Raw genomic sequence first — 288,358 nt, 5'->3', positions numbered from 1 at the left:
AAAAAATATTTTAGCCACGTATTTAGAGGCACTGTGGAAGGTCCAGAGAGACACTTGCAGCTCCAGAGTTGCAGGTTGGAGACCCCTGATGTGGTGTTTGTAAACCAAAACAAACGTTTTTAAAGGAAAGAGACATTTTGCGCGTAATTTTAATCGTTGCCCAGCACTAACATATACATATATATTATATATATATATATATATATATATATATATATATATATATATATATATATGTATATATATATATATATATATATATATATATTCATATGAAATGAAAAAAACTTTTTTAAAAAATTTAATCATATTTATTTTATTTATTTATTTAGCCAATCTTTATCCAGGAAAGTCCCATGGAGATCACAGACCTCTATTTGAAGAGAGTTCTAGCTCAGAAAAGCAGAACCACAACCCACAAACAACAGACAATCGCAGTAATAAAATACTTGTTTCAATCATGTATAATTCAAAATAAGAGCAGGTAATTTTTCCCTGTTAAATAAAAAAAACATATTTTCTTACTGTTTACGCATGCAGCACATGCTGTCACCATCAACAGGAGAAGAAACCACACCATCTGAGCCCAAGTCCAACAAACACGTTCAGCAAATCTAGTGACTTTATGTTTGCTGTTAAAAAATTGTAGTTTAAACTTGAAATAAAGACATTAAAAATAATTACCTTTATGTGTTTCTCTCAGAGAAAGGTCCAGCAAGTACAAGCAGCCTGCAGAGTGTGAGATGCTGAGTGATGTCCAGGCAGGGATTTATAATCACATCGTTCCACTTTCTGATGCTTATCTGTTTCATGGCAGGGTGTTTGAGCATCGTGACAACCCTGTAAGTTTTTCATTAAAAGGCAAAATTTACAGGTTTTTCTAGTGAAGTATGTGTTTGTAAAAAATATTTTACAATCAATTTAATGAAAATAAAGCTAAATTTTTGTTTACTTATTTCATTCATTAGAAAAACAAGCTTTTCTCTCTAAAAAGCTTCATTGTTGTAGTGATGTAAAGCAGAGTTTACATGCATGGACTCAAAATTCAAAGTATGACACTGTTTTTATTTATTTATTTTTTCTTCTGTCTGTCGTCCTTTCTATGTGTGTTTTTTTTTCTTTCAGATCTAGATGAGAAGGTGTTTATCTTTCCAAAAGAAAGTGCTTCATACCGTGCAAAGCTGTTTTCATCCATTTATACTTTCAGTGCAATACTGTCTGTCTCAGATAGTCACGAGTACAAAATGCACTTTCTACAAGCCTGTAAATGTCTGTGAAAGTAACATTTCCTCTACAATTTAATAACTGTTTTACTATAAATGTAAAATAATTGTGTTTTTTTTTTAACAATTCTTACAGGGTAAAAACTGACCTCTGCAGAGATCACAGCCTTTTTTCTTTGGCTACAAGCCACGCTACCGATGCTTTCTCCATATTCTGGGATAACGACAACGATTTATTTCTAATAGAAATCAGTGGTGTAAAAGTTAAATTAAGAGGGCTGAAGTATGACCCGAATAAGTGGCACTCAATTTGTGTCACATGGAGCTCTGCAACTAAACTAGTGCAGTTGTGGATTGATGGACATTATACGGTTCTGAAACGCGTTGGTGGAGGATACATCAATCACCCATGTATCATCGTAGGACAGGTACAGTTCTGGTTTTAACATATTATTCTAGAAAAATCTGCAGTTTCATAAGTTTCTGTAAATATAAAGATTCATGAGAAATTTTAAAATATCATCTTTATGATTCTTTACAGGATCAGGATAATTACTGTGGTGGTTTTGACCAACATCAGTCATTTGTTGGTGAGATATGTGACTTACACGTGTGGAACTACGTCCTTGGTGTCTGCGACATCCTTTACTACATGAGTTATCAAAATTTTTGCCCTGGAAATGCAGTGAACTGGAGGCATCTGACGTACCACACCACTGGAGGAGTACTGGTAGATTATAAACAGATCTGCCTCCAAAACTGTAAGGGAGATAAGATAACATTTATCCAAGACTGATGACTGTCATTGCAAAAATCTGGATATTCCCAAATGTGGTTGTCATGCTTCCTGGTGAACTTTTTCCAAACCATGTAGACTTCAATAACAGCATATATGTGTGTAAGATAGTTTGGTAAAGCTGTGACTACTCAGCTTCAATTTCTAATAAAAATAAATAAATAAAAAGCTAATTGTAACCTTTACCACTACAGAGTAAAAGACAAAGAAAGAAAGAAAAACCAATGTAACTTATGGGGAAATTGCTACACATATTAAGATCTAATTAAATCATCACACAACGAGAACGAGTCTTCAATCTATGTTAATAAAAAGCGCTTTCTATGATGGATGTTCAATAAAGTAGACTTTTTTTTAACCATAACTTCATCTTTTAAATGTCCACAAAACTTTTTTCTAAAAATTGTGAAGCAATACTATTAACATTTTTTTCTGAAATTCATAATTCAAACCAGTTTTAGTTTGGTTATTTTTCCTTTCATTTTAGATTTAAAAAATTCTGTTTTATTATTGCATTACTCTGATGCATGAATTATTAAAAATAATCAAATAAAATTAGGGACATCATCCCTCAGTTGTAGGTTTCAGACATAGCAGCCAGTCATACTGCCATCAGTCATGATTCACAATGTTCATTTTGTGAAAGCATTTGGCTGAAGAGAAACTAGTTTGAGAACATACCAGAACATACTAATATGCCAGAACATGCAAACAAAAAGTTTATTTGACCTACAAAATAACAGAATATTTTATTTGGGATTTTAGGATAATTGCATAAAAAATAAAATGTTGCAGAAATTACTGCTCTCAAAAGAAACCAACACAATATTATTTATGGTTTTATTAATAACATTTAGAGAGGTTTGTAGTATGAACACAAAGAGCAATTAGACTGAAACACACACACACACAAACACACACACACACACACACACATATGGTGTGCAATCCTCACTGTCCTTATGTTTAGGTTAGATTATGATTCCCCTGTCTATGCTTTGGTTCGATTTGATTATACTTTGCATAAAGTTACCACACATGGATTTTTCATCGACATAAAGAGTAATATAAGAATGATAACCTAGTATTCATATAAAATGAAATAGAAAGTAGAAAAGTTCCATAAATACATTCTCCCAACACCAGCTTCAAGGCTAGCTACTCCCTGAATGTGTCAGTTTCTGGCAAAGTGCCTCAGGGTGGATTTGTGTCAGTTTTTTTTTCATATATATTCTTCCCCTCCATCATACATCCTTTTTGGGGGGTCATTACAGAATTTTTGGTGCAGTTTTTTAAACTGTTTTCATAACATTCAGTTTTATTCAGAAGGTTTAACCTCACTGTTTGGTTCTAGCTAGTTTTCACACTTAAATGGCCTTTTTTTCTGTGTGTATTTATGTAGGTATTTTTGCACTTATGAATGAATGTTTGTAGTTCGTTAGACACATGGTCGTCTTACTTAACTTTGTTTCTGTGTACTCCCAGATCATCTATCTGTATCTAAAAATGACACACCCATAAGAGGTTAGGCTCGTCTAAGAATAAAAACATTTGAGTTACTGTTTCTACAGGTGCATTTATTCCTTTCTCCAAGTTACTTAATTTTGCAGTGTTGCAATCACTTTAACAGAAATGTTCCAAAGGACCGTCAATAATCCTGCACCAAGTATACATCAGGAGCAGTTGATAGTTTGTTAGCTGTGTAAGTAAGCAAGTCATTTCTTTATTTAAATAGCACCTTTCAAGCACAGCTACAATTCAAAGGGCTTCACATAAAAGAAAAAACAAGGCAAGGCAAGGCAGTTTATTTGTATAGCACATTTCACGTACAGGACAATTCAAAGTGCTTTACATAAAACAAAGATATTACAGATATTTAGAATAGTAAAAGGCATCAACTCATAATCAACACATAATCACAATAAAATAATAAATTACATTAAAATGATTAAAAGCAAGATAAGTTAAAAAAAGGTACCGTGCAGATTTCATGCATAGGCGCATGAGAAAAGAAAAGTTTTTAACCTGGATTTAAAAATGTCTACATTTGGGGAAAGTTTAATCTCCACTGGCAGTTTGTTCCATTTGTTTGCAGCATAACAGCTAAATGCTGCTTCTCCATGTTTAGTCTGGACTCTGGTCTGGACTAGTTGACCAGAGTCTTTGGATCTAAGAGCTCTGCTAGGTTTATATTCTCTGAACATATCACAGATGTATTCTGGGCCTAAACCATTCTGGGATTTGTAAATGATCAGAAGGGTTTTAAAATCTATTCTGTGACTGACTGGAAGCCAGTGTAAAGATTTTAAAACTGGTGTGATGTGTTCAGATCTCTTAGTCCTGGTTAAAACTCTAGCAGCAGCGTTCTGGATGAGCTGCAGATGTTTAATGCTCTTTTTAGGAAGTCCTGTTAAAAGACCATTACAGTAATCCAGTCTACTGGAGATGAATGCATGGATGAGTTTCTCTTGGTCTTTCTGGGAGACTAAACTTTTAATTCTGTTGATGTTTCTGAGCTGGTAAAAAGCTGTCTTAGTGACAGCTTTGATATGGCTGCTGAAAGTCAGATCTGAGTCTATCAACACTCCCAGGTTACGAACTTGGTTGGTAATTTTAAGAGCCCGAGTCTCCAGGTGTTTGCCAATGCTGACCCTCTTCTCTTTGCTACCAAACAGAATAATCTCAGTTTTGTCTTCATTTAATTGTAGGAAATTCTCCCTCATCCAGGTGTTTATTTGCTCCAGACACTGACACATTAAGTCTATTGGACTGCAGTCATCTGGTGACAGAGACACATAAAGTTGTGTATCATCTGCATAACTTTGATAACTAATGCTATAGTTTTGTAATATTTTACCCAAAGGGAGCATATACAAGTTGAACAGAAGAGGTCCAAGGACTGACCCCTGGGGGACTCCACAAGTCATGGCCACTCGCTCGGATTCATAGCTGCCGATCGTAACAAAATAACTCCGGCCTTCTAAATAGGACCTGAACCAGTTAAGAACCGCTCCAGAAAGTCCAACCCAGTTTTCCAGCCTGTGCAACAGGATTCTGTGATCTACAGTATCAAACGCAGCACTGAGATCCAACAGAACCAGGACTGATACTTGACCAGAATCGGTATTCAACCTAATGTCATTTAACACTTTGACCAGAGCTGTTTCAGTGCTGTGATGAGGTCGGAAGCCGGACTGAAATTTATCAAGATTTCCACTTTCATTTAAAAAGTCATGAAGCTGGTGAAATACAACTTTTTCAATAATCTTGGAAATAAAAGAGAGGTTAGAGACAGGTCTATAGTTGTTCATTATAGAGGCGTCTAGAGTCCTTTTCTTTAGGAGTGGTTTAATAGCAGCTATCTTTAGTGACTGGGGAAAAATGCCTGATGCCAGTGAGCTGTTAACTATCAGTAGGAGATCACTTTCTACTGAGGTAAAAACTGTTTTTAAAAAGTCGGATGGTATCATGTCCAGAGTGCATGTTGTTGATTTCAAATGCCAAACTGTTTCTTGTAGGACTTTTAAATTCACCATTTTAAATTGTGACATGACATCAGAATTATTTCCGGGTTTTAGACACAGACTAATTTTCTTGTTTGACTGTGTGGAATTAATATTTTGCCTAATTGTTTTAATTTTTTGGCTAAAAAAGTTTGCAAATTGGTTGCATTTCTCAGTGGAAAGGAGCTCTGGGCTTATCTGTTTAGGAGGATTTTTAAGTTTTTCAATCATAGCAAACAGAGTGCGAGAATTGTTGACATTCCTGTTAATCATTTCAGATAAATGCAGCTCTCTGGCCTTGCACAGCTCATTGTTATAGTTACGTAGGCTTTGTTTGTACAGCTCATAGTAAATTTGAAGTTTATTTTTCCGCCATTTCCGCTCAGTTTTTCTGCATTCTCTTTTTAGGCTGGTAACCACAGTGGTGTTTCTCCATGGTGTTTTCTGTTTGCTCAAGTTGCTTTTGATTCTTATCGGTGCAACAGCATCCATTACATTCAAGATTTTCAGATTGAAATTATCCAGGAGTCTATCAACTGACTCTGCACTGGTTGTTGGTAACATCGCTATGGCCTCCACAAACTTAGCACTTGTTCTTTCATTAATGTACCTCTTCCTAACGGAGAAGCAGGTTGGTTGGACATTCTGAGTGATCAGTAAATCAAACAAAATACAAAAATGGTCAGACAAGGCCAAGTCAGTGACCGCAACAGAAGAAATATCAACACCCTTTGAAATAACCAGGTCCAGAATGTGACCTCGAATGTGGGTCGGTTGTTTAACATGTTGCCACAAACCAAACATGTCCAATATGGAACAAAATTCCTTGACATTACCATCCGTCATGTTATCTATGTGAATGTTAAAATCCCCAGTTAAGATGAAATGGTTAAAATCAGTAGAGATAACCGACAATAATTCAGAAAATTCATCAATAAAATTTACACAGTGTCCTGGACGTCTGTAGATGATTAAAAATAGGATTTTAGGAATGCCCCTTAAAATAAAACTAAGATATTCAAAAGAAGTAAAATCACCAAATGACATTTCTTTACACTGGAATGAATCTTTAAATAAGGCAGCTTCTCCTCCCCCTTTCCTCCCGTTTCAAAAGTCATTCAAACAATGAACAGCTAATAAATACAATAAAATGAATTAGGAAACAAAGTAAAACAATACAATTAAATAAAATACTTTAAAAGAGTACAAATAGAAAGGTTGAAATAATAAAACTAAATGATCACAACACACTGCAAAGCCATATGATAGACTTAGGACTGGCTAAGCCAAACTATAGACTTTGTTAAAAAGGAAACATTTAAGCTTTATCTTAAAAGTATAGGCAGAGTCCGCTTCCCAAACACCGGAGCTGGCTCCAGGGAGGAGCCTGATAGCTGAGGGCTCTGCCCCCCCATCTACTTTAAGAAACACAGGGAACCAAAAGTTGGCCTGCAGGCTGTGAACAGTGTTGTTGTTGGAAAATGTGGAACAAGGAGATCTTTTAATGTGGAGCAAGATTATTAATAGCTTTATATGTAAGGACTAAGTCCTGGATTTCGGGAGCTACGGAGAGCGTAACTGTAGTTAAGTTGTCACTGAACCTCATCACCAGTTAATTTAACAGTAAGACTGGTGTTTTGTTGAGCTGATGTTGTTTATGTGCGATGTGATATGATGCATAAAATTGAGGGACAGCCCACGCAACAGGCAGCTGGGGACTCCAGGCAGGAGACAACACAGAGACAGCACATCTGAGGTCTTTGATGGTACCCGTGCAGGGGCCTTCAGGGAGCGCTGTGCAGCAAAGCATGGTTTGGATGTTGTTAGTCAAAAGATGTATTAGGATGTATCCATATAATTAAGATACCACTGAGTTGATGTTTTAATTGAAGTTAACATACACCTTGTGTTGATTGTACCGCATCATTATTCTTTGAGAGATAGGTGGAGGTGTCTTTAAATTTTACATCTACAGATGGCATATCTTTTAATTCACTCCACACTTCTTTTTATGAGTTTCCCTGGACTGTTTAAAGAAAGGACCGATACAAGATCCCCCTTACATTTGCCTAAAAACAGGCCCAGCAGGAAAATGACACCTGTCCAGTCCAGAGTCCAGAGACCAAACTCACTGAGGAGCTCATGCTTCTACACGCTGGGTTGGGAAGAAGGACAGTGAATATTCAAGAGGATGCTCACTATAAAGAGGTATGTTATCTGATATCAAGCTACTAAAGCTGCATTTAGGTGTAGTTAAAAAAAATCTTTGATTAAAACTTTGCTGGTATTACTGGCATCCACAGGTCACACACGTTCTCTGTGAGGTGTTTCCAAAGGTGAATCAGCTGGAGGGGGCATGCATGCCCTGCAATGATATGGGTAAAATGTTGTCTTTGTTTTTCAAATGTCTCAATTTAACTCGATTTTGTTGTTACTGGTGCAGTTATGTTTGAGAATTGTCCTTCAAACAAACAGCTGAAGATTGTTTTTAATGAAAATGGAAACAGGAGGGTTAGGTCAAAGGAAACCATCCTACCACCCAAGGCTATACTAGAAGAAGCATTATGAAGATCTTGGGAAAGTCTTGATTGTATATTATGCCCATCCAGCACACACTGGATATCACTCCCCTGCCCATGATGGCGCCAGAGTTCAAGGCCATACCAAAAACACAGTGTCTGTCATGCCTGAACTATGTGCCACTGCAGCTCCTCGGGCTCCACGTCAAGGACCGTAACATGGCAGTGATGAGGTACGGCTGCCTGAACTAAATATACAACATGTTGATTTCCTCTCCTTTAGGGAAATTTATTGTTTAGGATCACTGCCGACATCTCTGACATTCTATTGATGGATCTGCTTTGGGTCATAGGGGCAGCATCCTTAGCAGAGAATTTCACACTTCCTTTTCTCCTCTAGTTCCTCCTGCAGGATACCAGCATGTTTTACTGGCCAATTTAACTCCTGGCAAAGAAGCAATGATTTCTTGATATATTAAATCCCAATTCTGTGCCATCAAGTCATTTTTAAACTTATTAATGAATTCCTCTGACCTCAAGCGTCTATGTTGTATTTGACTGTCCACTTCATTATTTCTGTAGTTGCTATCAAACACTGTAAATACTGGCAAGTGGTCACTGATCAGCAAACCTCTAGCTGTTTCATTGTCAGTGTCATTGGTAAATATTTTATCTAGTAAAGTGGAACAGTGAGATGTAAGTCTGCTGGGCCGGGGGAGTTTTGGAAAGAGACTCAAATTGCACATTGTATGGATAAATTGATCTCTAGTTTTATGTTTGTTATGATTTAACATGTCAATACTGAAGTCTCCACAAATAAATACAACCTTGTTTCCCATTTTTGAAAATGTTTCCTCCATCCAGTCCTTAAATACGTCAATACTTAAACCTGGGGTTCTATAAATACAGCTAGTAGTGACATTTCTACTGTTTTCCTTCCATATTTCAGGTGTTATACATTCAAACAGGTTATCCACCACAGTTGTCATCAAATCTAAAAGTTAAAGACCCACCTGTTCTCTGCTGTTCAATAGTTTTTATTTAAAAGTCCAGATCTGCATCTGGTTCTTTTAAGCTGGCATCTTTAAACTTGATCATGTTTTAATACGTCTTTCCCCACACTGAAACTTTATTTCTTGCATTTTATCCATTTTATTTTAGCCCTTTCTTTCTGTTTTTGTTAATTAATTTTTCTTTTAATTTTTGTTTTTTTCAATGCACCTGTATTGCCTTCTGCACCCTGCTGTAATGTTTTATGTAAAGCACTTTGAATTGTCTTGTACATGAAATGTGCTCTACAAATAAATTAGCCTTGCCTTGTCACAGTTCATTTCAATGAGATTGGACTGAAGAAATGCAGCTACCTGTTGCTCTGTGGCTCACGTGCCTTCTCACAGGTACGCAGCCATGTCTTTGTGTGGTGCCCTGTGGGAGTCTGGAGGTGCTCCCTAAAGTGTCCACGTGGAGAAGAATGTGTTGGGGGAGAACAGGACGTGTTCCTGTACAAGTCAGAGCAGGTTGTGGAGATAAACAGCAGATGTCTGGAAAAGTAAAAGTTTACCTCTGATTTTAGAGATCTTGTTTACATTGTCACATTTAAGATTGAAAATAAATACATATGGAAGCACATATTACAGTATTTGGCTTTAAACAAGGCGACACAATGCTCAAGAAAGTTTAAATAAAAAGCAGTTTTTACTGTTTTGGTTCCTTATGAGGGTGTGGGCTCAGCCCCTAATGTTCCCAGGTCCAGGAAACACCCCTGATCTACACTCCTAACTTCACCGATGGTCACGTGCTGTGGGTAGTGACTGAACGAACGAGATCTGTCTATCTGTCTTATAACGGTGGTGTTGTCTGAAAATTTGATGGCGTTGGTGGTGCAGATGGAGGAACAGTCATATGTAAAGAGAAGGAGAAGACTGAGGACATGCGCCTGGTGTCTCAATGTCCTGGATGACGGTGGAAGAGGTCTACCATCCTGATGTTCTGGGTTGTGTTGAGAGAAGGTCAAGTGTCGAGGTGCACAGTGAGCTACCCAGACTAAGGTTACTTAACTTCTGAACCAGTTTATGGGTTAGAACTGTGTGGTAGATGATCCACTTTGATAGGTTTCAGTGGGAGTATGGTTTTCCAAAACAAACCACACCAGTGTACAACTTAGCAATGCCTGATAACCGATTAACTGATTAACAATCATCGTGTTGATGAGTTAACAGTTCAGTTTCTTCAGCTGAGGTCAACGGGCCAACTTTTTTTTTCTTTTTTTTTTTTAACAAGAAAGAAACTCTATTTTGATGTCGCATTCGGCTCATTGTTTGACAAAATCATTCAACACAGTGTAGTAGATACATTTAGTATTCAGCTGGTTCACTTATGCAAATTTGGTTTGGTGAATGGAAAACTGAACAGGTGATCATCTCAGTGAATAATGACAGAATCCCATGTGGTGAATAGCTGAACAATCTTTATTCTACAAGGTGAAAATGAAAGACAAAAAGACCATATTATTTATGCTAGTCAGGGGTGAAAGTAGTTTGAAATTCTTGCCGGTACTATTTCAAAAACCTTTATCTCTCTCTCACTTCATGCATTTTAAAATAACAAATTAAAAACTGAAACAAATAAAAACATTTCAATATTTTAATGTAGGCAACACAGGCTAATGGAGTAGGGAAAAATTAAAAACACTTGACAATATGTTAAACTATTTATTTTAATTGGAGCATTAATAAACATGCAGAGAACATGTGTCTAGAAACAGCTCATGAAATCACGAGCAAAAACATTTTTATTTAAATATCTGTGGATAACTGGTAGATATTTAAATTTTGTTGAATTTTTTTTGCAAACCACAAGAATGTGTGGGATTTCATTGGTGTAATATATTGTTCAAGCAGTCTCTTGACATCTGTTGACCAATAAGAAAATGTCCCAGTGCACTCAATCAAACGCACCGATCTCCATAGCAATCGCTGTTTGAGAAGTAGGCATGCATGTGCAGTGAAATCTCCGTTTTGTTCTGTGTAGTTAAAATTAAAATAAAAAAATAAAAACATAAAACACAACTGATTACTCTCCTACTGAATTTAATCAGAGCATTCAGCAACGAACGTAAAGACTTAATATGCGGTACATGTTTCGATGGCTGGGCGCTGTGGAGGCCAGTTTTTAAAACTGCATGTTGCTTATGGATCTATTGTTTGACCTGGTTCTGAATAAGACCTTTATAGCAGGCAGCCACTCTCCCATCTTCCTGGTACTGCATACCGCCAGTGAATGTTTTAGTGGTACACAGTATCAGACCATATCAGCTTACTTTCACCCTTGATGCTAGTCATATTCATACATATGATGTTACACCAAAAATCATTTTTACAAACACTTTTTTCAGTGTAAAATATGTTATTTAAGCAAGTTTGCACATGTACTGTACAGGATCAGTTCCATCAATGAACCATCTAATATATCTCAAATTTCTGATGGTGAAAACGAACTAAAACTATTTCAAAGTGTTGCTCAGTCCCATCACAGACTACTGCCTGCTGCACAAGGATAGATGTATTCAATCTCAGCCCGATCACCTAAAAGGAAGAAGAAAAACAGAAATTATAAGACAAAAACAACATGTGAAAGCTTAAACAGTTGAATGTATTTTGTAGTTTTTATAGATAGTGTCAATAATAAAAGTCATCACAATGTAGAATGTCCAGAGTAAAAGTTGTTGGCATTGCATAAATGATCTCATATTCAGGTTTTGATTAAAAATATGTGATAGTTTTTTAAATTTCTCTTTTAAAATGTTGAATCCTTAATTGAAATTTGTTATTCTCCATAAGCATCCAAGCTTAAAAAATGATATAGATAGATATAGATACGCCATTATTACAGTACACTCCAATATGGGGTAATCATCTTTTTATACATCTTTAGATTGATAGGGGGTTTAAAATATGGGAAAATAAAGGAATAATAAAATAGAGCACATTTTTATTTATTTTGCAGGGCAATATCTTCCACTACCAGACCTAACTCACCACGTGGTGATCAGTTCATAGCCCTAACCCAAAAGGCCAAGACTTAAGGTCAATTTTTGCTCCTTCATGTATGTGAATAGGTATGTCCATTTAAAACGTTCTTATACATCTCGTCATATTTCCATGCATCCTTTACGTTGCCATATTTGTTAAGTCAATTCATCCACTAGTGGGCAGTGCTGAGTTCAGAGTTCACTTCCGTGTTCTGACACCAGTTTCAGACAGTGGCTAGTGGTGGTAATGCACCACTGTATGTTGCAATCACCCAACATGCCCATCATACTCACAAAGCCTTTCTTCAAAAGCTCCCACCATCTCTACATCTCTACATATACTGCTCAACACTGCCCTCACAGTCTCTGATGGCATTGCTCCATTTGCTGCATCAAGTGAAGGATCTGCAAGGCCTCCAAAAATGGGCCAAATTTATGAACATAAACAACGCAGGAGACGGACAAAAGTGTCCATCCATCTGTGTGTCCGTCTTCTGCATCGAGCATAAATAAATCTGATACAGCCAGAAATTGGTCACAAACCTTGGGTCAAAGATGACACCTGGCAGCACCAGGTGCACTGTTGACTACCTGAAGTTGTACCATGGTGTCCATAATGTACAATCCTAGATAGCATACAACACTCCACCAAGTCACTACCCAGAACCTCCAAGAAGCCCAGAGTCCGAACAGTAAAAAGTGAGATTTAAATTTGATAGTAAAATTGCAGCAGTGCATTACTTAAATGCGCTGTGTGAAAAGGGTTTTTTTCATATTTTATTCTTTTTTTCTCAGAGGAAAGCTTCAAAAACTTGGTCACATTCCTTCAGCTGTTGTGGTGCAAGCGACTCATGTCTTTCAGTATCTTTGGAAAATTATACACACACACACACATATATATATATATATATATATATATATATATATATATATATAACATTTTTTTTATTTTTCTGTACCACTTATAACAACTTAGGGTCACAGGGGGCTGAAGCCTATCCCAGCAACTAGCCGGCGAGAGGCAGACTACACCAGTTTATTCCAGGACCAACATAAACAACAAATAAACATTCACTCCTAGGGAAAGTTTAGGGTGAGTAATTAACCTTACATGTATATCTTTGGATGGTGGGAAGAAGCTGGAAAACCCAGAGAGAACCCATGCATACACAGGTTGAACCAGGGACTTTTTTGCTGTTAGGCTGTGGTGCTCACCACCTCACCGCTCAATAATTATTTTGCGTGTTTAAAAAGCTCTACAAAGGCCCAAAGTGTGTCTGTGTGTCCTGTTCTCTCTGTAAAGGAATTTAAGCTTTTACTTGGCTGGTAATAGTCATAGATCTTGACCACGGCTGGCTTCAGGTTCTTCACTGGGAGCTCCTGTACCAGTTCTAAACTGTGGTTGATGGCTGTTCCAGTCCTTAACTGTTGGTAGAAGAACAGACGACACCGTCAGCTACAAATATAGAGATCATCATTAACAGTTTCCCTACTGTGAAATTCTCTCACCTCCTGTAAGTACACCAGAACATGATCCTCCTTCTGTTCCACACGATCCACCAATTGAGCACTTTTGAGCTGCAAGAACAACATTCAGTTGGCTTTCAATCAATATTACTATGACAACAAGTGTTACAATTGACATAACTTACTTGCGTCAGAGAGTCTGGGTCTGGAACAAATCCAGACAGACTTTTGATGTCCAGGATCACCATGTTTGTACTGCTCTCCTTTCCACTGTATCTGTTAGTGCAAACATAGGATCACTGTCCAGAATTACAGTTTTATCACAGGAACAGGAATCTTTCTGATTACATACAGAGATTGAAGCTTCAGAGTGAGTTTGGGTCTTTGAGACTTGCTGGTACAGTTGGACTCTGGTTCCCCCTTCACACTCAGAGTGGTGACATCAGAGGGAGTTGGGATGTTGTAATGTTGAGAAATCTGGAAAACACATTTAAAGCTTTTAGTTCACAAAAATTAATCATAATTAATTACAGAGCCTAACCCAGCATTTAACAGGGTAAACCCTGGACAGATCACCAGTCCATCGCAGGGCCAACACAGAGAGTAACCAATAAACCTAACATGCATGTCTTTGGATTATGGGATGAAGTTCTGTTATGTATTACACATTGATACATGTATCATAAGTGATAAAAATAAAGAAAAAAATATTGAGATTTCTGAAATTAACTTCAGTATTAGGTAGATTGGATGAATGCATGTGCACAAAAAAGAACAATAAGCTCCTCAATGTTCACTGACCTGTACTGAAGCACATGCAGCGCCCTTCACCTCCAGGCTGAACTTTCCTGTTACGTCTTGCAGCATCTCCTCCTGGTAGAGAAGTTTGTTGACTGGATTCACATCAAATGTCCGCTGACCGCTGGGAGACAAAACAGTCACCGTGCTCGAACCCTCTGGACTGAACACCACAGTGGAGTAAAGAGCCAGAGCCTGAAGAGCCACCACCGTGTCCTAAAACACACAGTTATAAAGTCACTGACATGGAGTCATATGCTGTGTTCTCAGCCCCACAGAGGACAGATCCAACAGATTTGAAGCCTTGCAGTACCTGAGTGGAGGAGAAGCCTCCGTAATGATTCTGCTGTCCAGTCAGCCACCTAACGATACTTGATGTGTAGCCCAGGTCCTCAGGGGAGAACGGGCCACTGAGTTTGGCCATCAGTACATAAGAACTGATTTCCACTGACAGAGAGTCAGATTTTTCTGTTGCTGTCTGAGACCAGTGGATGAAACCTCCTGAAAACCATTCAAATAGAACCAAATGTAATTTACTCATAGCATTGGAGCCTGAATGATTTCTTCCAGGATATTCACCAACCTTCTTTTATAGCCACTGTGTCAAGGTGCCGCAGAAGGTGAGCACGGGTCTCCGTGTCTCCTGCCAGTGTGAAGACGTATGCCAGCAGAGCTGAAGTGTAGGTGTTACTGAGGTCACTGATAGATTCTTTGAGGCACATCAGGCTCTTATTCACCACAGCATCCTTAGCAGATAAAATAATTATTCAGTCACTGTGTCCACCAAGTTCACAGCCGTAAGGGGCAGGGGAAATAAAACGCTGTAAATTCACAGTGCACTCAGCATGGAGGAGGATGGGGGCAGGCGATGAATAAAAAGGAAAATTAAATTTTCATTTCACGTTATTCTTGTATTTTAATTGACCCGTTTGTTTTGATCAACACAAAATGAAAAATACCACGCTATTATATGAATTTGACTCACATCTGTGGATATATTCATTTCCAAGAAGGCAGAAGTGATGTAAGCACTCAGTGTTATTTCATCAGACACACCACCCTGCAGAGACAGAACACATTCATTGTTTTATACAGGGAACAGAGACCACAAATATAGTGCTATTCTCTTTTTCACAAATGAAAGAAAACGGCAAAAGAAGAATCTTCCAGGTGAATTTATGCTGCTGAATCCAGTTGAATTGATGAGAGGAAATCGTGACATATAAATTTCACGCATCTCATGACAGTCTGGCATATTTTTTACCACTTTATACACTGTCTGGCCAAAGAAAACTCAAAAACTCACCACTCAAAAAGAAGTCACACACTCTAATATTTTGTTGGACTTGGGCTTTAATTCCAGAAGCATTCACTGTGGCATCATCTCAATAAGTTCCTTCATTGTTACAAGTCTTATTTTTATCCAGTGTTGCATTAATTTTCTCCAAGATCTTGTATCATTGATGGGACAGTCCAACCACTGGCGGTCAAAGCCTTTTCCAGCATATCCCAAAGAGTCTCAGTGGGGTTCAGCTCTGGACTCTGTGGTGGCCAGTACATGTGTGAAAATGATGTCTCACGCTCCCTGTAGTACTCTTTTACAATCTGACCCCCAGCAATCCTGGCTTTGTCATCTTGGAATTTGGCCGTGCCATCAGGGAAGATGGAATAACCTGCTCAATCAGTATATTCAGGTAGTCAGCTGAACCTAGATCTGAACCTGACCAACTGCAGCAACCCCAGATGATAAACTGCCCCCACAGGCTTGTACAGTTGACACTAGGCATGATGGCTGCATCACTTTATCTGCCTCCTTTCTTACCCTGATGCTCCCATCACTCTGGAACAGGGTGAAATCTGAACTCATCAGAAAACGTTACCTTCTTCCATCGTTACAGAGTATAATCTTTATGCTAGCTAGCAAATGGAAGCCTTTTTTTCCAAGTTAGCCTGACTGATTTTTTTTTTTTTTTTTTGGCTACACAGCTGTTCACTCCCAATCCCTCGAATTCCCGTCACATTGTGTGTGGAAATGTTCTTATTTTTAGCTCAAGTTCTTCTGGCATTTTCTTTGTTTAAAATTTCACCAAACGTGTCGTTGATTGTCGATTCAGAACGTTTTGCCTACCACATTGGTTTCTGGATGATGGTTCCCCACTAATCTTCCAGTTTTTAATAAGACATTGGACGGTTAAAGTTAAAAAGTTAAAAATCATAACAGTCCAGCACAGTACAGATTGTGACAAGTGTAGCAAATCTATAACACATCCAGAGCAGTGGTCTCTGAAGTCCTTATTAAATCTGCCATTTCAGGTAGTTGCAGTCTGAGTTCCCAGATATTGCAGCACAGCCGAACTTTGCTGTAAAGAAGTCCTTCCAACCGTTGATACAGAGTCTTAATCTTTCCAGAGAAATATAGTCTGATATCAGAGACTTCCACCAGTATATTAAAGGAGGTTCTTCTCCTACAATGACAGCCTTTTGGCCTGACATAAGCAAATAATGTACAGTGTTCTTATGTGATTTTACTGACTCAGGGATATGTCCCAGTGAACACAGTTTTGGATTAGGCTGTAGTTGCTGCTTAAATATCACGTTACCTCAGTACATGCAGTTTGCCAAAAATGTTGGATCTTTTCGCATTCCCAGTGGCAGTCAAATCTTGTCCCTATAACAGTCTTACATTTTGGGCAGTTTGGAGAGGCCCCTGCTTTGTATTTACTATACATATATGGAGATAGACAAACATTTTGTAAGATATTATATTGCATTTAGCTAAATATGTTACATATGGATATTTTCAAAGGTAAAAGTAAATTTTTTTCAATAAAATGATTGCTCTGTGGACCTAAGAGGCTGCATTTCTAGAGTAACAGGTGCACAGGCTAAGAGGGCAAAGGATCCAATATCACCGTATTACTAAATGGGCTAGGTGTTCAGCTATAAATGTATAGTCAATTTGAGAAAATGACAGGTGAGGTTAATTTCTTCTTATTAGGGATTGTTATTGCCTCACAAGCATATTAGCTGTTAATCATGGTTTACATGTGTCTCTCATGAGGTTTAATTATCCAGCCCCACTCTGTCTTGGTTTGAAGAAACAACAAAATGGTTTATTCCTTAAGTGTCACAAAAATATGCCAGTTCAAGACTGTCTGGATAACAAATTAAACACCAAGACACGGTAAAAAAAACCGTGTGCTTCCACAGCTAATATAGTACAAAAAAAACTTAGTTCATTGTTCTACCACTTCACACCCTGGATGCGTTCTTAAAGCCACAGCACCAAAAAGACCGGGGAAAAATAAGTTACATAAGTTAAATTACATATTTAACTACCTCAAATTAAACTTAATGTCCAATGTAAACATTTTTGATTTACTGTTAACATAACAACCTTAACTAAAAGACATCCTCTTAGTAGTGAAAATACCACCAATGGGGAAATAATATAAAAATGAGTTTGCCTCATACAGGGTTAATGAATCTCCAACCATCTAACAAGTTAAATATCTCAAGAAAAGTTTATAATGCTCTGCCAGATTTTGACTGATATTTATGAGGGTGATCTCTGTCTAAGGAAGGGGAAAGATGACAGTTCAAATCTATGAAGGTAAAAATGTGCCAAAATGAACAAATTTGTAGATTTGATGTGAAAACTTGTAGAATAAAATGTGAGAAGTTGCACATCAAAAATCTGAACTTGTATGTCAAAATTTTCTTCTGTAAAGAAAACTCACACACACGTGAACTGAATTTGAAGTTACAGAGAAAAATTAGTCCATCTGACAAATTATCTTCCATAGTTTACTTGTAATTAAATTTTTTTTTCAAGTGTTCATTTTGCTTTACAACCTCAACTTAGCGATTACAACTTCCTGAATCTGCTGCTGCAAGTCACAAATGTGCTCTCGCGAGTCACAGCGTGATAAAACTGTGGCCTGACTTTTGACTCATTCCTTGCGAGATATTTGTGCCAAAACTAACTTGTGTCTGAAGATGTGAGAGCAGAGGAGGGGGGTGGGGGGGGTTCGGGGCTTAACCAATCAGAGTGAATGGTCATGAGACCAACGCCTCCAGAGTTTCTCTTGTGGGACCTCTTGGCAGCTATCGCTGTGGCACACCAACCTGGGGTAAGTTACTTCATTAACCATCGTTTTGACTACCCCATTGTGTGTTTTAGGAGCAAATGAACATATGCTCTAACAAAATGTATAAAGAATGCCAAAATGCCAGCATGTCAACAGTTGTGTAACTACTAATAGTAAGCAGCAAATCACATAAACTGATAGATACACATGTTCAAGTGCATCAAACTTAAGATGAACAAAAACTATCCTGGTGTTATATAATACCTTTGTCCACTATGCAGTCTTCTTTATTCATTTGTATATGCAGATATTTTTGAGGGAGATCATACCCGTTACCTGGTTACAGGTGAGTTGATACAGTCACTAGGTAGTAGGGAGTGTCTTCATGTAGTCGTTGATTTCCTTCATCGTGGAAAGGGAGATTGGTTTTCCATTTGGAGGGAGAATCTTAATTATAGCTGGGTACACAAAGGCGAATTTAATCCCCGCCCAGTGTATTCATGAAGCCTCATCATGACCGCACGCGGGCCCTGTTTGCCAGTGGATCCCACCGGAAATCCCACACGGTGAGCTTGTTCAATTTTCAACATGAACATGTCCATGTTCCAGACCTCAAGAATCCACTTCTCAAAAAACATGTGTGGATTCTCGCCTCCGGTGCCTTCTTTCAGTCTAATAATTCTGACGTTTTGTTGTTGACTCTGGTTCTCATAATAAAGTTTTCTCATTGCTTTTTTCAGCGCTGACTCCACCAAGTCAAGCCGTGGTGCATTAGCCACTGCTTTATTCTTCAAGTTGGACACTCATTGTTCCACCGTCGCCAGTCTGTCCACTAGCTTGTCTAACTTTTTGGACATCTCTGCGACTGGTTTCAAGATACAACAGCAGTTAAGTACAGCACGGCAGCATTGGATCCCTGTTGAAGGGAAAGTCTCGGCTAAAGCTATCAGTCTGGTAAAGGATCTGGTTATTATGCAAAAGCATTAAGGTTAACTTGTTTTATGAATTGCAATACTTGTTATAACCTGTCAATCTTATTTCCACTTTTTAAATCTAAAACTAGATTAAACCTTTCTGAGTTTTTGTCGACTAAAAATCAACACTGCAACAAAAGTGCATTACGTGACCCCCATATGTGTTTTTTTTTTACTAAATCAAAAGCTTCTCATTGTATCAGTTGGCATTAAATAACTTGCCAGTTGAAAGACAATAACCCATTCAGAAATAAGGAAGCTCATATGTATTTGCTTAGTTTAATCCAGGTGGCCACTTTTTGTTTTGGCCAGACAGTGTAGTCCGTGAAGCCAGGATCTCTTTCTGTGTAAATGAACATTTTTTTATTGTTGGAATTGAAAAGTAGCTATTCGCATACCTTCATTCTGTTGTTGAAGAGTTTCCCAGACTGTTCAAAGCATCCACTTCGATTTTGTTTTTGTTCCAACCAGCTCTTTGACTGTTCAATCTTTGTTGGGTCAATGTAGACAAACGACTGAGCTTTGTAAAAAGATCTCAGTACAAAGGCAGTCAGCCTGAGAAAAAGCAAAGTTAACATTTATTCATCCTAGTTTCTGTCAAAATAATAGTTTGAAACATTAATTATTGAAATAAATTTGGCTAATTTACGCTTTACACATTTCTTGGTAATCACAAAATCACATTTCTTGTGCATGTTCTTGTAGAGAAGAGACTACAACCTCAGCACAGTGTGTCACTCATCAATGTAAACTAGGGCTGGGTATCACCAGTAATTTCCTGAATCGATTTGATTTTATTTGATTCACAACAGCCTGATTTGGTATATTTGGATTAAATCTGATTTGATTTGATTAGATATATTTATTATTTTTCAGATATTTATGTATACACCAGTTTGTTTTTAATATTAAAGGTATTCTCAGATAAATACTTTTATGAAACACTGAGCTTTTTTACATGACCATCAAAATTAAATATCCAGGAAAACTCTGATTACTGTAATAATCTGTAATAATCTATTCAAAATATTGTTCCCTCCATTTACCAGTCTATTGTCCATTATCAGATTTACTATATGACTATGTACATGTGTGCGTAGGGACATCACTTCCTGTTATTTTCAAAACATTCTGGCTGTGTCCGAATGTGCACCTTACTCCCTACATAGTGCCCTACATAGGGGCCATTTTGTAGGGGTGGTCATAACATAGGGTCATTGTTGTCACCAGAAAAAAGAACATTTAAAAAAATAAAATGGTCGATCTCTAAGTTTTATGAATCAGTATTGGATTAATTAGATTTAAATCAATTCATTAGATTAATAGCTCAATAGATTAATCAAATTTTAAAACCCAGCTCAAATATATATAAAGGCTTTGTTTAAGAGGTCTAAATGTTTCACAACATGTACAGACTGATCACCAGTATTCTCACCAGGTGTTTCCTGGTCCGTATCCAAACGTGCTGTATCCCCCTTGATCATCTTTGTAGTTAAGCTGTCTCTGGTAACCTGCAGAACAACAGAAACTTTAGAGGATGACGTACTAAAAGCATGATGTCAATCAGTAGGAAATAAATGTGGAAATGTTTTGTGCAGATATTGAGTTTTAACCTTTAAATTGCAACCCAAGAAAAAAATGTGTCAAAAATGACTTTTTTATTTTTTTTATTCTGAATTCTTAATTTGCCCATTAATAAAATGTAAATATTAGGGCTGTCAAATGATTAAACATTTTAATCAGATTAATCACAGGTAGGAAATTAATTAATCACCATTTGCAAATGTGCCTGAAATTTGAATATTTATTGTTGATTGACCTTCACCTGGATAAATGTCAGTGTCCAAGGGTCAGTAAATGCAGCATGTAATACATTTCTATATGTTGTTCTGCATAATCTCTACCATGTTCTAGACCATACTGCTATTCTATTCTATTCTATTCTATTCTATTCTATTCTATTCTATTCTATTCTATTTTACAGTCATTTAGCAGACGCTTTTCTCCAAAGTGACTTACATGTGAGAGTAAGAACAACACAAGCAAGAAATCAAACAGGACATCATCATTACGTGGTTGTCAGACTGCTGTAATCCTGTTAGACCCAGGTGCTGTGGTGCTAGAGGTAGTCCTTTTTTATTTTATTTTATTTTTTCCCTCTATAATAGTCTTTTGTTTAATTACAAAATCACAATTTCATCACACAATATCATCTTAAGCAGGTTATTCAGTGCTGAGTTGAGCCAAAAAGCTGGACAAATATTTCTAACTGATTCCAACAAGTAGAAGTGTTAAGCTAAGTAAGGAAATGTTCTTTAAACAGATGAGTCTTTAGCTTGTTCTTAAAAGTGGATAAGGACTCTTTGGATTGGACAGAGTTTTGTAGATCGTTCCAACACCAGGTAACAACAGAGGAAAAGTGATAATCCAGAATTCATATATCACCATCACGCCAACCATCTCCATGGGGATAATTTCTGTCATAAAACCAGCAGATGTGACGACTGAAGTTAAACAGCGAATAATGATGAAAACTGATGATCTGGATAAACACATTTTTCTTTTTATCATTGAAGTGTGTTTGTGCAGTAGTGATAAATGTCCTACAGCAGCATCATCCAAAGTAAACAGCTGTTGAGAAAATAGATCATTGATCATAGATCAATAGATGGCTATTTGTTTTACACATTTTTGTTAACCTTTTTTCCCATTAGATGATCACTTTAGTTGTAATAATCAGTTCAATATTTCATAAAATCTATGCCTATAGAAAGGTCCCATTTGTGCCCCCCTTTTCTTGATCAGTGCTCCTGCCTGGCCCCCCATCTGAACTTTTCTAGACCCGCCCCTGCATAGCTGGAATATAAACGCTGTGACCAGCCAACTACTGTGTTAGACAAGGTCCTGCCAACAACAACACTTTGGGGTAAATGTGTGCTGTTATGAACCATGAACTGTATTAAAAATAATAACACATTTAATTACATAAATTAGTTACCACCATTAATGCATTATCTTTGACAGCTTTAGTAAAAATACAATTAATAAAAATTATTTTTGTGTATCAACTGTTTACTACAATGTGATATGTCAAAATTATTGTAGTGCATTGTTGTATCATTCTATCCAGGGGGCAGAAGAGTATCAGATTGTATACAACAGGGTTTTGAGCCAAGCTTTTGAAAGAAATTGATTTAAAAAGTGTCAGAAACAGTTTGTATCAAATATGATGCATAAAGCATTAAAGGATTAAAGAATCATGCTGGGTTTTTCTGATGAAGAAGTTTTCTTTTGTGACAAACTTGACTCTAACTCTAGCCAAGCGTTTATTCAGTACAAACTCATGCAGGAGGTTGAGTGTAATCAGATTTGGTGAAAGCTCCAATTTTATGTATATTTTTTATTGAGAAATGTTAGTAGTATACTTATCAAATTATCTTTAACTAATGTAATTAGTTGAATATGTAAATGTCTACTTGAAATAATGAGCTATGTGAAGTAATGAAAATGGTGTCTATCTCCCGATCCAAAGGAAATTTGATTCATTGCACTTTTCAAATCATGACAAAACTATTTTATGAACGCTGACATGGGATTCTTTCTAATTATAAAACTAAGCTGATTTACCACTGGTCAGGAAGTTGAATGCCTTCTCCTTGATGGCTGGGGTCAGCTGCTGTGTGTTTTGTAGGTAATGGAGGATGTAGATGTTAGGGGCCAGAAGAGCCATGTTCTGCTCCCCACATCCATACGGCATCTGTAGCAGTCCATCCAGGTTCTTCAGAGCCCGGCCGAGAATGTCGCCTGCACAAGAACACAGATTCACCAAAGCTGAACATGGATCCAACTTGTTGCTTCAAATTGATTCTGACAGACATATATCCAATAAATTTACCAGGATATAGTCAGTATACACAAGTCAACAAGTTCAAGGGCCATGGTTTAAATATATGATCAAAGCATGAGACCAGAGGGAACAGAAACTTTCCAGAATTTGTTTGGCTAAGTTAACAGTTCTAAGGAGTTTGTCAGCCTACCCAGCACTGACACTGTAGCACGGGCCGATCCATCAATCACATTGTCAGGCAGCTGCATCTCACTTTCCTCTTTCAAAGTGTTTCCTGTGAACAGACAGAAACAATCACATTCAGGATATAAACTCAAGCTGAAGATAAAGTCTAAAACAAAGCATACACTGGGTCATTGCATTATGATTGATCCAGACCAGACTGGATGTTTGAAGCTATAAACTGATTTCTGTACACATGTTCAACTCTTACTATACTCTAAAATAAAGTCACTAAATGTAAAGAAATTTAATGGATTGAAATACATTTTTCTTATCATACAATTTGCTGGATGTCATCAAACTTCCTTTATTCATAAAACATAATTATGGTGTCATAGTGTGAACAAAACTGACCTTTAGGACAGAGAAGCCAGTTGTGTGTCTTCGTGATCTCAGTTCCTTCAGCCTGAAAAAGAGATGAGAGATGTTTATAATGAGATGCAGTATAAATTATCTTTGAGGAAAAAAAATCTTTTAAATGCTCGAAACTGCTTTTTTGTTTTGTGTCACCAACCTTTACTCTGAGAGATCGTGTGACCACATCAATGCGTCCTCGTTCTGGGACACTGACAATCGCATTGTCACAAGAAGCATGGGACGGTACAGCCTCAGCAGTCACAGTCACATTCACAGCCCCTAAAAAGATCAGTGAAGATCAGCTTTTCATCTCCTGTTCTTCATTATCAAAACATTTAGCCACTCTGGTGGATCTCACTGAGTTTGTAAAGGTGAAAAAGAGATATACAGAGAGTAAAGGGACAGCAGTTCATCCATCCTGTCATCCAGAGTGGATGGAAGTCTTACCCAAGGCTGTGGGAATCATGGTCCAGCTAAGGGTCTTACGCTCACTGCCACACAGACAGGATGTGTACTGATCACCAGAGAGGGGAGTGAGGGTGTAATCTGAGGAGGGGGCTGCAGTCACTTTCACCTGTTCAGGATAAACAAAATATATTTTGTAATAATTCTACAATCAAATGTATAGAAAAAAGCATCTCTTGAAGATCACAGAAGTTCTCACTGCTATGAACTGTGGTCTAGATTTTGAATCAGCACATTGTGAATTGAATTTTTCTTTTTTTCATTAATTTTTTATCTGGTATTTTATCTCAAAAGGTGGGTTATCTGCTTAAGTTTCTGTTAGTTTTAAATAACCAGCATAACAAATTTCATGTGGAATAATGACGATAACCTGAAGAGTTTTGTTAATAATAATAATGGAATCAGATTTATATAGTGCGTTTTAAGGCACCCAAAGCACTTTACATTGTGTATCCATTATTCATCCACTCCTCACCCATACCTGGTGATGGTAAGTTACTTGTGTAGCCACAGCTGACCTGGGGCAGACTGATGGAAACGTGGCTACCAATCCGCACTTACGGCCTCTCTGACCATCACCAAACATTCATCCACATTCATACACCAGTGACGCCAACACTGGCGGCAAATAGGGTGAAGAGTATTGCCCAAAGACACAACGACAGATGACTGGTGTTACATACGTGTGATACACTGGTTCCACTATGAACGGGAAATTAACCACTTTGTCTGTATATGTATATGCCCACTTGTTCGAAGTCATGTCACAATCCATGGTCGTAGATTTTTGAGATGGTTAAATATCCAATTGCCCTTTTATTTCTGTTAGCTGCCACTCATTGCCACCACCTGGGGCTCATCCTGCATGTAAATGCCTGTCCTCTGTTGCCTGTTCGGAGTGGCCAGAACTGACACACCTTCACCTCCTCCCCTCTGGTTCGCTCATCGCTGGTCCAATCCCTGCTTTTGCTCTCGCCATCCAGAAAATTAAAGACTGCTGCAAATGCTCAGTCATCTGCAACTGTTTGGCACAGACAGTTTGCCCTTGGCTTGTTGGACTTCGGGGACTTCGATCGTGTGCTTAGTCGGTGGTAATTTGTGTAAATAGACTAGTGTTATCCAACAGTGTTTGAACTGTTTGACTTTGTGTTGTAGTTTGTTTAACGACTGGTAGTCTTGTTTTCTTTTCTATTTGGTAAAACTTAAAGCCCTTTTGTCTTCTCTTTAAGTTGTTTTTGTTAGCGTTACAGCAGTGCTGTTTAGTTCATTTAGAATTGTTAAACTAGAATGTGCTGGGCTAGTTGAATTTGATCGTAAATGTATATAGAGTTTTTTTTTTAGCTACTGGAGCTGCTCCACCTTTTGTTAATGTAGATTAGTAGGCCAGTTTTTCATTCACCTGTTTGGTTAGTCTTGGTTTTGTTTTCAACTAGCTGATTTGAGTTAGACCTTAGCGGTTTTATTGTGTTTTTAGTTTGAGCAGCTTTGCTTAACCCAGCACTTGTCATTGCCACCATTTGTTTTGTTCTCCATTTCCCCTTATTATAATAAATCTCCTCTCTTCCTTTATTAACATCTGTCCGCAGTTCATTTCTTTTGTTACGCTAATTTTCATACTCCTGTCTTGGGTCGTAACAGGCATCACTGACATGCACTGTAAAACATGCCAAGCATTTTAAAGTTTTCTCAACTACTTATTCTTTAGTTGGGAAATCTGTATTCCATCCATCCATTTTTTGTACTTGCTTATTCCATTGCAGGGTCACGGGTTGCTGGAGCCTAACCCAACAGCTATGAGGTGAGAGGCAGGATACATCCTGGACAGGTCACCAGTCCATAGCAAACAATAATCCACACAGAAAGGCTAAGATTAAGACAGCCAGGAACCTTCTTGCTGTGAGGCAACAGTGTTAACCATAACACCATTGTGCAGCCCAGGAAGTCTAAAGAATTCAAGAAGAACTCTGAGTGAGTGCTTTCCCAATAACAAGCCCTGGATCACCAGTGACCTGAAAACGACGGGAAACATCAAAAAGAAGCCTTTAGGGATGGAGAAGTGGAGTTGTTGTAGACAACACAAAACAACTTAAAACAAAGACTAAGTAGTGCAAGGGCAACTACGGGAAAAAGTTATAAAGTCAGCTCCAGCAGAACAACATGAGGGATGTGTGGTCAGGAATGAAAAAGATCACCGGCTTAGAGTTAAAAGGGGAGCAGACTGATAGAGGTCTGGACAGACCTAATGAGCTGGACATGTTCTTCAAGGTTCAGTTCACCCCTTGCCTCCAGCCCAACAGACCATGCTCCATGAGCCCACATCTTACCTGTTACGCCTTAACTCTGTCACCCTGCAGCTCAGTCATGGACCTTAACACATCCTCATCTCTCTGCATTTCAGAGCATACTGTAGTATCAGTGGGGAGTATCAGGACAAGATGTTGAGTACAGAGAACTCGTCAGTCAGTTTGTAAGATGTTACAAAAACAATCACCTCATTACAAGTACCTTGGAGTTCATCTGGACATCAGACTGTATGGAAAATGCAGCATACTAAAGCTGATTGCAGAGCAAGGTGTGTTTCAAAACAATAGCTTTTATTGATGAATTAAAACTTTCAGCTCAAGAAATATTGACCGAATAAACTTGCCTCCTGTGGTTCCTTTTTTTTATGTATGAGATGTGCGCTATGTGTGCTAATGGGGGCACATTGCAGCTAACACTGTGCAGCTGGTCAGTGCTGTATATGTACTGACAATGGTCATTAATGCCCTTAAGAGAGGGATCGAAGATGGGGTACAAGTAGTGGCAGCAAAACCAGAGCGCAGCAGCAACAGCCCATCCAGCGTTACAGCATTCAACACAGCAACGCAGCCATATGTTTCAATAACTTTCCAAAAGTATTTACACGAGATGCAAAGATCTCTCCATTGTCTTTCATTGTGTCTATGCCTCCTCCTTGCAACAATAACTGCAGCCATTTGTGTGTAAAGTTGTGCCAGTTTGCACCTGCCTTGCAAACATACTAAATATAGATGCAAAAATAGCCAGTGCAATCAGTTTCATGTTTGGTAAATCAGATTGCGTGTGTTACCATGATCCATTTGCATCTGCTCCTTCCAATATTTTGCGCTTTCTGGCAGAGATGCTTATATTGCATATTCATCAAGGCAAACACGCAAAATGGAGTGAGTGCATTATTTTGTCCATTTAACAGATGTAATCCTCAGTGCGCCTGGTTAGTAAATTAGCTGCAACATGTTTTTGCGTGTGCTATTAAGCACACGTTTTTAAACCTTTAGTGAATCAGGGTCTATGAGTCCAAAATCAAGACAGATTGGATGAATACAGAGCACAAAAGTGTGAATTACCATTAATACTAAATAATAAATGAACTCTTGTTAAACACCACTGCTAACAGTGTCACTGTGATCAGGTTGAGCTGTAGTTGAGAGATGTCTCATAAAATCATCATTACCATGATGCAGCTGGTCAGGTAGTTGAAGACAGTCGCCTTCAGTTCAAAGTTCTCCCCCCGGATGATGGAGTAGGGCAGCGTGAGCTCGAGGAAGAAGGGCTGGAAGACGGTAAGCTTCGTACGAGGAGCTAATCCAAAGCCTTGAGAGGACAAACAGAAAGTCTCTGTCTCCCAGGTGGTGATGGTGTCTGGGACGGTGAGGGACACATCTTTCGTTCCAGACTCTCTGGATTGGGAGATAAACACCAATACATTCTGTCAGGTAGTAAAACAAACTTAAATAACTCATAACAGTCATAAATACTCACACTGATGTGTGTCTTGTGTAAATATTGATTTCTTTGTTACATATGTTGCATTGGCTGATTGTTTAAGATATTCTGCTATTATTTACATGTGGTTTGAATGACTAAATATTACGGTGCAGAGAAAAGTTTAGGTATTTTAGAAAATCCAACTATAAGTAGGACTGGTGTTACGGGTAAAAAAAATGACAGTTTTACTCTCCGGGTTAGCGTAGGCCTCAGCTTTATTCCTCTGAACTTGTGAAACACTCCTTTTCTACACTTGACATAAGTGTGTTTTTTTAAATTAGATTTTTCAGGCGAACAGATGCAGTGCTGGACTGGGCATCGGGTATACTTACCTGGTGGGCTGACGGTGATTTTAGGGCGGGTCTATACCTTGTTTTTTTGTTTTTAGGCCACTAATACATGGGAGAACTGTGATTGGCTTGTGTGTGGAAAAAAGACAGGTCTTGGGGGAATTTATTATTCCTTAGTGTTGGCAACTTAGCGATTTAGCGAGTTTTCAGACCCCTATAGCGACTTTTTTTTTCTTCTTTTTTTTTAAAGCAACTAACAACAAATCTAGCGACTTTTTCTGATATTATTGGAAACTTTTGGAGATTGACGTGAATGAACATAGTTTACTCTTCCTAATGAGGAGCAGGTGCTGTGCAGACCCATCTCGTACGAGGCTGGGTCTTCTCACAGCAGCAGCAGCTGTATTCAGCGCAGACAACGTTCACCTCTGTTTCATGACCAGGCTGAAAATGAAACGTACAAAGCTGCTGCTGGAGGATCCTGTGCTGGCTTACCATCAGAGTAATGTCTATTAATGAAGAGTGTGGACAAAAATATTTAAAAAGTTGAGTGCTGTGACAAGTTTCAGGCACCTAATTTTATTTCATTTTATTTTTTTTATTTATTTGCTGTTCTAAACATTTTAGGTTGTCTTTTTATTCATTTTTGCCTTTCCCACTACATCCCTCTTTATGGCCCCATCCATTACAACTATATGTATTAGGCTGATTAGGCTAATTAGCGACTTCTAGTGACTTTTAAGACTTTTAAGTTGCCGTTCTGCTTCGGCTACAAAGTGAATCAAAACAAATCATCAAATCTGATTTGTTTTGTATTAGTGCGACCAGTAAGATGTCTTTTTGTTTTTTTGTCTAACCCTATTATAAACATTGTAATTTCTGAATTTATTGTTCAAGTATTTATCACTAATACAGTGAAAATGAGAGGAAATGTGAATATTTGCTATGCAAGGCGATTTCAGTGTGCACCGCTAAATTTTCTGCTTGCAGTCCTAAAAATTTAAGTTAGGGGCCACTGTGGTTCTCATAAAAAAGTTAGTCTGCAGCCCTGAGTTAACCTGATACTACATTGTATTTCTAGAATGAGTGTATAGGAGAGAAAGATGCTGTGGTGTTCAAACACCTGGACACAGGTATCAACTCCCGCTGGAACTGGTCTTGGCTCAAATTAGAAGGCAAAGCCAGAGTGAAAGGACAAGAGTTGTCATTTCATCTGTCCGTTGTGTTAGAAACTTTATTATATATTCATATTAGTCTGTAACTCTGCTTGAGGTTTTCTCAAAGTGCACCAGATTGAAGCTTTTAAATATAAAATGTCCAAAATTTTCTACTGGGTGAGCATGCCCCCGGACCCCTCTAGAGGGGTTGTATCCTTCTCACTTTTTTCACCCCTGACCTGTTTTCATGTCTGTCTCATGCTCTTTTTAGTGTCTACTCAGATCAGTAGAGCCCACCACAGCGTCCTCACCAGCCACCTCCACAGAAAGTGTTCAAACTACTCACCAGGTAAAACAAAGAGGTGTGGTGGTGAGGTGTGGACAATGATTTGGTATGTTGCTAATACATGTTCCATTCTTTGTGAATTCAATCAGTTAAACTGGAAGGTCAGCTTCTGTTTGGTGTGCACCATGTGCCTCTTTTTAACTTTGAGCAGCTGCGCAACTATTTCTGCACAACCCTGAAAGTCAAGCTAAATTATGCTGGACCCTGCCATGACTGGTGGAGGCCAAAGGATTTTCAACAAAGTGTGTGTTAACAGCAGGATAATTTAATGATAAGAACACATAAATGGTTCGTATGTGATGAAGGCATGTGATATATGTTTTACTTCAGCTGTTAACAAATGTGTACAAGCAAGAGGGAATATGTAGCTGCAGGGTAAAAGAGCTTTACCCAACAGACATTTATTGTTACTGAAGTTCTATATAAAGCTCAATCTCCTCAAGTTTAACCACAGTGTTATTGAAGAAGCCGAGATGCTCACCCGACTTGCACCAGGTCCCATATCCAAGACTCAGGGAAGAAAGAGCGGACTGTTTTTACTGGTTCAGCATCCGTAACATAGTCCACTTGAGGAGAGCTAGGCCTACCTAGTGTCCCGTATATACTTTGTCTACTAAGCTGAATACCATACCCACCACGTAGACCTTAAAGAAAATAGTAGAAAGTTAAACAGCAGAAAATACAGATAGTGATACAGATAATTATTAGAATTTTGACAAATATTTGGTGTGACACTTAACAGAAAATGATTAAAATGTTGACGTACCTCTATGGTATTCTTTTCCCTTGAATCTGAGGCATCTGGGCAGCCGTAAGACCAAGTTTGTGGCCATTTTCAGTCCTACATTCTACACAATCCAAAAACGAACAACATTAAACATTACAGTTATTACAACAAACAGTTATGTTTTATGAGTATTCACAGGTTTATTCTATACAACATTATTATTTATATTGTATAGCTGTTGTTTAAGACAGTGTTTCTCAGTCCAGATCCTCAGGACTCACTGCCCTGCATGGATGTGTTCCTACTCTGACACGCCTGATTAAGATTAATGAACTTCCTCATCAAGATTTTTGCAAGCCTGTTATGAGCCATTCATTGAATTCAGGTGTGTTAAATATCACCATTCCCTTTAAAACAAATATCACTCGGGTTGCCTCTACAACATGCAGAGTACCTGGACTGAGAAACACTGGTCTAAGATATACCTCAAAAACTCTGTGGGCATCATTTGTGTCTTCTCCAGGATATGGGTATGGCAAAACATATCTTTTTGGTCTCACATGTAAACAGTTTATGTGATCTTGAACCTCATGCGGGACATGAGACACCTTCCTGACAGGTAGCACGTGAAATATCTGAAAGGCAAAACAAGGTTCGAAGTTAAAAAGAGACAAATATTGTTGTGTGGAGTTCTGACAATTGAACAAAATGCTTAGAAGGTCTAATGTCTTCTATCTTTCTCTCCTGAGGACACTAAGACACAAAGATGCCCCAAATTTCTATTTTTAGTGGAACGACCACTGTATAAATTTTGGAACTATACACCAGAGCTTCGGAGCTTGTTCCACTGTCCCTGAAACATCATAAATTAAGCAACCATTACAATGACAGGAGTAACATTATATTTCAAATACTTTTGAAATTTGTCTGTTATTCTTAATTATAACTTATTTTATTTTAATATTTTGTTACTCCTTTTTATGCTAGATTGAAATGCCTGATAAAATTTATCTTTTGCACCAATGTGGTGCTGTTTTGTTTTCTGTATTTGTTTGGTTTTTGATCCCATTATGTTTTCACACTTTTACACGGTATTCAGCTTTCCTCTGTATTATTATTATTGTCATCTTTGAGAGTTTGTTGTTTCATTTGCATAATAAAAAACAACTTTGAGCCACAATCAACCTTAGGAGTTTCCTGCACTTTATCAACAGTGTGGAACTTAAATTCACAAGATGTTCAATCCCATTGTCGTTTCATGTTTCCTAACAAACAAATGAATGCTGCGTACATCAAATCAAACGTCAGCATATAGGAAGATTTGCTAGTTGTGTTTGATCTTCCTAAATCTTTTGTGATTATCTGTCAGTGTGACAAACATGCAGAACACATGCAAAACTCATATTTAAAGACTCTTTCCTCCATTTCGCCTGCAAGTGTGAAGCGTTGCACACTCGCTGTTTGAGGGCTGAACGGTCTATTCGCCCTCCACTCTACGTGGTTTGCAACGGCCCACATTAGCCCTCCATGCAAACGGAGGGTTAGTGTGTAGTGGTCATTTGGTATTGAGCCCAAATGTAACTGCAGCTGATACCAGCAGTTACCTTCTCTTCATTTAGTGTCTTCCCAGGCTCCTTGATGAGAACGCTCTGATCAATGGCACTTAAACCACACAGAGAGTCTGGCTGAGCTGTCAGCTGCATTTTGGTTTGCTCTCCTGGGACAGCTGATGATCGGGAAAACTCCAGCGACACCTGGGACACACAAAACACAGCATTCATAATTTACTGATATAAGAAAAAAACTTACTTCCTACTAAGTCCTATTGGAACACAAAAACAACTGACTTAAAGACAGAAATAAATCAATAAAAGAGGAAATATAAATAAAAATGAAATAATAAAACAACATGAAAGCAGTTTGTTTCATTCTTTCTTTCATATATTGTTATTAAGGCTGTCAAAATTAACACGCTGCTGGCAGGAAATTAATTTATGTAATTAACTGTGTTAAATTTTTAAAACAAATTTAGTGTATATACAGCTTCCGCCATTTATGACGGTGAGACATGGAGGTGATCAGCTATAAAAAGTTTGGCTGGCTAGTTCTACGGATGGATTTAAAAGAGTCACACTCGCAGGGGATGAGGATCACTTGCACTTTTCTTGCATTTATTTATTTTTTTATTTATTTTATTTTATTTTTTTTTGAAGAACTTTTCGCAGAGTTTTGCACAAACGTCTCTGTTCTGGTCCTCTCAGTGTCTGTCCAGCGCAGCATGGCAGCCTCCTCCTCTCCTCCCTCTCCTCTCTGAATCATGACCGCTGTTTGTGATCAACTGATTTTTCTGTCCCTGGTATCATCTCTCTTGTTGTGATTACTTATTAGTCAAGTGAGAAGGAGGAAACTAGCAGTTCATGGTTCACACCAGCACAGATTTACCCCAAACAATTTTTTTCGGACGTACTAGGAAAAGTAGGCAACATTTATCAGTCTCATGTTAATCAGACCAGTCACAGTTTATTCTCTTGTTGGGAATAAAATATAGTTATGAGATTTGTAAATCACTGCATTATGTTTTTATTGATATTTTACAGAGCATCCCAACTTTTGTGGAATTGGGGTTGTTCATCTAGAAAATTTGAATGCAGAGATTCTGGTAACTTGTTAAATATCATAGTTTCCCTCATGGTTCCACTTGCCTTCTTCTTCCACTGACCTTATTCCTGAAGCATTTCTCAGTAGGGACGTCGGCACTGTGAGCAATCACATTCATGCTGGGAAGGATGGCATAAGCCACAATCTGGACATCCGGAGCCATGTCTGGGGATACTTCAAACTTGAACGACACTTCTCCTTTATTCACTAGAAAAGCAAACCAAGTCTGATATTTTTATATTCTTTGATATTCATTGTCCTAAACATCAATCCAGAGTTTAATAAAACTTTCCTTGATCCTTTAAATTTCAGAAAGAAGAATACCACACAAGTTGCTTTTTACCACTTTGATTATCTTGAATTTGGAACTGTTTTTGTCCTTGCGTGATGATGGCTCCTCTGGATAAGACCTGTGGAGGTTGATATAAGAAAAGTAAAACATAAAAATTAGTAAAAAGGACACTTTAACCTAAATCCTCTTTGTTTTTTCTATAATTCTAGTGAAATATATTTGGAAGTTTATGGAAATGTTCTTTTTTAAAAAAAAAAAAAAACTGGCTCCACCACATCCATGTTTTAAACACACAGTGGCGTAAACGTTAGTTTGAAACATTTGTTTTAAAACTATTTTAAATCCATCAGATGATTGTTTTTCACTGAATGTGTTGAGGAAAAAAACGGAGACAATTACTGAATGCTGTAAGTTGTTTGTTTGCCACGACCCGCCCTGGATAACGTTAAACTGGGATCAGAATGATTTGTTCGCTGTTTTCAGACCCATTATAAATAATGTGGTTTTACTGGGTTTGTTTTTAGAAAAATAGGTTACAGTTGTTTCTGTTTTAGTAATGTTGGAAATATGTGTTGGCCCTGTAAGTGCTGAATCTAAATGAATCCAACCATTGTTAAAGGTTTTATTTTTATTGCAGTTTATTATGCAGTTTACAGGTTTAATGTTAAAATTTTCTGTATTTATTTTATATTAAGGTATTTGAATGTTTTTTGTGATTACGAGGATTTTTTGTGATGCCCAAGTGTGTGATGTCTTCCCCTACAAACTATTAGAATAGAAAAGTTTTACTTTGCTGGTCAGATGTATTTTGGTTCACATTTAAAACTGTTTAAAGTATTTTATATGTTAGGGACAGATTTACTCTTTTGAATAGGTTTCCTTGTTCATCTACAGGTTTCCAAATTCAGTAAAACAAAGAAATTGTCCAGATCCATTTGATTTGAATCAGGTGTGTTGCAGTAGATAAACATTTAATACCTGCAGGACAAAGGCCTTTAAGGAGCGGAGTTGGCTGTCCCTGATCTACACAATATTATTTACTGTTATTTGCAACTTTTGTAAGTATACATTTAATTTTTCATCTATTTCTTTTTAATAGTTTTATTTCAGTGTTTTAATTGTTGTGTCCTTTCATGTAGAGCCCTGTGTGCAAATATTTTTTAATGCCGCTCTCACCCACTAAAGTTGAGACCATTACTGCTTGGTTCTGCATAATTTGTGTCCCTCCAATTCATATATAGGCTGTCTATAAGAATTTATATGCGCTTTTTCATTAGAAACATTTCACTCCTTGCCCTACATGCAAAAAATTAAAATATATTTAACATAAATCTCTCAGTTTTTTAATTACTATGTTCATGTAGACTGAGGTTAGAAACTATAAGATGTCTAATCAGCAGCAGTTAATATTAAAAAGACAAAATCTATTAAACAAATATTGCATTGGGTCCCAGTTCTAATGCAGGGCTCTGCTTTATAAAAGACTTTGGATTGATTTTGCTCATTTGATAAAGTGTTAAACAAATTAAATATAATAAGTAAATAAAATATAACTGTTTTCTGAATTATTGAGAGAAGGTGACAACAAATGTTGAACATACAGCCAACGTTACACGGCTAACCAGTGTGTGAAATATGGGTGGACATGGAACGAAGGGCAGCGAAATTAGAGGGTTTGGTGAGTAACCCTGAGTTACCTGTAAAAACATACCTACACTTCTGTCCGTTCATTTCAAGAACACAGGAACTGTTGCACTTGTGTTAATTGGTTCATCTTTGGTCTTTCTGTGTTTACTCTGCAATATGAATCAAGCTTAAAGCTTTTATTTCCTCTGTAAGACTTTATGTTTTGACAAAGGACTTTTTGTTCTTGTTATACAAATTAAATCCTGTTTTTAAAGTAAATATCTTCAATCATTTAAAATCTGTAAATAGAGTGACATTGGATATTGCTTAAATCTGTTTTAATCCCTGTATTTCACGCACTGATCCTAATCAAAGTTAACAATGATCCTGCTGGACATTGCATTTGGAGAAATATGTTGACTGGCCACCCCACACCATCTGACATTGCAGTACTCATTACAACTAAAAGTGACATGAGACCTGGACCTGCAAATAATGATTAGTTCTTCTTCTGATATTACTCTGTTCAAACAAACAGAAAAACCTCCTCACCAGGTACGTCACATAAACAGTGCCCTGTTCTTCTTTCACTAGAGTGTATCTGATGGAGATGTCCTCTTCTTTGCCACAAGGAAGTGGTTCATCCTTCTTCTTCACCTCCAGAGAGCTTACTGTTGTCGTATCAGGGGAAGGAGGAACGGACTCTGACAGCGATTGCCTGCTACCCTCATAAAAAGCAGTTCTGTATCCAGGGTATAACAGCGTTGGTGTGTTGCCCACCTGGTTTAAGGAATAAAAACAATAGAATGAGCTCATAGCGGTCGATGTAGGAGGAAGCTGTGACATGACTTTAATATGTTCGCTCAAACTCTGTAGTTATACTTTTTTTACTTACATGGAGTACAACATTCTCACTGAATTCATTTGTACTTAATGAAAATGTGGCCACTCCATTGCTGTCAGTAGTGATATTCTGCAGCCTGCGTGCAGACCGAATTTCCCCCACAAACAAGAACAACGGCATGTCAGGAATGGGCATATCATTGTAGTTAACAGCCTTAACCTGTTAAAAGCAGAATAATGTATTGCTAAGACAACAGATATCAGATGCACTGTGCAGTACAAGTCAGTGATGGCAGGAGCTCTTCTGTTGTTTACTCAGGCAGTAAATAGCACTAACACTAAACAAGATAAACAAGTATCAGCTGGGACCATGCAACAGAACAGCTGCAGAAATAGGGCAGTAGACTATTATTCAATAACGGAAAACACAAGCTTGAAATGAAAATGATAAATAAACATTTAAATAGCAAAATGGGGGGATTTTTATATCAAACTGGACTTTCCCATATTTTCTTTTATTTTTATTTACTCCACATGGCCATGTTCTTCTGTTTTGTTTTGTTTTGTTTTTTGTTTGTTTGTTTTTGGTTTTTTAACAAAAAAATGCCACTTTTACAGTGACAGTTCAACAATATAGTATAGAAATTCTTGTATAGTTACTCTCTTTCCTAAACTGTGGTACCATTAAACATTACATCCAAGTATTATAAAAAACAAGATAGAAACAAAACACAAATTAAACCAAGAATCAATTTGAAGACAAATATTTACAGATTTTAAGTGCTTATTAATCTTTTAATTTTAATTAATTGATTTCTTTTTCATATTATTAGGGTCCGAGCCATACAAAGTATGGCAAGGCCCTATTGTTCCTGAAATGTTTATTATTCTCCTAAGCATTTCGACGCCAAATTTGACCCCCTAAACACCCATGAAAAGTTGTGAAACTTGGCACACACGTCAAGCCTGGTGAAAATCGGATATTATAAGGTCTGCATACTATTCAATGCAAAATTGGCTCAACAGCGCCACCTAGAGTCACCAAAAATCACCACATGAATGGGGCCCAGGAAGTCTACTTCAACGTAGGAAGACGAAACTCGGCACACACGTGTACCACCCCGTGTTGACCAAAAAACTCAATGTCACACCTGTCGCCATGGCAACGGGGTGCCCGCCATCTTGGCATGTGCGGCCATTTTTTTGCCATTTTTCCCACTTTACACACATCGTATTTGAACGAACTAGTCTGAGGGGATTCGTGCGATTGACTCCAAACTTGGTGGGAAGCTTCCTGACAAGTTGGGGACCAAACGCTCCTCAAATCTTTCTAATAGCAGAAAGCATGTTACCGTGGCAACAGACGGAAAAACGCCATGAAACACGGTTTGCTCATATCTCCACAGAAATACATGGGATCTCCACCAAACTTGACAGTATTCATACGTGTGACACCCCAAGTCCAGCAAAGAAGTCAATCAAACACCTGTTGCCATGGCAACGGGGTGGCCGCCATCTTGGATCTCATTGCCATTTGAACGAACTAGTCTGAGGGGAATGGTCCGACCGACTCCAAACTCGGTGGGGACCTTCCTGACAAGTTGGGGACCAAACGCTCCTCAAATCTTTCTAATAGCAGAAAGCGTGTTACCGTGGCAACCGATGGAAAAACACCTCGCCATTAAACACGGTTTGCTCATATCTCTATAGAAATACATGGGATCTGCACCAAAGTTCACAGTATTCATACCTGTGACACCCCAAGTCCAGCAAAGAAGTCAATCAAACACCTGTTGCCATGGCAACGGGGTGGCCGCCATCTTGGATTTCACTGCCATTTGAGCGAACTAGTCTGAGGGGATTCGTGCGACTGACTCCAAACTTGGTGGGAAGCTTCCTGACAAGTGTGGGGCCAAACGCTCCTCAAATCTTTCTAATAGGGAAAAACCGTGTCACCGTGGGAACCGACGGAAAAACGCCTTCTCGCCATGAAACACGGTTGCTCATATCTACACAGGAATACATGGTAACTGCACCAAACTTGACAGGATTCATACACTTTGGGTCCTTAATGCATTACAACACCTGTTGTCATGGCGACATCGGGTGGCGGGGTCCAGGCAGCTCGGACCCGATGGATGCCGCTTGCGGCTTTAATTATACTTGTAGCTTATTTTTGCATTTGGCATTTATTGCCCCTTTTTTGTAGCACTTGTTTACGGTGAACTGCCAGGTTCTCTTGTCCACCACGTTTCATTGCATTGTTGATGGCATGTTACCGTGCATGGCAAATAAATGGATGTGAATCTTTAATTTCTGAGTTATAGTCATACACATATATGCCAATGTATACATACTAGTTACTTACAGCACCAGTCAAAAGTTTGGACAAATTTTTCCATTACATTTAGTGTGTAAATGTGTCCAGACTTTTGACTGGTAGAGTATACATATTATACATAAAGAGATTTTTCTTTGCTTTTCTCTTAATGCATTTGGGTATTACAAATGCCACTTTTGGACATTATGGAATATCCTGAAGATCTCTTTGTATTGTTAGCTTTTAGAGAAATAAAAAGAGATTGTGTGGAAAGTCATCTACCTCCTAATGTTTCATGTGAAGCATTTCAGTTGTCTTGTACATGAAATGTACTATACAAATTCATTTGCCTTGCCTTGCTTTTGGCACCAGTTTCCAGTTATTAAAACATATTATAAATGAGAAAAAATGTTAAATATGGAACACAGGATATGATGGCAGTAAAATGTCTTCTTCTTTCTGAAGACATAGCATAGTGCTTCTCACAATTTTGTGACTTTGCTGTTTACTAATTGACTCAATTCCAAGCTTGTTTTCTGAATCTAAAAGATGTTATACAATAAAAAAAAAAACATCTACCAATACTCCTGGTACTCCTGACAGATGATAAAACTTACTTTTCCTTTTAGATCTGATCCTCGTTCATAAAACGTGGGAGTGTCAATAAAAGACAGTTTTCCAATTCTATATGTGAGTCCGATGTTCGTCCTTTGTAGGAGTGAAATACCTGAAAATGAGAAGGATCATTGTTATAACAGTCTGCATATTAGTATTATTATTTGACAAACCAATCATTTTAATAGAAAAATATTAAACAAATAAACATGCCTGTCCCATCCTCCTCTGCTGTAGCACTGACGCCCAGCTTATCCATCAAAATCTTTTGGTCAATTCTGGTGAAGTTTGACATCCTGAATCCGAAAGTGGCACAGCCTGTATTGTTAGCCTAAAATAAGTATAATAATATGACATATAGTTATACATGAGTGTAATTATTCCTTTTTAATCTCTTTAGCACAATGACACATGCCATCCCACCTAATACCAGAATGACAGAAACACCTCACATCGCCACATCACAACAATTTAACTATCTTATTTAAACCTGTCAAACATCATCTACAGCAGTGGTTTCCAACCTAGAGTCCCTCACAAAAGGCACAAGGGGTCCTCAAGGCTTTGACTGTTCAAAGCCAGTGTGATTTCAAATTAAGGCCATGTCCACACAGAGATGAGTTGAGGTGTATTTGCTTAATTGCATTTTTTTTTAACATTTGGGTGTTTCATTCAAATAGAACCAGTGTTTTGGGAGCCTGAAAAGACTTTTTGCCATTTAATTATTGAGACATGTCTGTGAAACATCACAATGCAGATGATTCCTTCTTATTCTGAAAAAGAAAGAAAAACGTAAGTCTATATGTTAGTAACAAAAGCCTAATACCAAGCATGGTGAGTGGGGGGGTCTCCTGCTTTTTGGTAGTTGCATGAAGGGGGTCCTCAGGGAAAATAGGTTGGGAACCACTGAGCTACAGCACACATTCAAATAGCCATGAAATAAGAACAGTCAAAGGGATAAAACAAAGGCACTGAGACTTCAGCTTAAATGTATAATTATTAATGTATTAATCTTCTAAAACACTAACTAGTGAATGGGGAATGTGTTGTCAGCATTGCCTTTGTTTTCCTTTGCTCCTCTGCTCGTAAATATCGTGTTGTTTCCTGGCAGTGCAGAAATATCTCACCATGTGTGTTTTTTTTTGCGGATTCTACTTCACTCACATGCTCCTATATTTATAAGTTGATAATTTTCCAGTTTCCTTTGTGTTATCTTTCCATTATCACTCCATGCAGAATGTGCTCTATCACTGAGCCTTATGTTTCTGCTTGTTCTGTTACCTTCACTCAGTTTCAAATCCAATCTAACCTATTTTTGTGATGAGGATACTTTTTCAGCTCCTCCATGCTCCTTATTATCAGTACCTTAGCCTCTTCTGGTGATTCATTAAGTTCGATAAAAATCTTGCAGTTTCTTGTTCATGTGCTCTGGATTTTTGTCATTCTTCTCAGGTAAGGTGCTTTTTTTTACAATATCCACTTGATCTTTGTCAGATGTTCATTGTCAACATCTGTGCCTTTGAGCATCCTGCCCTGTTTGAGAAGTGTATCCTGCTGTTAACAAAGCTCAGTATAACAGCTGGCTAGTCATTGTTGTTTCTTCTGGGTAGCTGGTGGCAAGTTTCAACCTAGTTGTAATCCAGAGCAATTCCTTTTGACTGCAGAAGTGTTGCTACTTGCTGCTCGGTTGAACTTTTATCCAGCTCACAGTTGGATTCCCCAGCATCGCCCGCTGTCACCGCCCTTGCATAGAACTGTGCTTTAATTGATAGTCTGCTGATCACAATACCATTCATTCGGGTGTTCATAATAAGTCATTTTCAAGTGATTAGTTAATGATGAAGTGATCATTTACAAAACTTTACAGAGCATTAACAAATGATTAATAAAAAAAATGTAGTAATAGTTCATGTATGTTTTGTAGATTCACTCATAAATATTTTTCAAATGATTAGACAATGATATAAACTAATCATTTACAAAACATGATTATATGATTACAAATGATAATAAGAAATATCCTAACAATTTATTTGTATCTATATCTGTAAGTTTGCAGTTGTAAGCTGATCTGTTACAAAGCACAAAATGGAACTATGTGAACTGGTTCTATGTCTCACGGAAGATCACAACACTGTAAATTGTAGTTAGTAAACAAACTGTAGTTAGTATAGCATGTTCGCAATCAGAAAGGACATATTAGTTTATCAAGTGTGAGTTTTTGTAGAAAGATGAGACCATAACCATGGCAACTCTACCTTATTTGTTTTTGTGTCACATAGGCCCCTGAACTCGACTACTTCCATTTCTGGAGGGCTATTCAAGGCACCATAATAATGACGTGGGGGAGGCCGGCACACCTCAACTGTAACTGTACTTGGCACAGGCTGTCCATATGTGTACCTAATCAATTGTGAGAACAATAAAAAAAAATCAATGAATCATTCACTTAAAGAAAATTTATTTCAAACTGCCTGAAAAACCTGAGTTTTTACTTACTTTGCACATACTTCCACATCAAATTCTTCCTGCCCCATGCTTAATTCTTCTTTTACATTTAATGTTACCTCAAATTTGGGTAAAACTGGAGAAAAACCAAACAAGTTATTGTTTATACCTGGTAACAAATGGCCTGGATATTCATTCAGAAAGCAACTCTAACTTACCATACTTTTCTACCTTGAAGTCTTGATATAATTTATCTTCACCCACTGAAACAATGATCCTGTAAATTCCTGGTCGTGCCTCAGAGCTCAAATCATAGGAAAGCTGCAGTATTTTACTGTTGGATGATTCATTCAGCCACTGTCCAATTCGGTTGTTGTAATGATCCTGTCCAGTGAGACAAATCAGATATAGATGCATTAAAAAAACAAACTGGGAGATAAAAACTAGTTTCAGAGTTGTTTCAAAAACTCTCCAGCCTGTGGTGCAAAACTTTGCCACACTTACACTTTTTGACTCTTTAGTGGGACCAACATCCCAGCCAGCTAAGGAAACCAAAGTCTTTTTTACCCTGCTGAGTGACTTCAGTTCATTAATCAAATAATTTTAGCCCAGAAATTTTTACATGTCTTGGTGCTTTGACTGTATTAGACTGTAAAAAATCAAAAAGTCAAAATGGTAATATTCTGGCAGCTGGGGCACCAGAAAAACATCGTGAAATATAAGAAAAAAACTAAATCATAAAATTACATTCAAATACAGTTTATAACTTTACTTTTACATGGGATCTTTTGGTATATTTCTGCCTTTTAATCTTTAACAAAATATGTTAGCAAGTATAATAACAGATAAATTACCTAAAATACAAAAAACTGCATGAGTACAAAACATTAGTGTAAATTACTTTTATCGCGCAAAACTACTATTATTAAATAGTTATGGCATAGTTATTGCAATCACATTGTCTAGGAGACTTTCTGATGGTATGTTATCACAACCCTCCCCCAAGCTCCAATGATGTCAATTTTAGCATCGATCCATCTCTGCATAACACCCTTTACAGAATACTTCCACTTGATCTGATTCAGATTAATAGGAATCTAAAAATAAAACAGTGTAGTCAAAATGACCACTTGTATATCATATTTCCTTTGTTTATTCTAAACCACAAAACTTTATTCGCATAGTTTCGGGTGAAGTCAGGGACCAGCAATCCTTTATGATTTTATTTGATTAAATTATTGCTAATTTTATAACTCGTTGCTGTCGGGCAAAATGTTCAAAATTCGTGATTTTTGTTTTCCTTCATAAATCAGTACTATTGGTCACCCTTTATGTCTGTCTGTTGTTTTATAAATATTTAACCAAATATATATGATTAAAACACAATACAAAGTTTGATGACATTATGTCCAGTTATTACAAAACCATACAGTTTTTTTTTTCATTTTTTGAAAAATGACAGTTTTGGAGATAGAAGGTTTGCACCCGACAGCAGCGAACTGTCAAAATGACCATTTTGGTCATTCTTCAATAAAGATTTAGCTCAAAGATAGAGGCTACAGTTCCTTGGGCCTGGGGCCCTTTGCTGCAGGTCTCTGACAGAACTTTTCTGCTTAGCTACTACTGAAAAAAAGGCCATTGGAGCCCAAAAGTCCTTAAAAAACAAAAAAAAAAAAACAAACAAAAAAAAAAAAAAAAACAGGTGATTAAGAAAATGTAAAGTAGTAGGAATGGTGCATGGCCTGTGTCTGGTTGCAGGGTACGGCCCGGGGGCAGGAGGGGTGTAGGGGTTTGAAGGAGGGTTGAGTGGGATTCGGGGGATTATAGGGGGAGGTGCTGGGGTGTGAGACAGGGATGCTTGTATGTTGTGTGTGTGTCTATGCTTTGGATGATGTTTGTGTGGGTGTGGGGGTATGTTTGTGTGCGTGCAGTAGGTCAGAAAGGTTTATCTTTGGTTTGTTTTGTTCTTTTTAATAATCAATTTCTTTTGTTTGTTTTTATTTGAACAAATTGTACATATAAAATTGTTTGATGATAAAAATCTATTGTTTGCATTGTGTATTCATCGTGCCAGCAATCTAATCCATATATGCTAATCAATAAATCCACAAGTCAATAAATCAAACATTTTAAAGCATTTGTGTTATTTCAGAGCAAACTCTATTATTGTGCACAAGGGGCAAACATGGACAAAAATGTGTTTGAATTAGTTTATTTTCTTACCTCAAGTGTGATGATGTCATACTGTGAAAGAGAAATAGGGAGAGAAAAAGATTTATTACAGGGCATATTGCTTTACTTTGCTATTTTTTCTTTGCTTGAAAAAATGGCCAAAAAAATTTTTTTTTGCTTTAGCTGCAGTTCACTGCTTGTTTTTAATTTTCAAGATGTTGCAAAATAAAAAAAAAGTCACAATCAAAAACAAAAAACAAAAAAAAAAAAGCTTTGGTAAATAGACATAGACTAAAGAGGACCTGACTGTACTATTGATCCTTTAGTGGAAGCAGATTGATTATGGACATAAGGCAAAATCAGTTAAATAGTGTGGCTGAATTTTCTGGTGGCCACAAGTTATTGGATAACTGATAACAGATATCAGGGCTACAACCTTTTTCAATTTTTTCCACCCAGTGTTTTCTGCATCTTTTGCTTTCCACACTGTATTTGTGTACACAACAAAAGTTTGTTGAAACATTCCCGATATTCTGACTGCAGAATAAAAGAAGATAACTAATGATTTACAGATACTCACCAGCTGACTAACGGGTCTAAACTTGGAGTCCAGTGTGACAACTCTGAAATGCACTGAGATATTCACAGAAAGCAGATGAAAGCTGTACATTTTATCCACAGTTGTATAAATTGGAAATTACTAAATAAAACCTTTTGTCCTCAGAAAACACCCCAAACATGTAGCTGCAACCATTTTTAACTGTTTGTAAAATAGATAAACCTCTAGAAATGTTTTCGTCACCATCAGCTCCACAGATAATCAGGTCATAGTTACCTGTTTGTCCAGGGAGGTAGATCGGTTTATCTGTTTGGACAAACATTCCTGGCTTGTAGACTTTGATCATGATTTTCCTGACTTCTTTTGAGTGAAATGTGGCCCCTCTTACAAACACCTCAAGGGTCTGCACCTCTTTAGTTTTCACCAAAGGAACCTTTGACAGATAGATATTTTTTTAAATGTAAAGATCATTAATTCATGCAGTGAAAGTTTTCTTTTTCTGTGTTATAATCTTGGCTTTAAAAATAAACATTTAAAAAAGAAAAAAAAAAAATTTTAAAAATGAGCAAATTAATCGGAGACACTCTTAGGATCTGACCGGAAACAGAATGCACTCATGAAACTCTTCACTGGATGTCTTCTCAAGAAGAGTTGTGTTCATGTCTTGGGACCTCAAGGTGACAGTCATGACCAGAGTCTCGCTGGGCTGCCGGAGACTTGCACAGAACCTGGTCTCAGCTCCAGCTTCAAGAACTGCAGGAATGGCCACCATATAATGTCTACACACAGACAGGAGCACACATTTAGGAGTAACTGACATGAAGTAATAACCTCATTCATTTAAACAATCTAAAAATGTTCAATTTGACAAATTTCTTTGATTAACTTACGGTTCAGCTGATGCTAGATTAACACACATCCAACACAAAAAGACACACAGTGTCCATGACTGTGTTCCAAGGAGACCCATGACTGACTACGATGATAATCAAAGTCAGCGTCTGTTAAATATCTACTGATAAGAGAAACCCACCCCCAGTCACAGTCCAGTCACACTTATTTGACTTCCTGTTGCCTTTCTATCATCTCCAACTAGTCTGCCAAGTTTCCTCTGACCTCTGACATCAACAAGACATGTTGGTCCAGACAACTGCTGCTCACTGGATATTTTCTCTTCTTCAAACCATTCTCTCGAAACCCTAGAGATGGTTGTTTGTGAAAATCCCATTTTCTGAAGTACTCAGACCAACAACCATGCCACGTTCAGTCACTTAAATCCCCTTTCTTCATCACTCTCAGTTTGAACTTCATTTTTGACAATGTCTACATGACTAAAAGTGTTGAGTTGCTGCCATGTGATTGACTGATTAGATGTTAACAAGCAGTTAAACAAGTGGATCCCAGCCAACACGCATTATGTGGTGCCCAGATAGGTAGCAACAGGTCTGATAATTGTGTCCTCAGTTTCCATGGTGGCCGCAAACGTGTTTAGCCAGATGGGTTAATGAAGAGCCCTGGATGGGCCCCAAACCGGACACAGATGGCTGCTGCAGGCCTTATATTTGGGGTTCTGTAGGGATACCCAACTGGGGCCCAGTGAAGTTTGTCCTCAGTATCCATGGTGGCCCCAAGTCCAATTGCCTTGATGGGTTCATGATGGGTTTAGCTTTATTCTAACCTTGTTTTACCAGGACTGACAATTTCATTCAGTTTTGGGTTAACATAGGTTTAGAGCCACAAATACAAATCTTATGCATTTGCAGCTTATCAAAGCTAAACATCCTCCTATCAGCTTACATGAAGCTAACCATAAGTCTAATATTTCTACTCCTACCCCCCCACCACCACCCCCCTATCCTGACCAGCATCCTAACATACAGAACGGTGGTCTGTGTGCCATATTTTGCTTGACAGATTTGCTCTACCAAGGGAGATATGTTATATACATGGCTGCCCTTGATATTTTTATTATTTTTATTTTAATGTTATTTTCTTTAGTCTTTATATGTCAGTGCCGAACCTGACAGGGAGAAAGAGAAAGAGGGGAAAAAAAACTTTTACTGTGAATATGTTATGGATATTCAATGCAATGAAAACAACTGAAAAATTACTAAAAATCTGCATTTAATAATCATATCTGTATTTAAAAACATTACTTAATTCGTTATTATTTTTAATCATTTTTAGCATTCTGGCCATTGCTCTAGAGTGGCAGGCTGCAGACCTCTGATTTAGTGTAAACCAATATTTACTGCACTTACTTCATATTGCATATGGTAGGTCTTCTTTTGTTCTGACCTTTTGTTCATAACAATGCGATCAATCGCAATTAATCGCAACATTTTATGCAATTAATCACGATTAAAAATTTTTAATCATTGCCCAGCACTATTTTATATTGATTTAATTTAATAAGAATATCAATTGTAAACACATTGGAATTTGAAATAACTTATTTTTCTAGCAGCATTATACTTAAGGCTCATTTATGCTCAATGCAGAAATTACCACCAGAAATCGCAGGGGCAGTGCTGAGCAGAATAGCTGACATGCAATCAGGCAAAGAAACAAACCGAGAAGAAGAAGAGAATCAGGAAGGAAACAAAAAGAAAAAGAATAATGACAAAAACTGTAGAAACTGCACAAGCCTTTAAAGAAACACTATATGTGGATGTTTAGGGGGTGTTCTGTGGTTGGAAACAACTTTATAGGCATTACTGCTGCTAAACAGTGTCTGAAACTGACATCGGCTCAAAGCTGTCAACTCTGAGCTTAGCGCTGCCTGCTGTGGAGGAGTTGACTCAACAACCATGGCAACAAAAAACATGCATGAAAGTATGAGGACTACAACGTATGGCAATGTTTGAAATGGATGTTGCTATTTCATGAACATAAAGGGGGAATAAATGGACCTTTACGGTATGCAAGTTTTGCAACAGTGCTCTTTAAACAGCGTGGGATGTTTGATTTAGTCATACAAACAAATGGTGACCTCGTTACAAGGACCAAAGATGACTTTTCTTTATTGAGTAAACCACTGGATGAAGGAGAGTTTTCACCAACATGATACTCTCCATAAATATTAATCTGGGACCACAACATGGTTAAAAAAATAATAATAATTCTTCATCAAGAGGTTACTTAGTCTTAGCATCCTTGGTTTTATTAAATTAAGCTATTGCATGTAACCATGTTTTGGGACGATAATTTAGCCTTCTGAGTAATAACAGTACAGACACTGAATCATATAAAACATCTGACCATCCACAGGATAGCATTCCATTGTTTTAGTTAACATTAAAATAATATACACTGCTCCAGGCAACTTGAGACACAACAGGTCATTGTGCAAACAGATGATGCTATAACCCATAAATACATTGATCCAAGAATGATCAGCTATTACTGGCAACCTGCATCCAAACTGAATAATAACATGTATCATGTTTGCGTAACTCATCTTAATGGGAAAAGAAGCTGTGTGTGTTCCTTCTTTTCGTTTAAACATTCACAAAGATGAAGTACAAAGGTGCTTGTAACTGAAGCCAGCATCTGGTCAGAGGTGACAAAGTTTGTTTGATCTTACTGCAACTGTTTTAAAGTTTGAGCTTTTGTCTTGTTTCACATGTTATTTAGGAATAACCATGGGGATAATCACTGTAAAATATATACAGTTTAGTTTTTGGGTATATATCGGGTGGTTCAGTCTTTACCCAGAAGTCTTTTATTTGGGAGAATCAGAGAGTGATAGATTAAAGATATAGAATAAATAGATATTTATTCATAAATTTCTTAATTTTCAGTATCTGCTTCAACAGGGTCAGGGTTGCAGGGGGCTGTGGATCATCACAAATACCACTGAGTCGGAAGCGGGAACACAAAGGAGGTTTTGGCAAGAGATTGAGTTACCAGTCTTCCTAGCTAGACACCTCTCTTATGGTGCATTCAGTCCGGCATAGTTTGGTCCACTTCAAACAAGCCCTGCTCTGTATCACTCCATTATTTACTTGTGGCGAATTAGCCATTTTGGCCCTGGCCAATTAGTGAGCAGGCATTTCTTCCTCCTACTTTTTTTCTTCCTGGTTAGTAGTTGTTTTGGAAAAAAAAAATCCTCCCTAGCGAGCAGCTGTTGCAACTGTGTGACATTAATCAGTCTTATTGTGCTGACTGGATTTAGTATCATTCTCAGACTTGAGAAGGAGAGGTGAGACACTGCACAATGGCCCCACAAATACAGCTTCAGGATTGTGGTGGTTGCAAGTTGACATTATATCTGGTTTGTGATGCTATTTTGATGTGAACTACTTGAAGCAGGTGATGTGACAAAAGTAGTTGGAGGTAAAAAAAAAAAAAAAAAACAAGAGCTCAGGCACCAGTTTAATTTAAAAAAGGTGTGTGTGGGGGGGGGGGGGGGGGGGTTATTACAAGAAGTGACATCTTAAACTTATCTGCAGTATCTGTGAGGTCTCTCGGCCAACTGTAGACTTCCCCCTGGCTGTCTGTATCAGCCCTTCTTACAAAGAACATTTCTATTATCTGGAAAACACTATATATAGAGCCTCAAATTCACTGACTCTTAGCAAATGAAGAAATCTAATCATAAACCCATGCAATGCTGAGGATCAGACACTTCAGGATCAGTCAAAATCAAAATAAAATTTTATTTAAAATCACTTTTCATACATAAGTAGCACAAAGTGTTTTACATAATACAATGCACACAATGTCCGGTGATGCAATTTCAATAAGTGAAGTTTATTTATAAGCACTTTTAAAAGCAACATATGTTGACCAAAGTGCTGTACAATGTAAAAAAAACAAGTAAACAACACAAATCAGATATAGATGAAAGCCAGAAAACAACACAAAGACCTAAATATCAAAAATTCAGTCCAAGTTGAAAGTCAGGGAATAAAAGCAGGTTTTTAAATGAATTTTAAAAATATTCACTGTTGGTGAGGTCCTAATGTCGAGGGGAAGGCGATTCCACAGTCTGGGGCCAACAACACAAAAAGCTCGGTCACACCTGTGTTTTAACCGCGACCTCAGGAATTTCTGTTTATCAAATAAAAATATCAAAATTCACTTCTACATTTTTAACTGATGTGTTTTTTGATTGGTTGCAGGAGTCCAAGGATGGTCTGATTGACACACAGTTAGAAGGCCCTAAAAACAAGACTTTAGTTTTATCCTGATTACTTAAAGAGATTTTATGCTAACAGATTGCTCCAGTCTAGAAATGACAACACAACGGTCAACTTTATCAAAGGCAGCAATGAGAACTAAAAGAACTAAAATGGATGAGTCACCTGATCAAAAACAAAACAGGCCCCATGACAAAGTTGAGGGGGGCGGCCCGGAGGCCGAGCAGACAGCAGACTTGGTTCAGGGGGACTGCCCGGAGTTTTTATATTAAGTGACGTGTCTTTCACCTTTGTAAATACTTTTTTTCTCCTTAGAAAATTGGGTCAGGAATTGATAAGGGAATCAATAAAGAACCGGATCGATAGACAGAATTGATAATGGCACTGATGATAAAATCTTATCGATTTTATCAATATCAAACCCTAACTATTAAACACCATACTACAATAGAGTTTAATTCAGCAGTTTTACAGTTTTTTTTTTTGTTTGTTTGTTTTTTATTTTGTTTTGTTTGTTTGTTTTGTTTTTGTGTGTGTGTGTGTTGTTTTTTTTTTTTTTTTTTTTTTTTTTTTTTTTTTAGAGCTGGGCACGTTAACTAATTATTAACGTGTGTTATTGCATTTTATTTCTTTGTTTTAAATCATCTCCACTAATGTGAAAGTCGCAGGGGCAGTGCTGAGCAGAATAGCTGACATGCAATCAGGCAAAGAAACAAACCGAGAAGAAGAAGAGAATCAGGAAGGAAACAAAAAGAAAAAGAATAATGACAAAAACTGTAGAAATTGCACAAGCCTTTAAAGAAAGACTATATGTGGATGTTTAGGGGGTGTTGTGTGGTTGGAAACAACTTTATAGGCATTACTGCTGCTAAACGGTGTCTGAAACTGACATCGGCTCAAAGCTGTCAACTCTGAGCTTAGCGCTGCCTGCTCTGGAGGAGTTGACTCAACAACCATGGCAACAAAAAACATGCATGAAAGTATGAGGACTACAACGTATGACAAAGTTTGAAATGGATGTTGCTATTTCATGAACATAAAGGGGGAATAAATGGACCTTTACGGTAAGCAAGTTTTGCAACAGTGCTCTTTAAACAGCGTGGGATGTTTGATTTAGTCATACAAACAAATGGTGACCTCGTTACAAGGACCAAAGATGACTTTTCTTTACTGAGTAAACCACTGGATGAAGGAGAGTTTTCACCAACATGATACTCTCCATAAATATTAACCTGGGACCACAACATGGTTAAAAAAATAATAATAATTCTTCATCAAGAGGTTACTTAGTGTTAGCATCCTTGGTTTTATTAAATTAAGCTATTGCATGTAACCATGTTTTGGGACGATAATTTAGCCTTCTGAGTAATAACAGTACAGACACTGAATCATATAAAACATCTGACCATCCACAGGATAGCATTCCATTGTTTTAGTTAACATTAAAATAATATACACTGCTCCAGGCAACTTGTGACACAACAGGTCATTGTGCAAACAGATGATGCTATAACCCATAAATACATTGATCTGAGGATCAGACACTTCAGGATCAGTCAAAATCAAAATAAAATTTTATTTAAAATCCCTTTTCATACATAAGTAGCACAAAGTGTTTTACATAATACAATGCACACAATGTCCAGGGATGCAATTTCAATAAGTGAAGTTTATTTATAAGCACTTTTAAAAGCAACAGATGTTGACCAAAGTGCTGTAAAATGTAAAAAAAACAAGTAAACAGAGGCCGAGCAGACAGCAGACTTGGTTCAGGGGGACGGTCCGGAGGCTTAGTAGACATCAAGACCGGGCGTAGCTGTCGTGCAGCCTGTATTCCAAGAAGCTGCGCTGACTGAATCTCTGGAGGACTCAATATCCACACCACAACGAGCCCGAGAACCTGAGATGGAAGAGGAGCGATCTCCACAACCACAGGCGGTGGAGAAAAAGCGATGTCCTCGGCAGTGTAGACTGTAAGCGGCGGAGGAGGAGGGAGCTCGTCAGAAGCAGAGAACAAAAGCGGGTGACCAGAGACCCCCTCAGAGCTAGGGACCTCGAGCGATAGATAGATAGATAGATAGATAGATAGATAGATAGATAGATAGATAGATAAATAATAAATAATATCTTATTTTATTCATATAGTTTAATATATTTATAGATTTACAATACAGTTGCATCATTGTGTTTACATTTCCACCAATATGTAGTTTACATGTTGACAGGTGGACTGCTGGACATCAAATGACCAGCAGATGGCAGTACCACCAAATGAGTTATTAAATGGGGCCTCAAGTAATGAGACTTTTGGCGATGCAATTGTCTAGAAAGACTCAACACATTCACAGGGCTTCATTAAACATCACTAGGGAGAAGTGTCTTTCTTTCCAGACTCCTTAACAGCTGATAGGAGTCTGTAACAATGGCCTGTACCCTGCATGCTGACTTTATATTGTCAACCACAGTAACTGCAATATTCTTTGCTGTTTATTATCTATAATAAACTTGTTTCCTTACTGGGCAAATGACAATAAACACTTTGAATTTTACTTTTTACTGATAAAATTCTGATCCATACTAATAAAAATAATTGTAATCTTTTTTTTTTTTTTTTTTACTTCAATTACTGCAAAACAGTTTTAATGTCAATTTTAAAGTCATAGACGATTAAACTGCTTTTAAACAAATGTGTATTTCTTCATGCATTATAATAATTATGGATTTCATTTATATAGCGCTTTTCTAGGCACTCAGAACACTTTACAATGTATATCCATTATTCATTCAGTCCTCACTCATACTTGCTGATGGTAGGCTGCCTTGGGGTAGGCTGACGAAAAGGTGGCCTCTCCATCAGGTAGGCAGGCATCCTTGGCAAAACAGGAGTTTTGATACGTTAATGTCACTGTCCAATGTGCTGAATAGCACTGTCCAGGGTCCTGAACCTAAATGATTTTAATACCCTATATTACAAGTAATGCGGGAGACTCTAATCCCACGTATGGTAACCTTATTAAAGCAGATGTTTTGACTCCATAAATAAGAATTCTAGATGTCAAAATAATTTTTCAACATTATTTATATTTTTTATTTACTAATAGGTTTCACGTCCAGTGACATGGAGCCAGCGGACAGATGATTTTTAATCTGTTATTGGAGCGAAGCAGACACAAGACATGTTGTTTGACTGACAGCTCTCGTCAGCATTTATTATTTCTACATTCAAAATAAAGTATTTGACCACTAATAAAAAAACAGTGATACTTCACTTTTACTCACCTAAGTAATAGCATTATATTCTCTATCAAATCAGACTACAATCATTACATTAAAATTGCATCTGTGAATGTTAACCACAATTAGTAACATATTATTAGCATCACACTTGTTATGTCTAAACCATGTTAACACAGTACTTTTCATGGCTGCTTCCTTAATCTTTAGCCTTTGGTTAACTGAGTGCTGACCATGCCTGAAACACACACACACACCATATAAACAATTTTAACATGTCAAAACCTAAGCAAAGTCAGGGAGCAAGATTCTGTGAACTAGCTTAGCTTACCAGTGCACCGCTATTACACACGTATTAGCAATGCTACTGGATTTACTTAGTTGCATTTAACTTCAAAGTTGACACACCTTTGCTCTTAACGTCCCTTTACTCCCCAAGGGTTCATATTCACTATTAGTTGTGTGCTATTTAGCCCAACTGACCTGTTAGTGGAGCAAAGCAGACACAAGACATATTGTTTGACTGGCAGCTCTCATCAGAATGACGAGCCACCTGCTGATGTTACCAACAACACTCTCTCTACTGCAAACGCCCCCTGCTGGCTGGACATGATACTACACCCAATCAACCTAAATTTGAAATACAGAACCTTTTTTTTTTCTTTTTTTTTTTTTACCCTGTCCTGTCCAGCATCCTAACATACAGAACGGTGGTCTGTGTGCCATATTTTGCTTGACAGATTTGCTCTACCAAGGGAGACATGTTATATACATGGCTGCCCTTGATATTTTTATTATTTTTATTGTAATTTCATTTTCTTTAGTCTTTACATGTCAGTGCCGAACCTGACAGGTTCGCCCAGAACATATCACAAAAAAAAAACAATATAAACTACCACAGTACTACATAATACCAAAAGAAAAATGGGATGATGATGATATGAAAAATTACAATAGTCATCAAACGTACCTGCAGATAAACCAACACACAAAGATCAGCTATATCTAGTGCGAGGCGGATGGAGAGACAAGCACGTTTGTGAGCATGCACGTGTTAACATGCATGTGTGGCCATGCAACAAGGAGGAAATGTGTACCCGCAAGGGGGCAGCGATCACGCCGCACCCTGAAGCATACAGAACATTAATCCCACACTTTAGGCAATATTTCTTAGCAACCTAAAATAAATATTTAAAGACAATGTGACTACATTCTGTGTGGGTCACATGCTCCCTGATAAAATATAATGGCTCCCGCCATTATATAAACTTTTTTCCTTTATCCAAAATAAACAGTGAACAGATTTTGTACTTTAACATCTTGGTGCATCAAAGCAGGAACAGCATATGGCACCACTGTGTATGGAAGTGTTCGATATAGTGTATCATATGGTGTGTAGTGCGACAGTGAAACTGGTTGCAGTTCCCAAATTGGCAGAGTTTGTGTACCATAAGGTGCAAAGCATTGCCTGTACCCTGCATCTGGTAAGATGGGTGGCCAAGGCAGTCATAAGTCCATGTTTGTGGTGGTCTCCTTGTCCGTAAGGATCTTCTGACTGTCTCCTGCTGTGGAGAAGTCCTTCTGTTACTGTTGGTGTCACCCCTTGCTTGATCACATATATGTTCAGTAACACCATCAAAATAATGCTCATGGTGTGCAGACCGTGCATTATCCTCTCCCCTTCATTCATCTTCCTGTCCACTGAATTGTTCTTGTGCTGTCAATCAAAAGTCCTCTGTTATGTCTCTAGGCGGCAGTCTGGGTTCTTCTGTTAGCTTATGGAGTCCAACCTGCTCCGCCATTGGTGGAAGACTGACTGGATCTCTCTGATGTACTTTAGTGGATGTCTCATCTGCCCTTTGTGACCTTGGGACTCTCAGCTAGTACTGTGCTCTGGAGACATCATCAGACTCAGATGAATCACTGCTTTGGCACAAACTTACTCTTTCATCTCTCCTAACTTGTCTCCTATTCCTCTGTCCCCTCTTTCTGGATGTTTTGTTGACTGTGTTTCAGCCATTTCCACAGGCGACTAATTGACAAGGTAGAGGAGGTTTCTGTGACGGGTCCAAACTTTACTGCTGTTTGTCTCTGGAAACACTTTGTAAACAGGGCTGTCATTCACTTGCTGCTTTACAACATACACTCTCTCTTCCCAGTAGGATCTCAGCTTGCCTAGATCTCCTCTCTCACCCATATTGCGTACTAAACCCTGTCACCTGGCTGCAGGATTGCACCCTTAACATGACGGTCACTCTGCTCCTTGCCTTGTTCACTTGAATACTGACTGTTCTGCTCTGCAATCTGATATGCCTCCTTCAAGCATGCAGCCCACTTTTCAGCATAACTAAGTGGTGTCTCAGCATTGTTGTCAGCAGGCAGATAGAAGAGGAGATCAATTGGGAGGCGAGGGTGGCGCCCAAACACGATAGTGGGGTGAGAACCATAATTGTGTTTATAATTAATTATGCATTCTGTGATGTTCTGGTTTCATTTTCCACATTAATAGTAAAATGAGTGATTTTTACTGTTCACCACTAAAGTCAGCCCCATTACAGGTCTGTGTATCGAATACAGTTATTTTATGCAGTGGTGTTGAAATATCTACTTTTATACAATTAAAACTCGAATTGTAAATTCTGTGATGAGTGAATTTCCTATTAACAGAACTTCTACGACTAGCCAGCTTCTGGTAATCTTTTCTCCATTCAAACATGTTTTGAACTGAAGTCTCGTACGAAATGCTGTGTGAGCATGCGCAGTTCAATAAATCGTCTGAGTTCCCAGATGAAAGAGACATGGATCATGATTATTTTCTTTGATATATATCAGCCTAGAGAATACTGGTAAACCACTTTGGTGATTGTAGACATGTGGGGACTGCTGTGGAAATGTCAAACGCTACAGGTAATGGGCCCAGTCATACAGGCTGAATGTGGTTCAGACTTTTATTCGACTGAGAGGAGAAAAGCTACAAGCTCTAGAAAACAAGGTTCCTCGGGCACATGGAATTACGCAGCCTTGGAGAAATCATCTTGGAAGAGCCACAGATACCCAAAGGAGATGAAGAAGTTCTCACAGAAGATGTGGCAAAGAACGGAGAAGCATATGCAGAGCTGGTGCAATGTCTAGACAACAAGAGTTTGTCACTGATGAGGGATGCAAAACGTGACGGAACGAAAGCAGTGGAAATCCTTCGTGAGTATTTCGCGGGAAAGGACAAACTCCGAGTTGTAAGTTTACATTGTGAACTTTCCTCGCTTCATAAGGCCAGCAATGAAACAGTCACTGAATATATTATCCGAGCAGAGACTATATTCACGTCGTTGAGAAGAGCAGACGAGCACATTAGCGACGGGCTTCAGATGGCCATGGTGGTAAAGCGATCCTGATTCTTACAAGCCATTTGTCATGCACATCGCCCAGACCAACGACACTGTAATGTTTTGCTAGTTTAAGACAAAGCTATGCAGTTATGAGAGCACCGAAAAATAAGGGAAAAGTGACACAAATGTTGAAGGAGACAATGTGATGAAGACTAGAGGAACAACGAAGTCACGGGGAAGATAAAGAAAAACTGCCCTGGCTGATCTTGAGTTATACACTTGCGGTAAAAAGGGGCACATGGCCAGGACATGCCCTGATGGATACAAGAGGAGGAGAGAGGAATGAAAATGGGACACACCACAACTAAAAAAGGGCCGTGGTCGAGGACAAGATCGTGACCATGTAAGAAAAGCTAAGGGAGAAACAGAGGCGGAGCCTACAACTTTCTGTTTCTGTAAAATGCGTGACTGTCATACTAAAAAGGGAAACAAGAAGGGTCTTATGGTTGGCTGCAATGCCACAACACACATGATTAACGACCCTACAAAGTTCAAAACAGTTGACAAGATCTTCAAACCCGAGGACCACATGATCAAGCTTGCCAACAGATCAAAGTGAGTGGAATGGCGAAGATGAGGGGAGACACTGAAGTTTACTTGCTGGACAGCGAGGGATGATGCGTGAGAACGCGGCTCAAGCAAGTGTAACCCAGGTAGTCCAAATCCCCCTCCTGGGTTATTTTTTTTTTTTTATCACATTAGGTCAAGCTAAATTAAAAGTTTTATCTGTTGTAATCAGGTTAAAGTAATTTCTTAGTCTGACCACAAGGTGTCATAGAGAGGTATCACTCCCTATATAAAAAAGTTCACCTTAAATTCTCCACTAAGAACCTGTTCCTTTAAATAAGGTGGGCAATTAGTTATGTTATGTTTTAGCATGAGAAAATGAGATGGGAGTGGTCATCTCACCTATAAACGCTCTTTGTCCTACTCCCTGCTACATGCCCTGCCTGCTGCAGTGTGAGTGATTTGAGAGAGGACGATCGAGCTGGTTTTGGAAAAGATACAAGACAAGAAAGTCTACCCGGGAAATATAAATGGTTGGATAAATAACAACTTAGAGCTGTGACTCAAAATAGAACTGCATGAACAACTGAATTTTGGAAAACATATCAAATCAAATCAAATCAAATTTTATTTATAAAGCGCTTTTCATGCAAAGGCAACACAAAGTGCTTTACATAGTATAAATGAATGCATATTAAAATAAAAAAAAAAGAAAATCACAGAACAAAAACAATAAGCCATTTACACACCCAGTTATGTGACAGATTAAACACCTCCCACCCACCCCCCCTCACCCATCCACACACACACACACACACACACACAAACTCCTAATATCTGTCTCTGGCTCTGGCTTGGCGCTGCTGTGAGGAAACGGCATTTTTGGGGACCCATTCACACCAGGAGCCAGTCAAGTCATGTTTGCAGAGGGCAGACCAAGCAGGCTTGACTCCCAGAGTTTAGGATCCCCATAAAGAAACACTGGAGTTAAAACAACGATAAAATAGGGAAACAGTTAAGAATCTATAATAAAATATAATAAAGTAATATATAATAAAATAAAATAGATAAATGAGACAGATAAGATAAGATAAGGTGAGATAAATAACAGAAAATGAATAAAATCAAATCAGAAGGCTAAACTAAAAAGGAAGGTCTTGAGCCTCTTCTTAAAAACATCAACAGTCTCTGCAGCCCTGAGGCTCTCTGGCAGGCTGTTCCACAGCTGAGGACCAAAATGATGAAACGAGGCCTCACCGTGTGTTTTAGATCTAACTTTGGGAATAGTTAAAAGGCCGGTACCAGAGGACCTCAGGGTCCGCGAGGGCTCATAATTTGAAAACATGTCAGATAAATAAGAAGGCCCAAGACCATTACGACATTTATAAACAAGTAAGAGAACCTTAAAATCAATCCTGAAGCGCACGGGGAGCCAATGCAGAGATTTTAAAACCGGTGTAATGTGTTCCTGCCCCCTGGTCCTCGTCAGAACTCGTGCTGCCGAGTTTTGCAGTAACTGTAAACTAGAAATAGACTTTTTGGGAAGACCAGAGAGCAGGGCATTACAATAATCTAGCCTGCTGGAAATAAAAGCATGCATTAGTACCTCCGTGCTGGCAAGAGAGAGAAATGGGCGAACTCTGGCGATATTTTTAAGATGATAAAAGCCTGTCTTTGTGACATTTCTGATGTGTGAAATAAAATTCAGCTCAGAGTCGAAAAGGACATCCAGATTTCTCACACACTGAGAGGGTTTGAAGTTTTTCAGTCTGCAGGAAATGATCTCTCTCTTGTCTTCAGGACCGATGACCAAAACCTCAGTTTTGTCCTGGTTGAGCTGCAAGAAATTGACTGCCATCCATGACTTTATGTCTAAAATACAGTTTAAAAGGGTGTTAACTGGCTCTAGGTCATCAGGAGACACGGCGATGTAAAGCTGTGTATCATCAGCATAGCTGTGAAAATCAATGCCGTGTCTCCTGATGACGTCCCCAAGTGGCAACATGTAAAGATTAAAGAGTATTGGGCCTAAAATTGAGCCTTGGGGAACCCCACATTTTATGTCATAGATTCCTGAAGAGTATGTATCCATACTCACCAAGAACTTTCGATCAGCCAGATAGGAGTAAAACCAGTTAAGAACAGTACCTGAGAGGCCCACCAGACTTCTCAGTCTGTCTAATAAAATCTGGTGGTCCACTGTATCAAAAGCAGCACTAAGATCAAGTAGCACTAGGACAGTAAGTTTCTGAGAGTCCAAATTACGTCTAAGGTCACTGACAATCTTTAAAAGGGCCGTCTCGGTACTGTGGTTTGTCCTAAAACCAGACTGATACTTTTCTAAAATGTTGTGTTTGTTTAAAAACCCATGTAATTGAGTATAAACAACCTTTTCTATAATTTTACTTAAAAATGGTAGATTGGATACAGGTCTGTAGTTGTCAAGGATGTTGCAGTCTAAATTATTCTTCTTCAGAAGAGGCCGCACCACAGCTGTTTTACAGGCAGATGGGAAGACACCTGTCTGAAGAGAGCAGTTTACAATATTTAAAAGCTCAGACTCGAAGAAACCATAAAATGTTTTTAAAAGAGATGTGGGAATGGGGTCTAAAAGGCAGGTTGTTGGGTTTAGCTGGGAGAAAACTCGACCAAGCATCTCTGCATCAACCAGGACAAAACTCTCCAGTGTTTCTTTGGCTAAAAACAATGCTTCAGATCTGTTAAAACTAAAATTTTGTTGTGATACAAGACTGGATCTAATAGCATTGATTTTACTTCTGAAGTGACATGCAAAGTTCTCACATGCGTTGGCTGATGGCGGCATGGTGGACTTGTTACCCCCAGTATTTATTAAAAGGTCGATGGTTTTAAAAAGGAATTGGGGGTTGTTTTTGTTATCTGTAATTAGGTTTGAGAAGTAGTGTGTTCTTGCCTCTTTAACAGTTTTATTGTAATTTTTGAATTGTTCACGTAAGATTTCATAATGTATTGTGAGTTTGGTTTTTCTCCATTTTCTTTCAGCTCTCCTGCAGCCTTTTTTCAATTTTCTAATTTCTTCATTTCTCCATGAAGTTTTTAATTGTGTTTTTAATGTTTTTGTTTTAAGTGGAGCTACTGAGTCAATGGCAGATGCCAGTCTTTTGTTAAAATTATCTACAGTAAAATCACATGATGCAGATAAAATCTGAGCAGGAGTTCGATTTAAAATGTCAATAAAATTTGCAGCCACTTCAGAATTAATATACCGTTTCCTCACAGTTCTCACCGGGGCCTGCCGCTTGCTAAAATCCTGGTGAGTTACTGCAGCAATGCTGCTGTGCATTGGCATGCTAAAAACGTTAGCATATAAGGAAACATTAGCAGAATGTTGAACGAGAAAAAATCATTTGTAGCAGTACCTTGCACTTTAATCAAAACCAGTCAGGATAAGATGTGAGCAAGCGTAAACACGATGACCATACAGTGTTTATCAGTAGTCTGTTTATAATGTATTGTGCGATTTACTGTATGTGACATGTTCTATAGCACTTGTGCTGGCCTGCTAAACGCCACGCACGTGCTCAGTTAGCATGCATTTTGTTTCCACTGTTAAGCCTGGTGTAAGTAAATATATATCTTTGTAGTTATATCACGCTGCTGGAGTATAACATTGATTTTATTTCATTTCAATTGTGGGTTAAGAGAGAGAACATGGTTAATAATAAAATGGTTACATAAGTTCATGTTGGTAATGACTGCAGTAGTTGTGGTTTGAAGTGACATTTATTATGGACTTCGGGAAAAGTAAATTTTCTGCGCATTTGTGCAGGCTGGTTTTTTTTGTGGAGTCTTCAGCTGGTCTCCTACTCTGGTCCATTCATCATCTTCCACTCTGGTCCATTCATCATCTTCTACTCTGGTCCATTCATCATCTTCTACTCTGGTCATCTACATCTTTCCCTTGTCTGGTCAACTTACTCCCCTTCATCAAAGGACCCATCCACATCACCACCATCCATCCCTGCTGCAACAGCGTCCCTGGACATTCTTTGTGAGAGAGGGTGGTAGGACAGTCTGAGTGCACTCAGTTTAGTTTCATTAATTAATTTCCTTTTTCCGTTTTGTTGAACTTTGAACACATTTTTTTCCTTGTTGTTTCCTTTTATTTATACGTCCTATATTTCCCTGAGATCTCAGAGGGTTGATTTTGTCATGTTCAAGGTTGTAAGTGGTGAAAATTGGTAAGCAAGCCCAGGGGCAGGCCTGGGTCATATATATATATATATTATTTTGTGGCCATTGTCACTGACTGTTTGTTTGTTTGTAATACATTCTCCTTATTTTTACCCGTAATTGGTGGTTCTTGTGTTATTTGGGGTGGTTATCACAGGTTTACTTTAACAGTTGAGACAGGTAAACAGCAGCCAATCTCCTCATTGAACCTAGATTAGCAGTCACCCCCTTGCTCTAATCGATAGTTATCACTTTATAAGAGTGACAGAGGCAAGGGAGGGGTACACAAGCAAAGTACGTCCTATCGTTTCCACAAAACATATTTTCAGTGAAGGCAGCGACAGCTAATGGAGCCGAGATCCACTTCAAGGACGGTGATGACTGGTTGGTCCACAAAGACGGCACCAAGTTCAAACTGGAATTGTATGGTAGGCTGTATTACCTAAGCACAATAGATGATGAAAATGTTGATGAAGTGTATGGTTGTCATGATATTCAAGCTTGGCACAAGATACTTGGTCACTGCAGTTTTGATGATGCTTCAAAATTGGAAAAGGTAGTTGAAGGAATGTCGATAAAAGGGAAACATGACAAGGAGAACCAAAACTGTGAAACATGCACAGAGGGCAAGTTCACACAAAGTGGAAACAGGCAGGCAGACGCTGAAGCTACAACTCAGCTAGAACTAGTACACACAGACTTATGCGGCCCTATTGAACCGGCACATAAAGATGGGTACAGATATGCAATATCATTTATTGATGATTACAGTGGGATGATTTTTCCATACTTTATCAAAACAAAAAGTGACAAGACAAAAGATACAGAAAACTTAATAGAAGATGTAGCTCCATATGGAAAAATAAAGTCCATCAGGTACAGATTTTACCGGGCAGGAGTTCCAGTCTTTACTCAGGAGTAAAGGGATAAGGCACGAGACAAGTGCACCCTACTCACCTCACCAAAATGGAACTGCTGAAAGAGGTTTGAGAACCTTATTTGAAATAGCACAATGTAGGCTATTGGAGAGTAACCTCCCAAAGCAACTACGGACATATGCTGTTCAGACAGCAGCTCAAATCCGCAACAGATGCTACAGCAAGTGGCTAGAGCAAACACCTTACCATGTTTTCACAGGAAAAACACATAACCTATGCAACATGAACCCATTTGGCTCTTAATGCTTTGTATATAAGCAGGATAAGAAGAAGCTGGATTCCAGATGTGAAAAGGGAATTTTTATTGGCTATGATAAATATAGTCCAGCATATAATATATACTATCCTGAGACAGGAAAATATTGAAACACAGGTTGATAAAAACCATCACCAAAGGTAGCGCAGATAGCCAAACTCAGACAAGTTGTGACATGAGATGGCATTAAGTGTTATGATGATTTAATGAACATTTAAAGAAGCAATGGACTCTAAGAAGTAAAAAAATGTGGGCTGACGCAATGAAAGAGGAGATGAACTCTCTGGCAGAGAATGGGACCAGAAGAAGAGGGAGAAAAGAGATATCCTAAGAGACAGAGAAATACTCCAGAATGCTTAAAAGAATACCAGTGTATAGCTGAGTTTAATGATGTTAAAAGTGAAAATATAGATTATTTTTACAGGGTGGCTTATAATGTACCTAAAACATTTAAAGAAGCAATGGACTCTAGGAGGTAAAAAATGTGGGCTGACGCAATGAAAGAGGAGATGGACTCTCTGGCAGAGAATGGGACTTTTACTCTGACCCCACTGCCAACAGGTTAACAAGCAATTGGAGGTTGCTGGGTATACACAGTAAAAGAGAATCTAGATGGATCTGAGACATGCAAAGCAAGATATGTTGCAAAGGGGTATGGTCAAGTTGAAGGGATTGACTATAAAGAAACTTTTTCACCAACACCAAACTGATGCAGGTCACTGTACAGGAGGATCTTACCTTACACCAAATAGACGTAAATACTGCTTACTCCATGCTGCAATGGACTGTGAGGTATATTTGGATCAGCCGGAAGGTTTTCGGGTAAAGGAGAACACTTGGTTTGTAAACTCAACAAGTCATTGTATGGCTTAAAACAGTCAGGACGTAACTGGAACTTATTACTACATGATCATCTCACAGAGAATGGTGTTATACAAGATTATGCTGATCATTGTGTCTACATTTAGAAATATGAGCATGACAAAGTGATTCTGCTGGTATGGGTGAATGGCTTAATCATAGCAGCAAGTAACAACATCTTACTCAATGATGTGAAAGAAATGTTGAAGAGAAGGTTTAAGATGAAAGATATGGGTCCACTTAAACCCTTCCTGGGTAATGACTTCAAACAGAGTGAGGGAGAGGTCAAAATGACTCAGAAAGGACACATAGATAAGATGTTAGCAAAGTTTGGGATTTCAGAATGCAAACCAAGATCCACTCGTTTTATTGAATCACTTTTAACCTTCTCTTTTATGTGTTTGTACGGCTCCCTTTCCCTCAAGAAGAATAGATTGCAGGGGATTGCTAGACTGTGTGGGAAAATTGCAGGGATCTCCCTGGATGACCTTTAAGTGTTACGGGGCGTCCGACAGGCAAGGGTTTCTGGACCCACGGTGCAGACACTGAGCAACCAGGAGACAGAGGATGATCCGTGTTCCAAATCCAAGATCTTCAGAGGTTCGCTGCTGACTGGACTGGCAAGCAAGCTGGCAGAGTCGGACGGGTGGTTGGTTGGAGCCAGGGACGAGGAAGTGGATTGTATGGAGGAAAACAGTCCAGGAGGTTGCAGGCAGACAGGACAGGCAGGATCCACGACACCAGGAGTCTAAATACAAGAATGACGTTATAGACATGAACTTGTTGAGACAGAGAAGCAAGAAAGGCCACGATATACCAGATGGGTAACTGGATGATCTGGCGAGGAATGCAGAAAGGTCCGGTGTTTAAATACTGTGGTAGTTGATTGGTGGATGAGTTCCTGGTGTGATGATCTGCCCAGGTGGGATGATTGCTGCTGCTGAACTTCTCCAGGTAGAAAACAGACATGACACACAAGACAGAGGGAGCCAGACGCGCACATTAGGATAATCTGAGAACACATATACACAGGGGAGACAGACAGGAACCCTAACAGTACCCCCCCCCCTCAATGGTCACCTCCAGGTGACCCACCGGGTTTGTTAGGGTGGTCCCGATGAAAACGGGAAACCATATGGCGGTCCAGAATGAGCCGCCGTGAAATCCAGGAGCGTTCCTCCGGACCGTACCCCTCCCAGTCCACCAAGTACTGGAGGCCCCGGCCCCGACGCCTGACATCCAGGAGGCGACGGACCGTGAAGGCAGGATGAGCGTCAATGACCCGGGCAGGAGGAGGGGGCTCGGCCTGAGGGCACAGAGGGCTGGAGGTGACCGGTTTCAGCTAGGAGACATAAAAGGTTGGATGGAACCTCACGGAAGGAGGCAGCTTGAGGCGAACAGCAGTGGGATTAATAACCTTCTCGATGACAAAAGGACCAAGGAAACAGGGGGACAACTTGCGGGACTCACAGCGCAAGGGAATATTTCTAGAGGACAACCAGACCGACTGACCTCGGGTGTACTGGGGAGCTGGAGACCGGTGCTTGTCCGCCGACCGTCTGTTCCTCAGAGTGGCACCCTCCAGGGCCGCCTTAGTCCACTGCCTTACAGCGCTGGAGGTGATGCTGGACCGAGGGGACCGCCAACTCACGCTCCTGGCTGGGAAACAACGGAGGCTGATAGCCCAGGGAGGCCTCAAAGGGAGAGAGTCCAGTGGCTGAGCTGACCAACGAATTATGCGAAAACTCCACCCATGGCAAAAACGAACTCCACGTGGCAGAATTGGCAGCAGTGACGCACCGTAGAGCTGACTCCAGGTCCTGATTGGTCCGTTCAGTGTGCCCGTTGGTCTGTGGATGGAAACCAGAGGAAAGACTCACAGATGCCCCCAACCCATTACAGAAAGCCTTCCATACCTGAGAAGTGAATTGTGGCCCCCGGTCAGAGACAAAGTCCACAGGGATCCCATGAAGGTGCACAACATGGGACGTGACCAGTTCCGCTGTCTCTCTGGCAGATGGTAGCTTGGCGAGTGCCACAAAATGCGCGGCCTTGGAGAAGCGGTTCACAATGGTGAGGATGACGGTGTTGCCATTGGACGGGGGAAGACCAGTGACAAAGTCCAAGGCAACATGGGACCAGGGCCTCCCTGGCACCGGAAGGGGCTGCAGAAGGCCGGCCGGGGGTTTGTGGGAACTCTTTCCACGGGCACAGACGGTGCAGGCTCGCACAAAGTCCCTGACATCAGCGTCCAACGAGGACCACCAGAAATGACGCTTAATCAGGCTGAGCGTGTGGTTGATGCCCGGATGACAGGCAAACTTTGAAGCATGGACCCACTGAAGCACCTGGGAACGCACTGAGTCCGGAAAGAACATGCGGCCAGGGGGACCTCCCCCAGGGTCAGGTTGTTGTTGTTGAGCCTGGCGAACAGTGGTCTCAATCTCCCAAGAGAGAGCAGCAACGATCCTGGAGGCTGGAAGGATGCCCTCATTCCCTGATGGTCTCTCCTGGATGCAGAATTGTCAGGAGAGGGCGTCAGGCTTGACGTTCTGGGAGCCAGGACGGTAGGTGAGGGTGAAATCAAAACGGTCAAAGAAAAGTGACCATCTAGCCTGTCTGGAGTCTAACCGTTTAGCCGTCTGGATATAGGCCAAGTTTTTGTGATCTGTCCAGACCAAAAAAGGCTGAGAGGCGTCCTCCAACCAGTGCCGCCACTCCTCTAACACCATCTTGACTGCCAACAACTCTCGATTGCCAACATCGTAGTTGGCCTCCGCTGGAGAGAGTCGCCGAGAGAAGAAGGCGCAGGGGTGAAGTTGAGCATCTGGCCCTTGCCTCTGGGAGAGAACGGCCCCCACTCCTACATCAGAGGCATCAACCTCCACCACGAACTGCAGCACAGGGTCAGGTTGGACCAACACTGGCGCTGAGGTGAACAGCGTCTTCAGTCAACCAAAGGCCCCCTCGGCCTCCTCGGTCCAGAGGAAAGGGCGAGACGGGGATGTCAGTGCTGTCAATGGTGCCGCCACCTGGCTGTAATTGCGTATGAAGCGCCGATAAAAATTGGCAAACCCCAAAAAACGCTGCAGTTGTTTCCTATTCGTGGGGGTAGACCAGTCCACCACTGCCGCCACCTTCCGAGGATCGGCCTGAAACTCCCCTCCTTTCAATATGAAGCCCAGGAAGCCGACCTGAGAGGCGTGGAACTCGCACTTTTCCTTTATGACGAACATTCGGTTCTCCAACAGCCTCTGAAGCACTTGACGGACGTGGACCTGATGATCGGCCAGGGTCTTAGAGTAGATCAAGATGTCATCTAGATATACAAAGACAAACCGGTTAAGAAAGTCACGTAAGACATCATTAATCAGTGCCTGAAAAACGGCGGGGGCGTTTGTCAGCCCAGAGGGCATCACCAAATATTCGAAGTGGCCCAAATGGGTGTTACAAGCCGTTTTCCACTCGTCACCTTCACGAATCCGTACTAGGTGGTAAGCGTTACGGAGGTCCAATTTTGTGAAGATGGTGGCACCTTGAAGGGGGGTAAACGCAGAGTCCAACAGCGGCAAGGGATACTTATTTCTGACTGTGATCTTGTTGAGGCCCCGTTAGTCAATACAGGGCCTGAGTGAGGAATCCTTTTTCTTGACAAAAAAGAACCCAGCCCCTATGGGAGACTTAGAGGGGCGGATAATGTTGGCAGCACAAGAGTCCTTAATATATTTTTCCATAGCTTCCTGCTCGGGCTTGGATAGGTTATACAACCGACCGGAAGGAAGAGGAGCATCAGGAAGCAAATCATACAACAATCATATGGGCAGTGGGGTTATCTTTATTGAAAACTTCTCTTAGATCGTGGTAGACAGAAGGAATGTCAGACAAATCTAATGGCTCGGCAGCAGACTCAGGTGGTATGGAGTTCTCCTCTGTGGGAGATAATGCAGACCGTAAACAGTGTTCATGGCAATATAAGCTCCAATTTTGAACTCTTCCTGGGGCCCAATCAATAGGGGGGTTATGTTTTTCCAGCCAGGGGCAGCCCATGATGAGGGGAGTATTGGGTGTTGAGATGACTAGGAACTGTATAGTCTCCACGTGGTTACCTGAGAGCACGAGCTGGACCGGAACTGTGCGATGGGTGACCTGGGCTAGCATGCGACCGTCCACAGTAAGGGCACTGTGGGGTCTCTCCAGAGCCTCCAAAGGTATACCCGCCTGACCTTCCACCTGTTCATCAATAAAATTTCCTTCAGCTCCGGAGTCAATGAGTGCCTGGAGGGAAAACTGCTGCAGCTGGAAACAAACAGTGGCAGGGATTTGAAAACGTGACTGAGGCCTACTGGGACTAGTGATGTGGCCCGCCAGGCCCCCCAGTTTCACTGGCGGGCCTGGTCTTTTGGTCGTCGGGGACAGACAGACCGAAAGTGACCGGTTTTGCCACAGTACAGGCACTCACCCGCTCGGATCCGTCGGTTCCGCTCCTCCGGGGAGAGATGAGCTCCACCCACTTGCATTGGCTCCTCGGGGGGCTGCATGCTGGGAGATGCAGAAACCGGACCAGCTGAGAGTGGCGATGCTGTCCATGAATGACTCAGAGTAATCCAGTGCTCGCGCTGGCGTGCTTGCAGTCGGGAATCGATGCTACTGGTTAGCGTGATTAGTTCCTCCAGACCCACCGGCTCCTCCCTATAAGCCAGTTCATCCTTCAGATGATTGCGCAGACCATGGTAGAAAGCAGCCGACAGAGAATCCTCTGTCCAGTCCACTTCAGCCGCCAGGGTGCGAAACTTCAGGATATCCTCCACAATTGAGCGCTGGCCCTGGGTGATGGAAAAGAGGCGTGTGGAAGCACAGAAGGGGACAGCTGGGGCTGCAAAGACCCGGCGGAACTCCTCAAGAAAAACAGAAAAGGACAGTTTAGAAAACGACCGCCCCGCAAACCGTGCCTCTGCCCAGGTCAGAGCCTCTCCTCAAAGAAGCCCTAACATGAAATGAATTTTGGATATGTCGCTGGAAAAGGAGACTGGTTTGAGTTCAAAAAACAGTTCACACTGAAAAATGAATCCTCTACATTGAGACGGCACACCTGAGAACAGTTCGGGGGGAACAGCTTGGAGATCACGCTGTTGATCAGTTCCAGGACCAGGCGGATTCGGCTGGGCTGCTGCGCCCTGCAGAGAAGCCAGTTAAGCAGTCAGTGTGGAAACCTGCTGAGTGAGAGACTGATTAGCTGTAATCAGCTCTCGGATGTTGACGTCATGTTGACCCAGCAGGATTCCCTGCTGAACGACAGCTTGCTGAACTGGAGCTGATTTGGGGTTCAGGTCGGCGGGGTCCATTGTGGCCGGATCGTGATGTTACGGGGTGTCCGACAGGCAAGGGTTTCTGGACCCACGGTGCAGACACTGAGCAACCAGGAGACAGAGGATGATCAATTAAGAAAGGGGTTTTAATGTTGACAAGAAAATTAACAGGATGATCCGTGTTCCAAATCCAAGATCTTCAGAGGTTCTCTGCTGACTGGACTGGCAAGCAAGCTGGCAGAATCGGACGGGTGGTTGGTTGGAGCCAGGGACGAGGAAGTGGATTGTATGGAGGAAAACAGTCCAGGAGGTTGCAGGCAGACAGGACAGGCAGGATCCACGGCACCAGGAGTCTAAATACAAGAATGACGTTATAGACATGAACTTGTTGAGACAGAGAAGCAAGAAAGGCCACGATATACCAGATGGGTAACTGGATGATCTGGCGAGGAATGCAGAAAGGTCCGGTGTTTAAATACTGTGGCAGTTGATTGGTGGATTAGTTCCTGGTGTGATGATCTGCCCAGGTGGGATGATTGCTGCTGCTGAACTTCTCCAGGTAGAAAACAGACATGACGCACAAGACAGACAGAGGGAGCCAGACGCACATACTAGGATAATCTGAGAACACATATACACAGGGGAGACAGACAGGAACCCTAACATTAAGCCCTGTACCACACCAGAGTGCTAAACAAGGCTTTTTTAATCCTTGTGGATCAAAGCCACCCATCGTGAATTTTTGCTGCTTCCTACATTCTACCAAAATGGACTAACAGACACAAATACTCTTTTGTCTCTGCAGCCATTGCTCTGTTAAACAAGTAGCTCTTATTTTTATTTATTTATTTATTTTTATCATAGTCCTATAAAATATTTATTGTTATTTGTGTGTTTGTGACTGATTGTTTTTACTGCTGGATGTACAGCAAATTACCCTCACGGGATAATAAAGATTCCTTGAAATCCATGTAAACAAAACCTAAACTTTGACAGTGAGGGTGAAGTCATTGACCCAACAGGATACAGAGAGATATTAGGTAGCATGATATACATTATGACATATATACCTGGCTTAAGCTGGATTGTCAGTAAACTATCTCAACACCTAGCAGAACCAAAGCAGCAGCACTGGACTGCAGCAAAATATGTGCTGAGATACTTAAAGGGTACTATAGACCAAGGACTACATTACCAAAAATGTGAGAAAAACATACAGCTTGAAGGGTGCAGTGATGCTGATTGGGCAGCTGACAAAAATGACAGGAAGAGCACAACTGGATACTGTTTCAGTTTAAATGAGAACGGTCCAGTTATATCATGGAAGAGCAGGAAACAGCCAACAGTGGCACTATCCACATGCAAAGTAGAGTACATGGCACTAGCAACCACAACTCAGGAGAGTATGTACCTTGTACAACTTCTAAAAGGGATGGAAGGTAGTAACCAACATATACCAGTGAGGATATATGAAGACAACAAGGGGGTAATAGTTTTTTCTAAGAACCAAGTATGCAGACAGAGGAGCAAACACATAGATATTAAATACCATTATGCACATTCTGCACAAGCTGAAGGAAAAATACCTATGGAGTGCCGCTGTAGCTGATGTTCTTACCAAAACAGTAACAAAGGTTAAACTGGAGAGGTTCAAAAGGTATTTGTTTGGAGTAATGTAAACTGGCAAATGTAAAAATTTCCGCTGTCCACCACCTTTTACAACATCTTGTCCAACTCAATGTCAATTAGGTGGCACCTTTTTGATGAAGAAATAAAGCCTCGTCACTGAACGCTTTAAATAGAGCCGGTTTTGCCACTAAGCAGACTAAGCGACCGCTTAGGCCCCCTATGGAAGAAGGTTGTTTCAGTGGGTGGTTTATGGGCTTTGTTATGAATTTTCCATCTGGGGCAGAAAAAAAGGGGAAAAAAAGAAGGCTGACGAAGCAGATGCACAAGGACAAGGTCATTTCTTTTGCAGTTATACTGTAAAGTAAGGTATTAGTCTGGTGATGATGAAGATTAGACAGATAGATTAGACGTGTGGCAGCACTTTTTAAAAATACGTTATGATTTAGCAGCAGCACCGCAGCCTCACAGCAAGAAGGTCGCTGGTTCGAATCTCGGCTGGGGGGAGGTTCGAACCTTGAGGGCGGTGGTCTTTCTGTGTGGAGTTTGCATGTTCTCCCCGTGTATGCGTGGGTTCTCTCCAGGTTCTCCGGCTTCCTCCCACCGTCCAAAGACATGCATGTTAGGTTAATTGGACACTCTAAATTCTCCCTAGGAGTGGGTGTGTGTGTGCATGGTTGTTCGTCTCTATCTGTGTTGGCCCTGCGACAGACTGGTGACCTGTCCAGGGTGTACCCTGCCTCTCACCTGTTAAAATGCTGGGATAGGCTCCAGCTCACCCGCGACCCGAAATGGAATAAGCGGTCAAGATAATGGATGGATGGATGGATGGATGGATGGATTTAGCAGCAGGTGCTAACAGGTTTAGCAACTGGTTGGGTATTGTTAGCCAGCAAAGCAGTTGTAGCTTAAGCTAGCAGTAGGGTCGCTAACCGTCCTGTAAAATACAGAATTGTTACTTATTTGACAATTAAAAGTCTCCTCCTGACATTTCATTGGTTCAAAATGGACGGTCCGTATTGATCGCAATTTGTTCCGTATTTTCATAACTGTCCAACAATACACGTCTGTCACACACACAACACTAAATTTAACAATTATGGACTAAATAAAACACACGAAATACTCAGGCCAGCCAAATTGTTGTGGCTGGATCTAGACAGGACCTTCCTCCTTGCTGCCTGCGTGTGTTGCGTCGACTGCACCTGATCCTCCACCACGTCCTCAGAAGCAAAAATGCTTTCATCCTTAGCTGGACAGCGTCAGTGGAGATGTTTACAAGGCAATTGTAACATTTGTCGGTGTGTGTTTTCAGTGGCGCACGGTGGGCTGTCTGACATCAGACATCATGCATCAGGAGAGCAACACTGGAGGAAACGTAAGAGCAGAGAAGACTAGAGCCTCAGTGTCCCAGTTCTTCATCCCCCATCATCCCCTGAGACTGATCCGGTGTAGGACATCGTGTCATGATTGAGCCATGTCCGGATTTCAAGACGATGAGTTTTTAAAGTCGAGTGAATGATGATTTATTTCATATACAGTAGTATTAACTGTAATAAATATTATTTGTCCACTTAAAGAAAAAGTCAAACTATTGGATTAACAGTTAAAAAATAAATGTTGCTCAGAGAAAACATTTATTTTTTAAATATAACTTCACTTTTACACTAAGCTGAGGTGTTTGCGTGTCCTGATGATCCTAGTGGCTATGTTGTAGGGGGCTTTATGCCCCTGGTAGGGTCACCCATATAGTTCTGGGCACGTTAACGCATTAATCGCGTTAACGCAACGCTTAATTAACGCCGTTAACTTTTTTAATCGCGCGTTAATTTTTTTTTTTTTTTTTTTTTTTTTTTTTGCTGCCCGCTGGCTTTGATGATCGGGAGAGAGCGGGTTTATTAAAATGAAGAGATGTTTTCTGTCTGGAACAGGAAGAAGAAAGAAAGAACCGACGTTTCTCTTTGTCAAAATACATGCAGATGGACAGAACATCGTAATTTTTAGACGGGAAACTTTTTTATTATTATTTTTTTTTAATAAATGCGGTTTTAATTTATGCAACACAGCAAAAGTAAGACATGCTTTCTGACTTTTACAAACGTGAAGCATAAATCGGGTCTTCTTTTACCTCTGGTTCGGTGAATCTTGGTCATAGCGAGATGAAACTTCCAGCTGTGGAATCTGTGAGATGTGAGCTTTCAGTAGAGGAGTCGTTTGTTCATGTTCATGACGAGGGGTGGACACGGGGAGACATAATTTGTGTTTACATATTTTTCGGACTTTGTGTAGCTGCTCTTTAAATAATTTGTTGTCTTAACTGTGTTTGTTGGTGATAGAAATGGTTTTACTGAGCTGGTAGCTGAGATTCTAGACTTTCTGTAGATACCACACATGTTTATAGTTACATCTACAGACCTGATGCTACACCCGGAAACGAGATGTTAACCCTTAACTCCCTGTAGCGGAGGTGAAAATTAAAGTTTAGAGAAATTATAGGCCAGAAACCTGGATAATGGAACACTGAAGGTGCATGGATGGAAGTTATTGTATTGTGAATATTTCCCTCTCCTCACCATCTAGAAGCTGTGAGATTCTAATCCTGCTTTATGTCTGTTCACCTGATGCTGATATTCATCACATATTGTTCCTTCTGTGTTTAGAAGGAAGCAGCTTCACAGCTTTAAATTCATCCTGCTGACTTTTTACCTTTTAGTTAGTAAATCCTGAACATTTCATCCTTCTTTCTCATAAATATTTGATTTTATAAATATATATGAAGAAATATTTTATCTTAAAATTGCTGCTAAACCTGTTTATGTGTTTAGTGCAGGGGTCTGCAGCCTTTCCAATCCAAAGAGCCATTTTTCCCTCAGCCAGCTAAATAAAACTACTTTAGAGACGCAAATGTTATGAGACTTTTCAAAAAGGGAAGTGCCACCATAGGATGTTTGTTACTTTTGAAGAACCGCATTTTTATTTCCATTTTCAGGTTTTAAAATAAAGAAAAACATAAAACCTTTATTAAAAAAAAAGAGGATAGACAGACTTTCTGCTAAGGAATGTAGATATTTGTGGAAAATGCTGTAAAAGAAAGAAAAAAAAAAAGACCATGGTTTCCAACCTAATGACAAGAAAGATAGATTTAAAAAAATATTTTAGCCACGTATTTAGAGGCACTGTGGAAGGTCCAGAGAGACACTTGCAGCTCCAGAGTTGCAGGTTGGAGACCCCTGATGTGGTGTTTGTAAACCAAAACAAACGTTTTTAAAGGAAAGAGACATTTTGCGCGTAATTTTAATCGTTGCCCAGCACTAACATATACATATATATTATATATATATATATATATATATATATATATATATATATATATATATATATATATATATATATATATATATATATTCATATGAAATGAAAAAAACTTTTTTAAAAAATTTAATCATATTTATTTTATTTATTTATTTAGCCAATCTTTATCCAGGAAAGTCCCATGGAGATCACAGACCTCTATTTGAAGAGAGTTCTAGCTCAGAAAAGCAGAACCACAACCCACAAACAACAGACAATCGCAGTAATAAAATACTTGTTTCAATCATGTATAATTCAAAATAAGAGCAGGTAATTTTTCCCTGTTAAATAAAAAAAACATATTTTCTTACTGTTTACGCATGCAGCACATGCTGTCACCATCAACAGGAGAAGAAACCACACCATCTGAGCCCAAGTCCAACAAACACGTTCAGCAAATCTAGTGACTTTATGTTTGCTGTTAAAAAATTGTAGTTTAAACTTGAAATAAAGACATTAAAAATAATTACCTTTATGTGTTTCTCTCAGAGAAAGGTCCAGCAAGTACAAGCAGCCTGCAGAGTGTGAGATGCTGAGTGATGTCCAGGCAGGGATTTATAATCACATCGTTCCACTTTCTGATGCTTATCTGTTTCATGGCAGGGTGTTTGAGCATCGTGACAACCCTGTAAGTTTTTCATTAAAAGGCAAAATTTACAGGTTTTTCTAGTGAAGTATGTGTTTGTAAAAAATATTTTACAATCAATTTAATGAAAATAAAGCTAAATTTTTGTTTACTTATTTCATTCATTAGAAAAACAAGCTTTTCGCTCTAAAAAGCTTCATTGTTGTAGTGATGTAAAGCAGAGTTTACATGCATGGACTCAAAATTCAAAGTATGACACTGTTTTTATTTATTTATTTTTTCTTCTGTCTGTCGTCCTTTCTATGTGTGTTTTTTTTTCTTTCAGATCTAGATGAGAAGGTGTTTATCTTTCCAAAAGAAAGTGCTTCATACCGTGCAAAGCTGTTTTCATCCATTTATACTTTCAGTGCAATACTGTCTGTCTCAGATAGTCACGAGTACAAAATGCACTTTCTACAAGCCTGTAAATGTCTGTGAAAGTAACATTTCCTCTACAATTTAATAACTGTTTTACTATAAATGTAAAATAATTGTGTTTTTTTTTAACAATTCTTACAGGGTAAAAACTGACCTCTGCAGAGATCACAGCCTTTTTTCTTTGGCTACAAGCCACGCTACCGATGCTTTCCCCATATTCTGGGATAACGACAACGATTTATTTCTAATAGAAATCAGTGGTGTAAAAGTTAAATTAAGAGGGCTGAAGTATGACCCGAATAAGTGGCACTCAATTTGTGTCACATGGAGCTCTGCAACTAAGCTAGTGCAGTTGTGGATTGATGGACATTATACGGTTCTGAAACGCGTTGGTGGAGGATACATCAATCACCCATGTATCATCGTAGGACAGGTACAGTTCTGGTTTTAACATATTATTCTAGAAAAATCTGCAGTTTCATAAGTTTCTGTAAATATAAAGATTCATGAGAAATTTTAAAATATCATCTTTATGATTCTTTACAGGATCAGGATAATTACTGTGGTGGTTTTGACCAACATCAGTCATTTGTTGGTGAGATATGTGACTTACACGTGTGGAACTACGTCCTTGGTGTCTGCGACATCCTTTACTACATGAGTTATCAAAATTTTTGCCCTGGAAATGCAGTGAACTGGAGGCATCTGACGTACCACACCACTGGAGGAGTACTGGTAGATTATAAACAGATCTGCCTCCAAAACTGTAAGGGAGATAAGATAACATTTATCCAAGACTGATGACTGTCATTGCAAAAATCTGGATATTCCCAAATGTGGTTGTCATGCTTCCTGGTGAACTTTTTCCAAACCATGTAGACTTCAATAACAGCATATATGTGTGTAAGATAGTTTGGTAAAGCTGTGACTACTCAGCTTCAATTTCTAATAAAAATAAATAAATAAAAAGCTAATTGTAACCTTTACCACTACAGAGTAAAAGACAAAGAAAGAAAGAAAAACCAATGTAACTTATGGGGAAATTGCTACACATATTAAGATCTAATTAAATCATCACACAACGAGAACGAGTCTTCAATCTATGTTAATAAAAAGCGCTTTCTATGATGGATGTTCAATAAAGTAGACTTTTTTTTAACCATAACTTCATCTTTTAAATGTCCACAAAACTTTTTTCTAAAAATTGTGAAGCAATACTATTAACATTTTTTTCTGAAATTCACAATTCAAACCAGTTTTAGTTTGGTTATTTTTCCTTTCATTTTAGATTTAAAAAATTCTGTTTTATTATTGCATTACTCTGATGCATGAATTATTAAAAATAATCAAATAAAATTAGGGACATCATCCCTCAGTTGTAGGTTTCAGACATAGCAGCCAGTCATACTGCCATCAGTCATGATTCACAATGTTCATTTTGTGAAAGCATTTGGCTGAAGAGAAACTAGTTTGAGAACATACCAGAACATACTAATATGCCAGAACATGCAAACAAAAAGTTTATTTGACCTACAAAATAACAGAATATTTTATTTGGGATTTTAGGATAATTACATAAAAAATAAAATGTTGCAGAAATTACTGCTCTCAAAAGAAACCAACACAATATTATTTATGGTTTTATTAATAACATTTAGAGAGGTTTGTAGTATGAACACAAAGAGCAATTAGACTGAAACACACACACACACAAACACACACACACACACACATATGGTGTGCAATCCTCACTGTCCTTATGTTTAGGTTAGATTATGATTCCCCTGTCTATGCTTTGGTTCGATTTGATTATACTTTGCATAAAGTTACCACACATGGATTTTTCATCGACATAAAGAGTAATATAAGAATGATAACCTAGTATTCATATAAAATGAAATAGAAAGTAGAAAAGTTCCATAAATACATTCTCCCAACACCAGCTTCAAGGCTAGCTACTCCCTGAATGTGTCAGTTTCTGGCAAAGTGCCTCAGGGTGGATTTGTGTCAGTTTTTTTTTCATATATATTCTTCCTCTCCATCAAACATCCTTTTTGGGGGGTCATTACAGAATTTTTGGTGCAGTTTTTTAAACTGTTTTCATAACATTCAGTTTTATTCAGAAGGTTTAACCTCACTGTTTGGTTCTAGCTAGTTTTCACACTTAAATGGCCTTTTTTTCTGTGTGTATTTATGTAGGTATTTTTGCACTTATGAATGAATGTTTGTAGTTCGTTAGACACATGGTCGTCTTACTTAACTTTGTTTTTGTGTACTCCCAGATCATCTATCTGTATCTAAAAATGACACACCCATAAGAGGTTAGGCTCGTCTAAGAATAAAAACATTTGAGTTACTGTTTCTACAGGTGCATTTATTCCTTTCTCCAAGTTACTTAATTTTGCAGTGTTGCAATCACTTTAATTGAAATGTTCCAAAGGACGCTCAATAATCCTGCACCAAGTATACATCAGGAGCAGTTGATAGTTTGTTAGCTATGTAAGTAAGCAAGTCATTTCTTTGTTTAAATAGCACCTTTCAAGCACAGCTACAATTCAAAGGGCTTCACATAAAAGAAAAAACAAAAGTCATTCAAACAATGAACAGCTAATAAATACAATAAAATGAATTAGGAAACAAAGTAAAACAATACAATTAAATAAAATACTTTAAAAGAGTACAAATAGAAAGGTTGAAATAATAAAACTAAATGATCACAACACACTGCAAAGCCATATGATAGACTTAGGACTGGCTAAGCCAAACTATACTTTGTTAAAAAGGAAACATTTAAGCTTTATCTTAAAAGTATAGGCAGAGTCCGCTTCCCAAACACCGGAGCTGGCTCCACAGAGAGGAGCCTGATAGCTGAGGGCTCTGCCCCCCCATCTACTTTAAGAAACACAGGGAACCAAAAGTTGGCCTGCAGGCTGTGAACAGTGTTGTTGTTGGAAAATGTGGAACAAGGAGATCTTTTAATGTGGAGCAAGATTATTAATAGCTTTATATGTAAGGACTAAGTCCTGGATTTCGGGAGCTACGGAGAGCGTAACTGTAGTTCAGTTGTCACTGAACCTCATCACCAGTTAATTTAACAGTAAGACTGGTGTTTTGTTGAGCTGATGTTGTTTATGTGCGATGTGATATGATGCATAAAATTGAGGGACAGCCCACGCAACAGGCAGCTGGGGACTCCAGGCAGGAGACAACACAGAGACAGCACATCTGAGGTCTTTGATGGTACCCGTGCAGGGGCCTTCAGGGAGCGCTGTGCAGCAAAGCATGGTTTGGATGTTGTTAGTCAAAAGATGTATTAGGATGTATCCATATAATTAAGATACCACTGAGTTGATGTTTTAATTGAAGTTAACATACACCTTGTGTTGCTTGTACCGCATCATTATTCTTTGAGAGATAGGTGGAGGTGTCTTTAAATTTTACATCTACAGATGGCATATCTTTTAATTCACTCCACACTTCTTTTTATGAGTTTCCCTGGACTGTTTAAAGAAAGGACCGATACAAGATCCCCCTTACATTTGCCTAAAAACAGGCCCAGCAGGAAAATGACACCTGTCCAGTCCAGAGTCCAGAGACCAAACTCACTGAGGAGCTCATGCTTCTACACGCTGTGTTGGGAAGAAGGACAGTGAATATTCAAGAGGATGCTGAATATAAAGAGGTATGTTGTCTGATATCAAGCTACTAAAGCTGCATTTAGGTGTAGTTAAAAAAAATCTTTGATTAAAACTTTGCTGGTATTACTGGCATCCACAGGTCACACACGTTCTCTGTGAGGTGTTTCCAAAGGTGAATCAGCTGGAGGGGGCATGCATGCCCTGCAATGATATGGGTAAAATGTTGTCTTTGTTTTTCAAATGTCTCAATTTAACTCGATTTTGTTTTTACTGGTGCAGTTATGTTTGAGAATTGTCCTTCAAACAAACAGCTGAAGATTGTTTTTAATGAAAATGGAAACAGGAGGGTTAGGTCAAAGGAAACCATCCTACCACCCAAGGCTATACTAGAAGAAGCATTATGAAGATCTTGGGAAAGTCTTGATTGTATATTATGCCCATCCAGCACACACTGGATATCACTCCCCTGCCCATGATGGCGCCAGAGTTCAAGGCCATACCAAAAACACAGTGTCTGTCATGCCTGAACTATGTGCCACTGCAGCTCCTCGGGCTCCATGTCAAGGACCGTAACATGGCAGTGATGAGGTACGGCTGCCTGAACTAAATATACAACATGTTGATTTCCTCTCCTTTAGGGAAATTTATTGTTTAGGATCACTGCCAACATCTCTGACATTCTATTGATGGATCTGCTTTGGGTCATACGTAGGGGCAGCATCTGTAGCAGAGAATTTCACACTTCCTTTTCTCCTCTAGTTCCTCCTGCAGGATACCACCATGTTTTACTGGCCAATTTAACTCCTGGCAAAGAAGCAATGATTTCTTGATATATTAAATCCCAATTCTGTGCCAACAAGTCATTTTTAAACTTATTAATGGATTCCTCTGACCTCAAGCGTCTATGTTGTATTTGACTGTCCACTTCATTATTTCTGTAGTTGCTATCAAACACTGTAAATACTGGCAAGTGGTCACTGATCAGCAAACCTCTAGCTGTTTCATTGTCAGTGTCATTGGTAAATATTTTATCTATTAAAGTGGAACAGTGAGATGTAAGTCTGCTGGGTCGGGGGAGTTTTGGAAAGAGACTCAAATTGCACATTGTATGGATAAATTGATCTCTAGTTTTACAGTATGTTTGTTATGATTTAACATGTCAATACTGAAGTCTCCACAAATAAATACAACCTTGTTTCCCATTTTTGAAAATGTTTCCTCCATCCAGTCCTTAAATACGTCAATACTTAAACCTGGGGTTCTATAAATACAGCTAGTAGTGACATTTCTACTGTTTTCCTTCCATATTTCAAGTGTTATACATTCAAACAGGTTATCCACCACAGTTGTCATCAAATCTAAAAGTTAAAGACCCACCTGTTCTCTGCTGTTCAATAGTTTTTATTTAAAAGTCCAGATCTGCATCTGGTTCTTTTAAGCTGGCATCTTTAAACTTGATCATGTTTTAATACGTCTTTCCCCACACTGAAACTTTATTTCTTGCATTTTATCCATTTTATTTTAGCCCTTTCTTTCTGTTTTTGTTAATTAATTTTTCTTTTAATTTTTGTTTTTTTTAATGCACCTGTATTGCCTTCTGCACCCTGCTGTAATGTTTTATGTAAAGCACTTTGAATTGTCTTGTACATGAAATGTGCTCTACAAATAAATTAGCCTTGCCTTGTCACAGTTCATTTCAATGAGATTGGACTGAAGAAATGCAGCTACCTGTTGCTCTGTGGCTCACGTGCCTTCTCACAGGTACGCAGCCATGTCTTTGTGTGGTGCCCTGTGGGAGTCTGGAGGTGCTCCCTAAAGTGTCCACGTGGAGAAGAATGTGTTGGGGGAGAACAGGACGTGTTCCTGTACAAGTCAGAGCAGGTTGTGGAGATAAACAGCAGATGTCTGGAAAAGTAAAAGTTTACCTCTGATTTTAGAGATCTTGTTTACATTGTCACGTTTAAGATTGAAAATAAATACATATGGAAGCACATATTACAGTATTTGGCTTTAAACAAGGCGACACAATGCTCAAGAAAGTTTAAATAAAAAGCAGTTTTTACCATGTTGGTTCTTTACGAGGGTGTGGGCTCAGCCCCTAATGTTCCCAGGTCCAGGAAACACCCCTGATCTACACTCCTAACTTCACCGATGGTCACGGGCTGTGGGTAGTGACTGAACAAACGAGATCTGTCTATCTGTCTTATAACGGTGGTGTTGTCTGAAAATTTGATGGCGTTGGTGGTGTAGATGGAGGAACAGTCATATGTAAAGAGAAGGAGAAGGCTGAGGACATGCACCTGGTGTATCAATGTCCTGGATAACGGTGGAAGAGGTCTCCCATCCTGATGTTCTGGGTTGTGTTGAGAGAAGGTCAAGTGTCGAGGTGCACAGTGAGCTACCCAGACTAAGGTTACTTAACTTCTGAACCAGTTTATGGGTTAGAACTGTGTGGTAGATGATCCACTTTGATAGGTGTCAGTGGGAGTATGATTTTCCAAAACAAACCACACCAGTGTACAACTTAGCAATGCCTGATAACCGATTAACTGATTAACAATCATCGTGTTGATGAGTTAACAGTTCAGTTTCTTCAGCTGAGGTCAACGGGCCAACAAGAAAGAAACTCTATTTTGATGCCGCATTCGGCTCATTGTCTGACAAAATCATTCAACACAGTGTAGTAGATACATTTAGTATTCAGCTGGTTCACTTATGCAAATTTGGTTTGGTGAATGGAAAACTGAACAGGTGATCATCTCAGTGAATAATGACAGAATCCCATGTGGTGAATAGCTGAACAATCTTTATTCTACAAGGTGAAAATGAAAGACAAAAAGACCATATTATTTATGCTAGTCAGGGGTGAAAGTAGTTTGAAATTCTTGCCGGTACTATTTCAAAAACCTTTATCTCTCTCTCACTTCATGCATTTTAAAATAACAAATTAAAAACATTTTAATATTTTAATGTAGGCAACACAGGCTAATGGAGTAGGGAAAAATTAAAAACACTTGACAATATGTTAAACTATTTATTTTAATTGGAGCATTAATAAACATGCAGAGAACATGTGTCTAGAAACAGCTCATGAAATCACGAGCAAAAACATTTTTATTTAAAATATCTGTGGATAACTGGTAGATATTTAAATTTTGTTGAATTTTTTTTGCAAACCACAAGAATGTGTGGGATTTCATTGGTGTAATATATTGTTCAAGCAGTCTCTTGACATCTGTTGACCAATAAGAAAATGTCCCAGTGCACTCAATCAAACGCACCGATCTCCATAGCAATCGCTGTTTGAGAAGTAGGCGTGCATGTGCAGTGAAATCTCCGTTTTGTTCTGTGCAGTTAAAATTAAAATAAAAAAATAAAAACATAAAACACAACTGATTACTCTCCTACTGAATTTAATCAGAGCATTCAGCAACGAACGTAAAGACTTAATATGCGGTTCATGTTTCGATGGCTGGGCGCTGTGGAGGCCAGTTTTCAAAATTGCATGTTGCTTATGGATCTATTGTTTGACCTGGTTCTGAATAAGACCTTTATAGCAGGCAGCCACTCTCCCATCTTCCTGGTACTGCATACCGCCAGTGAATGTTTTAGTGGTACACAGTATCAGACCGTATCAGCTTACTTTCACCCTTGATGCTAGTCATATTCATACATATGATGTTACACCAAAAATCATTTTTACAAACACTTTTTTCAGTGTAAAATATGTTATTTTAGCAAGTTTGCACATGTGCTGTACAGAATCAGTTCCATCAATGAACCATCTAATATATCACAAATTTCTGATGGTGAAAACAAATTAAAACTATTTGTGCTCAGTCCCATCACAGACTACTGCCTGCTGCACAAGGATAGATGTATTCAATCTCAGCCTGATCACCTAAAAGGAAGAAGAAAAACAGAAATTATAAGACAAAAACAACATGTGAAAGCTTAAACAGTTGAATGTATTTTGTAGTTTTTATAGACAGTATCAATAATAAAAGTCATCACAATGTAGAATGTCCAGAGTAAAAGTTGTTGGCATTGCATTAAATGATCTCATATTCAGGTTTTGATTAAAAATATGTGATAGTTTTTTAAATTTCTCTTTTAAAATGTTGAATCCTTAATTGCAATTTGTTATTCTCCATAAGCATCCAAGCTTAAAAAATGTAGATACGCCATTATCACAGTACACTCCAATATGGGGTAATCATCTTTTTATACATCTTTAGATTGATAGGGGGTTTAAAATATGGGAAAATAAAGGAATAATCAAAATAGAGCACATTTTTATTTATTTGGCAGGGCAATATCTTCCACTACCAGACCTAACTCACCACGTGGTGATCAGTTCATAGCCCTAACCCAGAAGTCCAAGACTTAAGGCCCATTTTTGCTCCCTCATGTATGTGAATAGGTATGTCCATTTAAAACGTTCTTATACATCTCGTCATATTTCCATGCATCCTTTACGTTGCCATATTTGTTAAGTCAATTCATCCACTAGTGGGCAGTGCTGAGTTCAGAGTTCACTTCCGTGTTCTGACGCCAGTTTCAGACAGTGGCTAGTGGTGGTAATGCACCACTGTATGTTGCAATCACCCAACATGCCCATCATACTCACAAAGCCTTTCTCCAAAAGCTCCCACCATCTCTACATCTCTACATATACTGCTCAACATTGCCCTCACAGTTTCTGATGGCATTGCTCCATTTGCTGCATCAAGTGAAGGATCTGCAAGGCCTCCAAAAATGGACCAAATTTATGCACTTAAATAACGCAGGAGACGGACAAAAGTGTCCATCCATCTGTATATCCGTCTTCTGCATCGAGCATAAATAAATCTGATACAGCCAGAAATTGGTCACAAACCTTGGGTCAAAGATGACACCTGGCAGCACCAGGTGCACTGTTGACCACCTCAAGTTGTAACATGGTGTCCATAATGTACAATCCAAGATAGCATACAACACTCCATCAAGTCACTATCCAGAACCTCCAAGAAGCCCAAAGACTGAACAGTAAAAAGTGAGATTTAAATTTGATAGTAAAATTGCAGCAGTGCATTATTTAAATGTGCTGTGTGAAAAGGGTTTTTTTCATATTTTATTCTTTTTTTCTTGGAGGAAAGCTTCAAAAACTTGGCCACATTCCTTCAGCTGTTGTGATGCAGGCGACTCATGTCTTTCAGTATCTTTGGAAAATTATACACACACACACATATATATATATATATATATATATATATATATATATAATATTTTTTTTATTATTTTTCTGTACCACTTATTACAATTCAGGGTCACAGGGGGCTGAAGCCTATCCCAGCAACTAGCTGGCGAGAAGCAGACTACACCACTTTATTCCAGCACCAACATAAACAACCAATAAACATTCACTCCTAGGGAAAGTTTAGGGTGAGTAATTAATATTACATATATATCTTTAGATGGTGGGAAGAAGCTGGAAAACCCAGAGAGAACCCATGCATACACAGGTTGAACCAGGGACTTTTTTGCTGTTAGGCTGTGGTGCTCACCTCCTCACCGCTCGATGATTATTTTGTGTGTTTAAAAAGCTCTACAAAGGCCCAAAGTGTGTCTGTGTGTCCTGTTCTCTCTGTAAAGGAATTTAAGTGTTTACTTGGCTGGTAATAGTCATAGATCTTGACCACGGCTGGCTTCAGGTTCTTCACTGGGAGCTCCTGTACCAGTTCTAAACTGTGGTTGATGGCTGTTCCATTCCTTAACTGTTGGTAGAAGAACAGACGACACCGTCAGCTACAAATATAGAGATCATCATTAACAGTTTCCCTACTGTGAAATTCTCTCACCTCCTGTAAGTACACCAGAACATGATCCTCCTTCTGTTCCACACGATCCACCAATTGAGCACTTTTGAGCTGCAAGAACAACATTCAGTTGGCTTTCAGTCAATTTTACTATGACAACAAGTGTTACAATTGACATAACTTACTTGCGTCAGAGAGTCTGGGTCTGGAACAAATCCAGACAGACTTTTGATGTCCAGGATCACCATGTTTGTACTGCTCTCCTTTCCACTGTATCTGTTAGTGCAAACATAGGATCACTGTCCAGAATTACAGTTTTATCACAGGAACAGGAATCTTTCTGATTATATACAGAGATTGAAGCTTCAGAGTGAGTTTGGGTCTTTGAGACTTGCTGGTACAGTTGGACTCTGGTTCCCCCTTCACACTCAGAGTGGTGACATCAGAGGGAGTTGGGATGTTGTAATGTTGAGAAATCTGGAAAACACGTTTAAAGCTTTTAGTTCACAAAAATTAATCATAATTAATTATGGAGTCTAACCCAGCATTTAACAGGGTAAACCCTGGACAGATCACCAGTCCTTTGGACTATGGGAAGAAGTTCTGTTATGTATTACACATTGATACATGTATCATAAGTGATAAAAATAAAGAAAAATTATTCAGATTTCTGAAATTAACTTCAGTATTAGGTAGATTGGATGAATGCATGTGCACAAAAAAGAACAATAAGCTCCTCAATGTTCACTGACCTGTACTGAAGCACATGCAGCGCCCTTCACCTCCAGGCTGAACTTTCCTGTTACGTCTTGCAGCATCTCCTCCTGGTAGAGAAGTTTGTTGACTGGATTCACATCAAATGTCCGCTGACCGCTGGGAGACAAAACAGTCACCGTGCTCGAACCCTCTGGACTGAACACCACAGTGGAGTAAAGAGCCAGAGCCTGAAGAGCCACCACCGTGTCCTAAAACACACAGTTATAAAGTCACTGACATGGAGTCATATGCTGTGTTCTCAGCCCCACAGAGAACAGATCCAACAGATTTGAAGCCTTGCAGTACCTGAGTGGAGGAGAAGCCTCCGTAATGATTCTGCTGTCCAGTCAGCCACCTAACGATACTTGATGTGTAGCCCAGGTCCTCAGGGGAGAACGGGCCACTGAGTTTGGCCATCAGTACATAAGAACTGATTTCCACTGACAGAGAGTCAGATTTTTCTGTTGCTGTCTGAGACCAGTGGATGAAACCTCCTGAAAACCATTCAAATAGAACCAAATGTAATTTACTCATAGCATTGGAGCCTGAAGGATTTCTTCCAGGATATTCACCAACCTTCTTTTATAGCCACTGTGTCAAGGTGCCGCAGAAGGTGAGCACGGGTCTCCGTGTCTCCTGCCAGTGTGAAGACGTATGCCAGCAGAGCTGAAGTGTAGGTGTTACTGAGGTCACTGATAGATTCTTTGAGGCACATCAGGCTCTTATTCACCACAGCATCCTTAGCAGATAAAATAATTATTCAGTCACTGTGTCCACCAAGTTCACAGCCGTAAGGGGCAGGGGAAATAATACGCTGTAAATTCACAGTGCACTCAGCATGGAGGAGGATGGGGGCAGGCGATGAATAAAAAGGAAAATTAAATTGTCATTTCAAGTTATTCTTGTATTTTAATTGACCCGTTTGTTTTGATCAACACAAAATGAAAAATACCACGCTATTATATGAATTTGACTCACATCTGTGGATATATTCATTTCCAAGAAGGCAGAAGTGATGTAAGCACTCAATGTTATTTCATCAGACACACCACCCTGCAGAGACAGAACACATTCTTTTATACAGGGAACAGAGACCACAAATATAGTGCTATTCTCTTTTTCACAAATGAAAGAAAACGGCAAAAGAAGAATCTTCCAGGTGAATTTATGCTGCTGAATCCAGTTGAATTGATGAGAGGAAATCGTGACATATAAATTTCACGCATCTCATGACAGTCTGGCATATTTTCTACCACTTTATACACTGTCTGGCCAAAGAAAACTCACAAACTCACCACTCAAAAAGAAGTCACACACTCTAATATTTTGTTGGACTTGGGCTTTAATTCCAGAAGCATTCACTGTGGCATCATCTCAATAAGTTCCTTCATTGTTACAAGCCTTATTTTTATCCAGTGTTGCGTTAATTTTCTCCAAGATCTTGTATCATCGATGGGACAGTTCAACCACTGGCGGTCAAAGCCTTTTCCAGCATATCCCAAAGAGTCTCAGTGGGGTTCAGCTCTGGACTCTGTGGTGGCCAGTACATGTGTGAAAATGATGTCTCACGCTCCCTGTAGTACTCTTTTACAATCTGACCCCCAACAATCCTGGCTTTGTCATCTTGGAATTTGGCCGTGCCATCAGGGAAGATGGAATAACCTGCTCAATCATTCAGGTAGTCAGCTGAACCTAGATCTGAACCTGACCAACTGCAGCAACCCCAGATGATAAACTGCCCCCACAGGCTTGTACAGTTGACACTAGGCATGATGGCTGCATCACTTTATCTGCCTTCTTTCTTACCCTGATGCTCCCATCACTCTGGAACAGGGTGAAATCTGAACTCATCAGATAACGTTACCTTCTTCCATCGTTACAGAGTATAATCTTTATGCTAGCTAGCAAATAGAAGCCTTTTTTTTCCAAGTTAGCCTGACTGATTTTTTTTTTTTTTTTTTTTTGGCTACACAGCTGTTCACTCCCAATCCCTCGAATTCCCGTCACATTGTGTGTGGAAATGTTCTTATTTTTAGCTCAAGTTCTTCTGGCATTTTCTTTGTTTAAAATTTCACCAAACGTGTCGTTGATTGTCGATTTAGAACGTTTTGCCTACCACATTGGTTTCCGGATGATGGTTCCCCACTAATCTTCCAGTTTTTAATAAGACATTGGACGGTTAAAGTTAAAAAGTTAAAAATCATAACAGTCCAGCACAGTACAGATTGTGACAAGTGTTGCAAATCTATAACACATCCAGAGCAGTGGTCTCTGAAGTCCTTATTAAATCTGCCATTTCAGGTAGTTGCAGTCTGAGTTCCCAGATATTGCAGCACTTTGCCGAACTTTGCTGTAAAGAAGTCCTTCCAACCGTTGATACAGAGTCTTAATCTTTCCAGAGAAATAAAGTCTGATATCAGAGACTTCCACCAGTATATTAAAGGAAGTTCTTCTCCTACAATGACAGTCTTTTGGCCTGACATAAGCAAAGAATGTATAGTGTTCTTATGTGATTTTACTGACTCAGGGATATGTCCCAGTGAACACAGTTTTGGATTAGGCTGTAGTTGCTGCTTAAATATCACGTTACCTCAGTACATGCAGTTTGCCAAAAATGTTGGATCTTTTCGCATTCCCAGTGGCAGTCAAATCTTGTCCCTATAACAGTCTTATATTTTGGGCAGTTTGGAGAGGCCCCTGCTTTGTATTTACTATACATATATGGAGATAGACAAACATTTTGTAAGATATTATATTGCATTTAGCTGAATATGTTACATATGGATATTTTCAAAGGTAAAAGTAAATTTTTTTCAATAAAATGATTGCTCTGTGGACCTAAGAGGCTGCATTTCTAGAGTAACAGGTGCACAGGCTAAGAGGGCAAAGGATCCAATATCACTGTTTTACTAAATGGGCTAGGTGTTCAGATATAAATGTATAGTCAATTTGAGAAAATGACAGGTGAGGTAGGCAATAAAATGTTAATTTCTTCTTATTAGGGATTGTTACTGCCTCACAAGCATATTAGCTGTTAATCATGGTTTACATGTGTCTCTCATGAGGTTTAATTATCCAGCCCCACTCTGTCTTGGTTTGAAGAAACAACAAAATGGTTTATTCCTTAAGTGTCACAAAAATATGCCAGTTCAAGACTGTCTGGATAACAAATTAAACACCAAGACACGGTAAGAAAACCGTGTGCTTCCACAGCTAATATAGTACAAAAAAAACTTAGTTCATTGTTCTACCACTTCACACCCTGGATGCGTTCTTAAAGCCACAGCACCAAAAAGACCGGGGAAAAATAAGTTACATAAGTTAAATTACATATTTAACTACCTCAAATTAAACTTAATGTCTAATGTAAACATTTTTGATTTCCTGTTAACATAACAACCTTAACTAAAAGACATCCTCTTAGTAGTGAAAATACCACCAATGGGGAAATAATATAAAAATGAGTTTGCCTCATACAGGGTTAATGAATCTCCAACCATCTAACAAGTTAAATATCTGAAGAAAAGTTTATAATGCTCTGCCAGATTTTGACTGATATTTATGAGGGTGATCGCTGTCTAAGGAAGGGGAAAGATGACAGTTCAAATCTATGAAGGTAAAAATGTGCCAAAATGAACAAATTTGTAGATTTGATGTGAAAACTTGTAGAATAAAATGTGAGAAGTTGCACATCAAAAATCTGAACTTGTATGTCAAAATTTTCTTCTGTAAAGAAAACTCACACACACGTGAACTGAATTTGAGGTTACAGAGAAAAAATAGTCCATCTGACAAATTATCTTCCATAGTTTACTTGTAATTAAATTTTTTTTTCAAGTGTTCATTTTGCTTTACAACCTCAACTTAGCGATTACAACTTCCTGAATCTGCTGCTGCAAGTCACAAATGTGCTCTCGCGAGTCACAGCGTGATAAAACTGTGGCCTGACTTTTGGCTCATTCCTTGCGAGATATTTGTGCCAAAACTAACTTGTGTCTGAAGATGTGAGAGCAGAGGAGGGGGGTGGGGGGGTTCGGGGCTTAACCAATCAGAGTGAATGGTCATGAGACCAACGCCTCCAGAGTTTCTCTTGTGGGACCTCTTGGCAGCTATCGCTGTGGCGCACCAACCTGGGGTAAGTTACTTCATTAACCATCGTTTTGACTACCCCATTGTGTGTTTTAGGAGCAAATGAACATATGCTCTAACAAAATGTATAAAGAATGCCAAAATGCCAGCATGTCAACAGTTGTGTAACTACTAATAGTAAGCAGCAAATCACATAAACTGATAGATACACATGTTCAAGTGCAAACTTAAGATGAACAAAAACTATCCTGGTGTTATATAATACCTTTGTCCACTATGCAGTCTTCTTTATTCATTTGTATATGCAGATATTTTTGAGGGAGATCATACCCGTTACCTGGTTACAGGTGAGTTGATACAGTCACTAGGTAGTAGGGAGTGTCTTCATGTAGTCGTTGATTTCCTTCATCGTGGAAAGGTAGATTGGTTTTCCATTTGGAGGGAGAATCTTAATTATAGCTGGGTACACAAAGGCGAATTTGATCCCCGCCCAGTGTAGTCATGAAGCCTCATCATGACCGCACGCGGGCCCTGTTTGCCAGTGGATCCCACCGGAAATCCCACACGGTGAGCTTGTTCAATTTTCAACATTAACATGTCCATGTTCCAGACCTCAAGAATCCACTTCTCAAAAAACATGTGTGGATTCTCGCCTCCGGTGCCTTCTTTCAGTCTAATAATTCTGACGTTTTGTTGTTGACTCTGGTTCTCATAATAAAGTTTTCTCATTGCTTTTTTCAGCGCTGACTCCACCAAGTCAAGCCGTGGTGCATTAGCCACTGCTTTTTTCTTCAAGTTGGACACTCATTGTTCCACCGTCGCCAGTCTGTCCACTAGCTTGTCTAGCATTTTGGACATCTCTGTGACTGGTTTCAAGATACAACAGCAGTTAAGTACAGCACGGCAGCATTGGATCCCTGTTGATGGGAAAGTCTCTGCTCAAGCTATTAGTCTGGTAAAGGATCTGGTTATTATGCAAAAGCATTAAGGTTAACTTGTTTTATGAATTGCAATACTTGTTATAACCTGTCAACCTTATTTCCACTTTTTAAATCTAAAACCAGATTAAACCTTTCTGATTTTTTGTCGACTAAAACTTGACTAAAACTATCAAATTTAGAAATGACTAAAATGTAACTAAAATCATTTTTGTCCTGAAGACTAAAACTGAGATGCCTCCCAAAATCAACACTGCAACAAAAGTGCATTACGTGACCCCCATATGTGTTTTTTTTTTACTAAATCAAAAGCTTCTCATTGTATCAGTTGGCATTAAATAACTTGCCAGTTGAAAGACAATAACCCATTCAGAAATAAGGAAGCTCATATGTATTTGCTTAGTTTAATCCAGATGGCCACTTTTTGTTTTGGCCAGACAGTGTAGTCCGTGAAGCCAGGATCTCTTTCTGTGTAAATGAACATTTTTTTATTGTTGGAATTGAAAAGTAGCTATTCGCATACCTTCATTCTGTTGTTGAAGAGTTTCCCAGACTGTTCAAAGCATCCACTTCGATTTTGTTTTTGTTCCAACCAGCTCTTTGACTGTTCAATCTTTGTTGGGTCAATGTAGACAAACGACTGAGCTTTGTAAAAAGATCTCAGTACAAAGGCAGTCAGCCTGAGAAAAAGCAAAGTTAACATTTATTCATCCTAGTTTCTGTCAAAATAATAGTTTGAAACATTAATTATTGAAATAAATTTGGCTAATTTACGCTTTACACATTTCTTGGTAATCACAAAATCACATTTCTTGTGCATGTTCTTGTAGAGAAGAGACTACAACCTCAGCACAGTGTGTCACTCATCAATGTAAACTAGGGCTGGGTATCACCAGTAATTTCCTGAATCGATTTGATTTTATTTGATTCACAACAGCCTGATTTGGTATATTTGGATTAAATCTGATTTGATTTGATTAGATATATTTATTATTTTTCAGATATTTATGTATACACCAGTTTGTTTTAAATATTAAAGGTATTCTCAGATAAATACTTTTATGAAACACTGAGCTTTTTTACATGACCATCAAAATTAAATATCCAGGAAAACTCTGATTACTGTAATAATCTGTAATAATCTATTGGAAATATTGTTCCCTCCATTTACCAGTCTATTGTCCATTATCAGATTTACTATATGACTATGTACATGTGTGCGTAGTGACATCACTTCCTGTTATTTTCAAAACATTCTGGCTGTGTCCGAATGTACACCTTACTCCCTACATAGTGCCCTACATAGGGGCCATTTTGTAGGGGTGGTCATAACATAGGGTCATTGTTGTCACCAGAAAAAGGAACATTTAAAAAAATAAAATAATCGCTCTCTAAGTTTTATGAATCAGTATTGGATTAATTAGATTTAAATCAATTCATTAGATTAATAGATCAATAGATTAATCAAATTTTAAAACCCAGCTCAAATATATATAAAGGCTTTGTTTCAGAGGTCTAAATGTTTCACAACATGTACAGACTGATCACCAGTATTCTCACCAGGTGTTTCCTGGTCCGTATCCAAACGTGCTGTATCCCCCTTGATCATCTTTGTAGTTAAGCTGTCTCTGGTAACCTGCAGAACAACAGAAACTTTAGAGGATGACGTACTAAAAGCATGATGTCAATCAGTAGGAAATAAATGTGGAAATGTTTTGTGCAGATATTGAGTTTTAACCTTTAAACTGCAACCCAAGAAAAAAATGTGTCAAAAATGACTTTTTTATTTTTTTTATTCTGAATTCTTAATTTGCCCATTAATAAAATGTAAATATTAGGGCTGTCAAATGATTAAACATTTTAATCAGATTAATCACAGGTAGGAAATTAATTAATCACCATTTGCAAATGTGCCTGAAATTTGAATATTTATTGTTAATTGACCTTCACCTGGATAAATGTCAGTGTCCAAGGGTCAGTAAATGCAGCATGTAATACATTTCTATATGTTGTTCTGCATAATCTCTACCATGTTCTAGACCATACTGCTATTCTATTCTATTCTATTCTATTCTATTCTATTCTATTCTATTCTATTCTACAGTCATTTAGCATACGCTTTTCTCCAAAGTGACTTACATGTGAGAGTAAGAACAACACAAGCAAGAAATCAAACAGGACATCATCATTACGTGGTTGTCAGACTGCTGTAATCCTGTTAGACCCAGGTGCTGTGGTGCTAGAGGTAGTCCTTTTGTATGTTATTTTATTTTTTCCCTTTATAATAGTCCTTTGTTTAATTACAAAATCACAATTTCATCACACAATATCATCTTAAGCAGGTTATTCAGTGCTGAGTTGAGCCAAAAAGCTGGACAAATATTTCTAACTGATTCCAACAAGTAGAAGCGTTAAGCTAAGTAAGGAAATGTTCTTTAAACAGATGAGTCTTTAGCTTGTTTATAAAAGTGGATAAGGACTCTTTGGATTGGACAGAGTTTTGTAGATCGTTCCAACACCAGGTAACAACAGAGGAAAAGTGATAATCCAGAATTCATATATCATCATCTCGCCAACCATCTCCATGGGGATAATTTCTGTCATAAAACCAGCAGATGTGACGACTGAAGTTAAACAGCGAATAATGATGAAGTAACTCTGATAAAACTGATGATCTGGATAAACACATTTTTCTTTTTATCATTGAAGTGTGTTTGTGCAGTAGTGATAAATGTCCTACAGCATGTCCTGTCTGGCCCCCCATCTGAACTTTTCTAGACCCGCCCCTGCATAGCTGGAATATAAACGCTGTGACCAGCCAACTACTGTGTTAGACAAGGTCCCGCCAACAACAACACTTTGGGGTAAATGTGTGCTGTTATGAACCATGAACTGTATTAAAAATAATAACACATTTAATTACATAAATTAGTTACCGCCATTAATGCATTACCTTTGACAGCCTTAGTAAAAATATAATTAATAAAAATTATTTTGTGTATCAACTGTTTACTACAATGTGATATGTCAAAATTACTGTAGTGCATTGTTGTATCATTCTATCCAGGGGGCAGAAGAGTATCAGATTGTATACAACAGGGTTTTGAGCAAAGCTTTTGAAAAAAATTGATTTAAAAGTGTCAGAAACAGTTTGTATCAAATATGATGCATAAAGCATTAAAGGATTAAAGAATCATGCTGGGTTTTTCTGATGAAGAAGTTTTCTTTTGTGACAAACTCGACTCTAACTCTAGCCAAGCGTTTATTCAGTACAAACTCATGCAGGAGGTTGAGTGTAATCAGATTTAGTGAAAGCTCCAATTTTATGTATATTTTTTATTGAGAAATGTTAGTAGTATACTTATCAAATTATCTTTAACTAATGTAATTAGTTGAATATGTAAATGTCTACTTGAAATAATGAGCTATGTGAAGTAATGAAAATGGTGTCTATCTCCCGATCCAAAGAAAATTTGATTCATTGCACTTTTCAAATCATGACAAAACTATTTTATGAATGCTGACATGGGATTCTTTCTAATTATAAAACTAAGCTAATTTACCACTGGTCAGGAAGTTGAATGCCTTCTCCTTGATGGCTGGGGTCAGCTGCTGTGTGTTTTGAAGGTAATGGAGGATGTAGATGTTAGGGGCCAGAAGAGCCATGTTCTGCTCCCCACATCCATACGGCATCTGTAGCAGTCCATCCAGGTTCTTCAGAGCCCGGCCCAGAATGTCGCCTGCACAAGAACACAGATTCACCAAAGCTGAACATGGATCCAACTTTTTGCTTCAAATTGATTCTGATAGACATATATCCAATAAATTTACCAGGATATAGTCAGTATACACGAGTCAACAAGTTCAAGGGCCATGGTTTAAATATATGATCAAAGCATGAGACCAGAGGGAACAGAAACTTTCCAGAATTTGTTTGGCTAAGTTAACAGTTCTAAGGAGTTTGTCAGCCTACCCAGCACTGACACTGTAGCACGGGCCGATCCACCAATCACATTGTCAGGCAGCTGCATCTCAGTTTCCTCTTTCAAAGTGTTTCCTGTGAGCAGACAGTCACATTCAGGATATAAACTCAACCTGAAGATAAAGTCTAAAACAAAGTAGTTGCATACACTGGGTCATTGCATTATGATTGATCCAGACCAGACTGGATGTTTGAAGCTATAAACTGATTTCTGTACACATGTTCAACTCTTACTATACTCTAAAATAAAGTCACTAAATGTAAAGAAATTTAATGGATTGAAATACATTTTTCTTATCATACAATTTGCTGGATGTCATCAAACTTCCTTTATTCATAAAACATAATTATGGTGTCGTAGTGTGAACAAAACTGACCTTTAGGACAGAGAAGCCAGTTGTGTGTCTTCGTGATCTCAGTTCCTTCAGCCTGAAAAAGAGATGAGAGATGTTTATAATGAGATGCAGTATAAATTTTCTTTGAGAAAAAAAAACTTTTAAATGCTCAAAACTGCTTTTTTGTTTTGTGTCACCAACCTTTACTCTGAGAGATCGTGTGACCACATCAATGCGTCCTCGTTCTGGGACACTGACAATCTCATTGTCACAAGAAGCATGGGACGGTACAGCCTCAGCAGTCACAGTCACATTCACAGCCCCTAAAAAGATCAGTGAAGATCAGCTTTTCATCTCCTGTTCTTCATTATCAAAACATTTAGCCACTCTGGTGGATCTCACTGAGTTTGTAAAGGTGAAAAAGAGATATACAGAGAGTAAAGGGACAGCAGTTTATCCATCCTGTCATCCAGAGTGGATGGAAATCTTACCCAAGGCTGTGGGAATCATGGTCCAGCTAAGGGTCTTACGCTCACTGCCACACAGACAGGATGTGTACTGATCACCAGAGAGGGGAGTGAGGGTGTAATCTGAGGAGGGGGCTGCAGTCACTTTCACCTGTTCAGGATAAACAAAATATATTTTGTAATAATTCTACAATCAAATGTATAGAAAAAAGCATCTCTTGAAGATCACAGAAGTTCTCACTGCTATGAACTGTGGTCTAGATTTTGAATCAGCACATTGTCAATTGAATTTTTCTTTTTTTTCATTAATTTTGTATCTGGTATTTTATCTCAAAAGGTGGGTTATCTGCTTAAGTTTCTGTTAGTTTTAAATAACCAGCAGAACAAATTTCATGTGGAATATTGACGATAACCTGAAGAGTTTTGTGAATAATAATAATGGATTAGATTTATATAGTGCGTTTCAAGGCACCCAAAGCACTTTACATTGTGTATCCATTATTCATCCACTCCTCACCCATACCTGGTGATGGTAAGTTACTTGTGTAGCCACAGCTGACCTGGGGCAGACTGATGGAAACGTGACTACCAATCCGCGCCTAAGGCCTCTCTGACCATCACCAAACATTCATCCACATTCATACACCAGTGATGCCAACACTGGCGGCAAATAGGGTGAAGAGTATTGCCCAAGGACACAATGGCAGATGACTGGTGTTACATATGAGTGATACACTGGTTCCACTATAAACGGGAAATGAACCAGCTTGTCTGTATATGTATATGCCCACTTGTTCGAAGTCATGTCACAATCCATGGTCGTAGATTTTTGAGATGGTTAAGTATCCAATTGCCCTTTTATTTCTGTTAGCTGCCACTCATTGCCGCCACCTGGGGCTCATCCTGCATGTAAATGCCTGTCCTCTGTTGCCTGTTCGGAGTGGCCAGAACTGACACACCTTCACCTCCTCCCCTCTGGTTCGCTCATCGCTGGTCCAATCCCTGCTTTTGCTCTCGCCATCCAGAAAATTAAAGACTGCTGCAAATGCTCAGTCATCTGCAAGTGTTTGGCACAGACAGTTTGCCCTTGGCTTGTTGGACTTCGGGGACTTTGATCGTGTGCTTAGTCGGTGGTAATTTGTGTAAATAGACTAGTGTTATCCAACAGTGTTTGAACTGTTTGACTTTGTGTTGTAGTTTGTTTAACGACTGGTAGTCTTCTTTCTTTTCTATTTGGTAAAACGTAAAGCCCTTTTGTCTTCTCTTTAAGCTGTTTTTGTTAGCGTTACAGCAGTGCTGTTTAGTTAATTTAGAATTGTTAAACTAGAATGTGCTGGGCTAGTTGAATTTGATCGTAAATGTATATAGAGTTTTTTTTTTAGCTACTGGAGCTGCTCCACCTTTTGTTAACGTAGATTAGTAGGCCAGTTTTTCATTCACCTGTTTGGTTAGTCTTGGTTTTGTTTTCAACTGGCTGATTTGAGTTAGACCTTAGCGGTTTTATTGTGTTTTTAGTTTGAGCAGCTTTGCTAAACCCAGCACTTGTCATTGCCACCATTTGTTTTGTTCTCCATTTCCCTTTACTATAATAAATCTCCTCGCTTCCTTTAATAACATCTGTCCGCAGTTCATTTCTTTTGTTACGCCTTTTCATACTCCTGTATTGGGTCGTAACAGGCATCACTGACATGCACTGTAAAACATGCCAAGCATTTTAAAGTTTTCTCAACTACTTATTCTTTAGTTGGGAAATCTGCATTCCATCCATCCATTTTTTGTACTTGCTTATTCCAATGCAGGGTCACGGGTTGCTGGAGCCTAACCCAACAGCTATGAGGTGAGAGGCAGGATACATCCTGGACAGGTCACCAGTCCATAGCAAACAATAATCCACACATAAAGGCTAAGATTGAGACAGCCAGGAACCTTCTTGCTGTGAGGCAACAGTGTTAACCATAACACCATTGTGCAGCCCAGGAAGTCTAAAGAATTCAAGAAGAACTCTGAGTGAGTGCTTTCCCAATAACAAGCCCTGGATCACCAGTGACCTGAAAACAACGGGAATCATCAAAAAGAAGCCTTTAGGGATGGAGAAGTGGAGTTGTTGTAGACAACACAAAACAACTTAAAACAAAGATTAAGTAGTGCAAGGGAGACTACAGGAAAAAGTTATAAAGTCAGCTCCAGCAGAACAACATGAGGGATGTGTGGTCAGGAATGAAAAAGATCACCGGCTTAGAGTTAAAAGGGGAGCAGACTGATAGAGGTCTGGACAGACCTAATGAGCTGGACATGTTCTTCAAGGTTCAGTTCACCCCTTGCCTCCAGCCCAACAGACCATGCTCCATGAGCCCACATCTTACCTGTTACGCCTTAACTCTGTCACCCTGCAGCTCAGTCATGGACCTTAACACATCCTCATCTCTCTGCATTTCAGAGCATACTGTAGTATCAGTGGGGAGTATCAGGACAAGATGTTGAGTACAGAGAACTCGTCAGTCAGTTTGTAAGATGTTACAAAAACAATCACCTCATTACAAGTACCTTGGAGTTCATCTGGACATCAGACTGTATGGAAAATGCAGCATACTAAAGCTGATTGCAGAGCAAGGTGTGTTTCAAAACAATAGTTTTTATTGATGAATTAAAACTTTCTGCTCAAGAAATATTGACCGAATAAACTTGCCTCCTGTGGTTCCTTTTTTATGTATGAGATGTGCGCTATGTGTGCTAATGGGGGCACATTGCAGCTAACACTGTGCAGCTGGTCAGTGCTGTATATGTACTGACAATGGTCATTAATGCCCTTAAGAGAGGATCGAAGATGGGGTACAAGCAGTGGCAGCAAAACCAGAGCGCAGCAGCAACAGCCCATCCAGCGTTACAGCATTCAACACAGCAACGCAGCCATATGTTTCAATAACATTCCAAAAGTATTTACACGAGCTGCAAAGATCTCCTCCATTGTCTTTCATGGTGCCTATGCCTCCTCCTTGCAACAATAACTGCAGCCATTTGTGTGTAAAGTTGTGCCAGTTTGCACCTGCCTTGCAAACATACTAAATATAGATGCAAAAATAGCCAGTGCAATCAGTTTCATGTTTGGTAAATCAGATTGCGTGTGTTACCATGATCCATTTGCATCTACTCCTCTCGATATTTTGTGCTTTCTGGCAGAGATGCTTATATTGCATATTCATCAAGGCAAACACGCAAAATGGAGTGAGTGCATTATTTTGTCCATTTAACAGATGTAATCCTCAGTGCGCCTGGTTAGTAAATTAGCTGCAACATGTTTTTGCGTGTGCTATTAAGCACACGTTTTTAAACCTTTAGTGAATCAGGGTCTATGAGTCCAAAATCAAGACAGATTGGATGAATACAGAGCACAAAAGTGTGACTTACCATTAGTCCTAAATAATAAATCAAATCTTGCTAAACATCCCTGCTAATGGTGTCACTGTGATCAGGTTGGGCTGTAATTGAGAGATGTCTCATAAAATCATCATTACCATGATGCAGCTGGTCAGGTAGTTGAAGACAGTCGCCTTCAGTTCAAAGTTCTCCCCCCGGATGATGGAGTAGGGCAGCGTGAGCTCGAGGAAGAAGGGCTGGAAGACGGTAAGCTTCGTACGAGGAGCTAATCCAAAGCCTTGAGAGGACAAACAGAAAGTCTCTGTCTCCCAGGTGGTGATGGTGTCTGGGACGGTGAGGGACACATTCTTCTTTCCAGACTCTCTGGATTGGGAGATAGACATCAACACATTCTGTCAGGTGGTAAAACAAACTTAAATAACTCATATCAGTCATAAATACTCACACTGATGTGTGTCTTGTGTAAATATTGATTTCTTTGTTACATATGTTGCATTGGCTGATTGTTTAAGATATTCTGCTATTATTTACATGTGGTTTGAATGACTAAATGTTAAGGTGCAGAGAAAAGTTTAGGTATTTTAGAAAATCCAACTATAAGTAGGACTGGTGTTACGGGTAAAATAAATGACAGTTTTACTCTCCGGGTTAGCGTAGGCCTCAGCTTTATTCCTCTGAACTTGTGAAACACTCCTTTTCTACACTTGACATAAGTGTGTTTTTTTAAATTAGATTTTTCAGGCGAACAGATGCAGTGCTGGACTGGGCATCGGGTATACTTACCTGGTGGGCTGACGGTGATTTTAGGGCGGGTCTATACCTTGTTTTTTGTTGTTGTTTTTGTTTTTAGGCCACTAATGCATGGGAGAACTGTGATTGGCTTGTGTGTGGAAAAAAGACAGGTCTTGGGGGAATTTATTATTCCTTAGTGTTGCCAACTTAGCGATTTAGCGAGTTTTCAGACCCCTATACCGACTTTTTTTTTCTTCTTTTTTTTTAAAGCAACTAACAACAAATCTAGCAACTTTTTCTGGTATTATTGGAAACTTTTGGAGATTGACGTGAATGAACATAGTTTACTCTTCCTAATGAGGAGCAGGTGCTGTGCAGACCCATCTCGTACGAGGCTGGGTCTTCTCGCAGCAGCAGCAGCTGTATTCAGCGCAGACAACGTTCACCTCTGTTTCATGACCAGGCTGAAAATGAAATGTACAAAGCTGCTGCTGGAGGATCCTGTGCTGGCTTACCGTCAGAGTAATGTCTATTAATGAAGAGTGTGGACAAAAATATTTAAAAAGTTGAGTGCTGTGACAAGTTTTAGGCACCTAATTTTATTTTATTTTATTTTTTTATTTATTTGCTGTTCTAAACATTTTAGGTTGTCTTTTTATTCATTTTTGCCTTTCCCACTACATCCCTCTTTATGGCCCCATCCATTACAACTATATGTATTAGGCTGATTAGGCTAATTAGCAACTTCTAGTGACTTTTAAGACTTTTAAGTTGCCGTTCTGCTTCGGCTACAAAGTGAATCAAAACAAATCATCGAATCTGATTTGTTTTGTATTAGTGTGGCCAGTAAGATGTCTTTTTGTTTTTTTGTCTAACCCTATTATAAACATTGTAATTTCTGAATTTATTGTTCAAGTATTTATCACTAATACAGTGAAAATGAGAGGAAATGTGAATATTTGCTATGCAAGGCGATTTCAGTGTGCACCGCTAAATTTTCTGCTTGCAGTCCTAAAAATTTAAGTTAGGGGCCACTGTGGTTCTCATAAAAAAAGTTAGTCTGCAGCCCTGAGTTAACCTGATACTACATTGTATTTCTAGAATGAGTGTATAGGAGAGAAAGATGCTGTGGTGGTCAAACACATGGACACAGGTATCAAGTGCAGCTGGAACTGGTCTTGGCTCAAATTAGAAGTCAGAGTGAAAGGACAAGAGTTGTCATTTCATCTGTCCGATGCATTGGAAACTTTATTATATATTCATATTAGTCTGTAACTCTGCTTGATGTTTTCTCAAAGTGCACCAGATTGTAGCTTTTAAATATAAAATATCCAAAAATTTCTACTGGGTGAGCATTCCCCGGACCCCTCTAGAGGGGTTGTATCCTTCTCACCTTTTTCACGCCTGACCTGTTTTCATGTCTGTCTCATGCTCTTTTTAGTGTCTACTCAGATCAGTAGAGCCCACCACAGCGTCCTCACCAGCCACCTCCACAGAAAGTGTTCAAACTACTCACCAGGTAAAACAAAGAGGTGCGGTGGTGAGGTGTGGACAATGATTTGGTATGTTGCTAATACATGTTCCATTCTTTGTGAATTCAATCAGTTAAACTGGAAGGTCAGTTTCTGTTTGGTGTGCACCATGTGCCTCTTTTTAACTTTGAGCAGCTGCGCAACTATTTCTGCACAACCCTGAAAGTCAAGCTAAATTATGCTGGACCCTGCCATGACTGGTGTAGGCCAAAGGATTTTCAACAAAGTGTGTGTTAACAGCAGGATAATTTAATGATAAGAACACATAAATGGTTTGTATGATAAGGCATGTGATATATGTTTTACTTCAGCTGTTAACAAATGTGTACAAGTAAGAGGGAATATGCAGTTGCAGGGTAAAAGAGCTTTACCCAACAGACATTTATTGTTACTGAAGTTCTATATAAAGCTCAATCTCCTCAAGTTTAACCACAGTGTTATTGAAGAAGCCGAGATGCTCACCCGACTTGCACCAGGTCCCATATCCAAGACTCAGGGAAGAAAGAGCGGACTGTTTTCACTGGTTCAGCATCCGTAACATAGTCCGCTTGAGGAGAGCTAGGCATACCTAGTCCCACAGGTGTAGCTGATCCACTAAACTGAACAACATACCCAACATGTAGACCTTAAAGAAAATAGTAGAAAGTTAAACAGCAGAAAATACAGATAGTGATACAGATAATTATTAGAATTTTGACAAATATTTGGTGTGACACTTAACAGAAAATGATTAAAATGTTGACATACCTCTATGGTATTGTTTTCCCTTGAATCTGAGGCATTTGGGCAGCTGTAAGACCAAGTTTGTGGCCATTTTCAGTCCTACATTCTACACAATCCAAAAACAAACAACATTAAACATTACAGTTATAACAACAAACAGTTATGTTTTATGAGTATTCACAGGTTTATTCTATACAACATTATTATTTATATTGTATAGCTGTTGTTTAAGATAGTGTTTTTGAGTCCAGATCCTCAGGACGCACTGCCCTGCATGGATGTGTTCCTACTCTGACACGCCTGATTAAGATTAATGAACTTCCTCATCAAGATTTTTGCAAGCCTGTTATGAGCCATTCATTGAATTCAGGTGTGTTAAATATTACCATTGCCTTTAAAACAAATATCACTCGGGTTGCCTCTACAACATGCAGAGTACCTGGACTGAGAAACACTGGTCTAAGATATACCTCAAAAACTCTGTGGGCATCATTTGTGTCTTCTCCAGGATATGGGTGTGGCAAAACATATCTTTTTGGTCTCACATGTAAACAGTTTATGGGATCTTGAACCTCATGCGGGACATGAGACACCTTCCTGACAGGTAGCACGTGAAATATCTGAAAGGCAAAACAAGGTTCGAAGTTAAAAAGAGACAAATATTGTTGTGTGGAGTTCTGACAATTGAACAAAATGCTTAGAAGGTCTAATGTCTTCTATCTTTCTCTCCTGAGGACACTAAGACACAAAGATGCCCCAAATTTCTATTTTTAGTGGAACAACCACTGTATAAATTTTGGAACTACACCAGAGCTTCGGAGCTTGTTCCACTGTCCCTGAAACATCATAAATTAAGCAACCATTACAATGACAGGAGTAACATTATATTTCAAATACTTTTGAAATTTGTCTGTTATTCTAAATTATAACTTATTTTATTTTAATATTTTGTTACTCCTTTTTATGCTAGATTGAAATGCCTGATAAAATTTATCTTTTGCACCAATGTGGTGCTGTTTTGTTTTCTGTATTTGTTTGGTTTTTGATCCCATTATGTTTTCACACTTTTACACAGTATTCAGCTTTCCTCTGTATTATTATTATTGTCATCTTTGAGAGTTTGTTGTTTCATTTGCATAATAAAAAACAACTTTGAGCCACAATCAACCTTAGGAGTTTCCTGCACTTTATCAACAGTGTGGAACTTAAATTCACAAGATGTTCAATCCCATTGTCGTTTCATGTTTCCTAACAAACAAATGAATGCTGCGTACATCAAATCAAACGTCAGCATATAGGAAGATTTGCTAGTTGTGTTTGATCTTCCTAAATCTTTTGTGATTATCTGTCAGTGTGACAAACATGCAGAACACATGCAAAACTCATATTTAAAGACTCTTTCCTCCATTTTGCCTGCAAGTGTGAAGCATTGCATACTCGCTGTTTGAGGGCTGAACGGTCTATTCGCCCTCCACTCTACGTGGTTTGCAACGGCCCACATTAGCCCTCCATGCAAACGGAGGGTTAGTGTGTAGTGGTCATTTGGTATTGAGCCCAAATGTAACTGCAGCTGATACCAGCAGTTACCTTCTCTTCATTTAGTGTCTTCCCAGGCTCCTTGATGAGAACGCTCTGATCAATGGCACTTAAACCACACAGAGAGTCTGGCTGAGCTGTCAGCTGCATTTTGGTTTGCTCTCCTGGGACAGCTGATGATCGGGAAAACTCCAGCAACACCTGGGACACACAAAACACAGCATTCATAATTTACTGATATAAGAAAAAAACTTACTTCCTACTAAGTCCTATTGGAACACAAAAAACAACTGACTTAAAGACAGAAATAAATCAATAAAAGAGGAAATATAAATAAAAATGAAATAATAAAACAACATGAAAGCAGTTTGTTTTCATTCTTTCTTTCATATATTGTTATTAAGGCTGTCAAAATTAACACGCTGCTGGCAGGAAATTAATTTATGTAATTAACTGTGTTAAATTTTTAAAACAAATTTAATGTATATACAGCATCCGCCATTTATGATGGTGAGACATGGAGGTGATCAGCTATAAAAAGTTTGGCTGGCTAGTTCTACGGATGGATTTAAAAGAGTCACACTCGCAGGGGATGAGGATCACTTGCACTTTTCTTGCATTTTTTTTTTTTTTTTTTTTTTTTTTGAAGAACTTTTCGCAGAGTTTTGCACAAACGTCTCTGTTCTGGTCCTCTCAGTGTCTGTCCAGCGCAGCATGGCAGCCTCCTCCTCTCCTCCCTCTCCTCTCTGAATCATGACCGCTGTTTGTGATCAACTGATTTTTCTGTCCCTGGTATCATCTCTCTTGTTGTGATTACTTATTAGTCAAGTGAGAAGGAGGAAACTAGCAGTTCATGGTTCACACCAGCACAGATTTACCCCAAACAATTTTTTTCGGACATACTAGCAAAAGTAGGCAACATTTATCAGTCTCATGTTAATCAGACCAGTCACAGTTTATTCTCTTGTTGGGAATAAAATATAGTTATGAGATTTGTAAATCACTGCATTATGTTTTTATTGATATTTTACAGAGCATCCCAACTTTTGTGGAATTGGGGTTGTTCATCTAGAAAATTTGAATGCAGAGATTCTGGTAACTTGTTAAATATCATAGTTTCCCTGATGGTTCCACTTGCCTTCTTCTTCCACTGACCTTATTCCTGAAGCATTTCTCAGTAGGGACGTCGGCACTGTGAGCAATCACATTCATGCTGGGAAGGATGGCATAAGCCACAATCTGGACATCCGGAGCCATGTCTGGGGATACTTCAAACTTGAACGACACTTCTCCTTTATTCACTAGAAAAGCAAACCAAGTCTGATATATTTTATATTCTTTGATATTCATTGTCCTAAACATCAATCCAGAGTTTAATAAAACTTTCCTTGATCCTTTAAATTTCAGAAAGAAGAATACCACACAAGTTGCTTTTTACCACTTTGATTATCTTGAATTTGGAACTGTTTTTGTCCTTGCGTGATGATGGCTCCTCTGGATAAGACCTGTGGAGGTTGATACAAAACATAAAAATTAGTAAAAAGGACACTTTAACTTAATTCCTCTTTGTTTTTTCTATAATTCTAGTGAAATATATTTGGAAGTTTATGGAAATGTTCTTTTTTTAAAAAAAAAAAAAAACTCTGGATCCACCACATCCATGTTTTAAACACACAGTGGCGTAAACGTTAGTTTGAAACATTTGTTTTAAAACTATTTTAAATCCATCAGATGATTGTTTTTCACTGAATGTGTTGAGGAAAAAAACGGAGACAATTACTGAATGCTGTAAGTTGTTTGTTTGCCACGACCCGCCCTGGATAACGTTAAACTGGGATCAGAATGATTTGTTCGCTGTTTTCAGACCCATTATAAATAATGTGGTTTTACTGGGTCTGTTTTTAGAAAAATAGGTTACAGTTGTTTCTGTTTTAGTAATGTTGGAAATATGTGTTGGCCCTGTAAATGTTGAATCTAAATGAATCCAACTATTGTTAAAGGCTTTGTTTTTTATTGCAGTTCATTATGCAGTTTACAGGTTTAATGTTAAAATTTTCTGTATTTATTTTATATTAAGGTATTTGAACGTTTTTTGTGATTACAAGAAGTGTGTGATGTCTTCCCCTACAAACTATTAGAATAGAAAAGTTTTACTTTGTTGGTCAGATGTATTTTGGTTCACATTTAAAACTGTTTAAAGTATTTTATATGTTAGGGACAGATTTACTCTTCTGAATAGGTTTCCTTGTTCATCTACAGGTTTCCAAATTCAGTAAAACAAAGAAATTGTCCAGAGGAGATCCATTTGATTTAAATAAGGTGTGTTGCAGTAGATAAACATTTAATACGTGCAGGACACAGGCCTTTAAGGAGCGGAGTTGGCTGTCCCTGATCTACACAATATTATTTACTGTTATTTGCAACTTTTGTAAGTATACATTTTTCATCTATTTCTTTTTAATAGTTTTATTTTAGAGTTTTAATTGTTGTGTCCTTTCATGTAGAGCCCTGTGTGCAAATATTTTTTAATGCCGCTCTCACCCACTAAAATTGAGACCATTGCTGCTTGGTTCTGCATAATTTGTGTCCCTCCAATTCATATATAGGCTGTCTATAAGAATTTATATGCGCTTTTTCATTAGAAACATTTTATTCCTTGCCCTACATGCAAAAAATTAAAATATATTTAACATAAATCTCTCAGTTTTTTAATTACTATGTTCATGTAGACTGAGGTTAGAAACTATAAGATGTCTAATCAGCAGCAGTTAATATTAAAAAGACAAAATCTATTAAACAAATGTGCCAATGTCACTTTAAATTTGAATCAGAGCTTAGGGGATATGTCTACTTTTCTTTCTTTTCTTTCTTTTCATATTTCCAGCCTTAATTTTGTTCCCAACCTTAGTTGCACTTTCCATCGTGTAGCAAGTTTGGGAGTAGCTGCCCACTCCCGCTCAATACAACCCTAAACCTTCCCACTCCTGCAAGCTTTGCATTGGGTCCCAGTTCTAATGCAGGGCTCTGCTTTATAAAAGACTTTGGATTGATTTTGCTCATTTGATAAAGTGTTAAAAAAATTAAATATAATAAGTAAATAAAATATAACTGTTTTCTGAATTATTGAGAGAAGGTGACAACAAATGTTGAACATACAGCCAACGTTACACGGCTAACCAGTGTGTGAAATATGGGTGGACATGGAACGAGGGCATCGAAATTCGAGGGTTTGGTGAGTAACCCTGAGTTACCTGTAAAAACATACCTACACTTCTGTCCGTTCATTTCAAGAACACAGGAACTGTTGCACTTGTGTTAATTGGTTCATCTTTGGTCTTTCTGTGTTTACTCTGCAATATGAATCAAGCTTAAAGCTTTTATTTCCTCTGTAAGACTTTATGTTTTGACAAAGGACTTTTTGTTCTTGTTATACAAATTAAATCCTGTTTTTAAAGTAAATATCTTCCATAAAATTCTTTAAAATCTGTAAATAGAGTGACATTGGATATTGCTTAAATCTGTTTTAATCCCTGTATTTCACGCACTGATCCTAATCAAAGTTAACAATGATCCTGCTGGACATTGCATTTGGAGAAATATGTTGACTGGCCACCCCACACCATCTGACATTGCAGTACTCATTACAACTAAAAGTGACATGAGACCTGGACCTGCAAATAATGATTAGTTCTTCTTCTGATATTACTCTGTTCAAACAAACAGAAAAACCTCCTCACCAGGTACGTCACATAAACAGTGCCCTGTTCTTCTTTCACTAGAGTGTATCTGATGGAGATGTCCTCTTCTTTGCCACAAGAAAGTGGTTCATCCTTCTTCTTCACCTCCAGAGAGCTTACTGTTGTCGTATCAGGGGAAGGAGGAACGGACTCTGACAGCGATTGCCTGCTACCCTCATAAAAAGCAGTTCTGTATCCAGGGTATACCAGCGTTGGTGTGTTGCCCACCTGGTTTAAGGAAATAAAAACAATAGAATGAGCTCATAGCGGTCGATGTAGGAGGAAGCTGTGACATGACTTTAATATGTTCGCTCAAACTCTGTAGTTATACTTTTTTTACTTACATGGAGTACAACATTCTCACTGAATTCATTTGTACTTAATGAAAATGTGGCCACTCCATTGCTGTCAGTAGTGATATTCTGCAGCCTGCGTGCAGACCAAATTTCCCCCACAAACAAGAACAACGGCATGTCAGGAATGGGCATATCATTGTAGTTCACAGCCTTAACCTGTTAAAAGTAGAATAATGTATTACTAAGACAACAGATATCAGATGCACTGTGCAGTACTAGTCAGTGATGGCAGGAGCTCTTCTGTTGTTTACTCAGGCAGTAAGTAGCACTAACACTAAACAAGATCAAGTATCAGCTGGGACCATGCAACAGAACAGCTGCAGAAAGAGGGCAGTAGACTATTATTCAATAACGGAAAACACAAGCTTGAAATGAAAATGATAAATAAACACTTAAATAGCAAAATGTATAGATTTTGGGGGATTTTTATATCAAACTGGACTTTCCCATATTTTTTTTTATTTTTAATTACTCCACATGGCCATGTTCTTCTGTTTTGTTTTGTTTTGTTTTTTGTTTGTTTGTTTGTTTTTTGTTTTTTAACAAAAAAAATGCCACTTTTACAGCGACAGTTCAACAATATAGTATAGACATTTTTGTATAGTTACTCTCTTTCCTAAACTGTGGTACCATTAAACATTACATCCAAGTATTATAAAAAACAAGATAGAAACAAAACACAAATTAAGCCAAGAATCAATTTGAAGACAAATATTTACAGATTTTAAGTGCTTATTAATCTTTTAGTTTTAATTTAATTGATTTCTTTTTAATATTATTATACTTGTAGCTTATTTTTGCATTTGGCATTTATTGCCCCTTTTTTGTAGCACTTGTTTACGGTGAACTGCCAGGTTCTCTTGTCCACCACATTTCATTGCATTGTTGATGGCATGTTAACGTGCATGGCAAATAAATGGATGTGAATCTTTAATTTCTGAGTTATAGTCATACACTTATATGCCAATGTATACATACTAGTTACTTACAGCACCAGTCAAAAGTTTGGACAAATTTTCCCATTACATTCAGTGTGTAAATGTGTCCAGACTTTTGACTGGTAGAGTATACATATTATACATAAAGAGATTTTTCTTTGCTTTTCTCTTAATGCATTTGGGTATTACAGATGCCACTTTTGGACATTATGGAATATCCTGAAGATCTCTTTGTATTGTTAGCTTTTAGAGAAATAAAAAGAGATTGTGTGGAAAGTCATCTACCTCCTAATGTTTCACGTGAAGCATTTCAATTGTCTTGTACACGAAATGTACTATACAAATTCATTTGCCTTGCCTTGCCTTTGGCACCAGTTTCCAGTTATTAAAGCATATTGTAAATGAGAAAAAATGTTAAATATGGAACACAGGATATGATGGCAGTAAAATTTCTTCTTCTTTCTGAAGACATAGCCTAGTGCTTCTCACAATTTTGTGACTTTGCTGCTTAAAAGGTTAACATACTTACTGATTGACTCAATTCCAAGCTTGTTTTCTGAATCTAAAAGATGTTATACAATACAAAAAAAAACATCTACCAATACTCCTGGTACTCCTGACAGATGATAAAACTTACTTTTCCTTTTAGATCTGATCCTCGTTCATAAAACGTGGGAGTGTCAATAAAAGACAGTTTTCCAATTCTATATGTGAGTCTGATGTTCGTCCTTTGTAGGAGTGAAATACCTGAAAATGAGAAGGATCATTGTTATAACAGTCTGCATATTAGTATTATTATTTGACAAACCAATCATTTTAATAGAAAAATATTAAACAAATAAACATGCCTGTCCCATCCTCGTCTGCTGTAGCACTGACTTCCAGCTTATCCATCAAAATCTTTTGGTCAATTCTGGTGAAGTTTGACATTCTGAATCCGAAAGTGGCACAGCCTGTATTGTTAGCCTAAAATAAGTATAATAATATGACATATAGTTATACATGAGTGTAATTATTCCTTTTTAATCTCTTTAGCACAATGACACATGCCATCCCACCTAATACCAGAATGACAGAAACACCTCACATCGCCACATCACAACAATTTAATTAGCTTATTTAAACCTGTCAAACATCATCTACAGCAGTGGTTTCCAACCTAGAGCCCCTCACAAAAGGCACAAGGGGTCCTCAAGGCTTTGACTGTTCAAAGCCAGTGTGATTTCAAATTAAGGCCATGTCCACACAGAGATGAGTTGAGGTGTATTTGCTTAATTGCATTTTTTTTTAACATTTGGGTGTTTCATTTAAATAGAACCAGTGTTTTGGGAGCCTGAAAAGACTTTTTGCCATTTAATTATTGAGACATATCTGTGAAACATCACAATGCAGATGATTCCTTCTGATTTTGAAAAAGAAAGAAAAACGTAAGTCTATATGTTAGTAACAAAAGCCTAATACCAAGCATGGTGAGTGGGGGGGTCTCCTGCTTTTTGGTAGTTGCATGAAGGGGGTCCTCAGGGAAAATAGGTTGGGAACCACTGAGCTACAGCACACGTTCAAATAGCCATGAAATAAGAACAGTCAAAGGGATAAAACAAAGGCACTGAGACTTCAGCTTAAATGTATAATTCATTAATGTATTAATCTTCTAAAACACTAACTAGTGAATGGGGAATGTGTTGTCAGCATTGCCTTTGTTTTCCTTTGCTCCTCTGCTCGTAAATATTGTGTTGTTTCCTGGCAGCGCAGAAATATCTCACCATGTGTGTTTTTTTTTTGCGGATTCTATTTCACTCACATGCTCGTATATTTATAAGTTGATAATTTTCCAGTTTCCTTTGTGTTATTTTTCCATTATCACTCCATACAGAATGTGCTCTATCACTGAGCCTTATGTTTCTGCTTGTTCTGTTACCTTCACTCAGTTTCAAATCCAATCTAACCTATTTTTGTGATGAGGACACTTTTCCAGCTCCTCCATGCTCCTTATTATCAGTACCTTGGCCTCTTCTGGTGATTCATTAAGTTAGATAAAAATCTTGCAGTTTCTTGTTTATGTGCTCTGGATTTTTGTCATTCTCCTCAGGTAAGGTGCTTTTTTTTTACAATATCCACTTGATCTTTGTCAGATGTTCATTGTCAACATATGTGCCTTTGTGCATCCTGCCCTGTTTGAGAAGTGTATCCTGCTGTTAACAAAGCTCAGTATAACAGCTGGCTAGTCATTGTTGTTTCTTCTGGGTAGCGGGTGGCAAGTTTCAACCTGGTTGTAATCCAGAGCAATCCCTTTTGACTGCAGAAGTGTTGCTACTTGTTGCTCGGTTGAACTTTTATCCAGCTCACCGTTGGATTCCCCAGCATCGCCCGCTGTCACCGCCCTTGCATAGAACTGTGCTTTAATTGATAGTCTGCTGATCACAATACCATTCATTTGGGTGTTCATAATAAGTCATTTTCAAGTGATTAGTTAATGATGAAGTGATCATTTACAAAACTTTCCAGAGCATTAACAAATGATTAATAAAAATAATATAGTAATAGTTCATGTATGTTTTGTAGATTCACTCATAAATATTTTTCAAATGATTAGACAATGATATAAACTAATCATTTACAAAACATGATTATATGATTACAAATGATAATAAGAAATATCCTAACAATTTATTTGTATCTATATCTGTAAGTTTGCAGTTGTAAGCTGATCTGTTACAAAGCACAAAATGGAACTATGTGAACTGGTTCTATGTCTCACGGAAGATCACAACACTGTAAATTGTAGTTAGTAAACAAACTGTAGTTAGTATAGCATGTTCGCAATCAGAAAGGACATATTAGTTTATCAAGTGTGAGTTTTTGTAGAAAGATGAGACCATAACCATGGCAACTCTACCTTATTTGTTTTTGTGTCACATAGGCCCCTGAACTCGACTACTTCCATTTCTGGAGGGCTATTCAAGGCACCATAATAATGACGTGGGGGAGGCCGGCACACCTCAACTGTAACTGTACTTGGCACAGGCTGTCCATATGTGTACCTAATCAATTGTGAGAACAATAAAAAAAAATCAATGAATCATTCACTTAAAGAAAATTTATTTCAAACTGCCTGAAAAACCTGAGTTTTTACTTACTTTGCACATACTTCCACATCAAATTCTTCCTGCCCCATGCTTAATTCTTTTTTTACATTTAATGTTACCTCAAATTTGGGTAAAACTGGAGAAAAACCAAACAAGTTATTGTTTATACCTGGTAACAAATGGCCTGGATATTCATTCAGAAAGCAACTCTAACTTACCATACTTTTCTACCTTGAAGTCTTGATATAATTTATCTTCACCCACTGAAACAATGATCCTGTAAATTCCTGTTCGTGCCTCGGAGCTCAAATCATAGGAAAGCTGCAGTATTTTACTGTTGGATGATTCATTCAGCCACTGTCCAATTCTGTTGTTGTAATGATCCTGTCCAGTGAGACAAATCAGATATAGATGCATTAAAAAAACAAACTGGGAGATAAAAACTAGTTTCAGAGTTGTTTCAAAAACTCTCCAGCCTGTGGTGCAAAACTTTGCCACACTTACACTTTTTGACTCTTTAGTGGGACCAACATCCCAGTCAGCTAAGGAAACCAAAGTCTTTTTTACCCTGCTGAGTGACTTCAGTTCATTAATCAAATAATTTTAGCCCAGAAATTTTTACATGTCTTGGCGCTTTGACTGTATTAGACTGTAAAAAATCAAAAAGTCAAAATGGTAATATTCTGGCAGCTGGGGCACCAGAAAAACATCGTGAAATATAAGAAAAAAACTAAATCATAAAATTACATTCAAATACAGTTTATAACTTTACTTTTACATGGGATCTTTTGGTATATTTCTGCCTTTTAATCTTTAACAAAATATGTTAGCATGTATAATAACAGATAAATTACCTAAAATACAAAAAACTGCATGAGTACAAAACATTAGTGTAAATTACTTTTATCGCGCAAAACTACTAATATTAAATAGTTATGGCATAGTTATTGCAATCACATTGTCTAGGAGACTTTCTGATGGTATGTTATCACAACCCTCCCCCAAGCTCCAATGATGTCAATTTTAGCATCGATCCATCTCTGCATAACACCCTTTACAGAATACTTCCACTTGATCTGATTCAGATTAATAGGAATCTAAAAATAAAACAGTGTAGTCAAAATGACCACTTGTATATCATATTTCCTTTGTTTATTCTAAACCACAAAACTTTATTCGCATAGTTTCGGGTGAAGTCAGGGACCAGCAATCCTTTATGATTTTATTTGATTAAATTATTGCAAATTTTATAACTCGTTGCTGTCGGGCAAAATGTCCAAAATTCGTGATTTTTGTTTTCCTTCATAAATCAGTACTATTGGTCACCCTTTATGTCTGTCTGTTGTTTTATAAATATTTAACCAAATATATATGATTAAAACACAATACAAAGTTTGATGACATTATGTCCAGTTATTACAAAACCATACAGTTTTTTTTTTCATTATTTGAAAAATGACAGTTTTGGAGATAGAAGGTTTGCACCCGACAGCAGCGAACTGTCAAAATGACCATTTTGGTCATTCTTCAATAAAGATTTAGCTCAAAGATAGAGGCTACAGTTCCTTGGGCCTGGGGCCCTTTGCTGCAGGTCTCTGACCGAACTTTTCTGCTTAGCTACTACTAAAAAAAAGGCCATTGGAGCCCAAAAGTCCTTAAAAAACAAAAAAAAAACAAACAAAAAAAAAAAAAAAACTGGTGATTAAGAAAATGTAAAGTAGTAGGAATGGTGCATGGCCTGTGTCTGGTTGCAGGGTACGGCCCGGGGGCAGGAGGGGTGTAGGGGTTTGAAGGAGGGTTGAGTGGGATTCGGGGGATTAAAGGGGGAGGTGCTGGGGTGTGAGACAGGGATGCTTGTATGTTGTGTGTGTGTCTATGCTTTGGATGATGTTTGTGTGCGTGCAGTAGGTCAGAAAGGTTTATCTTTGGTTTGTTTTGTTCTTTTTAATAATCAAGTTCTTTTGTTTGTTTTTATTTGAACAAATTGTACATATAAAATTGTTTGATGATAAAAATCCATTGTTTGCATTGTGTATTCATCGTGCCAGCAATCTAATCCATATATGCTAATCAATAAATCCACAAGTCAATAAATCAAACATTTTAAAGCATTTGTGTTATTTCAGAGCAAACTCTATTATTGTGCACAAGGGGCAAACATGGACAAAAATGTGTTTGAATTAGTTTATTTTCTTACCTCAAGTGTGATGATGTCATACTGTGAAAGAGAAATAGGGGAGAAAAAGATTTATTACAGGGCATATTGCTTTACTTTGCTATTTTTTCTTTGCTTGAAAAAATGGCCAAAAAAAAGTAGTTTTTGCTTTAGCTGCAGTTCACTGCTTGTTTTTAATTTTCAAGATGTTGCAAAATAAAAAAAAAGTCACAATCAAAAACAAAAAACAAAAAAAAAAAAAGCTTTGGTAAATAGACATAGACTGAAGAGGACCTGACTGTACTATTGATCCTTTAGTGGAAGCAGATTGATTATGGACATAAGGCAAAATCAGTTAAATAGTGTGGCTGAATTTTCTGGTGGCCACAAGTTATTGGATAACTGATAACAGATATCAGGGCTACAACCTTTTTCAATTTTTTCCACCCAGTGTTTTCTGCATCTTTTGCTTTCCACACTGTATTTGTGTACACAACAAAAGTTTGTTGAAACATTCCCGATATTCTGACTGCAGAATAAAAGAAGATAACTAATGATTTACAGATACTCACCAGCTGACTAACGGGTCTAAACTTGGAGTCCAGTGTGACAACTCTGAAATGCACTGAGATATTCACAGAAAGCAGATGAAAGCTGTACATTTTATCCACAGTTGTATAAATTGGAAATTACTAAATAAAACCTTTTGTCCTCAGAAAACACCCCAAACATGTAGCTGCAACCATTTTTAACTGTTTGTAAAATAGAAAAACCTCTAGAAATGTTTTCGTCACCATCAGCTCCACAGATAATCAGGTCATAGTTACCTGTTTGTCCAGGGAGGTAGATCGGTTTATCTGTTTGGACAAACATTCCTGGCTTGTAGACTTTGATCATGATTTTCCTGACTTCTTTTGAGTGAAATGTGGCCCCTCTTACAAACACCTCAAGGGTCTGCACGTCTATGTTTTTCACCAAAGGAACCTTTGACAGATAGATATTTTTTAAATGTAAAGATCATTAATTCATGCAGTGAAAGTTTTCTTTTTCTGTGTTATAATCTTGGCTTTAAAAATAAACATTTAAAAAAGAAAAAAAAAGAAGATTTAAAAATGAGCAAATTAATCGGAGACACTCTTGGGATCTGACCGGAAACAGAATGCACTCATGAAACTCTTCACTGGATGTCTTCTCAAGAAGAGTTGTGTTCATGTCTTGGGACCTCAAGGTGACAGTCATGACCAGAGTCTCGCTGGGCTGCCGGAGACTTGCACAGAACCTGGTCTCAGCTCCAGCTTCAAGAACTGCAGGAATGGCCACCATATAATGTCTACACACAGACAGGAGCACACATTTAGGAGTAACTGACATGAAGTAATAACCTCATTCATTTAAACAATCTAAAAATGTTCAATTTGACAAATTTCTTTGATTAACTTACGGTTCAGCTGATGCTAGATTAACACACATCCAACACAAAAAGACACACAGTGTCCATGACTGTGTTCCAAGGAGACCCATGACTGACTATGATGATAATCAAAGTCAGCGTCTGTTAAATATCTACTGATAAGAGAAACCCACCCCCAGTCACAGTCCAGTCACACTTATTTGACTTCCTGTTGCCTTTCTATCATCTCCAACTAGTCTGCCAAGTTTCCTCTGACCTCTGACATCAACAAGACATGTTGGTCCAGACAACTGCTGCTCACTGGATATTTTCTCTTCTTCAAACCATTCTCTCGAAACCCTAGAGATGGTTGTTTGTGAAAATCCCATTTTCTGAAGTACTCAGACCAACAACCATGCCACGTTCAGTCACTTAAATCCCCTTTCTTCATCACTCTCAGTTTGAACCTCATTTTGACAATGTCTACATGACTAAAAGTGTTGAGTTGCTGCCATGTGATTGACTGATTAGATGTTAACAAGCAGTTAAACAAGTGGATCCCAGCCAACACGCATTATGTGGTGCCCAGATAGGTAGCAACAGGTCTGATAATTGTGTCCTCAGTTTCCATGGTGGCCGCAAACGCGTTTGCCCAGATGGGTTAATGAAGAGCCCTGGATGGGCCCCAAACCGGACACAGATGGCTGCTGCAGGCCTTATATTTGGGGTCCTGTAGGGATACCCATCTGGGGCCCAGTGAAGTTTGTCCTCAGTATCCATGGTAGCCCCAAGTCCAATTGCCTTGATAGGTTCATGATGGGTTTAGCTTTATCCTAACCTTGTTTTACCAGGACTGACAATTTCATTCAGTTTTGGGTTAACATAGGTTTAGAGCCACAAATCCAAATCTTATGCATTTGCAGCTTATCAAAGCTAAACATCCTCCTAACAGCTTACATGAAGCTAACCATAAGTCTAATATTTCTACTCCTACCCCCCCACCACCACCCCCCTATCCTGACCAGCATCCTAAAATACAGAACGGTGGTTTGTGTGCCATATTTTGCTTGACAGATTTGCTCTACCAAGGGAGACATGTTATATACATGGCTGCCCTTGATATTTTTATTTTTATTTTAATCTTATTTTCTTTAGTCTTTATATGTCAGTGCCGAACCTGACATGGAGAAAGAGAAAGAGGAAAAAAAAACTTTTACTGTGAATATGTTATGGAAATTCAATGCAATGAAAACAACTGAAAAATTACTAAAAATCTGCATTTGATAATTATATCTGTATTTAAAAACATTACTTAATTCATTAGTATTTTTAACCATTTTTAGCATTCTGGCCATTGCTCTAGAGTGGCAGGCTGCAGACCTCTGATTTAGTGTAAACCAATATTTACTGCACTTACTTCATATTGCATATGGTAGGTCTTCTTTTGTTCTGACCTTTTGTTCATAACAATGCGATCAATCGCAATTAATCGCAACATTTTATGCAATTAATCACGATTAAAAAATTTTTAATCATTGCCCAGCACTATTTTATATTGATTTAATTTCCTAAGAATATCAATTGTAAACACATTGGAATTTGAAATAATTTATTTTTCTAGCAGCATTATACTTAAGGCCCATTTATGCTCAATGCAGAAATTACCACCAGAAATCACAGGGGCAGTGCTGAGCAGAATAGCTGACATGCAATCAGGTAAAGAAACAAACCGAGAAGAAGAAGAGAATCAGGCAGGAAACCAAAAGAAAAAGAATAATGAAAAAAACTGTAGAAATTGCACAAGCCTTTAAAGAAAGACTATATGTGGATGTTTAGGGGGTGTTGTGTGGTTGGAAACAACTTTATAGGCATTACTGCTGCTAAACAGTGTCTGAAACTGACATCGGCTCGAAGCTGTCAACTCTGAGCTTAGCGCTGCCTGCTGTGGAGGAGTTGACTCAACAACCATGGCAACAAAAAACATGCATGAAAGTATGAGGACTGCAACGTATGACAACGTTTGAAATGGATGTTGTTATTTCATGAACATAAAGGGGGAATAAATGGACCTTTACGGTAAGCAAGTTTTGCAACAGTGCTCTTTAAACAGCGTGGGATGTTTGATTTAGTCATACAAACAAATGGTGACCTCGTTACAAGGACCAAAGATGACTTTTCTTTATTGAGTAAATCACTGGATGAAGGAGAGTTTTCACCAACATGATGATACTCTCCATAAATATTAATCTGGGACCACAACATGGTTAAAAAAAAAAATAAATAAAAAAAAATAAAAAATCTTCATCAAGAGGTTACTTAGTGTTAGCATCCTTGGTTTTATTAAATTAAGCTATTGCATGTAACCATGTTTTGGGACGATAATTTAGCCTTCTGAGTAATAACAGTACAGACACTGAATCATATAAAACATCTGACCATCCACAGGATAGCATTCCATTGTTTTAGTTAACATTAAAATAATATACACTGCTCCAGGCAACTTGTGACACAACAGGTCATTGTGCAAACAGATGATGCTATAACCCATAAATACATTGATCTGAGGATCAGACACTTCAGGATCAGTCAAAATCAAAATAAAAATTTTATTTAAAATCCCTTTTCATACATAAGTAGCACAAAGTGTTTTACATAATACAATGCACACAATGTCCAGGGATGCAATTTCAATAAGTGAAGTTTATTTATAAGCACTTTTAAAAGCAACAGATGTTGACCAAAGTGCTGTAAAATGTAAAAAAACAAGTAAACAGAGGCCGAGCAGACAGCAGACTTGGTTCAGGGGGACGGTCCGGAGGCTTAGCAGACATCAAGACCGGGCGTAGCTGTCGTGCAGCCTGTATTCCAAGAAGCTGCGCTGACTGAATCTCTGGAGGACTCGATATCCACACCACAATGAGCCCGAGAACCTGAGATGGAAGAGAAGCGATCTCCACAACCACAGGCGGTGGAGAAAAAGCGATGTCCTCGGCAGTGTAGACTGTAAGCGGCGGAGGAGGAGGGAGCTCGTCAGAAGCAGAGAACAAAAGCGGGTGACCAGAGACCCCCTCAGAGCTAGGGACCTCGAGCGATAGATAGATAGATAGATAGATAGATAGATAGATAGATAGATAGATAGATAGATAGATAGATAGATAGATAGATAGATAGATAGATAGATAGATAGATAAATAATAAATAATATATTATTTTATTCATATAGTTTAATATATTTATAGATTTACAATACAGTTGCATCATTGTGTTTACATTTCCACCAATATGTAGTTTGCATGTTGACAGGTGGACTGCTGGACATCAAATGACCAGCAGATGGCAGTACCACCAAATGAGTTATTAAATGGGGCCTCAAGTAATGAGACTTTTGGCGATGCAATTGTCTAGAAAGACTCAACACATTCACAGGGCTTCATTAAACATCACTAGGGAGAAGTGTCTTTCTTTCCAGACTCCCTAACAGCTGATAGGAGTCTGTAACAATGGCCTGTACCCTGCATGCTGACTTTATATTGTCAACCACAGTAAATGCAATATTCTTTGCTGTTTATTATTTATAATAAACTTGTTTCCTTACTGGGCAAATGACAATAAACACTTTGAATTTTACTTTTTACTGATAAAATTCTGATCCATACTAATAAAAATAATTGTAATCTTTTTATTTTTTTTTTTTACTTCAATTACTGCAAAACAGATTTAATGTCAATTTTAAAGTCATAGACGATTAAACTGCTTTTAAACAAATGTATCTTTCTTCATGCATTATAATAATAATGGATTTCATTTATATAGCGCTTTTCTAGGCACTCAGAACACTTTACAATGTATATCCATTATTCATTCAGTCCTCACTCATACTTGCTGATGGTAGGCTGCCTTGGGGTAGGCTGACGAAAAGGTGGCCTCTCCATCAGGTAGGCAGGCGTCCTTGGCAAAACAGGAGTTTTGATACGTTAATGTCACTGTCCAATGTGCTGAATAGCACTGTCCAGGGTCCTGAACCTAAATGATTTTAATTCCCTATTTTACAAGTAATGCGGGAGACTCTAATCCCACGTATGGTAACCTTATTAAAGCAGATGTTTTGACTCCATAAATAAGAATTCTAGATGTCAAAATAATTTTTCAACATTATTTATATTTTTTATTTACTAATAGGTTTCATGTCCAGTGACATGGAGCCAGCGGACAGATGATTTTTAATCTGTTATTGGAGCGAAGCAGACACAAGACATGTTGTTTGACTGACAGCTCTCGTCAGAATTTATTATTTCTACATTCAAAATAAAGTATTTGACCACTAATAAAAAAAACAGTGATACTTCACTTTTACTCACCTAAGTAATAGCATTATATTCTCTATCAAATCAGACTACAATCATTACATTAAAATTGCATCTGTGAATGTTAACCACAATTAGTAACATATTATTAGCATCACACTTGTTATGTCTAAACCATGTTAACACAATACTTTTCATGGCTGCTTCCTTAATCTTTAGCCTTTGGTTAACTGAGTGCTGACCATGCCTGAAACACACACACACACCATATAAACAATTTTAACATGTCAAAACCTAAGCAAAGTCAGGGAGCAAAATTCTGTGAACTAGCTTAGCTTACCAGTGCACCACTATTACACACGTATTAGCAATGCTACTGGATTTACTTAGTTGCATTTAACTTCAAAGTTGACACACCTTTGCTCTTAAAGTCCCTTTACTCCCCAAGGGTTCATATTCACTATTAGTTGTGTGCTATTTAGCCCAACTGACCTGTTAGTGGAGCAAAGCAGACACAAGACATATTGTTTGACTGGCAGCTCTCATCAGAATGACGAGCCACCTGCTGATGTTACCAACAACACTCTCTCTACTGCAAACGCCCCCTGCTGGCTGGACATGATACTACACCCAATCAACCTAAATTTGAAATACAGAACATTTTTTTTTTTTTTTTTTTTTTTTAACCCTGTCCTGTCCAGCATCCTAACATACAGAACGGTGGTCTGTGTGCCATATTTTGCTTGACAGATTTGCTCTACCAAGGGAGACATGTTATATACATGACTGCCCTTGATATTGTTATTATTTTTATTGTAATTTCATTTTCTTTAGTCTTTACATGTCAGTGCCGAACCTGACAGGGAGATAGAGGAAGAGAGAAAAAAAAGGGAGAAAAGGACAGGATTAAAATGTGGAAATAACAGTTGTTTATGCTGCCCAGAACATATCACAACAAAAAAAAAACAATATAAACTACCACAGTACTACATGATACCAAAAGAAAAATGGGATGATGATGATATGAAAAATTACAATAGTCATCAAACGTACCTGCAGATAAACGTACCAACACACAAAGATCAGCTACATCTAGTGAGAGGCGGATGGAGAGACGAGCACGTTTGTGGGCATGCACTTGTTAACATGCATGTGTGGCCATGCAACAAGGAGGAAATGTGTACCCGCAAGGGGGCCGCGATCACGCCGCACCCTGAAGCATACAGAACATTAATCCCACACTTTAGGCAATATTTCTTAGCAACCTAAAATAAATATTCAAAGACAATGTGACTACATTCTGTGTGGGTCACATGCTCCCTGACAAAATATAATGGCTCCCGCCATTATATAAACTTTTTTCCTTTATCCAAAATAAACAGTGAACACATTTTGTACTTTAACGTCTCGGTGCATCAAAGCAGGAACAGCATATGGCACCACTGTGTATGGAAGTGTTCGATATAGTGTATCATATGGTGTGTAGTGCGACAGTGGAACTGGTTGCAGTTCCCACATTGGCAGAGTTTGTGTACCATAAGGTGCAAAAGCATTGACTGTACCCTGCATCTGGTAAGATGGGTGGCCAAGGCAGTCATAAGTCCATGTTTGTGGTGGTCTCCTTGTTCGTAAGGATCTTCTGACTGTCTCCTGCTGTGGAGAAGTCCTTCTGTTACTGTTGGTGTCACCCCTTGCTTGATCTCATATATGTTCAGTAACACCATCAAAATAATGCTCATGGTGTGCAGACCGTGCATTATCCTCTCCCCTTCCTTCATCTTCCTGTCCACTGAATTGTTCTTGTGCTGTCAATCAAAAGTCCTCTGTTATGTCTCTAGGCAGCAGTCTGGGTTCTTCTGTTAGCTTATGGAGTCCAACCTGCTCCGCCATTGGTGGAAGACTGACTGGATCTCTCTGATGTACTTTAGTGGATGTCTCATCTGCCCTTTGTGACCTTGGGACTCTCAGCCAGTACTGTGCTCTGGAGACATCATCAGATTCAGATGAATCATTGCTTTGGCACAAACTTACTCATCAACTTACTTATCATCTCTTCTAACTTGTCTCCTATTCCTCTGTCACCTCTTTCTGGATGTTTTGTTGACTGTGTTTCAGCCATTTCCACAGGCGAGTAATTGACAAGGTGGAGGAGGTTTCTGTAAAGGGTCCAAACTTTTCTGCTGTTTGTCTCCGGAAACACTTTGTAAACAGGGCTGTCATTCACTTGCTGCTTTACAACATACACTCTCTCTTCCCAGAAGGATCTCAGCTTGCCTGGATCTCCTCTCTCACCCATATCGCGTACTAGAACCCTGTCACCTGGCTGCAGGATAGCACCCTCAACATGATGGTCACACTGCTCCTTGCTTCGTTCACTTGAATACTGACTGTTCTGCTCTGCAATCTGATATGCCTCCTTCAAGCATGCAGCCCACTTTTCAGCATAACCAAGTGGTGTCTCAGCATTGTTGTCAGCAGGCAGATAGAAGAGGAGATCAATTGGGAGGCGAGGGTGGCGCCCAAACACGATAGCGGGGTGAGAACCATAATTGTGTTTATAATTATTATGCATTCTGTGATGTTCTGGTTTCATTTTCCAGATTAATAGTAAAATGAGTGATTTTTACTGTTCACCACTAAAGTCAGCCCCATTACAGGTCTGTGTATCGATCTGTGAACATACTTTAGCATCAACCCTGTTAAGTATAGTTAGTGAACATGAGCAGCAAAGCCATGTAAAATAGCCTACGTGCTGATGTCATAATACCACGTGTGCCTGCAAGCACAGAAATTTTTTTGTGAGCATGCGCAGTTCAATAAATCGAGTTCCCAGATGAAAGAGACATGGATCATGTTCATTTTCTTTGATATATATCAGCCTAGAGAATACTGGTAAACCACTTTGGTGATTGTAGACATATGGGGACTGCTGTGGAAATGTCAAACGCTACAGGTAATGGGTCCAGTCATACAGGCCGAAAGTGGTTCAGACTTTTATTCGACTGAGAGGAGAAAAGCTACGAGCTCTGGAAAACAAGGTTCCTCGCGCACATGGAATTACGCAGCCTTGGAGAAATCATCTTGGAAGAGCCACAGATACCCAGAGCAGAGACTATATTCACGTCGTTGAGAAGAGCAGACGAGCATATTAGCGACAGGCTTCAGATAGCCATGTAGGTAAAGGGATCCTGATTCTTACAAGCCATTTGTCATGCACATCGCTCAGACCAACAACACTGTAGTGTTTGGCGAGTTTAAGACAAAGCTATGCAGTTATGAGAGCACTGAAAATAAGGGCAAAGTGACACGAATGTTGAAGGAGACAATGTGATGAAGACTAGAGGAACAACGAAGTCACGTGGAAGAGAAAGAAAAACTGCCCTGGCTGAGCTTGAGTGTTACACGTGCGGAAAAAAGGGGCACATGGCCAGGACATGCCGTGATGGATACAAGAGGAGGAGAGAGGAATGAAAATGGGACACACCACAACTAAAAAATGGCCGTGGTCGAGGACAAGACCGTGGCCATGTAAGAAAAGCTAAGGGAGAAACAGAGGCGGAGCCTACAACTTTCTGTTTCTGTAAAATGGATGACTGTCATACTAAAAGAGGAAACAAGAAGGGTCTTATGGTTGACTGCAACGCCCCAACACATATGATTAACGACCCAACAAAGTTCAAAACAGTTGACAAGACCTTCAAACCCGAGAACCACATGATCAAGCTTGCCGACAGATCAAAGTGAGTGGAATGGCGAAGATGAGGGGAGACACTGAAGTTTACTTGCTGGACAGCGAGGGATGACGCGTGAGAACAAGGCTCAAGCAAGCACAGTACGTCCCATCGTTCCCACAAAACATATTTTCAGTCAAGGCAGCGACAGCTAATGGAGTCGAGATCCACTTCAAGGACGGTGATGACTGGTTGGTCCACAAAGACGGCACCAAGTTGAAACTGGATGTGTATGGTAGGCTGTATTACCTAAGCACAATAGATGATGAAAATGTTGATGAAGTGTATGGTTGTCATGATATTCAAGCTTGGCACAAGATACTTGGTCACTGCAATTTTGATGATGCTTCAAAATTGGAAAAGGTGGTTGAAGGAATGTCGATAAAAGGGAAACATGACAAGGAGAACCAAAACTGTGAAACATGCACAGAGGGCAAGTTCACACAAAGTAGAAACAGGCAGACAGATGCTAAAGCTACAACTCAGCTAGAACTAGTACACACAGACTTATGCGGCCCTATTGAACCGGCAGATAAAGATGGGTACAGATATGCAATATCATTTATTGTTGATTACAGTGGGATGATTTTTCCATACTTTATCAAAACAAAAAGTGACAAGACAAAAGATACAGAAAACTTAATAGAAGATGTAGCTCCATATGGAAAAATAAAGTCCATCAGGTACAGATTTTACCGGGCAGGAGTTCCAGTCTTTACTCAGGAGTAAAGGGATAAGGCACGAGACAAGTGCACCCTACTCACCTCACCAAAATGGAACTGCTGAAAGAGGTTGGAGAACCTTATTTGAAATGGCACGATGTAGGCTATTGGAGAGTAACCTCCCAAAGCAACTACGGACATATGCTGTTCAGACAGCAGCGCAAAGCCGCAACAGATGCTACAGCAAATGGCTAGAGCAAACACCTTACCACGTTTTCACAGGAAAAACACATAACCTATGCAACATGAAACTATTTGGCTCTCAATGCTTTGTATATAAGCAGGATAAGAAGAAGCTGGATTCCAGATGTGAAAAGGGAATTTTTGTTGGCTATGATAAATATAGTCCAGCATATAATATGTACTATCCTGAGACAGGAAAATATTGAAACACAGGTTGATAAAAACCATCACCAAAGGCAGCGCAGATAGCCAAACTCAGACAAGTTGAGATGGCATTAAGTGTTATGATGATTTAATGAACATTTAAAGAAGCAATGGACTCTAAGAAGTAAAAAAATGTGGGCTGACGCAATGAAAGAGGAGATGGACTCTCTGGCAGAGAATGGGACTTTTACTCTGACCCCACTGCCAACAGGTAAACAAGCAATGGGAGGCTGCTGGGTATACACAGTAAAAGAGAATCCAGATGGATCTGAGACATGCAAAGCAAGATATGTTGCAAAGGGGTATGGTCAAGTTGAAGGGATTGACTATAAAGAAACTTTTTCACCAACACCAAACTGATGCAGGTCACCATACAGGAGGATCTTACCTTACACCAAATAGATGTAAATACTGCTTACTCCATGCTGCAATGGACTGTGAGGTATACTTGGAGCAGCCGGAAGGTTTTCGGGTAAAGGGGAACACTTGGTTTGTAAACTCAACAAGTCATTGTATGGCTTAAAACAGTCAGGAAGTAACTGGAACTTATTACTACATGATCATCTCACAGAGAATGGTGTTATACAAGATTATGCTGATCATTGTGTCTACATTTAGAAATATGAGCATGACAAAGTGATTCTGCTGGTATGGGTGAATGACTTAATCATAGCAGCAAGTAACAACATCTTACTCAAATGATGTGAAAGAAGGTTGAAGAGAAGGTTTAAGATGAAAGATATGGGTCCACTTAAACACTTCCTGGGTAATGACTTCAAACAGAGTGAGGGAGAGGTCAAAATGACTCAGAAAGGACACATAGAGAAGATATTAGCAAAGTTTGGGATTTCAGAATGCAAACCAAGATCCCCTCGTTTTATTGAATCACTTTTAACCTTCTCTTTTATGTGTTTGTACGGCTCCCTTTCCCTCAAGAAGAATAGATTGCAGAGGATTGCTAGACTGTGTGGGAAAATTGCAGGGATCTCCCTGGATGACCTTTAAGCCCTGTACCACACCAGAGTGCTAAACAAGGCTTTTTTAATCCTTGTGGATCAAAGCCACCCATCGTGAATTTTTGCTGCTTCCTACATTCTACCAAAATGGACTAACAGACACAAATACTCTTTTGTCTCCGCAGCCATTGCTCTGTTGAACAAGTAGCTCTTATTTTTATTTATTTATTTATTTTTTATCATAGTCCTATAAAATATTTATTGTTATTTGTGTGTTTGTGACTGATTGTTTTTACTGCTGGATGTACAGCAAATTACCCTCACGGGATAATAAAGATTCCTTGAACTCCATGTGAACAAAACCTAAACTTTGACAGTGAGGGTGAAGTCATTGACCCAACAGGATACAGAGAGATATTAGGTAGCATGATATACATTATGACATATATACCTGGCTTAAGCTGGATTGTCAGTAAACTATCTCAACACCTAGCAGAACCAAAGCAGCAGCACTGGACTGCAGCAAAATATGTGCTGAGATACTTAAAGGGTACTATAGACCAAGGACTACATTACCAAAAATGTGAGAAAAACATACAGCTTGAAGGGTGCAGTGATGCTGATTGGGCAGCTGACAAAAATGACAGGAAGAGCACAACTGGATACTGTTTCAGTTTAAATGAGAACAGTCCAGTTATATCATGGAAGAGCAGGAAACAGCCAACAGTGGCACTATCCACATGCAAAGTAGAGTACATGGCACTAGCAACCACAACTCAGGAGAGTATGTACCTTGTACAACTTCTAAAAGGGATGGAAGGTAGTAACCAACATATACCAGTGAGGATATATGAAGACAACAAGGGGGCAACAGTTTTTTCTAAGAACCAAGTATGCAGACAGAGGAGCAAACACATAGATATTAAATACCATTATGCACATTCTGCACAAGCTGAAGGAAAAATACCTATGGAGTGCCGCTCTAGCTGATGTTCTTACCAAAACAGTAACAAAGGTTAAACTGGAGAGGTTCAAAAGGTATTTGTTTGGAGTAATGTAAACTGGCAAATGTAAAAATTTCCGCTGTTTATTTTTATAACACTGTCAGTATAATAAAAAAATAACTGTTTTTGTTTTTTTGTCGTTTTTGCTTTCCACCATAGAGAGCTATATACATGTCTTTGAGTGCGAGTGTTAAGCATAGTTAGTGAACATGAGCAGCAAAGCTGCTGTCATATTACCACGTGTGTCTGTGTGCACAGAGATGTTGGTGTGAGCTTGTGCAGGTCAATAAACCATCTGTGTGTGTTCCTAGATGAAAGAGAGTTGGAGGTCTTTTTGTTTTTTCTGATACATATCAGCTTAGAGAAAACTGGTAAACCACTTTGGTGGCTGTAGACTCTGTCAAACGCTACAGTGAGATTAGTAAGCTTCAAAAACAACAGTGTCACCGTAACCTTAAGCTGACATGAGTAAAATAATAATAATAAACAAATTCTCACTCTTTTTTTTATTTATATGCACGATTCATGCATCTGTCTTTTAGTAAAACATCCAGATACAAAGAAACATTAAAAAAGCAAAAACAAAACCTTTCTTTAAGAACTCTGGTGGCTGATGCATACAGTGCAGTTATAGTAAGGCACATTATAAAGACAGATGCTGCAAAGAGTAATATACATTCTGAAAGCTGTGTGATTTAGTAAATCTGCTTCTGTGTAAGAATCCTGTAAATGAAGCCTCTTTAACGTTAACTTCAGAGCCCCAGAGCGTCTTTCTGCACGCTGCAGCCCAGCAGTGCATTTCCTGCTTCCACACACTCTGTCACACATGGTCCTAAAAAGCAAATATGATTTTAACCATTTTAAACAGTAAACACTTTAACAAAGAAAAGAAAAAAACATCAGATCCTTATTAATTGTTTTACCATTCTGAGCACGGAGCCATGATGCAGCCTTCATGGCCAGAAGCTCCCACTCCTCCTTTACATCCATCTTGAAACCATGAAGCCAGATCAGAGCCAGAATGGTGGCCCACACCTCCTTGTTAACCTGATTAAAGCAAAACAAAGAAACACAAAACAAGAAAAAAATAAAAGATTTTAAAAAATTTAAAAATTGGAAAATGGTTCTGATTTACTTTCTCCATCTCTCTCTGGTTCTTGTATAAAGTCAAACTTTGGTTCAGATCAGTGAGAGCTCTCTGGAGTTTTATTATGTTCAGTTTGATTTAATCTGTTCTATGTTGTATTGATTATTAACACATTTAATAGGAAATTATTTCTTGATATTATTTCCATGTGAAAATCGCTTAAATATTATCATTACAAATGTGGGTTGTTAATTTTCCAGTGACCCACCAATGCAGGCTTTAACTTCTCCACCTCGTCACTGGTCTTTCCCAGTGCAGAGGCCAGAGGAGCCTCCAGCATCCAACTACCAGACGCCTTCTGCAGGGACACCAACTGCAGAAGAGGCTCTCTGAGGGGCTGCTGGGGAGCAACAGCTTTATCTACTGCAGAAAAAAAAAATCACTGGAATTAAAGTCAATTAATTCATTAATTAAAGAGGGTACACATGGTTAGTACAGTAGTGTTTGATTTTAAAAATCAAATAAAATTTAAATAATTTATTTGCAATAATTGCCATTGGAAGTGTTTAATTAATAGTTTCATGTACTGGGCCATAAGCGTCCTATATACTGAATATACTGTATAACATTATGAAATATATACAGACGTAGACAAAATTGTTGGTACCCTTCGGTTAATGAAAGAAAAACTCACAATGGTCACAGAAATAACTTGAATCTGACAAAAGGAATAATAAATAAAAATTCTATGAAATTTAACCAATGAAAATCAGGCACTGCTTTTCAAACATGCTTCAACAGAATTATTTAAAAAACAAACTCATGAAACAGGCCTGGACAAAAATGATGGTACCCTTAACTTAATATTTTGTTGCCCCACCGTTTGAGGCAATCACTGCAATCAAACTATTCCTGTAACTGTCAGTGAGACTTCTGCAACTCTCAGCAGGTATTTTGGCCCACTCCTCATAAGCAAACTGCTCCAGTTGTCTCAGGTTTGAAGGGAGCCTTTTCCAGACGGCATGTTTCAGCTCCTTTCAAAGATGCTCAATAGGATTAAAGTCAGGGCTCATAGAAGGCCACTTTAGAGTAGTCCAATGTTTTCCTCTTAGCCATTCTTGGTTGTTTTTAGCTGTGTTTTGGGTCGATGTCCTGCTGCAAGACCCATGACCTGCGACTGAGACCAAGCTTTCTGACACTGGCCAGCACATTTCTCTCTAGAATCCTTGATAGTCTTGAGATTTCATTGTACCGGCACAGATTCAAGACACACTGTGCCAGATTCAGTAAAGCAGCCCCAGAACATAACAGAGCCTCCTCCATGTTTCACAGTAGGAACAGTGTATATATATATATATATATATATATATATATATATATATATATATATATATATATATATATATATATATATATATATATATATACACCAGATGCAAATTTGTTTAAAAAGTGTTCTGCTATTAAAGTGTTATATTCTGGCTTATATCAACTCTCATATTTAACATTTTTATCCTTTTAAAACACTTTTATGTGTTGACTTTAACTTCGCTTTTATCTACTGAAATGATAGAAAACAAATCCCATATGGTATACGGTTCCACTTACCAGATAAAGACAGCAGCATCATTGGTGCTGAACAGTAAAAGAAAAAAAATAAACACAAAACAAGAATTTAGTACAGGACATTAGAAAATAAAATGTTGGTTTCTGGGGCTGCAAGGTTAATATTATGTCTATATTCAAATATTTAAGTTTTTTATTATTGACATTTATTTTATTTAACTGCAACAGATATTAGCTAAATATTAGATAAAGTAATTTAAGTAAAATCAATTTGCATAAAATTATTAAAACTGGTAAATGTAGATGTACTCTCATGTTTTCATAAAGACACTGAAGTTTTTAATCACCTGAAGCTGAACCGAGAAATCGCTTCTTACACCCTGGGGAATTAAAAGAATATATTAAATGAGAAACATTAATTAAGACAAAAATATTAAATTATAACTTCATTCTAAAGAGAAGCTGATGGAGACACACAGCATATTCCCAGTGACAAGTTTGATCAACTATTCGAAATATCACATATTTCAATAATTCACATGAGGACATTTACACATGCAAGAAATGTAGAACACACTGAAAATGGTGGATTTTCTTACTGAAACCTGACTGAGTTGCAGAACAGACCGTCACAAGAACTGACCAAAAGAAGGCAATCAAAATAAAAATAAGAGAAGAAGAGACGACAATAGATTACGAAAGACTAAAATTTTGGTTTCATGAAGCAGATTAAAAACTGGATCTTTTTTACAAGTCAAATACAATATTAATTGTGATTTGCTAATTACTGATGACGTAGTTTGTGTTAGTATCATATCTGTGGAAACTTTTCTAAGTTTAGCAGTAATTCATAGAAGAAGCAACTTTTTCTCCACTGCTGCAGCAAATATGTGAGGAATTAAAGAGTCCCCTGGTGGTCTTTTTTTATTTTGTTTGTGTATGTTGTACTCGTTAATGTTTTCATAAAGTCATTCAACATTTTACTCACCTGCACCTAACTTCCTCTTTGGAGAACAACTCAATGTCTGTCCATAAAACCCTGAGATCAGAGAGTAAGACATCAGATGAAGATCATCAGTTGTGGTTCTTTTCTCTGCTTTACCATCAGATAAGCTTTACAAAAAGGAGCTTGGAAGATAATTTGTTCATGAACATCCTCCCAGCACACTGTCTTTGAATTGGACAAGTTTCCTCCTCACTAATTTAGTCTTTGGAGAAACAAACAGACGTACTTGGTGTTGGAATATTTCTGCGTTCCAGAGGTCCTTGAATCGACTCGCCACTGTCTTTGTTGACAGCAATGAAGGCAGTAAAAGAACTGCTCACTCCTGATTGGACACTGAGCTCCACCACCTTCTTCTTCACTCCTTCATCTTGCTGTCCTCTGTCAGATCTGTCCTCCAACTCCAGGCAGCGAATCAGAGTACGAGCAGCCAACCTGTGGATTGTTAATCTGAAGAAGGCAGAAGAGACAGAACAAAAATGGTGCATTTAAAGGTCATAAACTACATGCTCACAATGACTAATTTAATGCTCCTCACAGAACCAAAATCATCTCATTGCTTTACCCAGTGTCCTCTGCTGGTTTGAGATGGAAGTGCAGCTGGTTCTGAGAGGGATGACCTGCGAGGCTGTACTTCACCATCACACAGCCCTCTGCTGCCTCTAAACACTGAGAAATCATTACAGCCTTAAAATAATACACATATCTCTTTAACAGTAATGGATTAGATTTTTATAGCGCTTTTTCAAGCCACTTTACATTGTACCCATTATTCATTCACACCTGCTGATGTTAAGCTGTGTGTGTAGCCACAGCTGCCCTGGTGAAGACTGATGGCACCAACAGTGTTTCTCTGACCACCGAAAATTTATACACATTCAAACACTGATTCATACAGCGATGTCAACACTGGAGGCAAGTAGGATGAAGTGTCTGGCCCAAAAACACAATAGATTGACTGGGTGAACGGGATTCTAACCCCAACCTTTCAAACGAGCCGCTCTACAACCAGAGCTACTGCCACGCCACATTTACATAAAGAAACATGTGTTTGTTTTTGTTTGTTTGTTTTTGTACTCTTGGCCAGTAAAAACATTTAAACAAGAGCCATGGTGGTGCTCCTACCTGTCCAGTGAGCTGGGCATAAATCAGTGACCTCTGCCCCTGGAAAATTGCTGTGATTGGTGGAGAGAGGACAGTGGCTGACACTCCCTTTGGTAAATCCCATGTTACTGAGATGTCCTCCACAGCTGGCTGCAGTGCAAACCGCAGCGACTGCATCACCTGATGGTTAAAACACATTAGAAATGGTGAACTCATCTGTATGCATCTGTATCTGGAATGTGATGTTGCTGTTTTAATTAGACTTTATTTTTACTAACTTTTGGCTGCATCCTGTCAGTCCCTGTGATGAACTGAGCATGACCTCCTCCCTCCTTGGCCAACCCATTAATAAGAGCAGAGCTGGCTCCTTCTCCAATCCCAAAAGAGAAACACCTACAAAGTAAAACTTTGTTTAAAAACACACACAACCACAGTGTTACACTTACTGTCAGGCTGTGTTGTTGTAGTCTCACCTGTGGGAACCTGCATTCTTCTTAACCAGATCAATAACTTCTTTGGTGTTCCCCACCTCTCCATCAGTGAAGACAAACAGCTTTGGGAAGAGAAACAACATCATAACTACACATGAACTGAAAACTCTCAGGGAAATTAAATGAGAGTGTGTAACACTGCTGTTAGAGTCACACATGTTGCAAAGTATGAAGAACAAATGGAGACATGGTAAAAACAAGTTTAAACAACAGGGTTGTGCAGGGTTGTACTTGGAAGGGTGTATGAAGAACAACCAAAGAATCTTTAAGGGTCAGCAAGTGTTGATGTTGATTTAAGGCTTTTGCAATAAGTAAAAGTGGTTTCGCCTCCATATGTCCAAGAACAAAGCATGAAGTATGTGCATTATTACCTGTCTGGGCTGCTTGGGAATGCAGGGCTGCTTGTAAATGTGTTCGAGGGGCTCAAGGATCTCTGTTCCTCCCAGGTCAGCCTGCATCTCCTCAACTTTCTTCAGAGCCTTCTTCATGTTCTTCTCATTGTACTTTACACTCTTACTGCCATCAGAAACACAAACTAACTGATCTGATCTAATGATCATCATGTGACAATAATGACTGAAACACATTTTTGTGGACTGAGTCACTTACGGGAAGATGTGTTCAAATCTGGACCCAAAACTGTAGATATTGAAGTAGCAGCCCATTGGTAAACTCTTCAACAGGAGCAGCAGAGTGTCCTGAAGGGAGACACAGACCACAGTTAACACAGCTGTCTGTAACAGATAACAAATGTTCTTCTGAGACAGTTAATCATTTCTAATACCTTTGCGTTGCTAATGCGAGTTTCTTGCCGCTTGCTGTTATTGATGGAACAGTCCATACTTCCTGATCGATCCAATAAGAACACAAACTCCCCACATGAGGCGAGTGAGGACATCACAGACTGGGGGAACTCAGGGTACAGGCTCACCATCACCACTGGATCACCCATCAGAGTTCCTGAAACATGAGAGAAATAGAAAAATCAAACTAAATCTAAATTTTGAAATCAATTTTTAAATACATGCAACATCAAGTAATGATTAAAGAAAATGAATATTTGATGCGTGAACTAATTCCTAAACAAAGGCGTCAAAATGTTTTGTCTTGACGTTGTCTTAAAGATGATCTGATTTACTTGTTCAAGTGGTTTTAAAAATTATCATTTCATCTTTAACACAATTACAATCATTTGACTGAAAACTGATCTTTTGACTAACTTGCACTCACCAGGCTTTGCAGAGGCCTGTCCTGCCTCCACCACAGCAGTGGGCTGGTGGGCATCTTTGTAATAAATCAGCAGCTCAACATCTCTGTCAAACTTGTGTCCTGCAGCCAACTTAACCTGAAGTTCAAAAACACAAATACACAGTTAATCAAGTTATTTATCTTCTATGTAACAACCACACACAGCAGACACATCACCACTCTACCTACCATGGCCTGTGTCTGATCAGTGCTGAGGTGCTGAAGAGGCTCCAGGGAACAACTGGACTCTACTTTAGAGACTGGACGAGGAGAGGAGACTCGGGCAGAAAAGGACAGACTGTAGGGAACCAGAGAGGCTGGAACTGACGTCACCTGGACACTGACATCTTTGCTACCTGTAAACAACATGGGAAACAACTAGAAGTCATCTGGTTTATTGAAAGGAAAGGTGGCTTCAAACCTCATATTTACTTCCAACGCATAACGGTCTCACCTTCCACCAGTATGAAGTCCAGATGGACTTTAATAAAACTCTTTATATGAGCATGTTTGCTGAGCACTAAGATAAAACATATTAACTGGTTCTCCTACCCTGAGGTTGGTAGCGAGGATTGAGGACAGCAGGCAGACAGAACCTCAGCCCATCATCAGCCTGCACAGCCAGCTCAGTGACGTACTCCAGCCTGATGGAGGCGCTCTCTCCTGGAGGCAGACTGCCCACACTCAGAGAGAATATATCTGGACTCTGATCACTCTCCTCCAACAGGAAGGCCTGCTGACCAGAGCTCAAAGCATCATCATACTCCTCTCGAGCCTGCAGAACACATGAAACATGTCAGTAACATTAACTTCACTGTGTTTCAGCTCCTTTATAGTCGCTAAATCTTTCTGTTCAGCTCACCTGCTGTTTCTCCTTCACTTCAGCTACAATATGTGTCTGTCCAACCTTTGCACTGAAATGACACACAGCTGCATCTCCAGGCAGAGGGAAGACAAAAACAGCTTCTACTGGTTTGTCCTCCTTGTTCTCGTAGTTCAGAGTGGAAACCACTGTAGCTACATGGTCCCTCACCTGCAGCTCCACCTCGATGCTCTTTAGAGGAACTGACAGAAACAACGACCAGAAACACAGATCGTAATAGACTTCATTTTATTTAGAAATTACACTGATGAATTATTAAAGAAATGTTTCTACATTCTAAATTATGTTTAACCACACAAGAGGAATGTAATTCAACTAACAGTGAGAAGTAGGACATTGTGTGTGTGTGTGTGTGTGTGTGTGTGTGTGTGTCATCATTAAAGCACTGACAACCTCCACATGTGGATAGTTCATGAGTTACAGGGGGGGGGATGATTTCTTTGCTTTATAGCATGTCTGTACCTGGTTCTTTTCGCGCAGTTAACAGACCACAGCAGTTCACCATTATTGCTCTGAAACAAGAACTTTAAGGGTTACTGTTATCAACAGTCTTGCCCAGAACAAATAAGACCAAAGAAAATGGAAAATAAAATATAAATTAAAATCCCTTGCCTATATCTAATTAGTGCTACTTTCAGTGACCTCTCAAAATATGTAAAAGATTGTATTTATTATCATTTCTACTTTTGTACAAACAGAAGTACAACGGTCTGCTGCAGCTGTATGTCAGCATAAACAAGTTTTAGAATAGCTGCAAAAAAAATATCAAAAGCTTAGAAGGAAGCTTACCTGTAAGGACAAATTATTTACTGAGAACAGAGATGCTTCGATTTCACAGCAGGTCCCTTTGTTTCTGTATTTCCGGACTTTTGCTTGTAAAGCGCGAAGCTCTGAGTCCTGATATCACAGAATGTGGCTCTACTGGGTACGCTCGATTTTAAACAACAGAGCACCAGGTGGGTGGAGTTTTTTATTAATCTCTGTCTCTTGTTAGTGAAAATGAATTCAGACGCAACTTTTTATTCTCCGTTTCTTTATCACTCAAATACTACACACATACACATAAAAATGCCAGGTTAAAAAACAATGGGCAGAATAATTCTGTTTTACCTGCTATTATTACCATACATTTTTGCTGTGTCAGTATAATCTATTTCTACTGAATGATGGGAAGATTGACAGGCAGAAACAGACACAGTATCACAGATCACGCTTGCATTGGCAGTTGTGCTCCCAGTCTTTTAATATTAATTGTGACATTTTTATCACATTATTATGACTGCAGTGGAAAAAAAAGGTGCACAAAATATCTCCATTTCACCTTTAACATATCATCTGTCACATGCTGTGTTGGTTCTTGATAAGGCAGCTCATCCAGAACGCTGCTGCTAGAGTTTTAACCAGGACTAAGAGATCTGAACACATCACACCAGTTTTGAAATCTTTACACTGGCTTCCAGTCAGTCACAGAATAGATTTTAAAACCCTTCTGCTTGTTTACAAATCCCAGAATGGTTTAGGCCCAGAATACATCTGTGATATGTTCAGAGAATATAAACCTAGCAGAGCTCTTAGATCCAAAGACTCTGGTCAACTAGTCCAGGCCAGAGTCCAGACTAAACATGGAGAAGCAGCATTTAGCTGTTATGCTGCAAACAAATGGAACAAACTGCCAGTGGAGATTAAACTTTCCCCAAATGTAGACATTTTTAAATCCAGATTAAAAACATTTCTTTTCTCATGTGCCTATGCATGAAATCTGCACGGTAACTTTTTTTTTAACTTTTTTTAACTTATCTTGCTTTTAATCATTTTAATGTAATTTATTATTTTATTGTGATTACGTGTTGATGCCTTTTACTATTCTAAATATCTGTAATATCTTTGTTTTATGTAAAGCACTTTGAATTGTCCTGTACATGAAATGTGCTGTACAAATAAACTGCCTTGCCTTGGCAGTGTACAAAAGATGTGCATCGATTGTATCATCTGTTTATGTGCATAAAAGTAACCAGACACATATTTCATACAAGGAAAAAAACATTGTTTTACTTTAGTATGTACTGTGTGTAAACAAACAAAATGCTTTCAAGCAGCAGGTGTAGTTACAGAAAATGGCCAGCAGGTGTCACTATGTGAACTTTCCTCATTAGATGGTCTGAAACATGAAGCGTCAGTATTTAGCAGAAACTCTGTCTGGGACTTCTTATTCATCTTCCATCAGCTAGAAATGAGGCTTTCATTCAACTGTAGATTTTAAAAACTGTGTCACATGAATCCACACGACAAAGCAAAACATTAATCTGCTTATAAATTTAGCTCCTCAGATCACAGCATGCTAAAGAAACTCCGGTTTGCATGTGTAGTCAGACTGCTAACATGGTCAAAATGTAATATCTGCTTTCATTAATGTATCTGACCAAAAAGGTCCCATTTTCCCCTCCCCATTATACAAAAAGAGACATTTCCAGGATTCTATATTTTGTTTATTCACATCACTTGAACACTTTCCAACCTCAAAGACAAGGATACAGTTGCCAAATAGGTTTAAAATTCAGGTAAAGACGTACAAAAAGCAGAAGGGATTGTTTTTCATTACTGAAGAATATTATAGACAACTTTGAACATGGCATTTTGGTGAGAAATAAAAAACATAAACAAAAGCAAAACAAACAACATATTTTCTAACTAATAAATATGATAAAATTAATTTAAACATGTTTCTGAAAAATATCCTAATTAAACACACTGTAGAAAATAGACTATAGTCTACAGGTAAACAGGCTTTCTCATATAAGTATGCAACCAATGATGCAGAGAAAATGCAGAAGCAGTGGGTGAGAACTAACATTGTTCCAGATTGAGGTTTGTAGGTATTTATTTCTGAAAATCTCTTTGAAGGCTGCACAACATCCTCTGAGTCATGATGAGGTTTTGAACTTTAACTAGGTCATTGCAACACCTTTTTGCAGCTGTTTGGGGTTGTTGTCTTGTTCTGTGGCCAAACTTGAGCTAAGCTTTGTTCTGTGAGAAAAATGACTTTAGATTAGACTCTATCATACTTTGGTACAGAGTTCATGGTCATATCAATGACTGCAAGGTGTCAAGATCCTGTGGTTACAAAATGCATTCAAATCATTCCTTACTTGTCATACATGGAGCAAGGAGTGAGAACATGTTGGTACTGAGGTCTTGTCTGTCCAAAGGAAATTCTTTCAGAAATCTTTTGGTTTGTTTTGATAATATTGTGCAAACTTAAACTGTTCTGCCTTGATGTTTTTTACAGACAGGAGGCTTTCTCCTGTAACTCTTCTAATCAAGCCGTACTAGTTCAGTTTTTTTCAAAGTATACTGCCATGAACTTTGATATTTAACAAGCTGACTGAGGCCAACAGAGTCTGAGATGTAAATGTTTAGATGTTTGAAGTTTTTCAGAGAATTTTCTAAATCCTGGAGATAGGAGAGCCCACCATCATTGGTACTGAGAAGGTAATCAAAGTATTTGTTTCACTGATCCACAAACTGGAGAGGGGGAAATGTAGTGTTTCAGATGTATCAGTGCAGACTTGGCCGATTCTGAATCCTGCATTGAAGAGAGAGGAGGAGTCCACCTCTAGTGTGTTTTGGTCCATCAGAGTGCTATGAAGTGGATTATATGAGAATCCTAAATACCATCTTCAGTGTACATCGCTCCACCGCATCCATCAGTGAATGTATTGGGAAAACATGGCTGAAGTCTCCTCTTGTTAATAAATATTTTAGTAATGACTTCACGGAGAACTTCACAGGGAACATCTGCATTAGCCGTGAATTTGATGTACACAGGTATTGTTATTTAATAGAAAGGTATACTCTCTCAGTCTTCGCTAATGAAAAGTGTCCTGCTCAGCTCTCACTTTGGGAGCATAGTTTAAATGTCTCTTAATGACTGACAACCCTTCACATTTGAACCAACACATTAACCAGGATAAACACCTCTTCATTTCTACTGGAACAGGGAGGCATCCTTCAGACTTGTTTGATGCTGTAATAAACCTTCAAAGCTGTTGTAAGAAGAGACTTTTTTTGCAACAGTGCCACCTACTGGACGGCAAAACTGCTTAAACTAGTACATCAGCGTCCCACCCAAGAACCACTTTTTGTCAAAGATTACAATTTATTAAGAGTTAAAATTCAAAAAGTAAAAACAACATTGGGTTTGTGGAAGTGCAGGTCCAGAACTGGATGAATTGCTCTCCTGCAGACATACTATTGGTATGTTCAGTAGTAATTGTGTTTAAAAGTGTTGTAATTTACTTAAAGCCAATATTTTGTGCTGTATAGTGCAGTAATCTGCGTTATTCTGGTTAATGCTTGTTTGGTTAGATTACTAATATGATTTACATTAAGTGATATGGCACCAATCTCGAAAAGGCATCTGCAGTTAGTCATTCTTTATCCTTCTGATTACTGAGGGATGAAGTTCATTCTTGTTATGGGTAATCAGTGTACATATATATCTTCATCTATCTCTTTCATTTAAATTTTATTTACACATCTTCCCTCTGATGTTGATTGTATTGTGTTCTTTTAATAGAGAACTGTGATGTCCAGTATTTATGATTTATTTTTAGAAACACTCAGACTGCTGTGTGGGCCACTTGTACACGAGGCCCCTGGTCTTTACTCATTAGAAGAGACCTGAAACACAATGAAATGAATGTTACAGGCAACCTGAAATCCAACCTTTCTGTTCATCTGCAGTCTGTCCTCTTCAGTTTGAGTGTCCTCTCCTCATCTAGTTCTGGAGCCTCTTCAGTACCTCAGACACAAGCCATGAGTGGTGACGCATCTGCTGTGTGATTTGGTTTGATTTTTACATTCCTCTCATGTTTCAGGTACTCTGATGGATGTTCTAGTGGTCATGGTCACACGGTGATCATTATCAGTTGTTAGACACAGGAGTAATTCGACCTTTTGTTTTTGATGGCAGAATTTATTGTTATTAATAATTTAATATTTAATTGTAGTTTATTTTATTCTAGTAGTATTCTATTTTTATAATTCACTTAGTCTGCCCCGAGGCCAAAAGAAGTCCAAACGTAGCTCATGTTGACAATAGTAAACAAATTAACTGCTTAACTACTATAGTTTATTTGCACAGTAACTGCAGTGTACATACCTTAAGCCATTACATTGTGGATTTTGTACACAGTAGATAGAAGCAGTTCAATCATAGTAAGGTACATTGTAAAGGCACATGTTGCAAAGAGCAATATGCATTCTGAAAATGAAGCCTCTTTAATAAAAACCTCAGATCCCCAGAGCATCTTTCTGCACGCTGCAGCCCAGCAGCACATTTCCTGCTTCCACACACTCTGTCACACATGGTGCTGAAAAAAGCAAATATCATGATTACAAAAGTTCATTTTAACCAGCTTATATACATTCACATAAGTACATATTACCATTCTGAACACGGAGCCATGATGCAGCCTTCATGGCCAGAAGCTCCCACTCCTCCTTTACATCCATCTTGAAACCATGAAGCCAGATCAGAGCCAGAATGGTGGCCCACACCTCCTTGTTAACCTGATTAAACAAAGATAACCACACAAAACAGGTAAATTAACAAAGTTATCAAATACAACAAAGCACCTTAATGGAAAATGCTTCAGATTAAACTTAGTGTGATCACATCATGACAATTAAGACACTTTTGCTGAACTTTTCCAGCTCAGTGGTAATTAACACACACACACACATATATATGTATATATATATATACACACACACACTGGGGTGTTTTTGTAATCTTTGTTTCCTGTGATCATTTCCATGTGAAACCTGCTATTATTACTCCATCATAAATTGGGTGCTGTTGTTTTCACCCATCGGTGCAGGCTTTGACTTTTCCACCTCCTCACTGGTTTTTCCAAGTGCAGAGGCCAGAGCTGCATCCAGCATCCAGTAACCAGACGCCTTCTGCAGGGACACCAACTGTAGCAGAGGGTCTCTGAGGGGCTGCTGGGGAACAGCAGCTTCATCTTCTACATCATCATAACCTGTGTGGGGAGGGGGAAAAAAGAACAAATATAATATACATATGTAGGCCGAGTTAACTGGTGTCCGATTATAAAAATGGAAAAACTAAAATGATGTAATTTACAATATATAATCTACATCTGCAGGGTTTCATGGAAAAGACAGCTGAGCCTTATTACTCTCTGAACACGGAGGCCTGGACTACGAAGCTGGATTTCCTCTAATAAAGGTATCTTCAGCGTCAATCCTGGGTTTTCTGTACTACGAGGCTGGTAAAATTCTTACTGGGGTAAATCACCATGGTAACTTATGCTGAATGGCTACCCTCCTCCGGAGCAGATCATGTTCTGGATAACAGATTAATGAGGATAAAAGCACCGCCTCCTGACCAAACACTTCTATTGAAAAATGTCCACCCATTCTTAGAACATCCTGTCCACTTTGGTTTCTAGATCGTGAAAGGAGCGCTTAGGAGAGAAAGAGTTTTTAGGGACTGATGCATCCTTTTGATGAACGCTGAACGTTTTGAAGTATGTTTTTGTAATTGTTATTAACTTGTTAGCTCCACTAGGGTTGCATCTGAATTAATATGGTTAATAATAATGGTCACACATGGTAGAACTGCAGCTCAGCGGTGCTGAGCTTAAAAAGAACTGAAAATATAAAGGAAGAGCTCTGAGAAAGCGCTCTGCCCTAAACATCTGGGCCGTAATAAAGTAGAATTGAGTGCCGTCTGTTTATATTGTCCTATGAATTTATACTGTATAATCTGACATATGCTAACAGAGTCTCCAGTTTTCTGCCAGCATTCCCTCCTGGCTGTTGCTGCTGCAACAGTGTTGCTTTTGGCTTGGATGATGTGTTTGAATTCTTCATTTTATCGAAGGTTAATTGTCTGCTCCTCCACGGTAAAGTGAGGTTCTCAATGTTTGTGATTGGTCAGACGCTGCAAACACCACCCTTTTAATGTGAGCGTGCACTGATCGAGATGGAAAAGCCCTGGGTTCAATAACTGAGTTGATAACCAGCTTGAAAGTACTGCTTATCAGAATTGTCAATGTCTGGGTAAGTCAACCAAGGTAACGGTGAGATATGCCTTGTATGTTAATCCCACTTTGTAGTACAGGTCTTAGGTCATGAACCATTTGACCTGGATATGGTGGGAAAACACAACTGACCTCACTGAGACACCAAATCAGAAAAGTTTTATAAAACTGGCACATTTAAACAGCAAATTCATCAATAATTGTCAGCATGTCTTTAATAACATCTTTAAACTGTCACTTACTTTCAGTCAAGTCAGCAAAATGATAGGTTTCCAAAAGTTCTGTTGATTCATACACCACATCAGCAGAATCTAAAGAGAAGCAGAGCATTAGCTGCACATGCATAAATAATCACTATAGTACATGAAAATGTGTGGACAGATACACAAACAACCAGAAACTAGAGCACAGTCTCTCACAAATACAGTCTGATTCACAGAAAAATGTTTTCACAGGTCATTGATCACACAACACACTGCAGAAAATAGATACACCTGCCATAAAGCTTTATCTTATTTGGAGATAACACAAATAACTAGAACTAACAGGCACTTATCAAACAACCTGCCTATGTTTAGAATTTTAGGTTCTGAAAAAATTTAAACTCCCAGGCTCTATAAAATTTTAAGGTTTAAAACATGACATTATAGAAGAAAACACACACACACACACACACACACACACACAAAAGACTTAGGTAAAAAACAAAAAATTAAAAAAATGTCCACTCATTCATTCACTGTAAGTATAGAAAATGCCTCTGCATGGTTCTCTCTTATACACTATGTGAGTATTTTGACCATGTCGTCATTTTCATGCATGTTGTCCAACTCCAAGCTGTATGTGGGTGTGATCTAGGGAAATCAACATCTTAAGATGTACGTAATTATTAGGGTGCTTCTTTTCCTAAGGCAAAATGCGCCAAAAAAGAGATGTAGCTGACTCTGAAAGTCAGAAATTGTAAAAAGTCAGAAACGTGTTGAGTAAAAAAGACAAAATTGAAATGCAAAAGATTTGAAATGAATCAAACATGAAGCTGCCAGGAACCCATTATCCTCCAGCACTGTCATATTCCAGAACTGCAACCTGGTACAAGGTGTTCAGTGCTCAGACACATGGCCAAGGTAAGGAAGGCTGAAACGCCACCACCGCTCAACAGGACACATAAACTGAAACATCAAGACTGGGCCAAGAAATATCTGAAGACAGATTTTTCAAAGGTTTTATGGACTGAAGAGATGAGAATGTCTCTTGATGGAGCAGATGGATGGGCCCGTGGCTGGATCAGTTATAGTCACAGAGCTCCACTTCGACTCAGACACCAGCAAGGTGGAGGTGGGGTACTGGTACGGGCTGGTGTTATTAAAGATGAGCTAGTTGGACCTTTTTGGGGTGAAGATGGACTCAAACTGAAGTCCCAAACCTATTGCCAGGTTTTAGAAGACGCTTTTCTTCAAGCAGTGGTGCAAGAAAAAGTCTGCATTTTTCAAGAGGTTCATGATTTTTATGCAGGACAATGCTCCATCACACGCATCAAAGTACTCCACTACAAGGCCTTAAAGATGAAAGAATAAGGAAATGGCCCCCATGCTCACCTGACCTAAACCCTACTGAGAACTTGTGGGTCTTTCTTAAACGTGAGATTTACAGTGAAGGAAACAGTCCACCAGTCTGAACAGTGTCTGGGAGGCTGTGGTTGCTGCTGCACAAAAGGTTGATGATAAACAGTTTAAGAAACTGACCGACTCCGTGAATGGAAGACTTATGACCATTACTGAGAAGAAGGGTGGCTACATTGGTCACTGATTTTTTTTCTTCCTGTTCAATGTCATAAATGTTTATTTGTAAATTTTGAGTTTGTTTAAAATTCTGACATTAAAAGATGAAAATAAACAAGTGAAATGACAAGTGGAAGTTTTCATTTTTCATTTAGTTGCATAATAATTCTGCACGCTAATAGCTGCCCAATGCTTTTTTAAAATAATTTTCTCTTAAAGCGAAAGCCTCACTTCCTTTCTTAAATGTCCAGGTTTGAGGTTTATTAACTTTACTGGATTGATCGAGAGCACTGTAGTTGTTCTATAATAAAAATTATCCTCATAAATACAACTTGCCTAATAAGTGTACACACAGTCAAAGTCATCATGATAAGGTACTGGAATATTACAGGACTTCAATGCAATGGGAGCTGACCAAGAAAATGCAACCAAAATAATGGCAATGGAAGAATTTCAGTGTTAACTTCAGAACTAGTGACAATAACTCACATTAAAAAATATTCCCAGTGACAAATTTGATCAACTATTCAAAATATCACATATTTCAATAATTCACATGAGGACATTTACACATGCAAGAAATGTAGAACACACTGAAAATGGTGGATTTTCTTACTGAAATGATCAAAAACTCATGTGTGTGGTTCCATTTTGTCCAGAGTTTCACTTACCATAGAAAACTGGTGGAGCCGCAGCAAAGGCCATCATGGGAACTGATCAATAAAAGACAATCAGAACAAACACAGAGAAGAGACGACAATAGATTATGAAAGACTAAAATGTTGGTTTCATGAAGCAGTTAAAAATATGTCTTATTACAAAGTTGTTCAATAATTCAAAACATAAATAATTGTTTGTACATGTAAAAACACACTTGTAATGATATGAGGAGATTTGCACATGCTGCAAGAGTGAGAAGATTAAAAACTGGATCTTTTTTACAAGTCAAATACAATATTAATTGTGATTTGCTAATTACTGATGACGTAGATTGTGTTAGTATCATATCTGTGGAAACTTTTCTAAGTTTAGCAGTAATTCATAGAAGAAGCAACTTTTTCTCCACTGCTGCAGCAAATATGTGAGGAATTAAAGAGTCCCCTGGTGGTCTTTTTTTATTTTGTTTGTGTATGTTGTACTTGTTAATGTTTTCATAAAGTCATTCAACATTTTACTCACCTGGACCTGAATCCATCCCTGCAGAACTACACAACATCTGTGCATAAAACCCTGAGATCAGAGAGTAAGACATCAGATGAAGATCATTAGTTGTGGTTCTTTTCTCTGCTTTACCATCAGATAAGCTTTACAAAAAGGAGCTTGGAAGATAATTTGTTCATGAACATCCTCCCAGCACACTGTCTTTGAATTGGACAAGTTTCCTCCTCACTAATTTAGTCTTTGGAGAAACAAACAGACGTACCTGGTGTTGGAATATTTCTGCGTGCCAGAGGTCCTTGAATCGACTCGCCACTGTCTTTGTTGACAGCAATGAAGGCAGTAAAAGAACTGCTCACTCCTGATTGGAAGTGGTTTTGCCTCCATATGTCCAAGAACAAAGCAAAGCAACAAATTTCTTAGATTTTTTACAGGCAAGATTTCTGCTATTAGGCCTCTATCCCCTCCCTCCGGTTTAGTTCGTGCTGTCTTGTCAGTGTTCAGCTGTTTACTTGCAGTTTGAACTGGTGTCACTTTCTGAACTCTCGGACATGGTTTTTCACTTAGAACCTTCTTTTTGCCCCTTTGATAGCTGCCACCCCGCTCTAATTAAAAGTACTTTTAGCTCCATCGGCCCTGTCATTTTGTCCCTGATTAAGTCCTGTCTGTCTTCATGCTGTGCTCCTGCTGCTTTTAAGAATGCTCTTGTGCAGTCTCTTTTAAAGAAACCTAAATTGGATCCTTCAGTTCTTACTAACTGCAGGCCGATTTCTAAATGACCTTTATTCTATCAAAAGTCTTAGACAAAATAGGGCACGTACAGTTACAGGCTCACTTACATTTTAGTAAAGGTTTAGAAAAATTTCAGTCTGGTTTTAAGTCTCTCCACAGTACTGAAACAGCACCTTTAAGAGTTTTTAATGACCTTTCTTAGTTACTGAATCTGGAAGTCCTGCTGTCTCGATTCTTTTAGACCTAACTGCAGCCTTTGACACAGTTGACCATCAAACCCTTCTGACATGCTTAGAGCGGTGTGTTGGTATCAGAGGAACTGTTCTGCGCTGGTTCTGGTTTTACTTGTTGGATCGGTCTTTTTGTGTTTGCCTCAGAATGAAATGAATGAATGAAAAATACTTTATTAATCCCAAAGGGAAATTCAGCTGCAGCACCTCTCAGTTATGGGGTCCCACAAAAGTCCATTTTGGGTCCACTACTTTTTTCCCTGTATGAGTTGCCCTTGGGGTCTATTTTTCAGAAGCACAATATTGCTTACCATTGCTTTGCTGACAACGTCCAGATCTATATCTCCTTAAAACCACAGGGAGATTCTCTGGCAAATCTTCTCAGCTGCTTGTGTGATCTAAAAGCATGGATGTATTTTAACTTTCTCCAAGTAGATACTGATATCTTTTCGGAAGTTCTGAGCTTCTAAATGGTACAGTTAGTGTTCTCGGTCCGCTTACTTAGCATTGTTGTTGGTGTTGCTGGAAAAAGCTATCCACCTGTTCATTATGTCGTGCACAGATTATTACAGCTCTCTTTGTTATGGCATTGATCAGTCATCTCTGCAACCACATGCTTCCTGCCCAAAACACTGCCGCTCAGTTGATTACAGACCCCTGTGCTTGCCTCCTTGCGTTGGCTTCCTGTTAGTTTTAAGACCAGTACAAGATTTTATTAATTGTTTTTAAAGCTTTAAATGGTTTGGTTCCCTCATATTTGTCAGAGTTGCTACACCAGCATGCTCCACTCAGGACTCTGAGGTCCTCTTCACAGCTCTTACTGAAGATCTGCTAGACTTAAATCCAGGGGTGACAGAGCTTTCTCTGTTGCTGCTCCAAAGCTGTGGAACAGCCTTCCCCTTCACATCAGAGCTGCTCAGTCTGTCTCTGGGTTTAAGTCTCTACTCAAAACCTACTTCTTTGCACTGGCATTTGAACAAACCTGAGCTTGACATTCGCGTGTTTTACTTTTTATTCTAGTTTTATTGATTTTATTCCTCTATTGATTTTACCTTTTCATTCATTTTATTTTTTATTGATTTCATTTTTATTGTTTTTTTTTGTTTCATTGTGTAGTGTTTTATTTTCAACTGTGGAGTGATTGTTGTTCTATTGTTCAGCACTTTGGGCAACTGCTGTTTCATAAAATGTGCTATACAAATAAACTTGAACTTGGATTAATTTAAATCAGCAGGTTCAAAGTACAGCTGGTTTTGGTCCTTAGCAACTCTGTTTCAAGGCTGTGTTTCAATGCCATAAAAATGTAGGAATAGGTGACTTCCACAGATGAAGGAGTTTGAATATTCTACCATCCTGTTCCAGAGATTCATGTAAACTGGTGCAGCGCTGAGAGAGAGGAAGAAAGTGGGGGGGCATTAATGAACGTGCATTATTACCTGTCTGGGCTGCTTGGGAATGCAGGGCTGCTTGTAAATGTGTTCGAGGGGCTTAAGGATCTCTGTTCCTCCCAGGTCAGCCTGCATCTCCTCAACTTTCTTCAGAGCCTTCTTCATGCTCTTCTCATTGTACTTTACACTTTTACTGCCATCAGAAACACAAACTAACTGATCTGATCTAATGATCATCATGTGACATTAATGACTGAAACACATTTTTGTGGACTGAGTCACTTACGGGAAGATGTGTTCAAATCTGGACCCAAAACTGTAGATATTGAAGTAGCAGCCCATTGATAAACTCTTCAACAGGAGCAGCAGAGTGTCCTGAAGGAAGACACAGAAAATAGAGATGAAAATTTGCTGAGACAGATAAGAGTGTTTCTATGACTGAGTTTACACTTGTTGAATACCCTTGCACTGCTAATGGGAGTTTCTTCCTGCTTGCTGTTATTGATGGAACAGTCCATACTTTCCGATCGATCCAATAAGAACACAAACTCCCCACATGAGGCGAGTGAGGACATCACAGACTGGGGGAACTCAGGGTACAAGCTCACCATCACCACTGGATCACCCATCAGAGTTCCTGAAACATAAGAGGAATGGAAAAATCACCCCAAATCTACATTTTCAAATCTATTTTAATGACTGTAACAATAGTTAAAGATTAAAATTCATTTGAGCTATGGTAGATCTGCAGGAGAAAAGAACTGATTTAATTGTTAAAACATTAAAAAAAAAAAAGTCTGTTGTAAAAGCCAGGATATCACCTGCTCTGTCCGGGCCAGTAGGAGGCTCCTTGCAGCCGACAAAACTCTTTGCTCTGTTTTTGTTCCCCTACGGCTTCCACATAGCCATTCACACCCATCACTTTGCCTCTAACGAACTCACCAACTCAAACCCCTGGATTAAACTTATCGCGCCGTACTGGACTTTGGGTCGTTTGGGGATTGGGAAATTGATGTGGGATCTGTGAATGACCAATTTGCACCCAACCACAGAACTTAAACTTTATTGACTTTTTGAGCCTGACATTTACACTGTACATATGTATTATTGAATGGCCATTCAGATACATTTCTATTTCTTATAAATGTTGGTGTTTTGTTTGTCTTTCTAATATATGGTACCATCAAACCTAAATTCAGCCTCTGTGCCTCTGTTGTTTCTCCTCCCTCCAGGCTGAGTTTTATCTAGCCTTCTGAGACTAGCCCCGCTGATATACAACTTAGCCTGTATTATTATTATAAAATACTTGCTACATAAACTTGGCGAGCTAGCCAGGAGGGAGGGGCAGATACACAGAGCTGAATAAAAAGTATTACATATATTGTGAATATGGACATTTTTGAGAAACGAGGCATTAAAATTCCAAACGCTTTTTTGGTGCGAGATGCGACACAGACGGAAACGGATGAAGAAGTACTAGATTTTCTGCCTGTATTATTATTATTATTAGAACATACTTGCTACACAAACACAACACTGCATTCTGCCGTTGTTGAAGCTGTTGGCAGGGTTTGTGTTGCATATGGGTTAAGGGAGAACTGGGACTATGGCGACGTTGGTTTAGGAAAGATGTGTATGGGTAGTAAACAGGTCAACAAAATTGTGTTTTTTTCATATTTATTCGCCTTGAATCCTGGTTTTAAAGATTACAGTTTTCAGGCTCCCAAAACACTGATTTCATGTGGATAAAACATCTGAAAAATTTAAAACTTTAGCGAATTCACTTAAACTCATCTCCATGTGGACATGGCCCAATAACTAGACTAACTTGCACTCACCAGGCTTTGCAGAGGCCTGTCCTGCCTCCACCACAGCAGTGGGCTGGTGGGCATCTTTGTAATAAATCAGCAGCTCAACATCTCTGTCAAACTTGTGTCCTGCAGCCAACTTAACCTGAAGTTCAAAAAGACAAATACACACTGAATAAAGTTATTTATCTTCTATGTAACAACCACACACAGCAGACACATCACCACTCTACCTACCATGGCCTGTGTCTGATCAGTGTTGAGGTACTGAAGAGGCTCCAGGGAACAACTGGACTCTACTTTAGAGACTGGACGAGGAGAGGAGACTCGGGCAGAAAAGGACAGACTGTAGGGAACCAGAGAGGCTGGAACTGAGGTCACCTGGACACTGACATCTTCGCTACCTGTAAACATGGGAGACAACTAGAAGTCATCTGGTTTATTGAAAGGAAAGGTGGCTTCAAACCTCATATTTAATTCCAACGCATAACGGTCTCATCTCCACCAGTGTGATGTCCAGATGGGCTTTAATAAAACTCTTTATATGAGCATGTTTGCTGAGCACTAAGATAAAACATATTAACTGGTTCTCCTACCCTGAGGTTGGTAGCGAGGATTGAGGACAGCAGGCAGACAGAACCTCAGCCCATCATCAGCCTGCACAGCCAGCTCAGTGACGTACTCCAGCCTGATGGAGGCGCTCTCTCCTGGAGGCAGACTGCCCACACTCAGAGAGAATATATCTGGACTCTGATCACTCTCCTCCAACAGGAAGGCCTGCTGACCAGAGCTCAAAGCATCATCATACTCCTCTCGAGCCTGCAGAACACATGAAACATGTCAGTAACATTAACTTCACTGTGTTTCAGCTCCTTTATAGTCGCTAAATCTTTCTGTTCAGCTCACCTGCTGTTTCTCCTTCACTTCAGCTACAATATGTGTCTGTCCAACCTTTGCACTGAAATGACACACAGCTGCATCTCCAGGCAGAGGGAAGACAAAAACAGCTTCTACTGGTTTGTCCTCCTTGTTCTCGTAGTTCAGAGTGGAAACCACTGTAGCTACATGGTCCCTCACCTGCAGCTCCACCTCGATGCTCTTTAGAGGAACTGACAGAGAAACAACGACCAGAAACACAGATCGTAATAGACTTCATTTTATTTAGAAATTACACTGATGAATTATTAAAGAAATGTTTCTACATTCTAAATTATGTTTAACCACACAAGAGGACTGTAATTAAACTAACAGTGAGAAGTAGAACATTGTGTGTGTGTGTGTGTGTGTGTGTGTGTGTGTGTGTGTGTGTGTGTGTGTGTGTGTGTGTGTGTGTCATCATTAAAGCACTGACAACCTCCACATGTGGATAGTTCATGAGTTACAGGGGGGGGGATGATTTCTTTGCTTTATAGCATGTCTGTACCTGGTTCTTTTCGCGCAGTTAACAGACCACAGCAGTTCACCATTATTGCTCTGAAACAAGAACTTTAAGGGTTACTGTTATCAACAGTCTTGCCCAGAACAAATAAGACCAAAGAAAATGGATAATAAAATATAAATTAAAATCCCTTGCCTATATCTAATTAGTGCTGCTTTCAGTGACCTCTCAAAATATGTAAAAGATTGTATTTATCATCATTTCTACTTTTGTACAAACAGAAGTACAACGGTCTGCTGCAGCTGTATGTCAGCATAAACAAGTTTTAGAATAGCTGCAAAAAATTATCAAAACCTTAGAAGGAAGCTTACCTGTAAGGACAAATTATTTACTGAGAAAAGAAATGCTTCGATTTCACAGCAGGTCCCTTTGTTTCTGTATTTCCGGACTTTTGCTTGTAAAGCACGAAGCTCTGAGTCCTGATATCACAGAATGTGGCTCTACTGGGTACGCTCGATTTCCAAACAAGAGAGCACCAGGTGGGTGGAGTTTTTTATTAATCTCTGTCTCTTGTTAGTGAAAATGAATTCAGACGCAAGTTTTTATTCTTCGTTTCTTTATCACTCAAATACTACACACATACACATAAAAATGCCAGATTAAAAAAAGGGCAGAATAATTCTGTTTTACCTGCTATTATTACCATACATTTTTGCTGTGTCAGTATAATCTATTTCTACTGAATGATGGGAAGATTGACAGGCAGAAACAGACACAGTATCACAGATCACACTTGCATTGGCAATTGTGCTCCCAGTCTTTTAAAATTAATTGTGACATTTTTATCACATTATTATGACTGCAGTGGAAAAAAAAGGTGCACAAAATATCTCCATTTCACCTTTAACATATCATCTGTTACATGCTGTGTTGGTTCTTCATAAGGCAGTGTACAAAAGATGTGCATCGATTGTATCGTCTGTCTATGTGCATAAAAGTAACCAGACACATATTTCATACAAGGAAAAAAACATTGTTTTACTTTAGTATGTACTGTGTGTAAACAAACAAAATGCTTTCAAGCAGCAGGTGTAGTTACAGAAAATGGCCAGCAGGTGTCACTATGTGAACTTTCCTCATTAGATGGTCTGAAACATGAAGCGTCAGTATTTAGCAGAAATTCTGTCTGGGACTTCTTATTCATCTTCCATCAGCTAGAATGAGGCTTTTATTCAACTGTAGATTTTAACAACTGTGTCACATGAATCCACACGACAAAGCAAAACATTAATCTGCTTATAAATTTAGATCCTCAGATCACAGCATGCTAAAGAAACTCCGGTTTGCATGTGTAGTCAGACTGCTAACATGGTCAAAATTAAATATCTGCTTTCATTAATGTATCTGACCAAAAAGGTCCCATTTTCCCCTCCCCATTATACAAAAAGAGACATTTCCAGGATCCTATATTTTGTTTATTCACATCACTTGAACACTTTCCAACCTCAAAGACAAGGATACAGTTGCCAAAGAGGTTTAAAATTCAGGTAAAGACGTACAAAAAGCAGAAGGGACTGTTTTTCATTACTGAAGAATATTATAGACAACTTTGAACATGGCATTTTAGTGAGAAATAAAAAAAAACATAAACAAAAGCAAAACAAACAAATACTTTAAACTTATCTTTAGTTGTTAATTTATATTAAATTGCCAAACAAAATGGACATTTGTAGTGAATATGTGATCACTTAACACAATTATGTTGCTACTGTATCCATCCATGACTTTTCAACATGGATCTGAATATGAATATTTATTTTCCAGAGAGGAGGATTCAATAAAATATGAGTTTAGAACAAATATTACTGACATTCCTTATTCTCCTTCATGTGCAGTCAGTGCAATGGCTGCCTTTCACAAGTATAGAGAGAAGTAACCTGAATCTATTTACTTAGTGAACACTGGCTCTTTGTTACTCTATGCGACTCTAAACACGTCTTCTTAAAGTTTCAATTGTGGATAAAAACTAGAGTCATCCTCAAAGTAAAACATCCTGGTAACTAAACTCAGGTGTAGGGTTAAATGTGCAAAATAGATGTGGAGTTATATTCATTTTAATACAATTTGGTAAACAACAATGTCACCGTAACCTTAAGCTGACATTAATAAAACAATAATAAACAAATTCTCACTCATTTTTTCATTTATATGCACGATTCATGCATCTGTCTTTTAGTAAAACATCCAGATACAAAGAAACATTAAAAAGGCAAAAACAAAACCTTTCTTTAAGAACTCTGGTGGCTTAAGCATACAGTGCAGTTATAGTAAGGCACATTATAAAGGCAGATGCTGCAAAGAGTAATATACATTCTGAAAGCTGTGTGATTTAGTAAATCTGCTTCTGTGTAAGAATCCTGTAAATGAAGCCTCTTTAACGTTAACTTCAGAGCCCCAGAGCGTCTTTCTGCACGCTGCAGCCCAGCAGTGCATTTCCTGCTTCCACACACTCTGTCACACATGGTCCTAAAAAAGCAAATATGATTTTAACCATTTTAAACAGTAAACACTTTAACAAAGAAAAGAAAAAAACATCAGTTCCTTATTAATTGTTTTACCATTCTGAGCACGGAGCCATGATGCAGCCTTCATGGCCAGAAGCTCCCACTCCTCCTTTACATCCATCTTGAAACCATGAAGCCAGATCAGAGCCAGAATGGTGGCCCACACCTCCTTGTTAACCTGATTAAACAAAACAATGAAACACAGAACAAGAAAAGAATAAAAGATTTTAAAAAATTTAAAAATTGGAAAATGGTTCTGATTTACTTTCTCCATCTCTCTCTGGTTCTTGTATAAAGTCAAACTTTGGTTCAGATCAGTGAGAGCTCTCTGGAGTTTTATTATGTTCAGTTTGATTTAATCTGTTCTATGTTGTATTGATTATTAACACATTTAATAGGAAATTATTTCTTGATATTATTTCCATGTTAAAATCACTTAAATATTATCATTACAAATGTGGGTTGTTAATTTTCCAGCAACCCACCGATGCAGGCTTTAACTTCTCCACCTCGTCACTGGTCTTTCCCAGTGCAGAGGCCAGAGGAGCCTCCAGCATCCAACTACCAGACGCCTTCTGCAGGGACACCAACTGCAGAAGAGGCTCTCTGAGGGGCTGCTGGGGAGCACCAGCTTTATCTGCTGCAGAAAAAAAAAATCACTAAAGTCAATAACTAAATTAAAGATGAAACACATGAACACATTATTAGGTACAGTAAACTAGTGTTTGATGGTAAAAATCTAATAAAATCAAATGCTCTATTGGCAACAATTTTACTGGAAGTTTTTAATTCATAGTCTCCATGTACTGGGTCATAGGCATCGTATGGATTGAAAACACTGTATAACACTATAACTAAGCAAACAAATCAATAAATAAATTCTGTTCTGTCAAATATCAGAACAAGGCAAACCTTAAAGAAATGTGTTTGTACAAACAGGTAAGTGAAAGTTATAAATATGTGTATTCTGTCGTTCATATTTTGACCTACCTCTACCAGATGCTTTTCCTGCCGTTCCACAGAACATTTTCACTTAAGCATTAAAAAGAAGAAAAGCATAAAAATGAAAGATATGTTATAATTTGGTTATGTACAAAAACATCCCTGAAATTTCTTCACTTGTCGCTTTAAGCTGTAGCTTAAAAAACACTCAACACCAGAGCACCAGACCAAATGCAGGTGTTACTGTGCAAACATTTATCATTGATAAGAACATTCGTTCGGGTTGTTTAGTTTGAGAAAACTAGACAACACAAATGCTATAGAGAGGAAAACTGAAGCACAATGTAAACCTAAAAGGTGGAACAGTCACAGTTTTATCAAATATACTGTAGTTTAAAGTGTATATATATTATATATACTTTAAAAAATTTTTATATACTCAGTTACACTTTATCTACTCATTACAAGTCATTACAATTAGAAAGGCAATAGTGGTGCCTTACAATAAAAATTATATCCTGCTGTTTTGACTCTGATTCATTGCCTTTTTGATTCAAGTTCACTAGACACAGTTATTTTTGAAAGACTTTGCTAAAAAAAATTGGAATCCCAGTCTGAGGCAATATAATCCGATGCTGAGGACTAGGTTGGCCTAAAAGATAAAAAGTGCTGCTTTTTCTATAAGTCAAAGTTGTGCATAGCACACATTTTAAAAGAAGTTATTTTTCTCACACAACACTGCTCCAGAGCTGCTCAAAATACCTTGTTGTCAGTCCAGGCTTTTTTATAAGATACTTGTCAATAACAAATGCTGCACACTGCAGGACGCCATTTTTATTTTGCTTGCTTGGCTTTAAGACAAACGTGTCAGAAGATGTAATGTTAACTGCTGATGTTAACTTAAGCTTTGATCATAAACCCATGACTGTAACTAATGTCTTGTCTAAAAACAGCTGGAACAGATTTTATTTTCCTATTACCCTAAAGTGGATAAAATGAGTAAAAACAAAATAATGAAAGATACATACTTTTTACTTAAACTCTCTTAATGGATCTTGCTTCATTTTACAGGACATATGCTTTTTAATAATACATAAGCAAACAAGTAAATAAATGAAAATGTGACATGAAAATATTGTATTTAAAAATTATGAAAAAAGAAAAATGACATGTAGGTTATTGGGTTCAGTCAAACCAGTCTCAGAATGCATTGTGTGGGTTTTGAGCATAAAAACATGAAAATCTGCTCTAGTATTATATTATTTTCTAAAAAGAAAGTCATGAATCTGTTTAAGAGCGTTGCATTGACCACATGCAGGTTTGCTGAATGAATGTGCTGCTGAGTTGATTATATTCGTATTTACTGCAGGTATAGAAAGCACAGATGTTTGCTTCTGTCTCATCTGGTGCTTCACTTATGTTTCAGTGATGCAACCTTGCATTTGATCTTGTGATAAGCTGGGCATTAAGAGGCATTCAGAATAAAAACCAAACAAAAAGTCAGGTTAAAAACTAACATTACAAGTAAAACCAACTCGTGTTTGGTTTGAGTGTTTTGTAATTATTAAATATTAATTATGGGTTTTATATACACCAGATGCAAATTAGCTTAAAAAGTGTTCTGCTATTAAAGTGTTATATTTTGGCTTATATCAACTCTCATATTTAACATTTTTATCCTTTTAAAACACTTTTATATGTTGACTTTAACTTTTACTGAAATGATAGAAAACAAATCCCGTATGTTATACGGTTCCACTTACTAGGTAAAGACCGTTGTATCATTCCTTCTGAACAGTTAAAGATAAAAATAAACACAAAACAAGACATTAGTGCAGGACATTAGAAAAAAAATAAAATGTTGGTTTCTGGGGCTGCAAGGTTAATATTATGTCTAGTGATATCATTACACTGCAACAGATATTCAAGTCATTTTAGTAAAATCAAATCACTAAAAAATATATTAAAAGTGGTAAATGTAGATTTACTCTGATGTTTTCATAAAGACATTGAAGTTTATATTCACCTGTACCTGAACAGTGTTTTATCTCTGGAACCACTAGCTCAAGCAGTACGACAATCAGACAATATTTGCACATGCAAGAAATGTAGAACACACCGAAAATGGTGGATTTTCTTACTGCTATTTAATGGAGCCGAAGAGCAGGCCATAATGGGAACTGATCAATAAAAGACAATCAAAACAAACACAGAGAAGAAGAGACGACAATAGATTATGAAAGACTAAAATTTTAGTGAAGCAGTTTAAAAATATTTCTGATTGCAAAGTTGTTCAGTAATTCAAAACATAAATAATTCTTTGTACATGTAAACACACACTTGTAATGATATGAGGAGATCTGCACATGCTGCAAGAGTGAGAAGATTAAAAACCGGATCTTTTTACAAGTCAAATACAATATTAATTGTGATTTGCTAATTACTGATGACGTAGATTGTGTTAGTATCATATCTGTGGAAACTTTTCTAAGTTTAGCAGTAATTCATAGAAGAAACAACTTTTTCTCCACTGCTGCAGCAAATATGTGAGGAATTAAAGAGTCCCCTGGTGGTCTTTTTTATTTTGTTTGTGTATGTTGTACTTGTTAATGTTTTCATAAAGTCATTCAACATTTTACTCACCTAACCTCATCCTTGGAGAACTACACAATGTCTGTCCATAAAACCCTGAGATCAGAGAGTAAGACATCAGATGAAGATCATTAGTTGTGGTTCTTTTCTCTGCTTTACCATCAGATAAGCTTTACAAAAAGGAGCTTGGAAGATAATTTGTTCATGAACAACCTCCCAGCACACTGTCTTTGAATTGGACAAGTTTCCTCCTCACTAATTTAGTCTTTGGAGAAACAAACAGACGTACCTGGTGTTGGAATATTTCTGCGTGCCAGAGGTCCTTGAATCGACTCGCCACTGTCTTTGTTGACAGCAATGAAGGCAGTAAAAGAACTGCTCACTCCTGATTGGATACTGAGCTCCACCACCTTCTTCTTCACTCCTTCATCTTGCTGTCCTCTGTTAGATCTGTCCTCCAACTCCAGGCAGCGAATCAGAGTACGAGCAGCCAACCTGTGGATTGTTAATCTGAAGAAGGCAGAAGAAGAGCAACTTTAAATACTTTGGTGAACACATACTGCACATCACCGGCCATTACTCTGTTTTTAAAACCCTCAATGTCCCTCCTCCTCTACTTTCCTTGAAACTGACACAAAGGAAGGAAAATGAGACAATGAGAAATATTTGTTTCAGACGTGAGACTCGGAAACAAGGACGTCCGTTGTTCTGTTACAGCCTACATTATGTATATTATGATCTCTGTCAGATAAGCAGAATGTGTGGTGTGTATTGTGTAACTCCTTTTATATGTCATCAATGCTGAGACGACCTCTGCCAAGGACACACCTGTGCACCCTCATTTACAGCCCCCCCTGCACCCTCCTCTTTTCTCATCCCTTTCTCCTTCATATGCTTTTAAAAACAAAGATCTTCTAAGATATTCCACGTGGATCAACTTCCAAGCAGGAAGACTGAGAAGAGAGGACACAGGGACCAAAAAATTGTGCATTTAAAGGTCATAAACTACATGCTCACAATGAGTAATTTAATACCTAATGTAGAACCAAAATCATCTCATTGCTTTACCCAGTGTCCTCTGCTGGTTTGAGACAGAAGTGCAGCTGGTTCTGAGAGGGATGACCTGCGAGGCTGTACTTCACCATCACACAGCCCTCTGCTGCCTCTAAACACTGAGAAATCATTACAGGCTTAAAATAATACACATAATACACATATCTTTACATATTAGTACATGTGATTTTTTTATTTTTATGTTGTTTTTTTTTTGTTTTTTGTCAGCCTGACCAGTAAAAGCTTTTAAACAAGAGCCATGGTGGTGCTCCTACCTGTCCAGTGAGCTGGGCATAAATCAGTGACCTCTGCCCCTGGAAAATTGCTGTGATTGGTGGAGAGAGGACAGTGGCTGACACTCCCTTTGGTAAATCCCATGTTACTGAGATGTCCTCCACAGCTGGCTGCAGTGCAAACCGCAGCGACTGCATCACCTGATGGTTAAAACACATTAGAAATGGTGAACTCATCTGTATGCATCTGTATCTGGAATGTGATGTTGCTGTTTTAATTAGACTTTATTTTTACTAACTTTTGGCTGCATCCTGTCAGTCCCTGTGATGAACTGAGCATGACCTCCTCCCTCCTTGGCCAACCCATTGATAAGAGCAGAGCTGGCTCCTTCTCCAATCCCAAAAGAGAAACACCTACAAAGTAAAACTTTGTTTAAAAACACACACAACCACAGTGTTACACTTACTGTCAGGCTGTGTTGTTGTAGTCTCACCTGTGGGAACCTGCATTCTTCTTAACCAGATCAATAACTTCTTTGGTGTTCCCCACCTCTCCATCAGTGAAGACAAACAGCTTTGGGAAGAGAAACAACATCACAACCACACATGAACTGAAAACTCTCAGGGAGACTGAATGAGAGTGTGTAACACTGCTGTTAGAGTCACACGTGTTGCAAAGTATGAAGAACAAATGGAGAAATGGTAAAAACAAGTTTAAACAACAGGGTTGTGCAGGGTTGTACTTGGAAGGGTGTATGCAGAACAACCAAAGAATCTTTAAGGGTCAGCAAGTGTTGATGTTGATTCAAGGCTTTTGCGATAAGTAAAAGTGGTTTTGCCTCCATATGTCCAAGAACAAAGCAAAGCAACAAATTTCTTAGATTTTTTACAGGCAAGATTTCTGCTATTAGGCCTCTATCCCCTCCCTCCGGTTTAGTTCGTGCTGTCTTGTCAGTGTTCAGCTGTTTACTTGCAGTTTGAACTGGTGTCACTTTCTGAACTCTCGGACATGGTTTTTCACTTAGAACCTCCTTTTTGCCCCCTTGATAGCTGCCACCCCGCTCTAATTAAAAGTACTTTTAGCTCCATCGGCCCTGTAATTTTGTCCCTGATTAAGTCCTGCCTCTCTTCATGCTCTGTTCCTGCTGCTTTTAAGAATGCTCTTGTGCAGCCTCTTTTAAAGAAACCTAAATTGGATCCTTCAGTTCTTACTAACTACAGGCCGATTTCTAAATGACCTTTTTTTTATCAAAAGTCTTAGACAAAATAGTGCACGTACAGTTACAGGCTCACTTACATTTTAGTAAAGTTTTAGAAAAATTTCAGTCTGGTTTTAAGTCTCTCCACAGTACTGAAACTGCACCTTTAAGAGTTTTTAATGACCTTTCTTAGTTACTGACTCTGGAAGTCCTGCTGTCTTGATTCTTTTAGATCTAACTGCAGCCTTTGACACAGTTGACCACCAAACCCTTCTGACATGCTTAGAGCGGTGTGTTGGTATCAGAGGAACTGTTCTGCGCTGGTTCTGGTTTTACTTGTCGGATCGGTCTTTTTGTGTTTGCCTCAGTTGCAGCACCTCTCAGTTATGGGGTCCCACAAGAGTCCATTTGGGTCCACTACTTTTTCCCCTGTATGAGTTGCCCTTGGGGTCTATTTTTCAGAAGCACAATATTGCTTACCATTGCTTTGCTGACGACGTCCAGATCTATATCTCCTTAAAACCACAGGGAGATTCTCTGGCAAATCTTCTCAGCTGCTTGTGTGATCTAAAAGCATGGATGTATTTTAACTTTCTCCACGTAGATACTGACATCTTTTTGGAAGTTCTGAGCTTCTAAATGGTACAGTTAGTGTTCTCGGTTCGCTTATTTAGCATTGTTGTACCCATGCCAAAAGTCTCCTTTAACTTCTACCAGCAGGTTAATTCTGTAGTCTAAAGCGTTTTCTTCTATTTAAGGCTGCTTGGCAAAGTAAAGCCCTACCTGCCCAAGCATGACCTGGAAAAAGTTATCCACCTGCTCATTATGTCGCGCACAGATTATTACAGCTCTCTTTGTTATGGCATTGATCAGTCATCTCTGCAACCACATGCTTCTTGCTTAAAACACTGCCGCTCAGTTGATTACAGACCCCTGTGCTTGCCTCCTTGCGTTGGCTTCCTGTTAGTTTTAAGACCAGTACAAGATTTTATTAATTGTTTTTAAAGCTTTAAATGGTTTGGTTCCCTCATATTTGTCAGAGTTGCTACACCAGCATGCTCCACTCAGGACTCTGAGGTCCTCTTCACAGCTCTTACTGAAGATCTGCTAGACTTAAATCCAGGAGTGACAGAGCTTTCTCTGTTGCTGCTCCAAAGCTGTGGAACAGCCTTCCCCTTCACATCAGAGCTGCTCAGTCTGTCTCTGGGTTTAAGTCTCTACTCAAAACCTACTTCTTTGCACTGGCATTTGAACAAACCTGAGCTTGACATTCGCATGTTTTACTTTTTATTCTAGTTTTATTGATTTTATTCCTCTATTGATTTTACCTTTTCATTCATTTTATTTTTTATTGATTTCATTTTTATTGGTTTTTATTGTTTCATTGTGTAGTGTTTTATTTTCAACTGTGGAGTGATTGTTGTTCTATTGTTCAGCACTTTGGGCAACTGCTGTTTCATAAAATGTGCTATACAAATAAACTTGAACTTGTACTTGTTGGATTAATTTAAATCAGCAGGTTCAAAGTACAGCTGGTTTTGGTCCTTAGCAACTCTGTTTTAAGGCTGTGTTTCAATGCCATAAAAATGTAGGAATAGGTGACTTCCACAGATGAAGGAGTTTGAATATTCTACCATCCTGTTCCAGAGATTCATGTAAACTGGTGCAGCGCTGAGAGAGAGGAAGAAAGTGGGGGGGCATTAATGTACGTGCATTATTACCTGTCTGGGCTGCTTGGGAATGCAGGGCTGCTTGTAAATGTGTTCGAGGGGCTTAAGGATCTCTGTTCCTCCCAGGTCAGCCTGCATCTCCTCAACTTTCTTCAGAGCCTTCTTCATGCTCTTCTCATTGTACTCTACACTCTTACTGCCATCAGAAACACAAACTAACTGATCTGATCTAATGATCATCATGTGACATTAATGACTGAAACACATTTTTGTGGACTGAGTCACTTACGGGAAGATGTGTTCAAATCTGGACCCAAAACTGTAGATATTGAAGTAGCAGCCCATTGATAAACTCTTCAACAGGAGCAGCAGAGTGTCCTGAAGGAAGACACAGAAAATAGAGATGAAAATTTGCTGAGACAGATAAGAGTGTTTCTATGACTGAGTTTACACTTGTTGAATACCCTTGCACTGCTAATGCGAGTTTCTTCCTGCTTGCTGTTATTGATGGAACAGTCCATACTTCCCGATCGATCCAATAAGAACACAAACTCCCCACATGAGGCGAGTGAGGACATCACAGACTGGGGGAACTCAGGGTACAGGCTCACCATCACCACTGGATCACCCATCAGAGTTCCTGAAACATAAGAAGAATGGAAAAATCACCCCAAATCTACATTTTCAAATCTATTTTAATGACTGTAACGTTAGTTAAAGATTAAAATTCATTTGAGCTATGGTAGATCTGCAGGAGAAAAGAACTGATTTAATTGTTAAAACATTAAAAAAAAAAAAGTCTGTTGTAAAAGCCAGGATATCACCTGCTCTGTCCGGGCCGGTAGGAGGCTCCTTGCAGCCGACAAAACTCTTTGCCCTGTTTTTGTTCCCCTACGGCTTCCACATAGCCATTCACACCCATCACTTTGCCTCTAACGAACTCACCAACTCAAACCCCTGGATTAAACTTATCGCGCCGTACTGGACTTTGGGTCGTTTGGGGATTGGGAAATTGATGTGGGATCTGTGAATGACCAATTTGCACCCAACTTAAACTTTATTGAATTTTTGAGCCTGACATTTACACTGTACATATTAATTATTGAATGGCCATTCAGATACATTTCTATTTCTTATAAATGTTGGTGTTTTGTTTGTCTTTCTAATATATGGTACCATCAAACCTAAATTCAGTCTCTGTGCCTCTGTTGTTTCTCCTCCCTCCAGACTGAGTTTTATCTAGCCTTCTGAGACTAGCCCCGCTGATATACAACTCAGCCTGTATTATTATTATAACATACTTGCTACGTAAACTTGGCGAGCTAGCCGGGGGGGGGGCAGATACACAGAGCTGAATAAAAAGTATTACATATATTGTGAATATGGACATTTTTGAGAAACGAGGCATTAAAATTCCAAACGCTTTTTTGGTGCGAGATGCGACACAGACGGAAACGGATGAAGAAGTACTAGATTTTCTGCCTGTATTATTATTATTATTATAACATACTTGCTACACAAACACAACACTGCATTCTGCCGTTGTTGAAGCTGTTGGCAGGGTTTGTGTTGCATATGGGTTAAGGGAGAACTGGGACTATGGCGACGTTGGTTTAGGAAAGATGTGTATGGGTAGTAAACAGGTAAACAAAATTGTGTTTTTTTCATATTTATTCGCCTTGAATCCTGGTTTTAAAGATTACAGTTTTCAGGCTCCAAAAACACTGATTTCATGTGGATAAAACATCTAAACAATATAAAACTTTAGCAGAATCACTTAAACTCATCTCCATGTGGACATGGCCCAATAACTAGACTAACTTGCACTCACCAGGCTTTGCAGAGGCCTGTCCTGCCTCCACCACAGCAGTGGGCTGGTGGGCATCTTTGTAATAAATCAGCAGCTCAACATCTCTGTCAAACTTGTGTCCTGCAGCCAACTTAACCTGAAGTTCAAAAACACAAATACACAGTTAATCAAGTTATTTATCTTCTATGTAACAACCACACACAGCAGACACATCACCACTCTACCTACCATGGCCTGTGTCTGATCAGTGTTGAGGTACTGAAGAGGCTCCAGGGAACAACTGGACTCTACTTTAGAGACTGGACGAGGAGAGGAGACTCGGGCAGAAAAGGACAGACTGTAGGGAACCAGAGAGGCTGGTACTGAGGTCACCTGGACACTGACATCTTCGCTACCTGTAAACATGGGAGACAACTAGAAGTCTTCTGGTTTATTGAAAGGAAAGGTGGCTTCAAACCTCATATTTACTTCCAACGCATAAGATGGGCTTTAATAAAACTCTTTATATGAGCATGTTTGGTGAGCACTAAGATAAAACATATTAACTGGTTCTCCTACCCTGAGGTTGGTAGCGAGGATTGAGGACAGCAGGCAGACAGAACCTCAGCCCATCATCAGCCTGCACAGCCAGCTCAGTGACGTACTCCAGCCTGATGGAGGCGCTCTCTCCTGGAGGCAGACTGCCCACACTCAGAGAGAATATATCTGGACTCTGATCACTCTCCTCCAACAGGAAGGCCTGCTGACCAGAGCTCAAAGCATCATCATACTCCTCTCGAGCCTGCAGAACACATGAAACATGTCAGTAACATCAACTTCACTGTGTTTCAGCTCCTTTATAGTCGCTAAATCTTTCTGTTCAGCTCACCTGCTGTTTCTCCTTCACTTCAGCTACAATATGTGTCTGTCCAACCTTTGCACTGAAATGACACACAGCTGCATCTCCAGGCAGAGGGAAGACAAAAACAGCTTCTACTGGTTTGTCCTCCTTGTTCTCGTAGTTCAGAGTGGAAACCACTGTAGCTACATGGTCCCTCACCTGCAGCTCCACCTCGATGCTCTTTAGAGGAACTGACAGAGAAACAACGACCAGAAACACAGATTGTAATAGACTTCATTTTATTTAGAAATTACACTGATGAATTATTTAGGAAATGTTTCTGCATTCTGAGAGGACAGTAAGAATTAACAGCAAGAAGTAGGACACCATGTGTGCCTCATCATCATTAAAGCTCTGAAAGGCTTTTAGAGTCCATGACTTTACAAGGTTACAGAGGAGGTCAGGGAGATCTGTTTATAACAGCTCTGTACCTGGTTCCTTCTGAGCAGTTAGCAGACCACAGCAGTTCACCATCATACCTGTGAAACAAGGAAACATGATTGTTTTCTGTTAAAGAAATAACAGAAGTAACCTCTATTCAGTGGCTTGCAACAGCATTCACCTGTTGGATTTTTTTTTTTTCATGTTGTATGTATGTGTGTGTTTCAACCTGTAATTTAAATCAGTTTTGGGGGATTTAAAAAAAGAAAAAAGGGGAAAAAACCAACTCATATTGACCATGATTACACTATTCATTTTAAGCTGTCAGAGACTTCATAGCGTGTGGAGGATCCACATGCAGCCACAACAGCTTGGTCCCTCCTCCTCATGCTGGTCACCAGCTTGGTCACATTTTGAAGTAGGATGGCATCCCATTCCTCAACCAGGAGTTGTTGAACGTCAGCCAGAATGGTTGTGTTGACAGCATGGCCAGAGTAAACCAATGTGTAATGATAGTAGTCTACTCACAGTGGGAAGGCATGAGGGAAGGAGTGTTTGTGCAACGGGTATAGTGACTGTGTTAGTTATTTTATACAGTTGTAATAAAATTGTTTACTGTTTTATGTGTCTTATTATTTATAATAGATATTGCAAATGCGCGTTATCGTCTACCTCATGAGTTGTTTTCTTTTGCATTGCTGATCGTTGTTGAATGTGGCACAACAGTTTATAGCACACTGCACATTTATGTACGTAGATTATTTACTCAGTTTTTTTGTTTATCTTCTATCTAGTTTTTTTTTTTCAAATTGTTTATTTTTATTTTATAATGTTTTATGGCATTCAGGTTGGACGGCAAAGTAAGATTTACATTGTTCAGGGAAACTTGTTTCCTTACTGTGCAAATGACAAAGACACTTTGAATCTTGAAATGTATTATGAGAAAAAAAACTTTGGAAACTTTGTGATGTGTCATAGATTTTTATTTAAAAACGTATTTTCTGTTAGGCTTCAGTCTGCTCCTCCTCTGGCACACTACCTCTCCAGCTCTGGAGAGGTTGCACCTGAAAGAAACACAAGAACAAAATTGTAATTAAGCAAGTTTAAAATCATTAAATTCTCTGCTGATGGTGATCAGAAACCAGCTTGGTGTCTAAGGTCCTGCAGGTTGTGGTCTTTCCTCTGCAGCTGTAGACTGAGACGTTTCCTCTGATGCTTCTGGTTGAAGTTTATGATTAACTTTAAAGTCTGCTCTTTGCAAGGCTATTTAAAAAACATCTATATAAAGAAAGAGGAATTAAGCTTACCTGTGATGTTGAAGGCACCGCCTGCTCCGTCCTTCTCTCATACTCCGAGCTCCTTCAGTAGTTACCATGGCAACGGCGTCTTGCGCAGACGTTTGTTCCCCAAATCTCTAAAAGCTAAATGTGATTCAATATAAGCTCATGCTGATGTGATGCTTTTCCTAAATTTGTTTTCAAAATGCAATGTCGTACAATCGCTACAGAATCTCCTCTCAAAAACCTGCGATCTCCTCAGCGTTTGAATCTGAGAGATTGACAAGCCCGGTCCCTTCAAAGATCTCGCTTGCTGCTCGATACGCGCTGATGACGTAACGAGGCCTCGTTTGGTCTATCACGTGACTTTTGGCATGCTGAATCAATGCTCAGAGACAATGCTCGAAACGAGATCACCGGCAAGATGGCGGACTGAGCAGTCGCACGTTGTCGAGCTCGTCGTACACAATCCCTAAATTTGATCTGAAGTTGTTGATATTCCACTGTAAAAAGTAATTATGAATGCACAAAAGCTAATCAAATCGACCAAATTTGTTAAAGGCCCCAAAGGTAAGAACTCAGCAATGGAAATCGAAAAGAACTATGAAGCCTCTGTTAAGGAGCACGACTATGCTGCGGATTCTGACTTGATAAGCAAGAGGGACCGTGAAAACGATTCTGTACCTTCTACCCCAGTTAAAAACCCGGTTGGGAAAAAACCCAAGCCAGCAGAAGATGACAATGAGAATGAAGTCTCAAACAACGCCATTTTGCAAGCAATTCTGGGCTTGGAAAAACGCGTAGATGCTCAACTAGCTGATTTGAAAGAACAAACTAAGCAAAGTAGTGCCATGATTGCTAACCTGGCGAAAGCAGTTCAGTTCCAAGCAGAGGAGATGATAGAATGCAAAAAGAAAGTTGAAGATTTGAAGAAACAAAACGACCAGATGGGTAAAGTCATTAGCGAACTCAAAGACAGAGTGAGAGAACAAGAAAGATACAGGATGAAGTGGTGTCTGCGGATTAAAGGTTTTGAAGAAAAAACAGATGAGAATATTCGAGAGCAAGTCATTGAGATCCTCCGGGAGATCGCTCCTGACATGGAGTCGAAGGTGGAGGAGGCTGTCGACATCGTCCACAGGATGGGGAGGAAGGTGGAGAACAAGAACAGACCTGTCATCGTGCTGTTTTCAAAGAGATGGATGAAAGTAGAAATCTGGCGTCGTACCAAGAACTCACAGATCTGCAGGGAGAGAGGCATTCGCTTTGCTGAGGTGTTACCGCGGGAGGACTGGGAAGAAAGAAGACGCCTGTGGCCACAAATTGAACAAGCGAGACGTGCAGGGAAACCGGCTTTCTTTCGGGGCCCATATGCATTCATTGATGGCCGTCGGATTGGAGAGGAGAGGTGAAAAAATTATTATGATTATTATGGTTGTTATACAGTGGAAACTTGTGTGAAGGGATGTCATAAATCTTTTAAGGTTTAGTTCAAATCACTACCTGAGCGGGTGGTGTTAACTAAGGTTATTTTTATTATTTGTTCCTTTTTACTTTGTGTTATTGTTCATGGATAATGTTAAGATATCTTTTGGTTCATTGAATGTTAGGGGCCTTAAAGACATTGTGAAAAGAAAAGCTCTATTTTTGTTTTGTAAAGGGCAAAAAGTTCAGTGTCTTTTTCTACAAGAAACTCATTCTGCGGTGGAAGATGTAGCTTTTTGGACTAATCAATGGGGGGATAAGATGTTATTCAGTCATGGCTCTAATCGATCCGGAGGGGTGGCTATTTGTCTTAATAAATGCCCAGGTGAGATTATAACCTATAAAGCTGATGAAGGCGGTCATTGGTTGACATTAGTACTAAAGGTTGAAAGTATCTTTCTTATTATTACAAACATATATGGGTATAACAACGATGGGCAAAATAAGAAGCTTTTGGAAAACGTGTCACATGTGATATCTGAGCTTAAAATGTTACACCCCACTAACTATGTTTTAGTAGGGGGAGATTGGAATATGACTCCGAATGAATGGGTGGATCGGATGCCTCCTAGACTTGGTAAACCACAAAGTAATGACATTGTTAAAGGTTTTATGGCAACGAATAATTTAACGGATGTATGGAGAAGTCTTAACCCAAATACTGAATGTTACTCTTGGGGGAAATCTAATGGAGCTGCCAAATCCAGAATTGATTATTGGCTGGCAAGCGATGATATTGTGAGAGTTACATTAAGTGCCAGCATCTCTAAAGCTCCGCTAACCGATCACTGTTTTATACACTTGGTTTTAGGTCCCACATTGAAGGAATTTAGGAAAAAAGGATATTGGAAATTTAATGCCAGACTATTAGAAAATGAAGTTTATTGTGATAAAATTAGAGAGTTGATAAGGGAATGCAAAAATGATAAGTCGTTTACTAACAATATAGGTAGATGGGAATTTACTAAATATAAAATGAGACAATTTACTATTAAATTTTGTGTAGAACTTAGTTGGAAAAGGAAGGAATATGAATGTTCCTTAATTCAGGAACTAAATATATTTTGCAGTAAAGCTGAACTAAATTCTCAAGAAAAGGATAAATTAATTGAACTACAAAGCAAATTAGATATCCTCTACCTTGAAAGGGCTCAAGGAGCCTTTATAAGATCGAGGGCTAAATGGATTGAGGCTGGTGAAAAAAACTCCTCATATTTTAGTAATTTAGAAAAATACAGACAAGAAAAAAATTCTATTGCAAGTCTAATGATAAATGGAACCGAAAATAAGGACTATAAAAGCATTGAAAAAGAAGTTTTTTCATTCTACTCTAACTTATACTCTTCTAACTACTCTGCTGCTGATGCACAGATCCTTTTTGATAAAATTGCAAATTCGATCCCCTGTATTGAGGAATCCTTTAGGGACTTTTGTGATTCAGATCTTAGAATGGAGGAGATGGACTCGGTTATTTCAAAAATGGCTTCGAACAAATCCCCAGGAACAGATGGGCTCACAACAAACTTTTATCAGTTCTTTTGGAAGGAATTAAGAGATTTCTTATTTGAAGCTTTAAAAGAATGTATAGAGAAAGAAGAATTAATGTCAACTATGAAACAGGGCTTAATCACCTTAATTCCCAAACCCGGAAAGGACAAAAGGCTTTTGGATAACCTGAGACCCATCACTCTTCTTAACACAGATTATAAGATTCTTTCTGGAGTAATAGCAGCAAGACTGAAAGATGGAATAGCTTCTATAATTACGGAAACGCAATCTGGTTTTGTGAAAGGGCGGTCAATTCATAATAATATTAGACTTGTATTAGATTTGCTAGATTATAGTCAAGTGATTCAAATAAGAGGGTTTATTTTATTTCTTGATTTTTACAAAGCATTTGACTCTGTTGAACATGATTTCATTCTGAAAACATTACTCCATTTTGGTTTTGGGAGTAAATTTATTAAGACTATTGGTATGCTATATAATGGAATTAACAGCTCTGTGGCTTTAGGTCAGGGCACATGTACAAGATTTAACATTAAAAGAGGAATTCGCCAAGGTTGTGGTACCTCTCCACTATTGTTCATTATGGTAGCAGAGATGCTTTCTATTCTAATTAAAACGAGTTGTATTGAAGGATTAAAAGTAATGGACAAACAAATTATTATAAGTCAGCTAGCTGATGACACGACTCTGTTCCTTAAAAATAAAAATCAAATTCCCTTAGCTTTGCATTCTATTACCCAATTCTCGAAGGCCTCTGGTTTGCAACTAAATTTGAATAAATGTGAAATTCTGGCATTACAAGATTGTGATTTAGACTCCCTTTATAATATAAAGATTAAAAAGGAAGTGAAATACTTGGGAATTGTTCTATCTAAAGACAAAATAACAACTGAAAATTTGAATGTCTGTAAAAATGTGGAGAAGTGTAAATCAATTCTGGACAGGTGGCTACAAAGAGACATTTCAATTTTTGGAAGAGTTCTACTATCGAAAATGGATAGTTTATCTAGACTTATTTACCCGGCCTTTTCCCTTCCTATCTCTACAAGAATGATTAAAAAGATAAATACTGTTAATTTTCAATTCATTTGGAGAAATAGATGTCAATATATCAGGAAAATAGACATGATCAAAAGTTATGAGGATGGGGGTTTAAATGCTATTGATTTTGATATTATGAATGGGGTTCTAAAACTAAAGTGGTTAAAAAATTATCTAACTAATAGAAATTCCTTTTGGTTTATTGTCCCTAATATGATTTTCAAAAAGATGGGTGGGATAGACTTTCTTCTAAAGTGTGATTTTGAGTGCAGCTCATTACCAGTTAAGCTTTCTGCCTTTCATCAACAAGTCCTTCTTTATTGGAAGTTAATTTATAGTCATAATTTCACTCCACATAATACACCTGTGTGGAATAACAGGTACATATTGATCGGAAAAAAATCTGTGTATGTAGAGGGATGGAAATCCAAAGGTATATGGGCGACCGCACAATTTATGGATGATTCTGGTAATATCCTACAATATGAGATCTTCTGTAAAAAATTTCAAATTCAATGTGATGTTAAGCAATATAATAGAATTTTAAAAGCTATACCGCTCTCTCTGAGGTCAATGGTTAGAGAAGATATTCAATACTCGGCAGTTTCTCCGACACTTAGACAGCTCTGTATTGATGGGTTAGATTTGTGTGATTTTAAGTGCACCAACAAAATTCTCAGAAAGATCTTGTTAAAAAAACTTTACCCTCAACCAATTAAAAGAATGTTTCTGCTTAAAGAATTTAATTCTGAGACAATAAGGAAGATAAGGAAAAATTACATCTCCTTCCCACTCCCACCTAAAGCTAAGGAGGTCAACTTCAAAGTTTTGAACGAAATCTACCCAACGAATGAATTCTTGAGATTAAAATTTAATTTTGATCGGAATAACTGTGTCTTCTGTGAAAAGGACATTGAAACTTTAGAGCATCTGTTTTTTAATTGTGAGGTGGTGCAGACATTTTGGGGTGAGATGCAAAGTTGGCTGTTGTCCAAGAAGATTATTTTTCCTTTGTCTATGAAGACAATTTTCTTCGGTGTTCCTGATGGTAATAAAAATGTGGATTTTGTTCTTAATTATCTTTTGTTATTTGGAAAGTTCTTCATTCATAAATGTAGATATTTTAAGACCAAGCCTTGCTTGGCTCACTGGAAGAACGAGTTAATCCTATTGAGCACATCCTTAAAACATGTTAAAGAGAAGAAAGCCCTTAAATTATCTGCTTTACTTGATACATTTGATTTAATTTGAAATGGCCCTGTGATTTAATTTTTAATTTATTTGATGGGGTTTTTTTTTTTTTTTTGTCTATGTTCTTGTTGTTGTACTTGCTCAGTTCGTATTCTTTTGTGTAAATTTCTGGAATGATATATTTGCTGTATATTTGTATCTTTCTTCAATAAAACGCTGTTAAAACGAAAAAAAAAAAAAAAAAAAAAAAAAAAGACAATGCTCGAAACACTTCCGCGTCACATGCTCGACACGTGATAGAGCAGATCGGCGCGAGCATAACATCCCTACCTGCCGGACTATCCTGAACTCTGCCTACCACTGGGATGGTGATCGTAAGGCTGGCATTCTACAACAAGGAAGAACATCCTATCCTTTATAACCCAGGGTGCGAAGTGTGCAACTAAAAGTAAAGTGCCACCTAGCCAAGGAAAGCGTGCATCCTGTGCATGCAACAATAATAATAATAATAATAATAATAATAATAATAATAACAACAACTTTCCATTTCAAAGAGGTGAATATTTTTGCAAGCGACTGTGCATTGAGGATATTATAGTGTCTGAGAATTCCTCATCCCAACTGTGTAGACATGAACACATACATTTAAATAAAAAGATTACTGAATATTGTAACTTCTATGTACACATTTATGCTAGATTTGCTATGTTGGGCTACACCCTTTCTACAGAAAAATACAGATGAGTCATCTGTATCTGTCAGCATTAAAAACAGCGTCAAGCTTAAATAAACATACAATCAAAGAAAGTTTACCTCTGAGGAGAAGTACTGAAGACAGATAATTACGTTTCACTCAAAGTCCCTGGTATTAGTCTTTTCAGACTTTTGCTTGTAGAAGCGTTTGCGACTACTCGGCAATAGAAAGCGTCTACCGGGTACGCTTGATTTTTTTTATTAGTGTGCACCATGTGGGTGGGGTTAGGAGACGGCTGGCCACTGCCTCCACATGCGCGTCATGAGAATGCGTCATCTGGACTTTAGACTGCTGTACTGAGATCACTTCAGAAAAATTTTTTGATTTAAATCAAATAAACAAATCAATAGTAACACGTGTGTACGGAGTTTTGTTTTATTTTTAGATTTTATTTTATTTAAACTAATTATACTCACGTGAAAAGTTTGAACTGTGACAAAGAAACACAATTTTCAACCAGTTTCAACGTGAAAATTCTTTACTTGCAGTAGGTAACAAAAAGTTAATCATCATAACTCATCTTTTAAGTCTTTTGTAAACCAAATATTATTTTCTATGCATCTATGTGAATAACTGTAGAATTTTGTGTGTTTGCCAGTGTTTGGAAACACTATCTAGCTTGTATCAACATATATGCAAAATGTATGGAAATAGCACAAGTTATTGAAGTTAAAAAAGAAAAACAAAGAGTAAAATCTAAATCTATTTTCATAGATACTTCTTCATTAGACTTGGAGCTGTAGAGCTGTTCCGAAAGATTGAAAATTTATTATATTTAAAATTGTTACGGTGTAAGCAAAACATAAATAAAAGGTAAACATTGTTGGCTTGTTAACATAGAGTACACAATTTATTGTAAATGCTAAATAACTGCCATATGAAAGTACTCCGTCTCAAAATTGAATTTCAACTATGTACTAATCCAGTAGATGGTGCTATTGTCTATCAATAAAGTAGTAAAGATGGTTGTAAGGCTACAACGTGTGTCTAAATATCTACATCTGATTCAAATACAAACCTTAACTACAGGAGCGCAGAGCTGCCACCCAAGAAAAAGAAAATGGACCATGTCACATTAAAATGTAATATTTTTATTCTAACAACATTAAATGTATTAAGTTATAACGTCATACGTTTTATTGGAAAATTAATATGATCACCTTAACATGTACAAATAGAAGTATAACAATCTGCTTACATGTAAGGACAAATGATTTACTGAGAACAGAAATGCTTCAGCTTTACAGCAGGTCCCTCTGTTTTTGAGGTTTTTTTCAATCAATCTCTGTCTCTTGTTACTGCAAATGAATTCAGACGCAACTTTTTTTCTTTAACACACACATACTACACACATACACATAGAAATGCCAGATTCTGGAAGAAAAAAAAATAAAAGCAGTGTACAAAAGATGTGCATAGACTGTATCGTCTGTCTATGTGCATAAAAGTAACCAGACACATATTTCATACAAGAAAAAAACATTGTTTTACTTTAGTATGTATTGTGTGTAAACAGAAATAAAATGCCTTCAGGCAGCAGGTGTAGTTACAGAAAATGGCCAGCAGGTGTCACTATATGAACTTTCCCCATTAGATGGTCTGAAACATGAAGCGTCAGTATTTAGCAGAAATTCTGTCTGGGACTTCTTATTCATCTTCCATCAGTTACAATGAGGCTTTTATTCAACTGTAGATTTTAACAACTGTGTCACATGAATCCACATGACAAAACAAAACATTAATCTGCTTATAAATTTAGATCCTCAGATCACAGCATGCTAAAGAAACTCCGGTTTGCATGTGTAGTCAGACTGCTAACATGGTCAAAATGAAATATCTGCTTTCATTAATGTATCTGACCAAAAATGTCCCATTTTCCCTTCCCCATTATACAAAAAGAGACATTTCCAGGATTCTATTATTTGTTTATTCACATCACATGAACACTTTCCAACCTCAAAGACAAGGATACAGTTGCCAAAGGGGTTTAAAATTCAGGTAAAGACGTACAAAAAGCAGAAGGGATTGTTTTTCATTACTGGAGAATATTATAGACAACTTTGAACATGGCATTTTAGTGAGAAATAAAAAAAAAACAAACAAAAGCAAAACAAACAAATACTTTAAACTTATCTTTAGTTATTAATTTATGTTAAATTCCCAAACAAAATGGACATTTGTAGTGAATATGTGATCACTTAACACAATTATGTTGCTACTGTATCCATCCATGACTTTTCAACATGGATCTGAATATGAATATTTATTTTCCAGAGAGGAGGATTCAATAAAATATGAGTTTAGAACAAATATTACTGACATTCCTTATTGTCCTTCATGTGCAGTCAGTGCAATGGCTGCCTTTCACAAGTATAGAGAGAAGTAACCTGAATCTATTCAAAAGTGGACTCACACACACTTGGTGAACACTGGCTCTTTGTTACTCTATGTGACTCTAAACACGTCTTCTTAAAGTTTTAATTGTGGATAAAAACTAGAATCATCCTCAAAGTAAAACATCCTGGTAACTAAACTCATGTGTAGGGTTAACTGTGCAAAACAGAAGTGGAGTTATATTCTTTTTTAATAATTTTGGCTAAGATTTGGGGACTTCAAAACCAACAATGTCACCGTAACCTTAAGCTGACTTAAATAAAACAATAAAAAAAAAAAATTCTCACTCCTTTTTTCATTTATATGCACGATTCATGCATCTGTCTTTTAGTAAAACATCCAGATACAAAGAAACATTAAAAAGGCAAAAACAAAACCTTTCTTTAAGAACTCTGGTGGCTTAAGCATACGGTGCAGTTATAGTAAGGCACATTATAAAGGCAGATGCTGCAAAGAGTAATATACACTCTGAAAGCTGTGTGATTTAGTAAATCTGCTTCTGTGTAACAATCCTGAAAATGAAGCCTCTTTAATGTTAACTTCAGAGCCCCAGAGCGTCTTTCTGCACGCTGCAGCCCAGCAGTGCATTTCCTGCTTCCACACACTCTGTCACACATGGTCCTAAAAAGCAAATATGATTTTAACCATTTTAAACAGTAAACACTTTAACAAAGAAAAGAAAAAAGCATAAGTTCCTTATTAATTGTTTTACCATTCTGAGCACGGAGCCATGATGCAGCCTTCATGGCCAGAAGCTCCCACTCCTCCTTTACATCCATCTTGAAACCATGAAGCCAGATCAGAGCCAGAATGGTGGCCCACACCTCCTTGTTAACCTGATTAAACAAAGATAACCACACAAAACAGGTAAATTAACAAAGTTATCAAATACAACAAAGCACCTTAATGGAAAATGCTTCAGATCAAACTTAAGACACTTTTGCAGCTCAGTGGTAATAATATAGATTAGATTAGACTTTATTATGTCACAGTGGAGAAATTCACTTGTTACAGCAGCTCTTGTTATAGAATAAAGTGCAGAAAGACAGAATAAAGTGAACATGCATCACAGCAAGAAGGTGCAATATAAATTATTTACAAGAAAAAGTCTAAGAAAAGCAAAAATATGTACCATTATAAATATAAAAGATATATATAAAATATAACAACAACTTCACAGACTATATACATATTTACATGGTGATGGTGGGATATGAAGAATATGATGACATTGATAATGGGGGGTATTGCACAGTAAAATATAAATAAATATTACACAGTATTATGACTATACAGATAAGTTGTACAGTCTGACAGCAGTGGGAATGAAGGACCTGCGGTAGCGCTCCTTCCCACACTGAGGGTGTCTCAGTCTGCTGAAGGAGCTGCTCAGCCCCTCCACAGTGTGGCGCAGCGGGTGAGAGGTGTTGTCCATGATGGATAGGGTGCAGCTTTCATGATTGATATGATTCCATTTTCTATTACTTTCATTTTATTTCATATCAATTTGTTTCCTGTGATCATTTCCATGTGAAACCTGCTATTATTACTCCATCATAAATTGGGTGCTGTTGTTTTCACCCACCGGTGCAGGCTTTGACTTTTCCACCTCCTCACTGGTTTTTCCCAGTGCAGAGGCCAGAGCTGCATCCAGCATCCAGTAACCAGACGCCTTCTGCAGGGACACCAACTGTAGCAGAGGCTCTCTGAGGGGCTGCTGGAGAACAGCAGCTTCATAGTCTACATCATCATCACCTGTGTGGGGAGGGGGAAAGTAGAAAACTGGTGGTTACTAGCACAGTTAACTGGTGTCCGATTATAAAAATGGAAAAACTAAAACGATGTAATTTACAATATAAAATCCACATCTGCAGGGTTTCATGGAAAAGACAGCTGAGCCTTATTACTCTCTGAACACTGGAGGCCTGGACTATGAAGCTGTATTTCCTCTAATGAAGGTATCTTCAGGGTCAACCCTGGGTTTTCTGTACTACGACGCTGGTAAAATTCTTACTGGGGTAAATCGCCATGGTAACTTCTGCTGAATGGCTACCCTCCTCTGGAGCAGATCATGTTCTGGATAACAGATTAATGAGGATAAAAGCACCGCCTCCTGACCAAACACTTCTATTGAAAAATGTCCACCCATTCTTAGAACATCCTGTCCACTTTGGTTTGTAGATCGTGAAAGGAGCGCTTAGGAGAGAAAGAGTTTTTAGGGACTGATGCATCCTTTTGATGAACGCTGAACGCTTTGAAGTATGTTTTTGTAATTGTTATTAACTTGTTAGCTCCACTAGGGTTGCATCTGAATTAATATGGTTAATAATAATGGTCACACATGGTAGAACTGCAGCTCAGCGGTGCTGAGCTTAAAAAGAACTGAAAATATAGAGGAAGAGCTCTGAGAAAGCGCTCTGCCCTAAACATCTGGGCCGTAATAAAGTAGAATTGAGTGCCGTCTGTTTATATTGTACTATGAATTAATACTGTATAATCTGACATATGCTAACAGAGTCTCCAGTTTTCTGCCAGCATTCCCTCCTGGCTGTTGCTGCTGCAACAGTGTTGCTTTTGGCTTGGATGATATGTTTGAATTCTTCATTTTATCGAAGGTTAATTGTCTGCTCCTCCACGGTAAAGTGAGGTTCTCAATGTTTATGATTGGTCAGATGCTGCAAACACCACCCTTTTAATGTGAGCGTGCACTGATCGAGATGGAAAAGCCCTGGGTTCAATAACTGAGTTGATAACCAGCTTGAAAGTACTGCTGATCAGAATTGTAAATGTCTGGGTAAGTCAACCAAGGTAACGGTGAGATATGCCTTGTACGTTAATCCCACTTTGTAGTACAGGTCTTAGGTCATGAACCATTTGACCTGGACATGGTGGGAAAACACAACTGACCTCACTGAGACACCAAATCAGAAAAGTTTTATAAAACTGGCGCATTTAAACAGCAAATTCATCAATAATTGTCAACATGTCTTTGTTTTTTTTTTTTTTTTTTCCAACCTGTCTTGTCCAGCATCGTTGCAAACAGAATGATTGTCTGGCTGCTGTCTGGTGCTGGGCAATTTTACTCTATCAAGCAGGGATTTATACTACATGTATAAAGTCCCTCTTGATGACATGAAAAACTTTATTAAATCAGACTCTTAATGCTGGACTCGACCGGAGGGGACAGAGAGAGAGAGAGATAGAAAAGAAAGTAGAGAGAAGAGGGAGGGGAGAGAGAGGGACAGAAAGGGTGTGGGGAGTGCGGGTGGGGACTTAAAACATTATACAGAAAACCATGTAATCCATACTACTTGCAACATATATAGCTAAGATCATCCTGGCCAGTAGGTCATTACACAACTAGTTGATAATAGTAACAATAATAATAATCACAATAATAGTAATAATAATAATAGTAGTAGTAATAATAATAAGAGTAAGAGTAATAATAATAATAATAAGAACAGAAGTAATAAAAAAAAAGAAAAAAAATATGATAATAGATATAAGTGAAACTGCTGTATTCAAGAACACGCGCAGAGAAACCTGTGTGGATATGCTGGAGAACTCGGCCACACGGCGACGCAAAGACTGTGTGGAGACGTTCAGGGAGGAGTGACCATGCAGAGTGATCATGCAGATGCCACCTCACTTGAACAGAGGCCAGAGTCAGGCCAGCGGTCCCGAGACCCAGGCCACCAGCCCCCCCGTAGGCTACAGATCCCGACCGGTCCACAGAGACGACCACTCGCCCGCCCAGGAAGGCAGCAGCAGGAGACCCCAGCAGGAGCCGCCCCGCGGACACAGGGCACCGGCCCCGGCAGGCCGAGGCCAGCAGTCCCCGACCCCCCCGGGCACCGGCCGCCCGGGACAGACGGGGCAGAGGGCCCGGGCCCAGGAGCGCAGGGACACCCCCCACCCCCACAGGCCAAGGGCCAGCACGCCACCCGGGGGGACCCGGCCCGCCCAGACGGCCACCGCCAGAGGCCAGCCCCACACCCCAGCGCCCAGCCGCACACCCCGAGAACCAGTCCTGCCCCCCCCCCCAGACCAACACACACAAACACACACACTCTCCTTCCACTCCTCCATTCATCCTCCCACACATACACCATCCAACCCTCACATACTCTGTCCTCCCACACACACACACCATCCTTCCACCATCCATCCTTCCACACACACACCATCCTTCCACCATCCATCCTCCCACACACTCACCATCCTTCCACCATACACTCTCCCACACCTACCCCATCCTCCCACACACACATCATCCCTCCACCACTCATCCTCCCACACATACACCATCCTCCACCTTCACACCTCCCACACACACACACACACACCATCCTTCCACTACCCATCCTCCCACACATACATCATTCTCCTACACATACACCGTCCTCCCTCTCCTACACCAAACATCCACCTTCACGTACCCCATCCTCCCACACACACACACACCACCCCTCCATCACCCACTCTCCCAAACATACACCACTCCCCCACACACACACCATCCTCCCTCCCATACACCATCCATCCTCCTGCACACACACCATTCTTCCACCATCCATCCTCCCACACACTCCCCATCCCTGCACCATACATTCTCCCACACATACCCCATCCTCCCCCACATACATCATCCCTCCACCATTCATCCTCCCACACCCACACCACCCCCCCTCCCACACACCACACATCCACCTCCACACACCCCACCCTCCCACACACACACACCATCCCTCCACCACCCATCCCCCCACACACACACCACTCTCCCACCCATACACCACCCCCCCTCCCACACACCACACATCCACCTCCACACACCCCACCCTCCCACACACACACACCATCCCTCCACCACCCATCCCCCCACACACACACACCACTCTCCCACCCATACACCACCCCCCCCCCACACACACACATACACACACACACACACAAACACCATCCCCCCACCACCATCCTCCCGCCACCCCACGCCGCGGGGGGACAGCCCCAGCCAGGAGGCGAGGAGACACGAGCCAGGCCCCCACCCCCCCCACCCCGCCCCAGTCCCCCACTCCCCACCCCCAAAACAGCACCTTCCCCCCAGGGCCAGCAGCCAAACCCCCCGGGACAGCCCGCCCACGCCCCGGGCCAACGCGACAGGCCACCCGGCCCGCCCCGCCCCCGGGCCATCCATGGAGACAGGGGCGCTTGAAGACCCCATCCCCCCTCCCTCCCCCACTAGTGAGGGAATATATTATGTGCTGTTTGCAATTAAAAAAAAAAGAGGGTTAAAATTGGGGGGCAGTAACTGCATTGAGGAGGGGGTGGGGCCACCTGAGCAGTCCCACCCACCTGACCTCGCATGTTCCACCCCCCAAAACGTGTTTGTATGTTGCAAATGTTATTTGTGCTCAGTGACTAAGTGGAATTAAAAGCTGGGAGGCATGCTGCCGCTCGGCGAAGCAACGGGGCCACTATGATGACCCCCCTGCCCCGCCCAGCGCAACAAGCACACCCCCCACGGCCCTACCTGTGTATGTAGTGAAGAGTGGGGAGGGGAGGGGTCAGGAGATGTAGGTCCAGAGGGGGGTAAGCCTCCCCCCTGGAAGACGACCCGCCAGTGGCTTAGGGCGCCCCCGTCCCCCGCCGGCCCCGAAGGGCGTCACAGGCCCAGAGCAGGCACCCCAACCCAGGCACGCCACGAACCCCCCCAGGGGCCAGCCACCAGCCCAAGGGGCCACTTTCCTCTTTCTGAGTGGGAGGGGGGCGAGGCGAAGGAAGGGAACCCCAGGCCCCCGCCCCCAACACCCAGCCAGGGCGCCCCCCAGAGGACACGTCCTAACCCCCTGCAAACGCACACACTCTTTTTTTTTTTTTTTTTTTTTTTTTTTAACCCCAGCCACTCACACACCCTCTCACACACCTCTATACACCAACACCTCAATACGTGCACATACCTCCACACACACACGTCACGCACATACCTATAAACACACACACCGGTGCCCACATACACACACACTCTCATACCCCTCCATACACATACACCACTACACACACACTCACATACATACCTGCATATACACACAAGCACTTCCATACATACTCACGCCTCCACCCACTCCTTCCCTCCTCCACACACACCTCGACCTCCACGTGCACACACTCATATATACATACCTTCACACACACCCACATCCCACATAGACCTCCACACACACACCCGCACACTACTCACACACACACATACACGCACACACCCAGACCTTCATACACACCCACACACACATACAGCACACACGTCCCTCTACACCCACCCACACACCAGCATACCCACAGACACACACACACACACACCCACACACAAACACACCCCCACCCAGGTTCCGGGGCTCAACCAAGCACCAGGGCACGGACCAACCCCCGGCACGGCACATCCGGACGGGCCCAGCCCCCCCCAGCAGCGGCAGACCCCCCACCCCCAGGAGCGGGGGGAGACCCGACGCCCCAGAGCCTGGGGCCCCCACCCGGCCCACCCCGGGCCCGACCGGCCACCCGGCCAGGGGCCGACGGACACCGACCCAGGCACCCCGGCAGCCACCCCCCACCGCCACGAGGCAGCCCCACCCCGGGGCCCACCCAATGCCGCCCGCCCAGACCGGAACCCCCAGCCGACCCAGCAGCGGAGCAGCCTAGATCCCCACCCAGGAGACAACCGGAGACCTGAAGTCACCAGGGACCCCCCACCCACATCCGCCCCTATCCCAGCGAAGCCGCAATCCTCCACCTACATTAAGTGATGTAGCCAGTCACAGGGGACCAGAGGGAATGAAAGTCAACTGACTGGTTCCTGGAGGAGGCAGACATTGTCTCAATGCTGATGTGATCTAACAGGAGATTTCTAAACTGCTGGATAGACAAATTGTTCTTATCTTTCCAGTTCACAAGAATAGTTTTCTTTGCGATGCATAAGACTGCGAGGACCAAGTTTATGGAGTGTATTCCTATGTTGGTGTCACCCAGGTCGCCCAGTAGGCAAAGTGTGGGGTTTGCAGGAAAACTAGTTTTAAACCATTTTGAGAGATCTTCACACACCTTAATCCAGAACATGTCTTTAATAACATCTTTAAACTGTTACTTACTTTCAGTCAAGTCAGCAAAATGATAGGTTTCCAAAAGTTCTGTTGATTCACACACCAGATCAGCGAAATCTAAAGAGAAGCAGAGCATTAGCTGCACATGCATAAATAATCACTATAGTACATGAAAATGTGTGGACAGATACACAAACAACCAGAAACTAGAGCACAGTCTCTCACAAATACAGTCTGATTCACAGAAAAATGTTTTCACAGGTCATTGATCACACAACACACTGCAGAAAATAGATACACCTGCCATAAAGCTTTATCTTATTTGGAGATAACACAAATAACTAGAACTAACAGGCACTTATCAAACAACCTGCCTATGTTTAGAATTTTAGGTATTGAAAAAATTTAAACTCCCAGGCTCTATAAAATTTTAAGGTTTAAAACATGACATTATAGAAGTAGTACATTTTCTGTACTACGAGGCTGGTTAATTTCTTACTGGGGTAAATCACCATGGTAACTTATACTGAACAGCTAATCTGCTCTGGAGCAGATCATGTTCTGGATAACAGATCAGTGAGGATAAAAGCACCACCTCCTGACCAAACAGTTCTCTTTGAAAATGTCCACCACCTTTTACAACATCTTGTCCAATTCAATGTCAATTAGGTGGCATCTTTTTGATGAAGAAATAAAGCTTCGTCACTGAACGCTTTGAACAGAGCCGGTTTTGCCACTAAGCAGACTAAGCGACCGCTTAGGCCCCCTACGGAAGAAGGTTGTTTCAGTGAGTGGTTTATGGGCTTTGTTATGAATTTTCCATCTAGGGCAGAAAAAAAGGGGAAAAAAAGAAGGCTGACGAAGCAGATGCACAAGGACAAGGTCATTTCTTTTGCAGTTATACTGTAAAGTAAGGTATTAGTCTGGTGATGATGAAGATTAGACAGATAGATTAGACATGTGGCAGCACTTTTTAAAAATGCGTTATGATTTAGCAGCAGGTGCTAACAGGTTTAGCAACTGGTTGGGTACTGTTAGCCAGCAAAGCAGTTGTAGCTTAAGCTAGCAGTAGGGTCGCTACCCGTCCTGTAAAATACAGAATTGTTACTTATTTGACAATTAAACGTCTCCTCCTGACATTTCATTGGTTCAAAATGGACGGTCCGTATTGATCGCAATTTGTTCCGTATTTTCATAACTGTCCAACAATACACGTCTGTCACACACACAACACTAAATTTAACAATTATGGACTAAATAAAACACAGGAAATACTTAGGCCAGCCAAATTGTTGTGGTTGGATCTAGGCAGGACCCCCTCCTTGCTGCCTGCGTGTGTTGTGGTCACGGTTGCCTAGAGACAGACACCTCATACCAGCGCTGCTCACAACACCTGCGCCTTTTTAAAACGTCCTCTGCACCTGATCCTCCACCACGTCCTCAGAAGCGAAAACGCTTTCATCCTTAGCTGGACAGCGTCAGTGGAGATGTTTACAAGGCAAATTATAACATGTGTCGTGTGTGTTTTCAGTGGCGCACGGTGGGCTGTCTGACATCAGACATCATGCATCAGGAGAGCAACACTGGAGGCACTTAAGAGTACAGTGTCCCAGTTCTTCATCCCCCATCATCCCCTGAGACTGATCCAGTGTGGGACATCGTGTCATGATTGATCCATGTCTGGAATTCAGGACGATGAGTTTTTAAAGTCGAGTGAATGATGATTTATTTCATATACAGTAGTATTAACTGTAATAAATATTATTTGTCCACTTAAAGAAAAAGTCAAACTATTGGATTAACAGTTAATAAATAAATGTTGCTCAGAGAAAACATTTATTTTTTAAATGTAACTTCACTTTTACACTAAGTTACATTAAGCTTCTCCCTCAGCCACCACCTTACCGTGGTGGAGGAGTTTGCGTGTCCTGATGATCCTAGTGGCTATGTTGTTGGGGGCTTTATGCCCCTGGTAGGGTCACCCATATAGTGCTGGGCAAGTTAACGCGTTGATCGCGCGTTAACGCAATGCTTAATTAACGCAACGCTTAATTAACGCCATTAATTTTTTTAATTGCTCGTTAATAATTTTTTTTTTTTTTGCAGGCCGCTGGCTTTGATGACAGAAACATGGCGTCCATGTCTCCCTTCCCTGCTGCAGCGGTGCGTCTGACGTGATCGGGAGAGAGCGGGTTTATTAAAATAAAGAGATGTTTTCTGTCTGGAACAGGAAGAAGAAAAAAGAACCGATGTTTCTCTCAAAATACATGCAGATGGACAGAACGTCGTAATTTTTGGACGGGAAACTTTTTCATTATTATTTTTTTTTAATAAATGCGGTTTTAATTTATGCAAGACAGCAAAGGTAAGACATGCTTTCTGACTTTTACAAACGTGAAGCATAAATAGGGTCTTCTTCTGCCTCTGGTTCGGTGAATCTCGGTCATAGCGAGATAAAATTTCCAGCTGTGGAATCTGTGAGATGTGAGCTTTCTGTAGAGGAGTCGTTTGTTCATGTTCATGACGAGGGGTGGACACGGGGAGACATCATTTGTGTTTACATATTTTTCGGACTTTGTGTAGCTGCTCTTTAAATAATTAGTTGTCTTAACTGTGTTTGTTGGTGATAGAAATGGTTTTGCTGAGCTGGTAGCTGAGATTCTGGACTTTCTGTGGATACCACACATGTTTACAGTTACACCTACAGACCTGACGCTACACCCGGAACGAGATGTTAACTCCTTAACTCCCGGTAAAATTAAAGTTTAGAGAAATTATAGGCCAGAAACCTGGATAATGAAACAATGAAGGTGCATGGATGGAAGTTATTGTGCATATTGTGAATATTTCTCTCTCCTCACCATCTAGAAGCTGTGAGATTCTCATCCTGCTTTCTGTCTGTTCACCTGATGCTGATATTCATCACATATTGTTCCTTCTGTGTTTAGAAGGAAGCAGCTTCACAGCTTTAAATTCATCCTGCTGACTTTTTACCTTTTAGTTAGTAAATCCTGAACATTTCATCCTTCTTTCTAATAAATATTTGATTTTATAAATATATATGAAGAAATATTTTATCTGAAAATTGCTGCTAAACCTGTTTATGTGTTTAGTGCAGGGGTCTGCAGCCTTTCCAATCCAAAGAGCCATTTTCCCCTCAGCCAGCTAAATAAAACTACTTTAGAGACGCAAATGTTACGAGACTTTTAAAAAAGGCAAGTTAATATATATTTTTAATGAAGAGCCACCACAGGATGTTTGTTATTTTTGAAGAACCACATTTTTATTTCCGTTTTCAGGTTTTAAAATAAAGATAAACATAAAACCTTTATAAAAAAAAATAGGATAGACAGACTTTCTCCTAAGGAATGTAGATATTTGTGGAAAATGATGTAAAAGAAAGAAAAAAAAAGACCATGGTTTCCAACCTAATGACAAGAAAGACAGATTTAAAAAAAATATTTTAGCCACGTATTTAGAGGCATTGTGGAAGGTCCAGAGAGACACTTGCAGCTCCAGAGTTGCAGGTTGGAGACCCCTGATGTCGAGTTCGTAAACCAAAACTTACTGCATTTTCTTTTTATAGCTGTAGGCCTTTTTTTAAAGGAAAGAGACATTTTGCACGTAACGATGTGATTAATCGCGATTAATCGCAGCATGTCATGCAATTGAAAATTTTAATCGTTGCCCAGTTTGTGACATGGATAAGTTAGAAATAAACACTGTGACAAGTGCACTGGCTCAGTGTGATGCGTCTTCAATACAAATCCTCATGACTAAGCCTGCTGTGGCATTTGTTTTGAAATTTAAGTTTGTACGCTGCAAAAATTTCTTTAATAACATCTTTAAACTGTTACTTACATTCAGAGAAGTTAGCACAATCAATGGTTCCTTCTTCTGAATCACACATCATAAAATCTAAAGTTAAAGAGAAGCAGAGCGTTAGCTGCACATGCATAAGTAATCACTGTAGTTCATGAAAATGTGTGTACAGTGTTGAGGCAAAAAAAGTTACTCTGTCAAGGATGAGGAGTCTGGTTCTGAAGTGAAGAATGATTACAAGTTTATTCGAACACAGAATTAAAATACAAAGAATAGAATGAATAGGAAGAATAGAAAGAATAGAATTGCAATTCCTGAGAGACTGCTCAGAGGTCTGACAGCACAGAGATCTGAACAGAATCTGATAAGAAACACACATGCAGCATCTTTTAAGCAGAATGATCACGTCACAGCACATCATGAAATACAAACAAAGAGATTGTCTGTTCCTCACACAGGATTAGACACTTCAGCAAACCTAATGAGCTTTTTCAGTTTATTGAGCACGTAAACAACCCCAGTGACATTAAGACAGAATGCCCAGCTGGGTCATCCTGAGGCGCCTGGCTGGTATCAGATAAGTCACACAGGTCAGAGCGAACTGTTCTAAAGAATGCATCCACATTTATGATAGCAACAGGCTACTCAGTATTAAACTCAATTACCAAGAACTTAAACAAGCTGTTTACCCTGAGACGGATCAGTAGACACAATATAGTAAAGGGAATAATATGAAATTTCCACAACAATTCCCCTCTTTTGATCATAATGAAACCCATTTCATATTGATCACACCAGAAAAGAAAATTTCATAAGATTAACGCATAAAAGACACAAACACAAAAATGCATCAAACAAGGATAACCACTGAGGTAGAGATGTACAGTGGATAAAAATGAGAACACCACAATCAGCTAGTGAACCCAAAACTCTCACGGTGTCATCAACCCGCTAATGAACACATAAAAACAAAGAAAAAAAACAAACAATTGAAACAAAAAAAACAATGGGAAGACAGAGGAAACAAAAAAATAAAAAAAAAACAGAAAACCCATAAAAGATAAAAGTAATAAATGTAAAGTATTTGTAGTAAAAAAAAAACCTTAATGATTATATTCAACAATCAAATCCAATCACCATTCCCAATTTACATTCAGACAGAACATCAGAAGTTGAAAGTCACGAGGATTCAAGAAACTCCATCATAACTCTGAATGGGGAAATAAAAATCAACCTCAAGTCACCACATGTGATTTCCAGCAAAAAACACATCAGAATACATATGAAGGAGAATCAGAGCAAACTAAGATGACTAAACAGAAAACTATCCACACAATCTAAACTTCATCATCACTAGAAAAATCAAGCGGAAGACCAGTATCATCATAGCAGATCCGGGGAGGGTAAGCAGGTGGAGAAACCAGGAAATCTAACGGGGTGTTAGAAAAATCGCCCTGAGCACTAACAAACATCTGGAGGGAATGACCAGGAAACGCAGATGTTATCACAACCTTGAGGCACCGGGGGAGGAAAGTCACCACAAGCCAGCAGGCAATCAGAACAGCAAAAATAGGGCCTAAGACTGCGAGCAAGATATGCCACCAGCCACCTGCCTGAAACCAAGACCATAATTTAGAAGAAAAACCAGACCTATCCCGAGCCTCCATCCCAGATAACAGATCTCTAAGGTGATCCTGAACAGAAGACAGATTAGACAGATTACACAAACAACCAGAAATTAGACCACAGTCTCTCACAGATCAAAACATTATAATACAACGTCAGTGTTAACTTCAGAACTAGAGATAACGACTCGCAATAGAAAATATTCCCAGTGACAAGTTTGATCAACTATTCAAAATATCACATATTTCAATAATTCACATGAGGACATTTACACATGCAAGAAATGTAGAACACACTGAAAATGGTGGATCTTCTTACTGAAACCTGATTGAGTTGCAGAGCAGCAGATTTTTGAAAGACTTTGCTTAAAACGTTGGAATCCCAGTCTGAGGCAATATAATCCGATGCTGAGGACTAGGTTGGCCTAAAAGATAAAAAGTGCTGCTTTCTCTATAAGTGAAAGTTGTGCATAGCACACATTTTAAAAGAAGTTATTTTTCTCACACAACACTGCTCCAGAGCTGCTCAAAATACCTTGTTGTCAGTCCAGGCTTTTTTATAAGATACTTGTCAACAACAAATGCTGCACACTGCAGGACGCCATTTTTATTTTGCTTGCTTGGCTTTAAGACAAACATGTCAGAAGATGTAATGTTAACTGCTGATGTTAACTTAAGCTTTGATCATAAACCCATGACTGTAACTAATGTCTTGTCTAAAAACAGCTGGAACAGATTTTATTTTCCTATTACCCTAAAGTGGATAAAATGAGTAAAAACAAAATAATGAAAGATACATACTTTTTACTTAAACTCTCTTAATGGATCTTGCTTCATTTTACAGGACATATGCTTTTTAATAATACATAAGCAAACAAGTAAATAAATGAAAATGTGACATGAAAATATTGTATTTAAAAATTATGAAAAAAGAAAAATGACATGTAGGTTATTGGGTTCAGTCAAACCAGTCTCAGAATGCATTGTGTATGTTTTGAGCATAAAAACATGAAAATCTGCTCTAGTATTATATTATTTCCTAAAAAGAAAGTCATGAATCTGTTTAAGAGCGTTGCATTGACCACATGCAGGTTTGCTGAATGAATGTGCTGCTGAGTTGATTATATTCGTATTTACTGCAGGTATAGAAAGCACAGATGTTTGCTTCTGTCTCATCTGGTGCTTCACTTATGTTTCAGTGATGCAACCTTGCATTTGATCTTGTGATAAGCTGGGCATTAAGATGCATTCAGAATAAAAACCCAACAAAAAGTCAGGTTAAAAACTAACATTACAAGTAAAACCAACTCGTGTTTGGTTTGAGTGTTTTGTAATTATTAAATATTAATTATGGGTTTTATATACACCAGATGCAAATTAGCTTAAAAAGTGTTCTGCTATTAAGTGTTGTATTTTGGCTTATATCAACTCTCATATTTAACATTTTATCCTTTTAAAACACTTTTATATGTTGACTTTAACTTTTACTTTTACTGAAATGATAGAAAACAAATCCTGTATGTTATACGGTTCCACTTACCACCATGATTTAATGGAGCCGCATAGTAGGCCATAGTGGGAACTGATCAATAAAAGACAATAAAACAAACACAGAGAGGAAGAGACGACAATAGATTATGAAAAACTAAAATGTTGGTTACATGAAGCAGTTTAAAAATATTTCTTATTACAAAGTTGTTCAGTAATTCAAAACATAAATAATTCTTTGTACATGTAAACACACACTTGATATGAGGAGATTTGCACATGCTGCAAGAGTGAGAAGATTAAAAACTGGATCTTTTTTACAAGTCAAATGCAATATTAATTGTGATTTTGTAATTACTGATGACGTAGATTGTGTTAGTATCATATCTGTGGAAACTTTTCTAAGTTTAGCAGTAATTCATAGAAGAAGCAACTTTTTCTCCACCGCTGCAGAAAATATCTGAGGAATTAAATAGTCCCCTGGTGGTCTTTTTTTTTTTTTGTTTGTGTATGTTGTACTCGTTAATGTTTTCATAATATCATTCAACATTTTACTCACAAGTGTAGAGGGTCAAATAGATAAGGGGATAAAAATAGACACCCCTATTCTAATTTCATTAAGTTTTCTTTTATTTGTTATACATTACATTACTGTAATCTCAGTTACTGCAGCGCTATTCTACATCCAACCGCTAGGGGGCGCCTATCGCGCTGGTGGTAAAGAGTAGAGCAGGTCACAGAGGAAGAATAAAACTTCCGGTATGAGAGTAACGCCAGCTCAACGTGTGTATCTCCTCTATTCTTCGCCACAGGTTGGTAAATGTTTATTGGAACAAGTGCTTATGACAGACTTTACTTGTTAAAATTGTCGTTTTTGAGTAGTTGTACCGTTGCAGCCGAAGCGGTTTGATGAGACATGTAGAAGGAAACCACAATTAGGATTGTCTGCCAGCTAATGCTAATGCTAGCGGACTTGGACAATGTGGAGTAGTGTGTGTGGTTAGCTATCCCAAAATGGCTGAGAAATTAGTGGATTCACTTTCAAACGTAATTCACTTAGCACCTTATGGAAATGTGTTCATGCAGTAAAATGTTTGCTGATGTCAAAGTTAAGTGTCTTCTTGGTCATTGCCAAATCAGAAATATTATATTGTAGGTGTTTGAGTGAGTATAAGGTTGTATGAGAAAACAGTGAAAGAAACCATTAAAGTGAAAATGTATTTTCTTGTTAGCTGTTAGTTAATTACATGTAAAATTTGTTATATATTATAGTGTACACTCGAAGCAGACAGTAAAATGGGTTTCAGTGCTTGTGTTTAAAACTTTGAAGAAGAGTAATTATATTAAGCTAGAAAAATGTGTTGATTGTTAAATAGACAGTTAAAAGCAATAATTAAGAACAAGTTAAAATAAGTGGCAAAATTCATTGTAAATGATATTGTGTTCAAGTGAAATTGCTGGAAATATGTTCAGTTGATGGAATGCTGGAAAGGTAAGATTGTCTTAAATGGCCAGATTATAAATGGGACTGAACATGATGGCCATCTGTCAATTTGTTGATACCTGATGTCTGTAAAAGAATAAAACTTCCGGTATGAGAGTAACGCCAGCTCAACGTGTGTATCTCCTCTATTCTTCGCCACAGCTTGACACGTTGAGACGACTAAACCTTCGTTGCCTTCTGACGGTAATGCCAGAGGGGCAACAATTTTGGGGGCTCGTCCGGGATTAGCGCCACCTGCTGGACTGGTGCTAATCGAGTTAGAACCGTGGGTTCCTGATTACCTGTTTTCGGAGCCAACGACCAAGTGACAGACATCGGGTATCCAAAGATGGCCGCTCTTCATGATCTACAGTGGGAAATTCAGCAACAGCTTCGCCGGCTGATCAGCACTGCCAACAGAGACCTACTTCACAAGCTTGCAGTATCATGTCAAGATGAGGTGAATGAAGATTTACCAGGTGAAGACTCGACTGAAGTGGATCTCTTTGACTTTATTGTTGACTTCCTGAGAAGTAAACAACTAAGGAATCTGGAGGACCAGGGTATGTCTCGCCTACTAATATTTCATGACCTCATTGACGAACTGCAATTGCCCCACGAGGCAGGTGGACCAGGTGACACATCTAAAGAAGAGGCTGATGCATCTATGGCAGAAACTGAACCAGTAGTACTAGCATCTGCCATAAGGGAGACTACCCAACAACCAATGTCTGCTGATCAGGTGGCTGGGTTGGTAAGACTGGCAGATGTTGCAACATTGTTGCCACGTTGAGAATTTAGGATCCATGGTGGTCAAATTTCTGATTCAGATTCTGATTTAAGTTTTAACAGTTTGTCTAAGCAAATTGATGAAGGACTAACTGAAGGTTTTACTGAGGCTGAGGTTATCAGAACAGTGCTAAAAATAATTAAGCCTGGTAACTTTAAAGACATGCTCATTACCAAAGATGGCCTGACGGTATCCGAGCTAAAGCATTTTCTAAGGGCACATCTTCGGGATAAAAGCAGTACTGAATTATTTCAGGAGTTGAGCAATGCAAAACAGCTTGACAAAGAAAGCCCACAACAGTTTATGTACAGACTGATGGGGCTAAAACAGCGTGTGATGTTTGCATCTAAACAAAGTACTGGTTTCCAGTATGACAGCAAACTGGTACAGGGAGTGTTTCTCCATTCACTTTACCAAGGGATAAATGAAAAATGTGCATACATCCGACGAGACCTTAAACCCCATATTTCAGACCTAGGTGTCACTGATGATTTTATTCTTGAAGTCATAACAAGGTCTTTGAGTGAGGACACGGAGAGGCAAAATAGGTTAGGCCAGACATACAAACAAAAAGCAGTCAGCGTCAGTGCAGTGCATCAGGAGAAGGACATGCAGAATGCAGTTCAGGTGAAGGCAGAGGTCCAAGCCAATCGCACTGCTATACAAGAGCTAACATTACAAGTATCGTCTTTGACTAAGAGTTTAGAGAAAGTTCTCACACCTGTAGTGAACACAGCAGTAGAGAACACACGTTCCACGACACCACACCCAAAACAGTCAGCCAAGCCAGAAGCAAAAGGAAAGTGCCACCAATGTGTCTCCCAAGGAACTGAAAATTGCACACACTGTTTTCAGTGCGGAAAAGAGGGGCACAGAGCTATTGGGTGCTTACAGAAGTCGGGAAACTGGAGAAGGTCACTGGGGAGGGACCACCAGTGACCAGACATTATACAGAGTCCCCCATCTCAGGAAAACTGCACCTCAAAGAGAAAACTTCATCTCCCACCAAGTCTTTCAAACAAAACAATGTGCCAAAAGGGAAGCGTGTTGCTCAACTGATTGGTGGTCGGTGCATGGTAACTTGTTGTCTTAATGGGGTAGAACTTCAGATGCTGTTAGACAGTGGGGCACAGGTTAGTATAGTGGAGAAGTCTTGGGTTCAGAAAGCTCTGCCGCACATAAACATTCAGCCGCTAGAGAGCCTGTTGTCAGACCATCCCCTCAAAGTTACAGCAGCCAATGGGACAGAGGTGCCATTTGATGGGTGGATAGAGGTTCTGCTTGAGATCACAAGTAACCAACATGGCTCTGTTGCCCTCTGTGTTCCGATGCTAGTAAGCAAGGAGAGTGTGAGCAGCCCATTGCTAGGCTTCAATGTAATCCAAGAGATCATTAGGGAAAGTAACAACCAATCAGATGGCCTGAATCTAACAGACTTACTGTCAGAAGCCTTAAAAATTCAGAAAGGCAATGCTGAAACTCTTGTCTCTGTCGTGCAAACAATGCCACCTCAGGAAGAGTCCGAAGGGTTGGGGGTGAGGGTTGGGAAAAGGGGGCTAACTGTCCTCAGCAGCCAAATTTGTGAGGTAAAATGTCGCGTAAGAGCTTTTTCTGAAGGAGGAGCAATGCTATTTGAGCCAGATGTAGAGTGTCGATTACCAGATGGGTTGGAGCTGTTCCCGGCTCTTGTTGATGTACCTGCTGGGGCTTCTAAAATAGTAAAAATCCCAATCCAGAATGCAACAAAGCGAGACATCTTTTTACCTCCAAAGACAGTTTTAGGTTGCCTTGAAGAAATCACAAACAGCAGACCTGTCACCATTCAGCCACGTCCTCAGAAACCACCAGATCCCAGTGATGATCCCCTCCTGTGCAACTTACATGTAAGCTCAAATGATGAAAGAGACAAGAATGCAAAAGAAAACCACAGTACAGAAAAATGGCATCCAAATGTCTGTCTAGACCATCTGACTGACAATGAACAAAATGTGGTGCGACAACTGCTCCATGAGGAATCAGATGTGTTTGCTCGCGAGGAGGGAGACATCGGATGTATTCCTGGCTTACAGCTAAGAATTAACACAACAGACAATTCAGCTGTGCAGAAAAATTACAACTCCATCCCACGACCACTGTATAAAGAAGTAAAGGAGTACATCCAAAACCTCTTAGACAGAGGATGGATCTGTAAATCGCGGTCATCTCATTCTTCACCAGTGGTATGCGTGCGAAAAAAAGACAATAGCCTGCGACTGTGTGTTGACTTCCGTGAGCTCAACCGCAAAACCATCCCAGATCGTCATCCGCTGCCACGGATCCAGGATCTTCTGGACAGTTTGGGAGGCAATTCGTGGTTTTCCATCTTAGATCAAGGGAGTGCATACCATCAAGGTTTTGTGATGGAGGAGTCAAGACACCTAACGGCATTCAGCACACCCTGGGGACTCTATGAATGGGTAAGAATACCATTTGGACTGACTAATGCACCAGCCGCATTCCAGAGATGCATGGAGGGAGTGTTAGAGGGTGTTAGAGATGAATGCTGTGTGCCATATTTAGACGATGTCCTGTGTTTTTCCAAAACTTTTGATGACCACGTGAACCATCTCCGGCAAGTGTTCTGTCGGATGCGACAACATGGTATCAAACTCCGTCCAGCCAAGTGTGAACTTTTCAAAAGACAAATACGTTATCTTGGGCGAACAGTTTCTGAAGAAGGAATCCAGATTGACCCAAAAGATTTGGAAGCAGTAATAGCTCTGAAAGAAAGGAAACCTCGCACAGTTGGAGAGGTCCGAACTCTGCTTGGATTTCTTAGCTATTACCGGTCCTTTATCCAAGATTTCTCACGTCTAGCACGGCCCTTGTTTGAGCTGCTTCAGAGCCAAGGAGAGACCACTAATGTCACCAAGCCACAGACCAAAAAGGGGAAAATGAAAGGTAGCAAGGGACAGCGTTCCTCCCGTACACCCATTACTTGGACTGCTGAACATCAAAATGTGTTATCTAGGTTAGTTGAGATGTTGATAAACCCTCCTATCCTGGCTTATCCAGATTTTGACCTTCCCTTTGTGTTACATACTGATGCTTCAAATGAAGGCCTTGGAGCCGTATTATATCAACAGCAAAACAACAAACTACGCGTTATTGGGTATGGGTCCAGGACATTAACACCTGCCGAGAAAAACTATCACCTACACTCAGGCAAACTCGAATTTCTGGCACTCAAATGGGCTATCTGTGACAAATTTCGAGATTATCTGTATTATGCGCCAACCTTCACTGTCTACACAGATAACAATCCCTTAACCTACATCCTGAGTTCAGCACGGTTAAACGCAGTGGGTCACAGGTGGGTTGGAGAGTTAGCTGATTTTCATTTTGACATCAAGTATAGACCAGGGAAGAGAAATGCTGATGCTGATATGTTGTCCAGATATCCAGTCAAACTTCCCCAGCAGATACATAACTTCACAGAGGCTGTGTCTTCAGAGGTAGTTTCTGCAGTTTGGCAAGGCAGCAAAGCGGCACAAAACAGTGATATTCCTTGGGTGGCTGTATTACAGCTTAACAGTGAAGATGTAGATGCTGTGCCATCAGAGAGCGTTTCTAGTATCACCCCAAACAATATCAGGGCCTCCCAACAGAATGATTCAGCCATTCAAGAGGTTGTGTCTTTGAAACTAAGAGGTTGGACACCAAACGAAAAAGAGAAAAAGGCAATGAGTAAACAAACAAGGAGACTACTCTATGAGTGGAACAAGTTAGTGGTGGAAAATGGACTACTCTTTCGGAAAACAGACCAAAACAAACAACTTGTCCTCCCTGAACAACTTAAACCGGTGGTGTTAAAGAGCTTGCATAATGATATGGGACATGTGGGGCCTGAAAAGGTTATCCATCTTGCCAGAGAAAGGTTTTATTGGCCACACATGCAGCAAGACATCGAAGATTATGTAACGAAAAAATGTCCTTGTATCAAACAAAAACACCCTAGCATTCCACCAAAAGCCCCAATGGGATCCATCACAACTAGTGCACCTTTTGAGTTAGTGTGTGTTGATTATTTACATCTGGAGCCAAGCAAAGGAGGATATGAGTATATCCTTGTGCTGATTGACCACTTCACACGGTTTGCACAGGCGTATCCAACAAAAAATAAATCTGGTAAAACAGCAGCTGAAAAGATCTTTCAGGACTTTATTCCCCGTTTTCGGTACCCAGAAAAGCTGCATCACGATCAGGGACGGGAGTTCGAGAATAGCCTGTTTCAGAGACTACAACAACTTTCAGGAATTACTCATTCTCGCACAACTCCTTATCACCCGCAGTGCAACCCAGTGGAGCGACTGAACCGCACACTTCTCCAAATGCTGCGCACGTTACAGGAGGAAAAAAAGAGTGAATGGAAAGATCATCTGCCTCAGATTGTGCATGCATACAATTGTACAAGGCATGAGTCAACAGGATACTCCCCATTCTTCCTTCTGTACGGTAGAGCCCCACGGCTACCAGTTGACTTGCTCTTTGGGCCTAGAAGGGAGACTGAAGCACAGAACCACCAGACATTTGTGCAAAAGTGGGCAGACAGAATGCGGGTGGCGTACCGAATAGCTGCTGACAACAGCCAAAAGTCATCAGCTAAAGGAAAAAAACAATATGACAGGCATATCAGAGGTGTTGCTCTCCAGCCAGGAGACAGGGTACTGGTGAGGAATCTCTCAGAGAGGGGAGGCCCAGGTAAACTGCGGGCTTACTGGGAAAAAGTAGTACATCGAGTGGTGGAGAGATTGGGGGATGGACCTGTCTATAAAATACAGCCAGAGAGAGGCAGCAAAACCATGCGTGTCTTGCATAGAAATCTCTTATTGCCAGTAAACGATCTGCCTCTGGAAGATGAACTACCTGTTACAGGAAATACAAGACACAATAGACCTAAAGAGCACAACAACAGGATTAACCAAACAGGGACAGACAGCTCTGATGAGGAGGGGGAACATACTTACACCTATGATCTCCGGAGCAGAATCCCTTGTTACAGATTTGTGAACCCTCAACAACAACAATAACCTGCCATCCCACAGCAAGCTCCTCAGCAATTTGGATCAGTGGTTCCGAACCAGAATCCTCATAATCAGCTTAAGCTGCGTGCAACAGCCAGAGAGTTCTGTCCCCCACACAGACAAGAAGCTGAGATGGAGCCAAACACTGAGGATACGGAGGATGGAGCAGGGCTAGTGGAAAGGGAACCCGAACAAAGAGAAGAAACGGATGGTGGCAGTATAGGAGAAGGTGATGATGTAAGGAGATCACACAGGAGAACAAGACCGACGACAAAGTTCACATATGATATTCTGGGTCAGCCCTCATATCACCATTGTAGTGCAAGTGTAAATCCCTTCTTACTTAGCCAACCCCTGACAGAGATTTATAGTTTTCCACTTTCCCCTTACCCAATCCATTTTCAGCCACATTGCCATAACTGGTACACTTTTGCACACTAGATACTCACACACAACATTACCAGATGTCAGGAGACATTCGTTTAAGTGGGGGAGAGTGTAGAGGGTCAAATAGATAAGGGGATAAAAATAGACACCCCTATTCTAATTTCATTAAGTTTTCTTTTATTTGTTATACATTACATTACTGTAATCTCAGTTACTGCAGCGCTATTCTACATCCAACCGCTAGGGGGCGCCTATCGCGCTGGTGGTAAAGAGTAGAGCAGGTCACAGAGGAAGAATAAAACTTCCGGTATGAGAGTAACGCCAGCTCAACGTGTGTATCTCCTCTATTCTTCGCCACAGGTTGGTAAATGTTTATTGGAACAAGTGCTTATGACAGACTTTACTTGTTAAAATTGTCGTTTTTGAGTAGTTGTACCGTTGCAGCCGAAGCGGTTTGATGAGACATGTAGAAGGAAACCACAATTAGGATTGTCTGCCAGCTAATGCTAATGCTAGCGGACTTGGACAATGTGGAGTAGTGTGTGTGGTTAGCTATCCCAAAATGGCTGAGAAATTAGTGGATTCACTTTCAAACGTAATTCACTTAGCACCTTATGGAAATGTGTTCATGCAGTAAAATGTTTGCTGATGTCAAAGTTAAGTGTCTTCTTGGTCATTGCCAAATCAGAAATATTATATTGTAGGTGTTTGAGTGAGTATAAGGTTGTATGAGAAAACAGTGAAAGAAACCATTAAAGTGAAAATGTATTTTCTTGTTAGCTGTTAGTTAATTACATGTAAAATTTGTTATATATTATAGTGTACACTCGAAGCAGACAGTAAAATGGGTTTCAGTGCTTGTGTTTAAAACTTTGAAGAAGAGTAATTATATTAAGCTAGAAAAATGTGTTGATTGTTAAATAGACAGTTAAAAGCAATAATTAAGAACAAGTTAAAATAAGTGGCAAAATTCATTGTAAATGATATTGTGTTCAAGTGAAATTGCTGGAAATATGTTCAGTTGATGGAATGCTGGAAAGGTAAGATTGTCTTAAATGGCCAGATTATAAATGGGACTGAACATGATGGCCATCTGTCAATTTGTTGATACCTGATGTCTGTAAAAGAATAAAACTTCCGGTATGAGAGTAACGCCAGCTCAACGTGTGTATCTCCTCTATTCTTCGCCACAGCTTGACACGTTGAGACGACTAAACCTTCGTTGCCTTCTGACGGTAATGCCAGAGGGGCAACACATGCACCTAACCTCTTCCTTGGAGAACAACCCAATATCTGTCCATAAAACCCTGAGATCAGAGAGTAAGACATCAGATGAAGATCATTAGTTGTGAGGTTCTTTTCTCTGCTTTACCATCAGATAAGCTTTACAAAAAGGAGCTTGGAAGATAATTTGTTCATGAACATCCTCCCAGCACACTGTCTTTGAATTGGACAAGTTTCCTCCTCACTAATTTAGTCTTTGGAGAAACAAACAGACGTACCTGGTGTTGGAATATTTCTGCGTTCCAGAGGTCCTTGAATCGACTCGCCACTGTCTTTGTTGACAGCAATGAAGGCAGTAAAAGAACTGCTCACTCCTGATTGGACACTGAGCTCCACCAGCTTCTTCTTCACTCCTTCATCTTGCTGTCCTCTGACAGATCTGTCCTCCAACTCCAGGGAGCGAATCAGAGTACGAGCAGCCAACCGGTGGATTGTTAATCTGAAGAAGGCAGGAAAGACAGAACAAAAATGGTGCTTGGTATGCATTTAAAGGTCATAAACTACATGCTCACAATGACTAATTTAATGCTCCTCACAGAACCAAAATCATCTCATTGCTTTACCCAGTGTCCTCTGCTGGTTTGAGATGGAAGTGCAGCTGGTTCTGAGAGGGATGACCTGCGAGGCTGTACTTCACCATCACACAGCCCTCTGCTGCCTCTAAACACTGAGAAATCATTACAGCCTTAAAATATTACACATATCTCTTTAACAGTAATGGATTAGATTTTTATAGCGCTTTTTCAAGCCACTTTACATTGTACCCATTATTCATTCACACCTGCTGATGTTAAGCTGTGTGTGTAGCCACAGCTGCCCTGGTGAAGACTGATGGCACCAACAGTGTTTCTCTGACCACCGAAAATTTATACACATTCAAACACTGATTCATACAGCGATGTCAACACTGGAGGCAAGTAGGATGAAGTGTCTGGCCCAAAAACACAATAGACTGACTGGGTGAGCGGGATTCTAACCCCAACCTTTCAAACGAGCCGCTCTACCACCAGAGCTACTGCCACGCCACATTTACATAAAGAAACATGTGTTTGTTTTTGTTTGTTTGTTTTTGTACACTTGGCCAGTAAAAACATTTAAACAAGAGCCATGGTGGTGCTCCTACCTGTCCAGTGAGCTGGGCATAAATCAGTGACCTCTGCCCCTGGAAAATTGCTGTGATTGGTGGAGAGAGGACAGTGGCTGACACTCCCTTTGGTAAATCCCATGTTACTGAGATGTCCTCCACAGCTGGCTGCAGTGCAAACCGCAGCGACTGCATCACCTGATGGTTAAAACACATTAGAAATGGTGAACTCATCTGTATGCATCTGTATCTGGAATGTGATGTTACCGTTTTAATTAGACTTTATTTTTACTAACTTTTGGCTGCATCCTGTCAGTCCCTGTGATGAACTGAGCATGACCTCCTCCCTCCTTGGCCAACCCATTGATAAGAGCAGAGCTGGCTCCTTCTCCAATCCCAAAAGAGAAACACCTACAAAGTAAAACTTTGTTTAAAAACACACACAACCACAGTGTTACACTTACTGTCAGGCTGTGTTGTTGTAGTCTCACCTGTGGGAACCTGCATTCTTCTTAACCAGATCAATAACTTCTTTGGTGTTCCCCACCTCTCCATCAGTGAAGACAAACAGCTTTGGGAAGAGAAACAACATCATAACTACACATGAACTGAAAACTCTCAGGGAAATTAAATGAGAGTGTGTAACACTGCTGTTAGAGTCACATGTGTTGCAAAGTATGAAGAACAAATGGAGACATGGTAAAAACAAGTTTAAACAACAGGGTTGTACTTGGAAGGGTGTATGCAGAACAACCAAAGAATCTTTAAGGGTCAGCAAGTGTTGATGTTGATTCAGGGCTTTGTGATAAGTAAAAGTGGTTTCGCCTCCATATGTCCAAGAACAAAGCATGAAGTATGTGCATTATTACCTGTCTGGGCTGCTTGGGAATGCAGGGCTGCTTGTAAATGTGTTTGAGGGGCTCAAGGATCTCTGTTCCTCCCAGATTAGCCTGCATCTCCTCAACTTTCTTCAGAGCCTCCTCCATGCTCTTCTCATTGTACTCTACACTCTTACTGCCATCAGAAACACAAACTAACTGATCTGATCTAATGATCATCATGTGACAATAATGAGCGAAACACATTTTTGTGGAGTCACTTACGGGAAGATGTGTTCAAATCTGGACCCAAAACTGTAGATATTGAAGTAGCAGCCCATTGATAAACTCTTCAACAGGAGCAGCAGAGTGTCCTGAAGGAAGACACAGAAAATAGAGATGAAAATTTGCTGAGACAGATAAGAGTGTTTCTATGACTGAGTTTACACTTGTTGAATACCCTTGCACTGCCAATGCGAGTTTCTTCCTGCTTGCTGTTATTGATGGAACAGTCCATACTTCCCGATCGATCCAATAAGAACACAAACTCCCCACATGAGGCGAGTGAGGACATCACAGACTGGGGGAACTCAGGGTACAGGCTCACCATCACCACTGGATCACCCATCAGAGTTCCTGAAACATGAGAGAAATAGAAAAATCAAACAAAATCTAAATTTTGAAATCAATTTTTAAATACATGCAACATCAAGTAATGATTAAAGAAAATGAATATTTGATGCGTGAACTAATCCCTAAACAAAGGCGTCAAAATGTTTTGTCTTGATGTTGTCTTAAAAATGATCTGATTTACTTGTTCAATTAATTTTAAAAATTATCATTTCATCTTTAACACAATTACAATCATTTGACTGAAAACTGATCTTTTGACTAACTTGCACTCACCAGGCTTTGCAGAGGCCTGTCCTGCCTCCACCACAGCAGTGGGCTGGTGGGCATCTTTGTAATAAATCAGCAGCTCAACATCTCTGTCAAACTTGTGTCCTGCAGCCAACTTAACCTGAAGTTCAAAAACACAAATACACACTTAATAAAATTATTTATCTTCTATGTAACAACCACACACAGCAGACACATCACCACTCTACCTACCATGGCCTGTGTCTGATCAGTGCTGAGGTACTGAAGAGGCTCCAGGGAACAACTGGACTCTACTTTAGAGACTGGACGAGGAGAGGAGACTCGGGCAGAAAAGGACAGACTGTAGGGAACCAGAGAGGCTGGAACTGACGTCACCTGGACACTGACATCTTCGCTACCTGTAAACAACATAGGAGACAACTAGAAGTCATCTGGTTTATTGAAAGGAAAGGTGGCTTCAAACCTCATATTTACTTCCAACGCATAACGGTCTCATCTTCCACCAGTATGAAGTCCAGATGGGCTTTAATAAAACTCTTTATATGAGCATGTTTGGTGAGCACTAAGATAAAACATATTAACTGGTTCTCCTACCCTGAGGTTGGTAGCGAGGATTGAGGACAGCAGGCAGACAGAACCTCAGCCCATCATCAGCCTGCACAGCCAGCTCAGTGACGTACTCCAGCCTGATGGAGGCGCTCTCTCCTGGAGGCAGACTGCCCACACTCAGAGAGAATATATCTGGACTCTGATCACTCTCCTCCAACAGGAAGGCCTGCTGACCAGAGCTCAAAGCATCATCATACTCCTCTCGAGCCTGCAGAACACATGAAACATGTCAGTAACATTAACTTCACTGTGTTTCAGCTCCTTTATAGTCGCTAAATCTTTCTGTTCAGCTCACCTGCTGTTTCTCCTTCACTTCAGCTACAATATGTGTCTGTCCAACCTTTGCACTGAAATGACACACAGCTGCATCTCCAGGCAGAGGGAAGACAAAAACAGCTTCTACTGGTTTGTCCTCCTTGTTCTCGTAGTTCAGAGTGGAAACCACTGTAGCTACATGGTCCCTCACCTGCAGCTCCACCTCGATGCTCTTTAGAGGAACTGACAGAGAAACAACGACCAGAAACACAGATCGTAATAGACTTCATTTTATTTAGAAATTAAACTGATGAATTATTAAAGAAATGTTTCTACATTCTAAATTATGTTTAGCCACACAAGAGGAATGTAATTCAACTAACAGTGAGAAGTAGGACATTGTGTGTGTGTGTGTGTGTGTGTGTGTGTGTGTGTGTGTGTGTGTGTGTATCATCATTAAAGCACTGACAACCTCCACATGTGGATCGTTCATGAGTTACAGAGGGAGGGGGATGATTTCTTTGCTTTATAGCATGTCTGTACCTGGTTCTTTTTGCGCAGTTAACAGACCACAGCAGTTCACCATTATTGCTCTGAAACAAGAACTTTAAGGGTTACTGTTATCAACAGTCTTGCCCAGAACAAATAAGACCAAAGAACATGGAAAATAAAATATAAATTAAAATCCCTTGCCTATATCTAATTAGTGCTACTTTCAGTGACCTTTCAAAAAATGTAAAAGATTGTATTTATTATCATTTCTACTTTTGTACAAACAGAAGTACAACGGTCTGCTGCAGCTGTATGTCAGCATAAACAAGTTTTAGAATAGCTGCAAAAAAATATCAAAACCTTAGAAGGAAGCTTACCTGTAAGGACAAATTATTTACTGAGAACAGAGATGCTTCGATTTCACAGCAGGTCCCTTTGTTTCTGTATTTCCGGACTTTTGCTTGTAAAGCACGAAGCTCTGAGTCCTGATATCAAAGAATGTGGCTCTACTGGGTACGCTCGATTTCCAAACAAGAGAGCACCAGGTGGGTGGAGTTTTTTTTTATTAATCTCTGTCTCTTGTTAGTGAAAATGAATTCAGACGCAACTTTTTATTCTCCGTTTCTTTATCACTTATATAGCTACTACACACATACACATAAAAATGCCAGATTTAAAAACAGGGCAGAATAATTCTGTTTTACCTGCTATTATTACCATACATTTTTGCTGTGTCAGTATAATCTATTTCTACTGAATGATGGGAAGATTGACAGGCAGAAACAGACACAGTATCACAGATCACACTTGCATTGGCAGTTGTGCTCCCAGTCTTTTAAAATGAATTGTGACATATTTATCACATTATTATGACTGCAGTGGAAAAAAGGTGCACAAAATATCTCCATTTCACCTTTAACATATCATCTGTCACATGCTGTGTTGGTTCTTCATAAGGCAGTGTACAAAAGATGTGCATCGACTGTATCGTCTGTCTATGTGCATAAAAGTAACCAGACACATATTTCATACAAGGAAAAAAACATTGTTTTACTTTAGTATGTACTGTGTGTAAACAGAAACAAAATGTCTTCAGGCAGCAGGTGTAGTTACAGAAAATGGCCAGCAGGTGTCACTATGTGAACTTTCCCCATTAGATGGTCTGAAACATGAAGCGTCAGTATTTAGCAGAAATTCTGTCTGGGACTTCTTATTTATCTTCCATCAGCTAGAATGAGGCTTTCGTTCAATTGTAGATTTTAACAACTGTGTCACATGAATCCACATGACAAAGCAAAACATTAATCTGCTTATAAATTTAGATCCTCAGATCACAGCATGCTAAAGAAACTCCGGTTTGCATGTGTAGTCAGACTGCTAACATGGTCAAAATTAAATATCTGCTTTCATTAATGTATCTGACAAAAAATGTCCCATTTTCCCCTCCCCATTATACAAAAAGAGACATTTCCAGGATCCTATATTTTGTTTATTCACATCACTTGAACACCTCAAAGACAAGGATACAGTTGCCAAAGAGGTTTAAAATTCAGGTAAAGACGTACAAAAAGCAGAAGGGACTGTTTTTCATTACTGAAGAATATTATAGACAACTTTGAACATGGCATTTTAGCGAGAAATAAAAAAACATAAACAAAAGCAAAACAAACAAATACTTTAAACTTATCTTTAGTTGTTAATTTAAGTTAAATTCCCAAACAAAATGGACATTTGTAGTGAATATGTGATCACTTAACACAATTATGTTGCTACTGTATCCATCCATGACTTTTCAACATGGATCTGAACATGAATATTTATTTTCCAGAGAGGAGGATTCAATAAAAAATTAGTTTAGAACAAATATTACTGACATTCCTTATTCTCCTTCATGTGAGTCAGTGTAATGGCCTCCTTTCACAAGTATAGAGAGAAGTAACCTGAATCTATTTAGTTAGTGAACACTGGCTCTTTGTTACTCTATGCGACTCTAAACACGTCTTCTTAAAGTTTTAATTGTGGATAAAAACTAGAGTCATCCTCAAAGTAAAACATCCTGGTAACTAAACTCAGGTGTAGGGTTAAATGTGCAAAATAGATGTGGAGTTATATTCATTTTAATACAATTTGGTAAACAACAATGTCACCGTAACCTTAAGCTGACATTAATAAAACAATAATAAACAAATTCTCACTCATTTTTTCATTTATATGCACGATTCATGCATCTGTCTTTTAGTAAAACATCCAGATACAAAGAAACATTAAAAAGGCAAAAACAAAACCTTTCTTTAAGAACTCTGGTGGCTGAAGCATACCGTGCAGTTATAGTAAGGCACATTATAAAGACAGATGCTGCAAAGAGTAATATACATTCTGAAAGCTGTTTGATTTAGTAAATCTGCTTCTGTGTAAGAATCCTGAAAATGAAGCCTCGTTAATGTGAACTTCAGAGCCCCAGAGCGTCTTTCTGCACGCTGCAGCCCAGCAGTGCATTTCCTGCTTCCACACACTCTGTCACACATGGTCCTAAAAAAGCAAATATGATTTTAACCATTTTAAACAGTAAACACTTTAACAAAGAAAAGAAAAAAGCATCAGTTCCTTATTAATTGTTTTACCATTCTGAGCACGGAGCCATGATGCAGCCTTCATGGCCAGAAGCTCCCACTCCTCCTTTACATCCATCTTGAAACCATGAAGCCAGATCAGAGCCAGAATGGTGGCCCACACCTCCTTGTTAACCTGATTAAACAAAACAATGACACACAGAACAAGAAAAGAATAAAAGATTTTAAAAAATTTAAAAATTGGAAAATGGTTCTGATTTACTTTCTCCATCTCTCTCTGGTTCTTGTATAAAGTCAAACTTTGGTTCAGATCAGTGAGAGCTCTCTGGAGTTTTATTATGTTCAGTTTAATTTAATCTGTTCTATGTTGTATTGATTAGTACCACATTTAATAGTAAATTATTTCTTGATATTATTTCCATGTTAAAATCGCTTAAATATTATCATTACAAATGTGGGTTTGTTAATTTTCCAGCAACCCACCGATGCAGGCTTTAACTTCTCCACCTCGTCACTGGTCTTTCCCAGTGCAGAGGCCAGAGGAGCCTCCAGCATCCAACTACCAGACGCCTTCTGCAGGGACACCAACTGCAGAAGAGGCTCTCTGAGGGGCTGCTGGGGAGCAACAGCTTTATCTGCGGCAGAAAAAAATGACTAAAGTCAATAACTAAATTAAAGATGAAACACATGAACACATGATGAGGTACAGTAAACTAGTGTTTGATGGTAAAAATCTAATAAAATCAAAGACTCTATTGGCAACAATTTTACTGGAAGTTTTTAATTCATAGTCTCCATGTACTGGGTCATAGGCATCGTATGGATTGAAAACACTGTATAACACTATAACTAAGCAAACAAATCAATAAATAAATTCTGTTCTGTGAAATATCAGAACAAGGCAAACCTTAAAGAAATGTGTTTGTACAAACAGGTAAGTGAAAGTTATAAATATGTGTATTCTGTCGTTCATATTTTGACCTACCTCTACCAGATGCTTTTCCTGCCCTTCCACTGAACATTTTCACTTAAGCATTAAAAAGAAGAAAAGCATAAAAATGAAAGGTATGTTATAATTTGGTTATGTACAAAAACATCCCTGAAATTTCTTCACTTGTCGCTTTAAGCTGTAGCTTAAAAAACACTCAACACCAGAGCACCAGACCAAATGCAGGTGTTACTGTGCAAACATTTATCATTGATAAGAACATTCGTTCGGGTTGTTTAGTTTGAGAAAACTAGACAACACAAATGCTATAGAGAGGAAAACTGAAGCACAATGTAAACCTAAAAGGTGGAACAGTCATAGTTTTATCAAATATACTGTAGTTTAAAGTGTATATATATTATATATACTTTAAAAAATTTTTATATACTCAGTTACACTTCATGTACTCATTACAAGTCATTACAATTAGAAAGGCAATAGTGGTGCCTTACAATAAAAATTATATCCTGCTGTTTTGACTCTGATTCATTGCCTTTTTGATTCAAGTTCACTAGACACAGTTATTTTTGAAAGACTTTGCTAAAAAAAAAATTGGAATCCCAGTCTGAGGCAATATAATCCGATGCTGAGGACTAGGTTGGCCTAAAAGATAAAAAGTGCTGCTTTTTCTATAAGTGAAAGTTGTGCATAGCACACATTTTAAAAGAAGTTATTTTTCTCACACAACACTGCTCCAGAGCTGCTCAAAATACCTTGTTGTCAGTCCAGGCTTTTTTATAAGATACTTGTCAATAACAAATGCTGCACACTGCAGGACGCCATTTTTATTTTGCTTGCTTGGCTTTAAGACAAACGTGTCAGAAGATGTAATGTTAACTGCTGATGTTAACTTAAGCTTTGATCATAAACCCATGACTGTAACTAATGTCTTGTCTAAAAACAGCTGGAACAGATTTTATTTTCCTATTACCCTAAAGTGGATAAAATGAGTAAAAACAAAATAATGAAAGATACATACTTTTTACTTAAACTCCCTTAATGGATCTTGCGTCATTTTACAGGACATATGCTTTTTAATAATACATAAGCAAACAAGTAAATAAATGAAAATGTGACATGAAAATATTGTATTTAAAAATTATGAAAAAGAAAAATGACATGTAGGTTATTGGGTTCAGTCAAACCAGTCTCAGAATGCATTGTGTGGGTTTTGAGCATTAAAACATAAAAATCTGCTCTAGTATTATATTATTTTCTAAAAGGAAAGTCATGAATCTGTTTAAGAGCGTTGCATTGACCACATGCAGGTTTGCTGAATGAATGTGCTGCTGAGTTGATTATATTCGTATTTACTGCAGGTATAGAAAGCACAGATGTTTGCTTCTGTCTCATCTGGTGCTTCACTTATGTTTCAGTGATGCAACCTTGCATTTGATCTTGTGATAAGCTGGGCATTAAGATGCATTCAGAATAAAAACCCAACAAAAAGTCAGGTTAAAAACTAACATTACAAGTAAAACCAACTCGTGTTTGGTTTGAGTGTTTTGTAATTATTAAATATTAATTATGGGTTTTATATACACCAGATGCAAATTAGCTTAAAAAGTGTTCTGCTATTAAGTGTTGTATTTTGGTTTATATCAACTCTCATATTTAACATTTTATCCTTTTAAAACACTTTTATATGTTGACTTTAACTTTTACTTTTACTGAAATGATAGAAAACAAATCCTGTATGTTATACGGCTCCACTTACCACCATGATTTAATGGGGCCGCAGAGCTGGCCATAACCTCCTGAGACCCAGCAATGCATTTTTGTGCACTGTAGTACACATTTATTTTCTGCTCATCTCTCTCATTCTATACATGCCACTCTGCTAAGTCCTAATGTCTCTTAGAGAGGGCAACCGTAGCTTTAAGATGACATCTCATGTGTGGGGGTGTGGCCTTGCCAACTTTCCTTTTTCTGTCTTTCCAAAATGGCTAGCATCTCAACAAGCACATTTTATGGAAGAAAGAAAGTTAAGCATGATATTTATATTTGAAATTATTTTTAATGTTTTATTTGGATTAATTTTCAAAAATGAACATCTAAAAGGTAATTTGAGTAAGTTTTCAGTAACAAACTTATTTAAATAGAAAAAATTACTAATTTATCAATGTATACTGTAGTACACGTCAGGACTTTATTCTTGTGTTTATTTCACATTTTTCTAGTGGACAGCTCTCTAACAGAGACAGAAAGAATTCTTAACAGAAACATAAAGAAGGTTCAGACTCAGATTCTTCAGACGATGAAAGTCCGTCCAGCGTGTCCTGGGTCTGCCCCGGGGCCTCTTTCCGGTGGGATGTGCCTGGAACACCTCACCTGGGAGGCTTCCAGGAGGCATCCTAACCAGATGCCCGAGCCACCTTATCTGGCTCCTTTCGATGTGGAGGAGCAGCGGCTCTACTCTGAGCCCCTCCCGGATCACCAAGCTTCTCACCCTATCTCTAAGGGAGAGCCAGGCCACCCTGCAGAGAAAACTCATTTCGGCCGCTTGTATTCGCGATCTTGTTCTTTCGGTCACTACCCACAGCTCATGACCATAGGTGAGGGTGGGAATGTAAATCGAGAGCTTTGCCTTTTGGCTCAGCTCCTTCTTCACCACGACAGACCAATGCAGAGTCCGCATCACTGCAGATGCCGCACCAATCCACCTGTCGATCTCCCGCTCCATCCTTCCCTCACTCGTGAACAAGACCCCGAGATACGTGAACTCCTCCACTTGGGGCAGGACCCTATTGCAGACCCGGAGAGAGCACTCCACCCTTTTCCGGCTGAGGACCATGGTCTCGGACTTGGAGGTTCTGATTCTCATCCCAGCCGCTTCACACTCGGCTGCGAATCGCTTCAGTGAGCGCTGAAGATCACGGCCCGATGAAGCCAACAGAACCACATCATCCGCAAAGAGCAGAGACCCAATCCTGAGGCCACCGAACCGGATCGATCCCTTACTGCTGATGTCCACCAACGAGTTTGGGGGTTACTGCCATGACAGGCACCGATGACCTTGCAGCCACAGCTGAGGCTGGTCACCTCAACAATAGAAGCACAAAGCACAGCCCACTCACACTCAACGTCCCCCACCTCACCTGGGACATGGCTGAAGCTCTGCGGGAGATCGATGTTGAAACTTTTTCTGACAGAGGACTATGCCAGATGTTCCCAGCAGACCCTCACAACAGTCTTGGTTCTGCCAGGCCTGACCGGCATCCTTCCCCACCATCTGAGCCAACTCACCACCAGGTGGTGATCAGTTGACAACTCCGCCCCTCTCTTCACCCAAGAGTCCAGAGCCCAAGCCGTGTGTCAAGATGAGTCCAACTATATCTAGCCAGAACCGCTTAACCTTGCACACCAGCTCAGGCTCCTTCCCCGCCACCAGCAGCCGCCCAGCTCACATTGCACCCAACTCCTATGGCCCCTCCTGCAGGTGGTGAGCCCACAGGAGGGGAGGCCCATGCCACCCTTTCAGGCTGAGCCCGACCGAGCCCCATGGGCAAAGGCCCGCAGGTGCCAGCAAGCACTCACCTCCGTGCCCCACCTCCAGGCCTGGCTCCAGAGGGGGGGGCCCCGGTGACCCACGTTTGGGCAAGGGAAACCTGGGTAAATGATTTGTCGTCTTAATAGGGGTACTAATTTTAAGTAACTGAAACGCTGCCAAAAACACTGCAGACAGAAAAAAGTTACACTTCCTTAATGGGCCAATGAAGCAAATTAAGAATATTCCTCAGTGGAGTAGCTATAAATATTCCTAAAGAATGGCGCTCAACCACAACCCATCAGGAGCAATTAGGGGTTCGGTGTCTTGCCCAAGGACACCTCGACATGAACTCGACTTGGCCGAGGATCGAACAGGTGTTACACCAAAATATGTGACCTATCAATATCTGTGACTGCAGGGGGCGATAGTGAGTTTTCTTTCTTTTTTTGTATGACTGTCTTAAAAGACGAGAGAAGAAGAGCATTTACTAAACTATGGAAGGATGAAGTAGCCGATTACCACTGACTTCTTTAATTTGACCATCATCTAACTGATTGTGTTTCAGGAGCAATACTCACCAGAAAGAGGCACTTGCCATAGAATCCTATAATAATAATAGCCTACGTCCATCAGATAAGCTCAGTTCAACAGGCCTAGATTTAGATAGTTAATATTACCTACAGAGTAGACCATTCCTTAGAAAAGGTGTCATTAAACCTTTTTTTTTAAACAATTAAACAAATATATACAAAAAAAGTATTTGCCAGGGGTGCAGACAAAAAATGAAAGAAAACTGGTATATCATATATGTACAAAGTATACATACACATACATGTATAAGAGAAAGTAAAAGTAAATAAATAATCTATACAAATAAGAACTTTTCCAAAATAAATTTAGTATTCATAGCTTGTGAGAATTTAAGGTCTCTGATAATTGTACTGTACTGGGAGAGTTCCTGTAAAAAAGAGTGTAAAGCAAGGCTTGCCATCAGACCATTTCTTTTTATGAATGTGGTGTTTTCCTAAGACTATAATCAGTTGAACAAAAAAAGAAAAGTCCTTTTCCACTTTGTTGTTCTGTTGTTGTATAAAGATGTCTTGCAGATTAAAAGCGTAATCTGTTTTCTTTTTGATAAATTTCTGTACATTAATCCAGAAAAAATGAGTAAACAAACAATGATAAAACAAAAGTTCAATAATTTCTTCATTCAGATCACAAAACTTACAGGAGTAATCCATATCTTACAACTTTGTAATGGTTTATTTAGTTATTTTGCTGGGTATATTTTGTGTATAATTGTGTAAGAAACTTCTTTCGCTTTATTATTAAGACTAAATTTATTGTTTAACAACCACGCCTTTTTCCATTCAATATCACCAAAGAGGTATCGTTACATCACTAGGTGTCATTAAACTGGAATAAAACAGCCACTGTGGGCTTGTAAAAAAAAACAAAAAACAAAAAACAAAATAGATATATATATATATATATATATATATATATATATATTACAATACATGAGAATGCTTGTGTGGATTAATATGTAAACAACTACAGCAGAAAATAGTTTCTCACTAATAAATATGATGTAATTAATTTAAACATGTTTCTGAAAAATATCCTAATTAAACACACTGTAGAAAATAGACTATAGTCTACAGGTAAACAGGCTTCTCTCATATAAGTATGCAACCAATGATGCAGAGAAAATGCAGAAGCAGTGGGTGAGAACTAACATTGTTCCAGATTGAGGTTTGTAGGTATTTATTTCTGAACATCTCTTTGAAGGTTGCACTACATCCTCTGAGTCATGATGAGGTTTTGAACTTTAACTAGGTCATTGCAACACCTTTTTGCAGCTGTTTGGGGTTGTTGTCTTGTTCTGTGGCCAAACTTGAGCTAAGCTTTGTTCTGTGAGAAAAATTACTTTAGATTAGACTCTATCATACTTTGGTACAGAGTTCATGGTCATATCAATGACTGCAAGGTGTCAAGATCCTGTGGTTACAAAATGCATTCAAATTATTCCTTACTTGTCATACATGGAGCAAGGAGTGAGAACATGTTGGTACTGAGGTCTTGTCTGTCCAAAGGAAATTCTTTCAGAAATCTTTTGGTTTGTTTTGATAATATTGTGCAAACTTAAGCTGTTCTGCCTTGATGTTTTTTACAGACAGGAGGCTTTCTCCTGTAACTCTTCTAATCAAGCCATACTTGTTCAGTTTTTTTCAAAGTATACTGCCATGAACTTTGATATTTAACAAGCTGACTGAGGCCAACAGAGTCTGAGATGTAAATGTTTAGATGTTTGAAGTTTTTCAGAGAATTTTCTAAATCCTGGAGATAGGAGAGCCCACCATCATTGGTACTGAGAAGGTAATCAAAGTATTTGTTTCACTGATCCACAAACTGGAGAGGGGGAAATGTAGTGTTTCAGATGTATCAGTGCAGACTTGGCCGATTCTGAATTCTGCATTGAAGAGAGAGGAGGAGTCCACCTCTAGTGTGTTCTGGTCCATCAGAGTGCTATGAAGTGGATTATATGAGAATCCTAAATACCATCTTCAGTGTACATCGCTCCACCACATCCATCAGTGAATGTATTGGGAAAACATGGCTGAAGTCTCCTCTTGTTAATAAATATTTTAGTAATGACTTCACGGACAACTTCACAGGGAACATCTGCATTAGCTGTGAATTTGATGTACACAGGTATTGTTATTTAATAGAAAGGTATACTCTCTCAGTCTTCGCTAATGAAAAGTGTCCTGCTCAGCTCTCACTTTGGGAGCATAGTTTAAATGTCTCTTAATAACTGACAACCCTTCACATTTGAACCAACACATTAACCAGGATAAACACCTCTTCATTTCTACTGGAACAGGGAGGCATCCTTCAGACTTGTTTGATGCTGTAATAAACCTTCAAAGCTGTTGTAAGAGACTTTTTTTGCAACAGTGCCACCTACTGGACGGCAAAACTGCTTAAACTAGTACATCGGCGTCCCACCCAAGAACCACTTTTTGTCAAAGATTACAATTTATTAAGAGTTAAAATTCAAAAAGTAAAAACAACATTGGGTTTGTGGAAGTGCAGGTCCAGAACTGGATGAATTGCTCTCCTGCAGACATACTATTGGTATGTTCAGTAGTAATTGTGTTTAAAAGTGTTGTAATTTACTTAAAGCCAATATTTTGTGCTGGTATAGTGCAGTAATCTGCGTTATTCTGGTTAATGCTTGTTTGGTTAGATTACTAATATGATTTACATTAAGTGATATGGCACCAATCTCGAAAAGGCATCTGCAGTTAGTCATTCTTTATCCTTCTGATTACTGAGGGATGAAGTTCATTCTTGTTATGGGTAATCAGTGTACATATATATCTTCATCTATCTCTTTCATTTAAATTTTATTTACAGATCTTCCCTCTGATGTTGATTGTATTGTGTTCTTTTGATAGAGAACTGTGATGTCCAGTATTTATGATTTATTTTTAGAAACTCTCAGACTGCTGTGTGGGCCACTTGTACACGAGGCCCCTGGTGTTTACTCATTAGAAGAGACCTGAAACACAATGAAATGAATGTTACAGGCAACCTGAAATCCAACCTTTCTGTTCATCTACAGTCTGTCCTCTTCAGTTTGAGTGTCCTCTCCTCATCTAGTTCTGGAGCCTCTTCAGTACCTCAGACACAAGCCATGAGTGGTGACGCATCTTCTGTGTGAATTGGTTTGATTTTTACATTCCCCTCATGTTTCAGGTACTCTGATGGATGTTCTAGTGGTCATGGTCACACGGTGATCATTATCAGTTGTTAGACACAGGAGTAATTCGACCTTTTGTTTTTGATGGCAGAATTTATTGTTATTAATAATTTAATATTTAATTGTAGTTTATTTTATTCTAGTAGTATTCTATTTTTATAATTCACTTAGTCTGCCCCGAGGCCAAAAGAAGTCCAAACGTAGCTCATGTTGACAATAGTAAACAAATTAACTGCTTAACTACTATAGTTTATTTGCACAGTAACTGCAGCGTACATACCTTAAGCCATTACATTGTGGATTTTGTACACAGTAGATAGAAGCAGTTCAATCATAGTAAGGTACATTGTAAAGGCACATGTTGCAAAGAGCAATATGCATTCTAAAAAATGAAGCCTCTTTAATAAAAACCTCAGATCCCCAGAGCGTCTTTCTGCACGCTGCAGCCCAGCAGCACATTTCCTGCTTCCACACACTCTGTCACACATGGTGCTGAAAAAAGCAAATATCATGATTACAAAAGTTCATTTTAACCAGCTTATATACATTCACATAAGTACATATTACCATTCTGAACACGGAGCCATGATGCAGCCTTCATGGCCAGAAGCTCCCACTCCTCCTTTACATCCATCTTGAAACCATGAAGCCAGATCAGAGCCAGAATGGTGGCCCACACCTCCTTGTTAACCTGATTAAACAAAGATAACCACACAAAACAGGTAAATTAACAAAGTTATCAAATACAACAAAGCACCTTAATGGAAAATGCTTCAGATTAAACTTAGTGTGATCACATCATGACAATTAAGACACTTTTGCTGAACTTTTCCAGCTCGGTGGTAATTAACACACACACACACATATATATGTATATATATATATACACACACACACACACTGGGGTGTTTTTGTAATCTTTGTTTCCTGTGATCATTTCAATGTGAAACCTGCTATTATTACTCCATCATAAATTGGGTGCTGTTGTTTTCACCCACCGGTGCAGGCTTTGACTTTTCCACCTCCTCACTGGTTTTTCCCAGTGCAGAGGCCAGAGCTGCATCCAGCATCCAGTAACCAGACGCCTTCTGCAGGGACACCAACTGTAGCAGAGGGCCTCTGAGGGGCTGCTGGGGAACAGCAGCTCCATCTTCTACATCATCATAACCTGTGTGGGGAGGGGGAAAAAAGAACAAATATAATATACATATGTAGGCCGAGTTAACCGGTGTCCGATTATAAAAATGGAAAAACTAAAATGATGTAATTTACAATATATAATCTACATCTGCAGGGTTTCATGGAAAAGACAGCTGAGCCTTATTACTCTCTGAACACTGGAGGCCTGGACTACGAAGCTGGATTTCCTCTAATAAAGGTATCTTCAGCGTCAATCCTGGGTTTTCTGTACTACGAGGCTGGTAAAATTCTTACTGGGGTAAATCACCATGGTAACTTATGCTGAATGGCTACCCTCCTCCGGAGCAGATCATGTTCTGGATAACAGATTAATGAGGATAAAAGCACCACCTCCTGACCAAACACTTCTATTGAAAAATGTCCACCCATTCTTAGAACATCCTGTCCACTTTGGTTTCTAGATCGTGAAAGGAGCGCTTAGGAGAGAAAGAGTTTTTAGGGACTGATGCATCCTTTTGATGAACGCTGAACGTTTTGAAGTATGTTTTTGTAATTGTTATTAACTTGTTAGCTCCACTAGGGTTGCATCTGAATTAATATGGTTAATAATAATGGTCACACATGGTAGAACTGCAGCTCAGCGGTGCTGAGCTTAAAAAGAACTGAAAATATAGAGGAAGAGCTCTGAGAAAGCGCTCTGCCCTAAACGTCTGGGCCGTAATAAAGTAGAATTGAGTGCCGTCTGTTTATATTGTCCTATGAATTTATACTGTATAATCTGACATACGCTAACAGAGTCTCCAGTTTTCTGCCAGCATTCCTTCCTGGCTGTTGCTGCTGCAACAGTGTTGCTTTTGGCTTGGATGATATGTTTGAATTCTTCATTTTATCAAAGGTTAATTGTCTGCTCCTCCACGGTAAAGTGAGGTTCTTAATGTTTGTGATTGGTCAGACGCTGCAAACACCACCCTTTTAATGTTAGCGTGCACTGATCGAGATGGAAAAGACCTGGGTTCAATAACTGAGTTGATAACCAGCTTGAAAGTACTGCTTATCAGAATTGTCAATGTCTGGGTAAGTCAACCAAGGTAACGGTGAGATATGCCTTGTATGTTAATCCCACTTTGTAGTACAGGTCTTAGGTCATGAACCATTTGACCTGGATACGGTGGGAAAACACAACTGACCTCACTGAGACACCAAATCAGAAAAGTTTTATAAAACTGGCGCATTTAAACAGCAAATTCATCAATAATTGTCAACATGTCTTTAATAACATCTTTAAACTGTTACTTACTTTCAGTCAAGTCAGCAAAATGACAGCAGGTTTCCAAAAGTTCTGTTGATTCATACACCACATCAGCAGAATCTAAAGAGAAGCAGAGCATTAGCTGCACATGCATAAATAATCACTATAGTACATGAAAATGTGTGTACAGATACACAAACAACCAGAAACTAGAGCACAGTCTCTCACAAATACAGTCTGATTCACAGAAAAATGTTTTCACAGGTCATTGATCACACAACACACTGCAGAAAATAGATACACCTGCCATAAAGCTTTATCTTATTTGGAGATAACACAAATAACTAGAACTAACAGGCACTTATCAAACAACCTGCCTATGTTTAGAATTTTAGGTTCTGAAAAAATTTAAACTCCCAGGCTCTATAAAATTTTAAGGTTTAAAACATGACACACACACACACACACACACACACACACACACACACACACACACACACACACACACAAAAGACTTAGGTAAAAAACAAAAAATAAAAAAATGTCCTCTCTCATTCATTCACTGTAAGTATAGAAAATGCCTCTGCATGGTTCTCTCTTATACACTATGTGAGTATTTTGACCATGTCGTCATTTTCATGCATGTTGTCCAACTCCAAGCTGTATGTGGGTGTGATCTAGGGAAATCAACATCTTAAGATGTACGTAATTATTAGGGTGCTTCTTTTCCTAAGGCAAAATGCGCCAAAAAAGAGATGTAGCTGACTCTGAAAGTCAGAAATTGTAAAAAGTCAGAAACGTGCTGAGTAAAAAAGACAAAATTGAAATGCAAAAGATTTGAAATGAATCAAACATGAAGCTGCCAGGAACCCATTATCCTCCAGCACTGTCATATTCCAGAACTGCAACCTGGTACAAGGTGTTCAGTGCTCAGAGACATGGCCAAGGTAAGGAAGGCTGAAACGCCACCACCACTCAACAGGACACATAAACTGAAACATCAAGACTGGGCCAAGAAATATCTGAAGACAGATTTTTCAAAGGTTTTATGGACTGAAGAGATGAGAATGTCTCTTGATGGAGCAGATGGATGGGCCTGTGGCTGGATCAGTTATAGTCACAGAGCTCCACTTCGACTCAGACACCAGCAAGGTGGAGGTGGGGTACTGGTATGGGCTGGTGTTATTAAAGATGAGCTAGTTGGACCTTTTTGGGGTGAAGATGGACTCAAACTGAAGTCCCAAACCTATTGCCAGGTTTTAGAAGACGCTTTTCTTCAAGCAGTGGTGCAAGAAAAAGTCTGCATCTTTCAAGAGGTTCATGATTTTTATGCAGGACAATGCTCCATCACGCGCAACAAAGTACTCCACTACAAGGCCTTAAAGATGAAAGAATAAGGAAATGGCCCCCATGCTCACCTGACCTAAACCCTACTGAGAACTTGTGGGTCCTTCTTAAACGTGAGATTTACAGTGAAGGAAACAGTCCACCAGTCTGAACAGTGTCTGGGAGGCTGTGGTTGCTGCTGCACAAAAGGTTGATGATAAACAGTTTAAGAAACTGACCGACTCCGTGAATGGAAGACTTATGACCATTACTGAGAAGAAGGGTGGCTACATTGGTCACTGATTTTTTTTTCTTCCTGTTCAATGTCATAAATGTTTATTTGTAAATTTTGAGTTTGTTTAAAATTCTGACATTAAAAGATGAAAATAAACAAGTGAGATGACAAGTGGAAGTTTTCATTTTTTATTTAGTTGCATAATAATTCTGCACGCTAATAGCTGCCCAATACTTTTTTACAATAATTTTCTCTTAAAGCGAAAACCTCACTTCCTTTCTTAAATGTCCAGGTTTGAGGTTTATTAACTTTACTGGATTGATCGAGAGCACTGTAGTTGTTCTATAATAAAAATTATCCTCATAAATACAACTTGCCTAATAAGTGTACACACAGTCAAAGTCATCATGATAAGGTACTGGAATATTACAGGACTTCAATGCAATGGGAGCTGACCAAGAAAATGCAACCAAAATAATGGCAATGGAAGAATTTCAGTGTTAACTTCAGAACTAGTGATAATAACTCACATTAAAAAATATTCCCAGTGACAAATTTGATTAACTATTCAAAATATCACATATTTCAAAAATTCACATGAGGACATTTACACATGCAAGAAATGTAGAACACACTGAAAATGGTGGATCTTCTTACTGAAATGATCAAAAACGCATGTGTGTGGTTCCATTTTGTCCAGAGTTTCACTTACCATAGAAAACTGGTGGAACCGCAGCGCAGGCCATCATGTGATCTGATCAATAAAAGACAATCAGAACAAACACAGAGAAGAAGAGACGACAATAGATTATGAAAGACTAAAATGTTGGTTTCATGAAGCAGTTAAAAATATGTCTTATTGCAAAGTTGTTCAATAATTCAAAACATAAATAATTCTTTGTACATGTAAACACACACTTGTAATGATATGAGGAGATTTGCACATGCTGCAAGAGTGAGAAGATTTAAAACTGGATCTTTTTTACAAGTCAAATGCAATATTAATTGTGATTTGCTAATTACTGATGACGTAGATTGTGTTAGTATCATATCTGTGGAAACTTTTCTAAGTTTAGCAGTAATTCATAGAAGAAGCAACTTTTTCTCCACCGCTGCAGAAAATATCTGAGGAATTAAAGAGTCCCCTGGTGGTCTTTTTTTATTTTGTTTGTGTATGTTGTACTCGTTAATGTTTTCATAAAGTCATTCAACATTTTACTCACATGGACCTGAATCCATCCCTGCAGAACTACACAACATCTGTGCATAAAACCCTGAGATCAGAGAGTAAGACATCAGATGAAGATCATTAGTTGTGGTTCTTTTCTCTGCTTTACCATCAGATAAGCTTTACAAAAAGGAGCTTGGAAGATAATTTGTTCATGAACATCCTCCCAGCACACTGTCTTTGAATTGGACAAGTTTCCTCCTCACTAATTTAGTCTTTGGAGAAACAAACAGACGTACCTGGTGTTGGAATATTTCTGCGTTCCAGAGGTCCTTGAATCGACTCGCCACTGTCTTTGTTGACAGCAATGAAGGCAGTAAAAGAACTGCTCACTCCTGATTGGACACTGAGCTCCACCAGCTTCTTCTTCACTCCTTCATCTTGCTGTCCTCTGTCAGATCTGTCCTCCAACTCCAGGCAGCGAATCAGAGTACGAGCAGCCAACCTGTGGACTGTTAATCTGAAGAAGGCAGAAGAAGAGCAACTTTAAATACTTTGGTGAACACATACTGCACATCACCGGCCATTACTCTGTTTTTAAAACCCTCAATGTCCCTCCTCCTCCACTTTCCTTGAAACTGACACAAAGGAAGGAAAATGAGACAATGAGAAATATTTGTTTCAGACGTGAGACTCGGAAACAAGGACGTCCGTTGTTCTGTTACAGCCTACATTATGTATATTATGATCTCTGTCAGATAAGCTTAATGTGTGGTGTGTATTGTGCAACTTCTTTTATATGTCATCAATGCTGAGACGACCTCTGCCAAGGACACACCTGTGCACCCTCATTTACAGCCCCCTCTGCACCCTCCTCCATTCTCATCCCTTTCTCCTTCATATGCTTTTAAAAAACAAAGATCTTCTAAGATATTCCACGTGGATCAACTTCCAAGCAGGAAGACTGAGAAGAGAGGACACAGGGACCAAAAAATGGTGCATTTAAAGGTCATAAACTACATGCTCACAATGACTAATTTAATGCCTAACGTAGAACCAAAATCATCTCATTGCTTTACCCAGTGTCCTCTGCTGGTTTGAGACGGAAGTGCAGCTGGTTCTGAGAGGGATGGCCTGCGAGGCTGTACTTCACCATCACACAGCCCTCTGCTGCCTCTAAACGCTGAGAAATCATTACAGCCTTAAAATAATACACATATATCTTTACATATTAATTCATGTGATTTTTTATTTTTATGTTTTTTTTTTGTCAGCCTCACCAGTTAAACCATTTAAACAAGAGCCATGGTGGTGCTCCTACCTGTCCAGTGAGCTGGGCATAAATCAGTGACCTCTGCCCCTGGAAAATTGCTGTGATTGGTGGAGAGAGGACAGTGGCTGACACTCCCTTTGGTAAATCCCATGTTACTGAGATGTCCTCCACAGCTGGCTGCAGTGCAAACCGCAGCGACTGCATCACCTGATGGTTAAAACACATTAGAAATGGTGAACTCATCTGTATGGATCTGTATCTGGAATGTGATGTTGCCGTTTTAATTAGACTTTATTTTTACTAACTTTTGGCTGCATCCTGTCAGTCCCTGTGATGAACTGAGCATGACCTCCTCCCTCCTTGGCCAACCCATTGATAAGAGCAGAGCTGGCTCCTTCTCCAATCCCAAAAGAGAAACACCTACAAAGTAAAACTTTGTTTAAAAACACACACAACCACAGTGTTACACTTACTGTCAGGCTGTGTTGTTGTAGTCTCACCTGTGGGATCCTGCATTCTTCTTAACCAGATCAATAACTTCTTTGGTGTTCCCCACCTCTCCATCAGTGAAGACAAACAGCTTTGGGAAGAGAAACAACATCACACCCACACATGAACTGAAACCTCTCAGGGAAATTAAATGAGAGTGTGTAACACTGCTGTTAGAGTCACACGTGTTGCAAAGTATGAAGAACAAATGGAGACATGGTAAAAACAAGTTTAAACAACAGGGTTGTGCAGGGTTGTACTTGGAAGGGTGAATGCAGAACAACCAAAGAATCTTTAAGGGTCAGCAAGTGTTGATGTTGATTCAAGGCTTTTGCAATAAGTAAAAGTGGTTTCGCCTCCATATGTCCAAGAACAAAGCATGAAGTATGCCAGGACTGTCCTCTGCAGATTCTACAGCTTTGCTGGGTTACTTTGAAGCAGCAGGTTCAAAGTACAGCTGGTTTTGGTATCCTGAGCAACTCTGTTATAATTCACATGTAAACTGGTGCAGCTCTGAGAGAGAGGAAGAAAGTGGGGGGGGCATTAATGTATCTGCATTATTACCTGTCTGGGCTGCTTGGGAATGCAGGGCTGCTTGTAAATGTGTTTGAGGGGCTCAAGGATCTCTGTTCCTCCCAGGTCAGCCTGCATCTTCTCAACTTTCTTCAGAGCCTCCTCCATGCTCTTCTCATTGTACTCTACACTCTTACTGCCATCAGAAACACAAACTAACTGATCTGATCTAATGATCATCATGTGACATTAATGACTGAAACACATTTTTGTGGACTGAGTCACTTACGGGAAGATGTGTTCAAATCTGGACCCAAAACTGTAGATATTGAAGTAGCAGCCCATTGATAAACTCTTCAACAGGAGCAGCAGAGTGTCCTGAAGGAAGACACAGACCACAGTTAACACAGCTGTCTGTAACAGATAACAAATGTTCTTCTGAGACAGTTAGTCATTTCTAATACCTTTGCGTTGCTAATGCGAGTTTCTTGCCGCTTGCTATGACTGATGGGAACAGTCATACTCCCTGATCGATCCAGTACAAACACAAACTCCCCACATGAGGCGAGTGAGGACATCACAGACTGGGGGAACTCAGGGTACAGGCTCACCATCACCACTGGATCACCCATCAGAGTTCCTGAAACATGAGAGGAATAGAAAAATCAAACTAAATCTAAATTTTGAAATCAATTTTTAAATACATGCAACATCAAGTAATGATTAAAGAAAATGAATATTTGATGCGTGAACTAATTCCTAAACAAAGGCGTCAAAATGTTTTGTCTTGACGTTGTCTTAAAGATGATCTGATTTACTTGTTCAATTAATTTTAAAAATTATCATTTCATCTTTAACACAATTACAATCATTTGACTGAAAACTGATCTTTTGACTAACTTGCACTCACCAGGCTTTGCAGAGGCCTGTCCTGCCTCCACCACAGCAGTGGGCTGGTGGGCATCTTTGTAATAAATCAGCAGCTCAACATCTCTGTCAAACTTGTGTCCTGCAGCCAACTTAACCTGAAGTTCAAAAACACAAATACACAGTTAATCAAGTTATTTATCTTCTATGTAACAACCACACACAGCAGACACATCACCACTCTACCTACCATGGCCTGTGTCTGATCAGTGTTGAGGTACTGAAGAGGCTCCAGGGAACAACTGGACTCTACTTTAGAGACTGGACGAGGAGAGGAGACTCGGGCAGAAAAGGACAGACTGTAGGGAACCAGAGAGGCTGGAACTGACTTCACCTGGACACTGACATCTTCGCTACCTGTAAACAACATGGGAAACAACTAGAAGTCATCCAGTTTATTGAAAGGAAAGGTGGCTTCAAACCTCATATTTAATTCCAACGCATAACGGTCTCACCTTCCACCAGTATGAAGTCCAGATGGACTTTAATAAAACTCTTTATATGAGCATGTTTGGTGAGCACTAAGATAAAACATATTAACTGGTTCTCCTACCCTGAGGTTGGTAGCGAGGATTGAGGACAGCAGGCAAACAGAACCTCAGCCCATCATCAGCCTGCACAGCCAGCTCAGTGACGTACTCCAGCCTGATGGAGGCGCTCTCTCCTGGAGGCAGACTGCCCACACTCAGAGAGAATATATCTGGACTCTGATCACTCTCCTCCAACAGGAAGGCCTGCTGACCAGAGCTCAAAGCATCATCATACTCCTCTCGAGCCTGCAGAACACATGAAACATGTCAGTAACATTAACTTCACTGTGTTTCAGCTCCTTTATAGTCGCTAAATCTTTCTGTTCAGCTCACCTGCTGTTTCTCCTTCACTTCAGCTACAATATGTGTCTGTCCAACCTTTGCACTGAAATGACACACAGCTGCATCTCCAGGCAGAGGGAAGACAAAAACAGCTTCTACTGGTTTGTCCTCCTTGTTCTCGTAGTTCAGAGTGGAAACCACTGTAGCTACATGGTCCCTCACCTGCAGCTCCACCTCGATGCTCTTTAGAGGAACTGACAGAGAAACAACGACCAGAAACACAGATCATAATAGACTTCATTTTATTTAGAAATTACACTGATGAATTATTAAAGAAATGTTTCTACATTCTAAATTATGTTTAGCCACACAAGAGGACTGTAATTCAACTAACAGTGAGAAGTAGGACATTGTGTGTGTGTGTGTGTGTGTGTGTGTGTGTGTGTGTGCGTGTGTGTCATCATTAAAGCACTGACAACCTCCACATGTGGATAGTTCATGAGTTACAGAGGGAGGGGGATGATTTCTTTGCTTTATAGCATGTCTGTACCTGGTTCTTTTTGCGCAGTTAACAGACCACAGCAGTTCACCATTATTGCTCTGAAACAAGAACTTTAAGGGTTACTGTTATCAACAGTCTTGCCCAGAACAAATAAGACCAAAGAAAATGGAAAATAAAATATAAATTAAAATCCCTTGCCTATATCTAATTAGTGCTACTTTCAGTGACCTTTCAAAAAATGTAAAAGATTGTATTTATTATCATTTCTACTTTTGTACAAACAGAAGTACAACGGTCTGCTGCAGCTGTATGTCAGCATAAAGAAGTTTCAGAATAGCTGCAAAAAAAATATCAAAAGCTTAGAAGGAAGCTTACCTGTAAGGACAAATTATTTACTGAGAACAGAAATGCTTCGATTTCACAGCAGGTCCCTTTGTTTCTGTATTTCCGGACTTTTGCTTGTAAAGCACGAAGCTCTGAGTCCTGATATCAAAGAATGTGGCTCTACTGGGTACGCTCGATTTCCAAACAAGAGAGCACCAGGTGGGTGGAGTTTTTTATTAATCTCTGTCTCTTGTTAGTGAAAATGAATTCAGACGCAACTTTTTATTCTCCGTTTCTTTATCACTTATATAGCTACTACACACATACACATAAAAATGCCAGATTAAAAAAAAGGGCAGAATAATTCTGTTTTACCTGCTATTATTACCATACATTTTTGCTGTGTCAGTATAATCTATTTCTACTGAATGATGGGAAGATTGACAGGCAGAAACAGACACAGCATCACAGATCACACTTGCATTGGCAGTTGTGCTCCCAGTCTTTTAAAATTGATTGTGACATATTTATCACATTATTATAACTGCATTGGGGAAAAAAAGGTGCACAAAATATCTTCCATTTCACCTTTAACATATCATCTGACACATGCTGTGTTGGTTCTTCATAAGGCAGTGTACAAAAGATGTGCATCGATTGTATCGTCTGTTTATGTGCATAAAAGTAACCAGACACATATTTCATACAAGGAAAAAAACATTGTTTTACTTTAGTATGTACTGTGTGTAAACAGAAACAAAATGCCTTCAGGCAGCAGGTGTAGTTACAGAAAATGGCCAGCAGGTGTCACTATGTGAACTTTCCCCATTAGATGGTCTGAAACATGAAGCGTCAGTATTTAGCAGAAATTCTGTCTGGGACTTCTTATTCATCTTCCATCAGCTAGAATGAGGCTTTCATTCAACTGTAGATTTTAACAACTGTGTCACATGAATCCACACGACAAAGCAAAACATTAATCTGCTTATAAATTCAGCTCCTCAGATCACAGCTTGCAAAAGAAACTCCGGTTTGCATGTGTAGTCAGACTGCTAACATGGTCAAAATTAAATATCTGCTTTCATTAATGTATCTGACCAAAAAGGTCCCATTTTCCCCTCCCCATTATACAAAAAGAGACATTTCCAGGATTCTATATTTTGTTTATTCACATCACTGGAACATTTTCCAACCTCAAAGACAAGGATACAGTTGCCAAAGGGGTTTAAAATTCAGGTAAAGACGTACAAAAAGCAGAAGGGATTGTTTTTCATTACTGAAGAATATTATAGACAACTTTGAACATGGCATTTTAGCGAGAAATAAAAAAACATAAACAAAAGCAAAACAAACAAATACTTTAAACTTATCTTAAGTTGTTAATTTAAGTTAAATTCCCAAACAAAATGGACATTTTTAGTGAATATGTGATCACTTAACACAATTATGTTGCTACTGTATCCATCCATGACTTTTCAACATGGATCTGAATATGAATATTTATTTTCCAGAGAGGAGGATTCAATAAAATATGAGTTTAGAACAAATATTACTGACAGTCCTTATTGTCCTTCATGTGCAGTCAGTGCAATAGCTGCCTTTCACAAGTATAGAGAGAAGTAACCTGAATCTATTCAAAAGTGGACTCACACACACTTAGTGAACACTGGCTCTTTGTTACTCTATGCGACTCTAAACACGTCTTCTTAAAGTTTTAATTGTGGATAAAAACTAGAGTCATCCTCAAAGTAAAACATCCTGGTAACTAAACTCATGTGTAGGGTTAAATGTGCAAAACAGAAGTGGAGTTATATTCTTTTTTAATCATTTTGGCTAAGATTTGGGGACTTCAAAACCAACGATGTCACCGTATACTTAAGCTGACATAAATAAAACGATAAAAAAAAAAAATTCTCACTCCTTTTTTCATTTATATGCACGATTCATGCATCTGTCTTTTAGTAAAACATCCAGATACAAAGAAACATTAAAAAGGCAAAAACAAAACCTTTCTTTAAGAACTCTGGTGGCTGAAGCATACCGTGCAGTTATAGTAAGGCACATTATAAAGACAGATGCTGCAAAGAGTAATATACATTCTGAAAGCTGTTTGATTTAGTAAATCTGCTTCTGTGTAAGAATCCTGAAAATGAAGCCTCTTTAACGTTAACTTCAGAGCCCCAGAGCGTCTTTCTGCACGCTGCAGCCCAGCAGTGCATTTCCTGCTTCCACACACTCTGTCACACATGGTCCTAAAAAAGCAAATATGATTTTAACCATTTTAAACAGTAAACACTTTAACAAAGAAAAGAAAAAAGCATCAGTTCCTTATTAATTGTTTTACCATTCTGAGCACGGAGCCATGATGCAGCCTTCATGGCCAGAAGCTCCCACTCCTCCTTTACATCCATCTTGAAACCATGAAGCCAGATCAGAGCCAGAATGGTGGCCCACACCTCCTTGTTAACCTGATTAAACAAAACAATGACACACAGAACAAGAAAAGAATAAAAGATTTTAAAAAATTTAAAAATTGGAAAATGGTTCTGATTTACTTTCTCCATCTCTCTCTGGTTCTTGTATAAAGTCAAACTTTGGTTCAGATCAGTGAGAGCTCTCTGGAGTTTTATTATGTTCAGTTTAATTTAATCTGTTCTATGTTGTATTGATTAGTACCACATTTAATAGTAAATTATTTCTTGATATTATTTCCATGTTAAAATCGCTTAAATATTATCATTACAAATGTGGGTTTGTTAATTTTCCAGCAACCCACCGATGCAGGCTTTAACTTCTCCACCTCGTCACTGGTCTTTCCCAGTGCAGAGGCCAGAGGAGCCTCCAGCATCCAACTACCAGACGCCTTCTGCAGGGACACCAACTGCAGAAGAGGCTCTCTGAGGGGCTGCTGGGGAGCAGCAGCTTTAACTGTGGCAGAAAAAAAATCACTAAAGTCAATAACTAAATTAAAGATGAAACACATGAACACATGATGAGGTACAGTAAACTAGTGTTTGATGGTAAAAATCTAATAAAATCAAAGACTCTATTGGCAACAATTTTACTGGAAGTTTTTAATTCATAGTCTCCATATACTGGGTCATAGGCATCGTATGGATTGAAAACACTGTATAATACTATAACTAAGCAAACAAATCAATAAATAAATTCTGTTCTGTGAAATATCAGAACAAGGCAAACCTTAAAGAAATGTGTTTGTACAAACAGGTAAGTGAAAGTTATAAATATGTGTATTCTGTCGTTCATATTTTGACCTACCTCTACCAGATGCTTTTCCTGCCTTTCCACTGAACATTTTCACTTAAGCATTAAAAAGAAGAAAAGCATAAAAATGAAAGGTATGTTATAATTTGGTTATGTACAAAAACATCCCTGAAATTTCTTCACTTGTCGCTTTAAGCTGTAGCTTAAAAAACACTCAACACCAGAGCACCAGACCAAATGCAGGTGTTACTGTGCAAACATTTATCATTGATAAGAACATTCGTTCGGGTTGTTTAGTTTGAGAAAACTAGACAACACAAATGCTATAGAGAGGAAAACTGAAGCACAATGTAAACCTAAAAGGTGGAACAGTCATAGTTTTATCAAATATACTGTAGTTTAAAGTGTATATATATTATATATACTTTAAAAATTTTTATATACTCAGTTACACTTCATGTACTCATTACAAGTCATTACAATTAGAAAGGCAATAGTGGTGCCTTACAATAAAAATTATATCCTGCTGTTTTGACTCTGATTCATTGCCTTTTTGATTCAAGTTCACTAGACACAGTTATTTTTGAAAGACTTTGCTAAAAAAAAATTGGAATCCCAGTCTGAGGCAATATAATCCGATGCTGAGGACTAGGTTGGCCTAAAAGATAAAAAGTGCTGCTTTTTCTATAAGTGAAAGTTGTGCATAGCACACATTTTAAAAGAAGTTATTTTTCTCACACAACACTGCTCCAGAGCTGCTCAAAATACCTTGTTGTCAGTCCAGGCTTTTTTATAAGATACTTGTCAATAACAAATGCTGCACACTGCAGGACGCCATTTTTATTTTGCTTGCTTGGCTTTGAGACAAACATGTCAGAAGATGTAATGTTAACTGCTGATGTTAACTTAAGCTTTGATCATAAACCCATGACTGTAACTAATGTCTTGTCTAAAAACAGCTGGAACAGATTTTATTTTCCTATTACCCTAAAGTGGATAAAATGAGTAAAAACAAAATAATGAAAGATACATACTTTTTACTTAAACTCTCTTAATGGATCTTGCGTCATTTTACAGGACATATGCTTTTTAATAATACATAAGCAAACAAGTAAATAAATGAAAATGTGACATGAAAATATTGTATTTAAAAATTATGAAAAAGAAAAATGACATGTAGGTTATTGGGTTCAGTCAAACCAGTCTCAGAATGCATTGTGTGGGTTTTGAGCATTAAAACATAAAAATCTGCTCTAGTATTATATTATTTTCTAAAAGGAAAGTCATGAATCTGTTTAAGAGCGTTGCATTGACCACATGCAGGTTTGCTGAATGAATGTGCTGCTGAGTTGATTATATTCGTATTTACTGCAGGTATAGAAAGCACAGATGTTTGCTTCTGTCTCATCTGGTGCTTCACTTATGTTTCAGTGATGCAACCTTGCATTTGATCTTGTGATAAGCTGGGCATTAAGAGGCATTCAGAATAAAAACCAAACAAAAAGTCAGGTTAAAAACTAACATTACAAGTAAAACCAACTCGTGTTTGGTTTGAGTGTTTTGTAATTATTAAATATTAATTATGGGTTTTATATACACCAGATGCAAATTAGCTTAAAAAGTGTTCTGCTATTAAGTGTTGTATTTTGGTTTATATCAACTCTCATATTTAACATTTTATCCTTTTAAAACACTTTTATATGTTGACTTTTACTTTTACTGAAATGATAGAAAACAAATCCTGTATGTTATACGGTTCCACTTACCACCATGATTTAATGGAGCCGCAGAGCAGCCTATAATGGGAACTGATCAATAAAAGACAATAAAACAAACACAGAGAGGAAGAGACGACAATAGATTATGAAAAACTAAAATGTTGGTTACATGAAGCAGTTTAAAAATATTTCTTATTACAAAGTTGTTCAGTCATTCAAAACATAAATAATTCTTTGTACATGTAAACACACACTTGTAATGATATGAGGAGATTTGCACATGCTGCAAGAGTGAGAAGATTAAAAACTGGATCTTTTTTACAAGTCAAATACAATATTAATTGTGATTTGCTAATTACTGATGACGTAGATTGTGTTAGTATCATATCTGTGGAAACATTTTTCTAAGTTTAGCAGTAATTCATAGAAGAAGCAACTTTTTCTCCACTGCTGGAGCAAATATCTGAGGAATTAAAGAGTCCCCTGGTGGTCTTTTTTTTTTTTTGTTTGTGTATGTTGTACTCGTTAATGTTTTCATAAAGTCATTCAACATTTTACTCACCTAACCTCCTCCTTGGAGAACAACCCAATGTCTGTCCATAAAACCCTGAGATCAGAGAGTAAGACATCAGATGAAGATCATTAGTTGTGAGGTTCTTTTCTCTGCTTTACCATCAGATAAGCTTTACAAAAAGGAGCTTGGAAGATAATTTGTTCATGAACATCCTCCCAGCACACTGTCTTTGAATTGGACAAGTTTCCTCCTCACTAATTTAGTCTTTGGAGAAACAAACAGACGTACCTGGTGTTGGAATATTTCTGCGTGCCAGAGGTCCTTGAATCGACTCGCCACTGTCTTTGTTGACAGCAATGAAGGCAGTAAAAGAACTGCTCACTCCTGATTGGACACTGAGCTCCACCACCTTCTTCTTCACTCCTTCATCTTGCTGTCCTCTGTCAGATCTGTCCTCCAACTCCAGGGAGCGAATCAGAGTACGAGCAGCCAACCTGTGGATTGTTAATCTGAAGAAGGCAGAAGAAGAGCAACTTTAAATACTTTGGTGAACACATACTGCACATCACCGGCCATTACTCTGTTTTTAAAACCCTCAATGTCCCTCCTCCTCTACTTTCCTTGAAACTGACACAAAGGAGGGAAAATGAGACAATGAGAAATATTTGTTTCAGATGTGAGACTCGGAAACAAGGACGTACGTTGTTCTGTTACAGCCTACATTATGTATATTATGATCTCTGTCAGATAAGCTTAATGTGTGGTGTGTATTGTGCAACTTCTTTTATATGTCATCAATGCTGAGACGACCTCTGCCAAGGACACACCTGTGCACCTTCATTTACAGCCCCCCCTGCACCCTCCTCTTTTCTCATCCCTTTCTCCTTCATATGCTTTTAAAAACAAAGATCTTCTAAGATATTCCACGTGGATCAACTTCCAAGCAGGAAGACTGAGAAGAGAGGACACAGGGACCAAAATATTGTGCATTTAAAGGTCATAAACTACATGCTCACAATGACTAATTTAATGCCTAACGTAGAACCAAAATCATCTCATTGCTTTACCCAGTGTCCTCTGCTGGTTTGAGATGGAAGTGCAGCTGGTTCTGAGAGGGATGACCTGCGAGGCTGTACTTCACCATCACACAGCCCTCTGCTGCCTCTAAACACTGAGAAATCATTACAGCCTTAAAATAATACACATAATACACATATCTTTACATATTAATACATTTTTTTTTGTTGTTTTTTTTGTCAGCCTCACCAGTAAAACCATTTAAACAAGAGCCATGGTGGTGCTCCTACCTGTCCAGTGAGCTGGGCATAAATCAGTGACCTCTGCCCCTGGAAAATTGCTGTGATTGGTGGAGAGAGGACAGTGGCTGACACTCCCTTTGGTAAATCCCATGTTACTGAGATGTCCTCCACAGCTGGCTGCAGTGCAAACCGCAGCGACTGCATCACCTGATGGTTAAAACACATTAGAAATGGTGAACTCATCTGTATGCATCTGTATCTGGAATGTGATGTTGCCGTTTTAATTAGACTTTATTTTTACTAACTTTTGGCTGCATCCTGTCAGTCCCTGTGATGAACTGAGCATGACCTCCTCCCTCCTTGGCCAACCCATTGATAAGAGCAGAGCTGGCTCCTTCTCCAATCCCAAAAGAGAAACACCTACAAAGTAAAACTTTGTTTAAAAACACACACAACCACAGTGTTACACTTACTGTCAGGCTGTGTTGTTGTAGTCTCACCTGTGGGAACCTGCATTCTTCTTAACCAGATCAATAACTTCTTTGGTGTTCCCCACCTCTCCATCAGTGAAGACAAACAGCTTTGGGAAGAGAAACAACATCACGTCCACACATGAGCTGAAAACTCTCAGTGAAATTAAATGAGAGTGTGTAACACTGCTGTTAGAGTCACATGTCTTGCAAAGTATGAAGAACAAATGGAGAAATGGTAAAAACAAGTTTAAACAACAGGGTTGTGCAGGGTTGTACTTGGAAGGGTGAATGCAGAACAACCAAAGAATCTTTAAGGGTCAGCAAGTGTTGATGTTGATTTAAGGCTTTTGCGATAAGTAAAAGTGGTTTTGCCTCCATATGTCCAAGAACAAAGCAAAGCAACAAATTTCTTAGATTTTTTACAGGCAAGATTTCTGCTATTAGGCCTCTATCCCCTCCCTCCGGTTTAGTTCGTGCTGTCTTGTCAGTGTTCAGCTGTTTACTTGCAGTTTGAACTGGTGTCACTTTCTGAACTCTCGGACATGGTTTTTCACTTAAAACTTTCTTTTTGCCCCCTTGATAGCTGCCACCCCGCTCTAATTAAAAGTACTTTTAGCTCCATCGGCCCTGTCATTTTGTCCCTGATTAAGTCCTGCCTGTCTTCAGGCTGTGTTCCTGCTGCTTTTAAGAATGCTCTTGTGCAGCCTCTTTTAAAGAAACCTAAATTGGATCCTTCAGTTCTTACTAACTGCAGGCCGATTTCTAAATGACCTTTATTCTATCAAAAGTCTTAGACAAAATAGGGCACGTACAGTTACAGGCTCACTTACATTTTAGTAAAGGTTTAGAAAAATTTCAGTCTGGTTTTAAGTCTCTCCACAGTACTGAAACAGCACCTTTAAGAGTTTTTAATGACCTTTCTTAGTTACTGACTCTGGAAGTCCTGCTGTCTCAATTCTTTTAGACCTAACTGCAGCCTTTGACACAGTTGACCATCAAACCCTTCTGACATGCTTAGAGCGGTGTGTTGGTATCAGAGGAACTGTTCTGCGCTGGTTCTGGTTTTACTTGTTGGATCGGTCTTTTTGTGTTTGCCTCAGCTGCAGCACCTCTCAGTTATGGGGTCCCACAAGAGTCCATTTTGGGTCCACTACTTTTTTCCCCTGTATGAGTTGCCCTTGGGGTCTATTTTTCAGAAGCACAATATTGCTTACCATTGCTTTGCTGACAACGTCCAGATCTATATCCCCTTAAAACCACAGGGAGATTCTCTGGCAAATCTTCTCAGCTGCTTGTGTGATCTAAAAGCATGGATGTATTTTAACTTTCTCCAAGTAGATACTGATATCTTTTCGGAAGTTCTGAGCTTCTAAATGGTACAGTTAGTGTTCTCGGTCCGCTTACTTAGCATTGTTGTTGGTGTTGCTGGAAAAAGCTATCCACCTGTTCATTATGTCGTGCACAGATTATTACAGCTCTCTTTGTTATGGCATTGATCAGTCATCTCTGCAACCACATGCTTCCTGCCCAAAACACTGCCGCTCAGTTGATTACAGACCCCTGTGCTTGCCTCCTTGCGTTGGCTTCCTGTTAGTTTTAAGACCAGTACAAGATTTTATTAATTGTTTTTAAAGCTTTAAATGGTTTGGTTCCCTCATATTTGTCAGAGTTGCTACACCAGCATGCTCCACTCAGGACTCTGAGGTCCTCTTCACAGCTCTTACTGAAGATCTGCTAGACTTAAATCCAGGGGTGACAGAGCTTTCTCTGTTGCTGCTCCAAAGCTGTGGAACAGCCTTCCCCTTCACATCAGAGCTGCTCAGTCTGTCTCTGGGTTTAAGTCTCTACTCAAAACCTACTTCTTTGCACTGGCATTTGAACAAACCTGAGCTTGAGATTCGCGTGTTTTACTTTTTATTCTAGTTTTATTGATTTTATTCCTCTATTGATTTTACCTTTTCATTCATTTTATTTTTTATTGATTTCATTTTTATTGGTTTTTTTTTGTTTCATTGTGTAGTGTTTTATTTTCAACTGTGGAGTGATTGTTGTTCTATTGTTCAGCACTTTGGGCAACTGCTGTTTCATAAAATGTGCTATAAGAATAAACTTGAACTTGGATTAATTTAAATCAGCAGGTTCAAAGTACAGCTGGTTTTGGTCCTTAGCAACTCTGTTTCAAGGCTGTGTTTCAATGCCATGAAAATGTAGGAATAGGTGACTTCCACAGATGAAGGAGTTTGAATATTCTACCATCCTGTTCCAGAGATTCATGTGTAAACTGGTGCAGCGCTGAGAGAGAGGAAGAAAGTGGGGGGGCATTAATGAACGTGCATTATTACCTGTCTGGGCTGCTTGGGAATGCAGGGCTGCTTGTAAATGTGTTTGAGGGGCTTAAGGATCTCTGTTCCTCCCAGGTCAGCCTGCATCTCCTCAACTTTCTTCAGAGCCTTCTTCATGCTCTTCTCATTGTACTCTACACTCTTACTGCCATCAGAAACACAAAACAACTGATCTGATCTAATGATCATCATGTGACATTAATGACTTAAACACATTTTTGTGGACTGAGTCACTTACGGGAAGATGTGTTCAAATGTGGACCCAAAACTGTAGATATTGAAGTAGCAGCCCATTGATAAACTCTTCAACAGGAGCAGCAGAGTGTCCTGAAGGAAGACACAGAAAATAGAGATGAAAATTTGCTGAGACAGATAAGAGTGTTTCTATGACTGAGTTTACACTTGTTGAATACCCTTGCACTGCTAATGGGAGTTTCTTCCTGCTTGCTGTTATTAATGGAACGTTTCATACTTCCCGATCGATCCAATAAGAACACAAACTCCCCACATGAGGCGAGTGAGGACATCACAGACTGGGGGAACTCAGGGTACAGGCTCACCATCACCACTGGATCACCCATCAGAGTTCCTGAAACATAAGAGGAATGGAAAAATCACCCCAAATCTACATTTTCAAATCTATTTTAATGAATGTAACAATAGTTAAAGATTAAAATTCATTTGAGCTATGGTAGATCTGCAGTAGAAAAGAACTGATTTAATTATTAAAACATTAAAAAAAAAAAAAGTCTGTTGTAAAAGCCAGGATATCACCTGCTCTGTCCGCGCCAGTAGGAGGCTCCTTGCAGCCGACAAAACTCTTTGCTCTGTTTTTGTTCCCCTACGGCTTCCACATAGCCATTCACACCCATCACTTTGCCTCTAACGAACTCACCAACTCAAACCCCTGGATTAAACTTATCGCGCCGTACTGGACTTTGGGTCGTTTGGGGATTGGGAAATTGATGTGGGATCTGTGAATGACCAATTTGCACCCAACCACAGAACTTAAACTTTATTGAATTTTTGAGCCTGACATTTACACTGTACATATGTATTATTGAATGGCCATTCAGATACATTTCTATTTCTTATAAATGTTGGTGTTTTGTTTGTCTTTCTAATATATGGTACCATCAAACCTAAATTCAGTCTCTGTGCCTCTGTTGTTTCTCCTCCCTCCAGACTGAGTTTTATCTAGCCTTCTGAGACTAGCCCCGCTGATATACAACTTAGCCTGTATTATTATTATAAAATACTTGCTACATAAACTTGGCGAGCTAGCCAGGAGGGGGGGGGGGGGCAGATACACAGAGCTGAATAAAAAGTATTACATATATTGTGAATATGGACATTTTTGAGAAACGAGGCATTAAAATTCCAAACGTTTTTTTGGTGCGAGATGCGACACAGACGGAAACGGATGAAGAAGTACTAGATTTTCTGCCTGTATTATTATTATTATTATAATTATTATTAGTATTATTATTATTATTATAACATACTTGCTACACAAACACAACACTGCATTCTGCCGTTGTTGAAGCTGTTGGCAGGGTTTGTGTTGCATATGGGTTAAGGGAGAACTGGGACTATGGCGACGTTGGTTTAGGAAAGATGTGTATGGGTAGTAAACAGGTCAACAAAATTGTGTTTTTTTCATATTTATTCGCCTTGAATCCTGGTTTTAAAGATTACAGTTTTCAGGCTCCCAAAACACTGATTTCATGTGGATAAAACATCTGAAAAATATAAAACTTTAGCAGAATCACCTAAACTCATCTCCATGTGGACATGGCCCAATAACTAGACTAACTTGCACTCACCAGGCTTTGCAGAGGCCTGTCCTGCCTCCACCACAGCAGTGGGCTGGTGGGCATCTTTGTAATAAATCAGCAGCTCAACATCTCTGTCAAACTTGTGTCCTGCAGCCAACTTAACCTGAAGTTCAAAAACACAAATACACACTTAATAAAGTTATTTATCTTCTATGTAACAACCACACACAGCAGACACATCACCACTCTACCTACCATGGCCTGTGTCTGATCAGTGTTGAGGTACTGAAGAGGCTCCAGGGAACAACTGGACTCTACTTTAGAGACTGGACGAGGAGAGGAGACTCGGGCAGAAAAGGACAGACTGTAGGGAACCAAAGAGGCTGGAACTGACGTCACCTGGACACTGACATCTTCGCTACCTGTAAACATGGGAGACAACTAGAAGTCATCTGGTTTATTGAAAGGAAAGGTGGCTTCAAACCTCATATTTAATTCCAACGCATAACGGTCTCACCTTCCACCAGTATGAAGTCCAGATGGACTTTAATAAAACTCTTTATATGAGCATGTTTGGTGAGCACTAAGATAAAACATATTAACTGGTTCTCCTACCCTGAGGTTGGTAGCGAGGATTGAGGACAGCAGGCAGACAGAACCTCAGCCCATCATCAGCCTGCACAGCCAGCTCAGTGACGTACTCCAGCCTGATGGAGGCGCTCTCTCCTGGAGGCAGACTGCCCACACTCAGAGAGAATATATCTGGACTCTGATCACTCTCCTCCAACAGGAAGGCCTGCTGACCAGAGCTCAAAGCATCATCATACTCCTCTCGAGCCTGCACAACACATGAAACATGTCAGTAACATTAACTTCACTGTGTTTCAGCTCCTTTATAGTCGCTAAATCTTTCTGTTCAGCTCACCTGCTGTTTCTCCTTCACTTCAGCTACAATATGTGTCTGTCCAACCTTTGCACTGAAATGACACACAGCTGCATCTCCAGGCAGAGGGAAGACAAAAACAGCTTCTACTGGTTTGTCCTCCTTGTTCTCGTAGTTCAGAGTGGAAACCACTGTAGCTACATGGTCCCTCACCTGCAGCTCCACCTCGATGCTCTTTAGAGGAACTGACAGAGAAACAACGGCCAGAAACACAGATCGTAATAGACTTCATTTTATTTAGAAATTACACTGATGAATTATTTAAGAAATGTTTCTACATTCTAAATTATGTTTAGCCACACAAGAGGACTGTAATTCAACTAACAGTGAGAAGTAGGACATTGTGTGTGTCTGTGTGTGTGTGTGTGTGTGTGTGTGTGTGTGTGTGTGTGTGTGTGTGTGTGTGTGTGTGTGTGTGTGTGTGTGTGTGTGTCATCATTAAAGCACTGACAACCTCCACATGTGGATCGTTCATGAGTTACAGAGGGAGGGGGATGATTTCTTTGCTTTATAGCATGTCTGTACCTGGTTCTTTTTGCGCAGTTAACAGACCACAGCAGTTCACCATTATTGCTCTGAAACAAGAACTTTAAGGGTTACTGTTATCAACAGTCTTGCCCAGAACAAATAAGACCAAAGAAAATGGATAATAAAATATAAATTAAAATCCCTTGCCTATATCTAATTAGTGCTGCTTTCAGTGACCTCTCAAAATATGTAAAAGATTGTATTTATTATCATTTCTACTTTTGTACAAACAGAAGTACAACGGTCTGCTGCAGCTGTATGTCAGCATAAACAAGTTTTAGAATAGCTGCAAAAAAAATATCAAGAGCTTAGAAGGAAGCTTACCTGTAAGGACAAATTATTTACTGAGAACAGAAATGCTTCGATTTCACAGCAGGTCCCTTTGTTTCTGTATTTCCGGACTTTTGCTTGTAAAGCACGAAGCTCTGAGTCCTGATATTAATCTCTGTCTCTTGTTAGTGAAAATGAATTCAGACGCAACTTTTTATTCTCCGTTTCTTTATCACTCAAATACTACACACATACACATAAAAATGCCAGGTTAAAAAACAATGGGCAGAATTATTCTGTTTTACCTGCTATTATTACCATACATTTTTGCTGTGTCAGTATAATCTATTTCTACTGAATGATGGGAAGATTGACAGGCAGAAACAGACACAGTATCACAGATCACACTTGCATTGGCAGTTGTGCTCCCAGTCTTTTAAAATTAATTGTGACATTTTTATCACATTATTATGACTGCAGTGGAAAAAAAGGTGCACAAAATATCTTCCATTTCACCTTTAACATATCATCTGTCACATGCTGTGTTGGTTCTTGATAAAGCAGCTCATCCAGAACGCTGCTGCTAGAGTTTTAACCAGGACTAAGAGATCTGAACACATCACACCAGTTTTGAAATCTTTACACTGGCTTCCAGTCAGTCACAGAATAGATTTTAAAACCCTTCTGCTTGTTTACAAATCCCAGAATGGTTTAGGCCCAGAATACATCTGTGATATGTTCAGAGAATATAAACCTAGCAGAGCTCTTAGATCCAAAGACTCTGGTCAACTAGTCCAGACCAGAGTCCAGACTAAACATGGAGAAGCAGCATTTAGCTGTTATGCTGCAAACAAATGGAACAAACTGCCAGTGGAGATTAAACTTTCCCCAAATGTAGACATTTTTAAATCCAGATTAAAAACATTTCTTTTCTCATGTGCCTATGCATGAAATCTGCACGGTAACTTTTTTTTAAACTTTTTTTTAACTTATCTTGCTTTTAATCATTTTAATGTAATTTATTATTTTATTGTGATTATGTGTTGATTATGTGTTGATGCCTTTTACTATTCTAAATATCTGTAATATCTTTGTTTTATGTAAAGCACTTTGAATTGTCCTGTACATGAAATGTGCTATACAAATAAACTGCCTTGCCTTGGCAGTGTACAAAAGATGTGCATCGATTGTATCGTCTGTTTATGTGCATAAAAGTAACCAGACACATATTTCATACAAGGAAAAAAACATTGTTTTACTTTAGTATGTACTGTGTGTAAACAAACAAAATGCTTTCAAGCAGCAGGTGTAGTTACAGAAAATGGCCAGCAGGTGTCACTATGTGAACTTTCCCCATTAGATGGTCTGAAACATGAAGCGTCAGTATTTAGCAGAAACTCTGTCTGGGACTTCTTATTCATCTTCCATCAGCTAGAATGAGGCTTTCATTCAACTGTAGATTTTAACAACTGTGTCACATGAATCCACACGACAAAGCAAAACATTAATCTGCTTATAAATTTAGCTCCTCAGATCAGATCACAGCATGCTAAAGAAACTCCGGTTTGCATGTGTAGTCAGACTGCTAACATGGTCAAAATGAAATATCTGCTTTCATTAATGTATCTGACCAAAAAGGTCCCATTTTCCCCTCCCCATTATACAAAAAGAGACATTTCCAGGATTCTATATTTTGTTTATTCACATCACTTGAACACTTTCCAACCTCAAAGACAAGGATACAGTTGCCAAATAGGTTTAAAATTCAGGTAAAGACGTACAAAAAGCAGAAGGGATTGTTTTTCATTACTGAAGAATATTATAGACAACTTTGAACATGGCATTTTAGTGAGAAATAAAAAACATAAACAAAAGCAAAACAAACAACATATTTTCTAACTAATAAATATGATGTAATTAATTTAAACATGTTTCTGAAAAATATCCTAATTAAACACACTGTAGAAAATAGACTATAGTCTACAGGTAAACAGGCTTTCTCATATAAGTATGCAACCAATGATGCAGAGAAAATGCAGAAGCAGTGGGTGAGAACTAACATTGTTCCAGATTGAGGTTTGTAGGTAATTATTTCTGAAAATCTCTTTGAAGGCTGCACAACATCCTCTGAGTCATGATGAGGTTTTGAACTTTAACTAGGTCATTGCAACACCTTTTTGCAGCTGTTTGGGGTCGTTGTCTTGTTCTGTGGCCAAACTTGAGCTAAGCTTTGTTCTGTGAGAAAAATTACTTTAGATTAGACTCTATCATACTTTGGTACAGAGTTCATGGTCATATCAATGACTGCAAGGTGTCAAGATCCTGTGGTTACAAAATGCATTCAAATCATTCCTTACTTGTCATACATGGAGCAAGGAGTGAGAACATGTTGGTACTGAGGTCTTGTCTGTCCAAAGGAAATTCTTTCAGAAATCTTTTGGTTTGTTTTGATAATATTGTGCAAACTTAAGCTGTTCTGCCTTGATGTTTTTTACAGACAGGAGGCTTTCTCCTGTAACTCTTCTAATCAAGCCATACTAGTTCAGTTTTTTTCAAAGTATACTGCCATGAACTTTGATATTTAACAAGCTGACTGAGGCCAACAGAGTCTGAGATGTAAATGTTTAGATGTTTGAAGTTTTTCAGAGTATTTTCTAAATCCTGGAGATAGGAGAGCCCACCATCATAGGTACTGAGAAGGTAATCAAAGCATTTGTTTCACTGATCCACAAACTGGAGAGGGGGAAATGTAGTGTTTCAGATGTATCAGTGCAGACTTGGCCGATTCTGAATCCTGCATTGAAGAGAGAGGAGGAGTCCACCTCTAGTGTGTTCTGGTCCATCAGAGTGCTATGAAGTGGATTATATGAGAATCCTAAATACCATCTTCAGTGTACATCGCTCCACCGCATCCATCAGTGAATGTATTGGGAAAACATGGCTGAAGTCTCCTCTTGTTAATAAATATTTTAGTAATGACTTCACGGAGAACTTCACAGGGAACATCTGCATTAGCCGTGAATTTGATGTACACAGGTATTGTTATTTAATAGAAAGGTATACTCTCTCAGTCTTCGCTAATGAAAAGTGTCCTGCTCAGCTCTCACTTTGGGAGCATAGTTAATGACTGACAACCCTTCACATTTGAACCAACACATTAACCAGGATAAACACCTCTTCATTTCTACTGGAACAGGGAGGCATCCTTCAGACTTGTTTGATGCTGTAATAAACCTTCAAAGCTGTTGTAAGAAGAGACTTTTTTTGCAACAGTGCCACCTACTGGACGGCAAAACTGCTTAAACTAGTACATCAGCGTCCCACCCAAGAACCACTTTTTGTCAAAGATTACAATTTATTAAGAGTTAAAATTCAAAAAGTAAAAACAACATTGGGTTTGTGGAAGTGCAGGTCCAGAACTGGATGAATTGCTCTCCTGCAGACATACTATTGGTATGTTCAGTAGTAATTGTGTTTAAAAGTGTTGTAATTTACTTAAAGCCAATATTTTGTGCTGGTATAGTGCAGTAATCTGCGTTATTCTGGTTAATGCTTGTTTGGTTAGATTACTAATATGATTTACATTAAGTGATATGGCACCAATCTCGAAAAGGCATCTGCAGTTAGTCATTCTTTATCCTTCTGATTACTGAGGGATGAAGTTCATTCTTGTTATGGGTAATCAGTGTACATATATATCTTCATCTATCTCTTTCATTTAAATTTTATTTACAGATCTTCCCTCTGATGTTGATTGTATTGTGTTCTTTTGATAGAGAACTGTGATGTCCAGTATTTATGATTTATTTTTAGAAACACTCAGACTGCTGTGTGGGCCACTTGTACACGAGGCCCCTGGTCTTTACTCATTAGAAGAGACCTGAAACACAATGAAATGAATGTTACAGGCAACCTGAAATCCAACCTTTCTGTTCATCTACAGTCTGTCCTCTTCAGTTTGAGTGTCCTCTCCTCATCTAGTTCTGGAGCCTCTTCAGTACCTCAGACACAAGCCATGAGTGGTGACGCATCTTCTGTGTGAATTGGTTTGATTTTTACATTCCTCTCATGTTTCAGGTACTCTGATGGATGTTCTAGTGATCATGGTCACACGGTGATCATTATCAGTTGTTAGACACAGGAGTAATTCGACCTTTTGTTTTTGATGGCAGAATTTATTGTTATTAATAATTTAATATTTAATTGTAGTTTATTTTATTCTAGTAGTATTCTATTTTTATAATTCACTTAGTCTGCCCCGAGGCCAAAAGAAGTCCAAACGTAGCTCATGTTGACAATAGTAAACAAATTAACTGCTTAACTACTATAGTTTATTTGCACAGTAACTGCAGCGTACATACCTTAAGCCATTACATTGTGGATTTTGTACACAGTAGATAGAAGCAGTTCAATCATAGTAAGGTACATTGTAAAGGCACATGTTGCAAAGAGCAATATGCATTCTGAAAATGAAGCCTCTTTAATAAAAACCTCAGATCCCCAGAGCATCTTTCTGCACGCTGCAGCCCAGCAGCACATTTCCTGCTTCCACACACTCTGTCACACATGGTGCTGAAAAAAGCAAATATCATGATTACAAAAGTTAATTTTAACCAGCTTATATACATTCACATAAGTACATATTACCATTCTGAACACGGAGCCATGATGCAGCCTTCATGGCCAGAAGCTCCCACTCCTCCTTTACATCCATCTTGAAACCATGAAGCCAGATCAGAGCCAGAATGGTGGCCCACACCTCCTTGTTAACCTGATTAAACAAAGATAACCACACAAAACAGGTAAATTAACAAAGTTATCAAATACAACAAAGCGCCTTAATGGAAAATGCTTCAGATTAAACTTAGTGTGATCACATCATGACAATTAAGACACTTTTGCTGAACTTTTCCAGCTCGGTGGTAATTAACACACACACACACACATATATACACACACATATATATGTATATATTTATATACACACACACACACTGGGGTGTTTTTGTAATCTTTGTTTCCTGTGATCATTTCCATGTGAAACCTGCTATTATTACTCCATCATAAATTGGGTGCTGTTGTTTTCACCCACCGGTGCAGGCTTTGACTTTTCCACCTCCTCACTGGTTTTTCCAAGTGCAGAGGCCAGAGCTGCATCCAGCATCCAGTAACCAGACGCCTTCTGCAGAGACACCAACTGTAGCAGAGGGTCTCTGAGGGGCTGCTGGGGAACAGCAGCTTCATCTTCTACATCATCATAACCTGTGTGGGGAGGGGGAAAGAAGAACAAATATAATATACATATGTAGGCCGAGTTAACCGGTGTCCGATTATAAAAATGGAAAAACTAAAATGATGTAATTTACAATATATAATCTACATCTGCAGGGTTTCATGGAAAAGACAGCTGAGCCTTATTACTCTCTGAACACTGGAGGCCTGGACTACGAAGCTGGATTTCCTCTAATGAAGGTATCTTCAGCGTCAATCCTGGGTTTTCTGTACTACGACGCTGGTAAAATTCTTACTGGGGTAAATCGCCATGGTAACTTCTGCTGAATGGCTACCCTCCTCTGGAGCAGATCATGTTCTGGATAACAGATTAATGAGGATAAAAGCACCGCCTCCTGACCAAACACTTCTATTGAAAAATGTCCACCCATTCTTAGAACATCCTGTCCACTTTGGTTTGTAGATCGTGAAAGGAGCGCTTAGGAGAGAAAGAGTTTTTAGGGACTGATGCATCCTTTTGATGAACGCTGAACGTTTTGAAGTATGTTTTTGTAATTGTTATTAACTTGTTAGCTCCACTAGGGTTGCATCTGAATTAATATGGTTAATAATAATGGTCACACATGGTAGAACTGCAGCTCAGCGGTGCTGAGCTTAAAAAGAACTGAAAATATAGAGGAAGAGCTCTGAGAAAGCGCTCTGCCCTAAACATCTGGGCCGTAATAAAGTAGAATTGAGTGCCGTCTGTTTATATTGTACTATGAATTTATACTGTATAATCTGACATATGCTAACAGAGTCTCCAGTTTTCTGCCAGCATTCCCTCCTGGCTGTTGCTGCGGCAACAGTGTTGCTTTTGGCTTGGATAATGTGTTTGAATTCTTCATTTTATCGAAGGTTAATTGTCTGCTCCTCCACGGTAAAGTGAGGTTCTCAATGTTTATGATTGGTCAGATGCTGCAAACACCACCCTTTTAATGTGAGCGTGCACTGATCGAGATGGAAAAGCCCTGGGTTCAATAACTGAGTTGATAACCAGCTTGAAAGTACTGCTTATCAGAATTGTAAATGTCTGGGTAAGTCAACCAAGGTAACGGTGAGATATGCCTTGTATGTTAATCCCACTTTGTAGTACAGGTCTTAGGTCATGAACCATTTGACCTGGATATGGTGGGAAAACACAACTGACCTCACTGAGACACCAAATCAGAAAAGTTTTATAAAACTGGCACATTTAAACAGCAAATTCATCAATAATTGTCAACATATCTTTAATAACATCTTTAAACTGTTACTTACTTTCAGTCAAGTCAGGAATATTATAGATTTCCAAAAGTTCTGTTGATTCACACACCAGATCAGCAGAATCTAAAGAGAAGCAGAGCATTAGCTGCACATGCATAAATAATCACTATAGTACATGAAAATGTGTGGACAGATACACAAACAACCAGAAACTAGAGCACAGTCTCTCACAAATACAGTCTGATTCACAGAAAAATGTTTTCATAGGTCATTGATCACACAACACACTGCAGAAAATAGATACACCTGCCATAAAGCTTTATCTTATTTGGAGATAACACAAATAACTAGAACTAACAGGCACTTATCAAACAACCTGCCTATGTTTAGAATTTTAGGTTCTGAAAAAATTTAAACTCCCAGGCTCTATAAAATTTTAAGGTTTAAAACATGACATTATAGAAGAAAACACACACACACACACACACACACACACAAAAGACTTAGGTAAAAAACAAAAAATAAAAAAATGTCCACTCTCATTCATTCACTGTAAGTATAGAAAATGCCTCTGCATGGTTCTCTCTTATACACTATGTGAGTATTTTGACCATGTCGTCATTTTCATGCATGTTGTCCAACTCCAAGCTGTATGTGGGTGTGATCTAGGGAAATCAACATCTTAAGATGTACGTAATTATTAGGGTGCTTCTTTTCCTAAGGCAAAATGCGCCAAAAAAAGAGATGTAGCTGACTCTGAAAGTCAGAAATTGTAAAAAGTCAGAAACGTGTTGAGTAAAAAAGACAAAATTGAAATGCAAAAGATTTGAAATGAATCAAACATGAAGCTGCCAGGAACCCATTATCCTCCAGCACTGTCATATTCCAGAACTGCAACCTGGTACAAGGTGTTCAGTGCTCAGACACATGGCCAAGGTAAGGAAGGCTGAAACGCCACCACCACTCAACAGGACACATAAACCGAAACATCAAGACTGGGCCAAGAAATATCTGAAGACAGATTTTTCAAAGGTTTTATGGACTGAAGAGATGAGAATGTCTCTTGACGGAGCAGATGGATGGGCCTGTGGCTGGATCAGTTATAGTCACAGAGCTCCACTTCGACTCAGACACCAGCAAGGTGGAGGTGGGGTACTGGTACGGGCTGGTGTTATTAAAGATGAGCTAGTTGGACCTTTTTGGGGTGAAGATGGACTCAAACTGAAGTCCCAAACCTATTGCCAGGTTTTAGAAGACGCTTTTCTTCAAGCAGTGGTGCAAGAAAAAGTCTGCATTTTTTAAGAGGTTCATGATTTTTATGCAGGACAATGCTCCATCACACGCATCAAAGTACTCCACTACAAGGCCTTAAAGATGAAAGAATAAGGAAATGGCCCCCATGCTCACCTGACCTAAACCCTACTGAGAACTTGTGGGTCTTTCTTAAACGTGAGATTTACAGTGAAGGAAACAGTCCACCAGTCTGAACAGTGTCTGGGAGGCTGTGGTTGCTGCTGCACAAAAGGTTGATGATAAACAGTTTAAGAAACTGACCGACTCCGTGAATGGAAGACTTATGACCATTACTGAGAAGAAGGGTGGCTACATTGGTCACTGATTTTTTTTCTTCCTGTTCAATGTCATAAATGTTTATTTGTAAATTTTGAGTTTGTTTAAAATTCTGACATTAAAAGATGAAAATAAACAAGTGAGATGACAAGTGGAAGTTTTCATTTTTCATTTAGTTGCATAATAATTCTGCACGCTAATAGCTGCCCAATGCTTGTGGAAACAGATTTTCTCTTAAAGCGAAAACCTCACTTCCTTTCTTAAATGTCCAGGTTTGAGGTTTATTAACTTTACTGGATTGATCGAGAGCACTGTAGTTGTTCTATAATAAAAATTATCCTCATAAATACAACTTGCCTAATAAGTGTACACACAGTCAAAGTCATCATGATAAGGTACTGGAACATTACAGGACTTCAATGCAATGGGAGCTGACCAAGAAAATGCAACCAAAATAATGGCAATGGAAGAATTTCAGTGTTAACTTCAGAACTAGTGACTATAACCTTACATTAAAAAATATTCCCAGTGACAAATTTGATTAACTATTCAAAATATCACATATTTCAATAATTCACATGAGGACATTTACACATGCAAGAAATGTAGAACACACTGAAAATGGTGGATTTTCTTACTGAAATGATCAAAAACTCATGTGTGTGGTTCCATTTTGTCCAGAGTTTCACTTACCATAAAAAACTGGTGGAACCGCAGCGCAGGCCATCATGTGATCTGATCAATAAAAGACAATCAGAACAAACATAGAGAAGAGACGACAATAGATTATGAAAGACTAAAATGTTGGTTTCATGAAGCAGTTAAAAATATGTCTTATTGCAAAGTTGTTCAATAATTCAAAACATAAATAATTCTTTGTACATGTAAACACACACTTGTAATGATATGAGGAGATTTGCACATGCTGCAAGAGTGAGAAGATTTAAAACTGGATCTTTTTTACAAGTCAAATGCAATATTAATTGTGATTTGCTAATTACTGATGACGTAGATTGTGTTAGTATCATATCTGTGGAAACATTTTTCTAAGTTTAGCAGTAATTCATAGAAGAAGCAACTTTTTAACCACTGCTGCAGCAAATATCTGAGGAATTAAAGAGTCCCCTGGTGGTCTTTTATTTTGTTTGTGTATGTTGTACTCGTTAATGTTTTCATAAAGTCATTAAACATTTTACTCACCTGGTTGTGACCTCATCATTGGAGAACTACACAACATCTGTGCATAAAACCCTGAGATCAGAGAGTAAGACATCAGATGAAGATCATTAGTTGTGGTTCTTTTCTCTGCTTTACCATCAGATAAGTTTTACAAAAAGGAGCTTGGAAGATAATTTGTTAATGAACATCCTCCCAGCACACTGTCTTTGAATTGGACAAGTTTCCTCCTCACTAATTTAGTCTTTGGAGAAACAAACAGACGTACCTGGTGTTGGAATATTTCTGCGTGCCAGAGGTCCTTGAATCGACTCGCCACTGTCTTTGTTGACAGCAATGAAGGCAGTAAAAGAACTGCTCACTCCTGATTGGACACTGAGCTCCACCACCTTCTTCTTCACTCCTTCATCTTGCTGTCCTCTGTCAGATCTGTCCTCCAACTCCAGGCAGCGAATCAGAGTACGAGCAGCCAACCTGTGGATTGTTAATCTGAAGAAGGCAGAAGAAGAGCAACTTTAAATACTTTGGTGAACACATACTGCACATCACCGGCCATTACTCTGTTTTTAAAACCCTCAATGTCCCTCCTCCTCCACTTTCCTTGAAACTGACACAAAGGAGGGAAATTGAGACAATGAGAAATATTTGTTTCAGACATGAGACTCGGAAACAAGGACGTCCGTTGTTCTGTTACAGCCTACATTATGTATATTATGATCTCTGTCAGATAAGCCTAATGTGTGGTGTGTATTGTGCAACTCCTTTTATATGTCATCAATGCTGAGACGACCTCTGCCAAGGACACACCTGTGCACCCTCATTTACAGCCCCCCCTGCACCCTCCTCCTTTCTCATCCCTTTCTCCTTCATATGCTTTTAAAAACAAGGATCTTCTAAGATATTCCACGTGGATCAACTTCCAAGCAGGAAGACTGAGAAGAGAGGACACAGGGACCAAAAAATGGTGCATTTAAAGGTCATAAACTACATGCTCACAATGACTAATTTAATGCCTAACGTAGAACCAAAATCATCTCATTGCTTTACCCAGTGTCCTCTGCTGGTTTGAGATGGAAGTGCAGCTGGTTCTGAGAGGGATGACCTGCGAGGCTGTACTTCACCATCACACAGCCCTCTGCTGCCTCTAAACACTGAGAAATCATTACAGCCTTAAAATAATACACATAATACATATATCTTTACATATTAATACATGTGATTTTTTATTTTGTTGTTTTTTTTTGTCAGCCTCCCCAGTAAAAACATCTAAACAAGAGCCATGGTGGTGCTCCTACCTGTCCAGTGAGCTGGGCATAAATCAGTGACCTCTGCCCCTGGAAAATTGCTGTGATTGGTGGAGAGAGGACAGTGGCTGACACTCCCTTTGGTAAATCCCATGTTACTGAGATGTCCTCCACAGCTGGCTGCAGTGCAAACCGCAGCGACTGCATCACCTGATGGTTAAAACACATTAGAAATGGTGAACTCATCTGTATGCATCTGTATCTGGAATGTGATGTTGCTGTTTTAATTAGACTTTATTTCTACTAACTTTTGGCTGCATCCTGTCAGTCCCTGTGATGAACTGAGCATGACCTCCTCCCTCCTTGGCCAACCCATTGATAAGAGCAGAGCTGGCTCCTTCTCCAATCCCAAAAGAGAAACACCTACAAAGTAAAACTTTGTTTAAAAACACACACAACCACAGTGTTACACTTACTGTCAGGCTGTGTTGTTGTAGTCTCACCTGTGGGAACCTGCATTCTTCTTAACCAGATCAATAACTTCTTTGGTGTTCCCCACCTCTCCATCAGTGAAGACAAACAGCTTTGGGAAGAGAAACAACATCATAACTACACATGAACTGAAAACTCTCAGGGAGATTAAATGGAAGTGTGTAACACTGCTGTTAGAGTCACACGTGTTGCAAAGTATGAAGATCAAATGGAGACATGGTAAAAACAAGTTTAAACAACAGGGTTGTGCAGGGTTGTACTTGGAAGGGTGTATGCAGAACAACCAAAGAATCTTTAAGGGTCAGCAAGTGTTGATGTTGATTCAAGGCTTTTGCGATAAGTAAAAGTGGTTTTGCCTCCATATGTCCAAGAACAAAGCAAAGCAACAAATTTCTTAGATTTTTTACAGGCAAGATTTCTGCTATTAGGCCTCTATCCCCTCCCTCCGGTTTAGTTCGTGCTGTCTTGTCAGTGTTCAGCTGTTTTTTAGCAGTTTGAACTGGTGTCACTTTCTGAACTCTCGGACATGGTTTTTCACTTAGAACCTTCTTTTTGCCCCCTTGATAGCTGCCACCCCGCTCTAATTAAAAGTACTTTTAGCTCCATCGGCCCTGTCATTTTGTCCCTGATTAAGTCCTGCCTGTCTTCATGCTGTGTTCCTGCTGCTTTTAAGCATGCTCTTGTGCAGCCTCTTTTAAAGAAACCTAAATTGGATCCTTCAGTTCTTACTAACTGCAGGCCGATTTCTAAATGACAAAAGTCTTAGAAAAAATAGTGCACGTACAATTAGAGGCTCACTTACATTTTAGTAAAGTTTTAGAAAAATTTCAGTCTGGTTTTAAGTCTCTCCACAGTACTGAAACTGCACCTTTAAGAGTTTTTAATGACCTTTCTTAGTTACTGACTCTGGAAGTCCTGCTGTCTCGATTCTTTTAGACCTAACTGCAGCCTTTGACACAGTTGACCACCAAACCCTTCTGACATGCTTAGAGCGGTGTGTTGGTATCAGAGGAACTGTTCTGCGCTGGTTCTGGTTTTACTTGTCGGATCGGTCTTTTTGTGTTTGCCTCAGCTGCAGCACCTCTCAGTTATGGGGTCCCACAAGAGTCCATTTTGGGTCCACTACTTTTTGGCCCTGTATGAGTTGCCCTTGGGGTCTATTTTCAGAAGCACAAAATTGCTTACCATTGCTTTGCTGATGACGTCCAGATCTATATCCCCTTAAAACCACAGGGAGATTCTCTGGCAAATCTTCTCAGCTGCTTGTGTGATCTAAAAGCATGGATGTATTTTAACTTTCTCCACGTAGATACTGACATCTTTTTGGAAGTTCTGAGCTTCTAAATGGTACAGTTAGTGTTCTCGGTTCGCTTACTTAGCATTGTCGTACCCATGCTAAAAATCTCCTTTAACTTCTACCAGCAGGTTAATTCTGTAGTCTAAAGCGTTTTCTTCTATTTAAGGCTGCTTGGCAAAGTAAAGCCCTACCTGCCCAAGCATGACCTGGAAAAAGTTATCCACCTGCTCATTATGTCGCGCACAGATTATTACAGCTCTCTTTGTTATGGCATTGATCAGTCATCTCTGCAACCACATGCAAAACACTGCCGCTCAGTTGATTACAGACCCCTGTGCTTGCCTCCTTGCGTTGGCTTCCTGTTAGTTTTAAGACCAGTACAAGATTTTATTAATTGTTTTTAAAGCTTTAAATGGTTTGGTTCCCTCATATTTGTCAGAGTTGCTACACCAGCATGCTCCACTCAGGACTCTGAGGTCCTCTTCACAGCTCTTACTGAAGATCTGCTAGACTTAAATCCAGGGGTGACAGAGCTTTCTCTGTTGCCGCTCCAAAGCTGTGGAACAGCCTTCCCCTTCACATCAGAGCTGCTCAGTCTGTCTCTGGGTTTAAGTCTCTACTCAAAACCTACTTCTTTGCACTGGCATTTGAACAAACCTGAGCTTGACATTCGCGTGTTTTACTTTTTATTCTAGTTTTATTGATTTTATTCCTCTATTGATTTTACCTTTTCATTCATTTTATTTTTTATTGATTTCATTTTTATTGGTTTTTATTGTTTCATTGTGTAGTGTTTTATTTTCAACTGTGGAGTGATTGTTGTTCTATTGTTCAGCACTTTGGGCAACTGCTGTTTCATATAATGTGCTATACAAATAAACTTGAACTTGGATTAATTTAAATCAGCAGGTTCAAAGTACAGCTGGTTTTGGTCCTTAGCAACTCTGTTTTAAGGCTGTGTTTCAATGCCATAAAAATGTAGGAATAGGTGACTTCCACAGATGAAGGAGTTTGAATATTCTACCATCCTGTTCCAGAGATTCATGTAAACTGGTGCAGCGCTGAGAGAGAGGAAGAAAGTGGGGGGGCATTAATGAACGTGCATTATTACCTGTCTGGGCTGCTTGGGAATGCAGGGCTGCTTGTAAATGTGTTCGAGGGGCTTAAGGATCTCTGTTCCTCCCAGGTCAGCCTGCATCTCCTCAACTTTCTTCAGAGCCTTCTTCATGCTCTTCTCATTGTACTCTACACTCTTACTGCCATCAGAAACACAAACTAACTGATCTGATCTAATGATCATCATGTGACATTAATGACTTAAACACATTTTTGTGGACTGAGTCACTTACGGGAAGATGTGTTCAAATCTGGACCCAAAACTGTAGATATTGAAGTAGCAGCCCATTGATAAACTCTTCAACAGGAGCAGCAGAGTGTCCTGAAGGAAGACACAGAAAATAGAGATGAAAATTTGCTGAGACAGATAAGAGTGTTTCTATGACTGAGTTTACACTTGTTGAATACCCTTGCACTGCTAATGCGAGTTTCTTCCTGCTTGCTGTTATTGATGGAAGAGTCCATACTTCCCGATCGATCCAATAAGAACACAAACTCCCCACATGAGGCGAGTGAGGACATCACAGACTGGGGGAACTCAGGGTACAGGCTCACCGTCACCACTGGATCACCCATCAGAGTTCCTGAAACATAAGAGGAATGAAAAAATCACCCCAAATCTACATTTTCAAATCTATTTTAATGAATGTAACAATAGTTAAAGATTAAAATTCATTTGAGCTATGGTAGATCTGCAGGAGAAAAGAACTGATTTAATTATTAAAACATTAAAAAAAAAAAAAAAGTCTGTTGTAAAAGCCAGGATATCACCTGCTCTGTCCGGGCCAGTAGGAGGCTCCTTGCAGCCGACAAAACTCTTTGCCCTGTTTTTGTTCCCCTACGGCTTCCACATAGCCATTCACACCCATCACTTTGCTTCTAACGAACTCACCAACTCAAACCCCTGGATTAAACTTATCGCGCCGTACTGGACTTTGGGTCGTTTGGGGATTGGGAAATTGATGTGGGATCTGTTAATGACCAATTTGTACCCAACCACAGAACTTAAACTTTATTGAATTTTTGAGCCTGACATTTACACTGTACATATTAATTATTGAATGGCCATTCAGATACATTTCTATTTCTTATAAATGTTGGTGTTTTGTTTGTCTTTCTAATATATGGTACCATCAAACCTAAATTCAGTCTCTGTGCCTCTGTTGTTTCTCCTCCCTCCAGGCTGAGTTTTATCTAGTCTTCTGAGACTAGCCCCGCTGATATACAACTCAGCCTGTATTATTATTATAAAATACTTGCTACATAAACTTGGCGAGCTAGCCAGGAGGGGGAGCAGATACACAGAGCTGAATAAAAAGTATTACATATATTGTGAATATGGACATTTTTGAGAAATGAGGCATTAAAATTCCAAACGCTTTTTTGGTGCGAGATGCGACACAGACGAAAACGGATGAAGAAGTACTAGATTTTCTGCCTGTATTATTATTATTATTATTATTATTATTATTATTATTATTATAACATACTTGCTACACAAACACAACACTGCATTCTGCCGTTGTTGAAGCTGTTGGCAGGGTTTGTGTTGCACATGGGTTAAGGGAGAACTGGGACTATGGCGACGTTGGTTTAGGAAAGATGTGTATGGGTAGTAAACAGGTCAACAAAATTGTGTTTTTTTCATATTTATTCGCCTTGAATCCTGGTTTTAAAGATTACAGTTTTCAGGCTCCCAAAACACTGATTTCATGTGGATAAAACATCTGAAAAATATAAAACTTTAGCGAATTCACTTAAACTCATCTCCATGTGGACATGGCCCAATAACTAGACTAACTTGCACTCACCAGGCTTTGCAGAGGCCTGTCCTGCCTCCACCACAGCAGTGGGCTGGTGGGCATCTTTGTAATAAATCAGCAGCTCAACATCTCTGTCAAACTTGTGTCCTGCAGACAACTTAACCTGAAGTTCAAAAACACAAATACACACTGAATAAAGTTATTTATCTTCTATGTAACAACCACACACAGCAGACACATCACCACTCTACCTACCATGGCCTGTGTCTGATCAGTGTTGAGGTACTGAAGAGGCTCCAGGGAACAACTGGACTCTATTTTAGAGACTGGACGAGGAGAGGAGACTCGGGCAGAAAAGGACAGACTGTAGGGAACCAGAGAGGCTGGTACTGAGGTCACCTGGACACTGACATCTTCGCTACCTGTAAACATGGGAGACAACTAGAAGTCATCTGGTTTATTGAAAGGAAAGGTGGCTTCAAACCTCATATTTAATTCCAACGCATAAGATGGGCTTTAATAAAACTCTTTATATGAGCATGTTTGGTGAGCACTAAGATAAAACATATTAACTGGTTCTCCTACCCTGAGGTTGGTAGAGAGGATTGAGGACAGCAGGCAGACAGAACCTCAGCCCATCATCAGCCTGCACAGCCAGCTCAGTGACGTACTCCAGCCTGATGGAGGCGCTCTCTCCTGGAGGCAGACTGCCCACACTCAGAGAGAATATATCTGGACTCTGATCACTCTCCTCCAACAGGAAGGCCTGCTGACCAGAGCTCAAAGCATCATCATACTCCTCTCGAGCCTGCAGAACACATGAAACATGTCAGTAACATTAACTTCACTGTGTTTCAGCTCCTTTATAGTCGCTAAATCTTTCTGTTCAGCTCACCTGCTGTTTCTCCTTCACTTCAGCTACAATATGTGTCTGTCCAACCTTTGCACTGAAATGACACACAGCTGCATCTCCAGGCAGAGGGAAGACAAAAACAGCTTCTACTGGTTTGTCCTCCTTGTTCTCGTAGTTCAGAGTGGAAACCACTGTAGCTACATGGTCCCTCACCTGCAGCTCCACCTCGATGCTCTTTAGAGGAACTGACAGAAACAACGACCAGAAACACAGATCGTAATAGACTTCATTTTATTTAGAAATTACACTGATGAATTATTAAAGAAATGTTTCTGCATTCTGAGAGGAATGTAAGAATTAACAGCAAGAAGTAGGACACCTTGTGTGCCTCATCATCATTAAAGCTCTGAAAGGCTTTTAGAGTTCATGACTTTACAAGGTTACAGAGGAGGTCAGGGAGATCTGTTTATAACAGCTCTGTACCTGGTTCCTTCTGAGCAGTTAGCAGACCACAGCAGTTCACCATCATACCTGTGAAACAAGGAAACATGATTGTTTTCTGTTAAAGAAATAACAGAAGTAACCTCTATTCAGTGGCTTGCAACAGCATTCACCTGTTAGATTTTTTTTTTTCGTGTTGTATGTATGTGTGTGTTTCAACCTGTAATTTAAATCAGTTTTGGGGGATTAAAAAAAAGAAAAAAGGGGAAAAAACAACACATATTGACCATGATTACACTATTCATTTTAAGCTGTCAGAGACTTCATAGCGTGTGGAGGATCCACATGCAGCTACAACACCTTGGTCCCTCCTCCTCATGCTGGTCACCAGCTTGGTCACATTTTGAAGTAGGATGGCATCCCATTCCTCAACCAGGAGTTGTTGAATGTCAGCCAGAATGGTTGTGTTGACAGCACGGCCAGAAACACCACGTTGATCCCACAAGTTTTCAATTGGGTTGAGGTCTGGAACCCCAGCAGGCCAGTCCTGTGATGATCCTGGCTCTATGGGAGTTAGCATTGTCATCTTGGAGGATGGAGTTAGGTCTCACATTCTGGAGATATAGGATCACCAGTGACTCCAGAATCTTCTTCCAATATGTCTGTCTGTTTAATAGGTGCCTGTCAGGTGTCAGTCATACATCTGTGACCGGCACAAGCTTGGCAGCACTTGAATCTTAAAACAAAAGCGAATATGGCAGAAGATGCTGGCACATTTTCAGGAGGGCATTCCCCACATGTTTAGTTGCGTTGTTCATTCCACAGAATTATTATCCATGTTCCACCTTGTTGTAAAGATCACCAAACAAATGGAAGAAGGTAGTAAAAACAATGCCGGTAGGATGATTTTTTGCTGATAGGTAGGTCCTGACTGGGACAAAGTGTCAGGCTGGGAGTCATACTCACCTAGGCCATCCCAGCTCATATACTGCATGGGTATGCTAAGTAATCACCAGAGCTCACATTCACACAAAATTATCATCCACCAAGTTCTTTTCTTTCCCCCAAATAAAGACTCAACAACAACGGGCAAAACAGGACTCCTGTATCAGGAGGGGTTCTAAACTTAGTTGTTTGTCGGGAGTAGATTTTCCAGTTTAATACATTTGATATTATTTATTGTCATGAGGGCTGGCCTCATTCTCCTCACCTGTTCATCACCCTATATAATCCCTCCTCAATGTCTGCTTTCCTGCCAGATGGTCATTTACCTTCCCTGTTATTCTGTAGTAAATCTTGTCTTGTTCTAGATCCCTGTTGCTGACCTCGCTGCCACCCACGGACTATCCTGAACTCTGCCTACCTGGATTAGACCTTTTTCTGGACCGACTATCTCCGCTATCTGCCTAGCCCCTCTTCCTGGACCTGGTTGCTGCACCTGCCGTCTGCATCTAATAAACTGTTTAAGTCATCACCGTGTGGGCTGAATTTCCGGGTCTTCCTGAAACAATCATTACAATTTATATGATAATCCTCTGGTTTAAAACGCGTCTCTATATAACATAGTAAAGCCTAATTAGTTGTAGGCTACATTAATGCATTCATAAATAGTTATATTTTATCATGACATAGTTAAATGGCACAGAAAATAGATTTTACACAGTTTTGAAACCCCTTGTCATCTTGAAACATCACACTAAAGACTAACATACAGGAGGAACATATAGGGATGGTGATCATACGGCTGGCATTCTACAACAGAGAAGAGCATCCTATCCTATATAACCCAGGGTGCGAAGTGTGCAACTAAGAGTAAAGTGCCACCTACCAAGGAAAGCGTGCATCCTGTGCATGCAATAATAATAATAATATTATTAATAATAATAAGAAGAATAACAACAACAACTTTCCATTTCAAAGAGGTGAATATTTTTGCAAGCGACTGTGCATTGAGGATATTGTAGTGAGTTTTGGTGGATTTAGTGAGGGGGAGGAGGTGCAGCAGCACTGGGGCAGAGCTGTCAGTACCTCAGTGGCAGCACCTGATTGCCTGAGTGGCAGCACCTGGGAGTGAGGTGAGTCTTTAAAGAAAGCTCAGTCAGTGTGTGTGGTGTCTGGAGAGAGGAGCTTGGTGACTGCTATTGGGCCTGAGTTCAGCCAAGCAGACTGTCTGGTGCTCAGTGGATTTGGGGGGAGGGTGCCGATCGTAGCTGGTTAGGGCTGCCGGCGGCGAAGATAGTTAGGGGGCCATAGGGTAAGGCTGCGGTGTAGGCAGGGCAAGTGGGAGTTAGAGGGGCCATCTAGGAGCACGCTGTCCACTCTCCAGCTGTGGGAGAGGTTTTCCAGCCGCCATTGGAAACCTCACGGCGCTGGGGCGGTGTTCCAGACTGAGACTCGATCGTACCGGACCAGTGCCAAAGCTCAGACCCCAGGGGAGGGTCTTGAGCCCCCGGAGAGCTAAGTGGCCTTTTAGAACATTTATTTGTGTGTATGAGGTGTGATTGAGTGTTAGAGTTTTAATTACAGCCAGTGGGGAAACCTGTCCGGGGGGAATCCAGGGAAGCCAGCGTAGTCGGAAGGTTCGGTGCTGCCCGCGGCTTGTCTTAGAGACACTTGGGGTTGGGGAAGATCATGTTGGTTTGCAGTGTAATGCTTGCCGTGTGAGATGGCTTAAGCTCTTTAATTGCTGTGCTATTGCTGTGCCTTATTGGGGTGGTTTGGTTGCTCGGTTTTGGCTTCTTCTGTGACTCACGTGCATGAAATGCAAGTACTGGTGCGACCCTGTGCTGGATGAAAGAACTGACTGACCCTGGCTCCTTTACAGGTTGAAACAGGCTGCCTAATGAGTTGTCATTAATAAAGTTGGTTACTTGTAATTATACTCACTCCCTCTGTGTTCTTTGCATCTAAAGGGACCCCTCAGCAAACAATTATTACAATATTATATTGTCTGAGAATTCCTCATCCCAACTGTATAGACATGAACACATACATTTAAATAAAAAGATTATTGAATATTGTAACTTCTATGTACACATTTATGCTAGATTTGCTATGTTGGGCTACAGCCTTTCTACAGAAAAATACAGATGAGTCATCTGTATCTGTCTGCATTAAAAACAGCGTCAAGCTTAAATAAACATACAATCAAAGAAAGTTTACCTCTGAGGAGAAGTACTGAAGACAGATAATTACGTTTCACTGAAAGTCCCTGGTATTAGTCTTTTCAGACTTTTGCTTGTAGAAGCGTTTGCGACTACTCGGCAATAGAAAGCGTCTACCGGGTACGCTTGATTGTATTATTAGTGTGCACCATGTGGGTGGGGTTAGGAGACGGCTGGCCACTGCCTCCACATGCGCGTCATGAGAATGCGTCATCTGGACTTTAGACTGCTGTACTGAGATCACTTCAGAAAAATTGTTTGATTTAAATCAAATAAACAAATCAATAGTAACACGTGTGTACGGAGTTTTGTTTTATTTTTAGATTTTATTTTATTTAAACTAATTATATCCACGTGAAAAGTTTGAACTGTGACAAAGAAACACAATTTTCAACCAGTTTCAACGTGAAAATTCTTTCCTTGCAGTAGGTAACAGAAAGTTAATCATCATAACTCATCTTTTAAGTCTTTTTTGTAAAGTGGCACCAAATATTATTTTCTATGCATCTATGTGAATAACTAGAATTTTGTGTGTTTGCCAGTGTTTGGAAACACTATCTAGCTTGTATCAACATATATGAAAAATGTATGGAAATAGCACAAGTTATTGAAGTTAAAAAAGAAAAACAAAGAGTAAATCTAAATCTATTTTCATAGATACTTCTTCATTAGACTTGGAGCTGTAGAGCTGTTCCGAAAGATTGAAAATTTATTATATTTAAAATTGTTACGGTGTAAGCAAAACATAAATAAAAGGTAAACATTGTTGGCTTGTTAACATAGAGTACACAATTTATTGTAAATGCTAAATAACTGCCATATGAAAGTACTCCGTCTCAAAATTGAATTTCAACTATGTACTAATCCAGTAGATGGTGCTATTGTCTATCAATAAAGTAGTAAAGATGGTTGTAAGGCTACAACGTGTGTCTAAATATCTACATCTGATTCAAATACAAACCTTAACCACAGGAGCGCAGAGCTGCCACCCAAGAAAAAGAAAATGGACCATGTCACATTAAAATGTAATATTTTTATTGTAACAACATTAAATGTATCAAGTTATAACGTCATACGTTTTATTGGAAAATTAATATGATCACCTTAACATGTACAAATAGAAGTATAACAATCTGCTTACATGTAAGGACAAATTATTTACTGAGAACAGAAATGCTTCAGCTTTACAGCAGGTCCCTCTGTTTTTGAGGTTTTTTTCAATCAATCTCTGTCTCTTGTTACTGCAAATGAATTCAGACGCAACTTTTTTTCTTTAACACACACATACTACACACATACACATAGAAATGCCAGATTCTGGAAGAAAAAAAAATAAAAGCAGTGTACAAAAGATGTGCATAGACTGTATCGTCTGTCTATGTGCATAAAAGTAACCAGACACATATTTCATACAAGAAAAAAACATTGTTTTACTTTAGTATGTATTGTGTGTAAACAGAAACAAAATGCCTTCAGGCAGCAGGTGTAGTTACAGAAAATGGCCAGCAGGTGTCACTATGTGAACTTTCCCCATTAGATGGTCTGAAACATGAAGCGTCAGTATTTAGCAGAAATTCTGTCTGGGACTTCTTATTCATCTTCCATCAGCTAGAATGAGGCTTTTATTCAACTGTAGATTTTAACAACTGTGTCACGTGAATCCACATGACAAAGCAAAACATTAATCTGCTTATAAATTCAGCTCCTCAGATCACAGCATGCTAAAGAAACTCCAGTTGGCATGTGTAGTCTGCTAACATGGTCAAAATTAAATATCTGCTTTCGTTAACGTATCTGACCAAAAATGTCCCATTTTCCCCTCCCCATTATACAAAAAGAGACATTTCCAGGATTCTATATTTTGTTTATTCACATCACTTGAACACTTTCCAACCTCAAAGACAAGGATACAGTTGCCAAAGAGGTTTAAAATTCAGGTAAAGACGTACAAAAAGCAGAAGGGATTGTTTTTCATTACTGAAGAATATTATAGACAACTTTGAACATGGCATTTTAGTGAGAAATAAAAAAAACATAAACAAAAGCAAAACAAACAAATACTTTAAACTTATCTTTAGTTGTTAATTTATGTTAAATTCCCAAACAAAATGGACATTTGTAGTGAATATGTGATCACTTAACACAATTATGTTGCTACTGTATCCATCCATGACTTTTCAACATGGATCTGAATATGAATATTTATTTTCCAGAGAGGAGGATTCAATAAAATATGAGTTTAGAACAAATATTACTGACATTCCTTATTGTCCTTCATGTGCAGTCAGTGCAATGGCTGCCTTTCACAAGTATAGAGAGAAGTAACCTGAATCTATTCAAAAGTGGACTCACACACACTTAGTGAACACTGGCTCTTTGTTACTCTATGCGACTCTAAACACGTCTTCTTAAAGTTTTAATTGTGGATAAAAACTAGAGTCATCCTCAAAGTAAAACATCCTGGTAACTAAACTCATGTGTAGGGTTAAATGTGCAAAACAGAAGTGGAGTTATATTCTTTTTTAATAATTTTGGCTAAGATTTGGGGACTTCAAAACCAACGATGTCACCGTATACTTAAGCTGACATAAATAAAACAATAATAAAAAAAAATTCTCACTCCTTTTTTCATTAATATGCACGATTCATGCATCTGTCTTTTAGTAAAACATCCAGATACAAAGAAACATTAAAAAGGCAAAAACAAAACCTTTCTTTAAGAACTCTGGTGGCTGATGCATACAGTGCAGTTATAGTAAGGCACATTATAAAGACAGATGCTGCAAAGAGTAATATACATTCTGAAAGCTGTGTGATTTAGTAAATCTGCTTCTGTGTAAGAATCCTGAAAATGAAGCCTCTTTAACGTTAACTTCAGAGCCCCAGAGCTTCTTTCTGCACGCTGCAGCCCAGCAGTGCATTTCCTGCTTCCACACACTCTGTCACACATGGTCCTAAAAAAGCAAATATGATTTTAACCATTTTAAACAGTAAACACTTTAACAAAGCAAAGAAAAAAACATCAGATCCTTATTAATTGTTTTACCATTCTGAGCACGGAGCCATGATGCAGCCTTCATGGCCAGAAGCTCCCACTCCTCCTTTACATCCATCTTGAAACCATGAAGCCAGATCAGAGCCAGAATGGTGGCCCACACCTCCTTGTTAACCTGATTAAACAAAGATAACCACACAAAACAGGTAAATTAACAAAGTTATCAAATACAACAAAGCACCTTAATGGAAAATGCTTCAGATTAAACTTAAGACACTTTTGCAGCTCAGTGGTAATAATATAGGGTGCAGCTTTCATGATTGATATGATTCCATTTTCTATTACTTTCATTTTATTTCATATCAATTTGTTTCCTGTGATCATTTCCATGTGAAACCTGCTATTATTACTCCATCATAAATTGGGTGCTGTTGTTTTCACCCACCGGTGCAGGCTTTGACTTTTCCACCTCCTCACTGGTTTTTCCAAGTGCAGAGGCCAAAGCTGCATCCAGCATCCAGTAACCAGACGCCTTCTGCAGGGACACCAACTGTAGCAGAGGGTCTCTGAGGGGCTGCTGGGGAACAGCAGCTTCATCTTCTACATCATCATAACCTGTGTGGGGAGGGGGAAAGTAGAAAACTGGTGGTTACTAGCACAGTTAACTGGTGTCCGATTATAAAAATGGAAAAACTAAAAAGATGTAATTTACAATATAAAATCCACATCTGCAGGGTTTCATGGAAAAGACAGCTGAGCCTTATTACTCTCTGAACACTGGAGGCCTGGACTATGAAGCTGGATTTCCTCTAATGAAGGTATCTTCAGGGTCAACCCTGGGTTTTCTGTACTACGAGGCTGGTTAATTTCTTACTGGGGTAAATCACCATGGTAACTTATACTGAACAGCTAATCTGCTCTGGAGCAGATCATGTTCTGGATAACAGATCAATGAGGATAAAAGCACCACCTCCTGACCAAACAGTTCTCTTTGAAAATGTCCACCACCTTTTACAACATCTTGTCCAATTCAATGTCAATTAGGTGGCATCTTTTTGATGAAGAAATAAAGCCTCGTCACTGAACGCTTTAAATAGAGCCGGTTTTGCCACTAAGCAGACTAAGCGACCGCTTAGGCCCCCTACGGAAGAAGGTTGTTTCAGTGAGTGGTTTATGGGCTTTGTTATGAATTTTCCATCTGGGGCAGAAAAAAAGGGGAAAAAAAGAAGGCTGACGAAGCAGATGCACAAGGACAAGGTCATTTCTTTTGCAGTTATACTGTAAAGTAAGGTATTAGTCTGGTGATGATGAAGATTAGACAGATAGATTAGACATGTGGCAGCACTTTTTAAAAATGCGTTATGATTTAGCAGCAGGTGCTAACAGGTTTAGCAACTGGTTGGGTACTGTTAGCCAGCAAAGCAGTTGTAGCTTAAGCTAGCAGTAGGGTTGCTAACCGTCCTGTAAAATACAGAATTGTTACTTATTTGACAATTAAACGTCTCCTCCTGACATTTCATTGGTTCAAAATGGACGGTTCGTATACAATACACGTCTGTCACACACACAACACTAAATTTAACAATTATGGACTAAATAAAACACAGGAAATACTCAGGCCAGCCAAATTGTTGTGGCTGGATCTAGGCAGGACCCCCCTCCTTGCTGCCTGCGTGTGTTGCGGTCACGGTTGCCTAGAGACAGACACCTCATACCAGCGCTGCTCACAACACCTGCGCCTTTTTAAAACGTCCTCTGCACCTGATCCTCCACCACGTCCTCAGAAGCAAAAACGCTTTCATCCTTAGCTGGACAGCGTCAGTGGAGATGTTTACAAGGCAAATTGTAACATGTGTCGGTGCGTGTTTTCAGTGGCGCACGGTGGGCTGTCTGACATTAGACATCATGCATCAGGAGAGCAACACTGGAGGAAACGTAAGAGCAGAGAAGACTAGAGCCTCAGTGTCCCAGTTCTTCATCCCCCATCATCACCTGAGACTGATCTGGTGTGGGACATCGTGTCATGATTGATCCATGTCTGGAATTCAGGACGATGAACAGTTAATAAATAAATGTTGACTTCACTTTTACACTAAGTTACATTAAGCTTCTCCCAGAGCCGCCACCTACCGTGGTGGTGTTTGCGTGTCCTGATGATCCTAGTGGATATGTTGTTGGGGGCTTTATGCCCCTGGTAGGGTCACCCATATAGTGCTGGGCACGTTAACGCGTTGATCGCGCGTTAACGCAACGCTTAATTAACGCCATTAATTTTTTTAATCGCGCGTTAATAATCTTTTTTTTTTTTTTTGCTGCCCGCTGGCTTTGATGACAGAAACATGGCGTCCATGTCTCCCTTCCCTGCTGCAGCGGTGTGTCTGATGTGCTCGGGAGAGAGCGGGTTTATTAAAATAAAGAGATGTTTTCTGTCTGGAACAGGAAGAAGAAAAAAAGAACCGAAGTTTCTCTTTGTCAAAATACATGCAGATGGACAGAACATCGTAATTTTTGGACGGGAAACTTTTTTATTATTATTTTTTTAAATAAGTGCAGTTTTAATTTATGCAAGACAGCAAAGGTAAGACATGCTTTTTGATTTTTACAAACGTGAAGCATAAATCGGGTCTTCTTTTACCTCTGGTTCGGTGAATCTTGGTCATAGCGAGATGAAACTTCCAGCTGTGGAATCTGTGAGATGTGAGCTTTCAGTAGAGGAGTCGTTTGTTCATGTTCATGACGTGGGGTGGACACGGGGAGACATAATTTGTGTTTACATATTTTTCGGACTTTGTGTAGCTGCTCTTTAAATAATTTGTTGTCTTAACTGTGTTTGTTGGTGACAGAAATGGTTTTACTGAGCTGGTAGCTGAGATTCTAGACTTTCTGTGGATACCACACATGTTTATAGTTACATCTACAGACCTGACGCTACACCCGGAACGAGATGTTAACCCCTTAACTCCCGGTAAAATTAAAGTTTAGAGAAATTATAGGCCAGAAACCTGGATAATGAAACACTGAAGGTGCATGGATGGACGTTATTGTGCATATTGTGAATATTTCTCTCTCCTTACCATCTAGAAGCTGTGAGATTCTAATCCTGCTTTATGTCTGTTCACCTGATGCTGATATTCATCACATCTTGTTCCTTCTGTGTTTAGAAGGAAGCAGCTTCACAGCTTTAAATTCATCCTGCTGACTTTTTACCTTTTAGTTAGTAAATCCTGAACATTTCATCCTTCTTTGTCATAAATATTTGATTTTATAAATATATATGAAGAAATATTTTATCTGAAAATTGCTGCTAAACCTGTTTATGTGTTTAGTGCAGGGGTCTGCAGCCTTTCCAATCCAAAGAGCCATTTTTCCCTCAGCCAGCTAAATAAAACTACTTTAGAGACGCAAATGTTACGAGACTTTTAAAAAAGGCAAGTTAATATATATTTTTAATGAAGAGCCACCACAGGATGTTTATTTTTGAAGAACCACATTTTTATTTCCGTTTTCAGGTTTTAAAATAAAGAAAAACATAAACCTTTATAAAAAAAAAAAAAGAGGATAGACAGACTTTCTGCTAAGGAATGTAGATATTTGTGGAAAATGATGTAAAAGAAAGAAAAAAAAAAAAGACCATGGTTTCCAACCTAATGACAAGAAAGACAGATTTAAAAAAAATATTTTAGCCACGTATTTAGAGGCATTGTGGAAGGTCCAGAGAGACACTTGCAGCTCCAGAGTTGCAGGTTGGAGACCCCTGATGTCGAGTTCGTAAACCAAAACTTACTGTATTTTCTTTTTATAGCTGTAGGCCTTTTTTTAAAGGAAAGAGACATTTTGCGCGTAACGATGCGATTAATCGCGATTAATCGCAGCATGTCATGCGATTAAAAATTTTAATCGTTGCCCAGTTTGTGACATGGATAAGTTAGAAATAAACATTGTGACAAGTGCACTGGCTCAGTGTGATGCGTCTTCAATACAAATCCTCATGACTAAGCCTGCTGTGGCATTTGTTTTGAAATTTAAGTTTGTACGCTGCAATAATTTCTTTAATAACATCTTTAAACTGTTACTTACATTCAGAGAAGTTAGCACAATCACCGGTTTCCAAAAGTTCTTCTGAATCACACATCATAAAATCTAAAGTTAAAGAGAAGCAGAGCATTAGCTGCACATGCATAAGTACAGATACACAAACAACCAGAAACTAGACCACAGTCTCTCACAGATCAAAACATTATAATATAACTTCAATGTTAACTTCAGAACTAGAGATAACGACTCACAATAATAAATATTCCCAGTGACAAGTTTGATCAACTATTCAAAATATCACATATTTCAATAATTCACATGAGGACATTTACACATGCAAGAAATGTAGAACACACTGAAAATGGTGGATTTTCTTACTGAAATGATCAAAAACACATGTGTGTGGTTCCATTTTGTCCAGAGTTTCACTTACCACAGAAAGCTGATGGAGCCGCAGCGCAGGCCATAGTGGGATCTGACCAATAAAAGACAATCAAAATAAACACAGAGAAGAAGAGAGGACAATACATTATGCTGGTTTCATAAAGCAGTTAAAAATATTTCTAATTGCAAAGTTGTTAAATAAATAATTTTTTTATACACGCAAACACACACTTGTAAACTGAGATTTGCACATGCCCACAAGAGTGAAACAAATGTTAAAACAGGATCTTTTCTACAAGTCAAATTGCAGCAAATAGAGGAATTAAAGAGTCACCTGGTGGTCTTTTTTTATTTTGTTTGTGTATGTTGTACTCGTAACTGTTTTTATTAAGTTATTTAACTATGTGTTACAGCCACATAGGAATTGTTTTTTTTGTGTTACTGTTAACATTTTGTGACAATGAAACAACAGTTTTCATCGGTACAAAGTTATTTTTGTAACTGTGAATTTGTAGATAACAAATGGATGTAATTTTTTTATCCTTTTTGCCTCTTTTCTGTTTTGGACTTTACACGTCAGAAACGTCACGTCCTGCAAGAGTGGGGAGGAAAAGTTTTTTGTGTGGAAGATATGTTGCTACTACAATGAGATTTGCACATGCTGCAAGAGTGAGAAGATTAAAAACTGGATCTTTTTTACAAGTCAAATACAATATTAATTGTGATTTGCTAATTACTGATGACATAGATTGTGTTAGTATCATATCTGTGGAAACTTTTCTAAGTTTAGCAGTAATTCATAGAAGAAGCAACTTTTTCTCCACTGCTGCAGCAAATATCTGAGGAATTAAAGAGTCCCCTGGTGGTCTTTTTTTATTTTGTTTGTGTATGTTGTACTCATTAATGTTTTCATAAAGTCATTAAACATTTTACTCACCTGGTTGTGACCTCATCATTGGAGAACTACACAACATCTGTGCATAAAACCCTGAGATCAGAGAGTAAGACATCAGATGAAGATCATTAGTTGTGAGGTTCTTTTCTCTGCTTTACCATCAGATAAGCTTTACAAAAAGGAGCTTGGAAGATAATTTGTTCATGAACATCCTCCCAGCACACTGTCTTTGAATTGGACAAGTTTCCTCCTCACTAATTTAGTTTTTGGAGAAACAAACAGACGTACTTGGTGTTGGAATATTTCTGCGTGCCAGAGGTCCTTGAATCGACTCGCCACTGTCTTTGTTGACAGCAATGAAGGCAGTAAAAGAACTGCTCACTCCTGATTGGACACTGAGCTCCACCACCTTCTTCTTCACTCCTTCATCTTGCTGTCCTCTGTCAGATCTGTCCTCCAACTCCAGGGAGCGAATCAGAGTACGAGCAGCCAACCTGTGGATTGTTAATCTGAAGAAGGCAGAAGAAGAGCAACTTTAAATACTTTGGTGAACACATACTGCACATCACCGGCCATTACTTTGTTTTTAAAACCCTCAATGTTCCTCCTCCTCCACTTTCCTTGAAACTGACACAAAGGAGGGAAAATGAGACAATGAGAAATATTTGTTTCAGACGTGAGACTCGGAAACAAGGACGTACGTTGTTCTGTTACAGCCTACATTATGTATATTATGATCTCTGTCAGATAAGCAGAATGTGTGATGTGTATTGTGTAACTCCTTTTATATGTCATCAATGCTGAGACGACCTCTGCCAAGGACACACCTGTGCACCTTCATTTACAGCCCCCCCTGCACCCTCCTCTTTTCTCATCCCTCTCTCCTTCATATGCTTTTAAAAACAAGGTCTCTGGAACTGTCAGTCTGCAGTGAACAAAACAGATTTCATCAGTTCATTGATTAAGCTCTCTGACATTCAGGTCATAGCCCTGACTGAAACCTGGATCCGTCCAGAAAACACAGGTACATCAGCTGCCCTTTCTCTCAATGCAGAATTTACCCAAACATCTCGCTCAGCTGGACGAGGAGGTGGAACGTGCATTCTTATTTCTAAAAAGTGGAACTTTACTTCTGTCCGTCCTATGGCTAACTGCTCATCACTTGAGTATCACCAGTAAAGGTCTCTACACCCATCACTGCATACATTCTGGTCATTTACCGCCCTCCGGGTGGCAGTTTAGATGAGTTTGTCTCTGAAATGGACATGATTCTCTCTGACATTCCTGATGATGGCACACCACTAATTGTCATGGGAGACATGATGAACATTCACATTTGCAAACCACAGGCAACTGACTTTCTGGCTCTCATCTACTCTTTCCTTCTGCCTTCAAGCAAGCTCGGGTTACCCCGCTGCTGAAGAAACCCACACTCAACCCAGCCCAGGTTGAAAACTACCGGCCAGTCTCATTGCTTCCATTCATGTCTAAATTACTAGAGCGTGCCGTCTTCAGTCAGGTCTCACAGTTCCTCCAAGACAACAACCTGTTTGATCCATATCAATCTGGCTATAGGCAAGGTCACTCTACTGAAACTGCTCTCCTGTCAGTTACTGATTCCCTACGGCTTGCCAGATCCACTGGTCAATCCTCAGTCCTTATACTGCTGGACCTGTCGGCTGCCTTTGACACGGTCAACCATCATATACTGTTCTCCAAACTCTTGGAGCTTGGCATCTCAGGATCTGTCCTCTCGTGGTTTATGTCCTACCTCACAGGGAGATCATTCAAAGTATCTTGGCAAGGGGGAATGTCCAGATCACATGGGCTGACAACAGGGGTGCCTCAGGGCTCGGTGCTTGGCCCTCTTCTCTTTTCACTATACACTCCTCACTCGGTGCAGTCATTAGCTCTCATGGTTTCTCCTACCACTGCTATGCAGATGACACTCAGCTTTTCCTTTCTTTCCCACCTGACGACACAACCGTCTCAATGCGAATATCAGCATGCCTTGCTGATATCTCCGCATGGATGAAGGATCGCCACCTTCAGCTAAATCTGTCCAAGACTGAGCTTATTGTCTTTCCAGCCAATCCTTCTTTACCGCCACAGTTAAGTGTGCAGCTCGACTCAATCACACTAGTGCCTACATCTTCTACCAGGAATCTTGGCGTCATGGTAGACAACCAGCTGACCTTTAAGGACCATGTTGCCTCGGTTTCCCAGTCTTGCCAATTTGCTCTCTACAACATCAGGAGGATCCTTACAGGCTGGCCTGCCTGCATGCTCAGTTAAACCTCTACAGATGATCCAGAATGCAGCAGCAAGTCTGGTCTTCAACCAGCCCAAAAGAGCTCATGTCACTGCGCTGCTAATTGCCCTTCACTGGCTTCCAGTTGCAGCACGCATCAAATTCAAAGCTCTGCTTCTGGCTTACAAAACAATAACCCAAACGGCTCCGGTCTACCTTCACTCCTTAATCCAGAGCTTCACTCCCTCTCGACAGTTACGCTCTGCCAGCAAAAGACGCCTAGTGCTCCCACCACAACGTGGCGCAAAATCAGTAGCTAGACTCTTCTCCTCTGTTGTTGAACGATCTACTAAACTCCGTCCGATCCGCAGAGTCCTTATCCACTTTTAAGAGCAAGCTAAAGACTCAGTTGTTTAAGGAGCATTTCCACACTTAGCTTAACTCTTCTACCCAGAATGAGTTAGAAAGATTTGTCCAGCTCTTTGGCTCAACCAAGTACTGAAGAAGCAGTGTGCACTTCTGCCCAAGTTGATATTGTGTGATGAAATCATGCACTTATGCCCAAGTTGATATTGCGTGATGAAATCGTGATCTTGTATTTAAATAAAATGACTTAAAAAAATAAATAAATAAATAAATTATATGCACTGCCTCTAGCACTACATGACAGCACCTGGGTCCAACTGGACTCAAAGCAGTCTGACTATCACTTAATTATGACGTCCCATCTTGTTTGAATTCATGCTTGTGTTGTTCTTACTCTCAAATGTAAGTCGCTTTGGATAAAAGCGTCTGCTAAATGACTGTAGAATAGAATAGAATAGAATAGAATAGAAGATATTCCACCTGAATCAACTTCCAAGCAGGAAGACTGAGAAGAGAGGACACAGGGACCAAAAAATGGTGCATTTAAAGGTCATAAACTACATGCTCACAATGAATAACTTAATGCCCAACATAGAACCAAAATCATCTCATTGCTTTACCCAGTGTCCTCTGCTGGTTTGAGATGGAAGTGCAGCTGGTTCTGAGAGGGATGACCTGCGAGGCTGTACTTCACCATCACACAGCCCTCTGCTGCCTCTAAACGCTGAGAAATCATTACAGGCTTAAAATAATACACATAATACACATATCTTTACATATTAATACATGTGATTTTTTTATTTTTATGTTTTTTTTTTGTTTTTTGTCAGCCTCACCAGAAAAACTGTTTAAGAGCCATGGTGGTGCTCCTACCTGTCCAGTGAGCTGGGCATAAATCAGTGACCTCTGCCCCTGGAAAATTGCTGTGATTGGTGGAGAGAGGACAGTGGCTGACACTCCCTTTGGTAAATCCCATGTTACTAAGATGTCCTCCACAGCTGGCTGCAGTGCAAACCGCAGCGACTGCATCACCTGATGGTTAAAACACATTAGAAATGGTGAACTCATCTGTATGCATCTGTATCTGGAATGTGATGTTGCCGTTTTAATTAGACTTTATTTTTACTAACTTTTGGCTGCATCCTGTCAGTCCCTGTGATGAACTGAGCATGACCTCCTCCCTCCTTGGCCAACCCATTGATAAGAGCAGAGCTGGCTCCTTCTCCAATCCCAAAAGAGAAACACCTACAAAGTAAAACTTTGTTTAAAAACACACACAACCACAGTGTTACACTTACTGTCAGGCTGTGTTGTTGTAGTCTCACCTGTGGGAACCTGCATTCTTCTTAACCAGATCAATAACTTCTTTGGTGTTCCCCACCTCTCCATCAGTGAAGACAAACAGCTTTGGGAAGAGAAACAACATCATGTCCACACATGACCTGAAACCTCTCAGGGAAATTAAATGAGAGTGTGTAACACTGCTGTCTGAGTCACATGTGTTGCAAAGTATGAAGAACAAATGGAGAAATGGTAAAAACAAGTTTAAACAACAGGGTTGTGCAGGGTTGTACTTGGAAGGGTGTATGCAGAACAACCAAAGAATCTTTAAGGGTCAGCAAGTGTTGATGTTGATTTAAGGCTTTTGCAATAAGTAAAAATGGTTTTGCCTCCATATGTCCAAGAACAAAGCATGAAGTATGCCAGGACTGTCCTCTGCAGATTCTACAGCTTTGCTGGGTTACTTTGAAGCAGCAGGTTCAAAGTACAGCTGGTTTTGGTATCCTGAGCAACTCTGTTATAATTCACATGTAAACTGGTGCAGCTCTAAGAGAGAGGAAGACAGTGGGCGGGCATTAATGTATCTGCATTATTACCTGTCTGGGCTGCTTGGGAATGCAGGGCTGCTTGTAAATGTGTTCGAGGGGCTCAAGGATCTCTGTTCCTCCCAGGTCAGCCTGCATCTCCTCAACTTTCTTCAGAGCCTCCTCCATGCTCTTCTCATTGTACTCTACACTCTTACTGCCATCAGAAACACAAACTAACTGATCTGATCTAATGATCATCATGTGACATTAATGACTGAAACACATTTTTGTGGACTGAGTCACTTACGGGAAGATGTGTTCAAATCTGGACCCAAAACTGTAGATATTGAAGTAGCAGCCCATTGATAAACTCTTCAACAGGAGCAGCAGAGTGTCCTGAAGGAAGACACAGAAAAAAGTGATGATAATATGCTGAGACAGATAAGAGTGTTTCTATGACTGAGTTTACACTTGTTGAATACCCTTGCACTGCCAATGCGAGTTTCTTCCTGCCTGCTGTTATTGATGGAACAGTCCATACTTCCCGATCGATCCAATAAGAACACAAACTCCCCACATGAGGCGAGTGAGGACATCACAGACTGGGGGAACTCAGGGTACAGGCTCACCATCACCACTGGATCACCCATCAGAGTTCCTGAAACATAAGAGGAATGGAAAAATCACCCCAAATCTACATTTTCAAATCTATTTTAATGACTGTAACAATAGCTAAAGATTAAAATTCATTTGAGCTATGGTAGATCTGCAGGAGAAAAGAACTGATTTAATTATTAAAACATTAAAAAAAAAGTCTGTTGTAAAAGCCACATCATACTCAGTAGCTTCTGCAGCACAAACACAACACTGCATTCTGCCGTTGTTGAAGCTGTTGGCAGGGTTTGTGTTGCAAATGGGTTCAGGGAGAACTGGGATTATGGAGACGTTGGTTTAGGAAAGATGTGTATGGGTAGTAAACAGGTAAACATAATGGTGTTGTTTTCACATTCATTAGCTTTGAAATCTGGCTTTAAAGATTACAGTTTTCATGCTCCAAAAACACCGATTTCATGAGGATAAAACATCTAAACAATATAAAACTTTAGCAGATTCACCTAAACTTATCTCCATGTGGACATGGCCCAATAACTAGACTAACTTGCACTCACCAGGCTTTGCAGAGGCCTGTCCTGCCTCCACCACAGCAGTGGGCTGGTGGGCATCTTTGTAATAAATCAGCAGCTCAACATCTCTGTCAAACTTGTGTCCTGCAGCCAACTTAACCTGAAGTTCAAAAACACAAATACACACTTAATAAAGTTATTTATCTTCTATGTAACAACCACACACAGCAGACACATTTATTTATTTATTTCGGCATAGTGAAAGTAAATAAAAAATTTTAAAGAAAGAAGATAAAAAAGAAAAAGAAAAAGAAAAGGCAGAAGCTAATAGCTTATAAAATGCCCACCCATTACTAAAACAATGTTACCAATTTACCATAATCAACTAAATTAACATTGAAAGCCTTACATCATCACCACAATTAATAGTAAGAGCAACATGTAAAAATTACCCACAAAATATTTTGCATTTCATTTATCATGATACTTCATTATTATATCATTTATGTTCTTTCTTTTAAAGGATTTCAAAGTAGAACTCATTTTTAAATCATCAGAACAACTGTTCCACAGTTTGACACCAGTGACAGGTATACAGTGAAACTTAATTTGTCTGTACCTAAGGTTTGCTAAACATTTCCCCTCTTTTTAAACAGCCTCTGGATACAGCATGGCAAATTATTATTATTAACTTTATTCATCATTTGAATAGTGCTGTAATCTACTAGATCTCTGAATTTCAGTATGTGCAATTTTTTTTTTTTTTTACAGATTATACGTATGGCCTTCTTTTGCAGTAAGAAAACTCAGTTTGTGTGATAAGCGTTTCCCCAAATCCCTACACAATAGGTCATATATGGAACAATCAATGAGTTATATAGAATAATAGTCCTTTACTTTGTACAGTATTACAATAGATTTTGACATCTTGGTTTTCACATAATTTATATGTGATTTCCAGTTTAGATTATGGTCTACAATAACGCCTAAAAACTTAATTTCTGTAACTATGTCAATTTCATGATTTATTAAATTAATTTTTTGTAACTATTTGATGTACGTTTCGCAAATATAAAAGATTTTGTTTTTCCAAAGTGAATAGATAATTTGTTGACAACAAACCATTGGTTAACTAATTAAAAAAAGAACGTTGTATCATCTGCAAATAAAATACACTTCATCAACAACAAGACACAAATCACTTATAAACAGTATAAACAATAAAGGGCCTAGTACGGAGCCCTGTGACACCCCACATGATACCTGCAATAACTCAGAATCCGTATTATTTACATGCACAAATTGATATCGGTTCTCTAAATAACTTTGTAACCATTCAAGTGCGACGCCTCTGATTCTGTAACCATGTAATTTATCAAGAAGTAAATTATGATTAAACACCTTCTGCAATTCCAAAAATACACCAACTGTATATTCTCTTCTATCAATTGCATCTGCTACCTGTTTAAAAAATTCACTGGTGCCAGTGAAGTGTTCCCATTTCTTCTAAAATCATATTGTTGTTCACACAGTATACTGTACTTATCAATGAAGTCATTAAGTCTTATGGAAAATATTTTTTACAGTATTTTGGAGGACTGAGGTAACAAGGATATGGGTCTATAATTCAGCATATACTTTTGCTTTTCTAATTTTTTTCTGGGAATTTCCCAGCAGTTAGTGACAGATTGCAGATGTGAGTGAAAGGCTTAACAATTGATTTAATAATGCGTTTGATCAGGAACATACTGTGACCGTTCCAAGCAGCTGATTTTTTATTCTTAAAATTTATTGTTAGAGGGTGGATGGCAGAAAACTTCTTGCAGCTCAACCAGGACAAAACAGAAGTTTTATTGATTGGACCTGAAGCTGAGAGAGAGAAACTGGAGGCCAAGCTGAAAACAGTAGCACTCAACCATTTTAATCAAGTAAAAAACCTGGGAGTGATTTTAGATGCAGATCTCAGTTTTGAGCCACATATTAAAAACATAACTAAGACTGCTTTTTATCATCTAAAGAACATCTCCCGCATCAGGCTGTTTCTCTCTCGAGCCAGTGCAGAGACACTGATTCATGCTTTTATCACATCAAGACTAGATTACTGTAATGCTCTTCTTTCTGGTCTTCCAAAGAAGTACCTGAACCAGCTGCAGCTTGTACAGAACGCAGCTGCACGTCTGTTGACAAAGACCAGAAAGAGGGCCCACATTACACCAATTTTAAAGTCTCTGCACTGGCTCCCCGTCAGCTTCAGAATTGATTTTAAGATTCTTTTATTGGTTTTTAAGTCTCTTAATGGTCTTAGCCCACCTTATTTATCTGATTTGCTTTTATCTTATGAGCCCACTAGACCCCTCAGGTCCTCTGGTACTGGCCTTTTAACTGTTCCCAGAGTAAAAACAAAAACCCACGGCGAGTCCTCCTTTTATTTCTATGGCCCTCGTATGTGGAACATCCTGCCTGAGGATGAGAGGGGAGCACCTAGTGTGGATATTTTTAAAAACAGACTCAAGACCCACCTTTTTAGTTTAGCATTTTAATCATTACTTTTATTATTACTATTGTATTTATTCATTTCTTTATTCTTAACACACAGACTGTATTCAGCTTCTATTTATTTATCATTTATGTATTTGTTTTATCATTCTGATTCTCTTATTTCACGGGTTCTTTTATTTTATGGGTCTTAGCAATATTACTTTTATTATATGGTTTTTAGATTGTCTTAGATTAGTTTTACAGTGTTTTATCTCAGTGTTTCCCCACATCACTAGGCCCCAGAATTTACGACAGCGTTTCCTTGGTCCTTTTAACTTGCTTTTACCCTCTGTGATGTGTGTCTGTGTTTGACGGGAAGGGGGGGGGGGGGGGGTGCTTGCTGCTATTGGGTTGGGGTTCTGGGGGATTTTACCATCTGTAAAGCACCTTGAGTTGCTATTTGTATGTATGAAAGGTGCTATATAAATAAAGTTTGATTGATTGATTGATATTATTATGTTAATCGTGTTTTTAACCACATCAGCACCGGCTGGAGCTCCAGTGGAGTCAGATATTTCTTTACCAATATTTAGAAAATATATATTAAATTTGTTAGTAATCATACTACTTTCAGTAATGACATCACCACTCTACCTACCATGGCCTGTGTCTGATCAGTGTTGAGGTACTGAAGAGGCTCCAGGGAACAACTGGACTCTACTTTAGAGATTGGACGAGGAGAGGAGACTCGGGCAGAAAAGGACAGACTGTAGGGAACCAGAGAGGCTGGAACTGACGTCACCTGGACACTGACATCTTCGCTACCTGTAAACAACATGGGAGACAACTAGAAGTCATCTGGTTTATTGAGAGGAAAGGTAGCTTCAAACCTCATATTTACTTCCAACGCATAACGGTCTCACCTTCCACCAGTATGAAGTCCAGATGGACTTTAATAAAACTCTTTATATGAGCATGTTTGGTGAGCACTAAGATAAAACATATTAACTGGTTCTCCTACCCTGAGGTTGGTAGCGAGGATTGAGGACAGCAGGCAGACAGAACCTCAGCCCATCATCAGCCTGCACAGCCAGCTCAGTGACGTACTCCAGCCTGATGGAGGTGCTCTCTCCTGGAGGCAGACTGCCCACACTCAGAGAGAATATATCTGGACTCTGATCACTCTCCTCCAACAGGAAGGCCTGCTGACCAGAGCTCAAAGCATCATCATACTCCTCTCGAGCCTGCAGAACACATGAAACATGTCAGTAACATTAACTTCACTGTGTTTCAGCTCCTTTATAGTCGCTAAATCTTTCTGTTCAGCTCACCTGCTGTTTCTCCTTCACTTCAGCTACAATATGTGTCTGTCCAACCTTTGCACTGAAATGACACACAGCTGCATCTCCAGGCAGAGGGAAGACAAAAACAGCTTCTACTGGTTTGTCCTCCTTGTTCTCGTAGTTCAGAGTGGAAACCACTGTAGCTACATGGTCCCTCACCTGCAGCTCCACCTCGATGCTCTTTAGAGGAACTGACAGAGAAACAACGACCAGAAACACAGATCGTAATAGACTTCATTTTATTTAGAAATTACACTGATGAATTATTAAAGAAATGTTTCTGCATTCTGAGAGGAATGTAAGAATTAACAGCAAGAAGTAGGACACCATGTGTGCCTCATCATCATTAAAGCTCTGAAAGGCTTTTAGAGTTCATGACTTTACAAGGTTACAGAGGAGGTCAGGGAGATCTGTTTATAACAGCTCTGTACCTGGTTCCTTCTGAGCAGTTAGCAGACCACAGCAGTTCACCATCATACCTGTGAAACAAGGAAACATGATTGTTTTCTGTTAAAGAAATAACAGAAGTAACCTCTATTCAGTGGCTTGCAACAGCATTCACCTGTTGGCTTTTTTTTTTTTTTCGTGTTGTATGTATGTGTGTGTTTTAACCTGTAATTTAAATCAGTTTTGGGGGATTAAAAAAAGAAAAAAGGGGGGAAAAACAACACATATTGACGATGATTACACTATTCATTTTAAGCTGTCAGAGACTTCATAGCGTGTGGAGGATCCACATGCAGCCACAACAGCTTGGTACCTCCTCCTCATGCTGGTCACCAGCTTGGTCACATTTTGAAGTAGGATGGCATCCCATTCCTCAACCAGGAGTTGTTGAATGTCAGCCAGAATGGTTGTGTTGACAGCACGGCCAGAAACACCACGTTGATCCCACACGTTTTCAATTGGGTTGAGGTCTGGAACCCCAGCAGGCCAGTCCATCCTGTCCACGCCCAAATACTGCTGTTAAACTGTGATGATCCTGGCTCTATGGGAGTTAGCATTGTCATCTTGGAGGATGGAGTTAGGTCCCACATTCTGGAGATATAGGATCACCAGTGACTCCAGAATCTTCTTCCAAATGGTCTGTCTGTTTAATAGGTGCCTGTCAGGTGTCAGTCATACATCTTGGCAAGCTTGGCAGCACTTGAATCTTAAAACAAAAGCGAATATGGCAGAAGATGCTGGCACATTTTCAGGAGGCCATTCCCCACATGTTTAGTTGTGTTGTTCATTCCACAGAAATATTATCCACGCTCTACCTTGTTGTAAAGATCACCAAACAAATGGAAGAAGCAAAAATAATGCCGGTATGATGTTTTTTTGCTGATAGGTAGGTCCTGACTGGGACAAAGTGTCAGGCCAGGAGTCATACTCACCTAGGCCATCCCAGCTCATATAAGTTGGGTATGCTAAGTAATCACATGTAAACAAATGGAAGAAGGTAGTCTCTTCAGATGAGAGGAAAACTGAACTTTCTTGCCATCAAGGAAAACAGTATGTCTGACACAAATACATTTCATCCTTCCAGAAATACCATCCCCCACAGTGAAGCATGGTGGTAGCAAAAATAATGCTGGTAGGATGGGGTTTTGTTTTTTGCTAACAGGCAGGGCTGGATTGGGACAAAGTGCCAGGTCTAGGCCATCCCAGACTGTATACTTCACAGATATGCTAGCATGCTATGCATACCAACATTCACACAAAACTATCAGCCACCAGCCCACTTCTTTTCTTTCCCCTCAATAACAACAGACAAAACAGGACTTCTGTTTTAGGCAGGGTCCTAAACTTTTTCAGGTAGCAACCCAACTGTGGAGGTATGTTTGGTCCAGCAGGTCCCACCAAATACATTATGCACAAAAATAATTAATGTAACTACCAAGTAAAAAGACAACCACAAAAACTTCAAACATCAACATTTATCCAGCAAACATCTAAAAAGCTGCAATCAAATAATTTACAACATGATGACCAAACTGACAAACTGATAAAGTCAAGAAGTTCCCTCATTAATAATTAATCTGGGATACTAAAACGTTCCTCATTAGCACAGTTTTGCAACAATTTCAACAGTTCTACAAGTCTAGTTGTCTACAGTATATATGTACAAACTAGTTGATCTAAGTATTACAATAGCCACCTGTCAGTTTAACACAGCACATTATATTAACTAATATTTTATCTTGGTTATACCAGAATATATGACTTACTATATATCCAAAGCTGGAATATTCAGTAGTTTTATATTTGGCCTGATGAGAGATATTACAGTACTGCAAGAAACCACAGCAATATTTACAATCAAAGCATGTTTCATACAGCATAGTGCCAGTGTCGTTATTACAGGTAAACAGAAAGAGAATCGCATCTAATTTGTTCACCAATTTGTTATGTTTAGATAAAATTTCAGTAGGGGTTGTTGTGAGAATAGTGGTCTGGTTCAGACCATGGTCCGGACCACTGTGATGAGTGGTCCCTGCCACTAGGAGACATTTACATCAGCGGTAGCTACATACTATACATTTCAGATAACAGTGTAAGAAAGGCTCATTTTATTATTATTTTCCTTTTTTACATTTTCTATTGAAGAACAAAATTCATCATACATAAAAAAGACATTTGGTAAAATAATATGAAAAATTAAGTATTAGAGCATTAGATTTTGAGTCATTGGTAGGTAGCATTAAAATTAATTTGTTAAAAGCTCCTTTTTTTCCACAAATTTTCACACATCATTTCTCCACATGTTTCCACTTTATGGAATAATAGAGTGATAACCATTAACAGGAAGCCAATATTTAAACATAATTGATATGTCTTTGTAATGGACTTTTTGGACATAAATGGACATATTTTATCAACATTTTTCCGCTAAATTTATTCTTTACTTTAATAAAATAGAATTTATTAAAGGTTTGCAAACCATTCCTGTACCCACTGCTTATTGTCTTACACAAGGGTTTGCAATATTCTCTTCTGAAACCTAGTTTGACAAAAAATTGCAGTAGGAGGACTTAATTTAATGAAATTGATTACTACGTTGTTTAAATCTAAGATATTCCATAATTATGATCGACACATCAGACAAACAACAGATTCTAAACTTTTCTCAAAGATAAAGCCCAGTCTTCTTTTCTACCTTCTGCAACCAGACTTTACAACTCCTCTACCTTGGTCAGAGCTGCTATTACACACCTGGTCTAATTCTATCTGTCACCTTTTGCACACACCCATCACATTGCAGTCATGTATCTTTGCATACGCTGCACATGTTAAATATATAGGAAAAAATTATATGTGTATATATTATTATTAGTTTTATAATAATTACTATTACTGTTATGTTAGTCCTTTTGCTGTTATTTTATTATTATTATTATTATTATTATACACAATTGTAGCTACAATCATATGCTGTTATTATTACTCTGTCACTTTTACTATAATGATATTATCATCTCACAAGTGCCCTTAAGTGTATCTATTCTATTTTTCTAATTATCTGCTTCATTTTATTGTGCTTATTTGTGTATTTTTGTGTATTTTGTGTACTATTCTGGAATTGCCTGTAAAACCCAAAGTCAAGGAAACACATTTAATCACCCAAGAATGGCAGAAATAACACATAGTCAGGTTATCCATTTAAAAACAACAGGTGACTAAACTGCTATGACTAAAACAAAATGAAATCATAATAAACAACAGGCCTAAATTACAGTCAAATAGTTCCAGAAAACATCCATGGGTGGTGGTTGGGGCATTAAAATTTTCGACTGAATCAAAATCTATTGAGCAGTTCTGTGATGATGAGTCTAAGGACCACAGATTTAGTTGCCTCCCAGTGGCAGGGACCAGTCCTATTAAAAACTGATCATTTGCCAGCACCAATGCCACGCTGAATTGCCCCGGGTCTCCCGTGAACCCTGAGCATAACCGTAAAGCAATACTCGAATGGGTTAGGCTGACACAGGTGAAACTTCATTTAAATATTGCTGTACACCAGCAGGACCTGTCCAACTGGAAGGATCCGAAGGAGTTTTCTATTGAAAAATAGGCAAGAATCCCAGCGCTAACTTCACAGAATACTTTTGCAAGCCACTGTACATTACTGTTTCAGAATTCCCCATCCTAATTGAGTAGACATGAACATATACATTTGAATAAAAGGATGACTGAATATTGTAACTTCTATGTACACCTTTTAACATAAGCTGGAGGTTTAGTGTGGTGGGCTACGCCCACTCTACAGAAATATAAAGACGAGCTGAGTCACCTGTATCTCTGTCAGCATTAACAACTGCGTCAAGCCTAAATAAACACACAAAGATAGCTTACCTTTGAGGAGAAGTACTGAAGAGATATTTACAATTCACTAAAGTCTTGTTATTAGTCTTTTCACAATTTTGCTTGTAGAGTTTAAAGTACTTGCGCCTGCACTACGCAGCAGTGGAAGAAGCTTCTACCGGGTACGCTTGAATTTTTTATAAGTGTGCACCAGGTGGGTGGAGTTAGCTGACTGCTGACCACTGCTTCTACATACGGTAAGTAAGAAAACGTCACCTGGACTTCAGACTGCTATAGCTGAGCTCACTCCAGAAAAAGAGTTAAATCAAATAAACAAATCAATAATGACACGTATGTAGGGAGTTTTATTTTATTTTTATATTTTATTTTAAACAACATCCATGTGGAAAATATGAACTGTGAAACAGAATTTTTCAACTTGTTTCAACGTGAAAATGCTTTCCTTGCAGTAGGTAACAGAAAGTTAATCATCATAACTCACCTTTAAGTATTTTTTAAGTGGCCCCAAATATTTGTTTCCATACATTTGTGTAAATAATTGTGAAGAATTGTATGTGTTTTCCAATTTTTGGGACATAAGTTGAAAATTGATGTAATGCTCATTGTGTTTTACACTTTTTCGAATTTATGGTACATTGATTTTATGTCTTTTGTCATTTCTGTGATCTTACTCTTCTGTGTCCTTGAATGTTGAATGAGTGGCACTTTCAAAATAAAATGTATTGAAAGAAGGCGCCTAATTATAGTGTGTATTAACATGCATCATAAATGATGTGAATAAATTTTGTGCACATTACACACTCTAGCTTGTATCAACATATATGCAAAATGTATAGAAATAGCACAAGTTATTTAAGTAAAAAAAAAACAAAGAGAAAAGGCTAAATCTATTTCCATAGATACTTCTTGCTTTTAGTTTTGGAGTTGTAGAGCTGTTCCGAAAGTTTTAACATTTATGATATTTGAAAATGTGATAGAACATTGAAACATGAATAAAAGGTAAACATTTTTTGTTTGTATAGTGTACACAATTAATTGTGTATGCTAAATAGCAGCCAAGTGAAAGTAGGAGATTTGCCTGCCCCCTTCATAAGTAGCCTGATTCTACCTTCTTGTGTTTGAACATTGCCTGCTCTTGACTACGCCTTTTGGATTAGTGGACCCATAATTAATGTCTGGAGTTGTTTCAGGACTCTTCTACACGCAGCCTCTCAGTATTGCCCCGTCACTCCTAACGGACTACATCTGGTTTCTCCTCACCATTCTCCCGTTTTCAATAAACCTTACTCTGTTCAAACCTTTACCCTCTGTGTGTGGCTGAATTTCCCGGTCTTCAGGAGCTAATAATTACAGTTGATGCAGCAGCTCTTATCTTCTCCTTTACTGGCTGCTGCTTCACTGAGAAACTTGACCCGTATCTCAGTCCTTGTAATAATGACAGTGGTAAAAATTCTGATCCTCTGTCCTGTCAATCAAACTGATGGTCTTGCCAAAGAGCGGTGAATAGGCTTCTTAATCACAGGGTGTCTGTAGGTGAAGTTTGACTAGTGGAGTGATGAGGTAATATCCTGAATGACTAGTTACCAGTTCAGTTCCCACCTGGATTATTCTGCAGCTGTTTCCACCTCTATCTGTCGCCACATTTTTTCTTTCTCTTCACTGCTGGTGTCAAAATTCTAAGTATTTCTGCAAACCAACTTACATCTTTGCAGACTTTTATTTTGTTCATTTATCCTATTAAAATAAATCATTAAAATCTTCATGTTATCATGAAACTGAAGTCCATGAGTATACACAAACGTCTGACCAAAATGTTATTCATTTTAACAAAATTAAAACAATTTAAACCAGAGAGTGTTTGTGTGTAAGTAATGCAACAAACATATTTTTAGAAAGTCCAGATTATGATTCATTTGAGGCAAAAGAGTTCACCTTTACGTAATGTTTGATTCTTTTGTTTTCCAGTTTTGTTCAGATCAACTTAGACTTAGCCAATGAATTCTGTTGTAACCAGTGGTTTTGTTACAGTTAATGCTTCATTTTTAATCGGAAGCATTTGAGATAATTGTTAGCCTTCTAGCATAATTATCATAATCATGACAAAAATATCAGCTTTCTACTTTGCCTTTAATTCTTTACTAAATTCAAATGTTTTTTCACAAACTATCTACAGACCCACTCATTCTCACAATCATACTCTTGATTTTGTTCTAACATATGGCACTGATAGTGAAGGACTCGGCATTTTTCCATCATATCCCTGTTCTGTCTGATCAGTTCTGAATTAATTTTGACTTTACTTAACCTGACTACACAATGACTTAGAAGAAATTTCATTATAGTAGATTTTTGTCCTGTCACCAAATTTAAGAAATCAATTTCATCATTATTTTCTACAATGCCGTGTGTCAACATGACAGAAAGGATCTGTCTGAGCTTTACTCTAAAACAGGTTGATCAACTTCTTGACAGAACAGTTTCAGTGCATACAAAACCAACCAATGTTGCTCCTCTAAAGAAAATAACAATTCAAAAGATACAGGCTCCATGGTTTAATTCACAGCTATGAGCTCTGAAATATACATTAAGGAGATTGGAAAGGAAAGAGTATTAACGTGGTCTAGAAGAGTTTCACTTGGTCTGGAAAGAAAGCCCTGTGTAAGGCTAGAACAGATTATTACTCATCACTGGAAAGAGAACAAGAAGAACCCCATGTGTCTCTTCAGCACTGTAGCCAGGCTGACTAGAGTCCTAGTGCTGTTGAACCATGGATTTCTTTAACTCTCAGTTGTGATGACTTTATGAGTTTCTTCAAAAACACAATAGCTTTTTATTAGAGAGAAAGTCCATGACATCTTTCCCACTATTGATGATGTCTCATTCACAACAGCTTTAGAGATGTCTTTAGAAGCTCATTTATGTTTGGATCATTTTTGTCCTGTACAGCTCTCTGAGTTAACCAAAATAATAACTTCATCTAAACCTTTAACTTGTATTTTAGACCCCATCCCAATGAAACTGTTCAAGGAATGTTTTCCCTTATTTAAAACATCTGTGTTGGATTGGATCAATATATATCTATATTGATAGGATACGTACCTCAATCTTTAAAGACTGTAGTAATCAAATCTTTACTTAAAAACGGCTCTTGATCCAGGAATGTTAGCTAATAATAGACCTTTATCCAACCTCCACTTTGTGTCAAAACATTTTAAGAAAATAGTTTCAACTTAACTATGTGCCCAACTGAGCAGAGATAATCTGTATAACGTGTTTCAATCAGGACATAGAGCTCATCATAGCACAGAGAGAGCACTGGTGAAAGTTTCCAATGACTTTCTCATGCACTTGTTAAATCTCAATGCTGCTTTCGAAATCAATGATCACAACATTCTGTTACAGAGGTTTGAAGATGTTATTGGGATTAAAGGAACTGCATTAGGCTGGTTTAAGTCATATTTATCTGACAGATTTCAGCTTGTTAATATAAATGATGAGTCTCCCTACCTTACTCACCAGAGTAAGTCATGGAGTTCCTCAGGGTTCTGTGCTTGGGCCGATACTTTTCACATTGTACATGCGTCCCTTAATTAAATATCATTAGACAGTGTGGTATAAACTTTTATTGCTATGTGGATGATACTCAGATATATTTTTCCATAAGCCTAATTAAACTAATGAGTTTGTTAGATTATAAAGATGCCTTGAAGACATAGTGACCTGGATTTCTCCTTCTTAATTCAGACAAGACTGAGATTGTTGTCTTTGGACGTGAAAAATTTTCTAGCCATGTATTTAATCTGGATAACATTAATTTGGCTTCCAGTACTACAGTGAGGCCCTTTGGAGTTATTTTTGTCCAGAATTTATCCTTTGACTTTCATATAAAACAGTTTCTGAAACCGCTTTATTCCACCTATGTTATAATGCTAAAATGAGGAAAATCCTATCTCAGAGTGATGCAGAAAAAACAGTCTATGATTTTGTTACTTCCAAATTGGACTACTACAATTTCTTAATAATGGGCTATCCTAAATATGGATAGTAATAGAATTTAAAATTCTTCTCCACACATATAAAGCTCTCCATGATCAAGTTCCATTGAATATCAAAGATCTCATGGTTCCATATTCCCAACAAAGCCCTTTGCTCTCCTACTGCAGGTTTACTTGTGGTTCTTTGAGTCTCTAAGAATACAATGGGAGGCAGGGCCTTCAGGAAAGTTTCACAAGACAGATTTACTTACAGACTTTACGCTGCACTAACCTTTCAGAATTTTATTAAATATTTATGGACCAAAGTTAATTAAAATTTTGCCTTTCTTCTCACATTTTGCCTGTAATGACTGAAATGGAAAAAAAGCTTTTGTTGCATAATTATATATTTTACAGCTGTATGGTCACATGCTATCAAAATATTAGCAAATAAAGCTGATCACATTCTCCAAAGTATACAACTGATTTGTAGAACTGTTTTTAACTAATCAGCAGCAGATGACACTGAAGAACTGACAAGAAGTTTTTATCTGTAGGAATGATAACATGTCAACTTATAAACTGAAAAGGTCCAATAAATCAGCTGTAAAGTGACTCAGCAGAAACCAAACAATTTTGACTGATTTGTTTTACATTTGGGTCGTGGAGTTTCTGCAAATGCAGCTATAATGAAAAGTAAGGTCAAACTCGGCAAAGCATCATCAGAGTTATTTCAATAATCATGAAAGCACAAGAGAATTTTAAGATTTTGTTCACAGATAATGTTTATATTGACTCATTTTAGTCAGGTCCTCTAAGGAAATGATAATAATCACCACAAAATCCATATGCTCCATTTGTCCTGCAGCAACAGACTATTTTTAGATATAAAAACAGAAGATATGAAAAGGAATCTTTCTTAAAAAGCATAATAAAAAGTAGTTTCATATCATATTGTGAATATTTAGATTTAAAGGTGTATAATATTAATCCAAATTTGCGTATTTTAAGTAATGAACTATGGGAGCATTAAATCAATGCAGTTAAAATTAGTAGTTTTTTTTTATAAACTCTCCTATTTGGAATACAAATTAGATATATTATCATTATTATTAAATATAAGACACAAATGTGAAATATAGGTATAAAGCTCAATCAGCTGTTTAACAGACTATAAAAGATGTGAAATAAAAATGTAAACGTCATTGTTCCAAGGAAAAGTCCTACATCATTAATTCCTACTTATGAAAAATTTTCATTTTGTTGTGCAATGTTTAAGGTTGAATGAGGTATTGTATTATTCCCAGTTATTGGAAGTGATTCTGTTTCATTTCCCAAGTAGAGCTATTTTTAGCTCAGAGATGTCTGAACTTGTTGGCTTGAGTCATACAGATATACGACTCAAGCCTTGCATTACACAGGGACTTTTGGGAAGCCTTATTTTCAGGCATGCGCCACGACTTCACAAGTCACACTGTTACTCCCCAAACCTTTTGCTATTCAGCTGATACAACCAGATAGGCTATGTAATAAAGTGACGAAAGATTCTTTTAACAACTACAAAAAGGAAAATATTGATCGCTGCTTGTGTGGCTTACGGGTAACAACAAGGCTGCTGTTCACAGTGCTCAAACGGAAAGGATCACAGTTCAGAAAAATGTAATTGTTAAGAGATTAATTAAGAGATGCCTATTTTTAGTTCTAACACGATTAACACACCGCTTTTAAACAGGATCATAGTGACTGCGCGGAAACAGATGGGATTTCGTGACAACCGGGAAGTTTCCTCTCAAAGCTCCACCCACCCGGTGCCCTTCCTGAGTAAATCCAAGCGTACCCGCTAGGCGCGTCTACATAAGTGTAGCCGATACTCCTGCATCACAAGCATCAACTGAACATCCTAACAGGATCTGCAGTCAAACTGAAACCTACGTGTCTTCAAAAAAGATTTATCAACATGGAATCTTCTTCTTTCTGTTGTGCATTTGTGTAATCGATTCTGACGTTCTTGTTAATGTTGACAAATCTCTACAAACCGCGGCGGGTTGTTGTTGTCTTAAAACGGTATATTTCTATTTATCTGTAAATGTAATGATAGGCTAACACGAAGAACATCTGCTGCATATTTTAAGATGTTTGCAGTACATAGAAAAAAACGCATTTGACAGTGGTCTGCTCACTGCTCAGAAGGAACCAGGTACAGATCTGTTATAAAACTGATCAATCTCCCTCACTTACTCTGTAACATTTGTAAAGTCTGAACTCTTAAGCCTTTTCTTGGTTGTTATAGTGAAAAGATGCTTATGGTGTCCTGGTTCTTGGTTAGTTTAGTAAGAGTCTTCTTGTATGGCAAAACACAATTGGGAATACAGTTAACTGATCTGTACTTTTGTTTGGCTCTGTCAGTTCCTCTAAAGAGCATCGAGGTGGAGCTGCAGGTGAGGGACCATGTAGCTACAGTGGTTTCCACTCTGAACTACGAGAACAAGGAGGACAAACCAGTAGAAGCTGTTTTTGTCTTCCCTCTGCCTGGAGATGCAGCTGTGTGTCATTTCAGTGCAAAGGTTGGACAGACACATAGTGTAGCTGAAGTGAAGGAGAAACAGCAGGTGAGCTGAACAGAAAGATTTAGCGACTATAAAGGAGCTGAAACACAGTGAAGTTAATGTTACTGACATGTTTCATGTGTTCTGCAGGCTCGAGAGGAGTATGATGATGCTTTGAGCTCTGGTCAGCAGGCCTTCCTGTTGGAGGAGAGTGATCAGAGTCCAGATATATTCTCTCTGAGTGTGGGCAGTCTGCCTCCAGGAGAGAGCACCTCCATCAGGCTGGAGTACGTCACTGAGCTGGCTGTGCAGGCTGATGATGGGCTGAGGTTCTGTCTGCCTGCTGTCCTCAATCCTCGCTACCAACCTCAGGGTAGGAGAACCAGTTAATATGTTTTATCTTAGTGCTCAGCAAACATGCTCATATAAAGAGTTTTATTAAAGTCCATCTGGACTTCATACTGGTGGAAGGTGAGACTATTATGCAGTTGTGTTAGAGGTAAATATGAGGTTTGAAGCCACCTTTCCTTTCAATAAACCAGATGACTTCTAGTTGTCTCCCATGTTGTTTACAGGTAGCGAAGATGTCAGTGTCCAGGTGACCTCAGTACCAGCCTCTCTGGTTCCCTACAGTCTGTCCTTTTCTGCCCGAGTCTCCTCTCCTCGTCCAGTCTCTAAAGTAGAGTCCAGTTGTTCCCTGGAGCCTCTTCAGTACCTCAACACTGATCAGACACAGGCCATGGTAGGTAGAGTGGTGATGTGTCTGCTGTGTGTGGTTGTTACATAGAAGATAAATAACTTTATTAAGTGTGTATTTGTGTTTTTGAACTTCAGGTTAAGTTGGCTGCAGGACACAAGTTTGACAGAGATGTTGAGCTGCTGATTTATTACAAAGATGCCCACCAGCCCACTGCTGTGGTGGAGGCAGGACAGGCCTCTGCAAAGCCTGGTGAGTGCAAGTTAGTCTAGTTATTGGGCCATGTCCACATGGAGATAAGTTTAGGTGAATCTGCTAAAGTTTTATATTGTTTAGATGTTTTATCCACATGAAATCAGTGTTTTGGGATCCTGAAAACTGTAATCTTTAAAGCCAGATTTCAAAGCTAATGAATGTGGTTGTAGAAAAATTAACAAGAATCTAGACTGAGTAAGTATATAAGGTTTATTTACAGGAGAAGTATTGAATAAAGAATTACTTGCAAGTAATGAGAGTGGTCATCCCGACTTGCTTGAAGTCAGGAGAGACTCTGGGGATTCATCAGAGAAAAACTGTTTTATTCAGCTGGTCCCCAGCTGAAGGTCAAACAGCAAAATTATAAATGAGGAATAGAAGACTGAGTGGTGCCACTTTCTTCCAGTTTTCAGACAAAGCCCACATACCACAACAAGCTGATATCCCAAACAACTATTGCTATCTAGCAGGTGCGAAAACCAGTCTCAACTCTGCCATATCAGAGCTCTGGGAAGAAAGTGGTCAGTCTGACCTCACACACACATACACAATGAAAACTGTAACTTCAGTATTCTGTAAAATGAGAACACACAATATGAAAACGTAATAGTGAATGGATTAACAATAATATTGAATAAAAAAACTGAATATACATGTGATTATTATATGAGTATATATGAGTGATTACCATATGCAGCTAAATTTCTTTCACAATTTGAAAACATCACAATTTTGTTTACCTGTTTACTACCCATACACATCTTTCCTAAACCGATGTCTCTTTAGTCCCAGTTCTCCCTGAACCCATTTGCGACACAAACCCTGCTAACAGCTTCAACAACAGCAGAATGCAGTGTTGTGTTTGTGCTGCAGAAGCTACTGAGTATGATGTGGCTTTTACAGCAGACATTTCTTTTTAAAAATGTTTTAATAATTAAATCAGTTCTTTTCTCCTGCAGATCTACCATAGCTCAAATTAATTTTAATCTTTAACAATTGTTACATTCATTAAAATAGATTTGAAAATGTAGATTTGGGGTGATTTTCCCATTCCTCTTATGTTTCAGGAACTCTGATGGGTGATCCAGTGGTGATGGTGAGCCTGTACCCTGAGTTCCCCCAGTCTGTGATGTCCTCACTCGCCTCATGTGGGGAGTTTGTGTTCTTATTGGATCGATCGGGAAGTATGGACTGTTCCATCAATAACAGCAAGCAGGAAGAAACTCGCATTAGCAGTGCAAGGGTATTCAAAAAGTGTAAACTCAGTCATAGAAACACTCTTATCTGTCTCAAATTATCATCTCTTTTTTCTGTGTCTTCCTTCAGGACACTCTGCTGCTCCTGTTGAAGAGTTTATCAATGGGCTGCTACTTCAATATCTACAGTTTTGGGTCCATATTTAAACACATCTTCCCGTAAGTGACTCAGTCCACAAAAATGTGTTTCAGTCATTAATGTCACATGATGATCATTAGATCAGATCAGTTAGTTTGTGTTTCTGATGGCAGTAAGAGTGTAGAGTACAATGAGAAAAGCATGGAGGAGGCTCTGAAGAAAGTTGAGGAGATGCAGGCTGACCTGGGAGGAACAGAGATCCTTGAGCCCCTTGAATACATTTACAAGCAGCCCTGCATTCCCAAGCAGCCCAGACAGGTAATAATGCACGTTCATTAATGCCCCCCCACTTTCTTCCTCTCTCTCAGCGCTGCACCAGTTTACATGAATCTCTGGAACAGGATGGTAGAATATTCAGACTCCTTCATCTGTGGAAGTCACCTATTCCTACATTTTTATGGCATTGAAACACAGCCTTGAAACAGAGTTGCTAAGGACCAAAACCAGCTGTACTTTGAACCTGCTGATTTAAATTAATCCAACAAGTACAAGTTCAAGTTTATTTGTATAGCACATTTTATGAAACAGCAGTTGCCCAAAGTGCTGAACAATAGAACAACAATCACTCCACAGTTGAAAATAAAACACTACACAATGAAACAATAAAAACCAATAAAAATGAAATCAATAAATAATAAAATGAATGAAAAGGTAAAATCAATAGAGGAATAAAATCAATAAAGCTAGATTAAAAAGTAAAACACGTGAATGTCAAGCTCAGGTTTGTTCAAATGCCAGTGCAAAGAAGTGGGTTTTGAGTAGAGACTTAAACCCAGAGACAGACTGAGCAGCTCTGATGTGAAGGGGAAGGCTTTTCCACAGCTTTGGAGCAGCAACAGAGAAAGCTCTGTCACCCCTGGATTTAAGTCTAGCAGATCTTCAGTAAGAGCTGTGAAGAGGACCTCAGAGTCCTGCACCAGTTTACATGTGAATTATAACAGAGTTGCTCAGGATACCAAAACCAACTGTACTTTGAACCTGCTGCTTCAAAGTAACCCAGCAAAGCTGTAGAATCTGCGGAGGACAGTCCTGGCATACTTCATGCTTTGTTCTTGGACATATGGAGGAAAAACCACTTTTACTTATAACAAAGCCCTGAATCAACATCAACACTTGCTGACCCTTAAAGAGTCTTTGGTTGTTCTGCATACACCCTTCCAAGTACAACCCTGCACAACCCTAATGTTTAAACTTGTTTTTACCATGTCTCCATTTGTTCTTCATACTTTGCAACACGTGTGACTCTAACAGCAGTGTTACACACTCTCATTTAATTTCACTGAGAGTTTTCAGTTCATGTGTGGACGTGATGTTGTTTCTCTTCCCAAAGCTGTTTGTCTTCACTGATGGAGAGGTGGACAACACCAAAGAAGTTATTGATCTGGTTAAGAAGAATGCAGGTTCCCACAGGTGAGACTACAACAACACAGCCTGACAGTAAGTGTAACACTGTGGTTGTGTGTGTTTTTAAACAAAGTTTTACTTTGTAGGTGTTTCTCTTTTGGGATTGGAGAAGGAGCCAGCTCTGCTCTTATTAATGGGTTGGCCAAGGAGGGAGGAGGTCATGCTCAGTTCATCACAGGAACTGACAGAATGCAGCCAAAAGTTAGTAAAAATAAAGTCTAATTAAAACGGTAACATCACATTCCAGATACAGATGCATACAGATGAGTTCACCATTTCTAATGTGTTTTAACCATCAGGTGATGCAGTCGCTGCGGTTTGCACTGCAGCCTGCTGTGGCGGACATCTCAGTAACATGGGATTTACCAAAGGGAGTGTCAGCCACTGTCCTCTCTCCACCAATCACAGCAATTTTCCAGGGGCAGAGGTCACTGATTTATGCCCAGCTCACTGGACAGGTAGGAGCACCACCATGGCTCTTGTTTAAAAGCTTTTACTGGTCAGGTTGACAAAAACAAAACATAAGAATAAAATCACATGAATTAATATGTAAAGATATATGTGTATTATTTTAAGGCTGTAATGATTTCTCAGTGTTTAGAGGCAGCAGAGGGCTGTGTGATGGTGAAGTACAGCCTCGCAGGTCATCCCTCTCAGAACCAGCTGCACTTCCGTCTCAAACCAGCAGAGGACACTGGGTAAAGCAATGAGATGATTTTGGTTCTACGTTAGGCATTAAATTAGTCATTGTGAGCATGTAGTTTATGACCTTTAAATGCACAATTTTTTGGTCCCTGTGTCCTCTCTTCTCAGTCTTCCTGCTTGGAAGTTGATCCACGTGGAATATCTTAGAAGATCCTTGTTTTTAAAAGCATATGAAGGAGAAAGGGATGAGAAAAGAGGAGGGTGCAGGGGGGGCTGTAAATGAGGGTGAACAGGTGTGTCCTTGGCAGAGGTCGTCTCAGCATTGATGAGATATAAAAGAAGTTACACAATACACACCACACATTAAGCTTATCTGGCAGAGATCATAATATACATAATGTAGGCTGTAACAGAACAACGGACGTCCTTGTTTCCGAGTCTCATGTCTGAAACAAATATTTCTCATTGTCTCATTTTCCTTCCTTTGTGTCAGTTTCAAGGAAAGTAGAGGAGGAGGAACATTGAGGGTTTTAAAACAGAGTAATGGCCGGTGATGTGCAGTATGTGTTCACCAAAGTATTTAAGTTGCTCTTCTTCTGCCTTCTTCAGATTAACAATCCACAGGTTGGCTGCTCGTACTCTGATTCGCTGCCTGGAGTTGGAGGACAGATCTGACAGAGGACAGCAAGATGAAGGAGTGAAGAAGAAGCTGGTGGAGCTCAGTGTCCAATCAGGAGTGAGCAGTTCTTTTACTGCCTTCATTGCTGTCAACAAAGACAGTGGCGAGTCGATTCAAGGACCTCTGGAACGCAGAAATATTCCAACACCAAGTACGTCTGTTTGTTTCTCCAAAGACTAAATTAGTGAGGAGGAAACTTGTCCAATTCAAAGACAGTGTGCTGGGAGGATGTTCATGAACAAATTATCTTCCAAGCTCCTTTTTGTTATCTGATGGTAAAGCAGAGAAAAGAACCTCACAACTGATGATCTTCATCTGATGTCTTACTCTCTGATCTCAGGGTTTTATTCACCGATGTTGTGTAGTTCTCCAACGATGAGGTTACATCCAGGTGAGAAAAATGTTTAATGACTTTATGACAAAATTAACGAATACAACATACACAAACAAAATAAAAAAAGACCACCAGGTTAGCAAATCACAATTAATATTGCATTTGACTTGTAAAAAAGATCCAGTTTTTAATCTTCTCACTCTTGCAGCATGTGCAAATCTCCTCATATCATTACAAGTGTGTGTTTACATGTACAAAGAATTATGTTTACATGTTTTGAATTATTGAACAACTTTGCAATAAGACATATTTTTAACTGCTTCATGAAACCAACATTTTAGTCTTTCATAATCTATTGTCTTCTCTTCTTCTCTGTGTTTGTTCTGATTGTCTTTTATTGGTTAGTTCCCATGATGGCCTACCCAAGAGTCTATGGTAAGTGAAACTTTGGACAAAATGGAACCACACACATGTGTTTTTGATCATTTCACTAAGATCCATCCATTATTAAGAAGATAAATCCACTATTTTCAGTGTGTTCTACATTTCTTGCATGTGTAAATGTCTTCATGTGAATTATTGAAATATGTGATAGTTTGAATAGTTGATCAAACTTGTCACTGGGAATATTTTTTCATGTGAGTTATTATCACTAGTTCTGAAGTTAACACTGAAGTTGTATTATAATGCTTTGCTTTGAAGTCCTGTAATGTTCCAGTACCTTATAATGGTCACTGAGACTGTGTGTACAGTTATTAGGCAAGTTGTATTTATGAGGATAAATTTTATTATAGAACAACTACAGTGCTCTCGATCAATCCAGTAAAGTTAATAAACCTCAAACCTGGACATTTAAGAAAGGAAGTGAGGCTTTCGCTTTAAGAGAAAATTATTGTAAAAAAGTATTGGGCAGCTATTAGCATGCAGAATTATTATGCAACTAAATGAAAAATGAAAACTTCCACTTCTCATCTCACTTATTTATTTTCATCTTTTAATGTCAGAATTTTAAACAAACTCAAAATTTACAAATAAACATTTATGACATTGAACAGGAAAAAAAAAAAAAAAAAAAAATCAGTGACCAAAGTAGCCACCCTTCTTCTCAGTAATGGTCATAAGTCTTCCATTCACAGAGTCGGTCAGTTTCTTGATCTGTTCACTATCAACCTTTTGTGCAGCAGCAACCACAGCCTCCCAGACACTGTTCAGACTGGTGGACTGTTTCCTTCACCGTAAATCTCACGTTTAAGAAGGACCCACAAGTTCTCAGTAGGGTTTAGGTCAGGTGAGCATGGGGGCCATTTCCTTATTCTTTCATCTTTAAGGCCTTTACTGGCTAGCCATGTAGTGGAGTACTTCGATGCGTGTGATGGAGCATCGTCCTGCATAAAAATCATGAACCTCTTGAAAGATGCAGACTTTTTCCTGCACCACTGCTTGAAGAAAGCGTCTCCCAAACCTGGCAATAGGTTTGGGAGTTCAGTTTGAGTCCATCTTCAACCCAAAAAGGTCCAACTAGCTCATCTTTAATAACACCAGCCCGTACCAGTAACCCACCTCCACCTTGCTGGTGTCTGAGTCGAAGTGGAGCTCTGTGACTATAACTGATCCAGCCACGGGCCCATCCATCTGCTCTGTCAAGAGACATTCTCATCTCTTCAGTCCATAAAACCTTTGAAAAATCTGTCTTTAGATATTTCTTGGCCCAGTCTTGATGTTTCGGTTTATGTGTCCTGTTGAGCGGTGGTGGCGTTTCAGCCTTCCTTACCTTGGCCATGTGTCTGAGCACTGAACACCTTGTACCAGGTTGCAGTTCTGGAATATGACAGTGCTGGAGGATAATGGGTTCCTGGCAGCTTCATGTTTGATTCATTTCAAATCTTTTGCATTTCAATTTTGTCTTTTTTACTCAACACGTTTCTGACTTTTTACAATTTCTGACTTTCAGAGTAAACTACATCTCTTTTTTGGCCCATTTTGCCTTAGGAAAAGAAGCACCCTAATAATTACGTACATCTTAAGATGTTGATTTCCATAGATCACACCCTCCCTCGTTAGACACATACACATCACCCTATATGTTTAAATCCAATAATCATTGAAGTTTATACAGCTTGGAGTTGGAGAACATGCATGAAAATGATGACATGGTCAAAATACTCACACAGTGTATAAGAGAGAACCACGCAGAGGCATTTTCTATACTTACAGTGAATGAATGAGAGTGGACATTTTTTAATTTTTTGTTTTTTACCTAAGTCTTTTTTTTTGTATGTATGTATGTATGTGTGTGTGTGTGTGTGTGTGTGTGTGTGTGTGTGTGTGTGTGTGTGTGTGTGTGTGTGTGTGTGTGTGTGTGTGTGTTTTCTTCTATAATGTCATGTTTTAAACCTTAAAAGAGCCTGGGAGTTTAAATTTTTTCAGAACCTAAAATTCTAAACATAGGCAGGTTGTTTGATAAGTGCCTGTTAGTTCTAGTTATTTGTGTTATCTCCAAATAAGATAAAGCTTTATGGCAGGTGTATCTATTTTCTGCAGTGTGTTGTGTGATCAATGACCTATGAAAACATTTTTCTGTGAATCAGACTGTATTTGTGAGAGACTGTGCTCTAGTTTCTGGTTGTTTGTGTATCTGTCCACACATTTTCATGTACTACAGTGACTATTTATGCATGTGCAGCTAATGCTCTGCTTCTCTTTAGATTCTGCTGATCTGGTGTGTGAATCAACAGAACTTTTGGAAACCTATCATTTTGCTGACTTGACTGAAAGTAAGTAACAGTTTAAAGATGTTATTAAAGATATGTTGACAATTATTGATGAATTTGCTGTTTAAATGTGCCAGTTTTATAAAACTTTTCTGATTTGGTGTCTCAGTGAGGTCAGTTGTGTTTTCACACCATATCCAGGTCAAATGGTTCATGACCTAAGACCTGTACTACAAAGTGGGATTAACATACAAGGCATATCTCACCGTTACCTTGGTTGACTTACCCAGACATTGACAATTCTGATAAGCAGTACTTCGAAGCTGGTTATCAACTCGGTTATTGAACCCAGGTCTTTTCCATGTCGATCGGTGCACGCTAACATTAAAAGGGTGGTGTTTGCGGCGTCTGACCAATCACAAACATTGAGAACCTCACTTTACCGTGGAGGAGCAGACAATTAACCTTTGATAAAATGAAGAATTCAAACACATCATCCAAGCCAAAAGCAACACTGTTGCCGCAGCAACAGCCAGGAGGGAATGCTGGCACAAAACTGGAGACTCTTTTAGCGTATGTCAGATTATACAGTATTAATTCATAGTACA

The 288,358-nt window shown here is 39.1% G+C and overlaps 9 protein-coding genes and 3 long non-coding RNA genes across 33 annotated transcripts in view; 4 read left to right on the top strand and 8 right to left on the bottom strand.

The window, feature by feature from the left end:
- Positions 1-10,488: 10,488 nt before the first annotated feature.
- Positions 10,489-45,141, bottom strand: LOC121645751 (pregnancy zone protein-like). Of its 2 annotated transcripts, XM_041994413.1 has the most exons (35): positions 45,025-45,141; positions 44,733-44,913; positions 44,411-44,567; positions 44,156-44,208; positions 43,627-43,647; positions 41,622-41,787; positions 41,455-41,539; positions 41,214-41,358; positions 39,169-39,286; positions 38,958-39,067; positions 36,073-36,240; positions 35,730-35,957; positions 33,603-33,669; positions 33,321-33,466; positions 32,206-32,355; positions 31,087-31,236; positions 30,641-30,722; positions 30,356-30,518; positions 27,768-27,993; positions 24,275-24,401; positions 23,985-24,106; positions 23,825-23,876; positions 23,439-23,522; positions 23,029-23,205; positions 20,837-20,912; positions 19,800-19,956; positions 15,322-15,396; positions 14,920-15,082; positions 14,650-14,837; positions 14,340-14,552; positions 13,891-14,015; positions 13,724-13,814; positions 13,581-13,649; positions 13,391-13,496; positions 10,489-11,625 (listed from the first exon to the last, which is right to left on the bottom strand). In XM_041994413.1, the coding sequence occupies exons 1-35, from the start codon at positions 45,102-45,104 to the stop codon at positions 11,570-11,572; spliced, it is 4,377 nt and encodes a 1,458-aa protein (XP_041850347.1). In that variant the 5' UTR covers positions 45,105-45,141; the 3' UTR covers positions 10,489-11,569. The 2 variants fall into 2 exon arrangements, with proteins under 2 accessions (XP_041850347.1, XP_041850346.1); XM_041994412.1 differs by lacking the exons at positions 43,627-43,647; positions 44,156-44,208; positions 44,411-44,567; positions 44,733-44,913; positions 45,025-45,141 and having other exon boundaries at positions 41,214-41,257; positions 41,294-41,358; positions 41,622-41,707.
- On the top strand, positions 31,392-47,854 carry LOC121645790. Its single transcript, XR_006011510.1, has 3 exons — positions 31,392-31,403; positions 32,154-32,155; positions 47,534-47,854. It is a non-coding gene; the product is annotated as an uncharacterized LOC121645790 (long non-coding RNA).
- Positions 47,855-78,172: 30,318 nt separating this feature from the next.
- Positions 78,173-97,101, top strand: LOC121645786. The gene is made up of 3 exons (XR_006011507.1): positions 78,173-78,184; positions 91,016-91,019; positions 96,798-97,101. It is a non-coding gene; the product is annotated as an uncharacterized LOC121645786 (long non-coding RNA).
- On the bottom strand, positions 81,430-113,679 carry LOC121645750 (pregnancy zone protein-like). 3 transcript variants are annotated; one of them, XM_041994411.1, is made up of 37 exons: positions 113,573-113,679; positions 113,281-113,461; positions 112,959-113,115; positions 112,704-112,756; positions 112,174-112,194; positions 110,195-110,360; positions 110,028-110,112; positions 109,867-109,931; positions 109,787-109,830; positions 107,739-107,856; positions 107,528-107,637; positions 107,420-107,452; positions 105,941-106,108; positions 105,597-105,824; positions 103,298-103,364; positions 103,015-103,160; positions 101,911-102,060; positions 100,794-100,943; positions 100,348-100,429; positions 100,063-100,225; positions 97,474-97,699; positions 93,986-94,112; positions 93,696-93,817; positions 93,537-93,588; positions 93,151-93,234; positions 92,741-92,917; positions 90,738-90,813; positions 89,701-89,857; positions 85,129-85,203; positions 84,727-84,889; positions 84,457-84,644; positions 84,147-84,359; positions 83,747-83,871; positions 83,580-83,670; positions 83,437-83,505; positions 83,247-83,352; positions 81,430-81,497 (listed from the first exon to the last, which is right to left on the bottom strand). In XM_041994411.1, the coding sequence occupies exons 1-37, from the start codon at positions 113,650-113,652 to the stop codon at positions 81,442-81,444; spliced, it is 4,374 nt and encodes a 1,457-aa protein (XP_041850345.1). In that variant the 5' UTR covers positions 113,653-113,679; the 3' UTR covers positions 81,430-81,441. The 3 variants fall into 3 exon arrangements, with proteins under 3 accessions (XP_041850345.1, XP_041850343.1, XP_041850344.1); XM_041994409.1 differs by having other exon boundaries at positions 109,787-109,931; XM_041994410.1 differs by lacking the exon at positions 107,420-107,452 and having other exon boundaries at positions 109,787-109,931.
- A 7,377-nt stretch (positions 113,680-121,056) lies between these two features.
- Positions 121,057-183,255, top strand: LOC121645787. The gene is made up of 4 exons (XR_006011508.1): positions 121,057-121,066; positions 126,699-126,707; positions 141,217-141,311; positions 183,206-183,255. It is a non-coding gene; the product is annotated as an uncharacterized LOC121645787 (long non-coding RNA).
- On the bottom strand, positions 125,076-132,901 carry LOC121645760 (von Willebrand factor A domain-containing protein 5A-like). Of its 2 annotated transcripts, none has more exons than XM_041994444.1 (20): positions 132,797-132,901; positions 132,470-132,519; positions 131,987-132,189; positions 131,677-131,899; positions 131,314-131,480; positions 131,107-131,221; positions 130,661-130,836; positions 130,486-130,574; positions 130,248-130,392; positions 129,859-129,938; positions 129,664-129,778; positions 129,407-129,565; positions 128,847-128,950; positions 128,511-128,731; positions 128,267-128,317; positions 127,626-127,658; positions 127,321-127,347; positions 125,981-126,135; positions 125,549-125,672; positions 125,076-125,457 (listed from the first exon to the last, which is right to left on the bottom strand). In XM_041994444.1, the coding sequence occupies exons 2-20, from the start codon at positions 132,510-132,512 to the stop codon at positions 125,378-125,380; spliced, it is 2,310 nt and encodes a 769-aa protein (XP_041850378.1). In that variant the 5' UTR covers positions 132,513-132,519; positions 132,797-132,901; the 3' UTR covers positions 125,076-125,377. The 2 variants fall into 2 exon arrangements, with proteins under 2 accessions (XP_041850378.1, XP_041850379.1); XM_041994445.1 differs by having other exon boundaries at positions 132,470-132,531; positions 132,797-132,856.
- Positions 137,117-231,699, bottom strand: LOC121645754 (von Willebrand factor A domain-containing protein 5A-like). 18 transcript variants are annotated; one of them, XM_041994433.1, is made up of 21 exons: positions 231,586-231,699; positions 231,259-231,308; positions 230,716-230,918; positions 230,406-230,628; positions 230,046-230,212; positions 229,839-229,953; positions 228,426-228,601; positions 228,251-228,339; positions 228,013-228,157; positions 225,698-225,777; positions 225,503-225,617; positions 225,246-225,404; positions 225,006-225,109; positions 224,227-224,447; positions 223,987-224,031; positions 193,539-193,544; positions 184,612-184,653; positions 151,104-151,145; positions 150,599-150,753; positions 150,168-150,291; positions 149,007-150,075 (listed from the first exon to the last, which is right to left on the bottom strand). In XM_041994433.1, the coding sequence occupies exons 2-21, from the start codon at positions 231,299-231,301 to the stop codon at positions 149,996-149,998; spliced, it is 2,334 nt and encodes a 777-aa protein (XP_041850367.1). In that variant the 5' UTR covers positions 231,302-231,308; positions 231,586-231,699; the 3' UTR covers positions 149,007-149,995. The 18 variants fall into 18 exon arrangements, with proteins under 18 accessions (XP_041850364.1, XP_041850361.1, XP_041850367.1 ...); XM_041994435.1 differs by having other exon boundaries at positions 150,599-150,750; XM_041994431.1 differs by having other exon boundaries at positions 193,539-193,549; positions 223,992-224,031.
- LOC121645768 (von Willebrand factor A domain-containing protein 5A-like) lies at positions 139,318-148,025 on the bottom strand. The gene is made up of 13 exons (XM_041994458.1): positions 147,921-148,025; positions 147,595-147,644; positions 147,078-147,280; positions 146,768-146,990; positions 146,409-146,575; positions 146,202-146,316; positions 144,825-145,000; positions 144,650-144,738; positions 144,412-144,556; positions 142,279-142,394; positions 142,035-142,085; positions 141,527-141,568; positions 139,318-139,388 (listed from the first exon to the last, which is right to left on the bottom strand). Exons 2-11 carry the CDS (start codon positions 147,635-147,637, stop codon positions 142,061-142,063), a joined length of 1,302 nt encoding a protein of 433 aa, XP_041850392.1. The 5' UTR covers positions 147,638-147,644; positions 147,921-148,025; the 3' UTR covers positions 139,318-139,388; positions 141,527-141,568; positions 142,035-142,060.
- LOC121645780 (von Willebrand factor A domain-containing protein 5A-like) lies at positions 170,041-201,313 on the bottom strand. Its single transcript, XM_041994473.1, has 5 exons — positions 201,262-201,313; positions 200,760-200,911; positions 200,328-200,451; positions 199,647-200,235; positions 170,041-170,517 (listed from the first exon to the last, which is right to left on the bottom strand). Exons 1-4 carry the CDS (start codon positions 201,296-201,298, stop codon positions 200,156-200,158), a joined length of 393 nt encoding a protein of 130 aa, XP_041850407.1. The 5' UTR covers positions 201,299-201,313; the 3' UTR covers positions 170,041-170,517; positions 199,647-200,155.
- Positions 231,700-235,848: 4,149 nt separating the features above from the next.
- LOC121645758 (von Willebrand factor A domain-containing protein 5A-like) lies at positions 235,849-251,261 on the bottom strand. The gene is made up of 20 exons (XM_041994442.1): positions 251,122-251,261; positions 248,002-248,049; positions 247,561-247,763; positions 247,251-247,473; positions 246,921-247,087; positions 246,714-246,828; positions 245,311-245,486; positions 245,136-245,224; positions 244,898-245,042; positions 242,501-242,580; positions 242,306-242,420; positions 242,049-242,207; positions 241,801-241,904; positions 241,022-241,242; positions 240,778-240,828; positions 240,271-240,312; positions 238,063-238,131; positions 236,624-236,793; positions 236,179-236,302; positions 235,849-236,103 (listed from the first exon to the last, which is right to left on the bottom strand). Exons 2-20 carry the CDS (start codon positions 248,045-248,047, stop codon positions 236,024-236,026), a joined length of 2,379 nt encoding a protein of 792 aa, XP_041850376.1. The 5' UTR covers positions 248,048-248,049; positions 251,122-251,261; the 3' UTR covers positions 235,849-236,023.
- A 1,709-nt stretch (positions 251,262-252,970) lies between these two features.
- LOC121645759 (von Willebrand factor A domain-containing protein 5A-like) lies at positions 252,971-273,285 on the bottom strand. Its single transcript, XM_041994443.1, has 20 exons — positions 273,141-273,285; positions 269,234-269,281; positions 268,791-268,993; positions 268,481-268,703; positions 268,118-268,284; positions 265,027-265,141; positions 264,340-264,515; positions 264,165-264,253; positions 263,927-264,071; positions 263,375-263,454; positions 263,180-263,294; positions 262,923-263,081; positions 262,670-262,773; positions 259,721-259,941; positions 259,475-259,525; positions 258,587-258,628; positions 258,196-258,258; positions 254,564-254,733; positions 254,170-254,293; positions 252,971-254,077 (listed from the first exon to the last, which is right to left on the bottom strand). The coding sequence occupies exons 2-20, from the start codon at positions 269,277-269,279 to the stop codon at positions 253,998-254,000; spliced, it is 2,373 nt and encodes a 790-aa protein (XP_041850377.1). The 5' UTR covers positions 269,280-269,281; positions 273,141-273,285; the 3' UTR covers positions 252,971-253,997.
- Positions 273,286-278,533: 5,248 nt separating this feature from the next.
- Positions 278,534-288,358, top strand: part of LOC121645537 (von Willebrand factor A domain-containing protein 5A-like) — an 11,480-nt gene continuing 1,655 nt past the window's right edge. Inside the window, exons 1-18 of the mRNA XM_041994026.1 lie at positions 278,534-278,552; positions 278,907-279,053; positions 279,252-279,281; positions 279,491-279,693; positions 279,781-280,003; positions 280,206-280,372; positions 280,465-280,579; positions 281,650-281,825; positions 281,909-281,997; positions 282,091-282,235; positions 283,308-283,387; positions 283,468-283,582; positions 283,681-283,839; positions 283,976-284,079; positions 284,636-284,856; positions 285,046-285,096; positions 285,445-285,474; positions 287,745-287,813. Coding sequence (XP_041849960.1) covers positions 278,534-278,552; positions 278,907-279,053; positions 279,252-279,281; positions 279,491-279,693; positions 279,781-280,003; positions 280,206-280,372; positions 280,465-280,579; positions 281,650-281,825; positions 281,909-281,997; positions 282,091-282,235; positions 283,308-283,387; positions 283,468-283,582; positions 283,681-283,839; positions 283,976-284,079; positions 284,636-284,856; positions 285,046-285,096; positions 285,445-285,474; positions 287,745-287,813 — 2,143 coding nt within the window. The remainder of the gene's footprint in view (positions 278,553-278,906; positions 279,054-279,251; positions 279,282-279,490; positions 279,694-279,780; positions 280,004-280,205; positions 280,373-280,464; positions 280,580-281,649; positions 281,826-281,908; positions 281,998-282,090; positions 282,236-283,307; positions 283,388-283,467; positions 283,583-283,680; positions 283,840-283,975; positions 284,080-284,635; positions 284,857-285,045; positions 285,097-285,444; positions 285,475-287,744; positions 287,814-288,358) is intronic.

The sequence above is a fragment of the Melanotaenia boesemani genome, chromosome 9 (genome assembly GCF_017639745.1).
Source record: "Melanotaenia boesemani isolate fMelBoe1 chromosome 9, fMelBoe1.pri, whole genome shotgun sequence".
NCBI classification, from domain to species: domain Eukaryota; kingdom Metazoa; phylum Chordata; class Actinopteri; order Atheriniformes; family Melanotaeniidae; genus Melanotaenia; species Melanotaenia boesemani.
Note: the sequence above shows the minus strand (reverse complement) of the source record. Positions and strands in the feature narration are given on the sequence as shown.

Excerpts from the sequence above, each read along its gene's own strand:
- LOC121645751 (XM_041994413.1), bottom strand. The coding sequence starts at position 45,104 with ATGGGTCTCCTTGGAACACAGTCATGGACACTGTGTGTCTTTTTGTGT. Across the intron at positions 39,287-41,213 it reads GTGACACAAAAACAAATAAG|GCTAACAATACAGGCTGTGC; the intron begins GTAGAGTTGCCA and ends TACTTATTTTAG. Across the intron at positions 13,497-13,580 it reads TTCTGGTGTACTTACAGGAG|TTAAGGACTGGAACAGCCAT; the intron begins GTGAGAGAATTT and ends TTCTACCAACAG.
- LOC121645750 (XM_041994409.1), bottom strand. The coding sequence starts at position 113,652 with ATGGGTCTCCTTGGAACACAGTCATGGACACTGTGTGTCTTTTTGTGT. Across the intron at positions 107,453-107,527 it reads GATCAGATCTAAAAGGAAAA|ATTCAGAAAACAAGCTTGGA; the intron begins GTAAGTTTTATC and ends AACATCTTTTAG. Across the intron at positions 83,353-83,436 it reads TTCTGGTGTACTTACAGGAG|TTAAGGAATGGAACAGCCAT; the intron begins GTGAGAGAATTT and ends TTCTACCAACAG.
- LOC121645760 (XM_041994444.1), bottom strand. The coding sequence starts at position 132,512 with ATGGTGAACTGCTGTGGTCTGTTAACTGCGCGAAAAGAACCAG. Across the intron at positions 130,575-130,660 it reads CTCGCATTAGCAACGCAAAG|GACACTCTGCTGCTCCTGTT; the intron begins GTATTAGAAATG and ends GTCTCCCTTCAG. Across the intron at positions 127,659-128,266 it reads AAAGAGGAAGTTAGGTGCAG|GGTGTAAGAAGCGATTTCTC; the intron begins GTGAGTAAAATG and ends TTAATTCCCCAG.
- LOC121645768 (XM_041994458.1), bottom strand. The coding sequence starts at position 147,637 with ATGGTGAACTGCTGTGGTCTGTTAACTGCGCGAAAAGAACCAG. Across the intron at positions 146,991-147,077 it reads AAGTGAAGGAGAAACAGCAG|GCTCGAGAGGAGTATGATGA; the intron begins GTGAGCTGAACA and ends TGTGTTCTGCAG. Across the intron at positions 142,395-144,411 it reads TTCCCAAGCAGCCCAGACAG|GCAAAACCACTTCCAATCAG; the intron begins GTAATAATGCAC and ends GGACATATGGAG.
- LOC121645754 (XM_041994420.1), bottom strand. The coding sequence starts at position 197,800 with ATGGTGAACTGCTGTGGTCTGTTAACTGCGCAAAAAGAACCAG. Across the intron at positions 181,543-184,611 it reads GGCTCCATTAAATCATGGTG|ATTTTATGATGTGTGATTCA; the intron begins GTAAGTGGAACC and ends CTTTAACTTTAG. Across the intron at positions 171,361-172,109 it reads AAAAGTCAAAGCCTGCACCG|GTTAACAAGGAGGTGTGGGC; the intron begins GTGGGTGAAAAC and ends TTGTTTAATCAG.
- LOC121645780 (XM_041994473.1), bottom strand. The coding sequence starts at position 201,298 with ATGTTCAGTGGAAGGGCAGGAAAAGCATCTGGTAGAG. Across the intron at positions 200,912-201,261 it reads AGGAAAAGCATCTGGTAGAG|ATAAAGCTGTTGCTCCCCAG; the intron begins GTAGGTCAAAAT and ends TTTCTGCCGCAG. Across the intron at positions 200,452-200,759 it reads AGAAGTTAAAGCCTGCATCG|GTTAACAAGGAGGTGTGGGC; the intron begins GTGGGTTGCTGG and ends TTGTTTAATCAG.
- LOC121645758 (XM_041994442.1), bottom strand. The coding sequence starts at position 248,047 with ATGATGGTGAACTGCTGTGGTCTGCTAACTGCTCAGAAGGAACCAG. Across the intron at positions 246,829-246,920 it reads CTGATCAGACACAGGCCATG|GTTAAGTTGTCTGCAGGACA; the intron begins GTAGGTAGAGTG and ends TTTGAACTTCAG. Across the intron at positions 242,208-242,305 it reads CTGACAGGATGCAGCCAAAA|GTGATGCAGTCGCTGCGGTT; the intron begins GTTAGTAGAAAT and ends TTTAACCATCAG.
- LOC121645759 (XM_041994443.1), bottom strand. The coding sequence starts at position 269,279 with ATGATGGTGAACTGCTGTGGTCTGCTAACTGCTCAGAAGGAACCAG. Across the intron at positions 268,704-268,790 it reads AAGTGAAGGAGAAACAGCAG|GCTCGAGAGGAGTATGATGA; the intron begins GTGAGCTGAACA and ends TGTGTTCTGCAG. Across the intron at positions 259,942-262,669 it reads AAACCAGCAGAGGACACTGG|ATTAACAATCCACAGGTTGG; the intron begins GTAAAGCAATGA and ends TGCCTTCTTCAG.